This window comes from Hypanus sabinus, unplaced genomic scaffold (assembly GCF_030144855.1).
Source record: "Hypanus sabinus isolate sHypSab1 unplaced genomic scaffold, sHypSab1.hap1 scaffold_424, whole genome shotgun sequence".
In the NCBI taxonomy this organism is placed as follows: Eukaryota; Metazoa; Chordata; class Chondrichthyes; order Myliobatiformes; family Dasyatidae; genus Hypanus; species Hypanus sabinus.
This window is the reverse complement of record NW_026781303.1, coordinates 122,501-409,195: the sequence shown is the minus strand read 5'-3', so window position 1 is coordinate 409,195 and position 286,695 is coordinate 122,501. Positions and strand designations below refer to the sequence as shown.

Here is a 286,695-nt window from a genome sequence, read left to right as displayed (position 1 = left end):
ATCCCAATCTTTAAAAATTACATCAATCATAGAAGGTTTAAATAAATTTAGAAAAATTGGAAAAGAGAAAATCTCAAGAAACCAAAACATGTTTTAAATTGTACCCGAATCTTCAAAGTATGTTTAATTACAAAGCTATCAGTTAGTTTACTCAAAAATGAGGGACTTTCAGTCCAGTTAAGTTCAGTTTCAGTTTATTGTCATTTGGAAACCACAAATGCAATGCAGTTAAAAAATGAGACGACGTTTCTCCAGAATGATATTACAAGAGCACATGACAAAACAGACTGCACCAGAAAATCCACATAACGTTTGGCAATCCCCGATCCAGAGTCCGGAGATGCAGCTGCATATAAATATCGCGCTGCCATCTTTGCATGATCCCCGGAAATGAGCTCCAAATCCATCAGACAAAACAAGACTACCCAGACACACCAAGTCAGGAGACCAACAAACCAAAAACTAAAGCTACAAGACCTGCACAAATCCATGTGGTTACAACACATAGTTACAACAGTGCAAACAAAAGCATAACTGAGAAAAAACAGACCATGGATACAGTAATAATAGTCCAAGTATTTTAAAAGACTATAACCAGATAACATATAACAATCCCAGCACGCAAACAGGCCATCTCGGCCCTCCTAGTCCGTGCTGAACTCTTAATCTCACCTAGTCCCACCTACCCGCACTCACCCCATAACCCTCCACTCCTTTCCTGTCCATATACCTATCCAATTTTACCTTAAATGACAAAACTGAACTGGCCTCTACTTCTTCTACAGGAAGCTCATTCCACACAGCTATCACTCTCTGAGTAAAGAAATACCCCCTCGTATTTTCCTTGAGCTTCTGCCCCCTAACTCTCAAATCATGTCCTCTTGTTTGAATCTCCCCTGCTCTCAATGGAAACAGCCTATTCACGTCAACTCTATCTATCCCTCTCAAAATTTTAAATACCCCGATCAAATCTCCCCCTCAACCTTCTACGCTCCAATGAATAGAGACCTAACTTGCTCAACCTTTCTCTGTAACTTAAGTGCTGAAACCCAGGTAACATCCTAGTAAATCGTCTCTGCACTCTCTCTAATTTATTGTCATCTTTCCTATAATTCGGTGACCAGAACTGTACAGAATATTCCAAATTTGGGCTTACCAATGCCTTGTACAATTTTAACATTACATCCCAACTTCTGTACTCAATGCTCTGATTTATAAAGTCCAGCGTTAAAAAACCTTCTTCACCACCCTATCTACATGAGACTCCACCTTCAGGGAACTATGCACTGTTATTCCGAGATCTCTCTGTTCCACTGCATTCCTCACTGCCCTACCATTTACCCTGTATGTTCTATTTGGATTATTCCTGCCAAAATATAGAACCTCACACTTCTCAGCATTAAACTCCATCTGCCAACGTTCAGCCCATTCTTCTAACCGGCATAAATCTCCCTGCAATCTTTGAAAACCCACCTCATTATCCACAAAACCTCCTACCTTAGTATCAGCGGCATACTTACTAATCCAATTTACCACCCCATCATCCAGATCATTTATGTACTTTAAAAACAACAATGGGCCTAAAACAGATCCCTGAGGCACCCCGCTAGTCACCGGCCTCCATCCAGATAAACAATTATCCACTACTACTCTCTGGCATCTCCCATCTAGCCACTGTTGAATCCATTTTATTACTCCAGCATTAATACCTAACGACTGAACCTTCTTAACTAACCTTCCATGTGGAACTTTGTCAAAGGCCTTGCTGAAGTCCATATAGACTACATCCACTGCCTTACCCTCGTCAACATTCCTCGTAACTTCTTCAAAAAATTCAATAAGGTTTGTCAAACATGACCTTCCACGCACAAATCCATGCTGGCTACTCCTAATCAGATCCTGTCTATCCAGATAATTATTAATACTATCTCTAAGTATACTTTCCATTAATTTACCCAGCATTGATGTCAAACTGACAGTTCTATAATTACTTCTAGAACTTTTTTTTAAACAATGGAACCACATGAGCAATACGCCAATCCTCCGGCACAATCCCCGTTTCTAATGACATCTGAAAGATCGCCGTCAGAGCTCCTGCTATCTCTACACAAACTTCCCTGAAAGTCCTGGGGAATATCTTGTCAGGACCCCGAGATTTACCCACTTTTAAATTTCTTAAAAGCGCCAGTACTTCCACCTCTTTAAGTGTCATAGGTTCCATAACTTCCTTACTTGTTTCCCACACCTTACACAATTTAATATCCTTCTCCTTAGTGAATACCGAAGAGAAGAAATCATTCAAAATCTCTTCCATCTCCCTCGGCTCCACACCTTGCTGACCACCCAGATTCTCTAAGGGACCAATTTTATCCCTCACTATCCTCTTGCTTTTAATATAACTGTAGAAACCTGTCGGATTTACTTTCACTTTATTTGCAAAACCAACCTCGTATCTTCTTTTAGCTTTTCAAATCTCTTTCTTAGGATTCCTTTTACATTCTTTATACTCATCGAGCAATTCCTTTACTCCATGCTGCCTATATCTATTGTGGACATCCCTCTTTTTCCGAACCAAGTTTCTAATATCCCTTGAAATCCACGGTGCTTTCAAACCTTTAACCTTTCCTTTCAACATAACAGGAACATAAATATTCTGTACCCTCATAATTTCACCCTTAAATGACCTCCATTTCTCTATTACATCCTTCCCATAAAACAACTTGACCCAATCCACTCTCTCTAAATCCCTTCGCATCTCCTCAAAGTTAGCCTATCTCCAATCAAAAATTTCAACTCTAGGTCCTGTCCTGTCCTTCTCCATAATTATATTGAAGCTAATGCTATTGTGATCACTGGACTCGAAGTGCTCCCCAACACATACGTCTGTCAGCTGACCTATCGCATTCCCTAACAGGAGATCCAACACTGCCCCATCTCAAGTCGGTATTTCTATGTATTGTTGCAAAAAACTATTCTGCACACATTTCACAAATTCTAAACCATCCAGACCTTTTACAGAATGAGCTTCCCAATCTACGTGTGGAAAATTAAAATCTCCCAGAATCACCACCTTGCGTTTGCTACAAATATCTGCTATCTCCTTACACATTTGCTCTTCCAACTCACGCTCCCCATTAGGTGGCCTATAAAACACTCCAATCAGTGTCACTACACCTTTCCCATTCCTCAATTCCACCCAAATAGCCTCCCTAGAGGAGCTCTCTAATCTATCCTTCCAAAGCACCGCCATAAGATTTTCTCGGACAAGCAATGCAACACCTCCTCCTCTGGCCCCTCCTACTCTATCACACCTGAAGCAACTAAATCCAGGAATACTTAGTTGCCAAACACACCCTTCCTGCAACCATGTTTCACTAATAGCTACAACATCATTATTCCAGGTAGAAATCCACGCTTTACGCTCATCCACCTTTCTTACAATGCTCCTAGCATTAAAATAGATACATTTAAGACACTCTCCACCTCCTCCTCTCTTTTCATCCCTAACAATGCATTCAAATTTGTTATCCATTTCTTTCTTCTCCCCTACATCTTCAGGCTGAGCGCATCCCTTCTCCATCACCTGCCTTTCCTCCCTCACACACAGTCTAGTTACTTGCTCTACTGGTGAACTAACCTCCTCTCCCATAGTTTCCTCAAATTGATTCCAGCCCCCCGCCGCCCATCTTACTAGTTTAAAGTCTGCCCTGTAGCCCTAGCAAACCTCCCCGCTAGGATATTGGTCCCCCCAGGATTCAAGTGTAATCCGTACTTCTTGAACAGGTCACACCTGCCCCAGAAGAGGTCCCAATGACCCAGAAACTTGAATCCTTGCCCCCGCTCCAATTCCTCGACCACGCATTCATCCTCCACCTAATTCCATTCCTACTCTCACTGTCGCGAGGCACAGGCAGTAATCCCGAGATTACTACCGCTGCGGTCCTTCTTCTTAACTGCCTTCCTAACTCCCTGTACTCTCGTTTCAGGACCTCTTCCCCTTTCGTACCTATGTCATTGGTACCTACATGTACCACGACCTTTGGCTCCTCACCCTCCCACTTCAGGATATCTTGGACGCGATCAGAAACTTCCCGAACCCTGGCACCAGAGAGGCAAACTACCATCCGGGACTCCCGAGCACCTCCGCAGAATCGCTTGTCTGAACACCTGACTATCGAATCCCCTATTACTATGGTCCTCTTTCTTCTATCCCTACCCTTCTGAGCTACAGGGCCGTCCTCTGTGCCGGAGGCCCGGCCACTGTCACTTCCTCCAGGTAGGTTGTCCCCCCAACAGTACTCAAACATGAGTACTTATTGTCAAGGGGTACAGCCACTGGGGTACTCTCTGGTACCTGCCTCTTCCCATTCCTGACCGTGACCCACCTATCTGCCTCCCGTGGCCCCGGAGTGACCACCTGCCTGTAACTCCTCTCAATCACCTCCTCACTCTCCCTGACCAGGCGAAGGTCATCGAGCTGCAGCTCCAGTTCCCTAACTCGGTCCTTCAGGAGCTGCAGTTCGGCGCATTGGGTGCAGATGTGGACGTCAGGGAGGCTCGGAGAATCCAGGATCTCCCATATTCGACACCGAGAACAACAGGTTCTCGAGAATAATAAGTTCGAAATAAATCATCATATAGTTTCCAGAAGTCCTCAGGGTCCCGATAGGCTTGTTATCCCACGCAGGAGGTAGAAGGGAATACCCCCACTATGGACTTCCAAGGCGCCACCTAACTCAGCCTCGCAGACGCAGCATGCAATGGAATCTCCGTCGGACGCAGCATCGCAGACACAACACACAGTGAACGCGCCCCGACCGCGCGGACTCCGAGCCTCCGACCATCCCCTCCGGCACAGCTTCTCAGAGCACCATCCTCTGCCGAGCGCATTAAGACGTCCCCGCCAACGGCCGCCGGCAACGCGACCCCGAGGACTGGGGGCCTGTTCTTCTCAGCAGAGACCCGGACCTCACAGCAGCAGCAGCAACGAAGAGGCTTTCCTGGAGATTTCCAGATGTTCCTCCGTGCTCCCACGTCGGTTTATCATAAGATTAGGATTGTGCACGGCACCACGCTTGACAAATCATCGATATCAGCTCCGGAGAGGCGGCTGCAAGCAGCGTCACGCCGCCACCTTGGATCATAATTGAGGATCCGAGAAGAGAAATTATAGAAAATTTATCGACAGAGTTAGCTTCTGAATAACCCAAAACCGGACAGTCCTCTCGGTTAATGTAATATAACCAAAACGTACGATTCGTTCTATTATCTTGGTTTGCATATTTTGGCTTTTATATTCCATAGCCAGAAGGGCTTTATTGCTTCGGTAGAAGGATGCTGCTCCGCCTACTCATGCTCAATGGTTAAACGATGTTATGTCATGGTTAAATTTAGAGAAGATTCGTTGTTCATTCTCTGAATCAAGACGACTTTCTAACATTTTGGGGACCTTTTTTGAATTACTTTCCGAATCTTTGATTTGTTATCAAGTACAGATGTTGGCTAATAATATGTTTTTCTACATGATAAGGATGCTTTTTTCCTTTTTCTTTCTTTAACAAACAGCTTTCTTGGTAGTGGGTTTAGATCTTTTTTAGTATAGTAAATTAATACTTCACAATATTATAATTCAATTTTATCTATATGAATATGGGGTAATAAGATGATAAATTCGATTCAAATATATTATGATTGATATGTCATATATATTCTCCTTTATATATTTTTGTTAAAAAACAATAAAAATATTGAAAGAGAATCGATTAAATGAACGGTCTGACGGTTTGTAAAATCATAAACCGGCACATGATAATTCATTGAACAATGGTTCAGATGATTTGGAATTTACGCTTGCAGGTTGTCCAAGTGTCATTCAAATCAAACTCGAACTGAATATTGGTTGTATATTCAGAATTATCCGTTCCAGATAACGCTGAATAATCTTTCACTAAGCACCTCAGTCCAGCGGTTGCTCTGACTTTCTGAGGAGGTGACAACCCAAATTGATGAGGGAAGAGCAATGCATGCTGTTTAAATGGAATTGAGTGAAACGGTCGACAAGAGTCCCAATAACAGACTCAGGCAGAAAGTTAGGAGGCATGGGATTGATCGGTACTTGTCTTACTCAATCTAGAATTATTGTGCTTTTATTTTTACGAATAAATTCTACAGATGCGCGAAATATAAAAGAACACTCACAAAATCAGTGTCTTAATGAAGGGTGAAGACCCGAAAGGTCGATTGATTACTCTTTTCCATTGACGTTAATTGGTCTGCTATGTTCCTCCAGCATTTTGTGTGTGTTGCCTCAGAGATACAAAATAGAGTTACAGATGATCCCGAGGGCATTAATCGCCCTTTACATCTGACCAGCCGCTCCTATCAGATTGAAGCTTGGGGCAAACCTCTGGCCCATGCTTCCCGGCGTAAAGAATACTGACCGATCCTGCACTATTTTTTCGTCCGTATCAAACAATCCTGCTCCAGTCATAAACCTTCGTTTTATTCGCCCTCTTTTTCGCTCTTATTCTTCTTTTCTTAATCGTGGGTTGTCTTACTCTCTGCCACCTTGAACAACAATAGTAACAGATTTTAACCTTTATAAAAGGCAATACAGTATAATTACCTATTCTTGTAGCTGAGAGAGAGAGAGAGAGAGAGAGAGAGAGAGAGAGAGAGAGAGAGAGAGAGAGAGAGAGAGAGAGAGAGAGAGAGAGAGAGAGAGAGAGAGAGAGAGAGAGAGAGAGATGCTGGTGTTATGGTTGAGAGCGAATGAAAGGGAGAGAGAGCGACAGAGAGAAAAAGGGAAGTAGATCGAGTGAGAGAGGGATTGCGGGAGAGAGAACAAATGAGACATCGCGAAGGAGACAGAGCGTGTGCGAAAGCGATATAGCGAGGGTGCGGGACAGAGCGAGAGATAGAAAGGGAGAAAGGGCGCGACAGATAGAGACCCGGGGAGCGATAGAGATAGAATAGGAGAGCGAATGAGAGAGAGTAAGAGAGGGAGAAATATATGGAGAGGGGAAGAGATTGAGGGAGCGTGAGGAGCGAGAGGAGGAGAGAGAGAGAAGAGAGAAAGAGGGATGAGAGAGAGAGAGATAGAGAGAGGGAGGAAGAGGGAGAGATAGAAAGAGGGGGAGAGGGACAGAGAGAGATAGAAAAGAGAGAGAGAGAGACGGGAAATGCTATGTTCGTATCTCGTTCAGTGTCAACGTGATATTTGGCTGTACCAACTCGGATTCGACTCTGGACAGAGAACAATCCAATAATGGACGAAAAGGACAATCTGATATATTGTGAAACCAGAAACAGACATATGATAATTGATACAGCAAGGTTTAGTTCATCTTGCATTCCCGCAAGCTGGAACTTGAAAGATCACTCCTCCAATTTATCGCCGACTGTGTCTTTGTGATTCAATTGTTCATTGAGATGTTCCATAAAAAGCTGCCTACACCATCCGCTCAGGCCGTATGCACCAGATTGATTCCGTCAGAGGAAGTATGAGAAGCCTTACACTCGTCTTCTTAAAACTCTGCCCCCTTTGGTTATACAGAGCTCTGTTTGGAGTCACAGAGTTCCATAACATGGAAAAGTACTCTTCATTCCATTTGGCTCAGGCCTAGACGAGTTCGCCACATTTGCCAGTATTTGGCCTATACCGCTCTGAGCCAATCCTATTCATAATCCTGTCAGTATGTCATTTGACCTCCGGAACTGAACCCACCCTTACCACATTCGCTTTCAGCTCCTTCCGCATACCCATCACCTTCTATATAGCAGATGTTGTGCATATATCTCTCCTTTCAGTCATTCTCCACTCTCCTGAACTTTATGCCATGTTTTCTTGCACAGCTTCGTGCGTGAAAAGCTTGTGGATATTCACACATCGATACGCATCGTGATGCTTTGTCCTCTTTAAGTTCACCCCTCAATCTATTACGCTCCGGGAGAGAATGTTCCAGCTAATGCAGACTCTCCTTTTAACTCAGGTCCTCCCATATGCTCCGGGTGCATCTCCTCTTCAGAGTAATTGCACCCTTTCTGCAGCGTGGCAACAGAAGTGTACAGAGTGTTAAATTGCCAAAATTAATGTTTTAACGAAGTCATTCCACGCCTTCTGTTCAGTGCCTGACTAATATAAAACATGTATTTCGTTGGAAGCATTCCTTCAATCGACCTTTTTGCCCCTTCAGGGATCCGTGTACCTGTACGTCAATGATGGAACTTCTGGGAACTTTTGAAGGCATAGGACAGATACTTCACGAAGATGAATTATTTTAAAGGAAGAATTGGGCAACATAAAAATAATAGGCGTACAATATTGCAAAACAATATAGTAGGAAGCTACAGGATTGGGAAGCTTTTATCAACAAACAGAATGAAAGTTTAATTCCCTTTATTCCCACACTCTGTTTCCTGCCAGTCAGCGAATGCTATATCCACGTATGTAACTTTCCTGTAATTCCATGGACTCTTATCTTGTTTAGCAGCCTCGTGCAGCACCTTGTCAAAGGCCTTATGGGAAAGTCCAAATTCCCAACATCCAATACATCTTCCTTGTCTAACCTACTTGTAATTTCCTCAAAAAATTGCAAAAGGTTTGTCAGGCAGGATTTTCCTTTAAGGAAACCATGCTGAGTTCTGCCTATCTTGTCATATGTCTCCAAGTACGCCGTAACCTCATCCTTGACAATCGACTCCGACAACTTCCCAACCACCGATGTCAAGATAACAGGTCTATAATTTCCTTTTTGCTCCCTTGCCCCTTTCTTAAGTAGCGGAGTGACATTTGCAGTCTTCCAGTCCTCTGGAACCATGCCAGAATCTCTCGACTTTTGAAAGATCATTGCTAATGCCTCCGCAACCTCCACTGCTACCTCCTTCAGAACACGAGGGTGCATTCCATCTGGTCCAGGAGATCTATCTACCCTTAGACTATTCAGCTTCCTGAGTACTTCCCCTGTCGTAATTGTGACTGCGCATATTTCTCTTCCCTGACATCCTTGAATGTCCGATATATAGCTGATGTCTTCCTCAGTGAAGACTGATGCAAAATACCCGTTCAGTTCCTCCGCCGTCTCCTTATCTCCCATTACAACTTTTCCAGCATCATTTTTTTATCGGTCCTATATCTATTCTCACCTATCTTTTACTCTTTATATACTTGAAAAAGCTTTTAGTATCCTCTTTGATATTATTTGCTAGCTTCCTTTCATAATTCATCTTTTCCCTCTTAATGACCTTCTTAGTTTCCTTTGGTAAGCCTTAAAAACTTCCCAATCCTCTGTCTTCACACTAATTTTGCTTCCTTTTTGCTTTGCTTTGCTTTAACTTTGGCTTTGACTTCTTTTGTCAGCCACGGTTGCATCCCTTTTCCATTCGAAAATTCCTTCTTCTTTGGAATATATCTGTCTTGCACCTTCCTCACTTCTCGTATAAACTCCAGCTACTGCTGGTCTGCCGTTCTTCCTGCCAGTGTCCCTTTCCAGTCAACCTTGGCCAGTTCCTCTCTCATGCCACTGTAATTTCCTTTACTCCACTGAAATACCGACACATCGGATTTCGGCTTCTCTTTCTCAACTTTCACCGTGAACTCAATCATGTTGTGATCACTGCCTCCTAAGGATCTCTTCCATCTCTCTAATTACTAAGGGTTCCTTCACTTCCATTAATCTAATTACTTCCGGTTCATTACACAATACCCAATCCAGTACAGCCGATCCCCTAGTGGGCTCAACGACAAGCCATCTCGTAGACATACTATATTTTTTCTCTCTTGAGATCCAGTGCAGATCTGATTTTCCCAATCCACTCGCATGTTAAAATCCCCTACAATTATCATAGGACTGCCCTTCTAGCAAGCCTTTTCAGTTTCCTGTTGTAGTTTGTAGTCCACATCCATGCAGCTGTTGGGATGCCTGTATATAACTGCCATCAGGGTCCTTTTACCGCTGCGATTTCTTAGCTCAACCCATAAACATTCTGCAGCTTCCGATCCTATGTCAACTCTTTGTAATAATTTACTATCATTTCTTACCACGCTACCCCCTCTACCTACCGGCCTATTCTTCCGATACACCGTGTATCCTTGGTCGTTCAGCTCCCAGAGACATGCATTCTTTAACCACGTCTCAGAGATGGCCAAAATATCATACCTGCCCATCTGTAACTGTACAACAATATCATCCACCTTATTCCTTATGCTGCGTGCATTTAAGTATAACACCTTAAGTCCAGTATTTGGTACTTTTTGCTTTGATTGCACTGCAACTTTGTTTAACTGCAACTCATCCCAATAGCTGCAAATTTGCTGCATTACCTGCCTGTCCTTCCTTACATCCTGTCTGCTCACTACCTTAGATCAATTTCTCTTTTTCTCTCCTCCGCTCCATCATTCCGGTTCCAATCCCGTTGCCAAATTAGTTTAAACCCTCCATAACAGCTCTATTAAACCTTCCGCCTTGATATTTGTACCTCTAGGATTCAAGTGTAACCCATCCGTTTTGAGGTCTCATCTGCCCCAAAAGAGGTCCCACTGATCCAGAAACTGGAATCCCTGCCCCCTGCTCCAATCCCTCAGTCACACATTTATCCTCCACCTCATTTCATTCTCACTATCACTGTCGCGTGGCACAGGCAGTAATCCCGAGATTACTACCTTTGCGGTCCTTCTTCTCAATTGACTTCCTAACTCCCTATATCCTCCTTTCAGGACCTCTTCACTTTTTCTAACTATGTCATTGGTACCGATATATACCACGATCTCTGTCTCCACACCCTCCCACTTCAGGATATATTGGACGCGATCAGAAACATCCCGGACCCTGGCACCAGAGAGGCAAATTACCATCCGGGTCTCCTGATCGCGTCCACAGAATCGCCTTTCAGACCCCCTAACTATCGAGTCCCCTATTACTACTGCCTTCCTCTTCCTTTCCTTACACTTCTGAGCTACAGGACCGGACTCTGCCACTGTTGCTTCCCCGATGTAGGCTGTCCCCTCCAACAGTACTCAAACACGAGTATTTATTGTCAAGAGGTACAACCACTGGGATACTCTCTAGTACCTGACACTTCCCCTCCCCCCTCCTAACCGTGACTCCCCCTGTCTGCCTTCCACTGCCGCTGTGTGACCACCTGCCTGTAACTCCTCTCCATCAACTGCTCACTCTCCCTGACCAGATGAAGGTCATCGAGCTGCATCTCCAGTTCCCTAACTCGGTCCATTAGGAGCTGCATCTCGGCGCACCTGGCGCAGATGTGGACATCCGGTAGGCTAGAAGACTCCAGGACCTCCCATATCCGACACCGAGAACAAAAAGCTGCCCCCACACTCATACTTCCCCTTTCCTCAAATAACAGGAAAAACTGAAACCTAAACCTGCCTTGCCTCGCCCGCTTCCGCTTAGGCCCATTGAGCCAAAGCCCTTAAACCTTCACTCTGCTCCCGGCAGACTCCACTGCCCGCAAACGATGCTGCCCGCTGTTTAAGAATGTGTCCTTTTCTCATCTTCCCAGCTTCTCTGGCCGACATCACACGCCTGGGCAGCTCCGCCTGTCTTCGATTCGCAACTCCGATGCGAATAAGAGAAAGTCAAAATGGCTGCCGCCGCACTCCCGTTCTGATCCTCCGACCTCCTTCTTCAAATATTGGAGAATATTGACAAAGAATGACGGGGTTCTTGTTTGCTGATGTAGAGATGGTCAGGGAAAATGGATTTCAAACATGAATAAGGGGCGGGAACGGGTAAAGAAATGTGCATTTCAACACGTTCCGAATACCTGCCCTCACGAACCGGAAAGGTCATGATGCAGTGAAGTATAATTATGGTTTAATTAGAGTATCGTAAAGTTTGGCTGTGATTGCACTGAAACCGCTGCAGAAGGTTTCACCAGGAAGTTGCCGAACATGAAACATTTCAGATATCAGAATCTAACATTCAGTTCTCGAAACGGAGGAGGAAGAGGTGCTTCATGAGGAAGTTTAAAAAATATTGCAGACATGCTGGGGCTCAGTGGTGGTAATTACGTCTCCATATCAGCTGCATCTAATATGAAGGTATAGGTTTATTGAAACTGTAAGTTTTAGCATTCGTTAGCGGAAGGTGTTGAGTTTCTTCAGATGTAGGCATTTGACGCAGCGATTTAGTTATCACTCTGCGACCCATGCTAATGCATTTTCAATGTTCACAATAATGTTGCTTCTACATTAGACCAAAAAACACTGGGCTTGGGTGTTCGGTCTCCGGAGTCTCTGTGTATGGATCACTGGTTGGTCCTGCGTTCTCTGCTAAAGCTCATTCCACTGACCTTCGAATTATTTTCCACCACTGGCTTAACTGTTCGCGCGTTTTTTTCTATCTATCTATCTATCTATCTATCTATCTATCTATCTATCTATCTATCTATCTATCTATCTATCTCTCTCTATCTATCTATCTATCTATCTATCTATCTATCTATCTATCTATCTATCTATCTATCTATCTATCTATCTATCTATCTATCTATCTATCTATCTATCTATCTATCTATCTATTCGTCTGTCTGTCTGCCTGCCTTCTACTGTCTGCTTTCTGTCTGTTTGTCCCTCTAACTATATGCTGCTGTGTCAGATATTGTGAATTTGATCGAGTGGAATTCACAAGGAAGTTATCAATGAGAAGCACGTGTGTAGTGTATGAAATGATTATTTTCTCAGTCTTACTGAACCGATTTGCCAAGGCAGACTGAATGTCATGATCCATTAGCCAACGTATCGGTGACTAGCAATCTCTTACTTGGTGCCCCAGATTTAACGTCATTGACGATATATTATTGAGGGACCTAGAGTGCAAACGGTAAGTGAAGGTTCACATGATCTGGCTGAGAAAGTGAAACACTGCGACCGGAGAAACAACTATAATGAAAATTCAAATTTTCAGCCCCAATGTGGCGTCTGGAGAGACAGAGTAACAACGTACACAGAAAGATTCAAGAGACGATGAAGAGTAACATCAAGTACCCTTCAGTTCCCCACTAGGGAAGAGCTCCAGCATCAGTTTTTCCAACATATCAAAGACCACCATCCAAGTCTCTACACTGAATTTCGCCGGAGAATGGTGAGATGCCGCTGTTCCTTTCAAAATCAGACTGCAATTGTCGCCTGTCAACTTCGCTCATGGAAAGACTGTACTTAAAGTTCGCCTACTGAGTACTGAGAGCTCACTTGTTCTCCCCATCCACAGCTCTCATCCGCATGATCATAGAGCTCCCCTTCTCCCCATCTCTCCATCCAATAGAGTAGCAACACGTCCCTGCTCATACCAGACGTGATGCAGCCTGTCAGAATGCTCTCCAGAAGTTTTTTGAGTTTATTCGTTATTCTCCTAATGAAGTACTGGATAGCCGCTGTCTTGCCTTCTTTATAACTGCATCGATATGTCGGGAGCAGGTTAAGTCCTCAGAGATCTTAACACCCAGTAACCAGAAACTGCTTACGCTCTCCACTTCTGATCCCTCTATGAGGATTGGCATCTCTCTCCTTCCTGAAGTCCACAATAAGCTTTGTCGTCTTACTGCCGTTCAGTGCAAGGTTGTTACTGCGACACCACTCAACTAGTTGACATATCTCACCCCTGTTCGCCCTCATGTCTCCATTTGAGATTCGACCAACAATGTTTGCATTATCAGTAAATTTATAGGTGACTTTTGATGTGCAAATTTGTTGACTCGACATACACATGGATGTAAGTAAGATCGAGGGATATGGACAGAGTAGGAAGGAGGGATTGGAGTTTGAGTGCCTTTGATTTGCTTTTTAGCTGGTATGGCAATACATTGTGGGCCGAACGGCCTTTTCACCTGCTGTATATTTTTAGGCTCTATATTATGCTCAATAATATCTGTAAATTTCTTCTGGATTTTCTTTCCATATGTAAAACACACGTTTGCAGCACTGGGTTCTAGTGGCGCAATCGGTTAGCGTGCGTTACTTATACGCCAGTACGCGGCGGAGAAATGCCGAGGCTGTGAGTTCGAGCCTCACCTAGAACACTCGTGATTTTTAATGTGTGAAATGCCCGGGTGAGTGGGCGTCTCTCAAGCTGTGCATTCCACTGAAAAGTTATATTTGATTTTGTGCCTCTGAGACACCCCGCTTATTATTTGTAATTAACTTCGAATCGATGCACCTTTGATTTTGATCTGAGCAGGAGACTGTGTGTTTACACCCAGTGCTGAGTGCTCAGTCCACTGCTGTTCACTCTGCCGAGCCATGACTGTGCAGCAACACACAGCTCGACCCGCATCATCAAGTTCGCCGATTACACGACCGTGGTGGGTCTCATCAGCAAGAACGACGAGTCAGCTTACATAGAGGATGTGCAGCGGCTAACGGTCTGGTGCAGAGCCAACAACACCTCTCTGAGTGTGAACAAAACAAAGGAGATGGTTGTTCACTTCAGGAGGGCCCGGAGCGACCACTCCCCGCAGGACATCGACAGCTCCTCGGTAGAGATCGTTAAGGGCACCAAATGTCTTGTTGTTCACCTGGCGGAGAATCTCACCTGGACCCTGCACACCAGCTTCATAGCAAAGAAAACCCAGCAGCGTCTCTACTTTCTGCGAAGGCTGATGAAAGTTCATCTCCCACCCCCATCCACATCACATTCTACAGGGGTTGTATTAAGAGCATCCTGAGCAGCTGCATCACTGCCTGGTTCAGAAATTTCACCATCTCGGATCGCAAGACGCTGGAGCGGATAGTGAGGTCAGCTGAGAGTATCGTCGGGGTCTCTCTTCCCGCCATCACGGACATTTACTCTGCACTACACGCTGCATCCGCAAAGGAAACAGCATTATGAAGGACTCCATGTACCCCCTCATACAAACTCTTCTCCCTCCTTCCATCTGGGTAAAGACAGCGAAGCATGCGGGCTCTCATGATCAGACTATGTGAAAGTTTCCTGTCCCAAGCCATCAGACACCTCAATACCCGGAGCCTGGACTGACACCAACCTGCTGCCCTCTATTGTGCCTACCTTCTTGTTTACTATTTATTGTACCGCCTGCACAGTTTTGTGCACTTTATGCTGTCTTGGGTAGGTCTGTAGTCTAGTGTAGGTTTAGTGTTGTTTTTAAATAGTTCAGTCTAGCTTTTGTATTGTTTCATGTAGCACCATGGTCCCGGAAAACGTTGTCTTGTTTTTATTGTGTACTGTACAACAGTTATGGTCAAAATGACAATAAAAAGTGACTTGACTTCACTTGACAATATACATATTAATTTAACAAACACGCCCGGATATCCGACCTAAACCACTTGCGCTGACGATTGCCTTCTGCGAGAAACGTTCTTCACAACACAGCTGACTCCAGCCATCTTCAACACTCTTCAGCGATTTTGTATCTGGTGTCTATGCTGACATAACAGAACACGTGACCGGCATCGGCAGATCAAACGACCATCCATCACCTGCCCCCACGGCCCCACGTGACCCTGAGTTCCGGAGGGTGCTATGGAAGTGCTAAATTTCGCCCTAGGCTGGTAGTGGGAAGACGCAACTTTTACTTCCTTCGGTAGAGACGTATCTTGTTAAACTCTATCAAGTCAGCTCTCAACCTCCTATGCTCCAAAGAGAATGTCCGGAATGTCTCAACCAGGCAGCCTCATGGTAAACATCCTCTACACCCTCTATAAAGTTTTCACATCCTTTCTATATGGAGGCGCTTGGAACTGAACACAATATTCCAAATGTGATCGGACCAGAACCTCGCGACGCTTTAACTGAAGCCCCTGACGAATGAAGGCCAAACCCAATACGCCTCCTTAACAAACTTTTCAAGAAACGAACCTATCTTGGTAGAGAGGGTTTGAGGATTCTTTGGATGTGGACCCCATCATCCCCTTGTTCTTCTACACTGCTGACAATGTTGCTATTAACCCTGTAATCTGTATTCACGTTCGTCCTTCTAAAGTGAATCAGTTTACACTTTTCCAGTTTGAACTCTATCTGTGTCACATCACAGAATTCAATCAGGCTCATTAAGCATAACCTGCTCCTCACAAAGCCATGCTGACTCCACAATCAGGATATGCGTCTCCAAATTCTTCTGAATCCCGTCAAAAAAAGAAACTTCCCCAAAAGCTTCCCACCACTGACGTAAGACTCACAGGACGATAATTTCCTGAGTTATCGCCACTTCCTTTCTTGAACAAAGAAATAATGTTTTCCTAGCTCCAAACTTCTGGCAGCTCTTCTGTGGCCAGTAATTGACACGGACTGCGGGGAAAGAGTGTGACAGTGTGATTAGTTTGGGAACTGACACGGACTGCGGGGAAAGAGTGGGACAGTGTGATTAGTTTGGGAACTGACACGGACTGCGGGGAAAGAGTGGGACAGTGTGATTAGTTTGGGAACTGACACTGACTGTGTGGAAAGGTGGGGGGGGGGCTGTGTGATTAGTTCTTTGACTGGCTTGAGCTGTGGGAAGAGAGTGCGTTGGTATGATAAGTTCCGTGACTGACACGACCGGGATAGTGTGATCAATTCGGGCGGCTGACACGGGCTGTGGGTCATGATCAAGGAAGTGGTGATAGTTTTGAGACTGACACGAGGCTGTGGGACAATCATGGTGCATTGGGAATACTTTCGGTCTGACACGTGTTTGGCGGATTATTTTGAGGACTGACGCAGGACTGCGGGGTAAGGGTGAGTTTCAACTGATAAAAGGAGGCTGCTTGAACAGAGTGAACCACAATAATACATTAATATTATTATGTCTTACACAAATCCTCTGTTCGTTTTATTCCATAAACAGTTAGTGATCCTTCGTACTACATGAAGACCACACAGCGAGCTTCTTCCTCTCCATCGAGGAGCTCCCCCTCATGGCCCAACGCCGCATTACCGCGCTCTCATGCCACACTTCCTTTGAGCTCAGCCCCACGGAATCCCGCCCACCCCAGAAGTGCCGGGAATCTGGGATTCCCCACCCGACCCGCAACCCCCACTTACCCGGCCGCCGCTGGCTCCATGCATCAGCCACACGGATGTCAGATATATCTCCAACCTTCAATCCCCTTCGTTAGACACCGCCGGCCTCAGGACATTATCAACCCGCATTGTCTCTGTATGGGGGACCAATCCATTCTCCCTCCGGAGCAGAGGAAACAAGAGCCTGCCATTACCCCTCCCGCAGTCTGGATGGTTGCACACCCTCCGGTAAAAGCCTGCCACCTCCCGGGAAGCTAAATGCGAGATGAAGACCCGAAACTCTCCGCCTACCCCTCATGTGCCCGAAAGGGGTTCGAAGCCTCTCTGTACACAGTCCCGTGACGTGCCCTCTCATCCCGCTCCCTCAGCGCCTGAGACAGAAGCCTGCGTTATCTCCGGGAGGCCACACAGTCGGTTCGGGTGTTTTGGGCCGGGAAGTGAGTATGAGCACCGGCTGCTCTCCATATCGCAGAGAGGTCATTGAGATTTCGATGTCAACGTTTAAGAGATGATTGGATTAATTCTGGCATATGGATGGCCGCGGGCCGGGTGCAGGCAGTTTAAATAATTCCTCATTGACTGGACCGGTTGTAGACCCAGTTTCTGTGCAGTGGCTCCCTCTGGATGTCTAACTGTATGTCTGGGTTAGAACTTCAGTGTCTCACAGCACCTACCGATCTAGAAGGTTGTTGATACTGTTCCTCTGTCCTTGCACACACTGAAGCATAGAAAACTGAATAAAATGGATGGGTACAGCATGAGGAGATGGATGCTTTCGAAGTTGTTTATTCTGTATTCTCCAATTGCCTGCGATGGTTTCGCAGAATGAAAAGTGCAAGACCAGATATTTGCTTTGCCTTCGCTGCGTTTTTAGTTTGTGTAGTTTTGTGTGTTTCATTTATTATTTATTTCAGAGAGACACGGATTCCACACCGGCCACGAGGATTCAGGGTTAAAGGGATCGAACTATGAGCGTATGTACACCCGATACGCTAAAACCACGATTCAGAGGTAAATTAGCATTAGGATAACTTGGTGCGGAATTTGGAATTGGCATTTTGGAAGGCTAGTTATTTTAATAAGTAGTAAAAGCTGCTGCTGAACACTGATTTTTTTTTAAGTTGTAGGGTTCCATTGGAAATGATTGCTTTGAAGTCATTGTAGCATCTGCCCTCTAATATGTAAATGGCAGGTCAGTTCAGAAAACGTGGTGGTGCAGTCAATAGCTCAGTAGATTGCTTACGTCATCAGCCCTATTTCCATAAAATAGCATCTTCCCTTTATTATGTAAATGACAGGTTAGTTAACATAACGTGCCGGTGCAGTCAATAGTTCAGCGATTTGCTTACGTCGTCAATTCTAATTCCATTAATTATCCTGCGGTTGCTGTGTGGTCGGATTAAATCTGTTATTTCCCTCAGCCCTGTTTCTCGGAACACTGTAACTCCAGAGTCGAAATAAAGTTGTAAAGCGTACCAGAATTTCGAATCCCCACCCCCCCGTGCGGAACACGGTTGTCCGCTGTCCTCCAGCAAGAATTCACTGTATCTACCACATCACCTGTCTCCTGTTAGGAAGTCAGTTCTGAATCAACGCAGCCAGGTTTCTGAATGAGTCCACTATGGGCAACTGATCAAACGCCTGACCAGAATGAATGCACCCACATCGACTGTCCTGGTTCATCTGTTGGTTTTATTCTATTTTTTTTTTCAAATAATTCAATCTGGCTCATAAAGGACAACATGCCATGTTGTCTCTCCGTAGCCAGACTACGTTTCACCAAATACTCATAAATTCCTTCTTCAATAATCCTCTCCAGTAGTTTGCCCACTACTGATGTGAGGCTCCCTGGTCTGTAATTCCAAGAAGTTTCCCTATTATCCTTCGTCAACAAATGAATAACATTTTTCACCCTCCAATCATCTAGTTCTACTTCCGTTGCCAGCGAAGACACAATTATCCTGCGCAGAAGCTCAACAATATCTTCGGTCGCTTTCCGAACTTATCTTGTCCATAACCGTTCCGGCACCGGATAATCATCTACCATAATGTTTTCCTTTTTACCCCCGAATCCTCTTTCTGAGCGACGGCAGGTTCTGGCATATCTGCGTTTTTCTCGCTGAGTTCAGATTCATCAATGTATTCAGTGAGGAGCTTCACCGCCTCCTTGGACTCCAGATACAAGTTTTCCTCCGATCTGCCCATACACTCCTCAGTCTCTTCCTCTTCTTCACAGTGCAACTCGCCAAGGACTTCTCAACTGCCCTTCTACCTCGTCTAAGTCCATTGTTAAACTCTTTCTACATTCTGACCCGCTATCGCCTTACCTGATTCTTTCTTCCTAATCTTTAAGTATCGTTCTTTCTTCCTCTTGAGGAGTTGTTCCAACTTTCTTGTCACCCAGAGTTACTTTACGCTATCATCCTTTCCCTGCTTCACGGAGATAAGCCTATACTGAACCCTATGTCAGTGCTCCCTATACAATCCCCACTTATTTGTTGCGCATTTCCCAGAGTACATCATTTCCCAGTTTACCTTCCCGAGTTCCTGCTAGCTAGCACCATAATTCGCTGACCCCCAATTAAATCGATCCCATGCTCCTTGGTCCTAGCTCTGGGCAAGGCAAATGTCGTTCTGAAATGCTGACCCGCGGAGAGATCTGTCACCTGATCCGTTTCCTTTTCTAATATTAGAACCGGTATGGACGGTTCGCTAGTCCACTTGTCTTCCAATGGAGACATGAAACCTTCCTGGACACAACTGAGAAATTATTCCATACCTAAACCTATTACCCTGGAGAGGTGCTAAAGAATATTGTGTAAGTTTCAGTTACCCATGTCGATAAAATGGCAAATGTCCAAGTCCCGCTTCCCGATCTGTTCCTCACTGTTCCTGTTGCAGTTTTTTTTTTTTGTTACAGGAGCGGCTGTACAGAATACTCCATATGTGGTGATCATGTATCTCTCTTCTTCTCACAGTTTATTAACAAACGAACACTCCACGTTACCCTCCGAATCTGCAGCTGCGATACTATCCCTGGTTTGCCATCGCACTGCTTTTCCACTCTGTTACCCGACCCTGTCCATTTTGAAACAGCTAAAACAGGGAAAGTCCTGAAGCCATCTCTGCCTTTGTCGCCAGTGTCTGTGATAGTTTGGAACATACTTCAACCAATGTAACAATCACTCCAGCAGCATTGAGCGTTTGTATCACTACCAACCTGAACTGTATGAAGTCAGCAATCTTCCGCCAATTCTGCAATTTTCGGATGACCAGGCATATGATTGTTTGAATTTATGACATATTTGTCAAACCTGTTCATTGTAAAACGACTTTATTTGAAAACTCTGCTGAATTACCATTAGACACGGGCGTTATCTACACAGATGGCCATTTAATGTAAACACATACTTCATTCCATTCCTCAGCTCTTCTCTGAATTTCCTTTGTGTCAATGTATAGATACAAGTGTTGGTGCACATGCTGAGAATTTGCAACATGAACCCAAATTGTTGTAGGATGTACACCGGGGAACTCAAATATCTATTCTGGTAAAAATAGTTTTGCGCTTGCCATTTCAGTGAACGGGCTACAGAGGGTATCCAAGATAATATGAAATTAGCTGATATAGAAAACAACAAAATCATCGATTTTCTGCGTTTTTCCACCTCGGCATCTTTCTGATTGTCGCTGCTGTGCCGAAGCCTTCTGCGGACTCTATTTGCCACAACGATATGACTTACGGTTAACCCGTTAAACACCAGGATTAAGCCGATTGGTACCAATGGTGTTAAAATACGGTCCAATAAAGCGTATGCTCTCCACACGGGTGAAGTAGCGTATTCATCTGAGATGGTGCACCGCCATGGTGTGTTGTCAATGATGACGTAAGGTTCAATGGCAAAGTAACCCGGCGCACATCTCCCGCAGCTCAGTATAACCACTGTGACGATAACCACTGTTGCTGTTCTCTCGGTGCAGTATCGCTCCCGCAGCTTTCGGCAACATATTGCGATGAAGCGATCGAAGGTAAAACTGACCGTGAACCAAACGGAACAGTCCCGCGTTACGACCCGAAGTAAAAGTGTCAGAGCGCATACAGGAGTGATGAGCAGGGATCTGGAATACATGTAGATATTGTTGGTCTGTTCCACTAAAGCAACAACGATAACCACCATCAGATCCGCTGTTGCCATTCCAACCAGGTAACGGGTGATGCATTTGGAGAGTCCGCATTTTCCCCGAGATAGGATCACAATCGCCGTTAAATTAACTGCAAGACATTTGGAAACAAAATAGAAATATGGTCAGTTCCCTGAATGCCCCCATGCTATGCATCGTATGCTCCGTTTGGAAGTGGAAAGCGGAAATCCAGTGTGTGCGGTCTCGGTCGCTGCACTCCGGCTGGAGGACAATGACGGATGTGATTCTCAGTGGATTGGCGACCTTCCCACACTTTCGAGCGAAGCATCCGAGTTCCACGACTCACGTACAGGTGAGCAGTCTATCGCTCCTGTAAACAACACCATTTCCATTATTAGAGGTGAAATAGCAGAAGGGGTTGTTTGTAGTGGTGACAAAGTTGAGTCAAGAAGATATAAAGCACGAGTTCTCATTTACTGACTTACAGAAGAACCGACCTACGTGTCGGAAATAGAGTGGACCGTCATTTAATTAAGCTGTCACGTTGTTTTAAGTTCGAAGTGTCTACACTGTTAGAAACTCGGACCTAGAAAAGCAGAGACCAGAATCACGTCAGAATGCCCAACGAGGTGAAATTATGAAACAGTGACAATATCGACACCAACTTAATTGACAAAAGAAGAAAACACTGCGATCGAAGCATGGAAAATGGAAATAAAACCACTGGATGCCTGAATACGCCATTCCGGAAACACGTTTCAGCTGACGGTTGCATCTGTACTTAGTAACAGTGCAGATACCGCAGCAGAGTAACGACGGCACCATACATAAAGTAACCAGCTCCGGCATCTTACCGGGGACACCGACCGCTACAAGTGTGGGATAGAAAATAGCCGCGATGTAGTAAATCGCCGGATATCCCATATTCCGTCAGAAGCAGTGTTCAGTTGTACGGAACGTTTCAGCTGCTCAGATGGACTGGTGATCGGTTTAGCAGACTTTTATTGAGGGGAGAGAAATTCCACTGAGGAAATTAGCATGGCTATCACATCAGGGACATTAGTGACAACTAACCGCACAAACACTTACCTTAAACTATTTTTACTCACTGTTCCCGTATCATTAATTTGACCTCAAGGGACATTGCAATCTATTTTCTTTAAAACAAAGTATAATGTGAATGTTGCCAGTTTAATTTTCATAACACCTGCTCTCAGATATTTAAGAAGGACATAATTGTCTCAGTATTGTTTCTAACATACGCGTTCATAATGAAGTCGATTTATTTTGTAGATTTGAACGGAGCACATTTGCTTCTAAAACACAGGGGAGGTGTTGGGTCTGGCAGCTGGAATGGAGAAAGCTTCTTTATTAAAGGGGAACATTCGTTCATTCTTTTTTTTCGTTCGTTCCAGTCATTCCGGGCGGTTTGAGTGATGGAAATCACAGTGACAGCTGACAGTTGTTGCAATAAAATACACTGCACATATTCATCCAAACACTTTAAAAGATCCACAGCGATATTCCAGAGACCTGTGATCAAAAAGGGATCGTGTCCTCGGGAGATTAGCGAGGGCTGTGGACAATTTGAAGAACAATGTTTTCCAGCGCACACATGGGCCGTTTTGCAGGAACTGACCTCTGCCAGTGAATGACCTGACCACCCCATACCCTTGACCGGCGATGCAGTCTTTTTAACTGTAAATATATTCGCAAACTTGGGACAATTCCACCACTATTTCTCCATCCATTCTCTGTCTGAGCAAAACCATCAAGTAAAATCTGTGAACGATCCGCAGGTTCTCGGGCTGTTTTGCCATTGAGCTGCGCCTTTTTTCCCTCCTGATTTACTTTCAGCTATATTGCCTTCCCAGCGGCACTGTATGTATGTGCTGAACAGTGGATGCATTTAAGCCTGCCTGTCAATCACACTTCATTCTGCTCCTGCAGTGCTCCGCTCCGTCCCGATTGTGGTTCCCGTAATAAGGAGCGACCCTCGGTTTATTGGAGAAGGTCTCACCACTGTTTCCATTGTGGAACTCGTAGAATCGTGCGGCCCTCAGTTAACTCGAGAAAGTATCACCTCTGCCTTCAAATTCATCCTTCCAAAGTGAATCACTTCGTACCTTTCCGTGTTGAACTCCATCTGTAAATTCTCAGCGGTGCTCTGCGTCCTGTCACTGTCCTGTTGTAATCTGTGACTACCTTCTATACTGCCCATAATTCCACCAACCTCCACATCATTGCAAATACAACAAACCACCCTTCCACCTCCTCATCCAAATCATGCATAAAAACACATAAAGCCGAGGGTTTCAGAACAGAACTCTTCAGTTACCGGCCACCGACATCCAGGGAGAAAACGCTCCATTCACAACTATTCTGTCTTCTATGGGCGTCAGTTCTGAATCCATCAGCCAACTTTCCCTGGATACTAAACCTTCTGATGTTATGGATGGTCCCAACTTGGCGAACCCTAATGCATTGTTAAAATCCATTCATATTAGATCAATTATCCCCCACTTTTTTGCAGAACCACGTCACAAACACGTTCTCCCATCTGTTTCTCCCTTCCATTGACTCCGCCTTGGCATTAGGCAAGTGTAAATATGTGACCTATCCTCATCCTCCGGGTACAAACTGGAAGTGGTTGCCCAACTCACTGAGGGAGCAATTGCTCCTTCATCCACATCACCGTCGGTTATGTGAAACATAACTCCAAGAGGATCATCTCATCTCGGTCCAAGGCATTCCATTAACAATATGTTTTCTAGAACTCAGCTCCGAAAAGACATTGACTATCTCCAAGGGGTTTGAGTTGGTTAATATGATACCAACCCAACTTATTTGGAGCAGTCTGAATTCGATATACTGGTGGACTATCTAAATCCAAGATGGCGGCACGACGCAGCTTGCAGCGGCCACTCTGGAACTAATTATCTGTTATTTGTGAAGTGGGGTGCCGTGCGCAATCATAATAGATTGAAAACGGACGTGGGAGCACGGAGGAACATCAGGAAATCTCCAGGAAGACCTTTTTCGGTCTACTGCTGCTGTGAGGTCCGGGAATCTGCTGGGAAGAACAGGCCCGCAGTCCTCGGGGTCGCGTTGCCCAATGGCCTTTGGGGGGGCCGTCTTAACACGCTCGGCAGAGGATGGTGCTCGGAGAAGCTGTGCCGGAGGGGATGGTCGTCGGCTCGGAGGTTCGACGGGCTCGGAGTCTGCTGTGGTCTGATCGCTTTCGGTGTGTACTGCGTCTGCTATACTGAGTCGGGTGGCGCCTTGGAAGTCCCTAGCGGGGGTATTCCCTTCTGTCGCCGGTGTGGGATGGCGATTCTGTTGGGACCCTGGGGAATAGTGGAAACTGTGTTGTTACTTCTTATGAACTTATAGTCCTTTAACATCTTTGAACTATTTTTACTGTGCCCATGGACTGTTTATTTTTTAATCAATTATGCTGTTGTTTGCACTGTTGTAACTATATGTTGTAACTATGTAGTTTTGTGCAGGTCGTTCAGCTTTAGTTTTTGGTCTTGATTGTCTAGTAGTGGATTTGAAGCTCCTTTCCGGGGAAGGTGCTAAGACGGTAGCGCGATATTAATACGCAGCCGCCTCTCCGGACTCTAGATTGGGGATTGCCAAACGTTATATGGATTTTCTGGTGTAGTCTATTTTGTCATATGCTTTAGTGACATTATTCTGGAGGAAAGTTGTCTCATTTTTTAACTGCGTTGCATTCGTGGTCTCTAAATGACAACTAATTGAATCTGAAACTGACTGGCTCTGTCAGCGATATCATATATCCCTACAAATCGCGAAGCTGTAAAGGGGCTCTGCTGATGTAGGGACATTATAGCGTTCTGTCATACTTCCAAATCCCGCATTTTTTTTGCACCTCGAAATAAGCTTTACTCTGCTGATTCTTCCGTCTTCTATTAGGCCTAACATAATAGGCCTCCTCAGTAGACTCAATTAATTGCTGCTTGCATTTGTCCTTTCCAATGCCACCAGGTTCGGCGGACGATAAATCTAGCCCAAACAAGGATTTTAACCCTTTCAATTTATCTAACAGTGTCATTAAAATTATGCTCATCCATTCAACAATTGCACGGTATTGTGGACGACGATGGATACCAGCCTGTGGTTTACCCCAAACAGTTGCATTACATTTTGTGTCACATGCGCTGTGAAGCGGTGACCATGACTGATTCTAGAGTGTTTGTCAATCACCATCGGGTGAATACTCTCTCAAAAAGAAGTTGGGGAAGTTGGGGAAGCCTCTATCCACTTGGTGAAAGCATCCACTATCTCGAGGATATATTTTAGTCCTCCAGGGGATGGAGATGAAAATCCACCAAAACAATGCGCTAAAGTAACACATGCTCCTTCTACGGAGCGTATCTTAAAATACTTCTTTAGCCAATTCATCTGGGTTATTACTGGGCACAACACAACCAATTCTTACAATAATGTTCTACATCTCGTCGCAATTTCGGCCATCAACACGGATTCTTCAACTGTTCCATAGTTTATAGTTTTAGCTTCTCCTTGATGGCCACAAATGTCATGGTGACAATACACCATTCGGTTTCTTCCACCTTCTGGCAACAAAAATCTACCATTATTAAGCAGAATCCCTTTCAGTACCAGTATCTCTCGATACTCCATAGACTCTTCAGAATCCTCTCCTCTTTGTGCCTTTGCTGACTCTTGGTCCTGTTGCTGTGTCATGACTAACTCTATGTATATATATAGTTTGGTGGTTTCTCTGCCATCCCTACCTCTGCATGTGGAGTCCATTTAATCACGCAACTTTATTCTAGTTTGCCTTCCTGATCCCTCCTTTTTCCATCCATCAGTGTTTCATTTTGCCTTCTCAAATATTTATTTCATCAAGGGAGCTGATAGTAAAGGTTTGCTGTCTATTGATATGTCACCTCGAGATTCTCACAACAGTAAATATTCAGACAAAGCACATTCGTATGCGGTGAATGAAGGGGCATGGTTAATGTACAGTAATCAGAGTTTAATCTCATTCTTTGTTGTACATAATGACATATTGACTTAATGTATCTATTTTGTTAATGTTCAATAATAATTAATAAAAAGATTTTAAAATGAAAAAAATGAGCATATGTGACAGAATCGGCAAACATAAGACTGCAGAGAGACACGGTGAAGGCAGCAATTTCGAATTGCTAAGAAAAATGTATTCCTATGAATTTTGCTAGAACATGAAACGCGATGCCTCGATGGGACCAATTATTTTCGACCATTATCAATTTTATTAAGTATTTATTTAAATTAATTAGAATGATTGTTTTCTTTATTCTCATTTAACTTTTCAGAAGCTGTTCTGCCAAACCACAGGAAGTTGCAGATCAGGCACTGTTCGATTTGCTCTATGTGGTGGGTAAGGTGGAGCTTGCAGGATGATGCCGGGCCGAATGGACTGTTTGTCATATGACTCTATGACGCTGAAAGTACCGCTCAGTAAAACCGTCATCATTCATTAGTACACTGTCTCTCTCACAACATTAACGTAAACCAACTGCAGGAGACTCTTGTTCCAAAAATAGCTCAGGGAATACAGAACGTATATTAAGGGTGTTGACTGAACGAAGATATCGTGAGAGCTTTGAAAGTGGAAGGGGAGGGGGAGATCCGAAATGTTGGGAGAAGTCAGGAGGGGAGAGATGAAGCTAAGTGCTGGGAAGTTGATTGGCAAATGGGATACACTGGTGGAAAGGGGGAGGATCATGGGACTGGAGGCCTAGGGAGAAAGAAAGGGGGAGTGGAACACCAGAGGGAGATGGAGAACAGGCATCTAACCCAAACCATAACCCTAACCCTAACCCTAACCCGAGACCTAACCCTAATTGTCCTAAATCTTCTCTGAATTCTCTCCAATGTCAGTATATACTTTGCAAAGGAGCCCAAAGCCGCACAAAATATTCCAAGCATGGTCTCACGAGTGTGTTATAGAGCTTCAACATCACATCCCTGCTCTTATATTCTGTACCTCTAGAAATGAATGCTAACATTCCATTTGCCTTCTTCACCATCGACTCAACCTGCAGGTTATCTTGTAGTGAATCCTGCACAAAGACTCCCAAACCACATTGTGTCTGTGTATTTTGAACTCTCCCCCCCATCTAAATAATAGCGTGGCCGTTTATTTCTTCTACCAAAGGGCATGACCAGGCACTTTCCGAACATTGTCTTTCATTTGGTACTTCTTTTCCCATTCTCCAGAACTGTCTAAGCCTCTCTTCGCAGGCTCTCTGTTTTTTCAACACTACCCGCCCCTGCACCGATCTTTGTATCGTCTAATTTACCCTCAAATACATTTATTCCATAGTCCAAATCATTGACCCAGCACCGACCCTGTGGAACTCCTCTGGCAACCGGCAGCCAGCCAGAATAGGATCCCTTGATTCCCACCCTTTCTTTTCTGCCGATAAGCCAATACTCCAACCATGTTAATAACTTCCATGTAATTCCAAGGGCTGTTATCTCCTTTGTCCACCTTGCTTGTAATTTCCTCAAAGAATTGCAGGTTTGTCAGGCAGGACTTTCGTTTCTGGAAACCTGCTTGTCATGTGCCTCCAGGTACTCCGTAATCTCATACCAAACAATCGATTCCACCAACTTCGCAACCACGGATGTCAGCCTAACAGGTCTATAGTTTCCTTTCTGCCGCCTCCCACACTTCCTAAATAGCGGAGTAACATTTGCAGTTTTCTAATCTCCGTTCATGCCCGATTGTATCAATTCCTGAAAGGTCGTTGTTGATGCCTCCGCAATCTCTCCAGCTACTTCCTTCAGAACCCGAGGGAGCATTCCATCAGGACCAGGAGCTTTATCCACTCTCAGACCATTACGTTTCCTGAGGACCTTCTCAGTCTTAATTGTCACTGCACAACTTTACTTCCTTGACACTCCTGAATGTCCGGTATTCTGCAGGTGTCTTCCACTAGGAAAACTGATGCAAAATACGCATTCAGTTCCTCTGCATATCTCATTACAGTATCCCCAGCATCATTCAGTATTGTTTCTATATCGACCCTTGACTCTCTTTGACACTTTATATAATTAATTAAAGCTTTAATATCTTATTTGATATTTGTCGCCCGCTTCCATTCACATTTCATCTCTTCCTTCCTGATGACCTTCTCAATTTTCTGCTGCAAGTTTATGAAAGCTTCCCATTCCTCTATTTTCCCACTAGCTTTGGCTTCCTTGTATGTCCTCTATTTTGCTTTCACTTTGGCTCTGGCTTCACTTGTCCGACGCGGTAGTATCCTTCATCCCTTTGAAAATTTCTTCTTATTTGGAATATGCCTGTCTTGCACTTCCGTCATTTTTCACGGAAATCCAGCCATTGCTGCTGTGCTGTCCTTCCAGCTAATGTCCGTTTTCAGTCAACTTTGGGCAGTTCCTCTCTCATGCCATCATAACTTCCTTTATTCCACTGAAATACCGGCACGTTGGAATTTAGTTTCTCATTGTCAAATTTCAAAGTGAACTTGATCACATTTTCCAAAGGATATATATATATATATATATATTAACATTAATTTCTCTATTCACCTCCAGATCATTACACAACACCCAATCCGGCACAGTCAATCTCTTCGTGGTCTCAAGAGCAAGCTGTTCTAAATAACTATCCCTTAGACATTCTACAAATTCTCTCTCCTGAAGTCCAGTACTGACCTGGTTTTCCCAATCCAGTTTCATGCTAAAATCCCCGACGATTATCATGATATTGCCCTTCTAACACACTTTTTCTATCCGATCCTGTAATTTGTAATCCACATCCCGGCTGCTGTTTGGAGGCCTGTTTACAACTGCCATTCGGGTACTTTTACCCTTGCCATTTCTTAACGCAACCATAGGGACTCCACAGCTTCCGATCCTACGTCATCCTTTCTAATGTTTAATATTGTTTCTTCCACACAGGTCCACACCACGGCCTCTGCCTACTAACCTGTCTTCCCAATACACTGAATATCCTTGGACGTTCAGCTCACAATGGCAGCCATTCTTCAACCAAGTTTCAGAGATGGCCACAACGTCATACTTGTAGAAGAATTTCAAGATCCTCCATATTCTTTCTTTTGCTGCGTGCATTCAAAGATAACACTTAATGACCAGTATTTGTTCCTTTCTGTGTTAACTGCACCACGCCTCTATTGCCCTGTAACTCATTCCACTGGCTGTGATTATGCCTCATTTCCTGCTTCTCCTTTCTGTCATCTTTCTTGCACGCTATCGCTGATTTATTTTTGTTTTTCCTTTCCTCAGCCCTATCGCTCCTGTTCGATCCCCCGGCCTATTTAGTTTAAACCCTCCCTGACAGCTCTATCAAACCTGCCCGCTCGGATATTGGACCCCTTTGGGTTCAGGTATAACCCATCCTTTTTGTACAGGGCGGAACTTCCCCAGAAGAGGCCCTAATGATCCAGGCATCTGAAGCCCTGCCCTCCACACCAGACTCTCAGTCACTCATTAATATGCATGATCATGCTATTCTTGCATTTGTTAGCACGTGGTACAGACAGAAATCCTGAGATAACTACCCTGGAGGTCCTGCTTCCTACCCAACTCCCCGAATTCTGTCTTCAAGACCTCCTCCCTTTATCGCCTATGTCCTTCGTACCATCGTGTATCAAGACTTCTCCCTTCAGAATTCTCTGCACCTGATCCGAGATATCTCGTAACCTGGCACATGGCAGGCAACACACCATGCGGGTATCTCTATCAAGCTGACAGAAGCTCCTGACCGTTTCCCTCACTGTGGGATCCCCAATGACTACCGCATTCCATAGCTCCTTCTGTCCCTTCTGCACCATATCTCAATGATATCGATGATATTGGACGATGCAAATTGTGCTAAAGACGCCATGAGTCTTTAGAAGGACTAACACAGGAGAGGAAAACAGGCAAGTGACGGATGGAACATAGAGCAGGGAAGTGCGTTGCATGCGCTTTAGTAGAAGGAATAAAGGCGTAGATAATTTCTTTAAACGTGAAGCAAATTCAGAAATGAGAAATGCCAAAGGAGCGGGGAGTTGGAAGATTTCCCTTCAGGTGTAATTGCTGACTGAGTCTGTGGTAAGGCAAATGCAATGTGCTTTCTTTCAAGGCAACTAGAATATAACAACATCGATGATTCCCTCTCCTTCCAGAGGCTTCATAAGGCATCGATCAGATCTGTTTTGTGCCCAGTGTCTAAGAAAGGATGTAGAGACAGAGGGGACGGTCCAGGGGAGTTCACAAGAATGATTCCCACCACGAAAGTTTTAAGATATGAGGAATATATCATGACTTTGGACCTATACTGGATTGCTAGTCAAATGACGGGGATCTTAGTGAAAACTCTTGGAAGTTGAAAGGCGTCGGCAGAGTGGACGAACCGAGAATGCCTCCTACACCGTGGCAGTGTAGAACCAGAGGGCACAGCCTCGAAAGAAAAGGACGTTCCTTTGGAACAGAGTTGAGGAAGTATTTATTTAGATAGATTGAGGTGAATCTGTGGAATTCACCGGCAAAGATGTGCGTAGAGGGAAAGTCGGTATGTATATCTAAAGCGGAGGTTGAGAGCTTGTTGCCTGGTGAGGGTATCAAAGGCTACAGAGAGGCAGCAGGGGAATGGGGTGGAGAGTGATAACATATCGGCTGTAATACCCCGCGGTGCACAATGAAGGAGAGAAATGTGCGACTCCATCTCTTATATCTCATGGTCTTTAACACAAGGAGAGATGTGTGGCTGTGAATACACTGCTAGGGATGTTGAGGCAGAGACTTTCGGAACATTTATTAGTCTCTGAGCTGGGCATATGGATGAACATACAGTGGAAGGCCAGGAAGAGGGAGGAGAGTTGGATTATTTTAGAGTAGTTTGAAGGTTCGGTACATTGATATGGACACGTAAACGGGTTGCAGAAGTGTACTACATGGTTGCATTCATTGATTGGGGCATTGGGTACAAGAGCATGAGGTCATCTAGTCCCAGCAACATCCTTGTACATATTCTGTGAACACTTTCAATCTTATTTTAACCTTTCTGGTAGGCAGATATCCAAAACTGCACACAATACACTTAGTTCTCAACCACGCCTTCTATACATTTACGTATGAAGGCCAAAGTGCCAAAGGCCTTTTTTACAGCCCTATCTACCTGTGCCGACACTTTCAACGGATTCTGGAACTGTATTTCCAGATCCCCTCGTTATACCACACTCCTTAGTGCGCTAAAGCTGACTGTCTAAGACCTACCCTGGTTGGTCCTCCCAAAGTTCAACACCTCACACTTGTATGCATTAAATTTCGTCGGCCATTTTCCAGCTGGCTCATATCCCACTGTTCCGAACCCTAGATCTGGGATCCAAGGCTCGGCTCGCGGCTTCATCTCGGGAAGGACAGCCCCCGCCCCGGCCAGACTTAAGAAATATTGTTTGGGTGGATGCTGTGTGATGTTTCACCCTGTTACAAAGCAGTAGCAGAAAATAACAAACAACACACAATATTCAATTGAATGATTGAGCTTTATAATACTTAACTTGACTGCTTGGTTCGTAAAGAATCTAAAAAGGTAAAGGAAACATTATCATGAAACAGTCTAATGTGCAAAGCTGCTGCTCATGGTTCCGTCCATTCGTTCCCTGCCGACCCTAGGACCCTCGCTGTAAGTCCACTCCGAACGGCGGTCTACCAACTCTCTCCATTCGCGTTTTCTCTCTTAATCCCTCGCTAAAAAATGTGAATCCTTCTCTCAGCCGCACAAGAAAGAAACAACATGCCTCTCATTGGATACACACATTCCAAAGCCCCCCTTGTCTCTAGCTATAACCCAAACCATGCTGCTACAGAGAAACATTAGCAGTGAAACCTTACAGATAGTCCGTTACATTAGCAGTGAGACAACGCAGCGCGTTACATACGCAATCTGACAGAATTTTCCAGGAGTTTCCAAGAACGCCGATGAAGACCTGTCCGTGGATCTCGTCGAATTGGAAATTAAAAGGACGTTTGACAAAGCCCACATGGGAGGTTAGTCCAGACAGTTCAGTCCCTTTCTTTCAGTGGGATGTGGTAAACCTGATTCAACATGACTACGGTAGAAGCCAGAGAGTGAAGTTATATGGTTGCCACTCTGAAAGGAGGCCTGAATGGAATGAAGTGTCGCAGTGATCACCGCCGGCTCTGTTGTTAATACGGACGTGTGGGATGTTACACACTGGGAGGACTGACCAGCGTGGGACGTACACATGGAATAGTACGGCACTGAGTAGCGCAGTGAACAAAGGTGTCTATGAGTACAGATCCATTATTCATTGATAATGGCGTCTGAGGGAGATCGGGTCGTAAAGAGGGTTTTGGGCTCATTGGCATTGATAAATCAAACTCTTCAGTTCAGACGTTGGTCGGAAGTTGCATTAAACTTTGGTGAGGCTCATTTTGGAGGATCGTGTGGAGTTCTGATCAACTACCTGCACAAAAGTATCGCTGAGATTGAAGGAGTACAGCGCAAGATTACAACGACACGGTCAAGACTTGACGATCTGATTCATAGGGTATGTTTGAAGAGGTTAAGACATTGCTTTTTCTTACCTCGAGCGCAGCAGAATTTGTGGAGCCTTCGTATGAATTAAATTATGAGGAGAAAATGGAAACAGGCATTAGTCATTCTTTTGGTGAGAGTAGAACTATCTGTCATAGGTTAAGGGTGAATAGTGAAAAATATAAGGGAAACCTGATGAGGGACTCGATTCAGAGGCTGGAGTGAGGGTGCAACTAACTGCCAGAGAAAGGGCTGGACGTGGTTTTGATGTAACATTTAAGACAAATTTGGGCAAGTAAATGAATAGAGCTGCATGGAAGTTCAGGCAGAATTAGACACGAACTGGATGGGTCCTGTTTTCTATGCTGTAGTACAACATTTCTCTGACCCTCTAAAATAAATTTTAAGAACATCGATGCCGCACGAAGAGTTAAGTGTGTGACACAATGTCATAATGCGTAAAAATAGACCGAAACAAACACTGGTTGTTTGTCCACTGTCCTATAGCTAATGCAACTAAAGGGGACTGGAGCATTAATTGGCGTAAGGGGCATTCCTCCTGGTGAAGAAGGTCTCGTTCAACGAGTGCATCTGGACAGTTGGCAGTTTTCGTACATCTGATCGCCGCTTCTGGCAGAAAATGGGATATTCAGCAATTTATTATCTTGTCTGTATTTACTATCCCGTACTGGCCGCCGTTGCTCTTCCAGGTCAGGTCGCTGAAATGCGGAGATGTGAGGCATACTGTAATCCTTAAATTGTGCGCTTTAATTTAGAGCGTTCATGATTTTCTATCGAGGACTTTTATATCAACTCACTCAGGAAATATTGAAAATAGAAGCACTTTTCATTGTTTTTTGTAATTTGTATTTCTGGTATTTTTGTTTGTTTTAATGAACTTTAACATAATCTGACAAAATTATGTTTCGGGTGCAATGAAATCCACAACATTTGGCGCTGGTAGTAAACCTGACTTTGGTTCAGAATCTAAACCTGAGTGAATGTGTTTGATTTATGATGTCCTCTAACAGGAATAGTTATGGTGGCTCTACTCTGCATTCCGCCAACGTTGTGTTGTGTTCTGTCATTGGTGTTGGGACCGAAACTTTTCACGTTATGTGTCAATGATTTGGATGAAGGAATTGATGGTTTTATGGACATGTTTGCGGAAGTTACGAGGAAAGGTGGTGGGGCAGATAGTGCTGAGGCAGCGGGGTGTATGCAGAAGGAATTTGACTGATTGTGTCAATGGACAGCGAAGTGCCAGGAGAAGGGTGGTGCAGCAAAATGCATAGAAGGAATAAAGGAGCAGATTATGGTCTATATGGGGAGGACATTCAAAATTTAAAGGTGAAAACGCACCTGGGAGACCTAGTTTAGGAGATCCTTAAGGTCAACCTGCAGGATGAGTCGCTCTTAAAGAATGTATATGCAACGTTAGCATTCATTTCATGAGAACAAGAACGCAAGCGCAAGGATGAACACTGACACTTTATAAGGCATTCATCAGAATGCATGGAGTATTATGAGAAGCTTTGATTCCCTAATCGAAGAGAAGCTGTGCCGGCATTGGGGAAAGTCCAGAGGATGTTTAGGAGAATGATCCCAGGTATAAAAGTGCTAACAGATAAGGACAGTTCGGTAGATCTGGGACTGTACACACTGGGTTTACAACAATTTGGTTGATGTCATTAAAATATATCGAATATTGAAAGGTCAACAATGTGTGGATGTGGAGAGGATGTTTCCGCCAGTGTTGGAGTTTCGGACCAGAGACCCAGCTTCAGCATAGAGAACATCCAATCTAAACAAAGATTGGGAAAAAATATCGCCAGTGTCTGGTGAATCTCTAGAATACCTTGGCACGGGTGACTGTGCAGTCCAAGACTTTGATTATATTTAACCTGGAGGATGACGTTCTTGAGTAATCAGGGCATCAAAGGTTTCCTGGAGAAGGCATAAGAATGGGGTTGAGGAATAATAGAGACAGTCATGATGGAATGGCGGAGCAGACCCCGTGGGCCGAATGGCCTAATCCTTCTTGTATGTTTTATGGTCTTACATTCTTCTTTTGTGCAACGTTTCTGTAATGGGCATACGACCGCAATAGCGCATTGCTGTCTCTTCTTTGAATGCAGTGAATTCGCTTTGCCCCAGTCATTACCTTTCTGTTGCCTTTCTTTCTTTTTAAATCTTTTTATTAGTTTTAAACAAACATAAATGAAACATGAATACAAAATGTTTGAGAGTACATAATTAATAGTTTAAATAGACATTTAGATATGTAATATTAAAAATATATAACCTCTCAAACCCAGAACATTGCTGAACAAAGAAGTAAAAAGAAAAAAAAAGAAAAACCCCCAAAAAAGAGGGAAAAAAAGCAAAAAAAAAAACACTAACCAACATGGGCCATTGAATAATATTAAGTACATATACAGTAGTGACAATAACTCCGAACCTCCATCCAATTAATTAAGGGTAGTATAAGTAAGGTTTAGGAAAAGACAATTCAACTCATGTGAAAATGTTGAATAAAAGGTCTCCAAGCTTCTTCAAATTTAACTGAAGGATCAAAAACCACACTTCTATTTATTTCTAAACTCAAACAAGAAATAGTTTGAGAAAACCACTGAAATACAGTTGAAGGATTAATTTCTTTCCAATTCAATAAAATAGATCTTCTAGCCATTAATGTAACATCTGTTGCCTTGCTTGTCTGCTGAAGGTAATCCGACTGACTTCTTCATCACCTTCCTGCTTCCTTCGCCTCCCTTGTGCTGCTGAACCCATCCACTGGTCAACGTAATCGTAGCATAGCAAACCTCGGGTTATGCCCCTCTACCGTACAGGTGCAAGCTGCAGATCACTTGTAGAGTAAAGAGATGCCAATAAATTTTAAAAGAACTGTCTTTGCATTTTCCACAGTTTTCAGCCACAGATTCATTTGACAACCTTGAATTCTGAACCTCTAGTAAAAGACACTCCTATTAATACAGACGAATTGAATGATTTCATTACCACTTACGCAGCCTGATATTAATTTATTTTTAGTTCATTATTTTCACTCCTAAGTACTTTGTCCCTTTCTCTATCTGAGCCTTTTGTCCAATCGTGTACAGCCTGTCCCCACTAAATGTGGACAAAGAACACGAGAGCGTCATAAATCAACACCAGAGAGAAGGACATGGATCCAGGAGAGTTAATGAAGGATGTCTCAACCGATCTGATCCAAGTATACCCTGTTGTCTGTTCTCTACTTGATAAAACCATCGGAGGTCGAGCCGCTTTCTTTCTTGCCCATTGTCATCACGGCGTGAAACTGGCGGGAGCGCAGTTGCTTGTTGGTGAATGCGTGTCAGGGTGATCGATCACCAAAAACCAGCTCAGTCAGCGCAGGCGCACTCGCGCACTGGCGGCCAGTTCGGGCAGAGGCGCGATCTGGAGTACCAGCCTTAGCATGCAAATAAAGTCACGCTGAGCACTCGAGACCCATTAAACAATGAATCTTTTTCTTTTGTTTCAGTTAATTTAGCGGCGATTTTGATCCTGTCTCGCAGAAGTTGTGGGGTCTCTAAATGTATCACTCGCTACCTCGTGGCCATCGCGGCAGCTGATCTGATGGTCGTTTACTTTGGTGTTGTATTGTATAAAATCAATACTCTCTATTTGTATGCTGTTTTCATGATGAAATCTCGGCTGCGAGCTCTGGGACCTATACTGGGGACTGCAACATTGGATTGTTACGTTTGGCAATCGCTTTCACTTTCGATCGCTACGTCGCGATCTGCCTTCCGGAGTTGCGGACCCGATATTGTACGGAGAGAACAGTGACCGGAGGTATATCGTGGCAGTGGCCGGAGGTAGCTGTGTTCAGCAATTTACCTTTTACTTTGCAGGAGAGTCAGGGAAACCCAAACTCGAGTACTATACATCATCCTTGTAGAGGGGCTACGGAATATTTGGCAGCATCATGACCCCATTATTACCGATTGGTTTAATTCTGCTGTTCAATGCTTTAACCAGCAGATCTATTATAGCAGCGAATATGGTTCGTCGTGGACTTCGGAGCAATACTGACAACAAAAGTGATCCAGAGGTTATGAACCGGAGAAAGTCAATGGTTTTGTTGTTCTCTCTATCTGCCAATTTCATATTATTGTGGATAACCAACATTGTACAGTCCATGACCTGGGCAGAAGTAAACGTGTTTTTCACAGACAAATATTACAATACGCCTACATTTATCCTACAAGAGTTTGGGTAGATGTTAATATCTCTTAGTTCCTGTACCAACACGTGTATCTATGAACTGACACAAAGGAAATTCGGGGAGCTGCTGAAAAATGGGGCAAAATATCTGTTTACACTAACTGGGAAAATTTGTAAATCAAATGTAAATCTAGTTATCTCTAATTGTGTTTTGCCTTAAATGTGTAGAATTTTTTTTTACTTTTGTTTCGCGTCTCAGTGGAATGCTGATTTCAGCTTACTCTCTTTACTCACTGTGTTTAGCATGGAAACGAGATCAGCAGGAGACTGCGCCTGTCTGACAATGGAGTAACAGCAGATTCTGTGCTGCTCCTAGTTTTGTTCCTTTCCCCCAGTTTAAAATTCGAATTTAAAATTTTTAGTTGCTGATTCTTGAAGGGGAACAATATGTCTTTGAGGAGTGGGAAGAACCTGTCCGTACCTAGTGATAAAGGCAACGGGTAAGTAAGGACACAAAAGTAAAGATCTGATAAATTGCCGTCGTGGGTCGAAGATATGGTCCGGACTGAATTCAATTAAAGACCAACTGGAAAAGAACAGTAATGAAATGATGTAATTTCTGATAAAACCTAATGATCTGGGAACTCAAGGCATTACAAATGAAGAGGAATTGAAGATAACTAAACAAAAATTGCTTGAAACTTCAACTTGTTTGGAAAGATATCGATATAAGATTATAGACCTGGAAACCAGGTCTCGCCGAAGGAATGAACGAATTGTTGGGCTGCAGGAAAAAAATCGAAAATTGAGATTTAATTGTTACTTTGGTAAGCTTTTTTATACCTAATTTCCAACTATACTATCGCAGACGCCGTGTATAGAAAGAACACACTGATGGTTTTATTCGAGACATCAAGGTAAACCTCGGTCTGTTTTGATTTATTATCATCACTTTAAGGATCAATTAATGCGACAGGCAAGAAAGCAGAGACTTTTCAGATTTGAGAAATCTGAGCTCCGTTTCTATTAAGATTATCTGAAGCAGGTAAAGGAGCAACGATCAAAATTTGGTCATGAAACAGGCAAATGAAAATAAATAGTTTCCTTTTTTGCGTCACTACCAGGAACTAAAGTTTTTCCACCGGATTCTCCTCCTCGTACATTTTTTAATCTTAAAGTTGCACTGGCGTTTGTTCAAACAATACCTATGTAACTGCCGATTAAACTGTCTGGAAGATCATTTGGTTAGCATTTCAGAAAGAAGATTTGTGAAGGCTAATCTATTAAGATTAGGGAACTTGTTCATTTGTGCATATTATCGGTTTGTGTTGGAAAGAAGATTCGTGGTTCAAGTATGACTGTTTAAATGGTTATTCGGACATTCCCCTGAGAAAAAATGAAGATAAAAGGAATTATTCCTTTAACCTAATATCCGGTTTGCTTTTTTTTTTACTATTTCTTTCTTAATTAACTAACTATATATGTATACACACACACACACACACACACACACACACACACACACACACACACACACACACACACACACACACACACACACACACACACACACACGCACACGCACACGCACACACACACACACACACACACATACACACACACACACATACATACATACACTTAGCTGAGGTTTCAATTATTTATATAATATTATTAGTTGGTATTTTTGAAAATTTAGTTGGGTTAAATATACTGTTGATGTTTCTTCTTGATTCTTTTGATATTTTTTAAAAAATTGTGCTGAATTGTGTTAGTTTCTCTAGGTAATATATTGAAGATCTTAATAACTGTTTATTTTTTAAATTTCTTTTCTACATATTTGTATGTATTTTATGTAATAGAATACTATAGCGTCTTATAACTGGATTTAAAGCTTTTTTAAGAGGATCTAATGTTAAATTTAAGATTACTCTGGTTATATTTGTTTAGAGATTTTATTTGTTTTTTTTCTTTGTTTAAAAAAGATTAAATATAACATGGGATAGTTTATAGATGCTGGAATGTAAACACTTTCCACTGTTAAGACTTTTTCGTTTTTCTTACAAGGTCAGTGGATTTCCCACTTTTTAAACTAGCGGGCGAGGTAGAGAACCTTTTATCAATTTTCTTTGGACAGACAGGGAAGTCTGGGCTTTGTTTTTCGATCATAGGGTGATTGCTATTTTCTGAGCTGTGGGGGAAGGCGGTGGGGTCAGGGTTAGGGTTTTTTTTCCCATTGGGTGGTTCCGGAGCATGCGTGTTTTTTTATATGGTTGTATTCTTCATCGCCGCCATTTTTGATCATCCTGCATTGGTATGTGCTATGCGCATGTGTAAAGTAGAATAAAATTATAGTATGGTATTTAAACGGATTAAAGTAATAAGTTGGAATGTACGTGGTTGGAGTCATCCTATCTAACAAAATAAAGACTTTTAAAATCAATAATCAATTCCAACCTGATGCCCAAGAGACGCAAAACAGGGCGGGAGATCAAGACAAAATTTTTGGATTGTGGAATGGTTTGCAATTTCACTCTTTTTCTCAAAGCAAAACTAAAAGGGTTTCTATGTTTATTAAATCCGATATTTTGTTCCTTCAAGACGATATTAGGTCAAATTTTAATGGTTTATTTTTAATTGTCAAAGGAGTAATTTGTAATAGAAAAGTTGTTTTGGTCAATTCGTTTGGTCCTAACTCAGATCATTCTTCTTTTTAAAAAAATGTATTTGCTCTATTGCCTGATTTAAATGAATATATGTTGATAATGGGTGGGGATTTTAACCGTTGTTTAAATCCCTTGATTGACAAGAGTTCAACAAATCAGCGACTTTCAAATCGCCCTGCGTCATTTATTCATTCCATTTTGACCGATTTGTATTGATTGAACTATGGATATATTTACACCCTGATGCAGAGAATATTCTTTTTCACTCACAGTTTTATCGAAAATATTCGAGTATCGATTCTATTATAGTCGACCCTCGCTTCTTGCCATGTGTTAAGAATTGTGAATACAACGCTCTTGCTATATCTGGTCATGAGCCTTTGAGTTTATCTTTCGAATTTGATGATGTCATCCTTGCACATCCTTGCACATCCACCTTGGCGCCTATCCCAAACATGATTGCAAAATTCTGACTTTGTTAGTTTTACTGAAAACCAGATAAAAGATTATTTAATGATGTATGTGGTATGTCTAAATTAACCATATCGGATACATTTAAAGCACCTATACATGGTCAGAACATTTCTTATTCAGCTGATGTTAAAAAAAAAACAGGCGAAAGTAGAATTAGATAAAATTTCAAAACAAATTAAAAATTTATATAATATTTACGCCGATTTCCCCGAATATTGACTTATTTAGACAATGGACAATAGACCGTAGATGCAGGAGTATGCTATTGGGCCCTGCTATCCAGCACCGCCTTTCACTGTGATTATTGCTGATCATACACAATCAGTACCCTGTTCCTGCCCTCTCCCCATATCCCTTGACTCCGATATCTATAAGAGCTCTATCTAACTCTCTCTTGAAAGTCTTGGCCTCCACTGCCTTCCGGGGCAGAGCATTCCATATATCCACCACTCTCTGGGTGAAAAAGTTTATCCGCATCTCTGTTTTAAATGGCCTACCCCTTATTCTTAAACTGTGGCCTCTAGTTCTGGACTCACCCAGCAGCGGGAACATGCTTCCTGCCTCCAGCGTGTCTGACCCCTTAATAATCTTATATGTTTCAATCAGATCCCCACTCATTCTTCTAAATCCCAGTGTATACAAGTCCAGTCTCTCCAATCTTTCAACATATGACATTCCCACCATTCCAGGAATTAACCTCGTGAACCTACGCTGCACTCCCTCAATAGCAAGAATGTCCTTCTTCAAATTTTGAGACCAAAACTGCACACAATACTCCAGGTGGGGTCTCACCGGGGCCCTGTACGGCTGCCAAAGGACCTCTTTACTCCAATACTCAATTCCTCTTGTTGTAAAGCCCAGCATGCCATTAGCTTTCTTCACTGCCTGCTGTACCTGAATTACTGCTTTCATTGACTGATGCACAAGAACACCTAGATCTTGTTGTACTTCCCCTTTTCCTAACTTGACTCCATTTAGATAGTGATCTGTCTTCCTGTCCTTGCCACCGAAGTGAATAACCTCACATTTATCCACATTAAACTGCATCTGCCATGTATTCTCCCACTCAGCTAGCCTGTCCCAGTCAGACTGCATTCTCATAATATCCTCATGACATTTCATACTGCCACGCTGCTTTGTGTCATCGGAAAATTTACTAATATTACTTTTAATGCCTTCATCTAAATCATTGATGGATATTATAAACAGCTGCGATCCCATCACCAAACCTTACGATACCGCACTGGTCACAGCCTCCCATTCCGAAAGGGACACGTTAATCGCTACTCTTTGTTTCCTGTCAGTCAGCCAATTTTCAATCCATGTCAGTACTCTGCCCCCAATACCATGTGCCATAATTTTGCCCACTAATCTCCTATGTGGGACTTTATCAAAGGCTTTCTGAAAGTCCAGGTACACGACATCCACTGGCTCTCCCTAGTCCATTTTCATAGTTATATCACAAAAATACAGAAGATTAGTCAAGCATGGTTTTCCCTTCATAAATCCATGCTGACTCGGACTGATCCTTCAACTCGCAATTTCCTCTTTTATAATTGAATCCAGCATTTATCCCACCACTGACGTCATGCTAACCAGTCTATAATTCCCTGCTTTCTCTCTCCCTCCTTTCTTGAAAAGTGGGACAACATTAGCCACCCTCCAATCCGCAAGAACTGTCCCTGAATCTATAGAACATTGGAAAATGGTTACCAATCCATCCACAATTTCTCGAGCCACCTCCGTAAGTACCCTGAGATGCAGACCATCATGTCCCAGAGACCTAACAGCCTTCAGACCCAACAGTCTATCCAACACCGTTTCTTGCCTAATATAAATTTCCTTCAATTCATCCATTACCCTAGTTCCTTTGGCCACTATTGCATCTGGAATATCGTTTGCGCGTTCCCTAGTGAAGACAGATCCAAAGTACCAGTTCAACTCATCTGCCATTTCCTTGTTCCCCTTAATAAATTCACCCGTTTCTGTCTTCAATGACCCAATTTCGGTCTTAAGTATTTTTTTTTTTTTGCTATTCACATACCTAAAGAAGTTTTTACTATCCTCCTTTATATTCGTGGCTAGTTTACCTTCGTTCCTCATTTTTTTCGGCGTATTGCCTTTTTTTTTGTTCGCTTCTGTTGCTCTATAAAAGCCTCCCAGTCCTGGGGGTACCCGCTCAACTTTGCTGTGTTATACGTCTTCTCTTTTATTTTTACACTGTCCATTACTTCCCTCGTCAGCCACGGCCTCCCCTTACTCCCCTTAGGAACTTTCTTCATCTTTGGAAAGAACCGATCCTGCACCTTCTGCATGACTCCTAGAAATACCAGCCATTGTTGTTCCACTGTCTTCCCTGCTAGGGTTTTGTTCCATTGAACTTTGGCCAGCTCCTCCCACATAGCTCCATCGTTCCCTTTGTTCAACTGTAATACTGACATATCCGATTTTCCCTTCTCCTTCTCAAATTGTAGGTTAAAACATATCATATTATGGTCACTACTTCTAATGTCTCCTTTACCTCGAGGTCCCAGATCAAATCCGATTCATTGCACAACACTAAATCGAGAATTGCCTTCTCCCTGGTAGGCACCAAAAAAATTTAAACAAAGGGTGGAATTTCAATCACAATATAATTTATTATTAACTCATCCTATTGAAGACGACTTGATTAAGCTAAAAATTCAATTTTATATGTTTGGAGATAAAAATAATGAACTGCTTGCATCTCAATTAAAAACGGCCAGAAACAAAAGGCAAATTTTGAAAATCCCTAGGAAAGATGGCACACTGGCTTGGGATTATGAAGAAATTAATAAGATTTTTCACGATTTTTATACTGAACTTCACAAATCTCAATTTCCTGTGGATACTTCTAAAATGAACGATCTCCCATCCACGGCCACCAAACCTATAGTTCCCACACCTCGCACTTCCCGTTTCTACCTCCTACCTAAGATTCGCAAACCCGCCTGTTGAGGCAGACCCATAGTCTCTGCTTGCTCCTGCCCACTGAACTAATTTCTGCCTATCTCCACTCTATTTTATCTCCCCTTGTTCAATCCCTTCCCACCTATGTCCGTGATACTTCCCATGCTTTACATCTCTTCAAAGATTTCAAGTTCCCTGGCCCCCACCGCCTCATTTTCACCACGGACTATATACCTCTATCCCCTACCAGGAAGGTCTTCGAGCTCCCCGTTTCTTCCTGGATTCCAGACCCAGCCAGTCAGCCTCTACCACCATTCCTCTCCGCCGTGTGGAATTAGTCCTCACACTTAACAATTTTTACTTTGGCTCCTCTCACTTCCTCCAAACTAAATTTGTAGCCATGGGCACCCGCATGGGTACTAGCTACTCCTGCCTTTTTGTCGGCCATGTGGTGCAATATATGTTCCGAGCCTACACCGGTATCTGTCCTCCTCTTTTCTTACGTTACATCGACGGCTGCATCGGCGCTGCTTCCTAGACACATGCTGAGCTGGTCGACTTCATTAACTTCGCCTACAACTTTCACTCAGCCCTCAAATTCACCTGTTCTATTTCCGACACCTCCCTCACCTTTCTAGATCTTTCTGTTTCTATCTCTGCAGACAGCTTATCCACAGTTGTCTACAACAAACCTACAGACTCTCACAGCTACCTAAACTATTCCTCCTCCCACCCTGTCTCCTGCAAAAATGCTATCCCCTTCTCACAATTCCTCCGTCTCCGCCGCATCTGTTCTCAGGATGAGGCCTGCATCCTAGGACAAAGGAGATGTGTTCCGATTTTTAAAGCAAGTGTCTTCCGTTCGTCCACTATCAACTCTGCCCTCCATCGCATCTCCCGTATTTCACGCAGCTCTGCCCTCACTCCATCCACCCGCCAGCCCACCAGGGATTGAATGCCCCGGTCCTCACCTATCACCCTACCAGCCTACAGATCAAACGTATAATCCTCCGTAAATTCCGTCACCTCCTACGTGATCCCACCACCAGCCACATCTTCCCCTCCCCCCCCCCCCACTCTCAGCTTTCCGCAGGGATCGCTCCGTACGCGACTCCCTTGTCCATTCATCCCCTCCCACATCGCTCCCCACCGACCTCCCTCCATGCACTTATCGCTGCAAACGGAAGAAGTGCTGCACCTGCCCCCACACTTCTTCCCTCACCACCATCCCAGACAGTCCGTTTAGTTGAGGCACCACTTCACCTGCAAGTCAACTGGGGTGATAAAATGTATCCGGTGCTCCCGGTGTGGCCATTTATACATTGGGGAGACCAACCGCAGATTGGGAGACGGTTTCCCCAAACACCGGCGCTCAGTCCTCCAGCAGAAGCAGGATCTCCCTGTGGCCACACACTTCAATTCCACAGACCACTCCCACTCCGACATGTCTGTCCATGGCCTCCTCTACCGTCAAGATGAGGCCACACGTAGGTTGATGGAGCAATACCTTATCTCCCGCCCAGGTAGCCTCCTACCTGCCGGCATGAACAACGAACAGACCTCTGTTGATATACCTGCACCCCCCTTTACCCCATCCCTATCTATAATTTTAGTCTGATTCTCTTTCTCTCTCTTTCCCTCCCCCCACACTGTAATCTCCCCCCAGCCCTACCTTTCTTTCTCTTTTATTTCCCATAATTTTCCACCTTCACCCAGCCCATTTCCCTTCACCCTATCACTTCCCAGCTCTCTACTTCATCCCTCCCCCACTTCTTATACCCCTCGTCCATCCCATGTTACTTCACCCCTGATGAAGGTTTTCGGCCCGGAACGTCGTTATCACCTCCTCCCAGAGATGCTGTTTGGCCTGCTGTGTTCTGCCATAATTTTGTATTTTTATTTATTTCCAGCATCTGCAGATTCACTTGTGTTGAATTTTCACGAGAGATTGCTTTTCCTCAAATTTCTGTTGAGGATCAAAAAACTCTTGACGCCCAAATTACTGAAGCCAAAATTCATAAAGTTATTTTTTCAATGCAATCTGGTAAGACTCCTGGACTTGATGGCTACCCTGTAGATTTCTATAAAAAAATAGAAAATTGATTTCTCTGTATATGTTAGAAACGTTTAAGAACTCTTTTGTGAAAAAATGATTTGCCCTTTGCTTTAATTTTTTTAAATGATAACGATCCTACTGATTGTGCCTGATATAGACCTATTTTATTATTGAATATTGTTGCTAAGATCCTGCAAAGATAATGGCCAATCGGTTGGAAAATATTTTGGTTAAAATTATTTTTAAAGACCAAACAGGATTTATAAAGGGTCGTTATACCTTTTCAAATGTTCGGATATTAGTTTGCATTATATATTCGTCTTCTTTTAAAACTCTACAATGCGTCGTCCCTTCGGATACTGAAATAGCGTTTGATCGAGTCGAAAGGAAATGTTTATTTAATGTTTTAGAGAAATTTGGTTTTGGTGTTAACTTCCATAATTGGATGAGAATGATATATACAACTATTGATACTGTTGTTACTAATAATTGTAGATCCCCTTTTTCAGCTTTCATGGGGAACAAGAGAAGTTTTTCTATTAAATCCTTTGTTATTTAACTTGTAATTAGGACCCATTGCTATTGCTCTTCGTGAAGCTAAAGAGATTGATGGGTTTCTTGTGATTGACACCATTTGTAAGAATTCTCTTTCTGCTGACGATTTGCTGGCTTATATATTTAATATTGAGGAACCTATCCCTGCTAAAATTATTTAATTAATTTGCTGGTTTTTCAGGATATAAAATTAATTTTAATAAAAGTGAACTGCTCCCTTTAAATAAATTTATTTCGATATATGATAACACTCCTTTCCATGTTTTGGATTCCTTTAGGTATCCAGGTGTTACAGTCACTAAAAAATATATGAATCTTTACAAAACTAATTTTGTTCCCTTGGTAGATTCTATGAAGTATTTATTTAGCAGATGGAACCCACTTGCGTTTTGACTTGCTGGCCGTATCTATATCGTCAAAATGATGATTTTACCGACATTTTTAGAATATCCCTGTATTTTGACAAAGAAGTTTTTTGATCGAATTGATTATATTACAGATATAGCTGGCGGTTTGATGTTTATCTTCAGAAGCTTTTCGTATGACACACGGCTCCGCGGTTGAGCTCCTCATGGCTTCCTTCTTACGCACCTTTTCCTTGCTTTTTTTCTTTTCTTCTCATTTTTTGTGTCACCATATTTTTCAATCTTTAATATTATATTTTTTATCTTTTGAGACATTGTAAGTGTTACTTACTTCGATGTACACTTGTTATTTTGGATGATAATAATAATAATAATAACAACAACAATAACAATAATAATAAAAATATTTGAAAAGATTACTGAATGTTCCCTTTTAATAAAGAAGTGTTCCCCATTTCCCCTGCTAGAACACACTCTTTCCCTCAATTTCAGAAGCGAATGTGATCCGTTAAATGTTACAAAATAAATCGACCTCAAGATAAATGCCTTCTTTGAAAGCAACACAGATATATAAAAATAATATCCCATTTAAATAGCTGAGGCCAGGTTTCAAGGAAAATAACACGAAAAATTCACATCATATATTGTTTTAAAGTAAATAGACTGCAATATCCCCGAGGAGTTAAATTAATGACACGGGGACACTGAGTAAAAATAGTTTAACTTAAGTATTTGTGCAGCTGGTTGTCACTAATGTCCCTGGCGTGATAGCCCCGCTAATTGCCTCAGTGGAATTGCATTCTCCTCAATAAAAGTCCGCTAAACCGATCACCAGTCCATCTGAGCAGCTGAAACGCTCCGTACAACTGAACGCTGCTTCTGACAGAATATGGGATATCCGGCGATTTACTACATCGCGGCCATTTTCTATCCCACACTTGTAGCGGTTGGTGTCCCCGGTAAGATGCCGTAGCTGGTTACTTTATGTATGGTGCCGTCGTTACTCTGCTGCGGTATCCGCACTGTTACTGAGCACAGATGCTACCGTTGGCTGAAACGTGCTTCCGGAATGCAGTATTCAAGCATCCAATGGTTTTATTTTTAATTTCCGTATTTCGATCGCAGTGTTTTATTCTTTTGTCAATTATGTTGGTGTCGATATTGACATTGTTTCATAATTTCACCTCGCTCGGCTTTCTGAAGTGATGCTGGTCTCTGCTTTTCTAGGTCCGAGTCCCTATCAGTGCAGACACTTTGACCTGATAACAACGTGGCAGCTTATTTAAATGACGGTCCAGTCAATTTTCGACACGTAGGCCTGTTCTTCTGTAAGTCAGTAAATGAGAACTCGTGCTTTATGTCTCCTTGATGTCACTTTGACACCGCTACAAATAATCCCTTCTGTTCTTTCACCTCTAATAATGGAAACGGAGTTGTTTACAGGAGCGATGGAGTGCTCACCGGTCCGTGAGTCGTGGAACTCAGATGCCTCGCTCTGAGGTGTGGGAAGGTTGCCAGTCCACTGACACTCACATCCGTCATTGTCCTCCAGCCGGAGTGCAGCGACCGAGACCGCACACATTGGATTTCCCGCTTTCCACTTCCAAACAGACCATACCGTGCATTGCATCGGTAGAATGGGGGCTTTCAGGGAGATTCTGCTGACCATCTTTCTATTTTTTTTTCCAAATTTCTTGCAGTTAACTTAACGGTGATTGTGATCCTTTCTCGGGGAAAATGCGGACTCCCCAAATGCATCACCCGTTACCTGTTTGGAAAGGCAATAGCAGATCTGATGGTGGTTATCGTTGTTGCTTTAATGGAACAGACCAACAATATCCACATTTATTCTAAATATATTTCTATTTTTACTATTTCTTGTAGTTAATTTAACGGCGATTGTGATCCTCTCACGGGGAAAGTGCGGACTCTCCAAATGCATCACCCGTTACCTGGTTGGAATGGCCACAGCGGATCTGCTGGTGGTTATAGTTTTTGCTTTAATGGACCAGACCAACAATATCTACATTTATTCCAGATCCCTGCTCATCACTCCTGTATGCGCCCTGACACTTGTATTTCGGGCTGTAACGATGGACTGTTCAGTTTGGTTCACGGTCAGTTTTACCGTCGATCGCTTCATCGCAATATGTTGCCGGAAGCTGCGGGAACGATACTGCACCGAGAGAACAGCAACGGTGATTATCGTGACCGTGGTTATCGTGAGCAGCGTGAAATGTGTCCCGGTTTACTTTGTCATTGAACCTTACGTTATCATTGACAGCATCCCGTGGCGTTGCGCCCTCACATATGAATATGCTACTTCACCCGTATGGAGAGGATACGAATTACTGGAGAGTATTTTAACACCACTGCTACCAATCGGATTAATCCTGGTGTTTAACGGGTTAACCGTGAGACATATCGTTGTGGCAAATAGAGTCCGCAGAAAGCTTCGGCACAGCGGCGACAATCAGAAAGATGCCGAGGTGGAAAAACGCAGAAAATCGATGATTTTGTTGTTTTCTATATCAGCTAATTTTATATTATTTTGGATGCCCAATGTTGCCCATTCCCTGAAATGGCAAGCGCAAAACTATTTTTACGAGAACAGATATATGAGTTCCCCGGTATACATCCTACAGCAATTTGGGTACATGTTGCAAGTTCTCAGCATGTGCACCAATACTTGCATCTATACACTGACACAGAGGAAATTCAGAGAAGAACTGAGGAATGGAATGAAGTATGTGTTTACATTAAATGGCCATCTGTGTAGATAATGCCCGTGTTTACTGAAGATTCAGTGGAGTTTTCAAATAAAGCCGTTTTACAATGAACAGGCTTCGCAAATATCTGATAAATTTGAACAACCATATACCTGGTCATCCGGAAATTGCAGAAATAGTGGAAGACAGCTGACTTCATACAGTTCAGGTAGGTAGCGATAGAAACGTTCAAAGTTGCTGGCGTGATTGTTACATTGGTTGCAGGATGTTCCAAACTATCACAGACACTCGACTGTCACAAGGGCAGGAATGGCTTCAGGATTTCCCGGGATTTACATGTTTTAAAATGGACAGGATCAGCTAAATGTGTGTAAAGGGAGAGCAATGCCAAACCAGCGAAAGTATCGCAGCTGCAGAAAGGGAAGACAACGTTGAGCGTTCGTTTGTTCAGACGAACACAGAAACATGAAGGACGCGATCACCCCATTCGGAGTATTCTGTACAGACGCCCACCTGATTAACAAAATAACAGCAACGGCATGCTGAGGAAACGATCGGGAAGCGGAACATTGACATGTGCCATGTTATCGGCACGGGGAACTGAAACATCTCTAATATACTTTGCCACCTCCCCAGGGTGAAATATTCAGGTATGGTATAATTTCTCACTTGTGTCCAGGAAGGATTCGTGTCCCTTTAAGAAGAAAGACAGGCTAGCGAACAGCTCATACCCGATCTTATATTGGAAAAGGAATCGGGTCAGGTGACATATCTCTCCGCGGGTCAGCACTTCAGAACGATAGGGCAGAACTCCCCGACATTTCTCTTGCACAGGGATCGGACCAGGGAGCATGGAATGTGTTTAATTGGTGGTCTGAAAATTATGATGCTACCTGGCAGGAACTTGGGAACGTACATTGAGAAATGATGTACTCAGAAAAATGCGCATCCGATATGTGAAGATTGTGTAGGGAGCACTGACATGCAGTTCAGTATGGGCTTGTCTCATTGACGGAGGGCAAGTATGATAGCGTAAGGTAACCCGAGGTAACAAGAAATATGGACGAGTCAAGAAGAAGGAAGAAAGATAATTAAGGTTTAGGAAGAAAGGATCAGGTAGGGTTATGGCGAGTCACAACGCAGACAGGAAACAATTTAACAATGGACTTAGGAAAGGTATAAGGAGACTTGAGAATGCCTTAGCGAGTTGCGCTAAAGTAAGCAAATAACAGGAGGAGACGGGAGAGAGTGTGGGCAGATGGGAGGTAAAAGAGGAAACTTGTGTCTGAAGTCCAAAGAGGCGGTGAAGCTCCTCTCTGAATACATTGATCAATGTGAACACAGCGACAAAAGGCAGATATGCTCGAACATGCCGACGTTGAGAAAGAGAATTCGCTGGAAACTTGGAAAACATTACGGTAGATGATTCTCCGATGCTAGAAGGGATTTAGTCTGGGTAATTTTGGAAAGCGAGCGAAGATATTGGACAGGATATGTGTGTCGTCGCTGGCCACGGGAGTAGAACCAGAAGATGGGGCGGAGGGGGATGGCAAAGGTTTTTCCTTTGGAGACTCCTTCGAATTACAGACCAGCGAGTATTACGTTAGTAGTGAGTAAACCATTGGAGAAGATTATTGTAGAGGGAATTTATGAGCATTTGGAGAATCGTAGTCGGCCACTGAGAGTCAACATGGCTTTTTGAGGGGCATATTGTCCTTTGTGAACAAGATTGAATTATTTGTAACAGTGAAAAACAAGCAGATGTACCAGAACAGTCGATGAGGGTGCATTAATCTTGTTTAGGCGTTTGAACAGTACTCCATGCTGTTACGGACTCAGCAACGATAAATATATGAGTGAGGCAGGGGTTTTTATAACAAATAAAACATTTATTAAACACTGAAAAAACAAACCCCCAGAAGTAAACAAACCACTGACATAACCGGAAATCAGCTGCTGTGCGGCAGCTTAAACAGTTCTGAAAGCGATTTTGCAAAAAACTGTTCTTCAAAGTAGTACTGCAAAAGTTCAAAATGCTTACAGTCCATTAAACTGAGACTTTTTAGATGATTTAAATTTTCTTTCACGTCGTGTTGTCGTGGTTCCCAGTCGAACTATACGTTTCCCATAGAGAATTTACGAAGATGGAAATGAAACGGCTTAAAGGCACTGACCTTTCCTTTACAAAACTGTTCCCAATCCTTTGTGCTATTTCACAGGGATTAACACGGGGACAGTCAACGAATTCCTTCCAAATGAGGACCATACAAGGTCAAACCTGTTTTTCCGTCGAAATCGACTTTCCTTGATCCTTTAAATCCCGAACTCCGATGTTCACTCTCCACTGATTTTTAACCGGCAGTATTATAAAGAAACTGCCGGCAATGACCTTTTAAACTTTAGGCATTAAATAAAACTCCATCTTTCAACTAAACTGTGTCATAATATTGGATCACGCAGTGGTATGAAGACAAACTGGCAAATCCAGCCACGAACTGCCCTTCCTCAAAGGGTGGGGTCCTCCTTTTATACCCTGTACAAAAACTGTCACATGATCTCTACAGGCGGGTAAATGACGTCACTCCACCATCACATGACCATTACCTTAAGTCCAGTATAGCTTCAACAACACTGTCACGTGACAAGTACAAGACTGTCACGTGTCACGTGTACGTAACACCTCCCTCCAAAAAAAAAAAAATTGGTCTCTGAGGAACAACATTTTAACATTATTTACAAGGCAAAAAACAAATATACAAATGTTACAACATACACAGCATACATAGTGTCATTATATAACATCTTATAACTTACAACACAGTAGGACTGTTACAATTGTAAAATAAAGCACTCCATCAAAAAATTATATTGTACATTCAACTTCGAGATAGACAATCAGCAACCACATTATCTTTACCTTTAATATGAGTTATCCAATATTGTACTATTGTAACATCAAATTCCAATTTAATAACCTTCATGTTTTTGTTTTTCATCTGACTCAGAAACACTAACGGATTATGATCAGTGTAAATAATAAGTGGTTTTTGAGTTGTACCAACATAAATGTCAAAATATTCTAAAGCTAAAACAAGAGATAACAATCCCTTCTCTATTGTCGAATAGTTTCTTTGATGCTTATTAAATTTCTTAGAAAAGTAAGCTACTGGATGATCAACCTTATCATATTCATTCCTTTGCATGAATACTGCTCCTGCAGCCTCATCACTAGCATCTACAGCTAATGAAAAAGGTTTTTCAAAGTCAGGTTCCTTGAGCACACGTTGCTGACATATCATAGTTTTCAATTTTTCAAATGCTTCTTGACAAGGCACTCTCCACACAAACTTCACATCCTTCTGCAAAAGGTTAGTTACTGGAAGGGCAACATTAGCAAATTCTGACAAAAATTTCGATAATATCCTACCATTCTCAAGAATCTTCTGAGAGTTTTTTTTTCCCGCTTGGAGCAGGAATCTCTAAAATTGCCCGTACTTTTGCCTGAACAGGAGCTACCTTACCTTGACCCACAACATAATCAAGTTTAGTCAAAATGGCATGTCCAAATTCACTCTTAGCTAAATTAATAGTTAAGTTAGTTTTTGAAAGCCTTTCAAACAATTTCTCCACCGCGATAATGTGTGCTTCCCAAGTATCATTTCCTGTCACTAAATCATCAATATAAACATCAGTATCTTTCAATCTCTGAATCACAGAGTTAATCATCCTCTGGAAAGTACCTGAGGCATTCTTCATCCCAAATGGAAGAACCTTATACTCATATAACCCAAATGGAGTACCAGTGCAGAAATCTCTCTACCTCTATCCGTTAATGGAACACACCAATTCCCTTTCAATACATCAATCTTTGTAAGGAACTTTGCTTTTCCAACTTTATCTACACAATCTTCTACTCTTGGAATTGTATATGCATCTGTTTTCGTTACAGCATTCACCTACCTGTAGTCCGTACAAAACCTAATACTACCATATGGTTCTGGCACCATAACACAGGGTGAACTCCAATTCGAGTTAGAAGGTTCAATAATATTAATCTCTAACATATATTTAATTTCTTTTTCAGCAGGTTCACATTTTTCTATGTTCATCCTATATGGGTGTTGTTTAATGAGTTTGACATCTCCAACATCTACATCATGTGAAGCTATAGTAGTCCTTCTCAGAACGGCTGGAAACAAACCCTTATATTTAAAAATTAATTTCTTCATCTGCTGTTTCTGCTCTGGCTGTAAATGTGCTAGTTAACATCAATATTTTCCAGAAGGGTTGAATTTGGTAACCTGACAGAAACAATGTTAGATTTAGAATGAAATTCAGATGAATCATCTATCATGTTCCTAGTTAAATCAAATTCATTACCATTACCCGCAACAGTCACAGTATCAGATTGTTTCTCAAGATATGGCTTTGTCATATTTATATGGCAAAGTTGTGTTGGCCTTCTCCGATCTGGAGTTTTTATCACGTAATCCACATCATTGATTTCAGACACAATTTCATAAGGACCATGAAATCTAGCTTGTAAAGGATTCGTTTGCACTCGGAAAAGAACCAGTACCTTATCTCCAGGCTTAAACATCCTCATCCTAGCTTCTTTATCGTACCAAGATTTCATTTTCCCCTGAACCAATTTTAAATTTTCCTTGGCTAAGCTACAAGCTTTATGAAACCTGGCCTTAAATTTCAAAACATAGTCCACCAAATTAGTGTGTACTTCCTTACTAATCCACTGTTCGTTTAATAAATCTAACGGTCCTCTAACTCTGAGCCCAAATACAAGTTTAAATGGACTGAAACTTAAAGATTCTTGTACCGATTCCCTTACTGCAAATAAGAGTAAATTTGTACCCTCATCCCAATCACTTTCATTTTTCACACAATATGTCCTAATCATATTCTTGAGGGTAGAATGAAACCTTTCCAATCACCTTGCTATTCTGGATGGTATGTAGACGAAGTGATTTGCTTAGCTCTCAATTTATAAACTATCTGTTGAAACAATCCAGACATAAAATTACTGCCTTGATCGGTTTGTATTTCCTCAGGTAATCCAAAATAAGAAAATAATTTTATAAGAGCCTTTGTCACAGTTTTACCTGTTATATTCCTAAGTGGTACTGCCTCTGGAAACCTAGACGAAGTGCACATGATAGTCAACAAGTACTGATAACCAGTTTTAGTTTTTGGTAATGAACCGACACAATCTATAATAACTTTTGAAAACGGTTCACCAAATGCTGGAATAGGTTGTAATGGAGCAACTGGTGTAACTTGATTTGGTTTACCCACAACTTGACAAGTAGGGCACGTTTTACAAAACATCGCCACATCTATTCTTAGACGAGGCCAGTAAAAATGTTTTAAAATCTTGTCCACAGTTTTCTTTACCCCTTGATGTCCACCTAAGGGCACACTATGAGCTAAAGTCAAAATCTCATTTCGATAAACTTTAGTGACAACTACCTGGGAAACAATAATCCACTCCTCATTTGCAGGAATTGTAGGTGGTCTCCACTTCCTCATCAACACTCTTTTTTCCAAGTAATGTCCTACTGGCACCTTCTCAATTTCACTATCTGGTAGAACTTATTCTCTTAATTTTATAATCTCAGAGTCTCTATTCTGCTCAGCTATCATCTCCTTCCGAGACAGAGATAAATCTTCACAGTCAGACTTACTCCAATAATCTTGTTCAAACAATGAAGGTAAGAGTGTCTCAGAACTCGAATCCTGAGTTGAACCGTCATGGGTAACAACCTCAGTCTGCGCATCAATCTTTTTAGCCATAGCTCTAGTCACAACACAGGAAGAATCTGTGTTAGAATTCATCTCTGGTTCCTCTGACTCCATTGTCAAATGCACTTCAAGAAAAACTGGTCCACATGCCAAGTCATTACCTAACAATAAAGAAATATCGTTAACAGGTAAGCTAGGTTGTAATCCTACTTTAACAAATCCTGTAACTAACCCTGACTTTAAATTTACTTTATGCAAATGTACAGGCATAAATGCACCCCCAGCACCTAGTATATAATTTACCTCTCCAGTATCAGACTCTTCATTAAACTTCAATATACTGTCTAACTTCAGTGATTGAGTAGCTCCAGTATCCTTCAGGATTTTTTGGCACCCGAGAAGATCCTTCTTTCAAGGACACAAACCCTTCATTTATAAAATGATCATATCCCTTTTTAACTTGGTCAGAGTCTAACAAAACCTCATTTGTGTTTATCGAGCCCTGTAATTTTACAGGTGCTTCAATATGTTGCACAGAAGCATTTGGGACAGCTTCCTTATCTTTCTTTGTCAATCGGAAACAGTTAGCTATTCCATGGCCAGGTTTCTTACAATAGTTACAAATAGGACCAAACTGTCTTTCCTTCACAGGTTTTCCTTCCTCCTTACATTTTCAGTAACTTCTGATTTAATTTCTGATTTACCTTGAGTCTCTGTGTTATTTTTCCTCTTAAAAATTCTGCCCTGAGGAAATTTATTCTTATGGATTAAAACATACTCATCAGCTAATCTAGCAGAGTCCTGCAATGTATCAGTATCCATCTCATTTAAGTAGGCCCTTAGTTCAACGGGGATGCTTCTTTTAAACTCCTCCATTAAAATTAGCTTTTTCAATGTATTATAGTTACCATTTAGAGGAAACCCATCTCTCAAAACACACAGCTTTATTATAGTGAAATTCCACATGAGTTTTTTTCCACAGACATCTTCAAACTTCTGAATCTTCCTCTATACGCGTCTGGGACCAATTTGCAAGCTCTAAAAATCTGCTGTTTCACAATATCATAATCAAGTGTTTGCGCAGCAGTTAAAGCGATATAAACCTGTTGTGCTTTGCCCTTAATTACAGTATGTTCAACACTGACCATTTATCTTTCGGCCACTCTGAAATCTGAGCAATCGTTTCAAAATGTTGGAAACATCTTTCCGCTTCTCTTGCACTAAATGGAGGGACCAATTTAATTTCTTGATTAGCAATACACCGTTTTCTAGAACCAGAAGACTGATTCTGACCTTAATTCTGCCATCACATATTCCAATTCCCTCTGTTTACTTTCAGCTTCTAACCTACGACGCTCCAACTTCATTTGTTCGATTTGCAACTGCATCTCCTGGTTACTTATTGGAAACGACTCTAAAATCGATTCATCAAAATCACCTGAATCTACATAGTGTGATGCGATTTTTCTCTGTATTAGAGCCTTTGATGTAGACCTCGAAATACCTTTAATTTCCAATGTACTAGCTATCTCAGACACTCAGTTCTTTTTTGCCTTCGCTGACAACTCCGTGTCTGGCGAAGCCGGAAACTCATCAATATTCATTTTTGGCAAATACCACTCACAAGCCAATCAAACAAAAGTATCGAGTATTCCCCTTTTCCAAAACACCGATTCAAAATTGGACAAGCATTTAAACTCAAAAATGGTTCATCCCGGATACAGCCCCCATATTTATGTTACCGTTTCAGCAACAATAAATATAATAGTGAGGCAGGTTTTTATTATATAACAAATAAAGCATTTATTAAACACTGAAAAACAAACCCCCAAAAGGAAACAAACAACTAACATAACCAGAAATCAGCTGCTGTGCGGCAGCTTAAACAGATCTATAAGGAATAAAGTGAAAACAGTTTTGAAAGCGATGTTGCAAAAACAGATCTTCAAAGTAGTACTGCGAAAGTTCAAAATGCTTACAGTCCATTAAAGGAGATACTTTTTAGACGATTTAAATTCTCTTTCACGTCGTGCTGTTGCGGTTCCCAGTCGGACTATACTTTTCCCGGAGAATTTATGAAGATGAAAATGAAATGCCTTAAAGGCACTGACCTCTCCTTTATGAAACTGTACACAACCATTTCTGCTATTATTTGCAGGGATAAACACCGGCACAGCCAACGAATTCCTTCCGAATGAGAATCAAACAAGGTCAGACCTGTTTCACCGTCGAAATCAACTTTCCTCGATCTTTTAACTCCCGAACTCCGATCTTCAGTCTCCACTGACTTTGAACTGGCAGTATTTTAAAGAAACTGCCGGCAATGACATTTTAAACTTTAGTCATTAAATAAAACTCCACCTTTCAACCAAACTGCGTCATAATTTTGGACCACACAGTGGCATGGAGTGAAATCGGCAAATCCGGCCACAAACTGCCTCTCCTCACAGGGAGTGGTACTCCTTTTATACCCTGTTAATAAACCTGTCACATGACCTCTGCTGGCGGGAAAATGATGTCACTCCACCTTCACAAGACCACTACCTTAAGCCTACCACTACCTGAAGTATAACTTCAACACCACTGTCACGTGACAAGTGCAAGATACCCACGGGTACGTTACAGTGTTTAGCTGAGTAGTGCTGGCCGATTGCCGCTACTCCGAGCCACGATACGAATTGTCTGTCGTTGATTGTTTGTCGTCTCGTGTCCAGCTGAGTATTGCAGGCCGATTGCCGCTACTCCGAGGCACGATACGAATTGTCTGCTGTTGCTTAGTTTGGACGTTCCGTGTCCAAGTCCGAGGCCCGGCTCCGTGAGCAAGTTCGCGTCCCGGCTCCCTGACCAAGGGCGAGTCCCGGCTCCGTGAACAAGTTCAAGTCCCGGCTCCGTGAACAATTTCTAGTCCCGGCTCCGTGTCCATCTCAAGTCTAATTCTAGGCTCAGTGTCCAAATCAAGCCGGTCCACACTCCGTGTGCAAATGTCACGCTCTATCACTCCCTCCTACTTCCCCCATTTCCCCCTCTCTTTTCTCATTCTTCTCCATGTTCTTTCACTCCCTTTCCCACTCTCTTCCTCGCATCTTCCTCAGTCTCCCCCATATCTTTTCCTCTTTCTCTCGTCCAGCTATCTGCCTCCCTCCTTCTGTCCCAGACTCTCTCTCCGGTCCCCTCTATCTCCCGCTGCGATCTCACCACTGTTCCCTGTTCCCTCCAACATCCCTCTCTCCTCTCTTCTTCCCGTCTACTATGTCCCCTCTCCCCCCCCTCTCCCCCCCCCTCTCCCCCCCCCTCTCTCTCTCTCGCTCTCTCTCTCTCTCTCTCCCTCTCTCTCTCTCTCTCTCTCTCTCTCTCTCTCTCTCCTCTCTCTCTCTCTCTCTCTCTCTCTCTCTCTCTCTCTCCCTCTCTCTCTCTCTCTCTCTCTCTCTCTCTCTCTCTTCTCTCTCTCCTCTCTCTCCTCTCTCTCTCTCCTCTCTCCTCTCTCTCTCTCTCTCTCTTTCCTTCTAACTTTCACACTCCGGACTCCCTTCGCTCCCACCTCTCGCCTCCTGCACCCACTTTCTTCCACAAAGCTCGTCGCAGTTCTGCCAGTCTCTCTGCAGCTTTCTCTATCTCTCTCCACCTGTGCCGATGGATTACTTTCGAGATTGTCTCCAGGCTGTTGGTGCAGAGGGCAGCGGTGTTATTATTCTGTCGGTCGACTCTTGGCCGTGAAGACAGCGCAGTGCAGTTGGCCTAGTGTGTAGATCGATACCGTGCTCTGGAGCGCGAGGAGTTAGAGAGATAATTTTCTGGACTTATATCGTGACGGGAAGAGATCAGGGCAGTGGGATTATTTCAGGGACTGATACAGTGCTGTGGAGAAAGAGGGGTTAGTGGGAGTAGTTTAGGGACTGATACAGTGATCAGGGGAATAGGGGTCAGTGTGGAATGGTTTCGGGTCCGATACCATGCTGTGTAGAAAGCGGGGTCAGTAGGACTAGTTTGGGGCTGATACAGTGCTTTTGAGAGTGGGTGGCCCGTGGGATTAGTTTGGGACTGATACAGTGTTGTGGAGAAAGGGTGGCCCATGGGATTAGTTTGGGACTGATACAGTGTCGTTGAGAAAAGGTGGCCCGTGGGATTAGTTTGGGACTGATACAGTGTTGTGGAGAAAGGGTGGCCCATGGGATTAGTTTGGGACTGATACAGTGTTGTTTAGAAAGGGTGGCCCGTGGGATTAGTTTGGGACTGATACAGTGTTGTGGAGAAAGGGTGGCCCGTGGGATTAGTTTGGGACTGACACAGTGTCGTTGGGAAAGGGTGGCCCGTGGGATTAGTTTGGGACTGATACAGTGTTGTGGAGAAAGGGTGGCCCGTGGGATTAGTTTGGGACTGATACAGTGTTGTGGAGAAAGGGTGGGCAGTGGGGCTACTTTGGGGACCGATACCAGGCTGTTGAGATCGCACATACAGAATGACACTTTCTTATCTATTTCTCCAGCTCTTTGTCCCATCGCCCCCCTTTACCGTGTTCTCCGTCCCCCCCGCCGCTTCAATCGTGATCTTTGACACATAGTTCACCCCCTCCCCTTAGACTGGTAAATTGGATGACCATGCCTTAGGATTAGGTGAGCGTCCTGAATGTTGTGACTGTGAGGAAGTCACTGAAGATACTGAAAAGTCTTCTGGACATGAAAGTGTTTATTCATCACCACAAGTAGACATTTTATTGGACGCACTTTCGGCAGAGACTCTCAAACTCAAACTGCGTCAAGAATTTGTACTCCTGGGGACAATGGAAACAATAGCCGACTGAATCCAATAAGACAAGCTGCAATATCCGAATTCATTCAAGAACTTGTGTCTGACAAATTGTTCCTCTGAAGTGAAGTGGAAGCACTTTCCTATTGATGAGACAGCTTTGAAGGTCCGGTCACTTTTGTAGGTTCCAACTAATCCACACAGATGGTCAAAAAGCTTCTGGGATCTGAGATCCCAGAACTCCACAATTACTGTTGTGGGGGTTGACAGTCAGGGAGCGTAGGGAGGATTGATCGAGTGTTGGTAGGTAGGTTCCCCTTAATACGACGTCATTCTTGGCACAGTCAATGTGGGCCGAGTGGTCTGTTCCCGTTCTTTACCTTTCTCTGTTCTATGTAGAACAAACAAAAGACAGAAGTTTTATTTCTCAGAGCAAACATTCCTCTCAGTGGTTATGACTGTAGACATGTTTTCGTCCCAGGACAAAGATTGGTACATTTCACCCAGAAAAAGCTGAGGATGGTTTCTGGTATCGGGAGTGGGAGATAAGTTTACAGTGAGATGAGCTGTGATTATAATTGGTGCAGAATCAGAGTGGAGTCGCTGCTTAACTCTCAGTTTATCTGCTCAGCCGATGGACAAGAGTCGCACTGACACAAGGTGAGGTGGAGAGTTGGGTCTGATAGTGTTTGAAACAAGATCCCCTTTGCTGGAGCAATGCCATTCGCTGTTTGCAACCCTTAGTAACATCACAATTTCCATTGTTTGCAGTTTCGCAATTAATTCACTAAGTTAATCACAATGTCGCAACCCGGGGTTGCTCTTGGCTCAGGCAATCAGATGGAAAATAAATTTTAAAAAATGTTTATTTTTATATCTGTTGAAACCTGGTCTGTGGAGTCGGTAAATGGTATTAAGACCCCAGGTATGTGCAGCATCGACATTCCATTCCTGGAGATCGCCTGTTGTTCACGGGGACAGATCCCTGATCAGAGATAATGCCAGCACTGTTTGATAGGTATCCCCGTGTGGATAAAATACTGAACGTGTTCATCGTTGCCATTGGAGTTCCTGATGAGCGAGCACAGATATTCGTGTTTGGCACTTCGGTCTGTTAACCGGACTAAGCCTGTTTGGGGTCATTTTACAAGCTTTCCGCTTGATGCTGGTTGCTGTAATATCCCTCAGAGATATCAATCCTGTCCATTCAATATTCTGGTTTAAAATGTTTAATGACAAACGGAGCTAAATCCCTGTCTCTCCTCTAACTCATGAAATCGACCCGGACGTTGATCTTGCATTCAATGGGATTTTGTGCAGAGTGGTACCAATGCTGGGGACAGGCAGCCCTGTGAGAATGTGAGACACTGAATGCTTTGAGTTATTGACCCAATTGAATTATTGGTCCTTTAATGACACCCTTCCCATCTTGTCCCAGGGCTGGGTTCCGGGAATCCTTCGGGAAGGTGTGATTGGGAACCTTTAGTCCATTACCAACACATCGCCTTATCTCAACATTGAAGACGCAGGGTCGGAGAGAGCGGAACCCATGTTTGGTGTTGGATGGGGAGCCGTTCACCGCATCTAGCACTCCTGACCTCTGGCGGAAGCCCGAATCTGTGTCCATTTCCTGAGAATGATTTTAATAATGCCCGGTGTCTGTTCTCTTCTCTCTCCCCTCAGTGAATTCAACGACAATTCTGATCCTATCTCGGGAAAGTGCGGCCTCTCTACCTGCACCACTCGCTACCTGGTGGCCATGGCAGCGAGGGATCTGCTGACCGTCGCCATAGAGGTCCTTGTGCGTCGAGTTATAAATCATTACTTTCGATGGAATTTTCTGAAAACTACCCCTGTGTGCAGGGTTATCGAAGTACTGAGGCTCACAGCCACTTACTGTTCTGTCTGGTTCACCGTCACCTTCACTTTTGATCGGTGTGTCGCCATCTGCTGTCAGAATCTGAAAACAAAATATTGCACCGGGAAAACTGCGGCTGTGGTTCTCACAACAACAGGCGCGCTGTCCTTTCTGAAAAAAAGGTTAACGATAGTCAACAATGTACCGTGGTTCTGTAAACTTAAGGCCAATTCTTTCACTGACCTCGGGTGGATAGTATACGATTGGCTCGACATTGTTTTAAATCCGTTCATCCCTTTCGCTGTGATTCTGCTGCTCAACGCTCTGACGGTCAGGCACATTGTTGTGGCCAGTCGTGTCCGTAAGGGGCTGAAGGGTCAGAGCAAGGGGGAGAACAGCAGGGACCCGGAGATGGAGAGCCGGAGGAGGTCTGTGGATGACGATAGTTGTAAATTCCATGTATTATGAGATCTCAGGAATAGGATTCAATTTCGATGATTCTGAATGGATCTTTCATAAAGTCGGAGCCTTGCTGAAGAATTTCAGCTGTTGCACGAACACATTTATTTACGCGATCACTCAGTCGAAATTCAGGGAGCAGATGATCTGCGCGGTGAAATATCCGGTCCCCTCAGTGATTCAGTTCATTACTCAGGCCGCGCACTGAGCGGAGTCTGGAGGCGGCCGTAGTGACTCCAGTCCGGGCTCCAGATACACACATTTACCGCCTGATCTCTCATGTGTTATTTCCGGGAGGAGTGTTCCATGGACCGACAGTATCTAGACATTAGGAACAGCTGGGGTGTGGACCAGAAGCGGAGGGTGAAGCGTTTGTGTGTGTGTAGGACACGGAGCGAAATGTGGTCAAAGTGGAAAGTGGACGGAAACAATTTACGAGTCTGATACCAGGAAGTGGGGTGGGGGAGCTGTGTTATAGAGTTTGACAAGACCGGGTCCTTATTCTCCTTCATGAATGACCTGCCTGGATTGTAAGTTCTACCCACCGTCAATGCAGGGATGGAGATGGGGATTGGAGACAATTCACAAGCATTTTTGTAGTTTTGCAGTCGGGGCATACTGAACTGTGTGGTTGTCGTGGTGGGTCTGAATTATGTGATGAGTTCGCAGTCAACGCAGGCTCGTAGGCTTCTGCGAGTAAAACATGTCCGTGACTTTTCAGTTTATAACAAAAGTCGGAGACCTTTACTTTGATTCCAAAGAAACCAAAACCAGTTACTCTACACTTCCGTCATTATGTCATGCACCGCCTGTGTATGAGTACCGGTCCCACGTCCTGTTCCCAAGGAGAGGTCCTGGCTCTGTGTTCTGTGTTCCTGTCTCCCAAGACTAAAGCTCTGTGTTCTGCATTCCTGTCTCCCAGGACCAAGGCTCTGTGTTCTGTGTTCCTGTCTCCCAAGACAAAGGCTGTGTGTTCCAGTCTGCAAAGTCCAAGTCTGAGCTTCATGTCCGCATCCAGCCCATGAGTCCCACGTCCAATCCTGTTGCCTTGCCTTGTCCCCACCTAGATCCGAAGTCCGAGCCCAAGAAAAACCCAGGTTCCAATTCCCAGTACAGTCTTTGTCTCGGAGTCCTTGTTAGGTTCCAAGTTCCTAGTTCCTCGTCCAGGTCCTGCTTTCGTAGTCTCGTCCTAGACCAGGCTCTGTATCCTAGTCTCGTACAGGGCCTGTGCCTTCTCCACCGTCATTTATTTCCTACTTCCCTTGCTTTCTTGACACCCTAGCCTGGTATTTCAGAGTCTGAGTCTTGCCACCCTATGACAGATCTCACCAAACCCGAATGGGTCAGAACGGGAACAAGCCTTTCGCGCATTGTGCTGTTCTGAACCAATTGAACCGGTAATTTCATGCCTAGCTGAACCAATCCCATCTGCACACACAAGGTCCACATCCATTCATTCTCCTCATGAGGATTCTGATATCCTCCATCGCCGCTATTTCTACTATTGCCTTGGGGTCCGCGTGCGTCCTTTCCCGTTGCCTGGGATTGGCGGGACAGACAAAGGAAGAACGGCTTAGCTAAAAGGAAAGAACACCGAAGACATTTCGAAGGATCGACATCATAAAAAGGAATAACTCTGGCAAATTCCAAAAATCCCTCTCTCTTGACTCCAACCAAAGGCTGCAGCCTGAATGAACTAAAGTGACTTTTATATTTCCATCGGACAATACATTCATCCCTTGACAACGATAGAGCTATTTCATATTGATTATTATTATACCCGCGTTTTTAGATTTAGTATTAACGAAGTATATTATCTGTATGATTGCATTGATATTATTTTTGTGTATTTTTATCAATAAATACTGTTAAAAATATTACCATCAGATTTCAACGGACCTCTCTATCTTTGCTGGTAAGTGACCCAGTTATGGGTTACGTAACAACTTGGGGTTCTCGTCTCGAGATCTGATACCAAATTGGGAGGCCCATGAATCGGGCTTATAAGTCCAAACTTGGATCTGGTTACGCGGGTAGCCAGACGGGTAATGTTGTGGTTTTTCGTGCCTCACAAATGACCAAGAGACGCAGAGGATTCTTCAAGAAGGGTTAAACATTAATTTGCAAATCAAACCTGAGACAGTCATTGAGCTAGTCGCTGATTGCCCACCGATCCCCGGACACAGCATTTTTTACAGTATTTGTCCAGTTGTATTGGCATATGTAATCTATCTATAGTTGCGTATTACACGTACTACACGTACATCCTGTCCCTATTATTCCTATCAATTGGCTTAATCATGTTCTAATCTACATCTCTTAGCTACCTCTCATTAACATACCATTGTCTTCTACATTTTTAAGACTTCAGTCTCCTACCAAATTGGGTACATGCATAGCAAATAATAAACTCAGAACTGAGCAATGTTCTAATCTACATTTCTTTAGCTCTCTCATTTACACACCATTGTCTTCTACATTCCTAAGATTTCATTCTACTAAATTGAGTACATGTGTAGCAAATAACTGACTTCATAGTAAAAATTTATACTTCTATACTCTTTTATACTCCAACATATCCCCCCTTTGAGACCCAGAGGGTCTCACACAGAGTGTCTGCGCAAAAAACGCTCAATAAACTCAAGCATTTATTCCCAAATCTCGGGTTAAACTATAACTTTCTGTGCCAAGGCCTCAAAGTATTCTTTTCCTGTTACCCTGGGCCGCTGAGCCAAAAACCTGTCCCCTTGTACCTGAGACAGGGAAAAAGACTCAGAAGCCTTTACTATCTACTCCCACATTGTCCTTTTGCTCTTGTCCATCCTGCAGGTATTGCAGGCTGTAACGATACATCTTCGGTGTTTCTTTCTCCACTAAGCTTGCTTCAGTAATTGCCACGAGCATCGGAAATTGTTTGGTTGCAGCACGCACTACAAGAGATTTGAGACAAGGAAGAAAACAGCACAGCACAAACGCACAGCTCAACAATACAATACTGACAGTTATTGCTATTTTAGACAGCCATGTTCCCCATCCTCCGAGTCTACTTTCTAACCAATCAAAAAAATGATGTTCAAATCCTGCATTCTGTTTAACCTCCGTCCGCAGATTCTTTAATTTATTCATTGCTTTAGTAAATGATCCTTCTGGGCTAGTATTGTTCGGTATGAAAGTGCAGCATTGTTCTCCAAACATTACGCACACACCCTCTTTTTCTGCCAAAAGTCAATCCAGTGCCTGTCTGTTTTGCCACGCCATCCTGCTGGTTGCATCTAGCTGTTGCCCTAAGGCCTCCAGTGCATCATCGGTGTAGTTGATGAATCTCTGTTGATTATAGTATATATAGTTTATCCATTCAACATTTTTGCTTGCCCCTTTCACAGGTGTGATAGCTTCCCAGCCTGCAGCAATCTCATGCGGTGTCAGGCATGTCATTCAATTAGTTTGCATGTGGTAACCCATCAATGCTAACGGTAAAGCATCGACCAAATTAAGTTTAGTGTCTGCACAAATTTTATTTAGTTTGGCTTTCAGGGTTCCATTAATTCTCTCTACCATGCCCTGTGACTGAGGGTGGAATACACATCCAAATCTTTGCTTTGTCCTCAGCGCCTGTAGTACCAATTTGACCACTTTCTGGATAAAAGCTGAACCACTGTCTGAGCTAACTTCTGTAGGTGTTCCAAACCTTGGGATCACTTCATTTGTCAGAAATTTTACCACTGTCTTTGCCCCTTGATCTTTTGAAGGTACCGCATCCACCCATCTGCTAAATCGATCGATTACTACCAGCATGTATCTTTTCCCTCTCGCTGTCTTTATCATATCTATGTAATCAATCACTAGATGTTTAAATGGTCCTTCAGGTACAGGAATGTGACCTATTGGGGTTGTAATTCCCTTCCGAACATTATCCTGTGCGCATACCTCGCACTGTGACAAGACAACGTCCACTGAAGCCTGTAAATAAGGTGACCAAAAACTATCCTTTATTTTCTTTATCCCCCCGTGCACAATGGTCAATCCCATGCGCTTCTGAAATCAGAATCGTCAGTAGAGGGTGGGCACTGCCAACAAACCGTCTTCTGTGCTCCACAAGCCTTCCGGGTTCTGCTTGGCTCCCCTTCCGTCTCCACATTGTCTGTTCTGCCAAAGTTGCCTTACCTTGTATTTCAATTAGGTCCTCTACCTCAGGTTCTGGAGTTAGGCTTACCTGGGGAGCAATGACAGCTGATGTACATCCAGACACTTTTCTGGCTGCCTCATCCGCAGCTTGATTTCCCTTTGTAATTACATCATTTCCCTTTTTATGTGCCTGGCATTTTACTATAGCCAATGCTTTAGGATTCATTATGGCTTTTATTAAGTCTAGAATTTGCTGACAATGTTGTATGGGATCTACGCTACTTTTTTTAAAACCTCTCTACTTCCGCACTGCCTCGAACAAATGGCAAACTCCATGAGCATATGCTGAATCAGTATAGATGTCCACTTTCTCACCTTCCATCATTTCACACGCAGCTGTCAGGGCTTTGATTTCCGCTAGTTGGGCGGAACACGGTTGGAGACAGGACTCCATCCTAATAATCTTATACCTCGACTGATCCTGTTGTACTACTGAGAACCCTGCATGATTTCCATCATAATCCCTATAACAAGAGCCATCTACGAACAGAACCTTTTTATCTGCATCCTCTAGAGGTTCTGACCGTAAATCTGCACTCAATTTGGCAAATGTCATCGTCTTCCCTACACAATCATGGGGTTCTCCTTCATAGTCCAAAGGGACAAAATCGGCTATATTACTGGCAGTGCATCTCTGTATTGATATGTCAGGAAATGTCAATAGCATCTGATCCGCTGCTATCCTGGCTGGCGTTAGCACAAATTTCCCTCTTTCCAACAATTCTGCTACTTTGTGGTGTGTGTACAGAGTCACAGGATAGCCCAGGGTTACAGATGATGCCTTTTCATATGCATAGTACAGCGCCGCCAATCCCTGATAACAGGGTGGATACCCCTTAGCCACCTCATCTAGTCTCGTACTGTAGTCTGCTATCGGCTGTTTTGCTTTTCCTGTGCCTGTCTCTTGTGTTAAAACCGCTGTGACATAACCCTCCTGTCGGTTGGATACATACAAATGAAAAACCTTCTCGTAGTCAGGCAAAGCTAATGCTGGTGCTGACTGCAATTCCTGCTGAATAGTATTGAAAGCTATCTCCGCCTCTCCATTCCACTGTAAGCCATTCTTCAAATTTGTATGTCCTGCTTCTTTCATTATCTTTCCCAAAGGTGCCACAATCTCAGCATATTCTCCTATCCAATCTGAGCTGTAACCTGCCATTCCCAAAAACTTCATCATCTGCCCTAAAGTCTGGGGTTTGCGGGCCTTAGTTATTGCCTCAATCTGATCTGGTGCTCTCGCCTTCACTCCCTTGGATATTACCCTGCCTAGGTACTCCACTTGCTGCGTGCAAAATTGCAGTTTCTTTTTGGATACTTTATGTCCTCCGTATGCCAGCTTCTCTAACAGTCCTGCTCACACTGTTCCTTACTGTGGGAGCAAATCAACAGGTCATCCACATACCGTAACAATGTACTTTCCAATGGCATGCCCTCTAGGTCTGCCTTCAACACCTGATTAAAAATGTGTGGTGAATGTTTGAATCCTTGCGGCATTCTGGTATAGGTATACTGAGCACCTCTGTAAGTAAATGCAAACAGATACTGACACTGGTCGGCTAGAGGAATGCTGAAGAAAGCCGAACACAAATCAATCACTGAAAAGTAACTTGCTTCTGGTAGGACATTAGTCAAAAGCGTGTGTGGGTTGGGGACTACCGCTGGCCAGTCCTCTACCACATCATTTACCGCTCGCAAATCATGCACCAATCTCCACTTAGATTTATCTGCTTCTAAGACCGGCAGCAACGCGGTATTACATGGACTGTTTGTTCTTTTAAGCACCCCTATTTCAAGCAATCCCTGCACTGTCGATGCTATTCCTTCTTCTGCTTCTGGTCTTAGTGGGTATTGTGGTCTCCTGGGTGGAATTGCTCCTTTTTTCAGCCTTATTTCCACCGGACGAGCTGTTTTTATTTTCCCTACGTCCTTGTCAGGCTGTGACCACAGAATAGACCGCAACTCATATAACCTTTTATCTTTCTGCTGGCCTGAATCCTTTCCCAGCAAGGGCAGGTCTGGTTGGGGAGTTATTTCGACCTCTCTCACTGTTCCTACCATATCTACACTTACCATTATTTTAATGCAATTGTCATCTTCTGATACCCACACCTCGGGCATGATTTTCCTCCACACTGTTACGGTTTCAGCACTCTTAACTAAGGGTCCTAAGTCTTTAGACTGATAACCCTTGTTTACCAACAACGTTATGTGGGGCACAGCCTCCGGTATCCTGTACCATTTTTCTAATAAGGTGTTCCACTTAACTTGTAAAGCTGCCCCTTGCTTTCCAATTATCACAGCCTCCCCGTCCAGGTGCTGTTGGGTAGATGCCTCCAGTTGCCATCTCTCCTCGAACTCCCTGTTCTGAGTCTCGTCAAAAATCACTGTACAATGTAGCTCAGATTTGGGCGCCCTTTTTCCATTTCTCCCAGGTTTCCTGTATCTGATCTGTGATGTCTCCTATCCAAAAGACATTAGCCTTCTTGTCTTCTCGCACTATCAATTGAGCCCCTGCTCTTTCCTCACTCAGCCCATTTCTAGTACAATCTAATTTTAATTCCAATTTCAATAAGGCATCTCTGCCTAACAAATTAATTGGAGTTCCTTTAAATACTGCCACCGGCAAAACAATTTCTTTATTTCCCATTCTCAACCGCACTGGAGCCGTGCACTGTGTCAACTGTGTTTTCCCCGAGAACCCTACCATCTTAATAAACTTTCCTGACATGGGAAGGTGAAGGGCAGACTGTGGCTGTACACAAGTGTACATGGCTCCGGTATCTATCATCATTGGTGTCAGTTGTCCTTCTAACATAACCTGAACAATGGGTTCCTCATCTGCCTCCCTTATCATTGGGTAATGTCCCTTCCCACTCAAGATCTCGGGGCACCCCTAATACCTCGCATAGGGGTTCGCAGGTCCACTTGGGCCTGTGGGGGCTTGTCCTTGACTAAACTTTAGTTCCCTTATCAGTTCCTGCTGGTGTGTGACAGGCCATGGTGTAAAGAGGCAATCTCTTCTCATGTGGCCTGGCTGATTGCATACCCAGCACAATCTCTCTACCTCTCTTTCCCCCTGTCTCTTCACTGGTCCCCTCTGCCCATAGCTCCTCTGCCCCCCTCCTTGGGACTTCCAGTCCTGTCTGGGCTGTTTGAATTTAGTCTGTTCCTGATAGGGCATTTGTGGGAATGCTCCTCCGAAGATGATTATTGGCATGGGGTTTTCCAGCCCTTGTCTTACAGTATGATCGGTCCCTCCATATAGCAGTGCTTTGTCCAGTTCGATGGCTGTCCTCGAACCGGTGGTTGCTGGCAGCAACTTTTTGTTTTTCTTTTTTTCCTTCTTTTTGAGTTCTTCAAGCTGCATTTGTATTAACATTCTTTGCACCTCTTCCTGCTGCTCAGCCAACCTTCGTTTGTCTTTCCGGTATTTCTCAACCGCATGGACTATGTGGTCTCTAAATACTTGTGGGGTCATTGACGTCAGCCCAACCACTTCCTCCAGTTTGGATTTTACTTGTCAAGGCATTGCATCCAAAATGTTATGTCAGAACATTGAGGTCATAAATAAGCTATTCTCCACCTCTTGTTCAGTCTCCAGTCTTCACCTTTTCAACTGGTTTTGGACGTAGGCTGCTGGGTTTTCAGTGTCTCCCAGTGGATCCCCTTTTAAGGATTTGGGGTCCAGTTTGGGTGGGTAAAGCCTGCCATACCCTCTGCCTCACTCTTTCAAACCCATCTCCATCAGTTCTTGGGTCGTTCGAGTTTACTATGCCAGCCATTTCCATTAGTTCGTTAAATTTGGAGGTTCCCATCAACCTTATCAACAGTGCCTTCAAATCTCCCATAGCCAATAATCGTCCTGCTGTTTCTTCTTCAAAGGCTCTAATCCATTTCCCTGCTCCTTCATGTATATTGGGCAGAGTGGTTTTCAGCCCTTCTAGGTCCTGGGATCCCAAAGGGATATACTGCACTTGTCCAGATCCTTTAACTAACAAAGGCATCATTCTTCCTCCTTCTTCCCACCTGACCTGGCTCTCCTCCTCGCCTGAATCCCCATCTGTCTCAGGGTATGTCTGTACTGCCTCCCACACAAATGTCTCTGGGCTCCTCTTCTTCGGTCTCCCTGTGGAGTCCTTCCTTTCTGTCTTGATTCTATACTTGGTTGGCCCCTAGAGTATTTTTCGCATCTCTCCTGACAATCCCCTCTAACTTACCTAGCTCTGTCTCTACTTCTGCAAGTTGTTCCTCTACCGCCTCCATCTGCCCTTCTAGGCTTATGCCTCCTCCCTCTTCCCCCAAATTCTCGCATCCTCTCTCTCTCTACTTAACTCTTGCTCCTCCAATGAGTCACCTTCTCTTTCTTCCTGTTCTGATGAGCTACTTTCTTTTCTAGTCTGTTTATTTCTATAGTATAACCGATACTCCTCATTCTCCTTTTCCTCTCTCAAGTATTTCATCCGTTCAATCTCTTCTCCCATTTCTCTCTTTGCCTGTTCTATCTTTATCCTTTCTGCCTGTATCTCTTTCCATATCGCCGCTTTTTCCTTCTCGTATTGTTTTTTTTTCCTCCTCATTGTCAAAAAACTGTACTTCTCCCTGCATGTTTACCATTCTCATCAGCAGGGGGCACTGCTTAGGGGTTCCTTCCGCATTATAGTGAGGGGGCTTTTCTGTTTCTTTCGCATCCGGGTACGGAGCTGAAGCCAGCTTCTCACTGTACCCTCCTCTCTCTCTGGTGTTTCTCCGGCACCTTAGTGTCTTCCTCGCTTGTAATCAATATTCTGCCTGTCCCCCTCAGCCTTTCCCCCTCCATTCTGAAGAGTTTTTGCACTTCCATTTCTCGTTCTCTTTTTTGTCCTCTTTGCTTAGATTTATCTTTTGGTTTGTAATTTTTTAATTAGTCCCTCCATATCTTTGCACAAGCTTACATCAAACTTTCCTTCTCTTGGCCACTTTGTTGCCAGGTTTTTGGTTCTTTTCCCCATTTTTCTGAAGTTTTTGTGATCTCATATTTAATTAACAGGAATTTTTTGCTCAGAATCTCTACTGCCATTCCTTTACCTGTCAGGTTATTCTCTCTTTTTAAGGTATTTCAGAGATTCACAGTTTGTTTACTGGATAATATTATTTACTTTAATTCTACGCCTTGTCTAACACCACTTTTTCTTAACTAAATTTACTCTAATTCTACGCCTAGTCTAACACCATGTGGAGTTTTTCTTCCTAGTCTAACACCACGTGGACTTTTTCCTTAACTAAATTTACTCTAATTCTGTGCCTAGTCTAATTTCCTTTCCCTGCCCGTTCAGCCCTTCTTTTCGTACGAAGCGGTACCTACAGTGATCTACCAACACCACATGGACCTTTTCTTAACGTCTTATTAAATTATTTGTACTTATCCCTCACTGCAGTGTTCTTGATCAATCCTCTGAGTCTCCTCTGTTAACCCCCAACTCTGCCAGATTCTTTGGACCGGAGAGACCCTTCGGCAGTGGTTCCACACTTCAGAGACCCCAAGACCTCCCCAAAGCCAACCGAATTCTTAGTCCAAATTGTCGCAGAAAGCGCTTACCTTTTGTTTGGGTGCACTCTTAATTCTGTTAGACTTGTGGGGTCCCGGAGGGCTGGGAAGCATCCACAATCTGCCGTTTCCTTTCTGCGGGTCTATTTCCGGTCCTGTTCCTGACGCCAATTATGTCGTGGTTTTTCGTGCCTCACAAATGACCAGGAGACGCAGAAGATTCTTCAAGAAGGGTTAAACTTTAATTTGCAAATCAAAGCTGAGACAGTCATTGAGCTATTCGCTGATTGCCCCCCCCCCCCCATCCTCGGACACAGCATTTTTTATAGTACTTGTCCAGTTGTATTAGCATATGTAATCGATCTATAGTTGTGTATCACACGTACCACATGTACATCTTGCCACCATTGTTTCTACCAATTGATTTAATCATGTTCTAATCTTCATCTCTCAGCTACCCCTCATTATGACACCTTTGTCTTCTACATTCCTAAGATTTCATTCTACTAAATTGGGTACATGCATAGCAAAATAGCAAGCTTCAAAACTTGACCAAACTAATCTACATCTCTTAGCTACCTCTCATTAACACACCTTTGTCTTCAACATTCCTAAGATTTCATTCTCGGTACATGCATAGCAAATAGCAAGTCAAAGCTGCCTGCATAGTTTTGGTCCAGCAAAATTTATACTCCAATATATAACACTCCAATACACGTCAAGAAAGACTATTTGTGTGAGAGTGTTTCAGTTACTGTGGGGCGAAGAACCCATGCTGCTCAGCAGGAACAGGGAATAATACCAACGGAGAGAGTCAAACTGAGCCAGGAGACGGCAGAAATGCCCCATTCTTATAGAGACAGGAAGAGCATCAGAGAATTAATGGTCATTCCAGATACCAGCACTCTGCCCAGTCAGGAGTTGATTTCTCTGTCCAGCTTGGGTAGAACCTCACTGTAACAGTGTGATACCAGATGAAACCTTGGCAACTCAAGTAATTTCATCTGAAATGTTGTCCTACACCCATTGATGGATTTTGTAAATCTTTTTACAGGTTAAAACTGAAAAGGAATTCGTCTCCAGGAAGCTCAAACACGGCACGCCAGTTTTGTTGTCTCTGTCTAGATGTTTAAAAAGTGGAGCAAGGGATCCAATTGACCACCCTTCCTGCTCAGACTGTGGGAAGGGATTCACTCGGTCATTTGACCAACTGTCACACCTGTAATTTACACAGGAGAAAGGCCTTTCACCTGCTCAGACAGTGGGAATGGATTCACTCGGTTATCACAATTGAAGTTAGGTCAGCAGGTTCACACACTGGGCAAGGCCATTCACCTGTTCTGTGTGTGAGAAGGGGTTCAGTCGGTCTTCCCACCTGTGAACACACCAATCAGTTCATACCACACCGGGCAGAGGCTGGTCATCTGCTGAATTTCTAGGAAAGGATTCACTCGGTCATCTGACCTAATGGCTCACCAGCGGGTTCACACTGGGGAGAAGCCATTCACCTGCTCAGTCTGTGGGAAAGGATTCACTCAGTCATCTACCCTACTGGTACATCAGCGAGTTCACTCTGGGGAGAAGCCTTTCACCTGCTCAGTCTGTGGAAAGGGATTCACTCAGTCATCCAACCTACAGAGACATCAGCGAGTTCATACTGGGGAGAGGCCGTTCACCTGCTCACTCTGTGGGAAAGGATTCACTCAGTCATGTACCCTACTGGTACATCAGCGAGTTCACACTGGGGAGAAGCCGTTCACCTGCTCAGTCTGTGGGAAAGGATTCACTCTGTCATCTACCCTACTGGTACATCAGCGAGTTCACACTGGGGAGAAGCCGTTCACCTGCTCAGTCTGTGGGAAGGGATTCACTTGGTCATTCACCCTAAAGAGTCATCAGCGAATTCACACTGCGGAGAAGCAGTTCACCTGATCAGTCTGTGGGAAGGGATTCACTCAGTCATCTACCCTACTGGCACACCAGCGAGTTCACACGAGAGAGAGGCCATTCACCTGCAGAGAATGTGGGAAAGGATTCACTCAGTCATCCCACCTACTGGCACACCTGACAGCTCAGAATGGGGAGTGGCCATTGTTATGAATCCCTAGGTTTTGTTTGCTGTGGACTGTCATTTTAAGTGAGAGAGAGAGAGAGGGAGAGAGAGAGAGAGAGGGAGAGAGAGAGAGAGAGAGATTAAGAAGGCAAATGTGTCTGACTTGCAGCTTGTTTACATCGCTCGCAGCTTGTTTAGTTTTAACTGAGGACACAGACACTCAGAGTCAGGCGGAGACGAAGGAGGAAAGAGGGAAGAATCGAAACCAGGGAACTAGTGGCAAAGGGCCACTGTTTGGAACTTTCCTTTGCCCACAAGGGTGGGCTAATTATCGATTCACCGTACTCAAATGTGTGGTTGTCACCTCATTTGATCCGTAGGAGTGGATCTGATTTGGTTTATTCTGCAGAGACCACTTATGTGTTAACCCTTGCCTGGCTGTGGTTTGGTAATTCATTTGAAGATGATACCCCTCATGATAAGTCACTTCGGGTGATAATTAGTTTGTGGATTTAGAAGGAAGACAGATAAAATCTACAGCGACTATTGGTCTCATTTTACCACCATGGAACCTGTGGAATACGACACAATTGCCTTCTCTCAACATTTTCCCTGGATTACAAATATCTCTCTCGTCACCTATTCTGCGGTTGAACTGAACTTTCATACTTTACCATCTCAAGACTCCAACCCTTGTCTCCCCCGAGCTCAATAGTTTGCGAGTTATATTTATACACATAACACTCACGAGGAAATTGCAGATGCTGGAAATTCAAACAACACACACAAAATGCTGGTGGAAAACAGCAGGCCAGGCAGTATCTATAAGGAGAAGAACTCTCAATGTTTCAGGCTGAGACCCTTCGTCAGGACTAACTGAAAGGAAAGATACTTAGAGATTTGAAAGTGGTGGGGGGAGGGTGAAATGAGAAATGATAGGAGAAGACCGGAGGGGGTGGGATGAAGCTAAGAGCTGGAAAGGTGATTGGCGAAAGTGATACAGAGCTAGAGGTGGGAAAGGATCATCGGACAGGAGGCCTCGGGAGAAAGAAAGGTGCGGGGGAAGCACCAGAGAGACATGGAAAACAGGCAAACAATTAAATATGTCAGTGATGGGGTAAGAAGGGGAAGAGGGACATTAATCGAAGTTAGAGGTCAATGTTCATGCCATCAGATTGGAGGCTACCCAGCCGGTATATAAAGTGTTGTTCCTCCAACCTGAGTTTGGATTAATTTTGACAGTAAAGGAGGCCATGGATAGACATATCAGAATGGGAATGGGACATGGAATTAAAATGTATGGCCACTGGGAGTAGTCTGTTGCTGCTGGTTCATTTCTAAAGCATTACGGTTTGTAACAAAATGGGGCCTGCACCTCGGATATGAACAAATTTAAGGATTGATTTAATATGGATTTCATTGGGGAAATCCCTTTTGATTAATTTGTGTGTGGAAAATCAGCAGCAATGGATGTTGATAGATATCTGGAAGTGTGAACCTCTCAGGCATTAGAGGACACCAGAAGGATTGAGTTGTTGAGTATTGCTAGAACGTTAATACTTGCTGAGGTGAAATTGACAATGAGGAGGGCAGTGATGCAGAGGATAACAGCTGAGCATTATGTATCTGAGGGTGTGTTTAAAGCGGAGGAGTTGGAGTTTCCTGAAAGTAAACCTCGTGAGCTTGAGCTCCAGTAGAAGTTAGAAAAATTGAAGATGGAGGCTCCGGAAAGGCAGAGACAGTTTCAGGCTGGAAAGGCAGAAAAACAGACAGAAAATTCTCTTACAAAGTAATTAAAGGGAAGCCTATTCTGCTTTGACAGTAGCTGAAGCAGCTGATTATTTACTTATTTATGCTGCCCCAATCATCGTCACTGGGCTATAAATATGCAGGAGCTGTGTGTGGTTCAGTGCTTTGCTCAAGGACACACACGCTGCTTCGGCTGAGGCTCGAACTCATGACCTTCAGATCGCAAGTTCAACACCTTAACCACATGGCCACGTATTATGACCACACATTATGACATAGTGAAACAGGCTGTGCTCAAACCTTACGAGTTGGTCCCAGAAGCAGACAGGCAAAAGTTTAGAAATTTGAAGAAATCTATGAACCAGACATACGGAATTTGCTTATGAGAAATTTGTGTGTTTTGACTGCTGGTGCACATCTGAACATGTAAATGATGATTTTAACAGCTTGATAGTGTTGGTTTTAATTGAAGAATTCAGAAGGTGCGTCCCTGATGACATAAAGACGTATTTCGATGGAAATGATGAAACATTTTCATATGAGTTGAATTGTCTTTTCCTAAACCTTACTTATATTATCTTTAATTATTTGGATGGAGGTTCAGAGTTATTCGCACTACTGTATACGTACTTAACATTATTGAATGGCCCATGTTGGTTAGTGTTTTTTTTTCTGGGGTCTTTTTTTTCTTTTTATTTCTTTGTTCATCAATGTTATGAGTTTGGGAGGTTATCTATTTTTATTATTATATATCTGAATGTCTATTTAAACTGTTAATTATGTACTCTCAAACAATTTGTATTCACGTTTCATTTATGTTTGTTTAAAATTAATAACAAGATTTAAAAAGAGAACAAGAGAGAAGAATTGGTCAAAATTGATTTGAAAAGAACACGGGCAGGCATGAAAACAGAACAGCAATGGCTGGAATTTCTGGAAGCAATTCGGGAGGCACAGGGTATATGCACATCACAAAGAGCAAGTAGTATTCTAAAGGTAAAGTGTCAAAACCGTGGCTGATAAAGAGAAACCAAAGACAACGTAAGAACCAAGGAGAGGGCACAGAGCAAAAATTATTAGGAAGTTAGAGAATTGGGAAGCTTTTAAAAACAAACAGAATGCAACTAAAATAATTAAGAAGGAAAAGATAGAATACATAGATGTGCTAGCCTGCAATATTAAAGAGGATACGAAATTTTTCTTCAGGTACATATATTGTAAAAGAGAGGCTGAAGTGGATATCGGACCACTGAAAAATGATGCTGTAGAGGTAGAAATGGGGTGGGGCTGCAAGATGATGGCAGATGAACTGAATAAGTCTTGTACGTCACTCTTATCTCTCGAAGACACTGGCAGGAATATGGAAGTCCCAGATGTCAGTGGTCAGAATGTGTAAAGTTACGTTACACGGGAGAAGGTTCTTTGGGATACAGAGATGGTCTGAAGGTAAATAGGTCACCTGGACCAGATGGTGTACACCCCTGAGATCTGAAAAAGGTGGCTGAAGTGATGTGGAGGCATTAGCATTGATCTTTCGAGAATCGTTAAGGAAATAAAATCCAAAGATTTTTCCTTCACTGCTCCCCCTCTCCCAGTTTCACCCATCACCTACCACATCTTCCACCCCTCCAACCCCCACACTTGCTTCCTCTGACGTCTCATCTTTTTTGTTCCCAGTCCTGATGAATGGTCTCGGCCCGAAACGTCGACTGTTTGCTATTTCCCATATGTGCTGCCTGGCCTCCCAGGTTCCTCCAGCATTTTGTGTATGTGTTACTTGGATTTCCAGCATCCACAGATTTTCTCCTGTTTTTGATAAAAGCAAAAGCAGGGTCATGTAATATAGCAAGAAAACAGTGGGAAGTGAGAGGATTGGAAATCTTTTACATAACCAACAGGAGACAACAAAAAAAAACACACACACACACTCACACACACAGGAGAGACATGATGAAAAATTACGGTAAGTGATCCAATAATATCAGGTATCAAAAGTTGTTCAGATATATAAAGAGTAAAAGAGAGGGAAGAGTTGATATTGTACCACTGGAAGATGATGCTGGCGTGTTAGTAATAGAGCAAAGAAATCGCTGCCGAATGTAACAAGTATTTTGTGTCAATCTTCACTGTGTAAGACACATGCAGAATAATACTATAAGACATAGGAGCAAAATTAGGCCATTCAGCCCTATTGAGTCTGCTCCGCCGTTCTATCATGGCTGATCCCGGTTCTCACTCAACCCCATGCACCTGTCTCCTCGGCATATCCTGTAATGCCTCGACTGATCCATAAACTATTAGCTTTTGCCTGAAATGTACACACAGAGTTGGCCCCCACCGCCGTCTGTGTCAGAGAATTCCAGAGATTCACTGCTCTCTGACTAAATAAAATCCTCCTCAACTGCTCTAAAAGGTTGCTCCTCCGCTTTCAGGCTGTGCCCTCTGTTATGGCTACCCCCACCATAGGAAAAGTCCTCTCCTCATCCACACTTTCTGGACTTTTCCACATTCGGTGGGTTTCAGTGAGATTCAAGATTCAGGATGAGGTTTATTATCACCAGCATTTGGCGTGAAATTTGTTGACAACAGCAGCAGTTCAATGCAATGCATATTCCGGCATAGATAATAATAAACTAATTAAAACAATAATCAACAAGTAAATCAATTATGTGTGATGAATAGATTATTAAAATGTGTAAATACAGAAATACTGTATATTGAAGAGTGCCCAAAGCTTTCAAAGTCCATTCAGGAATCAGAGGGGAAGAAGCTTTTCCTGAATCACTGAGTGTGTGCCTTCAGGCTTCTGTATCTCCTACCTGATGGTAACGGTGAGAAAAGGGCCTGTCCTGGGTGCTGAAGGTCCTTTATAATGGACGCTGCCTTTCTGTGATACCGCTTCCTGAAGATGTCCTGGATACTTTGTAGTCACGTACCCAAGATGGAGGTGACGAGATTTACAGCCTTCTGCAGCTTCTGAACACCCTCCACCCACATTTACTAAACATAAGTCAGTGCAGGAGTACAGGCCCAAAGCTGGGAAACGCTTCTCGTGCTTAACCCCTTCATTCCCGGAATTATCTTCTTGAAGATCCTCTGGACTCTCTCCAATGACAACGCACATTTTCTAAGATAGAAGTCCCACATGCTCTAACTAACGGAATGTTAGCCTTCATTGGTAGAGGGATTGAATTCAAGAGCAGGGAGGTAATGCTGCCCCTATACAGGGTACAGGTGAGGCCGCACCTGGAGTACTGTGTGCAGCTCTGGTCTCCATACTCGAGGAAGGATAGACAGTACTGGCTTTGGAGGCAATGCAGAGAAGGTGAACCAGTTTGATTCCAGGGATGAGGGGGTTAACCTATGAGGAGGGATTGAGTCGCCTGGGACTTTTCTCTCTGGGGTTCAGAAGAATGAGAGGGAATCATAGAAATACCCAGAATTTTGAAAGGGATAGATAAGATAGAAGTAGGAAAGTTGTTTCCATTGGTAGATGAGACTAGAACTCGGGGACATTGCCTCAAGATTCAGGAGAGAAGAGTTAGGACGGAGATGAGGAGAAACTGTTCTTCCTAGAGAGTGGTGAATCTGTGGAATTCTCTGTCCAGGGATGCAGTTGAGGCTTCCTCACGAAGTATATTTAAGATAGAATTAGAGAGGTTTTTGCAGAGTAAGGGAATTAAGGGCTATAGGGAAAACGCAGGGAGATGGAGCTGAGTTCAGCCATGATTTTATTGAATGGCGCGGCAGGCTCAATAGGCCAATGGCCGACTCCTGCTCCCATTTCTTATGTTCTGACGTGCGGCCTGAGTAGTGTCTTATAAAGTAACAGCATTATCTCCTTGCTAATATATTCTACTTCACTTTAAATAAAGCCAGCATTGCAGTTGCCTTCGTTACCACAGACTCAATCCGTAAATTAATCTTCTGGGAGTTTTGCCCAAGGTCCTGGTGGCGTAGTGACGTCAGCGTCGGACTTCGGTAATGGAGGTCCCCGGGTTCGAATACAGTCGGGCCTCTCCCTTTTACGCTTTCCATCCGTGCCGGATTGAGTGTTGAGCTCGCAATTCGACCTCACAAAATAAAGATACTGCGAAATGTCTGTGTGAGGAGTAGCGCCCCACAAAACCTTCCGATCCGCGCCTTGTAAGGCATGGACGCTGCCCTGAGTCAGTCCTGAGTCGACGACGTCATCATCATCATCATCAGGTTTCCTTCTGTACTTCTGTGGCTTGAACCTTCACCCCAATCAGATAACAGTTCACTATTGTTCCTTTTGCCGAAATGCACTATCGTACTTTTCCCAATATTGTATTCCATCTGCCACTTTCTTCAAACTTGTGTCCTGCTGCAATCGCATTACTTCCTCAGCACTACCATCGCCTCCACCTATCTTTGTATCATCCGCAAACCTTGTGTCAGAGAATTCCACAGATTCACTGCTCTCTGACTAAATAAAATCCTCCTTAACTGCTCTAAGGGGTTGCTCCTCCGCTTTCAGGCTGTGCCCTCTGTTATGGCTACACCCACCATAGGAAAAGGCCTCTCCTCATCCACCCTATCCGGACCTTTCCACATTCGGTGGGTTTCAGTGAGATTCAAGATTCAGGATGAGGTTTATTACAACAGGCATTTGGCTTGAAATTTGTTGACAGCAGCAGCAGTTCAATGCAATTCATATTCTGGCATAGATAATAATAATAAATGAATTAAAACAATAATCAAACAGCAGTTCAATGCAATTCATATTCTGGCATAGATAATAATAAACTAATTAAAACAGTAATCAACAAGTAAATCAATTATGTGTGATGAATAGTTTATTAAAATGTGTAAAAACAGAAATACTGTATATTGAAGAGTGTCCAAAGCTTTCAAAGTCCATTCAGGAATCGGATGGCAGAGGGGAAGAAGCTTTTCCTGAATCACTGAGTGTGCGCCTTCAGGCTTCTGTATCTCCTACCTGATGGTAACAGTGAGGAAAGGGCATGTCCTGGGTGCTGAAGGTCCTTTATAATGGACGCTGCCTTTCTGTGATACCGCTTCCTAAAGATGTCCTGGATGCTTTGTAGTCTCGTACCCAAGATGGAGGTGACGAGATTTACAGCCTTCTGCAGCTTCTGAACACCCTCCACCCACATTTACTAAACATAAGTCAGTGCAGGAGTACAGGCCCAAAGCTGGCAAACGCTTCTCGTACTTAACCCCTTCATTCCCGGAATCATCTTCTTGAAGATCCTCTGGACTCTCTCCAATGACAACGCACATTTTCTAAGATAGAAGTCCCACATACTCTAACTCTAACAGAATGTTACCCTTCATTGGTAGAGGGATTGAATTCAAGAGCAGGGAGGTAATGCTGCCACTATACAGGGTACCGGTGAGGCCGCACCTGGAGTACTGTGTGCAGTTCTGGTCTCCGTACACGAGGAAGGATAGACAGTACTGGCTTTGGAGGCAATGCAGAGAAGGTGAACCAGTTTGATTCCAGGGATGAGGGGGTTAACCTATGAGGAGGGATTGAGTCGCCTGGGACTTTTCTCTCTGGGGTTCAGAAGAATGAGAGGGAATCATAGAAATACCCAGAATTTTGAAAGGGATAGATAAGATAGAAGTAGGAAAGTTGTTTCCATTGGTAGATGAGACTAGAACTTGGGGACATTGCCTCAAGATTCAGGAGAGAAGAGTTAGGGCGGAGATGAGGAGAAACTGTTTTTCCCAGAGAGTGCTGAATCTGTGGAATTCTCTGTCCAGGGAAGCAGTTGAGGTTTCCTCACGAAGTATATTTAAGATACAGTTAGATAGGTTTTTGCAGAATAAGGTAATTAATGGTTATAGGGAAAAGGCTGGTAGATGGAGCTGAGTTCAGCCATGATTTTATTGAATGGCGGGGCAGGCTCAATGGGCCAATGGCCGACTCCTGCTCCCATTTCTTATGTTCTGACGTGTGGCCTGAGTAGTCTCTTATAAAGTAACAGCATTATCTCCTTGCTAGTATATTCTACTTCACTTTAAATAAAGCCAGCATTGCAGTTGCCTTCGTTACCATAGACTCAACCCGTAAACTAATCTTCTGGGAGTCTTGCCCAAGGTCCTGGTGGCGTAGTGACGTCAGCGCCGGACTCCGTAACGGAGGTCCCTGGGTTCGAATACAGTCGCTCCCTTGTACGCTTTCCATCCGTGCCGGATTGAGTGTTGAGCTCGCAATTCGACCTCATCAAATAAAGAAAGATACTGTGAAATGTCTGTGTGAGGAGTAGCGCCCCACACAACCTTCCGATCCGCGCCTTGTAAGGCACGAAAATGCCCGACGCTGCCCTGAGTCAGTCCTGAGTGTCGACGACGTCATCATCATCATCATCATCATCATCATCATCATCATCATCACATTTCCTTCTGTACATCTGGTTTGAACCTTCTCCCCAATCAGATGATAGTTCACCATTGTTCCTTTTGCCAAAATGCTTTATTGTACATTTCCCAGTTTTGTATTCCATTTGCCCGTTCCTCAAACTTGTGTCCTGCTGCAATCGTATTGCACCCTCAGCACCACCATCGCCTCCACCTATCTTTGTATCATCCGCAAACCTTGTCACAAAGCCATCAGTTCCATTATCCAAGTCACTGACAAACAATGTGAAAAGTAGCGGTCCGAATACTGACCCCTGAAGACCACTAATCACTGCTGGCCAACCAGAAAAGGCCCCTTTTATTCCCACTCGCTGCCTCTTGGCTGTCAGCCATTCCTCTGTCCATGCCAGTATTACTTCTGACTTTTATCCTGTTAAGCAGTTTCATGTGTGACACCTTATCGGAAGCTTTCTGAAAATCCAAGTAAATGATATCCACTGCCTCTCGTTTGTCCATCCTGCTTATGACTTCCTCGAAGATCTGTAACAGACTTGTCAGGCAAGATTTCCCTGTATAGAACCAAGCTGGCTTTGACATTATATCATTAGTCTCCTAGTACACCAAAACCTCAACTGTTATCATGACTCCACACTTTCCCAGCCACTGAGGTTAGGCTAACTGGACTATAATTTGCTTTACTTTGCCTTCCTCCCTTCCCAAAGAGTGGATTGGCATTTGCAATCTTCCTGTCCTCCGGGACCATGCCAGAATCAAGTGATTCTTGACGTGTCATGACCAATGCATCTGTTATCTCTCCAGCAACCTCTCTCAGGACTCTGGGATGAAGTCCATCTGGTCCAGGTGACTTATCCACTTCAAGAACCTGTGTTGCCTCAAACGTTTTCCTTTGTAATAGCAATGGCACTCACTCCTGTTCCCTGACACTCATAGATCTCTGGCACACTGGTGGTGTCTTCCACGGACAAGACGGATGCAAAGTACCTATCAAGTTAGTCTACCATCTCTTCCCCATTTGTACCCCATGAGCATCATTTTCCAGTGGTCCAATATCAACTCGCGCCTCCCTTTCGTATATTTTATAACCGGTTGATATTATTGTATAGTTTGCTGTCTTATTTCACCTTTCCCCTTACAGCTTTTATTTTTAACTTGCCTGTTGTTGGATGTTAAAAGCTACCCAATTATCCAACCTACTACTCACTTTTGCTACCTTATATGCTTGTATACAGTTCTTAACTTCCTTTGTCAGCCACGATAGCCTAGCCCCGCTGTTTGAGAACTACGTCTGTGGAATATATCTATCCTGCACATTATGAACTATTCCCAGAAACGTCAGCCATTTCTGCTCTGGCATCATCTCCACAACCATCCTTTTTCAATCCACCTGGGGAATCACCTTTCTCATGCCTCTGTAATTCACTTTCATTCCATTGAGATATTACACATGTGACCTGTGCTTCTCCCTCACAAATTGCAGTAGGACTTCAATCATATTATGATCACTGCCTTCTAATGGTTCCTTTACATTAACCTGCCTAATAAGATCTGGGTTATTACACAACACCCAATGTAAGATAGCAGTTCCCCGAGTAGGCTCAACCATCAGCTGCTCTAAAAAGCCATTTCGTTTGCATTCAATACATCCCCTCTTTTGCGATCTCACGCCAATCTGACTTTCCCGATCCTCCTGCAGATTGAAGTCACCCACTACAGTTGTGTCATTAAATTTATTACGTAAATGCCAAACATTCAGCAGTACCTGGGGCAGAAGTGAGGATACATGCTTTTACCAAGGAGAGAAGGTGTTTTTGAAGCTGAAAGGCCTGAAGGTAGATAAGACACCGCAGAGTTCAGAAAGAGGTAGCTGAAGAGATTGTGAAGGCATTAGAGTCATAAAACACTACAACACAGAAAATGCCATTCGGCCAGTCTAGTCCGTGCTAAAGCATTAATCTTCCGAGTTCCAATAACTTCCACCTGGACCATCGCCCTCCATATGCTTCTCATCCAGTGACTTAAGCAAACTTCTCTTAAAGATTACAATCGTCCCTGCCACTTGCTCAGCAGCTCGGTGCACACTCTCCCCGCCTCTGAATGAAGAAGTTCCCCCTTAGTTTTCTCTTCAAGTGATGAGTAATGATCTATCACAAATCACTAGATTTTGGAACGGTTCTGGTGGACCAGAAATTTGCAAATGTCACTCCACAATTTAAGAGGAAAATTATTGGACAGTTATTATTGTTGGACAGTTATTATTATTGGACAGTCTGACCTTAGTGGTCAGGAAGATGTTAGAGTGTACTAAGAGTGTGTTTTTTGGGTACTGTAATTGGGGAAACATGATGAAGTAGGCCAAAGTCAGCCGGATTCATTCGAGGAAATCTTGACTGACAAATCTCTTGGAATACTTTGCGGAAATAACAGGAAAGATAGATAAAGCAGAGGCAGTGTATGTTGTTTGCTTGGATTTTCAGATGATCTTCAACAAGGTACCCCATGCAAGGCTTATTGAGAAAGTAAGGAGGCATGGGATCCAAGGACACATTGCTTTGTGCATCCAGAGCTGCCTTGCTCACAGAAGACAAAGAGTGGTTGTATACTGGTCATATTCTGCATGGAGGTCGGTGACGAGTGGTCTGCCTCAGGGATCGGTTCTGGGACCCCTACCCTTCGTGACTTTAATAAATGACCTGGATGAGGAAGTGGAGGTACGGGTTAGTAAATTTGCTGATGACACAAAGGTTGGGTTAGGTTGCAGGGGGATATTGATAGTCTGCAAACCTGGGCTGAGAAGCGGCAAATGGAGTTCAACCCAAAGAAGTGTGATGTGGTTCATTTGCTTCGGTCAAACATGATAGCATATAGTATTAATGGTAGGCCTCTTGGCAGTGTGGAGGAACAGAGGGATCTTGGGGACAGAGTCCACAGGACACTCAAAGCTGCTATGTAGGTTGACTCTGTGGTTAAGAAGCCATACTGTGCGTTGGCCTTAATCATCCGCAGGCTTGAGTTTAAAAGCCGATATGTAATGTTGCAGCTATGTAGGACTTTGGTCAGACCCCACTTGGAGTACTGTGCTCAGTCCTGGTCGCCAAACTACAGGAAGGATGTGGAATCCATAGAAAGGGTGCTGAGATTTACGAGGATGCTGTTTGGATAGGGATAGGTTGAGTGAACTCAGTCTTTTCTCCTTGGAGTGATGGAGGATAAGAGGTGTCCTGATAAAGGTGTTCATGAAAATGAGAGACATTGATCGTGTGGATAGTTAGAGGCTTTTTCCCAGGGCTGAAAGTGCTAGCACGAGAGGGCATAGTTTGAAGATGCTTGGAAGTAGGTACGGAGGAGATGTCAGGGGTATGTTTTTTTTACATAGAGAGTGGTGAGTGGTTGGAATGGGCTGCCGGCAATGATGGTAGAGGCGGACATGATAGGGTCTTTTAAGAGACTCCTGGATAGGTACACGGAGCTTAGAAAAATAGAGAACTGTAGGTAACCCTTGGCATTTCTAGAGCAAAGACATGTTTGGCATAGCTTTGTGAGCCACAGGGCCTGTAACGTGCCGCAGGTTTTCTATGTTTCTATGTTTCTAAGGTGCTGCACGTGAGGCTGCTTAACAGGATCACAGCTCATGGAATTACAGGAAAGAAACTTGTACTGACAAGGGAGAAAGAGTCAGAATAATGTGGGCAATTCTGTTTTGCTGTCGGTAACAAATGCTGTTCTGTAGGGGTCAGTATTGAGACCGCATAGTTTCATGTTAAATCTGAATGATATGGATGACGGCATTGATACCTTGGCGACGAACATTGCTGTTGATACAAAGATAGGTATGGGACAGGAGCAAAGCGGGAGTCTACAGAAGGACGTCGATAGGTCTGGGGAATGCCAGCAAAGTAGCAGTTGAAATACAGTGTATGCAAGTCATGTACATTTGGTAGAAGTAATTGGGCGTAGAAAAAAAAATAAATGGGAGAAGCTTGAAAAAATTAGAGATGCATAAGTGCTTGTAAGTCCTTGAGCAAGAGGCCCTAAAGATTTGCTTGTAGATTGAGTTGATTAAGGATGACAACTGCAATGTTAGCAATGTAAGAGCAAGGATGCGATACTATAGCTTTATAACGCATTGGGCAGATCACTGTTGGTGTATTGTGAGCAGATTCCGACCTGTACTTCCGACTTATTATCTGAGCAAAAGATGTGTTCGTATTGGAGTGGGTCTGGAGAAGTGTCAAAGAATGATTCCAGGAAGACCAAGAGTGGATGACCTGGATGAGGAAGTACGTGGGAAGGGATTCACTCAGTCATCCAACCTACAGAAATTTATCAATATTCACTGCTGCTGATTTCCACACACAAATAAATCAAAAGGGATATGCCCAATCAAATAAATAATTAATCGATCAATAGCCCCCAAACAACACGGCCCAGCCGGACACATAACAGGGAACTTTAACATCTCACAACACTGGATTCAGTAATGAAACCCGTGATTAATGTTCTTGTCCCTCTGAAATCATAAGAAACGCACATTGAGGTGCATTTTAATACGAGCGCTTCCCCACAGGTGATGTCACACAGACCCCCCTCGTGGCTGACGTCACGCATGGGCTTCACACACCGGGATCTGCCCTTACGTGCACAGTGTCTTACGTCATCCATGCGCTGCTGAGCTCGAGCTTTATCAGTTTAATAGCTGGGCTAATAGTCACGTGACCAGCCGTCCCCCACAGCTGTCAACAGAGGATTCGGGGGCTGCGCTATTCCCTCTGGTGCAAAGCGATGTCAATCACTTGTTACCACCAGTCGCAGTGGTGGACAAGTCCAGAGGGTGTTACCCCCGCTGAGTTAGCCTCCTCTCCGGCCTCAAACTCCACATCACACCGGAGTAAATGTCCGTTTTTTGATTTATTTCCATTTCCCTCCAAGGGAAGTTGGGGTGTTTGTGAAGCGTCTGCTGCGGCCGGAGTCTGATGTGTCGCCGAGAGGTAGGAGGAGACCACTCGGCCCATCGGTATGATGCCAGTTCCCTGGGGAGGGAGAGGAGGGATTTTATTGAATGGAAAAAGATAGTGTGAGAGGGGGCGGACAATATGTTTGTCCCGGTGGAAATCTGTGGAAATATCTGAGCCCACAGTGGTGGCGAACAGAGGGATTCACATTGGGGGGAGGGGGAAACACTAGCAGACGGTTGACCTGCAAGTGGGCCAATGACGGGGGTAGGAGGTGAGTGTTTGGGGCAACACAGGGCTGCTGAAGATGAACATTTTTTGCACAGATGATTAACCAAGTGGTTAGAGAGTATTTGTTATAGAGTGTGCAATGAAGTTTCAACAGACTCATCCCTGAAATGGTTGGGTCATCATATGAAGAAAGATCAAATGTGATAACCCTTTCATTTAGGGAATCGAGGACAGAAGTGAACACATTGAAATGCCCAACATCATTACCGGTAGAAACAGGGATCACAGTCTCTGAAAAAGGGGGTGGAAGCCTATATTTTATAATAAAACCCCTATTGTTTTACCTTTACCTCCTCTCCCAATTTTATGGTTGCCTTGGTCCTTCACACCCCCTTACCTGTTTAAGATTCAGCCCATTAGCAGCAGTCAGCAATTCATTTTTTTTTTTGGCTTTTCGTAATGCCTCAGGGGTTGGCGCTTCCAGAAATTTATAAATGTCCATTGCTGCTGATTTCCACACACAAAAAAATCAAAAGGGATTTCTCCAATCAAACTGATAATTCATCGATCCAATAGCCACCAAATCCCAGACGCAGGCCCCAAATTTGTTATGAACCATAATGCTTTAGAACCAAGCCAGCAGCAATAGACTACACCTGGAGTCTGGTTTTGATGTTAAATCTGTCTTTATTAGAATCTACTTGTAATATTGCAACTTAAACAAGATAAACAGAAGTTAATAGTGTTACGTTTATAAATGTGTGTAAATATAACTCCCAAACTATTGAGCTCAGGGGAAACAAGGCTCGGAGTCTTGAGATGGTAAAGTATGAAAGTTCAGTTCAACTACAGAATAGGCGATAAGAGAGAGAGATTTGTAATCCAGGGTAAATGGCAAGAGAAGGCAAAAATGTCGATATTATGTAGATAATATGTAGATATATGTAGATATGTAAATATGTACATTCCCCAGGTTCCATGGTGGTAAAACGAAAGAACAGTCATTGCAGAATTTATCCGTCATCATTCCAAATCCACATACTGATTATCACCGAAAGTGACTTGTAACAAGGGGTATGTTTTCAAGTGAACTACCACACCACAGCCATTCAAGTGTTAACACATAAGTGGTCTCCACAGGATATCCCAAATCAGATCCACTCCTATGGATCAAACAATGTGACTTCCACACACTCGATGTACATGAATCGATAATTAACCCACCCTTGTGGGCATAGGAAACTTTTAAACAGTGACCCTTGGTCACTAGTTCCCTGGTTTCAATCCTTCCATTTTTCATCCTTCGTCTCCATTTGACTCTGAGTGTCTGTGTCCTCGGTTAAAGCTAAACAAGCGCGAGCGATGTAAACAGGCTGCAAGTCAGACTGATTCATCTTCTTAATGTCTCTCTCTTACAATGAGAGTCCACAGCAAAGGAAACCCAGGGATTCATTACAATGGCAAGTCCCCACTGTGAACTGACTGGTGTGCCAGTAGTTGTGATGACTGAGTGAATCCTATCCCACAGTCTAAGCAGGTGAATGGCTTTTCCCCAGCGTGAACTCGCTGATGATTCTGTAGGTGGGATGACTGAGTGAATCCCTTCCCACAGACTGAGCAGGTGTATGGGTTCTCCCCAGTATGAACTGACTGGTGTGGTGTAGTTTGGATGACCAAGTGAAACTCTACCCACAGTCTGGGCAGGTGAACGGCTTCTCCCCAGTGTGCACTCGCTGATGACTCTGTAGGTGGGATGACTGAGTGAATCCCTTCCCACAGACTGAGCAGATGAACGGTTTCTCCCCATTGTGAACTCGCTGGTGTACCAGTAGTTTGGATGATGCTGTGAATCCCTTCCCACAGACTGAGCAGGTGGACGGCTTCTCCCCAGTGTGAACTCGCTGATGTCTCTGTAGGTGGGATGACACAGTGAATCTCTTCCCACAGTCTGAGCAGGTGAATGGCTTCTCCCCAGTGTGAACTCGCTGATGACTCTGTAGGCTGGATGAATGAGTGAATCCCTTCCCACAGACTGTGCAGGTGAATGGCTTCTCCCCAGTGTGCACTCGCTGATGTACCAGTAGGGTTGATGACAGAGTGAATCCCTTCCCACAGACTGAGCAGGTGTATGGCTTCACCCCAGTATGAACTGACTGGTGTGCCAGTAGTTGGGATGACCGAGTGAAACTCTTCCCACAGACTGAGCAGGTGAATGGCTTCTCCCCAGTGTGAAATCGCTGATGTCTCTGCAGGTAGGATGACAGTATGAATCCCTTCCCACATTCTGAGCAGGTGAACAGCTTCTCCCCAGTGTGTACTCTCTGATGTCTCTGCAGGTCAGATGACTGAATGAACCCCTTCCCACAGACTGAGCAGGTGAATGGCCTCTCCCCAGTGTGAACTCGCTGATGATTCTGTACATGGGATGAATGAGTGAATCCCTTCCCACAGACAGAACAGGTGAATGGCCTCTCCCCAGTGTGAACTCGCTGATGACTCTGCAGGGCGGATGAATCAGTGAATCCCTTCCGACAGACTGAGCAGGTGAACAGCCTCTCCCCAGTGTGAACTCGCTGATGTCTCAGTAGGTGGGATGACTGAGTGAATCCCTTCCCACTGACTGAGCAGGTGAATGGCTTCTCCCCGGTATGAACTGACTGGTGTGCCAGTAGTCGGGATGACCGAGTGAAACTCTTCCCACAGTCTGAGCAGGTGAATCGCTTCTCCCCAGTGTGAACTTGCTGATGACTCTGTAGGTTGGATGACTGAGTGAATCTCTTCCCACAGTCTGAGCAGGAAGGATGGTTGATTGAATACCTTGCTCCACTTCTTAAATATCTAGACAGATACAGCAAAACTGGCGTGTCGTGTTTGAGATTCCTGGAGACAAATTCCTTCTCGTTTTTTATCCTGTAAAAGATTTACAAAATCCATCAATGGGTTTAGGACAACATTTCAGATGAGATTACTTGAGTTGCCAAGGTTTGATTTCGTATCACACTGTTACAGTGAGGTTAAACTCAAGTTGGAAGATAAATCATCTCCTGACTGGGCAGAGTGCTGGTATCTGGAATGATCATCAATTCCCATATGTGTTTCAAGTTCCAACTCCTTCAAGTGCAGGGTTACAAACTGCATCTGGCTGTGCATCTTGTAAGGGAGGGCATCAGGGACACTACAAGTCTCCCCATCTTTCCTCCAATACCCCCTCTAACTTGTAATAACCAGTGTGTACATAAATCGTGCAATGTGTAATTTTTTTTTACCCATTGACAACATGTGCACAGTGAATTTTTATAGAGAGGTATTCATTTTAACAGCTGGCAAATCACTGTCAATAGGAACATTGATCTCCTCTGGGTTCGATCCAGTTCATCTGAACACACACACAACCTATGTAGCTGGCCTGTAACGGGTAATGTAGGATTTTCTCATCAAAATTTTTTGCATATTGTCCATATGTGGTTTGCTTGCTAAGTTACGCTTTAAAAAGTCAGATTTCCAAAATATCACTCCACTTCTTCCCACTTGCAAATTCTCCAGCAACTTTGGCAACACCAGAATACACACAAGTATCACCAGTTTCTGTATTCCCCTGAAGCCTCCCCCAACGACTGACAGTGGTGAACTCAGTGATGGCAATGCCAATGAATACGAAGGGAAGGACAGGAGTCTGTCTCATTGGAGTCTGGCACATTTGGGATGTGAAAGCTACTTGCTGCCCATGACAAAGGTGTTTGATATCATTACATACCCAGAGAGAATGGGACAAAACATGTTCTCCCGGATAGAAAAGTCCAGAACAAGAGGAGGTAGAACAAGCAACAGACACAAAATGCTGGAGGAACTCAGCAGGCCAAGCAGCATCTATGGAAAAGAGTACTAATGCTGAATTCCTCTAGCATTTTGTGAGTGTTGCTTGGATTTCCAGCATCTGCAGATTTTCTCTTGTTAGTGATTGGAGGTAGAACAAAGGTGATTTTCTCAACTGGTGATGTAAAAGATTTTGTTCCCTTTCTCTGAGTTGCTAATCCTTGCCTTTATTATAGCTGGAGCTCAGCTCTGTCTGAAAGATCCATCGGTTCCCATTCACTCAGCAGCCGGAAGCTCCCCAGGGCCCGTGTATGGATCATGTGGCTGAGAGACAGGGACGAGAGCAGGACTGTCCCGGGATTGATGGCAACGGTGTCCGGATTTCACAGGAATTGTCCTGAAGTCAGTGTTTAAGATAAAAACACAGAGAATCGCTCTTATCTGTACCCGACATTTTCAAGGCCTTCTGTGTACTGCGCGCATACGTGATACTCAGGGACGGCCTCAGCCTGACGCCTGCGTATTTCATCAGCTCTTTAACGCCGGCAAAATTCTTAGCGCATGGCCCTCTGAGACATCATTGTGCCATTAACCACTTCTGCAAGCACCGGTTCAATGTCCATACCTCATTTTTTTTATAGTGTGTGTAGAAAAAATCTGCAGCTGTTCTAACGCAGAAAGTGGCTCCCATAAACAATATACTCAATATCAACGTGTATCTAGTGCCAAAGTACAATGCTGTTATAAAACACAGGAGATTCTGCAGTTGCTGGAAATACAGAGATGCACACACACAAAACCCTGGAGGAACTCTGCATTTCAGAGAGCAACTAAGCAGCGGAGTACACAGTCTAGGCATGCTGAAGGGGCTCGGCCTAAACATTGTCTTTTTATTCCTCTCCACATTTGCTGCCCGAAATTAACCACCATTTTTTCAGTCAACCAGTTTCTAAATGTTTCTGACCTTTCTTTTGTAGTCACATCCTGCTGGTCTGATTCCTCCTCCTCCTCGTAAACTCTAGACCCAATCTCTCTCTGGAGCAACTTTTTGGTTTTTGACTCTACACCATCGAAGATTTACTCACTACTCTGCTGTCAGACTTTAGATGCACATTATGTTACGAGACCGCAGGTTCGCTTACTGTGAGTGTCGCTTTAAGTGCCTGAGTGAGGCAGGACTGTGACGTCAGACACAAGGAGAGAGAGAGAGAGAGAGAGAACTGCGTCGACGGTTATTTTGATGTAACGGCCTTTTCTGTACGTTTCACCCTGGATTACAGATATCTCTGTCCCATCATTTATTCCGTGGATTACTGAACTTTCCTTCTTTACCATCTCAAGACTCTAAGCTTTGTTCCCTCAGCCTCGATAGTCTAGGAGTTATATTTACACATATATACACATTCGGCACGGACTAGGAGGGCCAAGATGGCCTGTTTCCGTGCTGTGATTGTTATATGGTTATATTTGCTAGGGCTACAGGGCGGACTTTAAACTAGTAAGATGGGGGGGGGGGCGGGAGACTATTTGAGGAGACTTTGGGAGAGGAGGTTAGTTCACCAGTGGAGCAAGTAAATAGACAGTGTGTGAGGGAGGAAAGGCAGGTGATGGAGAAGGGATGCGCTCAGCCCGAAGATGTAGGGGAGAAGAAAGAAAAGGATAATAAATTTGAATGCATTGTTAGGGATGGAAAGAGAGGAGGAGATGGAGAGTATCTTAAATGTATCTATTTTAATGCTAGGAGCATTGTAAGAAAGGTGGATGAGCTTAAAGCGTGGATTGATACCTGGAATTATGATGTTGTAGCTATTAGTGAAACATGGTTGCAGGAAGGGTGTGATTGGCAACTAAATATTCCTGGATTTAGTTGCTTCAGGTGTGATAGAGTAGGAGCAGCCAGAGGAGGAGCTGTTGCATTGCTTGTCCGAGAAAATCTTATGGCGGTGCTTTGGAAGGATCGATTACAGAGCTCCTCTAGGGAGGCCATTTGGGTGGAATTGAAGAATGGGAAAGGTGCAGTTACACTGATAGGAGTGTATTATAGGCCACCTAATGGGGCGCGTGAGTTGGAAGGACAAATGTGTAAGGAGATAGCTGATATTTGTAGTAAACACAAGGTGGTGATTGTGGGAGATTTTAATTTTCCACACGTAGACTGGGAAGCTCATTCTGTGAAAGGGCTGGATGGTTTAGAGTTTGTGAAATGTGTGCAGGATAGTTTTTTGCAACAATACATAGAAGTACCGACTAGAGATTGGGCAGTGTTGGATCTCCTGTTAGGGAATGCGATAGGTCAGCTGACAGATGTATGTGTTGGGGAGCACTTCGGGTCCAGTGATCACAATAGCATTAGCTTCAATATAATTATGGAGAAGGACAGGACTGGACCTAGAGTTGAGATTTTTGATTGGAGAAAGGCTAACTTTGAGGGGATGCGAAGGGATTTAGAGAGAGTGGATTGGGTCAAGTTGTTTTATGGGAAGGATGTAATAGAGAAATGGAGGTCATTTAAGGGTGAAATTGTGAGGGTACAGAACCTTTATGTTCCTGTTAGGGTGAAAGGAAAGGTTAAAGGTTTGAGAGCACCATGGTTTTCAAGGGATATTAGAAATTTGGTTCAGAAAAAGAGGGATGTCTACAATAGATATAGGCAGCATGGAGTAAAGGAATTGCTCGAGCAATATAAAGAATGTAAAAGGAATCTTAAGAAAGAGATTAGAAAAGCTAAAAGAAGATACGAGGTTGGTTTGGCAAATAAGGTGAAAGTAAATCCGAAAGGTTTCGACAGTTATATTAAAAGCAAGAGGATAGTGAGGGATAAAATTGGCCCCTTAGAAAATCAGAGTGGTCAGCTATGTGTGGAACCGAAGGAGATGGGAGAGATTTTGAATGATTTCTTCTCTTCGGTATTCACTAAGGAGAAGGATATTGAATTGTCTAAGGTGTGGGAAACAAGTAAGGAAGTTATGGAACCTATGACAATTAAAGAGGTGGAGGTACTGGCGCTTTTAAGAAATTTAAAAGTGGATAAATCTCCGGGTCCTGACAGGATATTCCCCAGGACCTAGAGGGAAGTTTGTGTAGAAATAGCAGGAGCTCTGACGGAGATCTTTAATATGTCATTAGAAACGGGGATTGTGCCGGAGGATTGGCGTATTGCTCATGTGGTTCCATTGTTTAAAAAGGGTTCTAGAAGGAAGCCTAGCAATTATAGACCTGTCAGTTTGACATCAGTGGTGGGTAAATTAATGGAAAGTATTCGTAGAGATAGTATTTATAATTATCTGGATAGACGGGATCTGATTAGAAGTAGCCAGCATGGATTTATGCGTGGAAGGTCATGTTTGACAAACCTTATTGAATTTTTTGAAGAAGTTACGAGGGTAAGGCAGTGGATGTAGTCTATATGGACTTCAGCAAAGCCTTTGACAAAGTTCCACATGGAAGGTTAGTTAAGAAGGTTCAGTCGTTAGGTATTAATGCTGGAGTAATAAGATGGATTCAACAGTGGCTGGATTTACTAGGATGTTACCTGGGTTTCAGCAATTAAGTTACAGAGAAAGGTTGAACAAGTTAGGTCTCTATTCATTGGAGCGTAGAAGGTTGAGGGGGGATTTGAATGAGGTATTTAAAATTTTGAGAGGGATAGATAGAGTTGATGTGAACAGGCTGTTTCCATTGAGAGTAGGGGAGATTCAAACTTGAGGACATGATTTGAGAGTTAGGGGGCAGAAGTTTAAGGGAAACACCAGTGGGTATTTCTTTACTCAAAGAGTGATAGCTGTGTGGAATGAGCTTCCTGTAGAAGTAGTAGAGGCCAGTTCAGTTGTGTCATTTAAGGTAACATTGGATAGGTATATGGACAGGAAAGGGGTGGAGGGTTATGGGCTGAGTGCGGGTAGGTGGGACTTGGTGAGATTAAGGGTTCGGCACGGACTAGGAGGGCCAAGATGGCCTGTTTCCGTGCTGTGATTATTATATGGTTATATGGTTTATATGGTTAACAGCTGAAGGAATTATTTCTGAAGTTTAAAGATTTATTTCCCTTTGTTCCCAAGCAAACCACGGTCGTAGTACATGACGTAGATGCTGATTAAACAACACCCAAATTGCATGAACGTAGAAAAGTGTAAATTGGCTGACCAGGGAATTGAGTATATGCTGGAGAATGGTATTATTAGGCCTTCAAAATGAGATTGGAGTCACCCTGCATTATTGTGCCCATACCTGATGGTAGTGTTAAATTTTGCACTGATTATAGAAAGGTAAATACAGTAACAAAAACAGATGCCTATCCTATCCCTAGAGTGGATGATTGCATCGATAAGGCTGGAAAAGCTAATTTCTTACAACGATTGATCTGTTGACAGGGTATTGGTGTGTTCCATTGATGGACAGAGGTAGAGAAATTTCTGCATTTTTGACACCATCTGGGTTGTATGAATACAATGTTTTGCCTTTTGGAAGGAAAAATGCTCCAGGAACATCCCAGAGAAAGACTGATTTTGTAATTCGAGGGTTAGAACACACAGATACCTATATTGATGACTTAGTTACAGGGAGTGGCACTTGGGAAGAGCATATCTCTGCAGTAGAAAAGCTGTTTGACAGGCTTTCCTAGGACAACCTTACAGTTAACTTGGCTAAGAGAGAATTTGGCCATGCCAGTGTGACCTGTCTTGGCTATGTTGTCGGTCAAAGCAAGTTGGCTCCTGTTCGGGCAAAAGTCCAGACAATTTCTCAAGTTTCTATTCTGACTGCTAAGAAGGCTCTTAGAAGGTTTCTGGGAATGGATGGATATTATCGTAAGAACTCTGCTGCGATTGCTCTTCCTCTGACCAATCTCCTGAAGAAGCGTGAAAAGTTTGTTTGGACCGACCCTTGTCAGAAGGCATTTGATTGATTGATATCAGTATTTGAGATTAGGCCAATCAATGTAGTGCTGTCAGCAAAATTTAATTAGCAGATTGGAGCTGTGGGTGGCAACACAAGTCATGGGTGCACAGAGAGTAAAGGAGGGGTCCAAAGTGACAACCCTGTGGGGTATGTGTGCTGAGGGTCAGAGAGACAGAGGAGATGGAGTCCACTCTTACTACCTGCCGGTGACCTGACAGGAAGTCCAGGATCCAGCTACACAAGGCAGGGTGAAGGCCGAGGTCTCTGAGCTCCTTGTCGATACTTCACACCTTTTTATGGCTACTGCTCTGCCCATGACTGCAAGGAACGGCAGAGAACTTTGGAGAGCAGAGACCATCAGAGAAACAAGCCTCCACTCCATGGACTCTTCCTACACTTCCACTCCCTCGGAAAAGCAGGCCATGTACTCAAAGATCCTCACAATCTGGACATTCTCGCTGCAAACCCGCTCCCCCATCGGGGAAGAGATACAAAAGCCTTAAAGCGAACCACCCGGCTCAAGGACGGCTTCCTGTCTGTGTTTATAAACCAAATGAATGATAAAATGGACTCGGCCTCACAATGTATCTCGACGTGACCCTGCACCATATGTATATCTGCACTGCACTTTCTCTGCAGCCACAATGCTTTGTTACAGTGATTGTTTTATCATTTTCATTTTTCATTTTTAGAATCGTTCTTATTGGTACATAATCTTCTACAGCTATAAAATGAGACAAAACCTATGGATTAATATGTATACAATTAATAAAGCTGAAAAAACTGATCGTAAAATATAAAAATGGAAAAAAAAAGGAAAAGAAGAACTCCATCTAATTAGGAAAAAAACCCACTAACTACAACAAAAGGGGAAAAACCATTAGGAATCAACAACCCGGAAGGAACCAATATAGCATAATACAAATTAAATGAAAATATTTGGTAAAAGAACCCCATCTTCTTTCAAAATTGAATCGAGGATCAAAAAGTTCTACTTCCATTTTGTTTTCCAAACTAAGTCATAACATCACTTGAGATAAACATTCAGTTAATGTAGGGGAAGAAATATCATTCCATTTTAAGAAAATAACCCTTCTTGTCAGTAGTGTAACAAATGCAATTACATGTTGATCTGAAGATGAAATACTCTGAATATGATGTGGAACTATTCCAAATAGAACAGTCAATCTATTAGGTTGTAAATTAATTTTCAGAGCTTTAGGAATTGCAGAAAATAAAGATTTCCTAAACGATTTTAATGAAAAATATGAACAGAACATATGCGACAAAGTAGCTACTTCAGTTTTACATCTAACACAGCATTTGTCTATACTAGGAAATATTCTAGATAGTCTCTCCTTTGTTAAATAATAACGGTGAACGACTTTAAATTGAAATAAACAATGGTTGGCACATACAGAAGAAGAATTTACGTTTTTTCGAAACTCGAAGCCAAACTTCATTAACAAAGGTCATATTACGTTTTCTCTCCCAATCTTGTTTAATCTTTAGTGATAGGTTCTTTTTGTGTAACAAAAATAAATTATAAATTCTGCTAAAGGAAACTTACACTACGAGATTCAATTTCAAAATGGTTTACAACAAATCAGATTCTTGTAAATATGGAATCTTAGGTAAACATTGTTGTAAAAAATATTTCACCTGAACATATTGCAAAAAATGTGTATGAGCCAGAGAGAATTTGTTAATTAACTCTTCAAAGGTCATCAATAGACCATTACAAACTAAATCTGTAAAAGAATGGATCCCTTTATTTTTCCATGGGAGAAAAATAGAGTCAGTTGTTGAAGGTTTAAATGAAAAGTTTCGATGAAAAAAACTAGACAACTTAAATTGTTTAAAATTTTAAAAATTTACGGATCTGAACCCAAATCCGTAGGAATTGTTTAATAACCGGGTAAAGATTTAAATTTGGAATTTTAGAGAGCTGTTAAGGTAATGGAGTTCCTAAAATTGAATTTAAATAAAATTGTTTAACAGCTTTTAATTCCAAATCAACCCATAATGATTTTTGGTTCTTATCAAGCCAATATAACCAAAAACATAATTGTCTAATTTTCACCACCCAATAATACAGTCTTAAATTAGGAAGTGCAAGTCCACCATCTTTTTTGGATTTTTCTAAGTGATACTTATTAAATCTTATTGTTCCAAATAAAGGAAGAAATAACAGGACGAACATAACCTATTTAATGTGCTATTGAAATATATCGATCGGTGTGGATGGTACGGCAGGCAAGATTTACACTGTAGCTCAGTACGTTATGAGAATAAACAAATTTCCCATTTTAATTACGTGGAAATATTAGACAGACTGAGCTTCTGCTCTGGAACCTCAGAAGGAAACTGAACTGTTGTCGTTTCTGTGGAAAGCAAATATATGGAAAAGGCTTCAATCTCACATTACGATCTGCGGTAACTGGAATCAGGTGACTGGTGGTGGGTCTCCCATATCAATATCAGAATCAGGTTTAATAGGACCGGCATATGTCATGAAATTCGTTGTCTCTGCGGCAGCAGTAGAACCTAATTCATAAGAGCAGGTTTTCACAATTGTGATTTAAAATAAGAATATAAATATTACATTGTTAAATTATATAAATAGGACAAAAATTAAAAAAATTAAGAAATGTAATAAGCTATTTTAATTGTGTGGAACGATTTGACTGACCGGGTTGTTGCTTTGGAAGTAGTGGAGTGAAGCTTAACTGAACTGTACACATTTATGAGAAACTCAGATAAATAGAACAGGCTAAATTCTCACATAAACGGGTCAGACACCCAGAAACATTGGCTGCACTTCAGCAGATAAAAACAGTGGAATGAAACATGCTGAAAATATTGCAGAAAAAAAAATATACTGTCCACCCACAATGAGAGGACGTGACAGATGCGGATCTCACTGACTTGTCTGAACGGGGAAAGATGAAGCTACACGGACACGTAGAGCAGTGACCAGCAGATGCTACAGATCTGCAGAAAAACGTGAACAGGAGACGGGATCACGTGACGGTGGAGGGTCTCCCACCCCAGACAGTGACCCCAGCTGCCCACCACTCTGTGGAAACAAAAAAAACTTGCCGCTCACAACTGCTTCCAACTTAAATGTGTTGGACATTTCAACTCCCAGGAAAATATATCGTCTGTCCACTCTATCTATTCCTCTGGTAATCTTATAAACGGCCATCCAATCTCACCCCAGCTTGCTCCGCTCTGGAGAAAACAACACAAGTTTGTCCAGCCTCTCGTTATAGTTCATGCCGTCTAATCCAGGCAGTGTCCTGGTAAACCTCTTCTGCGCCCTGTCCAAAGCCCCGACATCTTTCCGAGAATGGGGGCGACCAGAACTGTATGAAACACTCCAGATGTGGTCTAACTAGTTTTATAAAACTGTGTTACGAACTGTAACGTTTCAGAAACGAACCAGCAGGAATAGAGTTCACACTGGTGTCTGGTTTTGATGTTAAAACCACTCTCTTTATTAGTGTCTACTTATAATATAGTAACTTAATGAAATAAAGGAAAGTTAGCAGTGTTATGTGTAAATATAATTCCCAGACTATCGAGCCTGAGGGAACAAAAAAGTAAGTAAGTTCAGTAACCTAGTAAATGATGGGAGAGAGATATTTGTGATCCAGGGTGAAACGTAGAGAAACGGCCATTACTTCAAAATAATCGTCGTCGAAGTTCTTATCCGTTGAATCCTTCTACATACGAGTTATCAGCGAAAGTGACCTGTCACAGGAATACCGTTTTCCAGGGGTTACCACACAACATACCCAGGCAAGGGTTAACACAAGATATTTCACAATCCACTCCTATGGATTATACGAAGTGACAGCCACACACGTTCGTTGTGGTTCCGTGTACCGATGATCAACCCACTCTTGTGGGCATAGGAGAGTTCCAAGCCTCAGCTGCAACTGACTGAAGCGATCAGCTTTTCCAGTCCCTCTCTCTCTCTCTCTCTCTATCTCTCTCTCTCTCTCTTTAGACTAGCCGACTGCCTGTCTGCAGATCGCTCTCTCTCTCTTGTTCAGTCCACAGTCAGCGCTGTCAGCCTGTGACTGACGTCATAGTCCCGCCTCCTCACGCCGGCGCTCTTAAAGAAACAGTCACAGTAACAGCCGCAACACAACTTCCCGACTTTTGAACTCAATGCTTCAACTGATAAAGACAACCATGCCATTTGCCTTCTTAACCACCCGGTCAATCTATGCAGTCTCTTTCAGGGAGCGATGAACTTGGAGTCTAAGATCCCTCTGATCATCAACACTGTTCAGGGTTTTGCATTTAACAGTGTACTGTCGCATACATTCGACCTACTGAGCTGCCAAGATGATCATCACTAATCAAATCTCACTGAGATTTCTCAGGTACTGTTGAATTTATTGCCAAGTGCACAAGTACGGGAAGGTACAGGGTCAGAGAAACACTGACTTGTGGCAGCATCACAGGCAAGTACATTCAGATAACACTGGGAACACAAGTTATCCGATTCTCTGTCAGTAACAATCTATAAAAAAATTGTTTTATGTCATTATCGATATATAAAATACATTGTGTCATGATCAATATTAAAATGTGCATTTTGTGTCAATAACAGACTTGGAAATGTTGAATTTGGTCCCTGTCTCCATTCCTCCTGTGATCCACAACCAGCTCCTTTGTTTTTGTCACAATGAGGGAGAGGTTGTTTTCTTGACACAACTGTGTCGGGGTGATGACTTCTTCTTTGTAGGCTGCCTCGTTATTGTTTGGGATTCGGCCGATCAATGAAGTGTTGTCAACATTGATTAATTAGCAGATTGGAACCAGCCACTGCAGCCCCACAGTGCACTATGTACTGATTGCAAAGCTACGAAATTGCATGTGAATAGCCTCCCCTCCCCCAACTCCACTCTTTCTGCGTCACCAGCAGACTGGGACATCCCACATCTCGCTGCCTCCGCCAGGACATTAAACTGTGAACAACTGTGGTCAGGGACTGATCTCTGGGGTACTCCAAACGCTACCTCCTTCCAGTCTGAAAACGACCCACTCATCCAGCCACACACTACCGGCAGTTTATCGATCTCCAACGAAAAAGCCTAATCACCTACTCCCGATGTTCAATACCATTGCTGACTCTGAGTTTACCACCGTCAAATCCCGGGAGGGACATAATAATCAGAAAGTCTCCAGTCACAGCCGTGTAAATAAAATGTGATCTCAGTGGGTGTGTGGCGCATGCTCAGAATGCGAAGGAGACAGACAAACTGAGCCAAGTCACAGACTGATGAAGGGGAGGAGTGATCCATTTTGATACAGAGAGGGAAGCGGCGAGTTTGATGTTATGCCTGATGTCGGAACTGTGGCCAGTTAGAAGATGAATTTTTGTTACTCCAATTTGTATTGAGCTGTGACAGTGCTTTTATCAGTAGGCACCATGGAGACTGAAATAATTGCAGTTGAAGTGTTGTCCTTCACCCACTGACGTGCTTTATAAACCTTTAACAGTGTACAAAAGTCAAAGGATTTGTGTATGGGAATCACAAACACAACAGCACGTTAGATCCGCTGTATCTGTCAGTTCACCAGAGCTTGAACGCAAAGTACACTGCAGATGCTGTGGGCAAAGCAACAGGTACAAAATGCTGAAGGAACTCAGCAGGCTGGGCAGCGTCCGTGGGAACGAACAGTGAACATTTCGGGCCGAGACCGAAGACCGTGACCTACAGCTTCGCTCTGGGAAACGGCTGTTCACCTGCTCCGTGTGTGCGAAGAGACTCATTCAGTTAACCCACCTTGTGATGCTCCGGTGAGTTCACAATAAATAGAGGCCACATTTCTGTCCGGAGTGAGCAAAGTGTTTTACTCAATCATCCCAGCTGCTGTAACACCAGCAACTTCACATCAGGGAGGAAGTTCAAATCAGCTCCGTGTTAAATGTTTAACCATCACGGTGACTGAAGGCAGCTGCAGGTTCATGAGGGACTGTTACTGTCAGATCCTGCAGTTCTTGCGGCTGCTCATCGCACCCAGGACTGAACCCTGGTCACTGAGCATTGGAGGAGTCTGTTCTGCTGATGTTAGCCTTAAACTGGGCTGTTGTTTAATATTGTGGATCCGTGAAACATAAATCAATTCTGTATCAAATCCCATGTCGCAGGTACTTACTGTCACCGCCAAACTCAAAAAAAAAATGTACACTAGAGATTCCACTCGGTCCGTCTGCTCCATGCCCAGGTTTCTGTTCCATATCAGCATTTTAAAATTTACATCTCACACTCCCTGTTGCAACTTGTCACCGCTCCGTGGGAGAAGAGATTTCCCTTGAATTTCTTAGAATCAGAGAAATCTGCAGCAAATTACAGGCCCTTCGGCCCACAATGTTGTTCTGACCATGTAACCTACTCTAGAAAATTCCTGGAATTACCCTACCACAGAACCCTCTATTTTCATAAGCTCCATGTACCTATCTAAGATTATCTTAAAAGACTCTATTGTACCCGTCTATACCACCGTCGCTGGCAGTGCAGTCCACACACCCACCGTTATCTGTATAAAAGATATATCTCTGACATCCGCCTTGAACTACTTCCAAGCACCTTATCTATGCCCCGCACGTGTTAGCTATATCAGCCCTGGGGAAAAAAGCCTTTGACTTTTCACACGATCAATGCCTCTCATCATCTTATACACCTGCATGAATTTCCTGCATGATTTTCCCCAGGCTAATTAACAGGATGATCTCGCTGAGTATTTGACCTTCCCCAGGGCTCTGGACTAAGGTGGTTAAACTTTTTCCCTGCTCTTTTCAAATTTTGTGTCATTTCCACTAATTTCAAAGGACTGTGCCTCAGACAGCTGGGTTGTTGCAATGCGCCTCTAAAGCCTGACAGCAGACTAGCGAGTGAATCTTCGATGGAGCAGAGTAAGAGGCCAAAGAGTTGCCAGCCTAAGTCAGGGCTTTGGGGCCCTGGAAAGAGATGGGTTCTGGAGGTTACGAACAGGAGGAGGAAGAGGAACCAGACCAGCGGGATGTGGCTATGAAGGAAACATGAGAAACTTTTGGAAACTGGTTAATCGAAAAACAAAATGGTTAATCTCTACAAAACATTGCAGGTAATCAGCAGATCAGGCAGCAAATGTGGAGAGGAATAAATGGGCAGCATTTAAGCCGATCCCCTTGAGCATGTCTAGACTGTGTACTCCTCTGCTTAGTTGCTGCCTGAACTGCAGAGCCTCTTCAGCATTTTGTGTGTGTGCATGTTTGTATTTCCAGCAAATGCAGAATCTCTTTTGTTTCAGATCTGTTTCAGAACACGAAATGCCTGTTGATATTGAGTGTATCGTTTATGGGAGCCGCTTTCTGCGTTAAGAAAGCTGCTGAGTTTTCTACACAGAAAAAAAACTGAGATATGGACGTGGAACCGGTCCCTGCAGAATCTTTTAATGGCACCATACTTACCCATAAATCACCGCGTTTAAAATTTCCCTGTCGTTTGCAGCACCGATCAAATGCGCAGGCGTCAGGATCGCAGCCGTCTGCGATAAATACGCATGCGCGCTGTATACAAAATGTCGGGAGGATCGGAAAGGTAAGGGTTTTTCTGACTCTAATTGGGTGACAATTGCTGTGAGAACCGGAGGCTGTCGCCCGCAAACTCAGCACAGGCCAGATTTTTTCTTCTCTCTCAGCCCCACGATCCGTACACGGGCCCCGGGGAGCTTCCGGCCAATCAGGGAACGGGACCAGATAGATCTCACAGACGGAGCTGAGCTCCAGGTATCTGAATGCAAGGATTAGGAACTCGGAAAAAGAGAACAAAATCTTTCTATCAGCTGTTGAGAAAATCAATTTTGTTCTATCTCCAACCGCAGCAAGTGAAAATCTGCAGAAGCTGGACTCTTTTAATGCTGGAACAGCATTAGTACTCTTTTCCATAGATTCAGCCCGGCCTGCTGAGTTCCTCCAGCATTTTGTGTGTGTTGCTTGTTCTACCTCCTCTTGTTCTGGACTTTTCTACACCTGAGGACATGTTTTGACCCGTTCTGTCTTGGTACATAATGATATCAAACACCTTTGTCCTGGGCAACAAGTAGCCTTCAAATCACAAATGTGCCAGACTCTAGTGAGTCAAACTGCTGCCCTTCCCATCATATTCATTGGCATTGCCATAACCGAGTTCATCACCGTCCATCACTTGAGGGAGGGTTCAGTGGAAATATTTATGTAAAATACAGGAACTGGTTGTACCTGTTTGCATTTTGGTGATGCAAAATTTGCTGGAGAATTTGCAAGTGGGAAGAAGGGGAGTGATATTTGGAAGTCTGAGTTTTTAAAGCATCATTTAGTAAGAAAATTGCACACAGTGACATACAAAAGTCTGGGCACCCCTGCTCAAAATTCCTGTTCCTGAGAACAGCTAAGCGAGTAAAACAATGACCTGATTTCCAAAAGGCATAAAGTTAAAGATGACACATTGTTTAATATTTTAAGCAAGATTACTCTTTTGCATCCATCATTTACAGTTTCAAAATAATAAAAAAGGAAAAGGGCCTGAGTTTGGACACCCTCCATAGTCAGTGTTTAATAACAACCCCGTTGGCAAGTATCACAGCTTCTAAATACTTTCTGTCGCCAGCCAAGAGTCTTTCAATTCTTGTTTGGGGATTTTTGTCCATTCTTCCTTGCAAAAGGCTTCTAGTTCTGTGAGATTCTTGGGCCGTCTTGCATGCACTGCTCTTTTGAGGTCTATCCACAGATTTTCGATGATGCTTAGGTCAGGGGCCTGTGAGGGCCATGGCAAAACCTTCAGCTTGTGCCTCCTGAGGTAGTCCATTGTGGATCTTGAGGTGTGTTTAGGATCATTATCCTGTTGTCGAAGCCATTCTCTTTTCATCTTCAGCTTTTTTACAGACGGTGTGATGTTTGCTTCCAGAATTTGCTGGTATTTAATTGGATTCAATTTCCATATACCAGTGAAATATTCCCATGCAGCTGGCTGTAACACAAGCCCAAAGCATGATCAATCCACCCCCTTGCTTAACAGTTGAAGAGGTGTTCTGTTCATGAAATGCTGCACCCTTTTTTTCTCCAAACATACCATTGCTCATCGTGGCCAATAAGTTCTTTTGTAACTTCATCAGTCCACAGGATTTGTTTCCAAAATGCATAAGGCTTGTTCCTTTGCAAACTTCTGATGCTGAGTTTTGTGGTGAGGATGCAGGAAATTTTTCTTTGGATGACTCTTCCATGAAGGTCATATTTGTGCAGGTATCGCTGCACAGTAGAACAGTGCACCACCACTTCAGAGTCTGCTAAATATTCCTGAAGGTCTTTTGCAGTCAAATGGGTGTTTTGATTTTCCTTTCTAGCAATCCTACGAGCAGTTTTCTCGGAAGGACTTCTTGGTCTTCTAGACCTCAAAATGACCTCCACCATTCCTGTTACCTGACATTTCTTAAGTACATTACGAACTAAGGAAATGGCTAACTGAAAACTCTTTGCTGTCTTCTCTTGCTTTGTGGGCATTATGTATTTTAATTTTCAGAGTGCTAGGCAGGGACTTAGCGGAGCCCATGGCTGCTGATTGTTGGGCCAAGGTTTGTGGAGTCGGTATTTATAAGGCTTTGAAATTTGTAACACCTGGCTTTTCCACAATAACGGGTGGGACACTTTAGAAACTGTTGTAGGAGGAATTATCTGGCAGAGCTAAGTCAAAGATGTGATAGGGATTCGATAGTTAGGGGAACATAACTAGAAGAGGATTAACGTCCTAGTAGTAAGGCTTGCAAGTGCTAGTGGGAGAGTCAAACTAAAGTTGCAGGCAGGGAGGGAGCCAGAATGACAGAACAAATAATGGAGGGGGTTAATTGAATTGAATTGGCTTTATTACTTATATCCTTCATATACATGAGGAGAAGAAACATTTACATTACGTCTCTGACTAAATGTGCAATGTGCAATTTATAGTCATAATAAATAGTGTGTACAACAGGCAGTCAACATAACATAGAGATACAGGATGAATCAGGATGAATTAGTCAGTCTGATGGCTTAGTGGAAGAAGCTGTCCCAGAGCTTGCTGGTCCTGGCTTTGGGATGTCTGCACCACTCTCTGCAGAGTCCTGCGATTGAGGGAAGTACAGTCCCCATACCAGGCAGTGACACAGCCAGTTACAATACTCTCAATTGTAACCCTGTAGAAAGTTCTTAGGATTTAGGTCCCTATTTCAAACTTTTCAGTGCTCTGAAGTGAAAGAGCACTGTTGTGTATTTGTCACCAGACAACCAGTGTGTATGGAACATATATTATTATATTGTAGCCATTACAGGAACTTGGCTCCAGCCAACAGTCTGAGGAATTTAGAGCGACAAATTTTTCTCTAGTGATCGCAGACTATGCCAAGAAACAAAGCTTGATATATTAAGTGATTTTAATTTTCCATATATTGACTGAGACTCCTATACCGTAAAAGGGTTAGTTGGGGGTAGAGTTTGTCAAATGTGCCCATAATCGGAATGTAGAATTCCCAATGTAGAAATGTGCAATAGGCTGTTAGGAAATGATCTAGGGCTGGTGACACAGAATATTGCTCATAATGCCATGAGATTCCAAGTAATTATGGAAAAAGAGAGGTCTGGACCACAGGTTGAGATTCTAAATTGGAGAGAGGTCAATTTTGTTGGCGACAGAAAGGATCTGACAAGTGTGGATTGGGACAGGCTGTTTTCTGGCAAATGTGTACTTGGTGAGTGGGAGTTCTTCAGAAGTGAAATTTTGCAGGTGTAGAGTTTGTATGTGCCTGCAAAACTAAAAGTTGAAAGGTAACTGGTGCAGGGAACCTTGGTTTTCAAGAGATATTGAGGCCCCAGATATTTTGTTCCTCTAAATACCTCAGACTGTTGGGTGCTACCAAGACTCATTAATGACTGCAATATCATAATTCCACACCGTGAGCTCATCCGACAGTTTTTTCAGTTGTCTTCTCTTGGTTTTTAAAAGCTTCCCAATAGTTTCTGCTCTTTTGTTTGCCATCTCTTTGGCTTTTATGTTGGCTTTGGCTTCTCATTTCAGCCAAGGTTCTGTCCTCCTGCCTTTCCAATGCTTCCACTTCTTTGGGATGTGTCTATCACTCAGCTCCCGAGTTGCTCCCAGAAACTCCAGCCATTGCTGCTCCATCATCACTCCTACCAGATTCCCCTTCCAGTCAGGTTTGGCCAGCTTCTCTGTCATAGAAACATGGAGAAGGTCAGAACAGAAACATGCCCACTCTGGACGATCAGAATGGTAATCTATACGGGAGACAAAATAGATGGGGGAGGTTTTAAATAGCAGTTTTGCATCCGTATTGACTCAGGAGATGGACACAGAGTCGATAGAGGTGAGGCAAAGCAGCATCAACTTCAGAGACCATGGACAGATTACAGAGGTGGAGGTTTTTGCTGTCTCAGGCAAATTAGTGTGGATAAATTCCCAGGGCTTGAAATGTAGATCCCTCGCACCCTGTGGAAGACAAGTGCAGAAATTGTCGGGGTCCAAGCACAGATATTTAAATCATCGTTAGTGACAGGTGAGGTACTGGAGGAGTGGAGGACAGACAATGTTGTTCCACTGTTCAAGAAAAGCTCTAAAATTAAGCTAGGAAGTGATATGTTGGTGAATTTCACAGCAGTAGTGAGAAAGTCATTGGGACATATGTGCAGGAACCGGATATATAAGTATTTGGATAGATGTGGACTGATTAAGGATAGACAGCATGGCTTTATGCATGGTAGGTCATGTCTAACCAGTCTCATGGAGCTACTTGAGGAAGTTATCAGGAAAGTGGACGAAGACAAGGCAGTGGATGTTGTTTACATCGACGAGGAAGGCACTTGACAAAGTCTCATTGGGAGGCTGGTCAAGAAGGTTCAGTCATTCAACATTCAAGATGAGACAGTAAAGTGGATGAGACACGGTCTTTGTGAGAAGCCACAGTGTGGTAGCAGATGATTGCCTCTCTGACCGGAGGCCTGTGTCTAGTGGTTGCCACAGGGATCAGTGCTGGATCTGTTGTTGTTTGTCATCTATATCAGTAATCTGGATGATAGTGTGGTTAACTGGATCAGCAAATTTGTGGATGACAACAAGACCGGTGGTGTAGTGGACAGTGAGGAAGACTATCATGGCTTGCGGTGTGATCTGGACCAGCTGGGAAAATGGTTTGAGAAATGGAAAATGGAATTTAATGCAGACAAGTATGAGGTGTTGCACTTTGGTATGACCTACCAAGGGAGGTCTTTCAGAGTGACTGGTCGGGCATGGATGAGTGTTGGAAAAGAAAGCGACCTGGGAATACAAGTCCTTAATTCACTGAAAGTGATGTCACAGTTAGATTGTGATGGAAAGCAAGATTTCAGCCCAATGGGCTTCAGGAACGAAAGTACTGAAAACAATAACTGGATGTTATGTTGACTTGCAGCAGACATTGGTGAGCCCAAATTTGGAGTATTTTGTGCAGTTTCGGTCACCAAGCTGCAGGAAAAATGTAAAAGAGGTTGAAAGAGTTCAGAGAAAATTCACAAAGATGTTGCCAGGTCTAGAGGACTTGGGTTATAAGTAGAGATTGAACAGGTCAGGACTTTATTCCTTGGAAAATTAGAGATTTAGCAGAGACTTGATTGTGATGGAGGTAACTGCAAGCTGGATTTCTCCACTGAGATGGTGTGTGACTGCAAGCAGAAGCCATGGGTTAAGGGTGAAAGGTGAAACATTAAGGGGAACATGAGGGGAAACTTCATCACACAGACAGTCATCTGGGAGTGGAATGAGCAGCCATTACGAGTGGTGCATGCAAGCTCAATTTCAATATTTAAGAGGTTTGTGTAGGTGCCTGGATGGTAGGGGTATGGGAGTGGGCAGATTAAATAGTTCAGCACAAACCAGATGGCTGAAAGAGCTTGTTTCAGTGTTGTACTGTGACCAAAACCTGAAATAATACAAAAATTCACTCCAAATCCTTTTTAACAGCTGTACGGACCAACCATTCATCTCAGCAGGAATTTTTTATATGTCGTTAAAACTGTGGCACTTTAAGTTAATAATACATAAAAGAAAATCCCAGCTGCATGTCAAGAAACACTATTTGTGTGAGACTGTTTCAGTTACTGTGGGGCCAGGCACCCATACAGCTCAGCAGGAACAGGGAATAATACCAATGGAGAGAGTCAAACTGAGCCAGGTCACAGATTGGAGATGGCAGAAATGCCCCATTCTGATAGAGACAGGAAGAGCTTCAGGGAATTGATGGTCATTCTAGATACCAGCACTCTGCCCAGTCAGGAGATGATTTCTCTGTCCAACTTGGGTTCAATCTCACTGTAACAGTGTGATACCAGATCAAACCTTGGCAACTCATGTAATCTCATCTGAAATGTTGTCCTAAACCCATTGATGGATTTTGTAAATCTTTCCACAGGTTAAAAACGAGAAGGAATTTGTCTACAGAAAGCTCAGTCATGGCATATCAGTTTTGCTGTCTCTGTCCGGATATTTAAGAAGCAGAGCAAGGGATTCAATCGAATATCCTTCCTGCTCAGACAGTGGGAATGGATTCACTTGGTCATCTCAACTGAAGGTACATCAGCGAGTTCACACTGGGCAAGGACATTCATCTATTCTGTGTGTGAGAAAGGATTCAGTCGGTCTGCCCACCTGTGGACACACCAATCAATTAACACCGGGCAGAGGCTAGTCATCTGCTGAAGTTCTGGGAAAGGATTCACTCCATCATCTGACCTCATAGCACACCAGCGAGTTCACACCAGAGAGAGGCAGTTCACCTGCTCGGACTGGGAAGGGGTTCACTTGGTCGTCTGAACTACTGAGACACCAACGAGTTCACACTGGGGAGAAGCCGTTCACCTGCTCCGTCTGTAGGATGAGATTCACTGATTCATACACACTACAAAGTCACCAGCGAGTTCACACTGGGGAGAGGCCGTTCACCTGCTCCGTCTGTGGGATGAGATTCACTGATTCATACATACTACAAAGTCACCAGTGAGTTCACACTGGGGAGAGGCCGTTCACCTGCTCAGACTGTGGGAAGGGATTCACACAGTCATCCAACCTGCAGAGTCACCAGCGAGTTCACACTGGGGAAAAGCCTTTCACCTGCTCAGTCTGTGGGAAGAGATTCACTCGGTCATCTGACCTAATGGCTCACCAGCGAGTACACACCGGAGAGCGGCCGTTCACCTGCTCGGACTGTGGGAAGGGATTCTCTTTATCTTCTCGCTTACTGACACATCAGCGAGTTCACACTGGGGTGAAGCCGTTCATCTGCTCAGTCTGTGAGAAGAGATTCACTCACTCTTCCACGCTACAGAGACACAAGCTTGTTCACACTGGGGAGAAGCCGTTCACCTGCTCAGTCTGTGGGAAGGGATTCACTCAGTCATCCAGTCTGCAGAATCATCAGCGAGTTCACACTGGGGAGAAGCCGTTCACCTGCTCAGAATGTGGGAAGGGATTCACTGAGTCATCACACCTACAGAGACACCAGCGAGTTCACACTGGGGAGAAGCCATTCACATGCTCAGTCTGTGAGAAGGGATTCACTCATTCTTCCACCCTACGGAGACACCATCGAGTTCACACTGGGGAGAAGCCATTTACCTGCTCAGTCTGTGGGATGAGATTCACTGATTCATCCTACCTGCAGAGTCACCAGCGAGTTCACACTGGGGAGAAGCCATTCACCTGCACAATCTGTGGGAAAGGATTCACTCTGTTATCCAACCTGCAGTGTCATCAGCGAGTTCACACTGGGGAGAAGCCATTCACCTGCTCAGACTGTGGGAAGGGATTCACTGTTTCAGCTAGCCTAATGGCACACCAGCGAGTTCACACCGGACAGCGGCCGTTCACCTGCTCAGACTGTGGGAAGGGATTCACTTTGTCATCTAAACTACTGAAACACCAGCGAGTTCACACTGGGGAGAAGCCGTTCACCTGCTCAGTCTGTGAGAAGAGATTCAGTGACTCTTCCGCCCTACAGAGACACCAGCGAGTTCACACTGGGGAGAAGCCATTCACCTGCACAATCTGTGGGAAGGCATTCACTCAGTCATCCCACCTACAGAGTCATCAGCGAGTTCACACTGGGGAGAAGCCATTCACCTGCTGAGAATGTGGGAAAGGATTCGCTCAGTCATCCCAACTACTGGCACACCAGTAAGCTCACAATGGGGAGTGGCCGTTGTTATGATTCCCCAGGTTTCGTTTACTGTGGACTGTCATTTTGAGAGAAAGAGAGAGAGATAAAGAAGGTGAATCAGTCTGACTTGTAGCTTGTTTACATCGCTCGCAGCTTGTTTAATTTTAACCAAGGACACGGACACTCAGAGTGAGACGGAGATGAAGGATGAAAAATGGAAGGTTCAAAACAAGGGAAATAGTGGCCAAAGCTCATGGTTTAGAATGTCCCTACGCCCACAAGTGTGGGTTAATTATCATTTCAGCATACATCGAATGTGTGGTTGTCACCTCTTTTGATCCATGGGAGTGGATCGGATTTGGGGTATCCTGTGAAGACCACTTATGTGTTAACCCTTGCCTAGTTGTGGTGTGGTAATTCACTCGAAGACAATACCACTTTTGACATGTCACTTTCGGTGGTAATTCATATGTGGATTTGGAACACGACCGATAAAATCTACAGTGACTGTTCTCTCATTTTACCACCATGGAACCTGTGGAATTTGACATAATTGCCTTCTCTTAACATTTACCCAGGATTACAAATATCTCCCTCTCATCACCTATTCTGTGGTTGAATTGAACTTTCGTACTTTACCATCTCAAGACTCCAAGCCTTGTTTCCCCTGAGCTCAATAGTTTTGGAGTTACATTTACACACATATATATACATAACAATGTTCACTTTTGTTTATCTTGCTTAAGTTACTATATTAAAAGTAGATTCTAATAACGATAGTTTTAACATCAAAAACAGACTCCACGTATATCTATTGCTGCTAGTTCGTTTCTAAAGCGTAACGATTCATAACAAAATTGGGGCCTGCGTCCAGGATATGAACAGGTTTGGGGCGTATTGATTAATTATCGATTTCATTGGGGAAATCCCTTTTGATTTATTTGTGTGTGGAAAATCAGCAGCAGATGCTGATAGGTTTGTGGAAGCGCCAACCTCTGAGGCATTAGAGGACGCCAGAAAGGTTGAGTTGTTGAGTATTGCTCGGAGGTTAAAACTTGCTATGTTGAAATTAACAATGAGGAGGGCACAGGTGCAGAGGATAATAGCTGAACATTATGTATCTGAGGGATTGTTTAAAGTGGAGGAGTTGTAGGTGTATCCTAAAAGTAAACCTAGTGAGCTTGAACTCCTGTACGTGAGAAAAATTAAAGATGGAGGCTGCGGAAAGGCAAAGGCAGTTTGAGGTGAGAGACGCAGAAAAACAGAGAGAAGAAGCAGAAAAACACAAGGAGGAAGCAGAAAGACAGAGGCTGTTCGAGCTGGAAAAGATAGAGAGATTTCAGCAAAGGGGTCCAGCGTTAGACTCTGGTGATAAGTTTGAGGCCAGTTGTGAAGTTAAACTGGTACCTCCATTTGACATGGCGGTGGTTGATAAATACTTCCAGCATTTTGAGAAGGTTGCCCAATAGAAGGTTGGTCCTCTTACAAAGTGTAATTAAGGGGGAGGCTCAGCCTATTATGCTTTGACAATCGATGAAGCAGCTGAGTATGACATAGTGAAACAGGCTGTGTTCAAAGCTTATGAGTTGGTCCCAGAATCCTACAGGCAGAAGTTTATAAATTTGTGGAAATCTGTGAACCACACTTATATGGAATTTGCTTATGAGAAGTTTGTGTGTTTTAATGACTGGTTCACATATAAAAATAGAAGTGATAATTTTAACAGCTTGAAAGTGTTGCTTTTAATTGAAGAATTCAAAAGGTGCGTCCCTGATAACATAAAGACGTATTTAGATGAAAAGGATGCTGCCACTTTGCTAGATTAGCAGATGTTTGCTTTAACTCATAAGGTTAAGTTTACCGAGACTAAGAACTTCCAAAACAGTCCCAGGGATAACGAGGGTAAACCAGTAATTAAAGCTGGGACTAGTGACAAGAGTAAGGATGAAGTGAAGCAGTTGAAGGAGAAATATTCTGGTCTTACTTGTTACTATTGTAAGAAAGCTGGTCATATGATGGCTAATTGTTCCATCCCGAAGAAGAAAAAGGAAATGGAGGCAGTCCCAATTGCCTGCGTTCAATACGTTGAAGCACCTGTAAAGCCACAGGGTTCTGAACATTCTGTTGAGGCTCAGTTAAGGTCTGAGAGGTCTGAACGAGTTAAGAAGGCTTTTGATCATTTTCGGTCAAATGGGTTTGTATTGGTAAAGGAAGGGTCAACCCCGGTAACAGTGAAAATTCTTCGAGTTACTGGGGCTTCTCAGTCACTTATATTAGTGTTCTGAAGTTTGGTGATGAGACTAACACTGGTGAGGTAAATCTTATTAAAGACATTGGGAATGGTGTGGTTTCTGTTCCTTGTACAACGTAACTTTACAGTCAGTGTCAGTTTCGGGACCTGTTGAGATCGGAGTATGCTCCAGCTGACCGGTGGAAGATGTTAGTTTGCTGTTAGGGAATGACCTGGCAGATGGTAAAGTTGTTCCTTTAGTGCTGTTGAAAACTAAACCAACCACTGACGACCCACAGATGGATTTTAACATTTATCCCTCCTGCGCAGTAACAGGAAGCATGGCTAAAAAGTCTGCCGACACAGACGGTTCTGTGCAGCATGATTCTGATTCCCATGATAGCCAAAATCGGGATTCCGGTTATGATGACTTGTCAGGGGCTTTTCTGCCTTCATTGTTTCAACAGGATTCAGGTAGTAAGTCTGATGAGAAAGATTGATCCCTGTCCAGGAATGAGTTTATAGCAGAACAGAACCGAGACCCTGAGATTGAAGCTTTATAAAAACAGCTCTCTCAGATGATGAGATTAAGAAAGTGCCGGTAGGGTATTATCTCAAGGATGGAGTGATAATGAGGAAGTGGAGGCCACCTGCTATACCAGTGAGTGAGGAATGGGCAATTGTTCACCAGGTTGTAGTTCCTGAAGTTTATCGGGCTTTAATTTTAACTTTGGCCCACAGTATGCCCTTAGACATTTTGTAGTGAATATAACTGTAAACAGGTTTATGAAATAATTTTACTGGCTTAATTTGAAGAAAGAGGTGACACGTCCATTTGTGGGTAAACCCCACCGGCTCACCCCAGTGGCCCCACTGTAGTCTATACCTGCATTCAGTGAACCCTTTTTTAAAGTATAGAGCATTGTGTTGCCCCATTGCCAAAGCCTAAAGCTGGCCATCAGTAACTACAAAGTATTATGTGTACTGCATCCAGATTCCCAGAGGCAATACCTCTCAGAAATATTAAAGCTAAAACTGAAGGGAAAGTTCTTACCAAGTTGTTTTTTTTTTACACTTTTTCTGGATTGCCTAAAGAAATCCAGCCTGATCAAGAAAATAATTTTACACCTGGACTATTCCAGCAGGTAGTTTATGAACTAGGAGCTGAACAAATAACATCATCTGCGTACCATCTGGAATCACAAGGGCTGTAGAATTTTTTCATTCTGCACTGAAAACAATGATTAAGACGTACTGTGTTGAAATTGGGAAGACTGAGATGAAGGAATATATTTGCTTTTGTTCTCAGTAATAGAGTCAGTACAGGATCATTGGGCTTTAGTCCATTTGAACTTGTATTTGGTTGAAGACTGAGGAGATCTTTGAGCTTGTTAAAGGAACAGTGGATTGATGGGGATGTACATGTTAACTGGTGAGACTATGTTTTGAAGTTCAGAAATAAACTACACCAATCGTGTAGTCTGGTGAAACAAAACTTAAAGATTTCTCAAAACAAACTGAAGCGTTGCTTTGATAAGCGGGCTTGCGAAAGAAAATACCAGGTGGGGGAATAAGATGCTTGCCTTATCTCCAATGTTGATGAATCCACTCCAGGTGAAATTCAATGGACCGTATGAAATAGGCTTTCAAATTACTAATGTGAATGACGTTATCAAAACACCCGACCGATGTAAACTAGAACAGGTTGTACACATAAATATGATAAAGCCTTAAAATATGAAACAGCCACCATCTGTGAGTGTTGTTGTCAAAACATATGAATCTGGCAGCCCTGAGAATGAATCAATTGACTCGTCTGAGACTTTTCACAAGCCAAACATTGTCCCAGTTAGGCTAGTGAACTCGGTTGTTCGAGAAAACATTGATAACAAGTTTGCTCATCTGCAGCCAAAGCAACAACAAAAGCTGAAGGAATTAATTCTGAAGTTTAAAGATTTATTTCCTGATGTTCCCAAGGAAACCACGTCGTAGATATTGGTCAAGCCAAACCTATTAAACAACACCCATATCATATGAAGTAGAAAAGTGTAAATTGGCTGAGCAAGAAATTGAAAATATGCTGGAAAATGGTATTATTAGTCCTTCAGTATCAGATTGGAGTCACCCTGCATTATTGTGCCCAAACCTGATGGCAGTGTTAGATTTTGCACTGGTTATAGGAAGCTAAATGCAGTAACAAAAACAGATGCCTAACTTATCCCTAGGGTGGATGATCGCATCGATAAAGTTGGAAAAGCTAATTTCTTACAATGATTGATCTGTTGAAAGGGTATTGGTCTGTTCCATTGACGGACAGAGGTAGAGAAATTTCTACGTTTGTGACACCTTCTGACTTGTATGAATACAATGTTTTGCCGTTTGGAATGAAAAATATAGTCCAGGATCATTCCAGAGAACGTTTGATTCTGTAATTCGAGGGTTAGATCACACAGATGCCTATACTGATGGCTTAGTCACAGGGAGTGACACTTGGGAAGAGCATATCTCTGCAGTAGAGAAGCTGTTTGACAGGCTTTCCCAGGCCAGCCTTACATTTAGCTAAGAGTGAATTTTGCCATTCCACTGTGAGTTACCTTGGCGATGTTGTAGGTCAAAGCAAGTTGGCTCCTGTTCAGGCAAAAGTCCAGGCAATTTCTCAAGTTCCTATTCTGACTGGTAAGAAGGCTGTTAGAACGTTCCTGCGAATGGTTGGATAAAGTTCAGCAAGAACTTTACTGATATCGCTCTTCCTCTGACTAATCTCCTGAAGAAAGGTGAAAAGTTTGTTTGGACCGAGCCTTGTCAGGAGACATTTGATCGATTGAAAGCCATTTTTATGTCATTAGCCTGTGCTCAGGGCACCTGACTTTACAAAGCCATTTTCTGTAGCTGTGGATGCCAGTGATGAAGCTGCCGGGGCAGTGTTATTACAGAAAGATGATGATGATGTTGAACATCCTGTAGCTTACTTTTCGCGAAAATTCAATGAGCATCAATGAAATTATTCCACCTTACCGGGCTCACTTTTGACATTTAAGAAAATCTTGGACAGATATCTGGATGTGAGGGGCTTGGAGGGATATGGCCCAGGTGCAGGTGAGTGGGACTATGCAGAAAAATGGTTTGACACAGCCAGGAAGGGCCAAACGGCCTGTTTCTGTGCGGTGATGTTGTATGGTTCTTAGAGAAAGAGTTGTTGTCACTGATCTTGGCTTTGCGGCATTTCGATGTCGATGTTTGTCCTGAGAAGAAACCTCTTGTAGTTTGTACTGATCATAATCTGCTGGTGTTTTGATTCAGGTAAAGGGCAAAACCAGATGATTGTTAAACTAGAGTCTGATTTTGCAGGAATATGTTATTCTGATAGTGCATATGAAAAGCACCGACAATATCATTGCTGATTGTCTTTCCAGATGCTGAACCTACAGTTTTAATAGTGAAGCAGAATCTGGTATTTGTATACGATTCTGCAATGTGTTACATGATAACCATACGTGCATTATTTTACATACTGTAGCTTGCAGTTAAAAATTTTCTCTTTTAGAGCAAGAAGAATTTTTTTTGGGGGGAGCGCAAGTGATATGAATCCCTAGGTTTCATTTGCTGTGGACTGTACCTGAGTGAGGTGGGTCTAACAATGACGTCAGCCGCTGACATTCTCAGCTCACTTTTGATTTTTGCAGAGAGAGAGAGCTCAAGGAGGTGGGACGGTCTGACTTGCAACTTGTTTACATTACTCCCAGTTTGTTTAGTTTTAAGCGAGGACACAGACACTCACAGTCAGAAGGACGCAAAGAAAGAGAACAAAAAGATTTAGACAAGGAAACTAGTGGCCAAGGGTCATTGTTTGGAACTCTCCTGTGCCCACAAGGGTGTTTTGATTATCGATCCAGTGCACATCGTATGTGTACCTGTCACCCCGAATAATCCACAGGAGTGGATTTTGTTAGGGGATCATGTGGAGACCACTTATGTGTTCAACCTTGCCTGGGTATGTGTTGTGGTGATTCACTTGAGGACGATATCCCTGTGACAAACACGAGGAAATCTGAAATTCAAACACACACAAAGTGCTGGTGGAACACAGCAGGCCTGGCAGCATGTATAGGGAGAAGCGCTGTCAGCGTTTCGGGCCGAGACCCTTCGTCAGGACTAACCTAAAGGTAAGATAGTAAGAGATTTGAACGTAGTTGGGGGAGCAAAATGCTAGGAGAAGACCGGAGGGGGTGGGATGAAGCTAAGAGCTGGAGAGGTGATTGGCGAAAGTGATACCGAGCTGGAGAAGGGAAAGGATCATGGGACGGGAGGATTCGGGAGAAAGAAAGTGGGGGTGGGGGGAGATGCAGAACAGGTAAACAACTAAACATGTCAGAGATGGGGTAAGAAGGGGAGGAGGGACATTAACAGAAATTAGACATTTTAATTACACGTCCCATTCCCATTCTGATATGTCTATCTATGGCCTCCTCTATTGTCAAAATGAATCCACACTCAGGTTGGAGGAAGAACACCTTATAATCGGCTGGATAGCCTCCAACCTGATGGCATGAACATTGACTTCTCTAGCTTCCGTTAATGTCCCTCTTTCCCTTCTTACCCCATCCCAGACATATTTTGTTTTTTTGCCTGTTCTCCATCTCCCTTTGGTGTTCCCCCCGCCCCCTTTCTTACTCCCGAGGCCTCCCGTCTCATGATCCTTTCCCTTTTCCAGCTCCATATCACTTTCGCCAATCACCTTTCCAGCTCTTAGATTCATCCCACCTCCTCCAGTCTTCTCCTATCATTTATCATTTCCCTGTCCCCCCACGACTATCAAATCTCTTACTATTTTCTCTTTAGGTTAGTCCTAACGAAGGGTCTCGGCCCGAAACTTCGACAGAGCTTCCCCCTATAGATGCTGCCTGTCCTGTTCGGTTCCACCAGCATTTGGTGTGTGTTGTTGATCCCTGTGACAAGTCACCTCCGATGAAAATTCGTCGGTTTATTTGGAATGGTGACGGATAAAATGTACGGCGTCTGTTATCTCATTTTACCACCGTGGAAGCTATGAAATTCAACGTAATTGCCTTTCTGTATTTGCCCTGGATTACAAATATCTCTTTCCCATCCCTTGTTCCGTGAATGAACTACATTTTCATACTTTACCATCTCAAGACTCTAAGCCTTGTCCCCACCCACCACCAAGCTCAATAGTTTGGGAATAATATTTACTTATACATATACACATAAATCTTGCTTAAGTTACTATATTGTAAGTAGATACTGATGAAGATAGTGGTTTTAAAATCAAAAACGTGCTAATCAGAGCAGAAATAGGAGGATATTTCAGATGAATACGTGGCAGGAAAAATGGTGCAAGGGGGAGGGATTCAAATTTCTGGGGCATTGAAACCAATTCTGGGGGAGGTGGGACCGGTATAAACAGGATGGGCCGTTCTTGGGCTGGTCTAGGACCAATTTCCTAAGGGGAGCGTTTGCTACTGCTGTTCAGGAGGATTTAACCTAATGTGGCAGGGGGATGGGAACAAGTGCAGAGAGACAGAGGGGTGTAAAATGAGGGTAGAAGCAAAAAGTAGTAATGTGAAAAGTAAAAATGGCAGACAGGAAAATCTAGGGCAAAAAGCAAGAAGATCCACTTTTCAACATACTTGTATAAGGGCTAAGAGTGTTGTGAAAACGAGCCTGAAGGCTTTGTATGTCAGTGTGAGGAGCATTCGTAACAAGGTGGATGAATTGAATGCGCAGATAGTTGTTAATGAATACGATATAGTTGGGATCACAGAGACATGGCTCCAGGGTGACCAAGGATGGGAGGTCAACATCCAGGGATATTCAATATTCAGGAGGGAGAGACAGGAAAGAAAAGGAGGTGGGATAGCATTGCTGGTTAGAGAGGAGATTAACGCAATAGAAAAGAAGGACATTCGTCTGGAGGATATGGAATCGATATGGATAGAGCTGCATAACACTAAAAAGCGCTGGTGGGAGTTGTGTACAGGCCACCTAACAGTAGTAGTGAGGTTGGGGATGGCATTAAACATGAAATTAGAAATGCGTGCAATAATGGAACAGTAGTTATAATGGGTGACTTCAATCTACATATAGATTGGGTGAACCAAATTGGTAAGGGTGCTGAGGAAGAGGATTTCTTGGAATGAATGAGGGATGGTTTTCTGAACTAACATGTCGAGGAACCAACTAGAGAGCAGGCCATTCTAGATTGGGTATTGAGCAATGAGGAAGGCTTAGTTAGCAATTTTGTCATGCGAGGCCCCTTGGGTAAGAGTGACCATAATATGGTGGAATTCTTCATTAAGCTGGAGATTGACATAGTTAATTCAGAAACAAAAAAATCTGAACTTAAAGAAGGGTAACTTTGTAGGTATGAGACGTGAATTAGCTAAGATAGACTGGCAAATGATACTTAAAGGGTTGACGGTGGATATGCAATGGCAAGCATTTAAAGATCGCAAGGATGTACAACAACAATTGTTCTTCCCAATTTGGCAAAAGAATAAACCAGGGAAGGTAGTGCACCCGTGGCTGACAAGGGAAATTGGGGATAGTATCAAGTCCAAAGCAGAAACATATAAATTAGCAAAAAAAAAAAAAAGCGGCGCACCTGAGGACTGAGTGAAATTCAGAGACCAGCAGAGGAGGACAAAGTGATAAATTAGGAAAGGGACAAAAGATTATGAGAGAAAGCTGGCAGGGAACATAAAAACTGACTGTAAAAGCTTTTATAGATATCTGAAAAGAAAAAGATTGGTCAAGACAAATGTAGGTCCTTTACAGTCAGAAACAGGTGAATTGATCATAGGGAACAAAGACATGGCAGAAAAATTGAATAACTACTTTTGTTCTGTCTTCACTAAGGTGGACATAAATAATCTTCCGGAAATAGTAGGGGACCGAGGTTCTAGTGAGACGGAGGAACTGAGAGGAATACATGTTAGTAGGGAACTGGTGTTAGGTAAATTGAAGGGATTAAATGCAGATAAATCCCCAGGGCCAGATGGTCTGCATCCCAGAGTGCTTAAGGAAATAGCCCAAGAAACAGTGTATGCAGTAGTGATAATTTTACAAAACTTCTTAGTTTCTGGATTAGTTCCTAAAGATTGGAGGGTAGCTAATGTAACGCCACTTTTTAAAAAAGGAGGGAGAGAAAAACCGGGGAATTATAGACAGGTTAGTCTGACGTCAGTAGTGGGGAAAATGCTAGAGTCGGTTTTCAAAGATGTGGTAACAGCACATTTGGAGAGACGTGAAATCATCGGACAAAGTCAGCATGGATTTGTGAAAGGAAAAACATGTCTGACGAACCTTATAAAATTTTTTGAAGATTTAACTAGTAGAGTGGATAGGAGAGAGCCAGATGATGTGGGATATGTAGATTTTCAAAAGGCTTTTGACAAGGTCTCACAAGGAGATTAGTGTACAAACTTAAAGCACACGGTATTGGGGGTATGGTATTGATGTGGATGGAGAATTGGTTGGCAGACAGGAAGCAAAGAGAGGCAGTAAATGAGACCTTTTCAGAATGGCAGGCAGGGACTAGTGGGGTACCGCAATGCTCAGTACTGGGACCCCAGTTGTTTACCATATATATTAATGATTTAGACGAGGAAATTAAATGCAGCAACTCCAGGTTTGCAGATGACACGAAGCTGGGCGGCGGTGTTAGCTGTGAGGTGGATGGTAGGCGGATGCAGTGTGACTTGGATAGGTTAGGTGAGTGGGCAAATTCATGGCAGATGCAATTGAATGTGGATAAATGTGAGATTATCCACTTTGGTTGCAAGAATAGGAAAACAGATTATTATCTGAACGGTGGCCGATTAGGAAAAGGGGAGGTGCAACGAGACCTGGGTGTCATTGTACACCAGTCATTGAAGTTGGGCATGCAGGTACAGCAGGCAGTGACAAAGGCAAATGGTATGTTGGCGTTCAAAGCAAAAGGATTTGAGTACAGGAGCAGAGAGGTTCTACTGCTGTTGTACAAGGCCTTGGTGAGACCGCACCTAGAATATTGTGTGCAGCTTTGGTCCCCTAATCTGAGGAAAGACATTCTTGCCATAGAGGGAGTACAGAGAAGGTTCACCAGCTTGATTACTGGGATGGCAGGACTTTCATATAAAGAAAGACTGGATCGACTAGGCTTATACTCATTGGAATTTAGTAGAATGAGGGGGAATCTTATTGAAACATATAAAATTCTAAAGGAATTATAGGAAAGATATCAATAAATTAGAGAGAGTGCGGAGACGATTTACTAGGATGTTACCTGGGTTTCAGCACTTAAGTTACAGAGAAAGGTTAAACAAGTTAGGTCTCTATTCATTGGAGCGTAGAAGGTTGAGGGGGGACTTGATCGAGGTATTTAAAATTTTGAGAGGGATAGATGAAGTTGACGTGAATAGGCTGTTTCCATTGAGCGCAGGGGAGATTCAAACGAGAGGACATGATTTGAGAGTTAGGGGACAGAAGTTTAAGGGAAACACGGGGGGGTATTTCTTTACTCAGAGAGTGATAGCTGTGTGGAATGAGCTTCCTGTAGAGGTAGTAGAGGCCTGTTCAGTTGTGTCATTTAAGGTAAAATTGGATAGGTATATGGACAGGAAAGGAGTGGAGGGTTATGGGCTGAGTGCGGGTAGGTGGGACTAGGTGAGATTAAGAGTTCGGCACGGATTAGGAGGGCCGAGAAGGCCTGTTTCCGTGCTGTGATTGTTATATGGTTATATGGTAATATGGAATGGACAGGCTAAATGCAGGAAGATTGTTTCCAATGATGGGGAAGTCCAGAATGAGGGGTCACAGTTTAAGGGTAAAGGGGAAGCCTTTTAGGACCGAGATGAGGAAAAACTTCTTCACAGAGAGAGTGGTGAATCTATGGAATTCTCTTCGACAGGAAACAGTTGAGGCCGATTCATTGGCTATATTTGAAGAAGTTAGATATGGCCCTTGTGGGTAAAGGGATCGGGGTATGGAGAGAAAGCAGGTACAGGATTCTGAGTTGGATGATCAACCATGATCATACTGAATGGTGGAGCAGGCTCGAAGGGACGAATGGTCTACTCCTACACCTATTTTCCATGTTTCTAAAACCAGACTCCAGGTGCAGTCTGTTCCAGCTGGTTCGTTTCTAAAGTGTTACTGTTCGTAACAAAATGCTAGAATCTATCCTGCCATACCCTATGATCGTAGCTTATAACTCTTACCCCACCAGGTGCTGCATTCAATTAAACCTCTTGTCGTTCTAGCGAACAGAAACTGATTATTGGACAACTCAGTGAGATAGAAGGTGCAAGATAATACTCTACAATGAAGTCAAATGTTACAGGAAACTTTACTGAGACACTGTACATCTTTGCCTCAGTCAAAGTCAGAGTGATAAAGCTCAATTGTTTAATCACATATTGCGTACCGTTTGTTATTTCGGGGTACAGTACTGATTTGTAACAGGGAACACATCACGCAGCATCCACCCAAATGAGATTTCTTAAGTTTGACCGGGTGAGGAGGAGGGCGGGCGCTTTCACCTCCTATATTAAGCTGCTAGCCGAAGCGAGAGTTACATAAGGTTAGATGAATAAGCGAATCGCTTCCCACATTCACAGTAGGTGAACATCCTCTCCCCAGTGTAAAGTCAGTGATGCACATCTGGTTGATTTGGCTGAGAGAACCTCTTCCCTAAGTCCGAGTAGGTGATCAGACTCTACCCAGTGTGAATTCGTTGGTGTCTCCGTATTTGAGATGACCAAGTGAATCCCTTCCCACAATCTGAGCAGGTGAACGGCTTCTCCCCAGTGTGAAATCTCTGATGTACATTCAGTTGAGATGACTAAGTGAATCTCTTCCTGCACACGGAGCAGGAGAACGGCCTCTCCCTGTTGTGAATCGACTTGTGTATCAGTAGGTGGGATGACCGAGTGAACCCCTTTCCACAATCTGAGCAGGTGAACGGCTTTTCCCCAGTGTGAACTCTCTGATGTTCCTTCAGTTGAGATGACCAAGTGAATTCCTTCCCGCACACGGAGCAGGAGAACGGCCTCTCCCTGGTGTGAACTGACTTGTGTACCAGAGGGAGTTGGAGTACATGCAAACAACTAAATATGTCATGGAAGGGGTAAGAAGGGGAGGAGGGGCATTAACGGAAGTTAGAGAAGTCAAAGTTCATGGCATCAGGTTGGAGGCTACCCAGCCGGTATTTCATGTGTTCTTCCTTCAAGCTGAGTTTGGATTCATTTTGACAATAGAGGAGGTCATAGATAGACATATCAGAATGGGAATGAGACGTGTAATTAAAATGTCTAACTACCGTTAATGCTCCTACTCCCCTTCTTACCCCAATCGCTGACATATTTAGTTGATTACTTGTTCTCCATCTGCCCCGCCATCTTGCTTTCTTACGAAGCCGCCCGTCCCATGATCCTTTCCCTTCTCCAGCTCTGTATCACTTTCACCAATCACCTTTCCAGCTTTTAGCTTCATCCCACCACCTCCGGTCTTCTCCTATCATTTCGCATTTCCCCCTCCCCTCAGTACTTTCAAATCTCTTAGTATCTTTCCTTTCGGTTAGTCCTGACGAAGGGTCTCGGCCCGAAACGTTGACAGCGCTTCTCCCTGTAGACGCTGCCTGGCCTGCTGTGTTCCACCAGCATTTTGTGTGTGTGGCTGTTTGAATTTCAGAGGTCCTCGTGTTTGTCACAGGGATATCGTCTTCAAGTGAATCGCCACACCACATATCCAGGCAAGGGTTAACACATAAGTGATCTCCACAGGATTCCCCAAACAAAATCAACTCCTGTGGATTATTTGGGGTGACAGGCACACATTCGGTGTGCACTGGATCGATAATCAAACCACCCTTGTGGGCACAGGAGAGTTCGAAAGCAGTGACCCTTGGCCACTAGCTTCCTTGTCTAAATCCTTTTGTTCTCTTTCTTTGTCTCCTTCTGAATGTGTCTGTGTCCTCGCTTAAAACTAAACAAACTGGGACTAATGTAAACAAGCTGCAAGTCAGACCGTCCCGCCTCCTTGAACACTCTCTCTGTAAAAATCAAAAGTCAGCTGAGAAAGTCAGCGGCTGACGTCATTGTTAGTCCCCACCTCACTCAGGCACTCTCTTAAAGTGCTCTAAAAGAGAAAAAAAATAATTGCAATCTATAGTATGTAAAATAATGCACGTATGGTTATCATGTAACACATTGCAGAATCGTATACAAATACCAGATTCTGCTTCACTATTTAAACTGTAAGCTCAGCATCTGGAAGGACAATCGGCAATGATATCGTCCGTGCTTTTCATATGCATTATCACAATACCATATTCTTGCAAAATCAGACTCTAGTTTAACAATCATCTGGTTTTGCCCTTTACCTGAATCAAAACACCAACAGATTGCGATCAGTATAAACTACCAGAGGTTTCTTCTCAGGACAAACATCGACATCAAAATGCCGCAAAGCCAAGATGAGTGACAACAACTCTTTAACTAAGAACCATAGAACATTACAGCACAGAAACAGGAGTTTTGGCCCTTCCTGGCTGTGTAGACCCATTTCTCTGCCTAGTCCCACTCAACTGCACATGGGCCATATCCCTCCAAGCCCCTCTCATCCATATATCTGTCCAAGTTTTTCTTAAATGTCAAAAGTGAGCCCGCTAAGGTGGAATAATTTCTTTGATGCTCATTGAATTTTCGCGAAAAGTAAGCTACAGGATGTTCAACATCATCATCATCTTTTTGTAATAACACTGCCCCGGCAGCTTCATCATTGGCATCCACAGCTATAGAAAATGGCTTTGTAAAGTCAGATGCCCTGAGCACAAGTTAATGACACAAAAATAGCTTTCAATCGATCAAGTGCCTCCTGACAAGGCTCGGTCCAAACAAACTTTTCACCCTTCTTCAGGAGATTAGTCAGAGGAAGAGCGATATCAGTAAAGTTCTTGCTGAACTTTATCCAACCATTCCTAGGAACGTTCTAACAGCCTTCTTACCAGTAGGAATAGGGACTTGAGAAATTACCTGGACTTTTGCCTGAACAGGAGCCCACTTGGTTTGACCTACAACATAGCCAAGATAAGTCACAGTGGCATGGCAAAATTCACTCTTAGCTAAATGAAAGGCTGGCCTGGGAAAGCCTGTCAAACAGCTTCTCTACTGCAGAGATATGCTCTTCCCAAGTGTCACTCCCTGTGACTAAGTCATCAATATAGGCAGCTGAATGATCTAACCATCGAATTACAGAATCAAACGTTCTCTGGAATGTTCCTGGACCATTTTTACATTCCAAACGGCAAAACGTTGTATTCATACAACCCAGAAGGTGTCACAAACGCAGAAATTCCTCCACCTCTCTCCAGCACTGGAACACACCAATACTCTTTCAACAGATCAATCTTCGTCGGAAATTTAGCTTTTCCAACTTTATCGATGCAATCATCCACCCTAGGGATAGGATAGGTATCTGTTTTTGTTACTGCATTTACCTTCCTATAACCAGAGCAAAATCTAACACTACCATCAGATTTGGGCACAATAATGCAGGGTGAGCTCCAATCTGATGCTGATGGTCTAATAATACCATTTTCCAGCTTATTTTCAATTTCTTGCTCAGCCAATTTACACTTTTCTACGTTCATGCAATATGGGATTTGTTTAATCGGTTTGGCTTGACCAATATCTACGTCATGTACTACGACCATGGTTTGCTTGGGAACATCAGGAAATAAATCTTTAAACTTCAGAATTAATTCCTTCACCTGTTGTTGTTGCTTTGGCTGCAGATGAGCCAACCTGTTATAAATGTTTTTTGAAACAGCCGAGTTCATTAGCCTAACTGGGACCATGTTTGGCGTGTGAAAAGTCTCAGATGAGTCAATTGTTTCATTCTCAGGGTTACCAGATTCATATGTTTTGACAACAACACTCACAGATGGTGCCTGTTTGTCAAAATATGGCTTTACCATATTTATGTGTACAATCTGTGTTAGTTTACGTCAGTCGGGTGTTTTAATAACCTAATTCACAACATTAATTTGAGAGCCTATTTCATACGGTCTATTGAATTTCACCTGGAGTGGATTCGTCAACAATGGAGATAAAATAAGATAAGATAAGATAAGATACCCCGCACCTGGTATTTCCTTTCGGAAGCCCGCTTATCAAACCAACTCTTCATTTTGTTTTGAGAAATATTTAAGTTTTGTCTCACTAGACTACACGCTTGGTGTAGTTTATTTTTGAACTTCAAAACATAGTCTAACAAGTTAACATGTACATCCCCATCAATCCACTGTTCCTTTAACAAGATCAAACGGCCCCTCAGTCTACAACCAAATACAAATTAAAATGGAGTAAAGTCCATTGATCCTGTACTGTACACTCAGTAAGTGTTCTCTTACTGAAAACAAAAGCAAATATATTCCTTCATCCCAGTCTTTCCATTTTCTACAGTATGTCTTGAGTGTAGAATGAAAACTTTCTACAGCCCTTGTGATTCCAGATGGTACGCAGATGATGTTATTTGTTCAGCTCCTAGTTCATAAACTACCTGCTGGAATAGTCCAGGTGTAAAATTACTTTCTTGAACAGACTGGATTTCTTTAGGCAATCCAGAAAAAGTAAAAAAAAAACAACATGGTAAGAGACTTCGCCACAGTTTTAGCTTTAATATTTCTGAGAGGTATTGCCTCTGGGAATCTGGAGGCAGTACACATAATAGTTAGCAGATACTGATGGCCAGCTTTAGGCTTTAGCAATGGGCCAACACAATCCACTATAACTTTAGAAAAGGGATCACCGAATGCAGATATGGACCCCAGTGGGCCACTGGGGTGACCTGGTGGGGTTTACCCACATCTGGAGAAGTATGACAGGTTTGCAAAATATTACATATTTCCTCAAATTAGGCCAGTACAATTATTTCATAAACCTGGTCACAGTTATATTCACTCGAAAATGGCCACCTAAGGGCATACTGTGGGCCAAAGTTAAAATTTCAGCCCTTTAAACCTTAGGAAATTCAACTTGGTGAGCAATTACCTATTGCTCACTCGCTGGTATAGCAGGTGGACTCCACTTCCTCATTAACACTCCATCCTTGACATAATACCCAACTGGCACTTTCTTAATCTCATCATCTGAGAGAGCTGTTTCTTTTAAAGCTTCAATCTCAGGGTCTCGGTTCTGTTCTGCTATAAACACCTTCCTAGACAGGGATGAATCTTTCTCATCAGACTTACTACCTGAATCCTGTTGAAACAATGAAGGCAGAAAAGTCCCTGACAAGTCATCATAACCTGAATCCCGATTTTGGCCATCATGCGTATCCGAATCATGCTGCACAGAACCGTCTGCGTCGGCAGAATATTTAGCCATACTTCGAGTTACTGCGCAGGAAGGATAAATGTTAAAATCCATCTGTGGGTCTTCAGTGTTTGGCTTAGTTGTTAACAGCACTGCAGGAACAACTTTACCAACTGCCAGGTCATTTCCTGACAGCATAGTAACATCTCCCACCGGTAAACTGCACTATAATCCGATCTCAACAGGTCCCAAACCAACCCTGACTGTAAAGTTACCTTTCACAACGGGACAGAAACCACACCGCACCTAATGTCTTTAATAAGATTTACCTCACCTGTATCAGTCTCATCACCAAACTTTGGAATGCTGTCTCATATAAGTGAATGAGAAGCCCCTGTACCTGAAACAATTTTCAGTGGTACCGGGGTTGGCCCTTCCTTTAATAATACAATCCCATCTGACATAAAATGATCGAATCTCTTCTTAACTGGGTCAGACCTCTCAAATCCTTACCTGAGCCTCAAGAGAATGTTCAGGACCCTATGGGTTTACTGATGCTTCAACAGACTGATCACAGGCATTCGGGACTGCATCCTTTTCCTTTTTCCTATCTGAGCCTCAACAGAATGTTCAGAACCCTGTGGGTTTATAGGTGCTTCAACATACTGAACACAGGCATTTGGGACTGCCTCCTTTTCATTTTTCCTTATGTGAGCCTCAAACAGAATGTTCAGAACCCTGTGGGTTTACTGGTGCTTCAACATACTGAACACAGGCATTTGGGACTGCCTCCTTTTCCTTTTTTCTTCCCCAGGAGGCAACAATAAGCCATCATATGACCAGCTTTCTTACAATAGTAACAAGTAACATGAGAATATTTCTCCTTCAACTGCTTCCCTTCATCCTTACTCTTGTCACTCGTCCCAGCTTTAATTTCTGGATTACACTGGTGATCCCTGCTACTCTTTTGGAAGCTCTTATTCGGGATAATCTTAACTTTATGAGTTAAAGCAAACTCATCTGCTCATCCAGCAGACTCCTGCAAAGTCGCAGCATCCTTTTCATCTAAATATCTCTGTATGTCATCAGGCACGCACCCTCTGAATTCTTCAATTAAAACCAACTCTTGCAGGCTGCTAAAATCATCATTTATATTTTTATATGTGCACCAGCGGTCAAAACACACACACTTCTCTTAAGCAAGTTCCATATAAGTTTGTTTCACAGACTTCCTGAAATCTCTGAACTTTTGCCTGTATGATTCTGTGTAAAACTGGTAGGCTTTGAGCACAGTCTGTTTCACAATGTCATAATCAGCTGCTTCATCAACCGTCAAAGCAGAATAGGCTTGCTGAGCCTCCCCTTAATTACACTTTGTAAGAGAATAGGCCAACCCTCTTTTAGCCACTTTAAACTCTGAGCAACCTTCTCAAAATGATGAAAGTATTTATCAACTTCTGCTTCGTCAAATGGAGGTACCAATTTATCTTCCCAACTGGCCTTAAACTTATCACCAGAGTCTAACACTCGACCCCTTTGCTGCAATCAATCTATCTTTTCCATCTCGAACAGCCTCTGCATTTATGCTTCCTCCCTCTGCTTTTCTGCCTCCTCTCTGTTTTTTCTGCCTCTTGCCGTTCCGCAGCCTCCACAATTAATTTTTTCACTTGCTCTGGAGCTCAAGCTCACTAGGTTTACTTTCAGGAAACACCTCCAATTCCTCCACTTTAAACACACCCTCAGATACATAATGTTCAGCTGTTACCCTCTGCGTCTGTGCCCTCCTCACTGTCGATTTCCCCTTAGCAAGTTTTAACCTTTTAGCAATACATAACAACTCAATCCTTCTGGCGTCCTCCAATGCCTGGCACTTCGACACATCTATCAACATCCATTGCTATTGATTTTTCACACACAAATAAATCAAAAGGAATTTCCCCAATGAAATCGAAAATTAATGACTACGCCCCCAAATCTGTTCATATCCCAGACGCAGGCCCCAATTTTGTTAGGAATTGTAACGCTTTAGAAACGAACACCAGCAATAGACGACACCTGGAGTCTGTTTATAATGTTAAAACCATCTTTATTAGAATCTACTTATAATATAACTTAAACAAGATAAACAAATGTGTTATGTGTATATATGTGTGCAAATATAACTCCCAGACTATTGATTTCGGGAGAAACAAGGCTTGGCGTCTTGAGATGGCAAAGTATGGAAGTTCAGTTCAACCATGGAATAGGTGATGAGAGAGATATTTGTAATTCCGCGTAAATGTTGAGAGAAGGCAATTATGTCGAATTGCACAGGTATCATGGTGGTAAAACGAGACAACAGTTGCTGTAGATTTTACCCGTCATCTTTCCAAATCCACGAGCGAATTACCACGGAAAGTGACTTGTCACAAGGGGTATCGTCTTCAAGTGAATTACCCCACCACATCCAGGCAATGGTTAACACATCAGTGGTCATCACAGGATACCCCATATCAGATCCACTCCTACGGATCAAACGAGGTGACAACCACACATTTGAGTACGCTGAATCGATAATTAACCCACCCTCGTGGGCAAAGGAAAGTTGCAATCAGTGACCCTTGGCCACTGGTTCCCTTGTTTTGATCTTTCCATTTTTCCTCCTTGGTTTCCGTCTGACTCTGAGTGTCTGTGTCCTCGGTTAAAACTGAACAAGCTGCACGCGATGAAAACAAACTGCAGGTCATACTGATTTAACTTTTTATTTTCTCGCTCTTAAAATGGCAGTCTACAGCAAACGAAATCTAGGGATTAATAACAACGGCAACTCCTCATTGTGAACTGACTGATGTGCCAGTACTTGGGATGACTGAGTGAATCCCTTCCCACATTCTGAGCAGGTGAACGGTCTCTCTCCAGTGTGAACTCGCAAGTGACTCTGTAGGTTGGGTGACCGAGTGAATCGCTTCCCTCATTCTGAACAGGTGAACGGCTTCTCCCCGGTGTGAACTCGCTGATGTATCTGTAGGGTGGATGATCGAGTAAATCGCTTCCCACATTCTGAGCAAGTGAATGGTCTCTCCCGGGTGTGAACCCGCTGATGTGCCATTACGTCAGGTGATTGAGTGAATCCTTTCCCACAATTTCGGCAGATCTCCTGCCTCTGCCCGGTGTGAACTGACGGTGTGTCCGCGGGTGGAAAGACCAATTGAATACTTTCTCACAAACAGAAGAGGTGAATGGCCTTGTCCAGTGTGAACGTACTGATGTACCTTCAGTTGAGATGACTGAGTGAATCTATTCCCACTGTATGAGCAGGTGAACGGCCTTTCTCCTGTGTAAAATGACGGACATGCCAGTTGCTCAGATGACCGAATAAATCCCTCCCCACAGTCTGAGTAGGAAGGATGGTCGATTGAATCCCTCGCTCCACTTCTTAAATATCTGGACAGAGACAGCAAAACTGGCGTGTTGTGTTTGAGATTCCTGCAGACAAATCCGTTCTTGTTTTAACCTCAGAAATGATTTACAAATTCCAACAATGGCTGTAGGACAACATTTCAGATGAGATTTGCTTGAGTCGCCAAGTTTTGATCTGGCTGTTCCTCGCTGTTGCAATGAGGTTGAACCCAAGTTGGACAGAGAAATCATCTCCTGACTGGGCAGAGAGCTGGTATCTGGAATGACCATTTATTCCCCGATGCTCTTCCTATTTCTATCAGAATGGGGCATTTCTGCCATCTGCAATTTGTACCCTGGCTCAGTTTGACTCTCTCCATTGGTATTATTCCCTCTTCCTGCTGAGCTGCATGGGTTCCTGGCCCCACAGTATCTGAAACACTCTCATGCAAATTGTCTTTCTTGACGTGCATCTGAGATTTTCTTTTATTATTAACTTAAAGTTCCACAATTTTAACGCCATATAAAAAATCCCTACTGAGGTGAATGGTTGATCTGCACAGCTTTTAAAAGGACTTAGAGTGAATGTTAGTGTTACTTCAGGTTCTTGTGGAAAATTACAATACAGAACAAGGCCATTTGGGCCATCTGGTTTGTGCTGAACTAATTAAACTGCCCTTTCCCACACCCCTGCCGTCCAGATACCTACACGAACTTCTTAAATGTTAAAAACATGCCCGCATGCACCACTTGTGCTGGTTGCTCATTCCACACCCGGATGATCGTCTGTTGGAAGAAGTTTCCCCTCATGTTCCCCTTAACGTTTCACCTTTCACCCTTAACCCATGGCTTCTGGTTGTAGTCCCACCCAATCTCAGTGCTGAAAGCAAGCTAAGGGGACCGTGGATGACAAGGAAAGTCAAGGACTGTATAAAAATGAAAGAGAAGGTGTATAACATAGCAAAGATGAGAGGGAAGCGAGAGGATTGGGATACTTTTAAAGAACAACAGAAGATAACTAAAAAAGCAATACGGGGAGAAAATACTAAATTCTAAATTCTCCTGCTAAATTCCTGTGTATACAAGCCTGGCTTTCCCGGCTCCTGTTTGATTCTTACTGAGGGAGAGAGAGAGAGGGGCGGAACAATTTGACCATGTTGTTGCATCTTGGGTCTACATAGCTCGCAGATTGTTTTATTTAAGCAAGGACAGTCACAAACACAGTCAGCCAGAGAGAAAGAAAGAAGATGGAAAGCTCGAAACAAAGGGCCTAGTGGCCAAAGGCCACTTTTTGGACTCTCCTATGCCCACAAGGCGGGTTGATTATTGATCCAGCGTATACCGAATGCGTGATTGTCACTTTGTTTGATCCATTGGAGTGGATCTGTTGGTTTGGGAGTATCCTGTGAGGACCACTTGTGCTAACCCTTGCCTGGGGGTGGTAATTCACTTGAAGAGGTACCCCTGTGACAAATCACTGCTGGTGATAATTCGTATAATCCAAATGGGAATCTGTTGCAGTATCTCGTGGCTACCAGTTTTGTTAACCCTTAACAGGATTCGGGTGTGTTATGTGGTAAATACTTGTGAGAAGGGATATTCTGTTGAAATCACTGTCGGTAATACTTTGTGTGTTGGATCTGGATTGGGATTACCTTGTGGAATCTACCTGTGTGTTAACCCTTGCCTGAGTGGTAGTTCCTTCTGAAGACAGTACTCCTGTGATAAGCTGCTTCTGGTGATAATTCGTATGTGGATTCAGAACAACGACGGATAAGACCTACAGCAACTGTTATCCTGTTTTACAACTGTGTAATTTGTGGAAATCAACGTAATTGCCTTCTCTCGACATTCACCTTGGATTACAAATATCTCTCTCTCGTCATTGATTCCGTGGATGAACTGAACTTTCATACTTTACCATCTCAAGACTTTAAGCTTGGTATTCCCTGAGCTCAGTGGTTTGGGAGTTATATGTACACATATGTGTACTCATAACACTTTTAGCTGTTGATTATTTTGCTTAATTTGTTATATTATAAGTAGATACTAATAAAGTCCGTGGTTTTAACATCAAAACCACAATGCAGGTGTGGTCTATTGCTGCTGGCTCATTTAAACCGTTACGGGAATGTAACAGAGGTGTTCGTGTTTATGTCTTTCTCGGGGCCCCCATGTTAACACCTTTCTGTCTCTCTGTCAACCTTGACAAACAGGTAGAACCAGGTGCCCGCTGGGTAAAACTATGATTCCAATGTCTGTAATCCTGTTCAACCAGAGTTAGGATAAACAATTTGGCGACAAGCACTTGAGAAGCTGGCCACAATACTCCAGGGGCCCTGACAGAAACACAGGCCCAAATAACAGAAATATCCACTGAAATGATTGCAGTTCGTCAAACAGTCGTACAGAATCATATGGCTTTAGATTTTATCCCAGCTGAGAAAGGGGGAACCTGTGCTATTATTGACACAGAATGCTGCACCTATATCCCCGATGAGTCTACATCCCTCTCTAAGCACAATGCCAGGGAGACTGACAGCATCTAGAGAGTAGGGCAGGATTTACACGGGTTCACCGAAGGGTCGAAATGGTGATCTTCGAAGACCTGTCGGTAATATGTGGGGCAAGATATTGAATTATGTCCAAAAGGTTGTACATATCTTTGTTATAAATACTGATGTATGCCGTTTTTACCCACTGAGAAGTCAATGCTGTACCAGGTTGCTTTCTCTGTAAAACGTTACTGCTTTGTTGATCATGTAATGATGTAAAGGATGGAATGATAAAGTATGTAAAAGGGTTAACACTTCGTTAAACAATAGCGACCTGTTTTTCCGAAAGAAACTGCTGATGATCAACCAATGTGTTAAGCCGTCCTGAGCCATATTTCTGCTTGAGGGTAGCTAGCTAGGGTTTCAGGATGCTTATCTTCTTGTGCACTCATGTGTAGAGATAGGACAGCCGCAGTCTGTTCAAAGGCATTATGACTATTTTGTAATTTGGCTTTAGGGTCTGTCATGTTGTAAATATTTTTGGCTCCAGCCTGTCTTGAGTGGGGAATATCTGGACAGATATATCTGTGGTGTAAGGGGAATTAGTGAATTGGATGGGAGTATTCACAGACTGTTCCTGTCTGAGTGACTAAGTAAGTAAGTCCCGCTCGGAGCGGATAGTTCAAAGGATAATTTATAATCAAACCAGGTATTCATAAATAAAGCTAAGATTTTTTCTTCTGCAGAGAACCACGAAACAAAGAAAACATGAAAGTCGTTCAGAAAGAAAAAAAAAATGAAACTCCCTCCACACCACTCGTATCGAAAAGGACGGCATCCCGATTATCAACCCCCAAAACCCACCCCTCCCGAACAAAAGGTAAGAAAAATATCGACACCCGTTAAAAAACACTCGTACCCCGCACAACTGCGGGGGAGCCGGTGTCATCAGTGTGGAGGCGGCCACACCGGGAGCAGCGGACACAATGGGCGACGCCTGAAGATTCACAGGTGAATTGTCGCCTCACCTGGAAGGATGTTTGGACAACGGAGAGAGTTCGGCCGTCCGGCCCTTTCACTGTGACACCCCGAACTCCACATCAAATCCGTCCAAACGAATCTGGGCGAACTTTAATGACCAATAAATATAATTCCCCTCGGCGATCAGCTGTCTGAATGATTCCCTGACTCTGAGAGGAAGGGGCATCTATGGTCCACACTGTCAGGGTGTTGAGTTTACCAGGAGACAAAGGCTGCAGGGACGAGAGGTTTTCTGTTCACTAATACACTGTGTGTGGACCCCGCTGGCAATTCTGGTGTTGTGACCCGAATCGAGACAAACACCACGCTGCCCACTCCACCAACAACACGGCACAGCCGGACACATAACAGGGGACTTTACATCCCACAACACTGGATTCAGTGATGAAACCCCTGATTAATGTTGTTGTCTCACCGAGAAGTCTATTACCCCTAACCCTGGAATATGGTGTAAAATCCCGCTCCCCAGACTAACACGGGTTATACAGACCAAAGAACAAACTGCCGGAGGAACTCAGTGGGTCGGGCGGCATCTGTCGAGGGAAATGGACCGTCAACATTTCGGGCCGAGACTCTCCCTCTAGACTGAGTGTGGACGGGAAATATTCAGAGAAAAGAGGTGAGGGGTGGGGATGGAGCAAGAGCTGGGGGGTGAGAGGTGTATCAAGCTGACAGGGGAGGTGGAAGGGGAAAATAGTGATAAGGATGGAAAGTGAGTAGTTGGGGCAAAACGGGGCTGCAGAAGAAGGAAATTAATTCCATAGAGGATGAACAAAGTGGTTAGAGAGTATTTGTACAGAGTGCAATGAAGATGCACCTGACTGATCCCTGGAGTGGTGGGGTCATAACTTCAAGAAAGATCAAATGTGATAACTCTGAATGTCATTTTGGAGAATCGAGGACTGAGAGGTGAACACATTGAAATGCACAACATCATTACCGGTTGAACCAGGGATCTGTCTCTGAAAAAGGGGTTGGACTGTCCGGGACTGTGATGAGGGGAAAATTCTCCATTCTGAGAGTGGTGAATATCTGTAAATCCCCTCCACAGAGGACGGTGAACACTCAGTGATCGTCCTCACGTAGAAAAGAGGCCGGCAGAAGTGTGGAGACCGAAGGGATCTGTGAAATGAGGATCGGACAGAAACGTGGCTGAGATGGGAGAGCAGCCGCCATCTTGTTGATGGTTAGATGGGCCGAATGGCAACCTCCTGCTGTTTCTCATTTGATGTTTCAGTGTTCCTGTCCACTGAGGCCGGAGGAATGTGAATAGAAATTAGTGTTTATGAACACAGAACTGATTTAAATGAAACGTGAACACTTCCTGTTTGGGCTTGAATTACGTTTCGGACCGGGATGGGAATCGAGTCCGTGACTCTGACCTGGGGGTGGAGGGAAAGGGATCGGGGTAGATATGGTGTGGAAGAGTAGGCATGTACCTGGTGTAAATATGGAATAATGTGGGGAATGCGGCGGGTGGGTCAGGCAGCGTGTGAGTGGCGAGGAGCAGAGCCACCGGTTCAGGAGGGAGTCCCTCCACCCGTGACCTGATCCCGGTTCCTGTTCACGTTTTTCTGCAGATCTGCAGTATTTGCGGGTCACTGCTCTACGTGTCCGTGTAGCTTCATCTTTCCCCGTTCAGACAAGTCAGTGAGATCCGGATCTGTCACGTCCTCTCATTGTGGGTAGACAATGTTTTGTTTTTCTGTAATATTTTCTGCATGTTTCATTCAATGTTTCGACGTGCTGAGGTGCTGCCAATGTTTCTGGGTGTCTGACCCATTTATGTGAGAATTTAGCCATTTGTATTTATCTGAGCTTCTCATAAATGTGAAAAGTTCAGTTAAGCTTCACTTCCGAATTTCCAAAGCAACAACCCAGTCAGTCAAATAGTTCCAATTAAAATAGTTTATTACATTTTTATTTTTTCTATTTTTGAACTATATATATATATATTCTTATTTTAAATCACAATTGTTAAAATCTTTTGTTTAGAATTAACAATTAACAACGAATTTCATGGCATATTCCGGTGCTATCAAACCTGATTCTGATATTGATATGGGAGGCCCATCACCGGTCACCTGATCCCAGTTACTGCAGATCGTAATGTGAGATTGAAGCATTTTCCACATATTTGCTTTCCACAGAAGTGACAACAGTTCAGTTTCCTTTTGCGGTTCCAGAGCAGAAGCTCAGTCTGTCTAATATTTCCAGACAATTAAAGTGGGGAATTTGTTTATTATCATCATGTACTGAGCTACAGTGAAAATCCTGCCCGACGTACCATCCAAACAGATCGATACATTACGACGGCACATCGAGCAGATATACAACAAAACAATAACAGTAACAAAGTTACACTCACTGTAACAAAGCATTGTGGCTACAGAGAAAGTGCAGTGCAGATAGACATATGGGGCAAGGTCACGTCGAGTTACATTGTGAGGCCGAGTCCATTTTATCATTCATTTGGCTTATAAGTGCAGACGGGAAACCGTCCTTCAGCCTGGTGTTACGCACTTTAAAGCTTTTGTATCTCTCCGCCAATGTGGGAGCGGGTTTGCAGCAACAATATCCAGGTTATGAGCTTCTTTGTGTACATGGCCTGCTTTTCCGAGGGAGGGGAAGTGTAGGGAGAGTCCATGGAGTGGGGGCTGATGTTCTCTGCTCTGATGTTCTCTGCTGTCCAGAGTTCTCTGCAGTTCCTTGCAGTCATGGGCAGAGCAGTAGCCATACAAAGGCGTGAAGTATCAGCAAGGAGCTCAGAGACCTCGGCCTTCACCCTGTCTTGTGTAGCTGGATCCTGGACTTCCTGTCAGATCGCCGGCAGGTGGTAAGAGAGGGCTCCATCTCCTCTGACCCTCAGGACACATAACCCACAGGGTTGTCTCTTTGTCCCTCTCCTTTACTTTCTGTGCACCCATGACTTGTGTTGCCACCCACAGCTCCAATCTGCTAATTAAATTTGCCGACAGCACTACATTGATTGGCCTAATCTCACATAATAACTTAAAATCGACCAAATGCCTCCTGACAAGGCTCGGTTCAAACAAACTTTTCACTCTTCTTCAGGAGATTAGTCAGAGGAAGAGCGATAGCAGCAATTTTTATAGAACTTACGATAATATCCATCCATTCCCAGAAACCTCCGAAGAGCCTTCTTAGTAGTCAGAATAGGAACTTGAGAAATTGCCTGGACTTTTGCCCGAACAGGAGCCAACTTGCATTGAATACATCATCGCCAAGACAGGTCAGATTGGCATGGCTAAATTCACTCTTAGCTAAGTTAACTGTAAGGCTGGCCTGGGAAAACCTGTCAAACAGTTTTTCTACTGCAGGGATATGCTCTTCCCAAGTGTCACTCCCTGTGACTAAGTCATCAATAAAGGCATCTGTGTGTTCCAACCCACGAATTACAGAGTCATTCATTTTCCGGAATGTTCCTTGACCAGTTTTCATTCCAAACAGCAAGACATTATACTCATACAACCCAGATGGTATCACAAATGCAGATTTTTTCTACCTCTGTCCGTCAATGCAACACACCAATAATCTGTCAACAGATCAATCTTTGTAAGAAATTCAGCTTTTCCAAACTTATTGATGCAACCATCCATCCTAGGGATAGAATAGGCATGTGTTTTTGTTACTGCATTTGCCTTCCTATAATCAGTGCAAAATCTAACACTATCATCAGGTTTGGGCACTATAATGCAGGGTGAGCTCCAATATGATGCTGAAGCACCGATAATGCCATTTTCCAGCATATAGTCAATTTTTTGCTCAGCCTATTTACACTTTTCTACGTTCATGCGATATGTGTGTTGTTTAATCGGTTTAACCAATATCTACATCATTTATTGCGACCGTGGTTTGCCTGGGAACATCGGGAAATAAATCTTTAAACTGCAGAATTAATTCCTTCAGCTTTTGTTGTTGCTTTGGCTGCAGGTGAGCCAACCTGTTATCAATGCTTTCTAGAACAACTGAATTCATTAGCCTAACTAGGACAATGTTTTGCTTGTGAAAAGTCTCAGACGAGTCAATTGTTTCATTCTCAGGGTTACCAGTTTCATTTGTTTTGACAACAACACTCACAGATGGTGCCTGCATGTCAAAATAAGGCTTTATTATATTTGTCTGTACCACCTGTGTTAGATTACATCGGTCGGGTGTTTTGATAACATAATTCACGTTATTAATTTGAGAGACTATTTCATACGGTCCATTGAGTTTTGCCTGAAGTGGATTTGTCAACATTGGAGATAAGGTAAGCACCTTATCCCCCACCTGGCATTTTCTATCGCAAGCCCACTTATCAAACCAACACTTCATTTTGTTTTGAGAAATCTTTAAGTTTTGTCTCGCTAGACTACAAGCCTGGAGTAGTTCATTGTTGAACTTCAAAACTTAGTCTAACAAGTTAACATGCACATCCCCATCAAATCACTGTATCTTTAACCAGGTCAAAGTTCCCCTCACTCTATGATCAAATACAAATTCAAATGGACTAAAGCCCAGTGATTCCTGCACCAACTCTTTCTGCGAACAAAAGCAAATATATTCCTTCATCTCAGTCTTTTCCATTTTCAACACAGTATGTCTTTTTTTGGCGTGTGCGTGCGTGCATCCGATTCTGTATTTTTCAGGCCTTTACAAGGCACGGAGTGAGAAAGAGAGACAGTGTTGAACACATTATGTCTTAATCATTGTTTTGAGGGTAGAATGAAATCTTTCCAGAACCCATCGTAATTCTGGAATTACGCAGAAGATATAATTTGTATAGCTCCCAGTACATACACTACCTGCTGGAATAATCCAGATGTAAAATTGCTTCCTTGATCAGACTGGATTTCTTTAGGCAAATCAAATAAAGTAAAACAAAACTTGGTAAGAGCCTTCGACACAGTTTTAGCTTTAATATTTCTGAGAGGTATTGCCTCTGGGAATCTGGATGCAGTACACATAATAGTTAGCAGATACTGATGGCCAGCTTTAGTCTTTGGCAATGGGCCAACACAATCCACTATAACTTTGGAAAAGGGTTCGCCGAATGCAGTTATATATAGACTGCAGTGGGGCACTGTGGAGATCTGATTAGGTTTACCCACAACTTGACCAATGTGACAGGTTCTGCAAAAGGTCACAACATCTTTCCTCAGATTAGGCCAGTAGAATTATTTCATAACCCTGTTTACAGTTTTATTCACTCCAAATGGCCACCGGAGGGCAGACAGTGGGCCAAAGTTAAAATTTCAGTCCTATAAACGTTAGGAACTACACCTTGGTGAACAATTTCCCATTCCTCACTCGCTGGTATAGCAGGTGGCCTCCATGACTTCATTATCATTCCATCCTTGTGATAATACCGTTCTGGCACTTTCTTAATTTCGTCATCTGAGAAAGCTGTTTCTTTTAAAGCTACAATCTCGAGGACTCGGTTCTGTTCTGCGATAAACTCGTCTGCGTTGGCAGACATTTTAGCCATACCGAGTTCCTGTGCAGGAAGGATAAATGTTAAAATCCATCAGTGGGTCATCAGTGGTTGGGTTAATTGTTAACTGCACTGCAGGAACAACTTTACCAATTGCCAGTTCATTCACTAACAGCAAAGTAACATCTTGCTCTGGTAAACTGGAGCATAATCCGATCTCAACAGGTCCTGAAACCAACCCTGACAGTAAAGTTACCTTGTGCAATGGCACGGAAACCATGTCGCCCCCAATAACTTTAATAAGATTTACCTCACCAGTGTCAGTCTCATCACCAAACATTAGAGCACTGTCTGATATAAGTGGCTGAGAAGCCCCAGTAACTCGAAGAATTTTCACTGCTACCGGGGTGACCCTTCCTTTACTAATGCAAACCCATCAGACATAAAATGATCGAATCCCTTCATAACACGGTCAGATCTCTCAAACATTAACTGAGCCTGAAACAGAATGTTCAGAACTCTGTGGGTTGATAGCTGCTTCAACATACTGAACACAGACATTTGGGACTGCCTCCTTTTCCTTTTTCTTCTTCTTCTTCAGGATGGAACAATTAGCCACCGTATGACCAGCTTTCTTACAATAGTAACAAGTAAGACCAGAATATTTCTCCTTCATCCTTACACTTGTCACTAGTCCCAGCTTTAATTTCTGGTTTACCCTGGTGATCCCTGCTACTCTTTTGGAAGCTCTTATTCCAGATAATCTTAACCGTATGAGTAAAAACAAACTCATCTACTACTCTATCAGACTCCGGAAAAGTGGCAGCATCCTTTTCATCTAAATAGGTCTTTATGTCATCAGGAAAGCACCTTTTGAATTCTTCAATTAATAGCAAAACTTTCAAGCTGTCACAATCATCATTTATATTTTTACATGTGCACTACCGGTCAAAACACACAAATTTCTCATAAGCAAGTTCCATATGTCTGTTTCACAGATTTCCTCAAATTTCCAAACTTTTGCCTGTATGATTCTGGGACCAACTCGTAAGCGTTCAGCACAGACTGTTTCACGATGTCATAGTCAGCTGCTTCAACAACTGTCAAAGCAGAATAGTCTTGCTGAGCTTTCCTCTTAATTATACTTCGTAAGAGAAAAGGCCAACCCTCTTTCAGCCACTTTAAACTTTCAGGAACATTCTCAAAATGCTGAAAGTATATATCAACCTCGATCTCGTCAAATGGAGGTACCAATTTAACTTCTTGACTGGCCTTAAACTTTTCATTAGAGTCTAACGCTAGACCCCTTTGCTACAATCTCTCTATCTTTTACAGCTCAAACAGCCTCTGTCTTTCTGCTTCGTCCCTCTGTTTTTCTGCCTCCCTAGCCTCAAACTGCCTCTGCCTTCCGCAGCCTTTATCTTTCATTTTTCTCAGTTGTACTGGAGTACAAGCTCACGAGGTTTACTTTCAGGAAACACCTCCAACTCCTCCACTTTAAACACTCCTTCAGATACATAATGTTCAGCTATTATCCTCTGCATCTGTGCCCTGCTTATTGTCGATTTCCCCTTAGCAAGATTTAACCTTCTAGCAAGACTCAACAACTCAGTCCTTCTGGTGTCCCCTAATATCTCAGAGGTTGGCGCTTCCTGACATCTATCAACATTCTTTGCTGCTGATTTTCCACACACAATTAAATCAAATGGACTTCCTCAATTAAGTCAATAATTAATGTCAATGCTCCGAAAAATGTTAATATCTTGGATACGGGCCCAATTTTGTTATGAATCATAACGCTTTAGAAATGAACCAGCAGCAATAGACTACACCTGGAGTCTTTTTGAAGTTAAAACTACCTTTATTAGAATCTACTTATAATATAGTATCAAGCAAGATAAACAAAAGTTAACATTTTTATGTGTATACATATATGTGTAAATATAACTCCAAAACTATTTAACTTGGGAGAAACAAGGTTTGGAGTCTTGAGATGGCAAAGTATGAAAGTTCAGTTCAACCATGGAATAGGTGATGAGAGAGATATTTGTAATCCAGCGTAAAAGTTCAGAGAAGGCAATTATGTCGAATTCCACAGGTTTCATGGTGGTAAAACCAGACAACAGTTGCTGTAGATTTTATCCCTCTTCGTTCCAAATCCACATATGAATTATCACCGAAAGGGACTTGTCACAAAAAGTACTGTCTTCAAGTGAATTACCACACCACACCCAGGGAAGAGTTAACACATCAGTAGTCTTCACAGGTTACCCCAAATCAGTTCCACTCCTACGGATCAAACGAGGTGACATCCAAACATTCGATGTATGCTGAATCGTTAATTAACCCACCCTTATGGGCATAGGAAAGTTGCAATCAGTTACCCTTGGCCACTAGTTCCCTGGTTTCGATCCTTCCATTTTTCCTCCTTCTTCTCCGTCTAACTCTGAGTGTCTGTGTCCTCGGTTAAAACTAAACAAGCTGCGAGCGATGTAAACAAGCTGCAAGTCAGACTGATTAGCCTTCTTAATTTCTCTCTCTTAAAATGACAGTCCACGGCAAACAAAACCTAGGGATTCATAACAACGGCCACTCCCCAATGTGAACTGACTGGTGTGCCAGTACTTGGGGTGACTGAGTGAATCCTTTCCCACATTCTGAGCAGGTGAATGGCCTCTCTCCAGTGTGAACTTGATGATGCCTCTGTAGATGGGATGACTGAGTGAATGTCTTCCCACAGTCTGAGCAAGTGAACGGCCTGTCTCCTGCAAGAACTTGCTGATGTACCTTCAGATGCAATGATTTAGTGAATCCCTTCCCACAGACTGAGCAGATAACTGGCCTCTCCCCAGTGTGAACTGATTGGTGTCTCTGTAGGTGGGATGCCAGTGAGAATTCCTTCCCACATTCTGAGCAGGTGAATGGCTTTCCCCCACTGTGAACTTGCTGGTGACTCTGCAGGGTGGATGATTCAGTAAATCCTTTCCCACATTCTGAGCAGGTGAACTGCTTTTCCCCAGTGTGAACTGACTGGTGTGCCAGTAATTGGGATGACCGAGTGAATCCCTTCCCACAAACTGAGCCTCTCTCCAGTTTGAATTCGCTGATGACTCAGCAGTTTGGATGACTGAGTGAATTCCTTCCCACAGACTGAGCAGGTGAAAGGCTTCTCCCCATTGTAAACTCGCTAGTGTGCCATTAGGTCAGATGACTGAGTGAATTCCTTCCCACAGACTGAGCAGGTGAAAGGCTTCTCCCCATTGTAAACTCGCTAGTGTGCCATTAGGTCAGATGACTGAGTGAATCCTTTCCCAGTAATTCAGCAGATGACAGCCTCCGCCCGATGTGAACTGACTGGTGTGTCCATAGGTGGAAAGACTGACTGAATCCTTTCTCACACACAGAACAGGTGAATGGCCTTGTCCAGTGTGAACTTACCTTCAGTTGAGATGACCGAGTGATTCCATTCCCACTGTCTGAGCAGGTGAATGGCCTTTCTGCTGTGTAAAATGACGTGCGTGCCAGTTGGTCAAATGCCCGAGTGAATCCCTCTCCACAGTCTGAGTAGGAAGGATGGTCGATTGAACCCCTTGCTCCACTTCTTAAACATCTAGACAGAGACAGCAAAACTGGTATGCTGTGTTTGAGATTCCTGGAGACAAATTCCTTCTCATTTGTGACCTGTAAATAGATTTACAAAATACATCAATGGGTGTCGGACAACATTTCAGGTGAGATCACTTGAATTGCCAAGGTTTGATCATCCATTTTGCTATCTCATCGTGAATGCTGAATGACTGAACATTCTTGACGAAACTCCTTGCTAAAGTCCATGTAGAGAACATCCACTGCCTTGACGTCCCCATCTATTTTTTTTCCTCATATGGATTACCATTCTGATCTTGCAGAGGATTAATTTTTTCCCATGTAATCTTTTTTACTCTGAACATATCTGCAGATTCCCCGAGAATTCTACTTCAACTTGTCTCCTGGGGCAACCTCATGCCTTCATTTATTTCATTCATAAGTGTTTTCTTGAATTTCCTGTAATTCTTAAGTACCCCATTTGTTCCTATCTGCCTGTACCTGGTATGCGTCTCCTTTTTTTTTGATCTGGGAGGAGAAAGCCAAAGGGGTGATAGAGCGGCATGCTGAGAAGTTGGGGTAACGGGGGGGGGGGGTAAAATGAAAGTTGCAGGGGGAATGGGAGCCTGAATAACTGAACAGAGAGTGGAGTGTTTGTGCAGATAGTTGTTGTTCAGTCCTCAATTGTCAGGAATGAAAAAGTTGAGCATGATGCAGTGAATATGCTGAGCTCTGTATATTTCAATACAAGGAGCATTTTAGGAAAGGCAGATGTGTTCAGGGCATGGGTCAACACCTGGAATTGAGATACTAGGATCTGGCAACTGTGGATTGGGACAGTCTGCTTTATGGCAAGGTATAGGCAGGCAGAATCTTATGGTGCATAAGAAATGCAAGAGAACACATAAGAAATGAACCAGGATGGCTAAAAGAAGGCATAAGGTTGCCCTCACAGAAAAGATGAAGGATAATTCTCTGAGATTCTAGAGATAGATTAAGAGCAAAAGGATTGCAAGGCACAAAGTTGGTCCTCTGGAAGACCGGAATGGCAATCCACGTGTGGAACCAAAGCAGATGGTGGATATCTTAAATCTTCAATAGTTTTCCATCTCTGTTTACACAGGAGATGGACAAAGAGTCTATGGGAGTGTGGAAAAGTGCCATTCAAATCGTGGACCCTATACAGATTAAAGAAGAGTAGTTACTTCACTATTCAAATTAGAAGATAGAAATCTGCAGCATATTCCAGGCCATTCAGCCTAAAATGTGATGCCAACCATGTAACCTGCTCTCGTAACTGCCTAGAATTTCCCTCGCACACAGCCCTCTGTTTTTCTAAGCTCCATGTGCCTATCTAAGAGGCTGTTAAAAGACCCCATTGTATCTGCCTGGACCACCGCTGCTGGCAGTGCATTCCACGCACGCACCTCTCTCTGGGTAAAAATCTTACCCCTGACATCCCTCAGCATGTATTTCCAAGCACCTTAAAACTATGCCCCCTCGTGTTAACCATTTCAACCCTGGGGAAAAACCTCTGGCTGCCCACACGCTCAATGCCCCTCATCATTTTATACACCTAACAGAGGCTCTAAACATAAAGAAGGAAATTGTACATTAGATTGGGGATTTGTTAGAAGTATAGAAAATTATGAGGGTATAGATAGGTTAAATGCAAGCAGCATTTTCCACGGAGGTTCGGAGGGACTACAACCAGAGGTCATGGGGAAGTGGGAAGGTGAATATTTAATGGGAACATGTGGAAAAGCTCTTTACTGAAATGGTTGTGAGAGCGTGGAATGAGATGCCAGCACAAGTGGTGAAGATGAGCTCGGTTTTACCATTTTAAATAAGTTTAGATGGGAGCCTGGATGTTAGGGGTATTAAGGGCGAGTGTCCCTGTGCAGGTCGTTGCATTAGACAGCTTAAATGTTTTTTTCAGAATTGACTCGATGGGCCAAATAGCCCATTTCCGTACTGAACTTCTCCGTGGTTCTATGACAGTTGGCCAAACTTGTTTGGAAGGGAAAAGGTAGGAGTGACAACGGAGCAACAAAGGCTGGAGTTTCTGGGAGCAATTTGGGAGCTGAGTGATTCCACAGAAGTAGAAATATTTAGAAAGACAGGTGGACACAACCGTGGCTAAAATGAGAAGTCAAAGCCAACATAAAGCCAGATAGAGGGCACATGATAGAGCAAAAACTTTTAGAAACCAACAGCAGACAACTAAAAAAAACTCAGATGAACATAGTGCGTGGAATCCTGATATTGTAGTCATTAATGGGTCTTGGTAGCTCCCAACAGTCTGAGGGATTTAGAGGAACAAAACATCTGGGGCCTCGCTATCTCTTGAAAACCAAGTTCCCCTGCATCAGTTATCTCTCAACTTTTATCTTGGCAGGCACATACAGACTCTACACCCTCAAAATTTCACTTCTGAAGGCCTCCCACTTACAAGTACTCCGTTGCCAGGAAACAGCCTGTCCCAAACCACACTTGTCAAATCCTTTCTGATACCATCAACATTGACCGTTCTCCAATTTAGAATCTCAACCCATTGTCCAGACCTTTCTCATACCATCTTTATTTTGAATCTCATGGCATTATGATCACTAAATTTTGGCACCAGCCTCGGATCATTTCCTACCAGCTTATTGCGCACTTCTACGTCGGGAATTCTACGTACTGATTAAGGGCACATTTGACAAACCTTACTCCATCTCGTCCTTTTACAGTGTGGGAGTCCCAATCAATATGTGTAAAGTTAAAATCACTTACTGAATCAACCTATGTTTATTGACATGGTCTACAATCTCTCTACAGATTTGTTCCTCCGAATCCCTCAGACTGTTGGGTGTAAACAAGTCCCAATAATGGCTACAATATCACAATTCCCTGTCCTGAGCTCATCTGGCTTTCCTACGATGCTTCTTGCATTGTGATATACACAGGTCAGCACCTTCATCGCACCATGCTCCATGTGATTGCTGACTCTGTCTGAGGTTTGAACAAAATCTGACTGGTGTCAAGAAAACAAACTCTCCCTCAATGTCGCAAAAACAAAGGAGCTGATTGTGGACGACAGAAGGAATGGAGACAGGCTAACCCCTATTGACATTAATCAATCTGTGGTTAAGAAGGTGAAGAGCTTTATGTTCTTTGGCATAAACACCACCGAGGATATCACATGGTGCCCTGACGAAGGGTCTCGGCCAGAAACGTCGACAGTGCTTCTTCCTATAGATGCTACCTGGCTTGCTGTGTTCCACCAGCATTTTGTGTGTGTTGATTGAATTTCCAGCATCTGCAGATTTCCTCGTGTGTACGTACCAGCTGTGTTTAAAAAAAAAATCACAACAGCACCTCTGTCACCTCCGATGACTGAAGAAGTTTGGGTTGGGGCCCTAAATACCAAGAACATTCTACAGGAACACAATTGAGAGCGCCCTGACTGGCTGCATCACTGCCTGGTACGGGAACTGTACTTCCCTTAATTGCAGGAACCTGCAGAGAGTGGTGCGGACAGCCCAGCACATCTGCAGATGTCAACTTCCCACTATTCAATCCATTTACAGAGACAGGTGTGTAAACATGCCCTGAGGATATTGCGGACCCAGTTCACCACAACCACAAACTGTTCCTGCTGCTACGATCCTGGGAACGTTACCACAGCGAAAGGACCAACAGGCTCTGGCACGTTTGTTATGTGAAAGCTACTTGTTGCCCAGGACCAAGTTTTTTGATGTCATTATCTTCCCAGAGAGAATGGGGCAAAACATGTCGTCACGGGTAGAAAAGTCCAGAACAAAAGAAGGTAGAATCTATTATAAATATGAAGGGAAGGGTAATAGTCTGTCTCATTGGAGTCTGGCACATTTGGGATGTGAAATTTACTTGTTGCCCAAGGGCAAAGGTTTTTGATGTCATTAACTTCCAGACAGAATGGGTCAAAACATGTCGTCACTTGTAGAAAAGTCCAGAACAAAAGAAGGTAGAATCTATTATAAATATGAAGGGAAGGGTAATAGACTGTCTCATTGGATTCTGGCACATTTGGGATGTGAAAGTTACTTGTTGCCCAAGGGCAAAGGTTTTTGATGTCATTAACTTCCAGACAGAATGGGTCAAAACATGTCGTCACGGGTAGAAAAGTCCAGAACGAGAGGAGGTAGCTCAACAACACACAGAAAATGCTGGAGGAACTCAGCAGGCCAGGCAGCATCTAAGGAAAAGAGTACTAATGCTGAATTCCTCCAGCATTTTGTGTGTGTTGCTTCGATTTCCAGCATCTGCAGAGTTTGTCATTGGAAGTGAAACAAAGGTGATTTTCTCAATGTGATGTAAAAAATTTTGTTCCCTTTCTCCGAGTTCCTAATCCTTGCATTTAGATAGCTGGAGCTCAGCTCTGTCTGACAGATCCATCCATTCCCATTCTCTCATCAGCCGGAAGCTCCCCAGGGCCCGTGCACGGATCGTGGGGCTGAGAGAGAGGGAGGTGAGCAGGGCTGTCCCGGGATTGCGGGGTACGGTGTGGGATGCTCACAGCAGTTGCCCCTCAGTCGGTGTTTAGGATAGTCGCCCGCAGATAACCGCTTACCGGCGTCCGATCCAGCCGCCGGGCTCCCGAGGCCTTTTGTGAACTGCACGCATGCGTAAAATTCGCTACCGTCACAACCTTCACGCCTGCGCATATGATCGATGCTTCAGCGCCGGCGAATTTTTTAATGCTGAGCATTATGGGTACGCACGGTGCCATTAAAAGTTTCTGCAAACGCCAGTTTCATGTCCAAACCTCAGTTTTCATTTGTATACGGAAAACTCAGCAGCTGCTTTAACGCAGCAAGCGGCTCCCAGACTCAATATCAAAGGGTATCTAATGCCAACGTTCAATCCTCTTACAAAGGCAGATATAAGACACAAAATATTCTGCAGTTGGTGGAAATACAGAGACGCACACACACAAAATGTTGGAGGAAATTTGCCTTTCAGGCAGCAACTAAGCAGAGGATTACAAAAACAGCAAAGGGAAAAACAGAGTTCTGAGAATACTCTACCGCCGACCAGAGGGTGCGACAAATCCCGTCCCACCATGGACGGCATCTGACGGCCCAGTACTATCCGGAATGTCCTTTGGAATTCTGAGTAAAGGACAGGATCCAAAATATCCCTTCTTCCTCCGGACCATATCCCACCCATACTGGTAAAATGATCCCCAGTGGTGAGGGGCGGAGGGAAAGGCATGTGTGGCTTCCGATTCGGGGCCAAGTAGGGACAACGTACAAGTTTAATTCCCGATACATGTAAGGCGGGATGAATTTTTAGAGAACGGGGAAGACGTGATGTGTATGTTGCCGGGGCAGTTTCCCTCATGACTTTAGAGAGACGGATAAAGCGAGGGGCTAGGTTCCGCCATTCCAGTTTGAGTGGACGATCTTTATTTGAACAGAGACCCGCTTGTCAATATTGAAAGAGGGGCCAAGCCGCCTGTGTCTGTTGGCCTTGGCCTGCAGCCCGGCTGAACTTCCATTCCGAGTCTGGGTGATTGGAAGAGGTTAGAGGAGGAGTTGTGTCTGTGGGGGCTGAGAGATTCGGACGGTCAGTATCTGTAGCTACTTGGAGACACGCGTAGTCAGTGTGAGAGGGTCGTGCAAGAGGCGAGTTTTATTATCGGGAGTCACGACCTTCAGTATTTTATTTCATCTGCTGTATTTCCCATTAACCTTCCACTATGTCACTGTTATGTTCTCCCAGTTTTCTCGCTCTCCATTAGTGATTATAAAAATTTGCAAATGCTACTGACATCTGAGGAAGTCTAGTGTGAATCCTTCACCGGTCCGGAGAAGCAGCAACATTTCAGGGCTTGATTCTGCAGAGTCGCGCTCCCCGTTATTGCACGATATCAAATCTCCATGGCCACCCGATTACCCCGCAGCTTTTGGGAGTCAGTAACTGCCCCATTGCATCAGCTTACGCATCTTCTGCTTCACTGAAGGGTTCCCCCGTGTTAATAAGAAGCGATTATTTTTAACAACTTCGTTCTAATATATCGCAATTGTCCCAGTGAATGCAAATTGAGTCCCTTCCCCGCATCTCCATCCTCTGTGTGGAATGTGTTTTGATTCCCGGTTAGATTTTTCGAGGCACATTCACTGTATTCTTCCTGTACCGACCGTCCACAGGCCTTACACCTACTGTGACTCTGCCTTCGCAATTCTCATATCATCCTGGCAGACTCCCCACATCTTCTCTCTTCTAGGCATAATTTAAGTACCTTCTCCACATTTTCCACGTTCTTAGCATTTGAGTGTCCGACAAACTGCTATATCATCCTGGCAGATTCCATCACAGTCTCCCATCTTCCAAGGATGATCTAACCCCTCTCTCCAAATCACCCGTATCACTGATAGTGAACGCTTTTAGCAATTATGCTGCAATTTTACCATTTGAATGTCACGATAAGAAGACAACATCAATAATAAAAAATCAATACTGTAATTGAACTTTCTGAAGCAAAATTGCCGCGCACACATTACTCCTACCGAAGATATTAATTCTGAAGTTATACAACTTAACGTTATTGAAAGTATAAAACGTAAATTCTTTTAACTTGTTTCTCGTTTTCCTCATGTTCGGCATCATTGTTGTAAAGGGCCTGTGCTGCAAACCTGTTATAGCAAGGGTAACTTGTATTTACTGTATGAAAATAGTCTCAGGCCAATAGGAAATGTGTCCCGATATGTTATCAAATTAGAGCGAAGTTGGGCCAATGAAGAATTACATCTCCTCCGGGCTGTAGGATTCGACTCTTGCTGAAACTGGAAAGCTTCATCCGGACAGAGAAAAGGCAATTATACATACAGGTATAGCAGACAAACCGGAAGTTTAAATAAAGGGAGAATTCGGAACAAGAGGGAAGGAGAATGGACGTCGGGATTGGCAGACACGGCCAGGTCACTAGCAAGATTTAGAAAATGGACACTTCGACAATGGATCTGCGTGTTTTCAATCCCGGATATCAGGGTGATATAATGTGCAAGGTAAAATACATTTTACAGAACGGAAACGACAAGCAATCTAATCTGTATTGAAAAATAAATGATTTTACTTCTGAAATAATGGAAAGGCAGAAATGCTGGGAACAGTAACTTTTTCAGGCAGTTCAATTCATTAATGTACTTGCAGAGCGGTATCTTATTTCGAAATTTGTAAATTATTTGACCCTTTCATCTGAGCGGTACAGACCTAAAATATTTCAGAACTAAAGTAGCCGGCGAGAGCAGAATGATTTTCAGCTGCTCTCTGAATCTGGTCTGGGTTACTCCGTAGATAAATGTATTCGTGCAGCTGCTGAAATTCTGAATCACTGAACCCCAAACTGTGCCTGATAAAGCCGAATGGACGTTTCCAGGTCTGTGTAGAATCATCGCATGAGATGAAGACCAGAGTGGTTGTCGCCCAACATAGAAGGAAACTCGCCGACAGGCTGAAGAGCAGAATGATGGATTGTCTCCGACTCTGCATCTCCGGATCCCGGTGTTTCCCGCAATTTCCCCGTCCCTTCAGCCCCCTGCGGACTCTGCTCGCCGCCAGTATCTGTCTGACGGTCAGAGCATTGAGGGTCAAAATGAGGAAGAAAGGAAGTAGCGGATTCAACAGACGGTCCGTTTGCTCGACCCATCTGGTAGAACAGGACTTCGATAACCACCACCATTAGATCCGCCGCAGCCATCGCCACCAGGTAACGCGTCACACATCTGGAGAGACCGCAGTTTCCTCGGCTGAGAATGATGATCGCCACAAGGTTAACTGCAGTGAAAAAATAGACCAAAAATAAGAATAAAGAAATTCAAACGCATTTTTGGCAGAAATACAGCCGTAAATTGTTCTCTTGAAATTAAATCTCTGCTGGACATTATCAGTGGAAGTAAAAAGATACTTTGTTAGTTTGAACACGTGACCGCAGCATAAAGCGTTTTACAGTAGCGCATGCTCACATTAATCTCTTCACGTTCACGGATGCAGCAGCGATGAGCAGAGTACAAGAATGATAGATCACAGAAACGGGTCCTTCGGCCCAATATCTCCATGCCGACCGACATGGCCACCTGATACAGTTGTTCGTGATTGGGTCACATTCGTCAAACTGTCCATGTGTACTTCAAATATTGTTAACGACTCTGTACGCCCATTTACTTTGTCAGGCTGTTCAATACACAGAGCAACTTCTACGTGAGGATACGTCGCTCGTGATCCAGCTACATTTCTGCCCTCAATAAAATGCCACTCGGCCGAACCTCTCCCTGTAACTCAATCCCGCGAGTCCCTGCAAATCTTTGTAAATACTGACAGCACTCTTTTCAGCGGACTTCTGCCTTTCCTATAACAGGGCGACCAAGACTGTTCACAGAACTCCAAGCGCGGTATCTCCAAGGAGAGGGGTAGTGTAATTGAAATGCGCATCTACGCTTCTTTCCGAAAGTCTGAGTTACTATTCGATTGCAAGGTCAGATTCTGGAAACAAGATCTTGAACCGCAGCAACCTTCCCTCTGTTTTATTTTACTGCTTCGGGGACAAACCATTGCTCTGAGCAGAACATCGTTACCCGGTCTTAAAAGTGCTCGGAACTTGTAATGTTGTTTAAATCTGTAATATGCAATTCAAACGATGACAAAACATAACACACAAGACACGTAAACACTGTCAGGCAGTCACAATTGACAGGGAGGATGCAACAGTGAAATGTCCTGACGGGACGACGTTGGTGGTTTCTTAACAGTAAGACTTCTATTCTGTCTTTATTGTGACCATATGTGACAGTGTTGTAACTTGAAAACAATGACAATGCACATACGTTGAAGCTGAAATTTTTCATTGTAAATGTGATACGTTTAGTGCTTAACACATTTATGGATTATATTCATTAATGCACTTAAATTCAGAGTATTTCATTATAATATTACTAAAGATGTCGAAAGATTTTAGCATAATTTTAAAATGATGTTAACATGGTATAAAGGAAATTTCAGCTGCTTGTCCACAAATGCCACGTTCGCGGGGGAATTTCAATCATGTCGAGGCTGTGGTGTGGAATTGATGATGGGCGCAGTAAAAGTCCTGATCCTTTGAGCCGGAATCGAACCAGCGACCTAAGGATGACTCCATTTCCTCTACAGGCCTCCGCTCTACCAACTGAGCTATCGAAGGAAAAGCGACACCAAGTTTCTCCACGTTGGCCCCTACCGACAATCATTATGCAGATTTCAGCCTGGCATCTGTCGACCGATGGCAAAAGCCTGCCTATGGCAACTATCTCGTCCTTCCAGCACTGGGGGCCACAGGCCACGGGATGACGCCTATCACCGCGCTTCTGACAATTCTAGGGACACTACGATTCCAACACAGCTCTTTGATCGTCCTCGCCCGTTCAAATCAAAGGTTACTCAGCTTTCTCTTTTCACCCAGTAACCAGGGCAATGTCCTTCTAACCACTCACCTGATTTATGCCGGAATCGTCGCCTGCAGCTCATGCATTACTGAAACTCCAGCTGCCAGCCGGCTTTTCCTCCTATCTGCTTTCAACGCAGCAAACCTACGACATTTTCTCCCGGCCCTTTGACAGAGACACTTTCCGCACAACCGCATCTTTTGTGCATTCCAAGTTCAGGGATTTGATGCGACGAATCCTCTGAATACAAAATGTCGATGGAGAATGCGAGCATCGATCTCGCTACCTCTCGCACGCAAAGCGAGCGCTCTACCATTTGAGCTAATTCCCCAGCACATCGCTCTAACCTCCTATAATTTGCTCCGTTGGACAAACTTCATTGCAAGCCTGCCACTATTCACCGATGCACAATCAGCAGCTCACAGACAGGCACACACACTCACTCACTCATCAGTAGCTGAGAGCGGCGTGAGGTCTCTGCTTCCGTATAAGTAATCGAAAGGTACTTACCCGGGATACCGACAATTACAATGACTGTGTAACAAATCTCCCTGTCTGGAAACATTGTTAATCCAAGGCTGTTTTGTTTGGAATGTTGTCAATTTCTAAATTTCCCTCTATGGATAGCTGAGACCCCGTGAGTGGGGATAAAAGAAAGGTCTGGAGAGACACCCTTAAGACACACTAGTGGACACTGATTGACTGTCGGGAACCCACAGAAAGGTGGGGGCTTCGGAGACCGAACCAGGTGATCGGTCAGTAAAGCTCACAGATTTACAGCAGGGCCGGTGGGGACTTGTCTGTGTGTCCACTCATGCCAGAGTGAAGAGTCCACCACAGAAGAACGGTCTAGCTGAAGGACGGAGGGGTTATAACTGAATGACCACAAAAACACGACGGATTAAGAAAGCCACAAAAGGTTTTCCTGCCACAGCTGTTGCTGTTACATCTCGCTCGCTCGCTCTCCGTCGTTCTCGCTCTCTCTCCAACGTTTTCAACACAAGTATAATCACCTCAGCATTTATAAACTGAACTCTATACTTTCCTATGACAATTCATTTACCCCTGGACATCGATAGAGCTTGTTTATTATTGCTTATTATTATTCCTACATTTTAGGTTAATTACTGCTAACTTGTTTTATATGTATATTTGCATTTTTGATATTGTATTGTGTAGTTTACTAATAAACACCTTTAGTTTGGTACCACCAGACTCCAACGGATTCTTCTCTCTCTGCTGATCAGACACCCAGTTACGGGGTATGTAATAAGTTCATCAAACAAACAGCTCCATAAGATGTATTTTAGACATTGTACATATATATCATATAATCCTATATATCACAAAATTTCCACAAAGTATTTATCTGGGATATACACTTATAAAAAACAGTGGAAACAAAAATACAAACAAACAAAAGGAAAGAACTACGAACAGGTAGGGAGTGATTTTTTTTTACAACAAATTCATTGATCTGTGAGATTAAAATCAGGCCTATGAGGCATTATGCAGTTAAACCATTTTCCCCAGTATGAATCAAATTGTTCCAGCTTATGATTAACACAAGCTGTTATCTACTCCATTTTGCAAATGTCCATTGTAATTTCCATCCATGTATTTAAAGTTGGGCTCTCCTGTGATAACCATTTTCTAGAAAAAGTCTTTTTACCAGCCACCAAGAGAATATTCATTAAATATTTATCTCATTTCATCCATTCTTGAGGTATACATCCAAAATATATGGTCTTACTCTCAAAGGGTATTTTACATTTAAAGATCTCTTGTTAGGGCATTATGTATCCCCCTCCAATAGTTTTTGATAAAAAGGCAGTCCCAAAAAATATGATAATGATTTGCATTTTGATTTCCACAATTTCTTCAGCAGACAGGGGGGTTACCATCATAATGGGATTTCTGAGAAGGTGTAATAAAATATCTTATTAAGTTTTTCCATCCGAACTCCTGTGAATTGGTGACCTGCCGTTGATATCTCCATATTGATGACCGTTGATATCTCCATATTGATGACCATTCTTCCTCAGATATAATTATCCCTCCTTCCTTCTCCCATTTTGACTTAATGTATGAAGTCGAATGTGTTTTAGATCTGCCACTCCCTTATACATGCTTGAAATGATTCTACTACCATTATCTGAATTATATGCTTTTCTAAAGAGTTCTATCAAGCATGCATTTGCCTTGGTTACATTTTTAAGCGTCTTATTAACATATTGTCGCATTTGTAAATACCGATAAAAATCTTGTTTTTCTAATAAATGTTTCTCTTTAAGCATTTCAAAACTGAACAGTGTTCCGTCTTTCATTATGTTGCAAAGAACTGTTATTCCTTTAGCTGTCCAGACCTTAAATCTAGCATCCAATTTATTTGGTGTAAAATCAGAGTCATATGCACACCATTTAAGAATTGCAATATCTTCCTCTAGATTATATTCATTTATAGTAGTTTTCCATATTTTAAGAGTCACTTTCACCCATGGGTTATCAATAGTATTTATGTAACTTTGCAGGTCGTTATCAGCCTAAATTGCTTGTATGGGGATGGGAAGTACCTGCTCCTCAATGTTTTTCCAATGAGTGTCATATGCTGGGTTGCACCAACATATCACAGCTCTCAACTGTGCTGCAATACAATAATCTCTAAGAGAAGGTAGGCCCCATCCCCCCTTTTCCTTTGCTAATTGCAAAGTTTTGAGACGAACTCTAGGCCTTTTACCCTGCCGAATATACCTTGTTCCATTGATTGAATTGATTTTGATTAATCTCTATTGGTAGGGTCTGAACGAGCTATAACAGTCTGGGCCGTATATTAATTTTAATAGACTCGAACTGAGACTGAAAAAATGAATCAGGCTCCATCATGACACATATTGCTTAATTTTTTATATAAACGCTGATAACTACATTGTGATAATTTTGCCAAATCTTTTGGGATAATGATGCCCAAATATGTGAAAGACTGTGTGCCATGCCCAGGGTTATCAACTTTCAATTTCTATTGTGCGCTATAGTAATATGAAAGTAGCTGGGTTTTATCTTTGTTGATCTTGTATTCTGATAATTGACCATATTGTTCAAAGAATTGCATCAATTCAGGTAAAGAGTGTGTTGGTTGCCCTAGATAGATCAAAATGTCATCCGCATAGCAAGCCAATTTATGCTCTGTCCCTTTAATAATAATTCCCCTGATATCCTCATTTTGTCTGATGTATTGAGCTAATAGTTCCAAAGATACTGCGAAGAGTAGTGGTGGCCATGCACAATTCTGTCTCGTACCCCTTTCTAGGGTAAGACTATTTAATAAACATCCATTGACTTTAATCCTAGCAGCAGGATTGTCATATAGTGTCTGTATAGTTTTAATAATTGTGTCTTGGAAAACAAATCTATGTAAAGCTCTGCAGAGTAAATTCCAATTAACCGAATCAAGTGCTTTTTCAGCGTCCATGCTTACCACTATTGCTTCGATATTATTTTGTGTATATGATCCATAATGAGAAGTGTCCTTTGTATACTGTCTTGTGTCTGGCGTTGTCGTATAAAACCAGTCTGATCATTACCTATCAGTATGGGTAGAAATTCCTCTAATCATTTGGCCACGATGGAGGTAAATAACCTATAATCTACATTAAGAACGGATATTGTTCTAAATTACCCGCATTCCATTTTATCCTTGCCTTTTTTCGGTATAGCTGAGATTATCGCTTCCTTCCAACTGGGTGGCATTTGTGCCTTTTTAAGGGGCCAGTTCAGTGTGGGGAGTAAATCAGGAATTAACTCATCTTTAAATTCTTTGTACCACTCTGCCGTCTACCCATCGAATCCTGCTGACTTGCTTAATTTAAGCCGACTAATTGAAGCTTTTTAATCAACTTCAGTTATGTCATCAGTCATCCTTCTATTTTGTTCTTCGCTTAAAGTGGGTAACTCTAGAGAATTCAAGAAGGTGTCAATTTAGGTTATGCTTCCCCCTGGAACTTTGGAATATAGTGTTCTGTAAAACACTTCAAAAGTTTCTTGCATTTCACTTAGCTTATTTTTTTTATCATTTTCGTTCTTGTGTCCCGAATTCTATGAATTGTATTTTCTGCTAATTTTTTTTTTCAGTTTCCACGCCATTATAGATTTCAATCCACTTTCATAATGTCTCTGTTTCAGAAACATTTAATTTTTCCTGATTTCTTTCGTAGCCAAATTATTTATTTCATTCCTAATTCTTTTAATTTCCCCTAATGTATCCTGTGCCAAATTCAATTTGTGTTTTTTCTCTAGTTCTTTCAGCTTATTTTGTAAATCCCCTTATGTTTTATTCCTTTTTTTCTTATTTGAAGATATCGCTATAATTTTCACTCTTAAGACCGCTTCAGATTATCATATAAAATGGGAGGTGAAACCTTTCCATTATCATTAAATTTCAAGCAGAGACCAATTTCTTTTTTGAATTTGTTCCTTAAAGTACGGATCATTTAGTAGACTTGAATTTAGTTTCCAAATAGTATTCTTTGTTTGTAGGTCAAAATCAACATTATCACTTAAATGAGTTTCCTGTAAATATACCACATGGGTTTGTTCCATTTTTTTCATTTTGGATAAAATTCTCTTAAGTTTGATTGTATTTAATAGTCCATTTACATTAAAATAAATGAATTTTACCTTGTCCTTATCCATCTGCATTTATCTGTCAATGTATCATTGAAATTAGAATAACACTTAATCGATCTACTCCCTGTACAAATAAGAACCAAGAAACGCAAATAATAACAAAAATGGCAACAAACGTGTGACTCCAAGGCTGAGGTCTCCAGTAGACGACCCTGCGTTGAGCTAGAGGAAATGTCTAGCTGTGGGGATAACCCCTCCTACTTGTGAGTTGAGGGCCCCCATTGCAGTATTCATAAATGTCAGTGAACAAATCCATTACACAGAAAATATTTCCCTGTTTACTCCTATCTCTCTATATACACACGCAAATATACGCACACACACACACACACACACACACACACACACACACACACAAATATATACATACACACACACACACACACACACACACACACACACACACACACACACACACACACACACATATTCTCATTTTGCTGGGGAAAAAGGAGTAAGTGAGCTAATAGAGAATAACAACTAAGTAATATAAAAAACAACACACACGAAACGCTGATGGAACACTGCAGGCCAGGCAGCATCTATAGGGAGAAGCGCTGTCGACGTTTCTGGCCTGCTGTGTTCCACCAGCATTTTGTGTGTGTTGTTGTTTGAATTTCCAGCATCTGCAGATTTCCTTGTGTTTGCTAAGTAATATAAAATCCACATTATAATGTATTTCTCGAGATAAGTATATCACCGTGTACTTTTGCTCTTGTTTGTCTTCTCAGCATTTTTAAAGTTAGCCAAATCTTATGGCTCTTCTGAAGGGGGTGAGGATTGTCTTTGCGACACTCCCGGTCTCTTCCTGATATGTTTCTCTCGGCTTCCTCCCGTCTCCTGCCTTCTCGTTTCTCTCACTATTTCCCAAGCCGAGCGGGACATTTCCTCAGCCAGGCTTTCTTTCGTTTTGGTCATGCTGACGGGGAACCCACTGGCCTTCATGTCTGTAGTCGCCTCTTCCACTGTCTGGTACAAGTGCATCCCATTGTCATAAAACACTCGATGTTTAGCAGCGTACGGAGTTTGAAATCTAATCTTATTTTTCTTTAATGCTCGTTTTACTTCGGAGTATTCTTTGCGTTTCTGGAGGACCGCGGGGTGTGTAATCTTGGTCGAAATATTTTAATTTATACTCTAAAAACAATATCAATACCCGGAGACTTCTAATAAGACACGGAGGATTCTATCCACAGTCCATCGTCCAGCGACACTGGAATAAAGGACGACCTGGGCTAGGAAGGGTCAAGGCCACAGTCCTTTTTTGAAATGAGAAACACCCATGAATATGTCAAGAAGATGGTCCCTACGGCACTTAAGGGAATACCTCACAGAGCAGGCAGTGGATATGGAAACAGAAGAGGGTGAACCAGGGCCAGAGGACCAGAGGCCATGGGAGGACAAGCCACAGCACGTGTGATGTACCATTGCCAGATATCAGAGGTGGTTGTCACAAAAATGTCTTATCAATGGCGAAATGGCAGGGCTGACGGGCAGACAGAGGCGCTGCTCATGGCTGCACAGGAACAGTGGCTGAGCACAATAGGTGTGTCGTACCTGAAGAGCATATGGATGGACAAACCTCTGGGCGTTCACAGCCTTTCACAGGCACTTCTGAGAAGCAATGCCTCTGGCAAAGATAGTTTCACTTTCGACTGAGATCAATCAGGTACCAGCGGACGACAGGATTGCCGTTACGTCCGATGGGCTATAAGGAGGAGCAGGGGAACTGAGCCTCATATTATTGGTGAGAGATGCAGAGAAAGGATTCTGAAGAGCCGGATTGGGCGATAATGTTTCGCGAATTGAACTGAGTTTATGATCATGTCAAAAAAAGTTAGAAGAATGTGCAGTGCTAGGCACTCACTACCGGAGCATTGATATTGACATCGTGATAGGTGGCACAATGTGCTAGAGGGATGGGGGATGTCCTTATTTAGGAATACAGGCCTGGGACCAGTGATGCGTCGCAGCGATCAATGTTGGGTCTTTGATAAATCACTATACAGGTCCTTAATTATTGGTCCGGCACCAACACCAGGGAACCATGACTTGCATATGGTTCCAGGGTCATAAAACAAAAATCTAAAATACTGTCTCTGGGATTTCTGGCGGCTTAAACGTATGAAGCTGTTTCATATCCTAACAGAGGAGGCTTAACTTGGAACTGCCCGAGTTTTGGAATTTGTGAATTGTATTGTTACGCTGCACACAGGAAGATTCAACAAAACTTGAAATTCTATTAATCAAACTGAAAAAAGCGCCAAAAGCAGTAGAAATTGCACATTCTTGTACAATTTTAAATAACACGGCCGTAATTTCATTACGCAAGGACCAGGCCGACAGAGCCCCGAGTGTTTAGCCCTTCAACTTTAAATACACTCCAGGGTACGGAGGAATCCTTCTAAAGCTAATTTAACCCCCGATTCGTGAGCAGCTTACAGGTAACCATTGTGATAAGAGCCGAAAGTCCACGGGTACTTAATTGGACACCGGCAAAGTCTCAAGGAAAGTTAATGGGAACTATCCAGGGGCAATGGCTGCTCACATGGGAATGAGAGAAGTCTCACCTGTAACACATCAACACCAGAAACGCAACAATACATTATAACTATCAATACTAAATCTCAGGGTACACGCACACACACCGAAAACAGTAAGGAAGGCTGAGAACTCCAGAATACTCCATCGGCGACCCGGGTTTGTGACAGAACCCGCCTTCCTATGACCGGCACCTGACGGCCCACAGCGATCTTGAGCGTACAATGGAATTCTGAAGTTAACCCAAGATCCGAAATATTCCTGGTTCCTCCGGACCCTATCCGTCACAAACTACAAAGTATTGTAGGTGTCCCTTTAATTTCGCGAATTAAACAGTCTATGGATTGTGTGAACTGTCTCACCGTCTGAACTCCTAGGTGGAGTGTGTGGCTTGGGATTCCGGGTCAAATTAATTGTTTCAATTTCGATGCAAGAAAGGTGGGATGAAATCTCATAGAACGGGGAAGCTGTCATCCGAACGCTAACGGGTTAATTTTCCTAATGTATTTGAGGAGACTGATAAAGCGAGTTGTTAGTTTACGTGATTCTCGTTTAGGTGGAAGATAATTATCTCAAAGCCAGATCCACTGAGCAGAGCTGGGAGGTGAATCGAGCACCTCTGTCCGATACACTATCAGTGGGAAACCGTGTGTACGGAAACCCTGGCGCATGAGATGTTCTGCGATTTGTCCGGCTGATGGTAGATTGTTTAGAGCAATGAATCAGCAAGCCTTGGAAAACCTATGGGGCACAAGTGAAATAGTGGACAGGGAGGTGACGGAGTCAGACTGGTAATAAACTCTTCATAAAGGTTAGACCGGAGAGTGAAGGACAGGGTAGAGGAATGGGGGCTGCTCCGCACGACATTCCTGCGACCAGCAATATCAACCGACGTTGACTGGATGAGCGATAGCCCGGGTTGCCAAGGGGATAAGAGTGATGATCATTTAAGTCAGAGTGAGAACAAAGGTGAGCAAGGAAAAGGGTCAGATTTTGAGGGTGAGAATCCCTGTCCGCTACGGAATTAATCCAGTGAACTGGACACAAGGATGTCATACGCTCCATATTCTTTTCGCGGACAATTATAGGATTCATCCCGAAAACTCGGCTCCCTGTCTCTGCATTGCCTTTAAAGCCTCCTGGTGAACCTGACTCCATTACAGTATCGGGCTAGCGCCCTCCAATTCACAAGCAGTTATACTTTGTAAAACACATCGGGACGTTCAGCTCACCGCCAACGCCCCTCCCGCATTCATCAGGCCCAGAAAGCAACAGATTTTGAAAGGTCCTCAAAGAGGAAGATAAATCCCCGTGAAATACAGAATATTAGATGGAACATTGGCGCTGATACAGGGTTTCGATTCGAAACGTCGACAATTACTTTAACCTACAGATCATGCTCAATTTGAGTCCTCCTTGAGGTTGTATGCTGCCATGGAAATCTTGACCTTGACCGAGATATTGCGTCCGATAGCAGGCATAGTAGCTCAGGAAATACTAGGAAGTTATCGGACTGTAACTTCCAGGGATTCCTGAGAAACGGAGTTCACTTAGTGCAGAGTCAGTACATGACAGATCATACAAACAGAACAAGAAGCATTTGAACGGGTGTAAATCAGATGACGGACCGGAGAGCTGCTGAGTACATGGGAATGTGTGAAGTCAGTGGCAGCTGCTGGAAGAAATATCGTGTCATTGGAAGGTGGAAGGTTTACGGTATCGTGGATAACCTACGGGGAAGTGGGAAACCAGTTGAGTTTGGTGGCGAGGTGTAGAGTCATTGGGAAACGTCGGTATGAATGGGGTCAGTGGGATCTGTTGGGGCTGTGGTCCAGTGTGGAGGTATGGTTTCAATGGAACTATGGCGAATGTGCTGTGTTGGAGGAAGCTGTTGGAGAGGAGGATTCAGAACGGAACATTTTGTCGAAGATTGGGTCAGTAGGAAGTATATTTGGAGGTGTGCGGTTCGTAGAGGAGCTGGTGGAATATCGATCAATGGAGTGGCCGACGTGTAATTGCCCAATCAGGGGTTAATGTGGCGGCGTAACTGTTGGAATATTGGGGTCAGAGGGAAAATCCAATGGGGAGGAAGAGAGCCATTGTCATACGTCGATCATGAAGAAGTGGGTTTTGAAGGTATTTTAAAGGAGGCGGTGTGATAATTGGGCTTGTTTAAAACTTTTGGAGTCCGGAAGTTCAATGGCAAGGACCCGTGGTAATGGAATGGACTCGGTTGCGTCTCACTGGGAAGAGATCTTGCAGTGACGTCTGGTCATTGGGAGTGGGTGGAGGGTGGGTGTGTTCAGTGTGAGAGCGTGGGTCAGTGATGGAGGCTTGTTGAAATTTCCGGATCAATGGGTTCCGGTAGGGTGCAAGGCGTTGGGGGATTGGAAGAGGCTTGTGGAGGAGATGTGGTGTCCGTATTGTTAGCTGATGCCGAGGTCTATGTGTCTAGTTGAAAACATAATTCGTCAGTGCAAGAATGTGGTGCAAGAGGCGTGGTTTCTTATCGGGATTCATTATAAAACACTGCTTAATCCTCAGTGTTCAATTTTAAATGCAATATTTCCTGTTACTCTATTACTCGTACTGCATCACTTGGTTATTCAACTCCAGACATACTTAGCTTTATATTAATGTTAAGAACAACAATGTTCTGCTGCAACTGATCTCTGAGGAAATCGATTGTAACTCTTCCACCAGTCCAGGAAAAGGGAAACATAATAGAGTTCTGTTTTGTTTCTGTACAGAAACAGTTTCTATTATTCCAAGATATTTAATCTTTCTGACACCCAATTAACTTGCATCCTGTTATATACCTTTTGGAAATCAGGACCTAACCCACTTGCTTATTCATCCGCTGTATCATTGGAGGATTCTGTCCCGTTTTGTTTTTAATTTTGGAAGGGATTTCACTTTAGAAATGCAAATTGTCGAAGTGACGACCGATAGACTCCACTCGCGGCATTTCATTCCTCTGTTTCGAATGCTGTTCTGAATCGAGACGCGTTATTTGTATTACCCGAGACTGACCGTTCACAGTGCGATCGGAAACAGTCCATGGTTCCTGCGCTTCATTTTTATATATTCACTGACAGATCCCTCACGTCTTCCATCTTTCAAGGATAATCTAATCCCTACCGCTCCAAACCTCTCATATAAATGAAAGTCAAGTGAGTTTAGCAATTGTATTGGAAAATTTTGTTTAATTGGCAAGAAATGAAGGTTTAACATGAGTAGTAAAACTTAATACTGTGATATACCTTACTAAGGCAAAATTGACAGTTTTACGTTAGTTCCGCGGAAGATAATATGAAGTACCCCAAAAATCATTCATCTTCATAACAATGAATGACTCATGACTACCGCCTTCCGGAATAGTTGGAGTATCGCTTGTCCCGCTCGTCCAATGTGGTCACGGGTGACGGGCTCATGCTCGCGCTTCCAATTCATTTCCTCAGCAGACCGGCAACAGCTCCAATCGTAGAATAAGTGGATCAGCTGCAGAACTTCCTGCTGTATCTTTGACACTGTGGAATAGAAACATTTATAAATCCATGTTGACATTCCTATTCACGGATCATGGTGGAAATTTGTTTTTATTCCGTCATGTTGTTAATACGCTTGAGTATCGGGGAATCTGTTCATAACTCGACGGCGTTTCCGACAATTGGAATTAAAGTAAGTAAACCAATAGAATAACCCTCCCCCCAACACACACACACACACACACACACACACACACACACACACACACACACACACAGAGTTGGGAAAGTTAGTTCCACACGGACATGTGGCTGTATATATCAGTTGGGTTACTAGGGAGGTTCAGCTGTGTAAACCTACGGTCCGGCCTGTTCCAGACCATAAAAAACGTAAAGACATTCACTGCCTACTGACAAGTACAAGCAGTTTACTCAGTACATTTGTAATTAGGCTCTGTGATCGTTGCCGACCCGCTCAGGGATACCGCACCCCGTAACGGGAGATATGGATCAACGGCTTTGCAGTGCAAGGAACCGGAAAAGTAAATGCGGGAGCCCAAATAACTCGGGAGAATCTGAGTTTAATTGATTTCATCTGTTTTCAATGCCGGATTAGCGGTCAGATCGCCATTGCCAATATGATTGTGATACATTCTTCAGGTTTGTTATCAGTTTAATCGCGGTAAACAGTCATGTAATGGGTTTACGTTTGTTCGCATCACACTGATACTCGCTAGCTTCAAACGCTACTTCCGCGGGTAAACTCTGCGAGAGGGTCTGCATTACCTCCGACAGATCCTTTGATAAAAAAGTTTAATATTAAATGAGCATTCATGGCTAAATGACATTTAGCTCCATTGGGCCATTACGCAGCACCATTACAGATCGTGCTCTGCGCATTATACGGGTTGATCACAGAAGGAGTATTATAAAAGGAGCAGCGGGAGAGTCAGCAGCTTCCAGAAGCCACAGCAATATACGTGTGAGATACGTCTTTGTCCGTCAGAGACGGATTCTCACGTTAGGGTCCAAATACGGAAATTCAAATGTCTGAATTTGAAGGCAATCATCAAACAGTGATTGCACCCAGAAGCAGATACGAGTTCCGGATTGCTAAACTGATTTTACGCCAAACACACCCTGTCTACAACATTTCGTTCAGAAAAGGCTAATGTGAAACAAAGTGGTGCAACCTTTGCAACAATTTCGGGACGATTGTGATATTTATACAGATGGAAACTACTTGTTAATAAATGAATGTTTTAAAGTGCTGTAGCAATTCTGGATTGTACAGTACGATTCCAGACATCCTGATTTAGACCATTTGAATAGATATGTTCTCCATCAAACAGCCAGCTCAATAGGACATGGGAGACTGATGTGTTCTCAAATTACAGCGATATTGGGCCGAAACAAAAGCATATCTCATTCAGAGTGTGGGTTCCGATTTGTGCTGAAACTAGAGGGGTCTATTCAGACAGAAAAAAAGGCAAAAAAAAAAGTCTGCTAGTAAAATGCTGGCAAGAGTAAGCAAACTGTAACATCAGGTAAAGGGAAATACCAAGCAATACAGAAAGGGATTGGATGCCGGGATTGGCAGCCACGGCCAGACCATTCCATAGATTCAGCTATTGAACGCTTCGAGAATGGATCGATGCTTTTTCAACATTGGATACTCGGGTGAGATAATGTGCAAGGTAAAATACATTTTACAGAAGGACAGTAAACAAACAACTGACATTTATATAACACCCTGGTCAGACTCCACTTAGAGTTCTGTGCTCAGTTCTGTCCCCCTCACTACGGGATGAATGTGGAAACCATAGAAAGGGTGCAGAGATTTACAAGGATATTGCCTGGATTGGGGAGCATGCCTTATGAGTATAGTTTGAGTGAACTCGGCCTTTTCTCCTGGGACCCGACAGAGGATGAGAGGTGCCCTGAGAGAGGTGTACAAGTTAATGGCAGGCATTGATGGTGTGGATAGTCAGAGGCTTTTGCCCAGTGTTGAAATGGCTAACACAAAAGGACACGGGTATAAGGTGCTTGGAAGTAGGTACAGAAGAGATTCCAGTCGTAGGTTTTACGTGGTGGCCAGTGCGTGGAATGGGCTTTCGGCGACAGTGTTGGAGGTAGATACGACAGGGTCTTTTAAGAAACCCCTGCATGGCTATATGAAGCCTAGAGAAATTTAGGGCTTTTGGTATCCTGAGGTAATTTCTCAGTAAGTACATGTTCGGCACAGCATTGTGGGCCAAAGGGCTTGTATTGTGCTGTCGGTTTTCTATGTTTCTATGTAAATTATAACAGGAAATGAGAGTATTTTACTGAAGAAAAGGGAAAGCTGAACTGTTGGGAGCAAAGGTATTGTTTGAGAACAGGAACGTTTTCAGAGAGCCCAATTTATTCATGGCTAATGTGGGTTTATTTTGCACGACACCTGCCGGTGACAATAAACCTGATTCTGATTCCGAAACGGGGAAGTTATCTGATGCTTTCTCCTGCGCGGTATGGACTTCCAAAAATCTTCAAAACTATATTAGCGGGGGAGAGCAGAAGAGCTTTCATCTGCTCTCTGAATCTGGTCTGGGTCACTCCGTAGATAAATGTATTCGTGCAGCTACTGAAATTCTGAATCACAGAACCCCAAAACTGTGCCTTAAAAAGCCGGATTGACGTTTCCAGGTCTGTGTAGAGGCATCGCATGAGAATGAAGACCAGAGTGGTTGTCGCCCAACAGAGAAGGAAACTCGCCGACAGGCTGAAGAGCAGAATAATGGATTGCCTCCGACTCTCCATCTCCGGATCTCGCTGTTTCCCGCAATTTCCCCGTCCCTTCAGTCCCCTGCGGACTCTGCTCGCCGCCAGAATCTGTCTGACGGTCAGAGCATTGAGGGTCAAAATGAGGAAGAAAGGAAGTAGCGGATTCAACAGACGGTCCACCCAATAAAACCCCTCAAACGATCCCGAAATAAGAAATGCACTCCTACCGAAACAGACCCAGTTATCACTCAACCATGCTGTTCCTCCCATATATATGAAATAAAATGGGATGTTTTTTAAACAGAAACCGATAGATACTGCGCCTATCACCAAACTCGCAATTTTGGAGATGCAGTACTTCGTTTTAAATTTAGCAGAGCAAATGGCCACAAAGCGATCGAAAGTGAAAGCGACAGTAAACCAAGCGGAACAGTCAACTGTCACGTGACACAGGGCGTAGTGGACAAGGCAGAACGGAGCGTTGCCCAGGACTCCGTAATGAAATCTGTAAGCTCGACTCATCTGGTAGAACAGGACTTCGATAATCACCACCATTAGATCCGCCGCAGCCATCGCCACCAGGTACCGCGTGACGCATTTGGAGAGACCGCAGTTTCCTCGGCTGAGAATGATGATTGCAACAAGGTTAACTGCAGTGAAGCAAAGATGACCAACAATAAGAATAAACAAAATCAAACGTACTTTTTTGGCAGAAACACAGCCGTCAATGGTTCTCTTGAAATTAAATCTCTGCTGGAAATTATCAGTGGAAGTAAAAAGATACTTTACTTGTTTGAACACGTGACCGCAGCATAAAGCGTTTTACAGTTGCGCATGCTCACATTAATCTCTTCACGTTCACCGATGCAGCAGCGATGAGCAGAGTCAAAGAATGATAGAGCACAGAAACGGGTCCTTCGGCTCAATGTCTCCATGCCGACCGACATGGTCATCTGATACCGTTGTCCGTGATTGGGTCAGATTCGTCAAAATGTCCATGTGTACTTTAAATATTGTTAACGACTCTGTACGCCCATTTCCTTTGTCAGGCTGTTCAATACACAGAGCAACTTCTATGTGAGGAAACGTCGCTGGGAATCCAGCTACACATCTGCCCTCTGAAAAATCTACCGCCTTTTGTTCACGATTCCCCTACCCCACGGAGTTGAATGGTTTAATTCACCTCGTCCGCTAATCACCTGCCTTTTGCAATAAAATGCCACTCGGCCGAACTTCTCCCTGCAACTCAATCCCGAGATTCCCTGCAGCAACTCTGTGAATACTGTCTGCACCATTTTCAGCGGACTTCTGCCTTTCCTATAACAGGGCGACCAAAACTGTTCACAGAACTCCAAGCGCGGTATCTCCAAGGAGAGGGGTAGTGTAATTGAAATGCGCACCTACGCTTCTTTCCGAAAGTCTGAGTTTGATTCGATTGCAAGGTCAGATTCTGAAACCAGGAGCTTGCTGCCCAGCAACCTTCCCTCTGTTTTATTTTACTGCTTCGGGGACAAACCATTGCTCTGAGCAGAACATTGTTACCCGGTCTTAAAAGTGCTCGACACTTGTAGTGTATTTAAAATTTGTAATATGCAAGTCAAACGATGACAAAGCACAACACAACACAGGTAAACATTGTCAGGCAGTCACAATTGACAGAGAGGATGCAACAGTGAAATGTTCTGACGGGACGGCGATGGTGGTTTCTGAACAGTGAGCGACCGACTTCCATTCTGTCTTCATTGTGACCATTTGTGACAGTGTTGTAACTTGAAACAATGACAATGCACATACGCTGAAGCTAAAATGTTTCACTGTAAATGTGGTACGTTTAGTGTTTAGCACATTTATGGATTATATTCATTAATACACTGTAGCCCTGTACTCAGCCTCATCTCCATTACTGATACATCCAACTATGGCAGAGTCATCAGAAAACTTCTGAAGATGGCAAGACTCTGTGCAGTAGTCTTATAATATAATATAATATAATATAATATAATATGCTTTTTTGCCAAATCGTTGCTCAACTGACGGACTAAAATAGCACAAAAGTGCGGTCATTATTTCAGCCTACAGCAGACTATGAGAGAAATGGTCAGTGGTCCCATATTGATGCCTCGCCACACCCGGCCTGACGGGAGTACCCTTACCCCGCTGGGGAACATCTTGCAGTGGCATTTGGTCACAGAGTCATCGAGCAGTACGGCACTGAAACAGGCTCTTCTGTTCATCCTCCAGCGCCGAACTGATCCTCCCCCTAGTCCCGTGGACATTGCACCTGGACCATGTCGTCCATAACCCTCCCATTCGTGTCGGATCCAATTTCCTCTTCAATGTTGAAATCGGTCCTGCATCCGCCATTTCCGTTGGAACCCGTTCCACACTCTCGCTGCCTCAAGAAAATGATATATTTCACCTTTCACCCGTAGCTCACTACTCTAGTCAAAACTCAGTGGAAAATGCCTGCTTGTATTTACTCTACCTATACCCTTCATAAATTGGAACATCTCTTAAAAACCTTCCCTCTTACTCAGACGCTTGGAGGAATACGAACCTATTCCTAACCTACTCAATCCTTCCCTCCAACTCACCTCCTTATGTCCCCGCATCATCCTTCTAATTGTTCTATGCACTGCGTCAAGATTATTGATATCATTCATGCAGGTTCGGTGACCAGAACACATACAATACTCGATATTAGGCATTAACAACTATACAGCTTCAGCATAGCATCACAGCCCCTGAACTAGTCGCGTCAATGTCTGAAGGCCGATGTCCCTATAGTTCTCTTTACAAACCTATCTGTCCGCGACGCCACCTTCAAGGGATAATGGATCAGTCTTCCCAGGTCCCCCGTTATACCGCAGTACTCAATGACTCCCCCTTTTACAGTGTAAGTCCTATCACGGTTTGTCTTCCCAAAGTGATACACCACACACTGATCTGTATTCAAGACCAACAGCCACTCTTGCTGTCTACCACTCATCCAATATTCTTCGCAAATCTGCAGAGTGAATTTATCAGACTGTCGGTCAGATCGTCGATCTATATAACACACAACAATGGACCCAGTCCAACACTTGCGGTACAGCATTAACTACAGGCCTCCATTTAGAGAGACCACTACTTACTACCGCCCTCTGGATTCTTCCTCTAGGACAGGGGTTCAAATATTTTTATTGCATGGATCCCAACGATTAACCGAGGGGTTCTGGATACAAGGAAGGGAACCCCTGCTGTCAGCCAATGTTGCATCCAATTTACTACCGCATTCACAGTGACAAAAGACGGAACACTCCGGACCAACCTCTCAGGCCCGACATTGACAAAGGCTTTTTCTAAAGTCTAGGCGGACATGAGCCACTGAAATTGCTTCATCAGTTTTCCAGATAACCTCCGCGAAAAACCTTGTAAGATTGGTCAGGGACGACCTAACACGCACAGACCTAATAAGGCCAAGTCTAACCAAATATTTACATATTCGATCCCGTAGAATATCTGCTAATAATGTACCCACTTCTGACGTCGTGTTCAAGGTCTTAGTCCCAGAATCTTTCTTAAGTAACAGAATACATTAGCAACCATCCAGCTGTCAGGCACCTGACCCGTGACAGACCTCGGCAGACCCAAATGCGACAGAACCAACACGCCGGCAGATTGTGGAAACGAAAGCATGTTGAAATACTTGATTTTGAGTTATAGAATAATGAGCCGTTTGCCTTTGGTTTGCTAATCTGGGTTTGGAGTGCTCTATAAATCTCAGCACGGAGTGCAGTATTGAACCGGGTGCATGGCGGCCCGGTGTGGGAACACCAATACCATAGAACGGAAACACCTGCACAAGGTAGTGGATGCATCGCATCCCATCACAGGAAAAGCCCCACACACCCGACAGGTGAAAACACAGGAAACTAGCGACACAGCTACGACGTGTGACGTCACAAGGAAGCAGAAGGCATAAACAAGAGCTTCCACCTTTCAGGTGATGCTCTTTTATCCCGGCTGCCATCGGAAAGAGACGCAAGACCATGTTTAGGAACAGTTTTCACTCCGACCATCAGGCACCTGAAACAACGCGGATTACTTTACTCAACGCAAAACTGAACAGATTCCACAACCATGGACACAGTTTCAATGGCTCTGAAAGTCATGTTCTCGTAATATTGATGTGATGTATTCATCTATGAAGTCATATATTTCCCTGTATATCTGACTTCTTATATACCAATATTTATTTATTTATTTATTTATTTACAGTTTTCCGCTGTTAATGACTCTCCGTTGGCCAGTGTCGACCGTGGATGATGCGACCGAGTTGTCTCCCTCATACGGAAGACAATATGAAAGCCATTGCAACAGGACACGCAGAGCACGTTGTTGCCACGCAGCTGTTGCTCCGGACTTTTCCTCGTATTTTGCTCCCGACGCTTTCCCCAGGACTGGGTTTTGTCGTAGGTTTGAGAACAGAATTTTCCATCACGTGATGAGTGCCAACCCCGGCTGACAAGCCCCATCCGTCCGAAGCCATGGTGAGCCGCCTTTGCTCCTCATCCTGTCAATAGAAATGGTTCCGCCGGGCTCAGCAGCTAAACCTCATGTGAAGGTCAGCAGCTGGACTTGATTTTTATTTTTTTTTCAGCTCAAGATGGTCCAACTTGCTGTATGTGCGTAGCCGAGGACACTTATTCTGGAATTGTTTAGTATCGTAGCTTTCTGGAGATTTACATGTCTATTGCTGTGTAAGTCTAATTGTTTAATACTAATGCATGGTGTCATTGGGATGAGACCGGTTGTGAATATTACTATTGGACAATGTAAACTGGACAATGTCTGTTCGGGAGGGTCTAAGCTAATCTGGCGGAGGAAGAAGTGAACGTGCATATGATGAACTGGTCGCATTACAGAGCCAGTGGGTAGAGAGACTTCATAACAAGGAGAGACTGATCATGGGGCAAAATTGCAATCAACAGGATATTGCAATGCAAAAGGTGGACAAAATCGAAAAGGGTGAATGCAGGACTAAAGATGTTATACTTGAAAGCGCACAGTATATGGAATAAGGGAGATGAACTTGCAGCACAGCTACAGATCGGCGGGTAAGGAGTTGTGGGCATCACTGAACAGTGGCTGAGAGAAAATTTTAACTGGGAGCTTAATGTCCCAGCATTCGCATTGTACTTCGAGGACAGGCAGATAGGCCGAGGGGTTGGTATGGCTCTGTTGGTAAAAACAAAATGAAATCAAATCATAAAAAATAGGTGACATAGCGTTGAAAGGTGTTGAATCATTGATGGTAGAACTAACAAACTGCGATAATAAAGAAAAGACCCTGATGGGAGTTATACACAGACGTCCAAACCAGAGTAAATATGTGGTTTGCAAATGACAATGGGAGATAGAAAATACATGCCAAGCGGGCAATGTTCCGATCATCATGAGCGATTTCAATATACAGGTTAATTGGGAAAATGAGGTTAGTCCCAGATCCGAACAGGGGGAATTTCTGGAATGCCTCCGAGATGGCTTTTCGACCTGCTCTGGTTGAGTCCACTGCGGGATCAGCTGTTCTCGATTCGGTGTTGTGCAATGAACGGAAGTAGATTATAGAACGTAAGGTAAAGGAACCCTTCGGGATAAGTGATCATAACATGGTAGAATTCACCCTGCAGTTTTGTCTTATAGTCTTATACCTCAGATCATTTGCAATGCATTTAAATTTTCTCTTTTAAGTCAGCTCACTGCCGTTTGTTTTTCATTTTGCTTTACGGAACTTGTGTGTGTCTGGAATAGATATAAGTTGTTGCTGCTTCTTTTTCCGGACGGGCATCATGTATTGGCCCTGTCTGTAATAATAGACCGGTCTTAATATAATTGTAGACACCGACTCTCAAACGGGATCAGGATTCCACTGATACAAATGTAAACACCTTTTATGATTTAGCACTTTCACCTGTATCAGTAATCAAACTGAGTTAATCTGCTGCAGGATCCTGTGCTGCGGTCGATAATTTCTGCTTTCTCGTGACATTGTCGTCTTGAATTTGTTGTTCTTCAGTATTTTATATTGGTTCAGAGTTCACCACCTTGTGTTGCACCGTTCCTGGGAAAAGGACTCCAACTCTGAGCCAAACCTTCAACGTTTCCTTGACGACATCAACTGTTCAGATCGTGGGGATGTCCTCCACAGAGGGTCATGTTCCTCCATTGATTAACTCTTTCTTCCAAAGTGATAATTTTGTCATTTTTTCTATATTGTACTTTCATGTAAGTTTAATGGTGAGGTCTCCATATCAGAATTCCACATGTTCGCGTTGATTACTGAAGCTTATCTTCTTTGATGAAAAGTTATCTTTCGAGGTTTCATCTGAGTAGTGTGTAAACTTAATACGTCAGTTATTTCTCTTCCGGCTTTGTCCGAGGTAAGTGTGCTCACGTGCATGTAGTGCTTTCCAAAATTTGCATTTCAGTTGTTATTTTACTTTATCTATTTTTCCAGATCGGTTTTGGAAAATATATAATGTGTTTGCAGCAAACCTGTGTGTTGCTCACTATTGAGCTCTTTCTGGGGCATTTTCTTAAGCCCTGAAGTGATTTATTTCCGTTTATCACACTATGATCAATTTCGTTAGCATTTTGATATTCCAGATATTTATATGTTTCATATTCATCCATCAGGTGTACCATACCTTGCGGCTCTGTTTTATACTCTACTAGCTCTTTTGCACCTTTCATTATGTTTAATGTTCTGCGGTTATCCAGTCCAAATTACATGTTTATGTAGTGTGGGGCAAAATTAAATGATTATTGGTAGTCAACATGTTCATTCAGGCATGATTTAGAATTGCAGATTCTATTATCAGTTATTTTTCCATACTTTCACAGCCTTACGGCATACTTTATTTTTTTTTTCCCTTTTGCTCTCAGCTCCGGCTGCTAAACCCTGAGGCAGTAGCATACCTCACACACCTACCTCTCAATTCGTTTGAACTTTCCAGCTACTCTATTCGTGTGAACTACCATGGCGTTCTGGAGATTGACATCAATATTGCTGTGTAAGCCTCATTGTTTAATGCCCCTATGTGTTGACTTTCGGATGATGCCATATGTAGCTGTCACAATTGAAACAATGCCAGTGATTTCAATGAGGAAATTCATCGCTTTTCTTTCCAATGTTTGCAGGCGAGATTAAGATCGTTGGATGGGCAGATAGTTTTGTGTAAGTAGAGATGCTACAGAAGCACCTACATAGATTAGGAGAATGGGTAAAGAAATGGCAGGTGGAAGGTAGTATCGTCACTGGACATGCACATTGGTAGAAGAAATGAAAGCATTTTTTCTTTTCTAAATGGAGAGAAAACACAAACAGAACTCAGCCGCAAAGGGACCTGGGAGGTTCTGTGTAACAGTCCATAAAGGGGAATTTGCAGGTTGAGTCTGCTGTGAAGAAGGCGTGCAATGTGAGCATGAATTTCAAGAGGACCAAAATATAAAAGCAAGAAGATAATGCTTAAATTTGTAAAGAACTGGTGAGGCCTCACCTGGAGTATTATGAGCAGTTTAGGGCCCCTTATTTTAGATGTGTTTAACATGAGATGGTTCAAATCAGTTTCACGAAAGTGATTCCAGGATTGGATGGTGCGCCATCTGAACAATGTTTGATCACTTTGGGTCTGTATTCACTGGGATTCAGAAAAATCAGGAGTGGCCTCATTGAAAACTATCGAATAGTGAAAGGCCTTGATAGAGTGGATGTGGAGAGGATTTTACGGAAAGCAATCCCTTTAAATCGGAATTGAGGAACAATTCCTTCAGCCAGAGAGTGGTGAATCGGTGGAATTCTTTACCACAGTCATCTGCGGAGTTCAAGTGTTTCTGTATATTTAATGCACTGTGTGATAGACTCTTGATTGTTCAGGACATGAGTGGATGCGGGTGGAAGACAGAAGACTGGGGCTGAAAGGAAAATTGGATCAGCCATGATGGAATGGCGAAGCACATTCGATGTAACAAATGGTTTAATTCTACTCCTACAATTATGGTCTCATGGTCTGATGCCATTAAATATTAACTGGTGAAACAGCCTCATGAGCGGCACCTTCTCAAAGGCCTTCTGAAAATCCAAGTACACAACATCCAACGATTCTCCTGAATCTAACCTGAATGTAACTTCTTCAAAAATTCCAGAAGATCTGGCCGGCAGGATTCTCCGTTACAAACTAGAAGATTAATTGGGTAAAGAAATTCTTGGGGGATCCGCTGGTGCCGTCAGTCTCCCCGGATGTTCAGGTCAGGTCGGAAAGTGGATATACTAGATATGTGATTCCTCTTACCGGTACCTTGAGTGGTTAGACGAATCAGAGAAACAAAAAAAACAAGTGAGGTCAGAATTAGATCCTGGTTTGCACTGTTGAAAAATTATGATTGACACAACCGAGGTATTCCGGAGGTGGACCCCGTCCGAAGCTCGGGCTACGGGACAAATTTGTGAAAGATAGGTGGAGGCGTCGGTAGTGCTGAGGAAGATTGCAACAGGACGCAGGCAAATTTGAAGAATGGGCAAAAATGTGGCAGATTGAATACAATATTGGGAAATGTACGATGTGGCTTTTTGGCAAAAGGAACAATAGTGAGCTACTATCTGATAGGTGAGAATGTTCAAACAACAGAAGTACAGAAGGAAATATGAGTCCTCGGGCAAGAATCCCAGAAGGTTAATTTACAGGACGACCCTGTGTAAAGAAGGCAAATGGAACGCTGGCATTTATTTAGAGTAAAGTGGAAGATATACGCAAGGAAATAATGCTGGTAGGCCCTATCAGGCCGCAATTAGAGCATTTGGGACCCATATCTCGGTAAATGTGTGCTGTCTTTGGAGAGAGTCCAGAAGATGTTCAAGAAAATGATTCCAGGAATGAAGTGGTTAAGATATGAGGAGCATTTCCCAGCCTTGTGTCTGTACTCCTGCACTGACCTAAGTTTAATGAATGCGGGTGGTGGGGTGTCAAATCTCACTGAAACCCACCGAATGTGGAAAAGTCCAGATAGTGTGGATGAAGAGAGGACTTTTCGTATGGTGGGGGTAGCCATAACAGAAAGCACAACCTCAAAAGGAGCGACCTTTTAGAGTAGTTAAAGAGAATTTTATTTAGTCAGAGAGTAGTGAATCTGTGGAATTCTCTAGCACAGACAGCGGTGAGGGCCACGCCAGTAGGTGCATTTAAGGCAGAATCTAAAAGTTTGTGATCAGTCAGGGAATTACAGGATATGCCGAGGAGGCAGGTGCATGGGGTTGAGTGAGAACTGGGATCATCCACGATAGAACGATGAGGCAGACTTGCTGGGCTGAATGGACTAATTCTGCTCCTATGTCTTATTGTCTTATACAGTGAAGAATGACACAAAGTACTTGTTACGTTCAGTGGCTATTTCTTTACTCTATTGCCAGCATCATCTTCCAGTGGTACAATATCAACTCGCCTCTTTTTTAATATTTCTACATATGAGCAGCTATTGATACTTGATATTATTGGCTCACACCTTAATTTTTCATCTTGTCTCTCCTGTGTTCTATTTTTCAGTTGTCTCCTGTTATTTATGTAAACGCTTTCCGATCTTTCCACTGTTTCCTTGCCGCTGACCCTGCTTTTGTTTTTAATCAAAAACAGGAGAAAATCTGTGGCTGCTGGAAATCCAAGCAACACATACACAAAATTCTGGAGGAACCTAGGAGGCCAGGAAGAAAATATGGGAAATAGTAAACAGTTGACATTTCGGGGTGAGACACTTCATCAGGACTGGGGAAAAAAAAGATGAGACATCAGAGGAAAATGTGTTGGGGTGAGAGGGGTGGAAGAAGTGGCAGGTGATAGGTGAAACTGCGAGAGGGGGTGTAGTGAAGGAACACCCTAACCCTAACCCAAACAGAGCTCAATAATTAACAAATACAACAAAGGCAATAAACACTTTCATCAGTACAGACACTGACTTTTTCTAAATAAAAATACCTTAGTCCCACTTCAATCAGTAAAATTTACAAAGATAAATAAGAACTTTAGAAAACTTCAAAAAAGACTACTTACACTCAAACAGTACCTTAGACAGGAGGAAGAGGAATAACACAAATGAAAAAAAAAAATCACACAACAGTCAGATAAAACTTTTAGGTGTATACTTTCTTCAAAAGTAAACAGGATTCAGCACTCCAAGAGTGTATGTGCAATTGTGCTAAGAAGACCAGAAAACTTAAATGAGAGGCCAACTCAGAAAAATGAATCATCACTCTGGAAGAAAACATTAACCAGTGGAATGAGTATGACCCTCCATGGGAGACATCCCAACGATGTACCGGCATACATTCTTATCCCGACCATTGTCCAGACCCCCAAACTCTGCAATGTGTGGACCCGCCTCTGGTTTCTGACCCTGCTTCGTTGAACATCCAATGGATGGTTTCCCATTTGGCTTTCAGTCTTTAGAGGAGAGTGGTGTTTTCTAACAACCCTTTAGAAGCAGGGAAAACGGCCCAAAATATGGAAATGTGCCCAGAATAAGGAGGTTAACTCCCAGTGTCATTCTTCGTCAGCCCAGAGATTTGAGGGGTGAAGAACATCTGAGACAGAACTGCAATCTATGTGACTTCATCAGTCAGTAGAAAATTTAAGGGAAACCTCTTCACCACTGGCTTGGAACCCATCAGCACAGGGAAGCAGGAGATGAACAATAGGGGAGGATTTAAAAGGACTGTCAAGGAATAGAATCATTGGCAGGGTCCAGCCGGACTGAGTACACTAGTTGTGTTATAAACTCACAGAGTTCCAAAGACAAAATTTAAAATAGAACTGATTTATTTGTCTCAGCTGCAGAATATTAAACTCCAGTCCCATTAAAGGTGAATGTGCAGCAGAAGAAACTCCTCCCATGCCCAGTGACCAGGGTGCAGAACTGGGTGTGGTGAGCAGCAGCAGCAATAATTGCAGAGTTCAGCACCAACAGTCAGTCTTGAAGTAGCATTCAGCAATGGTGATGGAGAAATATCCAGCGTGCAGCTCATTGAAACTTCCTCCCCAGTGTAAACCCGGTAGTGTGTCACAAGTATAACATTCTGTAAGGTTTCACTGCTAATGTAACGGCCTCTCTGTCATGTTTCACTGCTGAGATAATGGTTTCTCTGTAGCAGCAATATTTTGGTTATGACTAATGATAACAGGATTTTGGAGTGCGGGGCTATCCAATGGCAGTAATGTTGTTCTTTCCTGTGAGTCTGGAAGAGAGAATTTCACCACCTTTTGCTGGGGAGAGATGAGAAGATGTGAATGGAGAGAGTGAGCCCTTTTTCTTTCTGTTTTCTTTACTAACCCTATAGGCAAAGTAAGAGTTATAAATCTCAATTGTTTAATCACATATTGTGTACAGTTTATTATTTCAGTGTACTGATTTGGAACGGGACACATCATGAAGCATCCACCCAAATGAGATTTCTTAAGTTGGCTGGGTTGGGGAGCTATCACTCCAAAAGTTAAGCTGCTAGCCGAAGTGAGAGTTGCATATGGTTAGATGACTGAGTGAATCGCTTCCCACATTCACAGCAGGTGAAAAGCCTCTCCCCAGTGTGAACTCAATGATGCACATTCAGTTGATTTGGCTGAGAGAATCTTATGCCAAACTCTGAGCAGGAGATCGGCCTCTACCCAGTGTGAACTTGCTGGTGTCTCTCCAGTTCAGATGATGAAGTGAATCCCTTCCCACAGTCTGAGCAGGTGAACGGCCTCTCCCTAGTGTGAACTGAACGGTGTGCTTGTAGGGCGGATGACCGAGTGAATCCCTTCCCGCATTCTGAGCAGGTGAACGGCCTCTCCCCAGTGTGATCTCGCTGATGTACCTTCAGGGTAGATGACCGAATGAATCCCTTCCCACAGACTGAGCAGGTGAACGGCCTCTCTCCAGTGTGAACTCGCTGATGTATCTTCAGTTCAGATGACTCAGTGAATCCCTTCCCACAGACAGAGCAAGTGAACGGCCTCTCTCCAGTGTGAATTTGCAGATGTCTATTCAGCTTAGATGACCAAGTGAATCCCTTCCCACAGACTGAGCAGGTGAATGGCCATTTCCCCGTGTGGGCTGACTGGTGTCTCTGCAGGTGAGATGACCAATTGAATCCCTTCCCACAGACTGAGCAGGCGAATGGCCTCTTCCCGGTGTGAACTCGCTGATGTACCTTCAGTTGAGCTGACTGAGTGAATCCCTTCCCACAGTCCGAGCAGATGAATGGCCTCTCCCCAGTGTGAACTGACTGGTGACTCAGTAGCTGGGATGAAACAGAGAATCCCTTCCCACAGTCTGAGCAGGCAAACGGCCGCTCCCCAGTGTGAACTCGCTGATGTAACTTCAGTTCGGATGAGCAAGTGAATCCCTTCCCACAGTCTAAGCAGGTGAATGGCCTCTCCCCAGTGTGAACTCGCTGGTGAGCCATTAGGTTGGATGAGCAAGTAAATCCCCTCCCGCAGACTGAGCAAGTGAACGGCCTCTCTCCAGTATGAACTCTCTGATGTACCTTCAGGTGGAATGACGCAGTGAATCCCTTCCCACAGTCTGAGCAGGTGAATGGCCTCTCTCCAGTGTGAAATCTCTGATGTGATTTCAGTTGAGAAGACCAGCTGAATCCCTTCCCACAGTATGAACAGGTGAACGGCCACTCCCCAGTGTGAACTCGCTGATGTACCTTCAGTTCGGATGAGCAAGCGAATCCCTTCCCACAGTCCGAGCAGATGAACGGCCTCTCCCCAGTGTGAATTCGCTGGTGAACCTTCAGATGGGATGACTGAGTGAAGCCCTTCCCACAGTCTAAGCAGATGAATGGCCTTTCTCTCGTGTGAACTCGCTGGTGTACTTTCAGTTCGGATGAGCAAGTGAATCCCTTCCCACAGTCCGGGCAGGTGAACAGCTGCTCCCCAGTGTGAACTCGCTGGTGTACTTTCAGTTTGGATGAGCAAGTAAATCCCCTCCCACAGTCTGAGCAGGTGAACGGCCTCTCTCCAGTGTGAACTCTCTGATGTATCTTCAGATTAGATGACATAGTGAATCCCTTCCCACACTCTGAGCAGGTGAATGGCCTCTCTCCAGTGTGAACTCGCTGATGTACCTTCAGGTGAGAGGACCAGCTGAATCCCTTCCCACAGTCTGAGCAGGTGAATGGCCTCTTCCCACTGTGAACACGCTGATGTAATTTCAGTTTAGATGAGCAAGTGAATCCTTTCCCACATTCCGAGCAGGTGAACGGCCTCTCCGCGGTGTGACCTCGCTGGTGAGCCATTAGGTCAGATGACCGAGTGAATGCTTCCCCAAAATTCAACAGATGACCAGCCTCTGCCCAGTGTGAACTGACTGGTGTGTCCGCAGGTGGGATGACCGACTGAATCCCTTCTCACCCACAGAACAGGTGAATGGCCTTGTCCAGTGTGAACTAGCTGATGTACCTTCAGTTGAGACGACAGAGTGATTCCATTTCCACTGTCTGAGCAGATGAATCGTTCCACCCTGTGCAAAATGACGGGTGTGCCAGTCGGTCAGACGATTCAGTGAATCCTTGCCCACAGTCTGAGCAGGAAGGATGATCGAGTGAATCCCTCCCCGCAGTCTGAGCAGGAAGGATGATCGAGTGAATCCCTCCCCACAGTCTGTGCAGGAAGGATGGTCGATTGAATCCCTCGCTCCACTTCTTAAATATCTGGACAGAGACAGCAAAACTGGTGTGTTGAGCTCTAGATTCCCGTACACAAATTCCTTGTCATTTTTGACCTGTAAAAAGATTTACAATATCTGTCAATGGGTAAAGGACAACATTTCAGATGAGTTCACATAAGTTGTCAAGGTGTGATCTGGCATCACACTGTTACAGTGAAGTTCAACCCAAGTTGGAGAGAGAAATCATCTCCTGACTGGGCAGAGTGGTGGTATCTGGAATGACCATCAAACTCTCTGATGCTCTTCCTGTCTCTATATGAATGGGGCATTTCTGCCATGTCCAATCCGTGACCTGGCTCAGTTTGACTCTCTCCACTGGTATTGTTCCCTGTTCCCACTGAGCTGTATGGGTTCCTGTCCCCGCAATAACTGAAACACTCTCACACAAATAGCTGGCAGTGTATTGCATGAACCCACCACTACCTGTGTAAAAAACTTACCCCTGGTATCCCCTCAGTAGCTATTTCCAAGCACCTTAAAACAATGCCCCCTCGTGTTAGCCATTTCAGCCCTGGGAATAAAACCTCTGGCTATCCACACGATCAATGCCCCTCATCATCAGATACACCTAAAACATGCTCTAAACATAGACAAGGTAATTAAACACTGCATGAGGATTTGTTGGAAGTATACAGAATTATGAGGGTATAGATAGGGTAAATGCAAGCAGCTTTTTCCACTGAGGTTGGGTGGGATGACAACTAGAGGGCATGGGTAAGCGGGGAAGGTGAACATTTAATGGGAGCACATTGAAAAGCTCTTCACTGAATTGGTCGTGAGAGCGTGGCATGAGATGTCAGCAGAAGGGGTACATGTGAGCTCAGTTTTACCATTTGAAAGAAGTTTGGATGGGAGCCTGGATGGTACGTGTATGGAAGGCGTTGGTCCCAGTCAGGTAGTTGCAATAGATACTTTAAATGGTTTTTTAAGCATTGACTAGATGGGCCAAATAGCCTGTTTCCGTACTGAACTCCCCCATGTTTCTGTGACAGAGAAGCTGGCCAAACTTGTTTGGAAGGGAAAAGGTAGGAGTGACAACAGGGCAGCAATGGCTGGAGTTTCTGGGAGCAATTCAGGAGCTGAGTGTTCAATATCTGAGGTCTGAACAACATCTGACTGGTGTCAAGAAAACAAACTCGCCCTCATTGTCACAAAAACAAAGGAGCTGATTGTGTACTACAGGAGGAATGGAGACAGGCTAACCCCTATTGACATCAATGGATCTGGGGTTGAGAGGGTAAACAGCTTTAAGATCCTCAGCATAAACATCACCAGGGATCTCAAATGCTCTGTACATACCGGCTGTGTTTTGAAAAGAGCACAGCAGCACCTCTTTCTCCTCAGATGGTTGAAGTTGCTTGGTATGGGCCCCAAATCCTAAGAACTTTCTACAGAGAGACAATAAAGAGCATCCTGACTGGGTGCAGCACTGCCTGGTATGGGATCTGTACTTCCCTTAATCGCAAGACCCTGCAGAGAGTGGTGCAGACAGCCCAGTGCATCTGCAGATGTGAACTTCCCACTATTCCGGAGATTTACAGAGACAGGTGTGTAAAGAGTGCCAAAAGGATATTGGAGACTCAATTCACCACAACCACAAACTGTTCCTACTGCCACCATCCAGGAAAAGGTACCACAGCAAAAGGATTAATAGGCTTTGGGACATCTACCAGGGCAGGGCATCACCAGGACATCTACCAGGGCATCAGAATGATTAATTCATGCCGATACAATTGCATGTTGATTTTATACTGACTCTTCTATGTATAAACAATATATTATAAGTTACTATAAATTACACATTGCACATTTAGATGGAGAGTAATGTAAAGATATTTACTCCTCACGTGTATGAAGTATGTATGTAATAAAGTCAATTCAATTCAACTCAATGCATCCTCTCCACTATTTGTTCTGTCACTCTGGCTCCCATTCCCCCTACAACTTATTTTATCCACTTCACCCTCTGACCACACTAGCTCCAGCAAGCCTCAATACTAGGATATTAGTCCCCTTCTTTTTCCATTCCCATAACTAATGAATCCCCTATCAATTATTTGACTTTCCACTGCCAGGTAATATCCCCAACAGTTTCTAAAGTGGTCCAAATGCTGTTGTGTGGGGTGTCCACAAGAGTACTCTGTGGTGGCTATTTAACCTCATTCACCTGCCTGACTCTCACCCAGTTTCCTGTGTCCTGCACCTTGGGTGTAACTCACCTCTCTTCATGTCACATGCATCACCCCCTCTGACTCCCAGCTGATCAAGAATTCATCAATTTCAAGTCCCAGCTCCTTCAAGTTCAGGGCTACAAGCTGCAGCTGGATGCACATCTTGTAGGTGAGGGCATCAAGGACACTGGCAGTCTCTGCATCTTCCATCCAATACCCCCTCTAATTTCTAATGACCAGTGTGCACATAAATCATGTACTGTGCTTATTTTTACCAAGTGACAACATGTGCACAGTGATTTTTATATAGTGAGGTATTCATTTTAACACTGTCAATAAGAACTATGATCTCCTCTGGGTTTGATCGAGTTCATCTGCTCTCTCATGCAACCTATGTAGCGGGACTGCAACAGCTAATGAAGGACTTTCTTACCAGAGCTTTTGCACATTGTCCATAAGTGGTTTGCTTGCTAAATTATGTTGAAAAAGTCAGATTTCCAAATATCACTCCACTTCTTCCCACTTGTAAATTCTCCAGCAACTTTTGCATCGCCACAATACACACAGGTAACAACAGTTTCTTTATGGGACATAAACATTTCCCCTGAACCCTCCTGATGAATTAAGGATATATTAAAAAAAAATCATTTTGAACCTATGTAACCTCTGGCTAAAAGAACAGTTGGGACTGAATAGGAATATTTGAACCAAAGTAAACACTGTCTTCAGTGGTTAGCTAAGACAGGCTCATTACCAGTTCTCTGTGGCTTGCAGAGACATACACTGAGAGATGATAACATTATACACTGCACCCTCATTAGTTGATAACATTATACATTGTACCCTCATTAGTTGATAACATTATACACTGTACCCTCATTAGTTGATAACATTATACATTGCACCCTCATTAGTTGATAACATTATACACTGTACCCTCATTAGTTAATAACATTATACATTGCACCCTCATTAGTTGATAACATTATACACTGTACCCTCATTAGTTGATAACATTATACATTGTACCCTCATTAGTTGATAACATTATACACTGTACCCTCATTAGTTGATAACATTATACATTGCACCCTCATTAGTTGATAACATTATACACTGTACCCTCATTAGTTGATAACATTATACATTGTACCCTCTTTTGAGTAAAGGGAGGAGGACTCACTGATGGGGACAGGAATAAACATCTGTTTGTAATTAAGTCAGGGCCTTGCAAAGGGAGTAACTGATAAGGACTGGACAGTATATCCATCTGTAATTAAAACCTTCAGTTAGCAAACTCTCTTATCTAATTAAGTTTGGAGCCAACAGACTTGGTGGGCGTACCAGTTCAAATAACATCTTGCAATAGGAATGTATGGGGCTTACTATGTATAAATATATGGCTGTAACCTCACTAAGTCAGTCCACTTGTCAGAAGGTGGCAGTGCTTACATGCCTTCCCTTTAACAACAGGGTCTCAAACTCCTGCTGGAAAATGAACTGTGGTGACGATAAGAAGCTGGTCTGCCGAGTTTTATTCAACTTCAACATTTGGAGTCACAAACACGATCCCAATACAGGGAGTGCTGAGCAGATGGGCTGAATGAAGATGTAAAGTGGAACAGTATATTATCAGCAAGTGGGAGGAATAATACATGTGAGAAAGGGATAGAGGTATGTACTGCAGAAGGAACGCCAAAGGTTGGGAGACGCTAAAAGTGGAGCGTGAATGGGTGGATGGGCACCAAAAACAAGAGCAGGAAAAACGTAAGCAAACCGAGGTTGGTCCAGATAGGAGAGAAGGGCAGGAATATCAGTCTAAAGTTCAAACTTACAGGGAAAGAAGGGATCACAAACCCATGTCTGTCATACCGACCCTGTTTGAGGACAGTGGCCATGCTGAGGAGTGGGCACCCACCGTACCTCTCCTACCTTACCTGCGGCCAAGTTCACCCAGTGCCCCCGAACCCCAATCCTCTCAGTACCCAGATACGGTGGCCGCTCAGGTAAAACAGCGGCACAGGGAAGGGGATCTCTACACCCTGAGATCCCAAAAGGGAATACCGAGGATTATTCCGAGACAAGGAGGGAAGAATCCAATAAAACCCCAGTGTTAGTGGCTCCACAAAGACAACTGCCCAGCCAAATGCTGCCTAATCCACGAGCAAGAGGGGGTTCGGCCCTCAGTGATTCCTGTGTCTACACCCTGGAAGCCTTAAGAAATGATAATGATCATGAATCAGGCCCCAGATAGAAAAGAAAAACCAGCACAGTTTGCTCAGTGTGTCCACAGTACTACACAAATGTTGAATGCGACTCCACAAGATTTATTCAGTCTCTCCTGCATGATTCTTTCAGCTGATGAGGGGGGAAATGGAAGGCAGAATTGAGATACCAAACCCATCAGGAGTTACAGGCAGGAACCATAATGAGAATGAACAGACAGACCAGATCATTCAAGCCCTGGAAAGGGCTCGCCAGCAACCTGTAAACATCACTAAAGTACTTGAATGCAATCCGAACCCTGGGGAATCAGGACCAGACTATTGGGAGCGATTTGTGGCCTGCTACGGCACTTTCACAGGAGACCAAGCCTTTTAATAATGGGAATCTGTACTCCCAGTTTAATGCCCTACTGCTCCAAAACTTACCAACTAAGCCAACATGATTAAAAAAAATAATATGGATTGGCCTGACAATGACCGAAATCGAATGTGACGAGCTTTGACATATTATTGGAACCTGATTTTCAATTCCTGATCAACCCCGAAAGGAACTAATATTTAAAGTGTACATGTTCAGCAGGAAGAAGGACGCAAGCGGGCTACATCTGGGGATCAGAAATGGGAACAAAATCCTACAAAGGGGCAGGTGGGGACAACAACCCATTTAGAAATTGACAAGCAAGGATGCCTCCTACTGTGAGCATCATCCCTCAGTAAGGGCCCAATGTAATATTGACAGGTGCTGGAATTTCAATTCCGTTTATGATTGATATGAGGGCGACCACAACCACTCTCGATCAGGAAATAGTATCAGCAAAGGGATTCCATCTATCAGACGCTACAATCACTCTGTCTGGGTTCGAAGGCACAGAACGTATGTATTCACATACCCAGCCACTGCAGGTGGAATTTCAGGGGAACCAGCGTGAGGTTTCATTTACAGTCACCACCAGACAGGGGTGTAATCTTGTAGGGAGAGACTTGCTCTGTCTGTTGGACGTCGAGATTCTATACATGGACAAGGATATCATGCTGGAACTGCGAACAACTGATAGCTTCCTCTGACCACCCAGTGGTGGACACTTTATCTGGACTCCAGTACATTTGAACCCCTTCTGCCATCAGCCAGCTCTCATGTGACTCTGTGCTATGACCCTACGTGGTGCTCACCTGAGGAAACCCCTTGAGGGACAGAAGTTCCCAGTCACGGTGATTGGAGAGGTTAAAGGAAGAGACGGCATTGCATTTCTGGCCAAAGTTCCAGATTTCTTTTGGTGACTGGAGGTTCCCCATACCACCGTTAGGGTTTGCCCTGGGTTCAAGGTAAAGAGCCGAGGGCTCCTGGCCCACACCCTGACGAAACAAGCCTCCAGCACCGAGGGAGACTGGCAAGACTTGGCCGTGGGCCAACTCTGATACGGGAAGAAGTCTGAGGTGAAGACGGGACATCTGGTAAGACATTCTTTTAATACTGACCAAACCAAATACGTTGTACCCCATCTCTAGGCAATTGCAGTCCATGAAGTCAGCCCTCCTGTCTGGATCACAGTGAAAGAAGGACAGACTCCCCCATCCATTCTACAATACCCCCTCTAGCCCGTCTGGATCACTGTAAAAGATGGACAGACTCTCCCATCCATTCTGCAATATCCCCACTGGCCCGTCCAGATCACAGTGAAAGAAGGACAGACTCTCCCATCCATTCTGCAATACCCCCTCTAGCTGGTCCGGATCACATTGAAAGAAGGACAGACTCTCCCATCCATTCTGCAATACCCCCTCTAGCTGGTCCGGATCACATTGAAAGAAGGACAGACTCTCCCATCCATTCTGCAATACCCCCTCTAGCCCGTCCGGATCACAGTGAACGAAGGACAGACTCTCCCATCCATTCTGCAATACCCCCTCTAGCCCGTCCGGATCACAGTGAAAGAAGGACAGACTCCCCCATCCATTCTACAATACCCCCTCTAGCCCGTCTGGATCACTGTAAAAGATGGACAGACTCTCCCATCCATTCTGCAATATCCCCACTGGCCCGTCCAGATCACAGTGAAAGAAGGACAGACTCTCCCATCCATTCTGCAATACCCCCTCTAGCTGGTCCGGATCACATTGAAAGAAGGACAGACTCTCCCATCCATTCTGCAATACCCCCTCTAGCCCGTCCGGATCACAGTGAACGAAGGACAGACTCTCCCATCCATTCTGCAATACCCCCTCTAGCCCGACCGGATCACAGTGAAAGAAGGACAGACTCTCTCATCCATTCTGCAATACCCCCTCTAGCCTGAGACACCTTTTCATGATGATGAAAGCTCTTTTGTGGATCCAGCAGGGAAACAATGCGATAGTGATGGACAGTGAAGTAATTGAACAGGCCTCTTTTGAAGCAGCTGTCTCTGCCCAGAAGGCTGAGCTGTTTGCTCTGACTCGTGCCTGTATCCCAGCAACAGAGTAAAGTGGGAACGTTTACACAGACTCCCGTTATGCATTTGGGATTGTACATGACTAGGGGCTCTCTGGGAACATGGGGATTCCTGACTTCCTATGGCCACCCCATTAGTAATGCCACCTTTGTAAACAACTTACTCACCGCTCTACAGCTACCTCGAGTTTTGTTCTTCTCAGGGGGACGTCTCTGAGGAGGAGTGAAAACTGTGGTCCCAGGTGGGGTGCCAGAAAGACCCTAACCTAGGTTTTTGGATCACCCAGTGGTACAGGTCTGGGTTCCTACACAGTTTTTACCAATATTGGTTGATCATATACATAATTAAACACACCTGGGAAAGGAGGGAATGGTTGGTATCCTGTACCCTGCACACCGGGTACGACTCCCTTGCCATGTGGATCTTCTTCATGTCTACAAGTTGAGTTTATTGAATTGTCTAGAGTACATTGCTATAGATACTGCGTAGGTATTATAGATGTGTTTAGTAGATGGATTGCAGCTGTTCCAACTACCATTAATATTGCTGACTGTTGTGAAGGTATTATTAAGGGAAATAATTCCCTGAGTTCAACAATGGCCCACACTTTATGGTGAAAGTAAATGAAGGAGTATGTAACGAACTAGCTATCAAGCAACAATTCCACTGTGTTCTCCACCCACGGGCCGCTGGCAGAGTGGAGAGAGCCAATGGCACTCTGAAGAGTAAACTGGCCAGACTAACAGTGGAGACTGGACTCACTTGGTTGAAGGTCCGACCATTAGCCCGATTCCACATGAGAGTTATCCCACTGGGGAAAACAGGGTTGTCACCAGCTTAAATCATTTCCAGATGGCCCATCAGGACACACTAGGAACAAAGTCTCAGGATTAAAGGCAAGGTGAATAAGAATAAGGAACCTTGGTTCTCGATGGATATTGGAACTCTGATAAAGAAGAGAGAGATGTATGGCATGTATGAGAAACGGAGCAAAGAAGGTACTTGAGGAGTATAAAAAGTACAAAAAAATACTTAAGGAAGAAATCAGGAGGGCTGAAAGAAGACATGAGGTGGCGTTGGCAGTCAAGGTGAAGGATAGTAAGAGCTTCCACAGGTATATTAATAGCAAAAGGATAGTTAAGGGATAAAATTGGTCCTCTTGAAGATCAGAGTGGTCGATGATGTATGGAACCAAAAGAAATTGGGGAGATGTTAAATGGTTTTTTTGTGTCTGAATTTACTAAGAAAACTGGCTTGGAGTCAATGGAAATAAGGCAAACAAGTATTGAGGTCATGGAATCTATACAGATAGAAGAGGAAGAGGTGCTTGCTACCTTGAGGCGAGTAGATAAATCTCCAGGACCTGACAGGGTATTCCCTCGGTCCCTGAAGGAGACTAATGTTGAAATTGCAGGGACCCTGGCAGATCAATTTAAATGTCATTATCTACGCGTTAGGTGCCAGAGATTTGGAGGATAGCTCATGTTGTTCCGTTGTTTAAAGCAGGCTCTAACAGTAATCCGGGAAATTATAGGCTGGTAAGTTTAATGTCATCATGGGTAAACTATTGGAAGGAGTACTAAGAGATAGGATTGACAATTGTTTAGATAGACAGGGACTTATTAGGGAGAGTCAACACGGCTTTGTGCATGGTAGGTCATGTTTAACAAATATATTAGAGACTTTCGAGGCGGTTACAAGGAAAGTGGATGAAGGGAAGGCAGTGGATGTTGTCTGTATGGACTTCAGTAAGGCCTTTGACAAGGTCCTGCATGGGAGGTTATTTAGGAAGATTCAGTTGCTAGGTATACATGGAGAGGTAGTAAACTGGATTAGAAATTGGCTCAATGGAAGAAGCCAGAGAGTGGTAGTGGAGGATTGCTACTCTGAGTGGAGGCCTGTGATGAGTGGTGTGCCACAGGGATCAGTCCATTGTTATTTGTCATCTTTATCAATGATCTGGATAATAATTTGGTAAATAGGGTCAGCAAATTTGTTGATGATACAAAGATTGGAGGTGTATGCACAGTGAAGAAGGTTTTCAAAGCTTGCAGAGAGATCAGGACCAGCTGGAAAAATGGCAGATGGAGTTTAATACAGACAAGTGTGAGGTATCGCACTTTAGAAGGTCAAACCGAGGTAGAACATACGAGGTAAATGGCAGGGCACTGAGGAGTGCACTAGAACAGAGGGATCTAGGAATACTGATATAAAATTCCCAGAAGTGGCATCACATGTAGATAGGGCAGTAAAGAGCGCTTTTAGTACCATATAACCATATAACTATCACAGCACGGAAACAGGCCATCTCAGCCCTCCTAGTCCGTGCCGAACTCTTAATCTCACCTAGTCCCACCTACCCGCACTCAGCCCATAACCCTCCACTCCTTTCCTGTCCATATACCTATCCAATTTTACCTGAAATGACACAACTGAACTGGCCTCTAATACTTCTACAGGAAGCTCATTCCACACAGCTATCACTCTCTGAGTAAAGAAATACCCCCTCATGTTTCCCTTAAACTTCTGCCCCCTAACTCTCAAATCATGTCCTCTCGTTTGAATCTCCCCTACTCTCAATGGAAACAGCCTATTCACGTCAACTCTATCTATCCCTCTCAAAATTTTAAATACCTTGATCAAATCCCCCTCAACCTTCTACGCTCCAATGAATAGAGACCTAACTTGTTCAACCTTTCTCTGTAACTTAAGTGCTGAAACCCAGGTAACATCCTAGTAAATTGTCTCTGCACTCTCTCTAATTTATTGATATCTTTCCTATAATTCGGTGACCAGAACTGCACACAATATTCTAAATTTGGCCTTAACAATGCCTTGTACACTTTTAACATTACATCCCAACTTCTGTACTCAGTGCTTTGATTTATAAAGGCCAGCGTTCCAAAAGCCTTCTTCACCTCCCTATCTACATGAGACTCCACCTTCAGGGAACTATGCACTGTTATTCCTAGATCTCTCTGTTCCTCTGCATTCCTCAATTCCTGTATGTTCTATTTGGATTATTCCTGCCAAAATGTAGAACCTCACACTTCTCAGCATTAAACTCTATTTGCCAACGTTCAGCCCATTCTTCTGACCGGCATACGTCTCCCTGCAAGCTTTGAAAACCCACCTCATTATCCACAACACCTCCTACCTTAGTATCATCGGCATACTTACGAATCCAATTTACCACCCCATCATCCAGATCATTTATGTATATTACAAACAACATTGGGCCCAAAACTGATCCCTGAGGCACCCCGCTAGTCACTGGCCTCCATCCCGATAAACAATTATCCACCACTACTCTCTGGCATCTCCCATCTGTTGAATCCTTTGGCCTTTATAAATCCAAGTATTGAGTAGAAGTGTTGGAATGTTATGGTGAGGTCGTATAAGGTATTAGTGAGGCTGAAATTGGAGTATTGTGTGCAGTTTTGGTCACCGAATTACAGGAAGGATATTAGTAAGGTTGGAAGAGTGCAGAGAAGGTTTACAAGGATGCTGCCAGGACTTGAGAAACTGTTTTACAGAGAAAGGTTGAATAGGTAAGGATTTCATTCTTAGGAGTGTAGAAGAATGAGGGGAGACTTGATAGAGGTATATAAAATTAGGATGGGTATAGCTAGAGTGAATGCAAGCAGGGTTTATCCACTGAGGCTAGGGGAGAAAAAAAAACAGAGGACATGGGTTAAGTGTTAAAGGGGAAAAGTTTAAAGGGAATATAAGGTGGGGCTTCTTCACAACTGGGTCTGACAGAGGCATAACTGGTCCTTCTGGGCATATTCAGTCTCACTCCCAACCATTTCCTACCTTCCTTTGTGCAGGTATGTAATGTCTAAAGGACCAGTGTTTGAGTAAATGAGACTCACCAAACTTTCTCCGGACTGAATCAATGGAATCTCCAAGTCAGATGGGTCCTCTCCAGTCGGTGCTCTCAGTCCTCGGGCTGGTTCACTTGTTGCTGTTCCCTCGTCTTCAGTTGTGGTTTTTCTTCCAATAAATCTGTCACTGCAGGTCTAACTTTAACATGAAAGATAATGAAGCACGTTAACAATACAAAAGAGGACCAAACTTTTCTGCTTAATGTTACTAGGAATAAAACTCACTGAAATTTAACCATTGAAGGCAAATATAATGATCTCAGTGAACAATCTTTTATTGTCCCTCACATGACACAGACGATATGGGATAAGAAAGAGCCATCATTCAGTCATGGTAAGACATACGACACAGGAACAGAATTAGGTGATTCGATCCATCTGGTCTGTCCACCATTCAACCAGGGCTGATTTTTATTCCAACAACATATTCCTGCCTTCCTCCTGTAACCCTGAAGCTACTCAGCAATCATCAGTATATTAATCTGTCACAAATATACCCAAACGGCATCCTCAAACAAAATCACAAATTCCAAATATCAGACATCTTTTGGCCAAAATAATTTCCTCATCTCAGTTTTAAAGGGAAGCAAGTTTATACTGAGACTGTGCTGTCAGATCACAGATGCTCTGTCTGATGGAAACATCCACTCCATGTCCACTGTATCCAGGCTTTTCAGCATTCGGTAGGTTTATTAACCATACATCCCTCCACCACCCCCACCGTCCCTCTGAACTCCACCGAGCACAGGTCAAGAACCATCAAATGCTCCTCAAACATAAATCCGATCGTTCCTGAGATTATTCTTGTAAGCCTTGTTAGCAACAACTGCACCGGACACATTTCCGGGAATAACAGTCAAATCGGTTCCAGGATCATTTACAAGGTCAAGTTGTGCTTCCTTTACTGTTATACTATCACTCCATTTCCAGGTTAAAACTGGACCATTGCAGGAAATTTGTATTACAGATCCTGTCTTGTCTGTACTTGACCGACCGCAGTCGCTGGACGATAAACTTGCAGGAGTTATGTGGGGCTCAGCTCTACTGCGTGGAGCTGAGGCTGAAACCATTCTCCCCCCGAGACTTCCCAGTCCCTCGGTAAAGCAGGCAGTGAAATCAAAGATCCCCACAACCTGGGACGTTCTCCTTTCTCACCCACCCCAGTCCGGGAGAACACACAACAGCCATAAACCTCCAGGACAAATGTGAGGAGCTTCAGGAAGCGAGACGAGTTCGGGCAAGTTAATGGGACTCGTTGGCCAAAATCGCACCACGTGATCTGGCGTCATAACGCGGAGGGCGGGGCGAATCTGCGGCACACAGCCTCACGAGACCTGTCGGCGGGACTTCCATTTCAATTCTGCGGAAACAGACAACCTGGGCTCCTGGTTTGGATCGTTCAATGCAGATTAAGTGAAGTCGACACATTTCTGACGAGCCCAGATAGTTGGGAAACAATTGAATTCCTGGCCCTCAGTTCGGGGCTCACGGCCAACATCGGATCTCCCCGCTCGGGATCGGTCTCAGTACTCACCGATGGGGAAGTGATATCTTCGGCCCGCAGACAGTGATCCCGACGGAAGAGACGAAAGTCTTTCCCGGTAATACAGCCGACCCACTGAGCGGAGAGGATAACACCGTCCACCCGGAGACTGTGAACATGCGCGAAGAGATTGTTACATCATCGGGAGGCGGGGCCTCGGAAACTGACGCGCAGGTGCTGCCAATCTACGGTTAAATGGGAGGGGCAAACGGGATCACGTGCAGGATTGGAGCCACCTCCCCCCCCACTCTCCCAGGCAGAGACTCCAGCTACTCATTCGTCTGTGGAAAGAAGCAAACTTGCCGCTCATATCTCCTCTCACCTTAAATGTGTTAGACATTTCAACCCCCAGGAAAAATACATCGTCTGTCCACTCTATCTATTCCTCTCGTAATCCTATAATCGTCCATCCTGTCTCACCCCAGCTTGCTCCGCTCTGGAGAAAACAACACAAGTTTGTCCAGCCTCTCGTTATAGCTCATGCCCTCTAATCCAGGCAGTGTCCTGGTAAACCTCTTCTGTGCCCTGTCCAAAGCCCCGACATCCTTCCGAGAATGGGGGCGACCAGAACTGTATGAAACACTCCAGATGTGGTATAACCTGTTTTATAAAGCCTTGTTGCGAACTGTAAAGTTTTAGAAACGAACCAGCCGCAATAGAATTCACACTGGAGTCTGGTTTTGATGTTAAAACCATTACCTTTATTAGTATATAGTAACAGGCTCGTAACAGCCGAAAAACAACTTGCCGACTTTTGAACTCAATGCTTCAACTAATAAAGACAACCATGTCATTTGCCTTCTTAACCACCCGATCAATCTGTGCAGTCTCTTTCAGGGAGCGATGCACTTGGAGTCTAAGATCCCTCTGATCATCGACACTGTTCAGGGTTTTGCATTTAACAGTGTACTGTCGCATACATTCGACCTACCGAGCTGCCAAGATGATCATCACTAATCAAATCTCACTGAGATTTCTCAGGTCCTGTTGAATTTATTGCCAACTGCACAAGTACGGGAAGGTACAGGTACAGAGAAAAACTGACTTGTGGCAGCATCACAGGCAAGTACATTCATATAACACACAGAACACAACTTATACGGTTCTCTGTCAGTAACGATTTGTAAATATGTTTCATATCATTAACGTTATATAAAATACACTGTGTCATGATCAATATTAAAAGGTACATTTTGTGTCAATAACAGACAAGGAAATGTTAAATTTGGTCCCTGTCTGCATTCCTCCTGTATTCCACAACCAGCTCCTTTGTTTTTATCACAATGAGGGAGAGGTTGTTTTCTTGACACCACTGTGTCGGGGTGATGACTTCTTCTCTGTCGGCTGCATCGTTATTATTTGAGATTAGGCCAGTCAGAGTAGTGTCGTCAGTAAATTTAATTTGCAGATTGGAGCTGTAGGTGGCGACACGTCATGGGAATACAGAGATTAAAGGAGGGGGCAAAGAGACAATCCTGTGGGATATGTGTGCTGAGGGTCAGCGAGACCGAGGTGAGGGAGCCCACTCTTAACACCTGCCGGCGATCTGACAGGAAGTCCAGGATCCAGCTACACAAGGCAGGGTGAAGACCGAGGTCTCTGAGCTTCTTGTCGATACTTCACGGCTTTGTATGGCTACTGCTCTGCCCATGACTGCAAGGAACTGCAGAGAACATCAGAGAAACAAGCCTCCACTCCATGGACTCTTCCTACACTTCCCCTCCCTCGGAAAAGCAGGCCATGTACTCAAAGGTCCTCACAACCTGGACATTCTCGCTGCAAACCCGCTCCCCCATCGGGGCGAGATACAAAAGCCTTAAAGAGCGAACCACCCGGCTCAAGGACGGCTTCCTGTCTGTGGTCATAATCCAAAAGAATGATGAAATGGACTCGGCCTCACAATGTAACTCGACGTGACCCTGCACCATACGTCTATCTGCACTGCACTATCTCTGCAGCTATAATGCTTTGTTACATCGTTGTTTTGTCATTTTCATTTTTCATTTTTATAATCTTTTTTACCAGTACATAATCTTCTACAGCTATAGAATGAAACAAGACTTCAATGGATTAATATGTATAAAATTAATAAAGCTGAGGAAAAAAAACTAATCGTAAAATATAAAAATGGAAAATATATATAGGAAAAAGAAGGAAATAAAGAACCCCATCTAACTAGGGGGGAACCCACGAACAACAAAAAATGGAAAAAACCCATTAGGAATCAACCCCCCGGAGCAATACGTTTAACCATCATCTAAATATAAAAATAGAATCATCAACCGCCATTTCATATTTATAAAAAATATAAAAGTGGAAGGAAACCATATAGCATAATTCAAATTAAATGATAATATTTGACAAAGAACCCCATCTTCTCTCAAAATCGAATCGAGGATCAAAAGTTCTCCCAATTTTTTTTCAAAATAAGACATAAGATTCCTTGAGAAAACCAATCAATTAATTCAAGGGAAGAAGTCTCTTTGTATTTTAATAAAATGGCCCTTCTTGTCAATAGTGTAACAAATGCAATTACAACTAGATCTGAAGATGAAATACCCTGAATATGATGTGGAACTATACCAAATAGAACAGTCAACCTATTAGGTTGTAAATTCATTTTCAGAGCTTTAGAACTTGTTGGAAATAAAGATTTCCAAAACGACTTTAATGATGAACATGCCGGAACTTATGTGACAAAGCAGCTACTTCAGTTTTACATCTATCACAGCATTTGTCTATACTACGAAATATTTTAGATAGTCTCTCCTTTGTTAAATAATAACAGTGCACAGTTTTAAATTGAATTAAACAATGGTTGGCACATATAGAAGAAGAATTTCCGTTTTTCAAAACTCGAAGCCAATCTTCATTAACAAAGGTCATAGTAAGTTCTCTCTCCCAATCTTGTTTAATCTTTAGTGATATGTTCTCTTTTTGTAACAAAAATAAGTTATACATTCTGCCAATGGAAACTTTCTCTAAGGGATTCAATTTCAAAATGGTATCTAACAAATCAGATTCTTGTAAATGTGGAAACTTAAGTAAGCGTTGTTGTCAAAAATGTCGAAACTGAACATATTCCAAAAAATATGTATGAGCAAGAGAAAATTTGTTAATTAACTCTTCAAAGGTCATCAATTGACCATCACAAAATGAATCTGTAAAAGAACGGATCCCTTTATTTTTTCCATAGGAGAAAAATGGGGTCAGTTGCTGAAGGTTTATATGAAAAGTTTCGATATAAAAATCTAGACAACTGAATTGTTTCAAATTTAAAAAATTACGTAACTGAACCCAAATCCGTTGGAATAGTTTAAGAACCGGGTAAAGATTTAAATTTGGAATTTTAGAGAGCTGTAAAGCTAATGGAGCTCCTAATATTGAAGTTAACTGAAATTGTTTAACAGCTTTTAATTCCAAATCAACCCATAATGGTTTTTGTTTCTTATTAAGCCAATATAACCAAAAACATAATTATCTAATATTCACAGCCCAATAATACAGTCTTAAATTAGGAAGTGCTAGTCCACCATCTATTTTAGATTTTTGTAAATTGTACTTATTAATTCTTTGTCTCTTATTATTCCAAATAAAGGAAGAAATAAGAGACTCAATTTGATCGAAAATTTTTTTAGTTAAAAAGATAGCTATATCAACCAAGGCAGTAAGGGGATTTGGGTCAAATTGGACCCTAAAAAGTTGTGAAAAGGTATGGAATACTTCCCGCCAAAACTTTTCAATTGTAGGGCCAAACCAAAACATATGAATTAAAGAGGCATCAGCAGAGCTGCATTTATTACAAAGTGGAGAAACATTCGGGTAAAAACTGGAGAGCTTCTGTTTAGAAATGTAAGCTCTATGAACCACGTTAAATTGTAGAAGAGAATGATGAGCACAGAAAGATGATTTATTAACCCGTTTAAGAATTTTATTCCATCTATCATCAGAAATCTGACAATTTAGGTCATCCTCCCAAGCTCTTTTTATTTTATCAAAGAAGTCTTGTCTAGAATCAATCAACAAGTTATAGATACCGGTAATAGAACCATTTACAAAAGTGTCCTGGTAAACCTCTTCTGCGCCCTCTCCAAAGCCCCGACATCCTTCCGAGAATGGGGGCGACCAGAACTGTATGAAACACTCCAGATGTGTTCTAACTAGTTTTAAAAAACTGTGTTACGAACTGCAACGTTTTAGAAACGAACCAGCAGCAATAGAGTTCACAATGGAGTCTGGTTTTGATGTTAAAACCATTCTCTTTATTAGCATCTACTTACAATATAGTAACTTAATGAAATAAAGGACAGTTAACAGTGTTATCTGTATATATGTGTAAATATAATTCCCAGACTATCGAGCCTGAGGGAACAAAGCTCAGAGTCTTGAGATGGTTAAGTAGGAAAGTTCAGTAATCCACGGAATAAATGACGGGGGAGAGATATTTGTAATCCAGGGTGAAACGTAGAGAAAAGGCCGTTACATCAAAATAACCGTCGACGAAGTTCTTATCCGTTGAATCCGTCCACATACGAGTTATCAGCGAAAGTGACCTGTCACAGGAATACCGTCTTCCAGGGGTTACCACACAACGGACCCAGGCAAGGGTTAACACAAGATATTCCACAACCCACTCCTATGGATTATACGAAGTGACAGCCACACACATTCGTTGTGGTTCCGTGTACCGATGATCAACCCACTCTTGTGGGCCGAGGAGAATTTCAACCCTCAGCTGCGACTAACTGAAGCGATCTCTCTCTCTCTCTCTCTCTCTCTCTCTCTGTCTCTGTCTCTCTTTCCTCTCTCTCTGACTCTCTTTCTCAGTCTCTCCCCTCTCTCCTCTCCCTCTCTCTGTCAGTCTCTCTCTCCTCCCCTTCTCTCTCGCTTCTCCTCCCTCTTCCCCCCCCCCCCCCCCGACTGCCTGTCTGCAGATCGCTCTCTCTCTCTTATGGTTCAGTCCACAGTCAGCGCTGTCAGCCTGTGACTGACGTCATAGTCCCGCCTCCTCACGCCGGCGCTCTTAAAGAAACAGTCACAGTACGACCGCAGGCTCGTAACAGCCGCAACGCAACTTCCCGACTTTTGAACTCAGTGCTTCAACTAAGAAAGACAACCATGTCATTTGCCTTCTTATCCACCCGATCAATCTGTGCAGTCTCTTTCAGGGAGCGATGAACTTGGAGTCTAAGATCCCTCTGATCATCAACACTGTTCAGGGTTTTGCATTTAACAGTGTACTGTCGCATACATTCGACCTACCGAGCTGCCAAGGTGATCATCACTAATCAAATCTCATTGAGATTTCTCAGGTCCTGTTGAATTTATTGCCAAGTGCACAAGAACGGGAAGGTACAGGTACCGAGAAACACTGAATTGTGGCAGCATCACAGGCAAGTACATTCAGATAACACACGGAACACAAATGATACGATTCTCTGTCAGTAACAATCTATAAATATGTTTTAAGTTATTAACGATATTTAAAATACATTGCGTCATGATCACTATTAAAATGTGCATTTTGTGTCAATTACAGACTTGGAGATGTTGAACTTGGTCCCTGTCTCCATTCCTCCTGTAATCCACAACCAGCTCCTTTGTTTTTGTCACAATGAGGGAGAGGTTGTTTTCTTGACACCACTGTGTCGGGGTGATGACTTCTTCTCTGTCGGCTGCCTCGTTATTATTTGGGATTCGGCCGATCAATGTAGTGCCGTCAGCAAATCTAATTAGCAGATTGGAACCCGCCACTGCAGCCCCACAGTGCACTATGTGCTGATTGCAAAGCTGCGAAATTGCATGTGAATCGCCTCCCCTCCACCAACTCCACTCTTTCTGCCTCACCAGCAGACTGGGACATCTCACATCTCGCTGCCTCCGCCAGGATATTAAACTGTGAACAACTGTGGTCAGGGACTGATCTCTGGGGAACTCCAAACGCTACCTCCTTCCAGTCTGAAACCGACCCAGTCATCCAGACACACACTACCGGCAGTTTATCATCTCCAACGAAAAAGCCTAATCACCTATTCCCAATGTTCAATACCATAGCTGTCTCTGAGTTTACCACCGTCAAATGCCGGGAGGGACATAATAATCAGAAAGTCTCCAGTCGCAGCCGTGTAAATAAAATGTGATCTCAGTAGGTGTGTGGCGCATGCTCAGAATGCGAAGGAGACAGACAGACTGAGCCAAGTCACAGACTGATGAAGGGGAGGAATGATCCATTTTGATACAGAGAGGGAAGCAGAGAATTTGATGTTGTGCCTGATGCCGGAACTGTAGCCAGTTAGAAGTCTTGTTCCTCCAACTTGTTTTGAACTGTGAAAATGTTTTATTTATATGAAGGCACCATGGACGCTAAAGTTATTTGAGTTGAAATGTTGTCCTTCACCCACTGACGTGCTTTGTAAACTTTTAACAATGTAGAAAAGGCAAAGGATTTGTGTATGGGAATCACAAACACAACAGCACGATAGTTCCGCTGTATCTGTCAGTTCACCAGCGCTTGAATGCCGCCGATCCTTGAATGTGGAGGCGGAGATGCTGGAGAAGACAGCGCCCCACTCGCGATAAGGAGAGCCCGAGCACGTGTCCATGTCCGTGATCTGATTGGATACATCGCCATGACGTTCCGAGCACTGTGACGTCATTCACTGGCTCTCATTTTGGAAGGGATTCAGTCGGGCATCGCAGATATACCAACAGCTTCGCTCTGGGAAGCGGCCGTTCACCTGCTCCGTGTGTGCGAAGAGACTCATTCAGTTAACCCACCTTGTGACGCTCCGGTGTGTTTACAATAAATAGAGGCCACATTTCTGTCCGGAGTGAGCAAAGAGTTTTACTCAATCATCCCAGCTGCTGCAACACCAGCAACTTCACATCAGGGAGGAAGTTCAAATCAGCTCCGTGTTAAATGTTTAACCATCACGGTGACTGAAGGCAGCTGCAGGTTCATGAGGGACAGTTACTGTCAGATTCTGCAGTTCTGGCGGCTGCTCATCGCACCCAGGACTGAATCCTGGTCACTGAGCATTGGAGGAGTCTGTTCTGCTGATGTTAGCCTTAAACTAGACTGGTGTTTAATATTGTGGATCTGTGAAAGGTAAATCAGTTCTGTATCAAATCCCGCGTCTCAGGTACTTACTGTCTCCACCACACTCACACTGTATACTAGGAAGGCCACTCGGACCATCTGGTCCCTGCCCAAGTTTCATTTCCATATCAGTATATGCCGTTCCCCTTTCACTCTCCCTGAGATTACAGGTTGCAACTAGTCACCACTCTGTGGGATAGGAGATTTCCCTTGAATTTCATAAAATCACAGAAATCTATAACATATTACCGATGCTTTGGCCCAGAATGTTGTGCCGACCATGTAATTTACTCCAGAAACAGCCTAGAATTACCCTACCGCATAGCCACCTATTTTCCTAAGCTCCATGTACCTATCTAAGAGTCTCTTAAAAGACCCTATTGTATTCGCCTCTACCACCGTCGCTGGCAGTGCATTCCACACACACAACACTCTGCTTAGAAAAAATTAGCTCTGACATCTCCTCTGTACCTACTTCCAAGCAGCTTAAATCTATGCTCCCTCGTTTTAGCTGTTTCAGACTGGGAAAAAGCCTCTGACTATCCACACGACCAATGCCTCTCATCATCTTATACACCTGCATGAATTTCCTGCATGATTTTCTCCGGGCTGAACAAGACGATGAGCTCACTGTGGTTGTGACGTTGTTCAGGGCTCCGGACGAAGTTGGTTAAACTCCTTCTTCCCCGCTCTTTTCAACGTTTTGGGTCATTTTCACCAATTTTAAAGGACTGTGCCTCAGACAGCTTGGTTGTTGCAATTGTTACGTACCAGCAGCAATAGATCACTAACGGAGTCTGGTTTCGATGTGAAAACCACTATCTTTATTAGTATCTACTCCAAATATAAAAGATTAAACGAAATGAACAGAAGTTAACAGTGTAATGCGTATGTATAGCTCCCAAACTATCAAGCTTGGGAAACAATGCTTAATGTCTCCAGATGGTAACGTGGAAAAGTTTAGTAATCCACGGAATAAGTGAGTGAAATGAGAGATTTGTAAATCCACACGATCATGTAGAGAGAAAGCAATTACGAAGAATTCCACACACATTCCACGCTGGGTAAACGAAATAACAGTCGCCGATGATCTTATCCGTCGATTAGTTCCGAATTCCACTTAGAAATATCACCAGGTGACAGTGACAGGAATATCGTTTCCAAGTGGTTACCACAGAACACTCGGATTCCAGGTAGGGGCCAACAAAAGTGATACCACAGGATACTCCAGCAAATCCACACATACGGATAATACGAAGTGACAGTCACACATCCGTTGTGCACTGCGTGCCGATAATCAACCCAATCTTCTGGGCGTGGAAGAGCTCCAACCTTAGAAGTGGCAAGCTGAAGGTCCAACAGCTTGTGCCTGTGTGTGTGTCTGTCTCTCCTCTCTCTCTCTCGCTCTCTCTCTCTCTCTTTCTCTCTCTCTCTCTCTCTCTCTCTCTCTCTCTCTCTCTCTCTCTCTCTCTCTCTCTCTCTCTCTCTCTCTCTCTCTCTCTCTCGCTGCCGCATTGTGTGACTGACGTCACAGTCCCGCCTCACTCAGGCACTTAAAGCGACATTCACAGTGAACAAATCTGCGGTCTCGCAACACAATGCTCCACTAAATTCTGACAGCAGACTAGCGAGTGAAACTTCGAGTCAGAAACCAAAGTGTTGCCAGCCTGAGTCAGGGCTTTGGGGCTCCAGAGAGAGATGGGGTCTAGAGTTTAAGAGGAGGAGGAATCAAACCAGCAGGATGTGGTTACAAAAGAAAGATCAGAAACATTTGGAAACTGGTTGACCTAAAGAAATGTGGTTAATTTCTGCAAAACTCTGGTGGAAATCAACAGATCCGGAAGCAAATGTGGAGAGGAATAAATGGACAACGTTTAGGCCGCGCCGCTTCTGCACGCTTAGGCTGTGTACTCCGCTGCTTAGTTGCTGCTTGAACTACAGAATTCCTCCAGCATTGTGTGTGTGTGCGTCGCTGTATTCCCAGCAACTGCAGAATCTCCTGTGTTTTATAACTGCATTTTACTTTGGCATATGATACACGTTGATATTGAGTATATTGTTTATGGGAGCCGCTTTCTGCGTTAAAACAGCTGCAGAATTTTCTATACACACACGAAAAAAATGAGGTATGTATATTGAAACAGTCCCTGCAGAAATCGTTAATGGCAGTGTGATTACCTATATGGCAGTGCATTTAATATTTCGCTTACTCTGAAGCACCGAACAAATGCGCAAGCGTCAGGGTTGATGACGTCCCCAAGTATCACGCATGCGCACAGTGCACAGAAGGCCTTGCAAATACCAGGTGCAGGTAAGAGCGATCCTCTACGTTTTTATCTTAAACAGCGACTGAGGGACGATTCCTGTGAAATCCGGACACCGTTACCCGCAATCCCGGGACTGTCCTGCTCTCTCCCCTCTCTCTCAGCACCACGATCCGTACACGGGCCCCGGGGAGCTACCGGCTGATGAGGGAATGGGAACCGATGGATCTCTCAGACAGAGCTGAGCTCCAGCTATCTAAATGCAAGGATCAGGATCTCGGAGAAAGGGAACAAAATCTTTTACATCACCAGTTGAGAAAATCACCTTTGTTCTTTCCTCAATCACAAACAAGGGAACATCTGCAGATGCTGGATTGCATCTGGATTGCTGGCAACATAAATTGCTGGATGAACTCAGCTTTAGTACACTTTTCCATAGATGCTGCCCGGCCTGCTGAGTTCCTCCAGCATTTTGTGTGTGTTCTTGTTCTGGACTTTTCTACCGGTGAGAATATGTTTTGTCCCATTCTCTTTGGGTACATAATGATATCAAACAACTTTGTCCTGGGCAACAAGTAACTTTCACATCACAAATGTGCCGGACTCCAATGAGACAGACTACTGCCCTTCCCTTCATATTCATTGGCTTTACCATCACTGTAAGTCAATTGGGGGAGACTTCAGGGAAAATATTTATGTAGAATACAGAAACTGGTGATACCTGTGTGCATTGTTGGTGATGAAAAATTGCTGCAGAATTTGCAAGTTGGAAGAAGTGGAGTTATATTTGGAAATCTGACTTTTCAAACATAATTTAGCAAGCAAACCACATATGGACAGTATGCAAAAGCTTTGTTGAGAAAATCCTTCATTTCCGGTTACAAGCCTGCTACATAGGTTGTGTGAGAGTGCAGATGAACTGGACTGAACCCAGAGGAGATCAAAGTTCCTATTGACAGTGATTTGCTAGCTCATAAGATGAACACCTCTCTGTATAAAACTCACTGTGCACATATTGTCACTGGCAACAAAATGCACAGTACAATATTTATGTGCACACTGGTTATTCCAAATTAGAGGAGATATTAGAGGGAAGGAGGGGAGACATCCAGTGTCCCTGATGCCTTCACTGACAAGATGTGCATCCAGCTGCAGCTTGTAACCCTGCACTTTAAGGTGTTGGAACTTGAGGTAGATGAATTCCACATCATCCGGCAGTTGGATGTGGTGATGGATGTGACATGAAGTGAGGTGAGTTGCACCTAAGGTGCAGGGCACAGGAAACTGTGTGAGAGTCAGGAAGGGGAATGCGGTTAAATGGTCATCATTGAATAATCTTGTGGCCATCCCCCACAACAACAGGTAGACCACTTTAGAAAGTGTTGTGGGGAGAATTAACTGGCAGAGGAAAATCAAAGGGGTGATAGGGGATTCGTTAGTTAGGGGGACAGAACAAAAGGCGACTAATATCTTAGGCTTGCTAGATGTAGCGTGGTGTGGGGGGGGGGGGCGATATGATTAAAATAAGTTGTAGGGGGAATGAGAGCCAGAATGACAGAAAAGATAGTGGAGAGGGTGAATCGAATTGAATTGACTTTATTACATAAATACTTCATAAACATGAGAGGGAGAAAACTACATTACATCTCATTCTAAATCTGCAATGTGTAATTTATAGTAATTTATAATAGATAGTTTGTACATAGGACAGTCAAGATAACATCGAAATGCAATTGTATCTGCATGAATTAATCAGTTTGATGACCTGGTGGAAGATGACGTCCCAGGGCCTGTTGGTCCTTTTGCTGTGGTACCGTTTCCTGGATGGTAGCAGCATGAACAGTTTGTGGTTGTGGTGAATTTGGCTCCCAATATCCTTTGGGCCCTTTTTACACACATGTCTGTGTAAATGTATTGAATGGCAGAAAGTTCAGAACTACGGATGCGCTGGGCTGTCCACACCACTCTCTGCAGGTTCCTGTGATTAAGGGAAGTACAGTTCCCATACCAGGCAGTGATGCAGCCAGTCAGGGTGCTCTCAATTGTTTCCCTGTAGAAAATTCCTAGGATTTCGCCCCATCCCGAACTTCTTCAGCAATCTGAGGTGGAAGAGGTGCTGCTGTGCTCTTTTCACAACACAGCCGGTATGTACAGACAATCTGAGATGCCTGGTGACGTTTATGCTGAGGAACTTAAAGCTGTTCACCTTCTCAACCCCAGATCCAATGAAGTCAGTATCAACCGCAGATCCAATGATGTCAGTATCAACCGCAGATCCAATGATATCAGCCTGTCTCCATTCCTCCTGTCGTCCACAATCAGCTCCTTTGTTTTGGTGACAGTGCGGGAGAGTTTGTTTTCTTGACACCAGTCAGAATAATTGCTGGCAGAGTCAGCAATCAAATGGTTGAGCATGGGGCGATGAATGTGCTGAGCTGTGTATGTCACAATGCAAGAAGCCTCGTAGGAAAGCCCGATGAGCTCAGGACAGGGAATTGTGATATTGTAGCCATTATTGGGACTTGTTTACACCCAACAGTCTGAGGGATTTAGAGGAACAAATTTGTAGAGAGATCACAGACAATGCCAAGGAACAAAGGATAATTCAGTAAGTGATTTTAACTTTCCATATATTGACTGGGACTCCCATACTGTAAAAGGACTAGATGGAGTAAAGTTTGTGAAATGTGCCCTTAATCAGTACGTAGAATTCCCGATGTAGAAGTGTGCAATAAGCTGTTAGGAAATGATCCAGGGCTGCTGACAGAATTTAGTAAACATCATACCATGAGATTCAAAGTAATGTTGGAAAAAGAGAGGTCTGGACCACGGGTTGAGATTCTAAATTGGAGAACGGTCAATTTTGATGGTATCAGAAAGGATCTGACAAGTGTGGTTTGGGACAGGCTGTTTCCTGGCAACGGAGTACTTGGTAAATGGGACTTGTTCAGAAGTGAAATTTTAGGGATATAGAGCTTGCATGTGCCTGCCAAAGTAAAAGTTGAAAGGTAACTGGTCCAGGGAACCTTGATTTTCAAGAGAAATTGAAGCCCCGGATATTTTGTTCCTCTAAATGCCTCAGACTGTTGGGTGCTACTGAGATCCATTAATGACTACAAATCACAATTCCACACACTGAGCTCATCTGACTTTTTTGTTGTCATCTTCTGTTGGTTTCTAAAAGCTTCCGAATAGTTTTTGCTCTTTTGTTTGCCCTCTGTTTGACTTTTATGTTGGCTCTGGCTTCTCATTCCAGCCACTGTTGCGTCCTCAATGTTTTCACTTCCTTGGGATATATTGATCACTCAGCTCTTGCTTGCATTTGCCCTATCTATACTCTCATGGTACTATATACTTCTAACAAGTCGTCCATCCAATGTATAATTTCTTTGTGTATGTTTGGAGCCTTTTTTAGGTGCATATGATGATGAGGGGTATTGATCGTGTGGATAACCAGAGGTTTTTTTCCCAGGGCTGAAATGGTTAACATGAGGGGGCATAGTTTTAAGGTGCTTGGAAATAGATACCGAGGGAATGTAAGCGGTAAGGTTTTTTTTTACACAGATAGTGGTTGGTGCGTGGAATGTATGCCAGCAGTGGTTGTCAAAGCAGATACAATAGGGTCTTTTAACAGCCTCTTGGATAGGTACATGGAGCATAGAAAAATAGAGGGCTGTGCGCTAGCGAAATTCTAGGCAGTTTCTAGAGTAGGTTACATGGTCGGCACAGGACTGTGGGCCAAAGAGCCTGTAATGTGCTGTAGATATCTCTGTTCTATGTGAAGGAGCAAAGCAACTTCGGTTATTCGCCGATCCTCTATTACCACCCTCGTCACTAAAGATGACTTAATTATCTCTGCTGGGGCCCCTACAATTTCTGCTCTTGTCTCCCACAGGGTCTGAGGGAGCTCCTGGCCATACCCTGGAGATTTATCCACCCTAATCTGCCTCAGGATGGGAACCACATCCTTTACTTTAGTGTGTACGGGGTCCATGGTGTTAATGCTGCTTTTCCACACTTCCATTGACTTTGTCTCCCATTTGCTGAGTAAACAGAGATGAAAGAAAATGAGGATCTCCCTCTCTGCTTTGTTTCCACACATGGATTGCCACGCTGGTCTTCCAGAGGACCAACTTTCTCCCTTGCAATCCTTTTGCTCTTAATCTATCTCTAGAATCGCTGAGGATTATCCTTCATCTTTTCTGTGACGGCAACTTCATGCCATCTTTTAGCCATCCTGATTTATCTCTTATGTGTTCTCTTCCATTTCTTATACTCCATAAGAAACTGCCTGTCAATCCCTGTTATGCAACTCCATTTTGTGCTTCACCAGGGTCTCAATATCTCTTGCAAACCAAAGTTCCCTACATTTTCTATCTTTACCTTTTATTCTGACAAGGAGATACCCGCTTTGTACTTTCAAAATTTTGCTTTGAAGGCCTCCTATTTACCAGGCACACCATTGCAATAAAGCAGCCTGTCCCAATCCACAGTTGCCAGATCCTAGTGTTGATTCCAGGCGTTGATCCATGCCCTGAACACATCCACCTTTCCTACGCTGCTCCTTGTATTGAAATATACAGGACTCAGCATATTCACTGCACCATGCTCAACGTTTTCATTCCTGACTTTGAGGACTGAACAACATCTGTCTCCACAAACTGTCTCCACTACCTGTTCTGTTATTCAGGCTCCCATTCCCCCTGCAACTTTGGTTTAACCATCCTTATACTCACCTCCCAGTATGCAGATCTATCACCCCTTTGGCTTTCCTCTCCCAGATCAATAAAAAGGAGGTGCATACCAGGTACAGGCAGATAGGAACAAATAGGGTACTTATGAAATACAGGAAATTCAAGTGAACACATATGAAAGAAATAAAAGAAGGCATGAGGTTGCCCCAGCAGACAAGGTGAAGGAGAATCCTCAGGGATTCTGCAGATATGTTAAGAGCAAAAAGATTGCAAGGGAAAAAAAATAATCCTCTGCAGGATCAGAATGATAATCCATATGAGGAGACAAAATCGATGTGGGAGATTTTTTTTGCATCCGTATTTACTCAAGAGATGAACACCGAGTCTATAGAAGTGAGGCAAAGCCGCATCAACTTCATGGACCCTGTACAGATTACAGAGGTGGAGGGGTTTGCTGTCTTGAGGCAAATTAGTGTGGATCAATCCCCAGTGCCTGATAAGTTGTTCCCTAGGATCCTGCGGAGGACAAGTGTCAAAACTGTCTGGGCACAAGCACAGATATTTAAATAATCTTAAGTGGCAGGTGAGGTACTGGAGGATCGGAGGACAGCCGATATTGTTCTGCTGTTCAAGGAAGGCTCTAAAAATAAACTGAGAAATTGCACATTGGTGAGCTTGACATCAGTAGTGGGAAAGGTCTTGGAATGTTATGTGCAGGAACCCGATATATAAGTGTTTGGATAGATGTGGACTGATTAAGGAGAGACAGCATGCATGGTAGGTCATGTCTAACCAATTTTATAGAGTCTCTCGAGGAAGTTATCAGGGAAGTGGATGAAGGCAAAGCAGCAGATGTTGTCCACATTAGCAAGGCACTTGACAAAGTCTCATATGGGAGGTTTGTCAAGAAGGTTCGGTCACTCACCGTTCAAGATGAGACAGTAAATTGGATGAGACACCGTCTTTGGGAGAAGCCAGAGTGTGGTAGCAGATGGTTGCCTCTCTGACTGGAGGCCTGTGACTAGTGGTAGCCACAGCAATCAGTGCTGGATCTGATGTTGTTTGTCATCTATATCAGTAATCTGGATGATAGTGTGGTTAACTGGATCATCAGGTTTGTGGATGACACCAAGGTTGATGGTGTAGTGGACAGTGAGGAAGACTATCATGGCTTGCAGTGTGATTTGGACCAGCTGGGAAAATGGTTTGAGAAATGGAAAATGGAATTTAATGCAGACCAGTGTGAGTTGTTGCACTTTGGTATGACCTACCAAGGGAGGTCTTTCACATTTACTGGTTGGGCACGGAGGAGTGTTGTAGAAGAAAGGGACCTGGGAGTACAGGTCCTTAATTAACTGAAATTGGTATCACAGTCAGATAGAGACGGAAAAAAAGATTTCAGCCCAATGGCCTTCATGAACCAAAGTACTGACAACAATAGATGGATTTTATGTTCACTTGTTGAAGACATTGGTGAGGCCGAATTTAGAGTATTGTGAGTAGTTTTGGTCACCTGCCTACAGGAAAGCTGTAAAAGAGGTTCAGAGAGTTCAGAGAAAATTCACAATAAAGTTGCCAGGTCTGGAGGACTTGGGTTATAAGGAAAGATTGAACAGGTCCAGACTTTATTCCTTGGAATGCAGAAGATTGAGGGGAGATTTGATTGTGATAGAGGAGCATAGATAGAGTAAATGCAAGCTGGCTTTCTCCACTGAGATTGGGTGGAACTACAACCAGAGGCCATGGGTTAAGGGTGAAAGGTGAAATGTTATGTGGAACATGGGGAAACTTCTTCACACAGACAGTCATCTGGGTGTGGAATGAGCAGCCAGCACGACTGGTGCATGCGAGATCGATTTCAACATTTAAGAGGTTTGTTTGGTACCTGGATGGTAAGGGTATGGGAGTGGGCAATTTAAATAGTTTGGCATAAACTAGATGGCCCAAAGTGCCTGTTTCTGTGTTGTAATTTTCTATGACTGACAAGAACCTGAAATAATACAAAAATTCACTCTAAATCCTTTTTAACAGACGTGTGGACCAACCATTCATCTCAGCAGGAATTTTTTATATGGTGTTAAAACTGTGGCATGTTAAGTTAATAATACATAAAAGAAAATCCCAGTTGCACGTCAAGAAAGACTATTTGTGTGAGACTGTTTCAGTTACTGTGGGGCCAGGCACCCATGCAGCTCAGCAGGAGGAGGGAATAATACCAATGGAGAGAGTCAAACTGAGCGAGGGTTCAAATTGGAGGTGGCCAAATGCCCCATTCTTATAGAGACAGGAAGAGCATCAGAGAATTGATGGTCATTCCAGATACCAGCACTCTGCCCAGTCAGGAGATGATATCTCTGTCCAGCTTGTTTTGAACCTCACTGTCACAGTGTGATACCAGATCAAACCTTGGCAACTCAAGTAATCTCATCTGAAATGTTGTCCTACACCCATTGATGGATTTTGCAAATCTTTTTACAGGTTAAAAACGAGAAGGAGTTTGTCTCCAGGAAGCTCAAACATGACACCCCAGTTTTGCTGTCTCTGTCTAGATATTTAAGAAGTGGAGCAAGGGATTCAATCGACCATCCTTCCTGCTCAGACTGTGGGGACGGATTCACTCGGTTAACTGACCAACTGGCATGTCTGTCATTTTACACAGGAGAAAGGCCATTCACCTTCTCAGACAGTGGGAATGGATTCACTCGGTCATCTCAACTGAAGGTACATTAGCAAGTTCACACTGGGCAAGGCCATTCACCTGTTCTGTGGGTGAGAAAGGATTCAATCAGTTTTCCCACCTGTGGACACGCCAGTCAGTTCACACCAGGCAGAAGCTGGTCATCTGCTGAATTTCTGGGAAAAGATTCACTCAGTCATCTGACTTAATGGCTCACCAGCGAGTTCACATCAGGGAGCGGCCATTCACTTGCTCAGTCTGTGGGAAGAGATTCATTAAATCATCCCACCTGCTGAGTCATCAGCGAGTTCACACTGGGGAGAAGCCGTTCACCTGCTCAGAATGTGGGAAGAGATTCTCTGAGTTATCCAACCTACAGAATCATCAGCGAGTTCACACTGGGGAGAAGCCATTCACCTGCTCAGAATGTGGGAAGGGATTCACTCAGTCATCCCACCTGCAGAGACACCAGCGAGTTCACACTGGGGAGAAGCCGTTCACCTGCTCAGACTGTGGGAAGAGCTTCACTCACTTATGCAACCTACAGAATCATCAGCCAGTTCACACCGGGGAGAGGCCATTCACCTGCTCAGAATGTGGGAAGGGATTTACTCAGTCATCCAGCCTACTGAGTCATCAGCGAGTTCACACTGGGGAGAGGCCCTTCACCTGCTCAGAATGTGGGAAGGGATTCACTCAGTCATCCCATCTGAAGGTTCATCAGCGAGTTCACACTGGGGAGAAGCCATTCACCTGCTCAGTCTGTGGAAAGGGATTCACTGATTCATCCACCCGGCAGAAACATCAGCGAGTTCACACTGGGGAGAAGTCGTTCACCTGCTCAGAATGTGGGAAGGGATTCACGGATTCATCCTGCCTACTGGTACATCAGCGAGTTCACACTAGGGAGAAGCCGTTCACCTGCTCAGAATGTGGGAAGGGATTCACTCAGTCATCCCACCTGCAGAGACATCAGCGAGTTCACACTGGGGAGAAGCCATTCACATGCTCAGAATGTGGGAAGAGATTCACTCAATCTTCCACCCTACAGGCACACCAGCGAATTCACACTGGGGAGAAGCCATTCACTTGCTCAGTCTGTGGGAAACAATTCACTCTGTCATTCCAACTACTGAAACACCAGCGAGTTCACACAGGGGAACGGCCGTTCGCCTGCTCAAAATGTGGGAAGAGATTCGCTGGATCATCAAACCTACAGAGACATCAGCAAGTTCACACTGGGGAGAAGCCGTTCACTTGCTCAGTCAGTGGGAAGGGATTCACTCAGTCATCCCAACTACTGTCTCACCAGTCAGTTCACAATGGGGAGTGGCCATAGTTATGAATCCCTGGGTTTCGTTTGCTGCGGACTGTCATTTTAAGAGAGAGCGAGAGAGATTACGAAGGTGAATCAGTCTGACTTGCAGCTTGTTTACATCCCTTGCAGCTTGTTTCGTTTTAACCAAGGACACAGACAATCAGAGTCAGACAGAGACGAACGAGGAAAAATGGAAGGATCGACACCTGGGAACTAGAGGCCAACTAGAGGTTTGGAACTTTCCTATGCCCACAAGGTCGGGTTAATTATCAATTCACCATACATCAAATTTGTAGTTGTCACCGTGTTTGATCCATAGGAGTGGATCTGATTTGGGGTGTCCTATGAAGACCACAGATGTGTTAACCCTTCCCTAGGTGTGGTGTGGTAATTCACTTGAAGACGATACCGCTTGTGACAAGTCACTTTCAGTGATAAATCTTATGAGGGTTTGGAATGACGACAAATAAAATCGACAGCGACTGTTGTGTGGTTTTACCACCATGGAACCTGTGGAATTCAACATAATTGCCTTCTCTCAACATTTACCCTGGATTACAAATATCTCTCTCATCACCTGAACTTTCATACTTCGCTATCTCAAGAATCCAAGCCTTGTTTCTCCAGAGCTCAATAGTTTGGGAGTTTTATTTAAACACATATATACACATAACATTATTAACTTTTGTTTATCTTGCATAAGTTACTATATTACAAGTAGATTCTAATAAAGATAGTTTTAACATTAAAAACAGACTCCAGGTATAGTCTATTGCTGCTGGTTCATTTCTAAAACGTTATGATTCGTAACAAAATTGGGGCCTGTATATGAACAGATTTGGGGGCGTATTCATTAATTATCAATTTCATCCCTTTTCATTTATTTGTGTGTGGAAAACCAGCAGAAATGGATGCTGTTAGATGTCTGGAAGCACCAACCTCTGCGGCATTAGAGGACGCCAGAAGGATTGAGTTGTTGAGTCTTGCTAGAAGGGTAAAACTTGCTATGGTGAAATCGACAATGAGGAGGGCACAGATGCAGAGTGTAACAGCTGAACATTATGAATTTGTTGGTGTTTTTAAAGTGGAGGAGTTGGAGGTGTTTCCTGAAAGTAAACCTAGTGAGCTTGAGCTCCAGTACAAGTGAGAAAAATTAAACTGGAGGCTGCGGAAAGGCAGAGGCAGTTTGAGGCTAGAGAAGCAGAAAAAACAGAGAAGAGGCAGAAAAATAGAGGGAGGAAACAGAAAGACAGAGGCTGTTTGAGCTGGAAAAGATAACGAGGTTGCTGCAAAGGAGTCCAGTGTTTTTCTCTGGTGATAAATTTGATGCCAGTTGGGAAGTTAAATTGGTCCCTCCATTTGACGAGGCAGAGATTGATAAATACTTTCAGCATTTTGAGAAGGTTGCTCAGAGTTTAAAGTGGCCAGAAGGGGTTTGGCTTATTCTCTTACAAAGTGTAATTAAGGGGAAGGCACAGCAAGCCTATTCTGCTTTGACAGTTGATGAAGCAGCTGATTATGACATAGTGAAACAGGCTGTGCTCAAAGCTACGAGTTTGTCCCAGAATCATACAGGCAAAAGTTTAGAAATTTGAGGAAATCCGTGAACCAGACTTTTATGGAATTTGCTTATGAGAAGATAGTGTGTTTTGACCGCTGGTGCACATATAAAAATGTGAATGATGATTTTAACAGCTTGAAAGAGTTGGCTTTAATTGAAGAATTCAAAAGGTGCGTCCCTGATGACATAAAGACATATTTAGATGGAAAGGATGCTGCCACTTTGCAGGAGTCTGGGAAACAGTTGAAGGAGAAATATTCTGGTCTTACTTGTTACTATTGTAAGAAAGCTGGTCATGTGATGGCTGATTGTTCTGTCCTGAAGATGAAAAAGGAAAAGGAGGCAGTCCCAAATGCCCGTGGTCAGTATGTTGAAGCATCTATAAATCCGCAGGGTCCTGAACATTCTATTGAGGCTCATTTGAGGTCTGAGAGGTCTGACCAAGTTAAGAAGGGATTAGATCATTTTATGTCAGATGGGTTTATATTAGTAAAGGAAAGGTCAACCCCGGTAACAGTGAACATTTTTTGAGTTACTGGGGCTTCTCAGTCACTTATGTCAGACAGCGTTCTAAAGTTTGGTGATGATTCTAACACTGGTGAGGTAAATCTTATTAAAGTCATTGGGGGCGACATGGTTTCCGTGCCATTGCACAAGGTAACTTTACTGTCAGGGTTGATTTCAGGACCTGTTAAGATCAGATTATGCTCCAGTTTACCGGTGGAAGATGTTAGTTTGCTGTTAGGGAATGACCTGGCAGATTGTAAAGTTGTTCCTGCAGTGCAGTTGACAACTAACTCAACCACTGACGACCCACAGATGGATTTTAACATTTATCCTTCCTGCACAGGAACTCGAAGTATGGCTAAAATGTCTGCCGACGCAGACGAGCTTACAGCAGAACAGAACCAAGACCCTGAGATTGAAGCTTTAAAAGAAACAGCTCTCTCAGATGATGAGAATGAGAAAGTGCCAGTTGGATTTTATCTCAAGGATGGAGTGATAATGAGGAAGTGGAGGCCACCTGCTATACCAGCGAGTGAGGAATGGGCAATTGTTCACCAAGTTGAAGTTCCTAAAGTTTATAGGGCTGAAATTTTAACTTTGGCCCACAGTATACCCTTAGGTGGCCATTTTGGAGTGAGTAAAACGGTAAACAGGATTACGAAATAATTCTACTGGCCTAATCTGTGGAAAGATGTTATGAGCTTTTGCAGAACCTGTCACACTTGTCAAGTTGTGGGTAAACCTAATCAGGTCACCCCAGTGCCCCACTGTGCTCTATACCTGCATCCGGTGAACCCTTTTCAAAATTTATAGTGGATTGTGTTGACCCATTGCCAAAGACTAAAGCTAGCCATCAGTATCTACTAACTATTATGTGTACTGCATCTGGATTCCCAGAGGCAATACCTCTCAGAAATGTTAAAGCTAAAACTGTGGCGAAGGCTCTTACCAAGTTTTCTACATTTTCTGGTTTGCCTAAAGAAATCCAGTCTGATCAAGGACGTGATTTTACATCTGGATTATTCCAGCAGGTAGTTTATGAACTGGGAACTGAACAAATTACATCATCTGCATACCATCCAGAATCACAAGGGGCGTTAGAAAAATTTCATTCTACCCTCAAAACAATGATTATGATATTAAAATGTTGAAAATGGAAAAGACTGGGATGAAGGTATATATTTGTTTTTGTTTGCAGTAAGAGAGTCGGTGCAGAGATCACTGGGCTTTAGTCCATTTGAACTTGTATTTGGTCAGAGAGTGAGGGGACCTTTGACCTTGTTAAAGGAACAGTGGATTGATGGGGATGTACATGTTAACTTGTTAGACTATGTTTTGAAGTTCAGAAATAAACTACTCCAGGCCTGTAGTCTATTGAGACAAAACCTAAAGATTTCTCAAAACAAAATGAAGTGTTGGTTTGATAAGCGGGCTTGCAAACGAAAATACCAGGTGGGGGATAAGGTGCTTACCTTATCTCCAATGCTGACAAATCCAGTTCAGGCGAAATTCAACAGACCGTATGAAATAGTCTCTCAAATTAATGATGTGAATTATGTTATTAATATGCCCGACTGACATAAACTAACGCAGTTGGTACACATAAATATGATAAAGCCTTATTTTGACAAGCAGGCACCATCTGTGAGTGTTGTAGTCAAAACATATGAATCTGGTAACCCTGAGAATGAAACAATTGACTTGTCTGAGACTTTTCACAAGTCAAACGTGGTCTCAGTTAGGCTAATGAACTCGGTTGTTCTGGAAAACATTGATAACAAGTTGGCTCATCTGCAGCCAAAGCAACAACAACAGCTGAAAGAATTAATTCTGAAGTTTAAGGATTTATTTCCCGATATTCCCAAGCAAACAGCGGTTGCAGTACAGAACGTAGATATTGGTCAAGCCAAACCGATTAAACAACACCCATATCACATGAACGTAGAAAAATGTAAATTGGCTGAGCAAGTGTTGTAAGTGGGGAAACAGATTTGATATGTCTCAGAAGCAAGGACTTTGGACAGAAAATGATTTTATTTACAGAAGGCAAACGTGGGAAAACGGCAACAGAAGCAACACGCACAATTTACAGCAGTCGTGGGGAAAGTCGGTTCGGCAATAAAACACACACGGACAATTACTAACGAACGTGGGAATATCGCCTGGGAACAAAGTGCACGCGCATAACACCCGCACACACACGCGCGCACACAAGCCAAAATTCTATACGATATCCGCCAGCCCTTGACCCTGTGCAGGCACAGCTCTGTGTTATTAAAGAGAGTAATCAACGCTCCCAACCCTATTCAATGCTCAGCTCACTAACAATTTCTCCAGCGCCGTTCCACGGTTCTCAGCCTGGAGTGAAGCAGGGTGCCACTCGGAGATGGCAAAGGGAAAGCACACGCGGCTCCTTTATAGTGCTCAGGGATGGAGGGTCCAGCCCAAGTCATCTACAGAGGGGCCAAAGGCTCCGTGCCAGCAGAGTGAAGCCGATTAGAAAGGCCGATTGCTCGAGGCCAAGTACAAGGCTAATTAAAGGGGCCAATGGTGAGGTGTGTATTTGGCAGGTGGTGTGCCTTGACCAGGTAGTGGGTAGGTTTGTCACGTAACAGTCACGACCCCTCCAATACAGTCTACCCCTCGGATCCGCGCCACTCGCCAAGCATTACATGTAACAGAGTGAGAAGGAAAGTGCTATATCTTAATGGAAGTCTTACACTTAACTATTTCTAAGGTTAACGGTGTATGTGACTGTACAGAACTAGAGAAAGACAGACGTGCTCTGAATAATATACACACAGCGATGATAACGAGAGGTAAAACGTAGAGAGAAGGCAATCACGCCGAATTCCACGGGTTCCGCGGTGGTAATTAATAAATATCAGTGGTGGAAGATCCTCCGTCGAGTCGTTCCAAATCCACACACGAATTACCACCAGAGTGATCTGTCACAGGGATGCCGTCTTCAAGGGGTTACCACATCACACACACAGGCAAGGGGTAACTTCGAGAGGCTCCACAGGACATTCCCAGATCCACTCCTTTGGATTATACGGAGTTACAGCCACACATCCGAAGTGCATCGGATCGATGATCACCCCACCCTTGTGGGTGTAGCAGAGTTCCAAATCCCCAGCCTCGACAAGCTGGAACTGCTGCCTTTTCCAGGTTCGCTCCTCTCTCTCTCTCTTCTTCCGACTCCTGACCGTGACTGTCTGTGTCCTTGTTTTAAAGGTAAACAAGCTGCGAGTCGGTCAGTGAACAACGTCATAGTCCTGCCTCACTGAAGCGCTCTGTTAAAGTGACAGTCCACAGTGAACGAAACCTGCGGGTCCGTAACAGTGCATTGATGGGCGAGGAGGGGTTAAACCTTGATTGGCAGGTGACGTGCCTTCCGACCGGGTTGTGGGCAGTGATGTCACGTGACAGTCACGACCCCTCCGATACACTGGGTCAAGCAATATTCTCTCAAACAGTTCAGTCTCTGTGTACTCCCGACATGAAAACAATTAACCCTGTCTTTCCCTCCAGGCGACCAAGGACGCTCGGAGTCGGCTTTCCTCCAGCAGCTGGTTCTGACAGCGCATGTGCCTGGATCCCAGCTCAGAGTAGAAGAAGAAGAATGTCCTTAACTCCTGGTGGAGTCTTCGGGCGCCGTCATGACAAGTTTTTGCACCGATCTTTCTGGTGATTGCTCATGGCGTTTCTGTGGCATTCTCCAGTTTTATTTTTACGGGGTCGAGTTGCCAGCTCGACGCTCAACCCAGCACGTATGGAAAGCGTGCAAGGGAGCCGGCTGGCCTTGAACTCGGGACCCTTCGCTCCGGAGTCCGGCGCAGATGCCACGACGCCACCAGTCGGCCCCGCCTCAGAGTGCCGAGGGGCAAATTCCATCCACACAAGGTGATGGTTCGAGGACGGCATTTGCCACATTCAGGTTGCCATCGCAGGGAGCTGTATGCTTGAGAGACATAGAGGCGATCTATTCGGGAATCTCTCCCTCTAGACCTTCTGGAGAAGGCTCCAGAGTCAGGAAGTAGATCCCGCCAGGCGTCCACCAAAACAAAGGGGCCGACTAACTCCTTCAGCCTCTTTGCCGATGCTGTGTCGCGCTGGAGACTGCAGAGGTTCCCCACCTCGAAGGTACATTTGAAGTCCCCAACCCCAGGACCCATGGAGCTCAGTAGAGTGGACAGCTGACGGAATAGGGAATAGGTGAGTCAGCATCACCCCGCCCCTCAAGGCAGACACGTTGTTGAAATGCAGAGGTACAGCAGCCAGGCGCACGGCCAGATGGGGCAGGCGGCTGGGCTCGACATCTCGAGCTTTAACCATTTCCGGCTGGAAGGTCGAGGCCAACAGGATCGTCACCCCGCTAGAGATGGAGCTGAGGAGGCTCATGTAGACCCCTCCTTGCTACTCCAGTAGCCAAGCGGACTCGACCCCCGGGATGGTATGGGTTCTCTACAGGAAATTCACCGCGTATCTCCCATCCCTGAAGACTGCAAAATTGTTTTCTCTGCGGAGAGAACCATTGCTACCATTGACATTTAGACCAGCTACAGTGAGCTTCATGTTGGGAGTTTACTAGGCCTCAGCAACAATACACTTCCCGGTGAGAGCGGAGGCGCCCTCAACCACACTATCCTGAGAAGAAGCAAGAATGATCTTTGCTTTCCGGGCCCGAGTGGTGCCAACGTCACCCTGTGACCCACCGTCTCCCGAAGGAGCGAGTCTGCTTCCCACTGTGATGTCCCTCACTAGGTCATCCAGAAAGGCTTTCAGCTGCCGTCTGTCATTTCCCCGACACAGCATTCCTCTTCCCCTTCCCCTTCCGTCCGAGGATGACACGCAGAGATTTCACCAGCCTCGGCATGCTAGACCAACGAAGCGAGGCTAGTTTAGGCCGGTGCTTTGCACCCACAGAGGTGAGAATGAACTCTCTGATTTGCTCTACAGGTATCAACAGGGATTTCTCAGCAGGGGTGAGGATGTCCATTGTCTCACTATCAAAGGAGTCTGCCTCCAACCCCTCACTGCAGACAGATTCCCCATCTTCCTCCTCGTGTGTTCTGGAAGGTAGCTGCACTTGTAACCCAGACTGCGCAGCGGGTACCTCACTCTAACCTTCCCGCTCCCCCGTCGCGTCAGTCTTATCCACAGTTACAACAATGGAGGGATAATCCCCAATAACTCCCTGCGAGCCATAATTTCATGGCCCCGGCCTGCAGAGTATATCACCCTCCCCAGGAGGCAGGTACGAGGTGGACTCCAGCAACGGAGGTCCTAGGGATCCACTGGCAGCCTGCTGAGAGTGAGAGAGCCTGGCCTCCTCTCAGTTTACATTATTCCATACCTTTGCTTACTACTAACTGCTAAGGTCTGGGTGCAGGGCTCCAGGACAGTGTGGAATGAGCTTTATCCTGTGGGTTGGAGTGGAGGGAGATTCTCTTAATATCTGACCCTGTGACAGTCTGATGAGACTCTGTGGAGGGAGCTCTATAAGACGGTCTGACTCTTTGAGCGTGTGATGAAACGGTGTGGAGCGTGCTTCACTCTGTGTCTGATCCGGGGAGTGGAGGTTGTTGCAATGTGGAAGGAGATTCCCTCCGTGTATAATCGGCGGACTGTGTGGTGGGATGATGTGAAGGGAGCTACAGTCTCTGTCTGACCCTGTGACTGTGTGATGTGACGTTGTGGAAGGAGGCTCGCTCTGTGTCTGACCCCGTGACTGTGTGATGTGACGTTGTGGAAGGAGGCTCGCTCTGTGTCTGACCCCGTGACTGTGTGATGTGACGTTGTGGAAGGAGGCTCGCTCTGTGTCTGACCCCGTGACTGTGTGATGTGACGTTGTGGATGGAGGCTCGCTCTGTGTCTGACCCTGTAACTGTGTGATGTGACGTTGTAGAAGGAGGTTCGCTCTGTGTCTGACCCTGTGACTGTGTGATGTGACGTTGTAGAAGGAGGCTCGCTCTGTGTCTGACCCTGTGACTGTGTGATGTGACGTTGTGGAAGGAGGCTTGCTCTGTGTCTGACACAGGAATTTTGTAATGGTAGAGGCCGAAGTGATATATTCTCAATGTCCGGCCATGGGAGTGGTTGGTGTGGAGGGAATTCTCTGTGTCTGTCCCCGTGAGTGTGTGATCCTACAGTGTGGAGCGAGATTTACGCTGTGTCTGATCCTTGGAGTGGATGATGGGACGGGTTAAAGAGAGCTTCATTCTGTGTCTGATCCATGGGCAGTGTGTAGCGAATTCCACACTGTGTCGAATCCTTGGAGTATGTGATGGGACGGGTTAAAGGGAGCTTCATGCTGTGTCTGATCCGTAGACTCTGTGATGGGATGGTGTGGATGGAGCTTCACTCTGCGTCTCATCCGGGGAGTGTGTAATGGGACTGTGTTGAGGAAGCTTCAGTCTGTTACTGATTCCGGGACTGTGTGATGGGATGGTGCGGAGGGAGCTTCACTCAGTATCTGACAGGAATTTTGTAAGGGGCTGAATCGGAGTTATAATTTCTCAGTCTGACTCTGGGAGAGTATCATGGGACGGTGTGGAGGGAATTCTCTGTGTCTGACCCTGTGAGTGTGTGATCCGACAGTGTGGTGGGAGCTGCACGTTGAGTCTGAAGTGGGTGATGGGACGGGTTTAAGGGGAACTTCACTCTGGGTACAGGCGTGGGTGCGTGTGTTGGGACGGCGTGGAGGGAGCTTCATTCTGTGTCTGACCCATGAGAGTTAGTGATGGAAATGTGCAGACGGAAATTCACTGTGTGTTTGACATTGGGAGCGTGTGATGGGACGGTGTGGAGGCAGATTCACTCTGTGTCTGATCCCGAGTGTGTGTAATCGGACTGTGTGGAGGGATCTTTATCCTGTGTCTGATCCAGGGAGTGTGAGGTAGGGTGGTGTGGAGTGATTCTCTCAATACTTGACCCCGTGACTGTGTGATGAGACGGTTTTGAGGGAATTTCACTCTGTGTCTGACGCTGATACTTAGAGATGGAAGAGTGTGGTAGGAGCTTCACTCTGTGTCTGATCCAGAGAGAGTTTGATGGGACGGTGCGGAGGGAGCTAAACATTGTGTCTCATCCGGGGACTGGAGATAGGGTGCTGTGGAAGGATATTCTCTCCATGTATAATCGGGGGACTCTGTGATGGAATGGTGTGGAGTGAGCTACAGTCTATGTCTGACACAGGAAGATTGTAATGGGTTCGGCCGGAGTGAGATCCGGTCAATGTCTGACCCTGTGACAGTGTGATGTGACGTTGTGGAAGGAGGCTCGCTCTGTGTCTGACCCTGTGACTGTGTGATCCGACAGGACAGAGGGATATTCACTCTGTGTCTTATCCGGGAAATGTGTGAAGGGACTGCGTCGAGAGAGCTTCACTCGGTTTCTGACCAGGGAGTGTGTGATGTGATGGTGCAGAGGGAGCTTCTGTGTTTTAACCCTCGGAGCGTGTGACGGTACATGGCGGAGGAAGCTGCACTCTGTTTCTGACCTCGGGAACGATTGATTGCTCTTTGTGGAGAGTGTTTTGGTCTGTATCAGGAATGATTGATGGAAGATATGGAGGGAGCTTCACCCTGTGTCTGATCTAGGGATGGACGGTGTGGTGGGAGATTCTCTCAAAGTCTGACACTGTCACTGTGTGATGTAACGTTTTGGAGGGAGCGTCACTCTGTGTCTGACGCAGGACGTTTGTCATGATACAGCCTGGAGAGAGATTTTCCCAGTGTCTGATCCTGGGAGTGTAACATAGAAAGGTGTGGAGGGAATTCTCTGTGTCTGTGCCTCTAAGTGTGATGACAGCATGTGGAAGGAGATTCATTTGTGTCTAATCCAGGGATTCTGAAATGGGACGGACTTGACGGAGATTCACTCTGCGTCTGAGCTGGGGTGCGTGAGATGGGACAGTGTGGAGGGAGCTTCACTCTCGCTCAGATCCGGGGAGTGTGAGGTAAGGTGTTGCGATGGGAGATTCACTCTTCTCAGCCAGTGAGTGTGTGATGTGATGATGAGGAGGGATCTTCACTCTGTGTTTGATTCAGGAATATTGCAATTCAACATCCCGGAGTGAGATTGATGGGACGAGGCAGACAGAGCTGCAGTCTGAGTCTGACACCCCATGTTGATTGCTTCTGTTCCATTCTCTATTTTGTGACCTTTGTGGACACAGGTCAGATATTATACAGTATATGAGCTTCCAAGCTCTTTTATCATTTTTGTCCGCGAGAGCAAGGAGAGCGCGCAGGAAAGTGGGGGCCAGGATAGTGCACGTATCTGGAGTGCGAGGAGGCGGTGGTCAGCCTGGATGGTGATGGGGAGTGCGGATATCCTGGGGAGCAGACACCATCAGACTGATGTCCCTCAGCCTGGAGCTGAGACGCTGCTGTACCAGTGTGAGGAGCTCAGACCTGTTATTACTGCAGTTCACTGGGTGCGGGGGCGAGGGGTGCGACCAGCAACCCCAGGTCACTGTTTCTCCTCCAATGAGACTCAAGTCCGACTGCAAGACAGGAAGTTACAGCGGTTTATTGATTCCATTATGACAAATGTAAATTAAACAATGTGTGAGCTGCTGATGTGCGGGAATAAATAAGCTGCTCCCGACTCACTCACAGTCACTGACTGGCGACAACGATTGATCGGTTGAATGATCAGTCCCGTTTCTCACCGTCATCCTGCATCGGGGATTATAAAATCACACTTCAGAGCTGAGTCCGAGATCGCTGTAGATTCAGTCACTGCCAAGGTATTTTGCAATTTGAAATCATCCCGCAGGCGGGGATGTTCACACATTCAGATGTTCACACGAACGCTGTCAGTCCAGGTCTGGGTACTTGCAGAGATCTCAGTTTCTTCTCCCCGGTCTCACTGAACCGGTTCCTCACTAGCCTGAAACAGATGGAAGATTAAAGAAGAAATAAACAGATTGCACAACAGTGGCAGTAAAATATCACCAGAGTATCCGCTGATATTTTATCACTTTGAACATTAACACACTCACTCAATCCATGTTAGACTCGGGAGTGTCAGTACGAGGCGGCGGAGAGCGGGGACACATCGGTCTGTAAGATAGTTCAATCCCAGGTTCAGCTCCGTCAGTGATGGTTTAGAACTAAGAGCGGAGACGAGATCCTCTGCACCAGAATCAGTGAGACCGACATTGCTCAGCCTGGAGAAGAGATCTAGTGAGTGTGAAGGACAAAGAGAGACAGCAGACGGTACAAATCCCCAGTGTTTATTAATAACACAATTACTGATCACATTAATGTTCAGTGTCAGACACCCAGTTACTGTAAACACAATCTCCCACTGTCTGGTACTTACCGCAGTTTCTGTATTTTACACTCCGGATTACTTAGAGCCTGAGACACCAGATTCACTCCTGAATCCCCAAGTTTATTACCACTCAGAATCAGCTCCGTCAATGAGCGATTGGTGCTGAGAGCGGAGGCGAGATTCTCGGCACCAGAATCTGGGAGACCGACGTTGTTCAGCCTGGAGATGAGAGAGAGTGAGGGTGAAGGGCACAGAGACAGGAGACGGTACAATTCCCCAATGTTTATCAGTAACACAATTACTGATCGCATTAATTTTCAGTGTCAGACACCCAGTGACTGTAAACACAATCTCCCACAGTCTGGTACTTACCACAGTTTCTGTATTTTACACTCTGACTTCCTCAGAGCCACAGACACCAGTTTCACTCCTGAATCTCCCAGTTTATTATCACTCAGGCTCAGCCCCGTCAGTGGTGGGTTTGTACTGAGAGCGGAGGCGAGATCCGCGGCACCGGAATCTGTGAGACCGACACCCCTCAGCCTGGAGAGGAGAGAGAGTGAGGGTGAAGGACACAGAGAGACAGGAGACGGTACAAATCCCCAGTGTTTATCAGTAACACAATTACTGATATTTCTTCAGCACGACTGGGCAGGTCGGCCAGTGAGAACAGCGAGAAGAGTTTAAAAGGAAGACAGATTTACAGAGCGAGCGTCAGAGGAACTGAAGCCCACAATCGGGAGAGGAGAACCACCATAGATTTTGGGTATCTCTTGGTGAGCACATTCACGCAGGTGTAAAGCTGGGACAGTTTGCCGACGGTCTCTTGTCCCTCAACGGGAAGAGGGTGTGAATCTCTGACCTACCTGCTGCAGTCAGTGTCGGTCTGGGTATCAGTAACAGTGAGAAGGAACATTGTCAATGGACGTGTCACAGGCAGCGAGAAACACGGCGATTCCTGTGATTTACTACCATTAAACCAATGACCGTCATTCACTGATCTAATGAAGTCTCCAACATCCCTTCACAAGGAACCAGAACCCTCCCGTCCTCTGGGAATTACTGACTAATCCCCTGGGCATTTGTCAGAATTCTTCACAATCTCATTTACTACAGTTTTACACCAATTCCTTAACATTGAAACAACACAATGGAACAGTTTCACAGTTCAGAGTGAGATGTAGAACGAATTAAGTTACCTCAACTCCTGGCACTTGTGCAGCCCGCGTCCCAGCCGCTGGATTCCTTCACACTGAATGTGGCAGTTCCCCAGGTCGAGGTGTTTTATTGTATCACAGAGTCTGATGGCATGAGACAGGAAAGCGCAGTCAATCGGGGTCAGTGTCATTCCACTGAATGAAAGTATTTCCACAGATCCCAGTGCGGCCTGAGCCAGTACACGATTCTGAGACTCAAGCAGGTAGTGCAATGTTTTCAGGAGGCTCCTTTTACCAGCTTCACTCCATGTGTTTCCAATCTGGCGTTTAACCTCCTCCTTCACCCAGTCAATCACCCGGCAGGTTGTTTCATGAGGAAATGGACCCAGAAATTCCTCCAGGCCCCGAGCTGTCATTGGTGAGGAGAGACCAGCAACAAAACGGAGAAATGCCTCAAATCGCCCATCTGTCGTGTTGTGGGCTTCAGTGAGGAAATTCAGGATATCCCCGGGATGTGGATTCAGGAATTGTGCGAGTGCAGCTACAAACTCTTGGATGGTGAGGTGTGGGAATGTGTACACCACGCTCCGGGCAGAATCCTCTCTCTCCAAAAGCTCCATCAGGAAACCGGACAGGAATTGGGAAGGCTGCAGATCGAACTTGATCAAATCTCCATCTGTAAACACAATCTTCTTCTCGGACACTCCTCTGCAGGCCATCTGACCAACCCTGAGTAACACATCACGGGGTCTCTCAAAGTCATGGCCGTGGTTTTTCAGGATGTTGTAAATATAGTAGGAGTACAGTTGGGTGATGGTCTTGGGAACTCGCTGTGGGTCCCTGACTCTTTGTGTGAAGAAGGGACCCAGTCCCAGAGCGAGGATCCAGCAGTAGGAGGGGTTGTAGCTCATGGTGTACAGGATCTCGTTCTCCTTCACGTGTTTGAAAACAGCTGCTGCCACCGTCTGATCTTCAAAATGCCTGAAAAAATATTATTTCCTTTCTTCACCAACAAATCCCAGGATTTCAGCCCAGGCATTGATCTCTGCCTTTTCCAATAAATGTAATGATGTCGGGCGGGTGGTCACCAGCACTGAACACCCTGGGATCAGCTTGCCCTGGATTAAACTGTACACAATGTCAGACACCTTGCACTTGAATTCAGGATCTGTGCATGTGGACGGATGTTCTGTGTCTCTCCGACTGTCAGCAAAATCAATTCTGTCATTGAATTCATCCAAACCATCGAATATAAACAGCAATCCCTCTGGGTTCTTCCAGACCTCTCTCAGGATGTTCCCAAAGTAAGGATACTGATCCAGAATCAGTTCCCTCAGGTTTACTCTGCAGTTAATGGAGTTTAAATTCCGGAATTTGAAACTGAAGACAAACTGGAATTGTTGGTATATTTCCCCGCGGCCCAGTCATAAACAATCTTTTGTACCATTGTTGTTTTCCCGATCCCTGAGACTCCGGCCATTGCTGCCGAACTCCCCGATTTGGATTTACTCCGGGAAAAGCTGCTCTGGAACAACTGATCAGTCCGGATGTTTTCCAGCTCTCCGCGGAGATGTTTCTGTCTCCACTCCTCGTGGTCTCTGCCTCTTGCCAGCAGCTCATGTTCCACCAGTCTCCGATCTCGAACAGTAGAAATGACCGTGAGCTCAGCGTATCGATAAACCAGCTGGAAAACCTTCACCTTCTCCCTCATCAGGATCGTGTTCACTCTCAGTGTTTCAGTTTGTGCCCGCAGAGTCTCCTTGTGTTTCTGTTGTACATCTTCCATGGAAACAGACAGTGGACAAACTGTTAGATGCCTCAACTCAGAACTCAGTATTTAAGCACACAGGAGTTAGCTCAAAGCTATTGCATTAAAGGACTCATGAATGGATGTTCGTGCAGCAAAGTAGATTTGATTAACAGACCCCTGACTGGACAGAGAGTTCTGGTCTAGATAAGCACCAGATCATCACATTTCCACAATAACTGTGCTGTGAAGTTGAGTATTTCCCTGGTAGTTCTCCTTACGCCGCATCAACACATTGAAAGCCAAGTGCCGATGTGGTGGATGGAGATAGAGAAGAGGGTAGTGGATATTTGGCAAAGGAGCAGGTCAGGGAATCACACCGTCACAGATTCAAAATAACAGGAATTACCTTTGTTGATCAGCATGTGCGCTGTGCATGGGTAATTGGGGGAGAAAATGTCAACGTCTTATTTAGGGAGATTGAGACAGTCAGCATTTTCACACACAATGCAGACAGTCCTCCCCCCTTTCATCAGCACAGATGCTGCCCGTGTCTCAAAAACAATATGTGTTCCAAACGCACAACAGATTCAAGATAGATAAGTGTAAAGGAGCAGGAAATAATTGTTATCCCGGATATGGTACAACACAAAAAGTTAATGAGCGCAATGGAAAACACAATAAAAATAAATAAATACACACGATACAGGAGTCACTCTGACGACAGGTGCTTCTGACAGAAAATTTTTAAATCGTGCTGGTGGGGGGATAGGGGTTGTTAGTTGTGGAGGGATGTCTTAATCATTGGAGGTGTTGATCAGTTTTACTGCTTGAGGAAAGTAACTGATTTTGAGTCTGGTAGACCTGCTGTGGATGCTACGTAGCTTTCTCCCTCATGGGAGAGGGGCAAACAGCCCACAGGCAGGATAGGTGGACTTCTTCCTCCCTCATGAGAGGGGGGAACAATCCACAGGCAGGATAGGTGGAATCCTTCCTACCTCATGGGAGAGGGGCAAACAGCCCATAGGCTGGATAGGGGGGATCCTTCCTGATGTTGCTGGCCCTTTTGCGGAGCCTTTCTGCATATACGTCCCTGATGGAATGGTCGGCTGGGCACGCCGGTGACGCGCTGGGTAATTTTGACTACCCGCTGTCGGGCGTTCCAGACCGCCACAGTTATACAGCATGTTGACCTGCCCTCCGCAGCACAGCTATAAAAGGACTGGAGTGTAGATGTGAGTACAGGTCAGACAACGTCTGTGGAAAGGAGAGAAAGGGGAGATGCTACTGTTCCATGACTTTAAATACGTTTTAAAGCCATGCTGAATACAGGTCGGGTGGTGCAGACGAGAGCAGAGACCGAGGAATTTCGGTAAAGGGGTGGTACAGGATTTCAGCTGTCACAGGACCTGCATAGAACACAGAACAGTACTGGAATAGGCCCTTCGGTCCACAACGTTGGTGTCAGCATGTTGCCACATTAAACTCGGATGTCTAAACATTCTCCCCATTCTCCTCAGAAGAAATTGTTGTTCCTTTACCAAAATGCATTACCATACATCTTCCAACACTGTATTCCGTCTGCCACATTTTGCCCACTCTCCCAATTTGTCTAAGTCTTGCTGCAATCGCATTGCTTCCTCAGCAATACCTACCCTTCGCCTATCTTTGAGTCATCTGTAAACTCTGCCACAAAGCCATCAGTTCCAATACCTAAATCACTGACAAAACAATGTGAAAAGTAGCGGTCCTAATTCTGACCCCTGAGGAAAATCACCAGTCACTGGCAGCCAACCAGAAAAGGTCCCCTTTATTCCCACTCCCTGCCTCCTGCCTGTCGGCCATTCCTCTATCCATGCCAGTGTCTTTCCTGAAGCACCATTGTATTTTAACTTGTTAAGCGGCCTCATGTGTGGCAACATATCGAACGTCTCCTGAAAATCCAAGTAAATGACATCCACGACCTCTCCTTTGTCCAGCCTGCTCAGTATTTACTCAGTGAACTGTAGCAAATTCGTAAAGCAAGATTTCCCTTCATATAACCTGTGCTGACTTTGACTTATTTTATCATTAAGCTCCAAATATCTCGAAACCTCTACATTAATAATTTATTTAAATTGATTTATTTCTTACATCCTTCACATACATGAGTAGTAAAAACCTTTACGCTACGTCACCATCTAAATCTGCAATGTGCAATTATAGTAATTTAAAATAATTTATAGACTCCAACAGTTTCCTAATTAGTTAGGTGAGACAAACTGGCCTACAATTTAATAAACAGGAGTAAATCTGCAGATGCTGGGAATCCAAGCAACACAAACAAAATGCAGGAGAATCTCAGCAGGCCAGGCAGCATCTATAGAACTGGTGACGTTTCGGAACAAGATCCTTCAGCAGGCCTGGAGACAAAGAGCCGAGGAGTAGATTTGAAAGGTGGGGGGTAGGTGGAGGGAGAGAAATGCCAGGCGATCGGTGAAACTTGGAGGGAAGGGATGAAGCAAAGAGCTAGGAAGTTGATTCTTGACTGACAGACGGCCCTGGAAGAAAGAAAAGGGTGGGGGTGGGGCTGTGCACCAGAGGGAGGCGATGGACAGGCAAAGAGATAACATGAGACGGCATGGGCATAGATAGAAGGGCATAGGGAAATGCCCTTGCATAGGGAAATGTGCAAGGGGAGTGGAAGCTTTACTGGAAGTTTGAGAAATCGATATTCATTCCGTCAGGTTGGCGGCTACTCAAACGGAACATAAGGTGTTGTTCCTTCAATCTTATCCCGACATTTGAGGAAGCCTTGTACTGACGTATCCGAATGGGAAGTGAAAGTAAAATGGGTGGCCACTGGGAGATGCCGCTTGTTCTGGCGGACACAGCGTAGATGCTCGTTGAAACGGTCTCGCAATCTACGTGGGGTCTCATCGATATACAAGAGGCCACACCGAGATCATCTACACCTCCCTCTTCTTTCCTTTCTTCCATGGCCTTCTGTCGCTTTCACCAACCAACTTCCCAGCTCTTAGCTCATCCCTCCACCACCAAGTTTTTTCGCCAGCCCCAACGGATGTTCTCGGCCCGATAAGTTGAATGTACTTTCTCCATAGATGCTGCCTGGACTGCTGAGTCTCTCCATCATTTTCTGTGTGTTCGCCGATAATTTTAATTCTTTTGCCTTCATTTCTTCTTTATGCTTTTTGTTGCCTTTTGTTAGATTTTAAAATATTCCCAATCAACTAACTTTCCACTCACTTTTGCTACATTATATTGCGTTTCCTTTTATTTTATGCAGTCCCTAGCTGTCTCCAAAGGAAGTACATTAATATTATTTTATTTTAATCTCCCTGCTGAGATCTGATCTCACAGCGTATCGGGACCCTGTCAGGGACGTGTGGGATCTCACAGTATGTCTGGGGTGTGTGAGGTCTCACAGTGTGTCGGGACCCAGCCAGGGGTGCGTGGGGTCTCACAGTCTGTCAAGACCCTGCTGGGAGTGTGTGGGGTCTTAGATGTGTCAGGACCCTGCCGGGTATGTGTGGGGACTCCATTCAATGTATTCGGTTGTGATAGGGAACGTAGAAATACATTGATTGTGGACATATTTACTTTTGAGAATGTGGCAGTAATGATGTTCAATGAATCAGGGAGTGCATCTATTTCATATTCAGAAATGGGTATGGGAATTTTACGTCGTGTCTGTTCCGTCGGCAAACAACATGAGGAATAGTGAAGAACAAGCTTGTAGCGATTTACCAAATCTATGGTTTAGGGACACTGACATCATTGACCGTATGTGGACTGGAACAACATTAACAGGAGTGAGAGAGACGCGAGTAGTTTGTAATCCTCCTGATTCACATGGCTCTGGTCCCATATTTAAATTATCATCTTTGGGATTTGTTCTTGTAAATGAGACAGACTGAACCAAGGTTCTGACCGAAAATCTTTATATTTCTGTTAAAAGCTTCGAATAATCAGAAAAAACAACATGGGCTGATGCAAAATTAAGTTTTGAGATATTTGTATTTCCTACGCTCTCTCTTCTGTTAAGTGTGCAGTTGAGTGATCCAACTCAGTCTGCGATGTTGAAGCCTTACAATCTCTGAGCCCATGCACTGCCCCGGGCTCCATTTTCACAGACATGATGGGCTTATGGATGTAGTGAGCTTCCCATCCAGATGGTCACAATTTAACTAATTGCAATATTATTTATAGATATTTTCAGTCCTTTCCACCTTACTTGGCGCGATCCCACAACCCTCGGTTTCCCTGTCCTAATTTCCATCTCTCACCCTTCCACAGTGTCCATCACACAACACCGGCTGACAGGAATTTCAGCTTCTGTGGACTGAGCTGAGGAATATATCCCCCAGTCTCACCGTCTCTAACACTGCAGCAGTGTTTGCACTAGGGAGTGCATATGTGAACACAGCGTGGTTCATCTGCTGCTCTGTGGTTGAACAGACCAGTTGGAATGTTACCTGCTTTTCTAATTAAAGTGATGCTACTATTATTATTCTGTGACTGGAACTTCGGTGGACGCCCAACTCTAAAAAAAGATCATCTGCAGGAACTGGGGGAGTTAGATAATCAGTCTCCTGTGGTTGAAATGTCTATTACTGGAGGGACTGCAGGAAAGGTGAGAGGGGGTTGGATTAAGGGGGATGTGAGGGATCTTTTTTTTTTAAATCAGAGTGTCATAGATGCCTGTAACGCACTGCTTGGTAAGATGGTAGAGGCAAATTCTTTGAAGCTTTTAAGAGACGTTTGGTCAGTCACATGGATGTAAGGAAGATGGAGGCGGACGGACATAGTGTAGGAAGGAGCGATTAGAGTTTGGGTGAGTTTCATTTACTTCTTAGCTGGTTCGGCAGAATATTATACATCTAATGGCCTAATCCCTTGTTGTACTGTTCAATTTTTAACGCATGTTCACTTACCTTTCAACTCACTGAGAATCCTGAGTAAACTTCGAGTGGGATTTGATCGATGGGAGGGATCAGAGTCTGTTTGAATTTAAACAAATCGAGGGAATAATTTGTTGAGTATCGTTACTGTTTACATCCTGTTCCTATTAGCATACAGTGATGCACGTTAAAACAGTGAGGTGTTCCAGAACAAAAGTTATTCTGCAGGTGCTGAAAGTTTCGAGCAACACAAAGACACAGAGGATATTTGCAGAACAGCAGGTCAGGCAACATCCATGGAAAGGAATAAACATCTGACGTTTCGGATCAGGACCACGAGGAACGGAAACTTATGAGGCAATATCCTTCACAAGTAGAGCAAGTAAATAGACAGTGTGTGAGGGAGGAAAGGCAGGTGATGGAGAAGGGATGCGCTCAGCCCGAAGATGTAGGGGAGAGGAAAGAAAAGGATAATAAATTTGAATGCATTGTTAGGGATGGAAAGAGAGGAGGAGATGTAGAGTATCTTAAATGTATCTATTTTAATGCTGGGAGCATTGTAAGAAAGGTGGATGAGCTTAAAGCGTGGATTGATACCTGGAATTATGATGTTGTAGCTATTAGTGAAACATGGTTGCAGGAAGGGTGTGATTGGCAACTAAATGTTCCTGGATTTAGTTGCTTCAGGTGTGATAGAGTAGGAGGGGCCAGACGAGGAGGTGTTGAATTGCTTGACCGAGATAATCTTATGGCGGTGCTTTGGAAGGATAGATTAGAGAGCTCCTCTAGGGAGACCATTTGGGTGGAATTGAAGAATGGGAAAGGTGCAGTAACACTGATAGGAGTGTATTATAGGCCACCTAATGGGGCGCGTGAGTTGGAAGAGCAAATGTGTAAGGAGATAGAAGATATTTGTAGTAAACACAAGGTGGTGATTGTGGGAGATTTTAATTTTCCACACGTAGACTGGGAAGCTCATTCTGTAAAAGGGCTGGATGGTTTAGAGTTTGTGAAATGTGTGCAGGATAGTTTTTTGCAACAATACATAGAAGTACCGACTAGAGATGGGGCAGTGTTGGATCTCCTGTTAGGGAATGCGATAGGTCAGCTGACAGATGTATGTGTTGGGGAGCACTTCGGGTCCAGTGATCACAATAGCATTAGCTTCAATATAATTACGGAGAAGGACAGGACTGGACCTAGAGTTGAGATTTTTGATTGGAGAAAGGCTAACTTTGAGGGGATGCGAAGGGATTTAGAGAGAGTGGATTGGGTCAAGTTGTTTTATGGGTAGTATGTAATAGAGAAATGGAGGTCATTTAAGGGTGAAATTATGAGGATACAGAATCTTTATGTTCCTGTTAGGGTGAAAGGAAAGGTTAAAGGTTTGAAAGCACCATGGTTTTCAAGGGGTATTAGAAATTTGGTCCAGAAAAAGAGGGATGTCTACATTAGATATAGGCAGCATGGAGTAAAGGAATTGCTCGAGGAATATAAAGAATGTAAACGGAATCTTAAGAAAGAGATTAGAAAATCTAAAAGAAGATACGAGGTTGGTTTGGCAAATAAGGTGAAAGTAAATCCGAAAGGTTTCTACAGTTATATTAAAAGCAAGAGGATAGTGAGGAATATAATTGGCCCCTTAGAGAATCAGAGTGGTCAGCTATGTGTGGAACCGAAGGAGATGGGAGAGATTTTGAATGATTTATTCTCTTCGGTATTCACTAAGGAGAAGGATATTGAATTGTCTAAGGTGTCGGAAACAAGTAAGGAAGGTATGGAACCTATGACAATTAAAGAGGTGGAGGTACTGGCGCTTTTAAGAAATTTAAAAGTGGATAAATCTCCGGGTCCTGACAAGATATTCCCCAGGACCTTGAGGGAAGTTGGTGTAGAAATAGCAGGAGCTCTGACGGAGATCTTTAATATGTCATTAGAAACGGGGATTGTGCCGGAGGATTGGCGTATTGCTCATGTGGTTCTATTGTTTAAAAAGGGTTCTAGAAGGAAGCCTAGCAATTATAGACCTGTCAGTTTGACATCAGTGGTGGGTAAATTAATGGAAAGTATTCTTAGAGATAGTATTTATAATTATCTGGATAGACGGGATCTGATTAGAAGTGGCCAGCATGGATTTGTGCGTGGAAGGTCATGTTTGACAAACCTTATTGAATTTTTTGAAGAAGTTACGAGGAATGTTGACGAGGATAAGGCAGTGGATGTAGTCTATATGGACTTCAGCAAAGCCTTTGACAAAGTTCCACATGGAAGGTTAGTTAAGAAGGTTCAGTCGTTAGGTATTAATGCTGGAGTAATAAAATGGATTCAACAGTGGCTAGATGGGAGATGCCAGAGAGTAGTGGTGGATAATTGTTTATCGGGATGGAGGCCGGTGACTAGCGGGGTGCCTCAGGGAATTGTTTTGGGCCCAATGTTGTTTGTAATATACATAAATGATCTGGATGATGGGGTGGTAAATTGGATTAGTAAGTATGCCGATGATACTAAGTTAGGAGGTGTTGTGGATAATGAGGTGGATTTTCAAAGCTTGCAGGGAGATTTATGCCGGTTAGAAGAATGGGCTGAACGTTGGCAGATGGAGATTAATGCTGAGAAGTGTGAGGTTTTACATTTTGGCAGGAATAATCTAAATAGAACATACAGAGTAAATGGTAGGGCATTGAGGAATGCAGAAGAACAGAGAGATCTAGGGATAACTGTGCATAGTTCCCTGATGGTGGAGTCTCATGTAGATAGGGTGATGAAGAGGGCTTTTGGAACGCTGGCCTTTATAAATCAAAGCATTGAGTACAGAAGTTGGGATGTAATTCTAAAGTTGTACAAGGCATTGGTAAGGCCAAATTTGGAATATTGTGTGCAGTTCTGGTCACCGAATTATAGGAAAGATATCAATAAATTAGAGAGAGTGCAGAGACGATTTACTAGGATGTTACCTGGGTTTCAGCAATTAAGTTACAGAGAAAGGTTGAACAAGTTAGGTCTCTATTCATTGGAGCGTAGAAGGTTGAGGGGGGATTTGATCGAGGTATTTAAAATTTTGAGAGGGTTAGATAGAGTTGACGTGAACAGGCTGTTTCCATTGAGAGTAGGGGAGATTCAAACTAGAGGACATGATTTGAGAGTTAGGGGGCAGAAGTTTAAGGGAAACACGAGGGGGTATTTCTTTACTCAAAGAGTGATAGCTGTGTGGAATGAGCTTCCTGTAGAAGTAGTAGAGGCTAGTTCAGTTGTGTCATTTAAGGTAAAATTGGATAGGTATATGGAAAGGAAAGGAGTGGAGGGTTATGGGCTGAGTGCGGGTAGGTGGGACTAAGTGAGATTAAGGGTTCGGCACGGACTAGGAGGGCCAAGATGGCCTGTTTTTGTGCTGTGATTGTTATATGGTTATATAATATCTAAAATTTCTGTCCCCTCATATCCAGTACAAATGAATGACTTTGGTTTGAAACATTGATTGTTTATTCTGTTCCAGAGATGCTGCCTGACATGTTGAGTACCTCCAGCATTTTGTGAGAAATCCCAGAGATTTGCCGAGGAAGCGGTTGACCAGGCAGGCAGAGCACTAGAAACTGACCAGACCAAAGCGGTGGCGATGGGCAGTACCAAGATAGTGATGTTCATGGGTCTCTATATTCTCAGGAATAAGCTGAGTCTTTTTCAAACCGAGTGGTTATTCTCGGTGACAAGAAACAGCAGCCTTCAAAAGATGGAACTATAACCCCACGATCCACGCCCCGCCTACCACCCCCCCCACCTGACTGCGCCCATTCCCCCCATATATACTTCAGACTGTGTTTGGTGACCTGGCGCGCACCATTTTCAGGTTCCAGACAGAAAGTTACTTCCCTATATGGTGTCAGTAATTTCTTTAATGCTCCCCATTTTCCTTCACAGGTCTGAGCTCAGTGATCACCGAGTTCCTGGCAAGCTGGGACGATTTCCAGTTGCTGCAGTTGACGGACTTCTACCGGGACAGGCTGGAGCAGGCGATGGAAGGTGCGGTGCACGGAGTGAGCCTGGCGTTAACGGCCGAGAATCAGTTCAGCGGAGAGGAACATCGGGTGAGTGGGAGGGAGAATGGGTTTGAATTTTCACACATCACAGGACTGATAGGTGTCAGAACTCTGATTCTTTGGATATCAAGTTAGATTAAATAACAACCGGGAAATAGATACTGTATATACAATCACAAAAATGTGAATTTGAACCTGTGATAGAAAGGAGTGAAAAGACACCGCAGACTCGTGTGTGGCTGCTCAGTTACATATTTGTGATTTGTTCTGTGCGGTACACGGCTGGGGACTGACGGATGTCATACCTTTTGTTGTTATCCACTGAAATACGTTGAACTTACACTTGTGCATCGACTTTTATTACAACCATTATTGGAGATCATGGGACGTCATGCAAGTGTAATAAATCCGTGGGTTCGCCAGCAAGGGCAACTTAGTTTAGTTAGAATTCATTGCTACATTCTCAACAGCTGTTTCTGAACCTGCAGATAATTTTAAATATTCTGAGGTAGTTAATGAATACTTTGCTTCAGTATTCACCACGAAAAGGACCTTGCCAATTCTGGGGATGATTTACAGTGGACTGAAAACTTGAGTGTATAGACATTAGGAAAATGCTTGAACTGGAACGTTTGAAAGGTATTAAGTTAGATAACCGCTGATACGAAATATACCCCAGTCTATTTTGGGAAGCGAAGAAGGAGATTGCTGAGCCTCTGACGGGAGACGTACCAGAGGATTTGAAGGTTGTAAAGATTGTTCCCTTGTTCAAGAAAAGGAATTGAGGTAAGACAGTAAATTATAGACCAATGGGTCTTACTTCAGTGTTGAGCAAGCTATTGGAGAAGATTCTGAGAGGCAGGACTCATGAGCATTTGGAGAGGCATAAGCTGATTAATGATAGTCAGCATGGCTTTTTCAAGGGCAAATCATGCCTACTGAACCTGACTGAAATTTTGAGGATGTAACAAAACAAATCGATGAAGATAGAGCAGTGGATGTAGTGTATATGAATTTCAGTAAGACATTTGATAAGGGTTCCCATGCAAGGTTCTTTTAGAAAGTAATCAGGCATGGGATCCAAAGAGGCCTTACTTTGTGGATCCAGAATTGCCTTGCCCACAGAAGACAAAAGGTAGTTGTAGCTGTTTCGAATTATGCATGGAGGACGGCGATCAGTGGTTTTCCGCAGGGATCTGTTCTGGGACCCCTCCTCTTTCAGAGGAAATAGAAGGGTGGGCTATTAAGCTTGTTGATGACGCAATGATGGGCAATTGTCTGGAGGGTTGTCAGACATTACAACGGGATATCGATAGGATGCGGAACTGGGCTGAGAAGTGGCATATGGAGTTCAATCCAGATGTATGAAGTGGTTCTTTTCAGAATGTCAAGTTTGAAGACAGAATATAATATTAATTGTAAGACTTTTGGCACTGAGGAGGTTCAGAGAGAGATTGAAATCTGTGCCCATAAGATACTCAAAGCTGTTGTGCAGGTTGACAGTGCTGTTAAGAAGGCGTATGGTGTGATAGCCTTCATCAATTGTGAGACTGAGTTCAGGAGCCGTGAGACAATGTTCAACGTATATAAAATCCTGGTTAGGCCCCACAGAGTACTGTGTTCAGTTCTGGTCACCTTAACACAGGAAGGATGTGGATGCCGTAGGGAGAGTGCAGAAGATATTTACAGGGATGCTGCCTGGATTGAAGAGCGTAACTTATGAGAAAAGGTTTAGTGAATAACCTTTTCTCCTTGGATCGAAGGAAAATGAGAGTAGACCTGATAGAGGTGTAAAAGGTATGAGGTATGAGAGGATTTGATCCTGTGGATAGCCAGAGGCTATTTTCCAGAGCTGAAATGGTTAACACGAGGGGGCATAGTTATAGGATGCTTGGAAGCAGATAAAAGGGGGATGTCAGTGATAGGTTATTCACACAGAGAGTGAAGGGTGCGTGTGATGCACTGCCAGTGACGGTGGTGGAGGGGGATACAATAATACGTTTTCAGAGACTCTTAGATGCTCAGAAAAATTGAGCGCTATGAGGTATTGAAGTTGTAGGCCGTTGCTAGAGTAGGTCACATGGTCGGCACAACATTGTGGAACTGTAATGTTGCTGTAGATTTCATGTGTTTATGACGCTGATCAACATAAAATGTCTTTTATGTCAAAGTAAAAACCAGATCTCTGCAAAGTCATCTTAATTAATTACATATATAAAACACAAAATAACTGATTGTGTAAGTATTCGTCCTCTTCTAATATGACACACCAAATCAACACTGGAGCCGCCAAATGATTTTAGAACTCACATAATTAGTTTTATGGATATATGATTTTGGAGGCATGCATGTTGTCCAGGTGTTGCAATTGATTGTAGAAAAATACAACTGTATCTGTAAGGTCCAGCTGTTGGTGAGTCAGTATCCTGGCAAAACCTACACCCAATAGACTAAAGAATACTCCAAGCTTAAAAACACAAGTCAGGAGATGGATACAAGAAACTTTCCAAGTCATTAAATATCCTCTGGAGTACAGTTAACTTAATCATGAAGAAATAGAAAGAATATGGCACAGCTGTAAATCTGCCTAGAGCAGCTGAGTGACCGTGCAAGAAGAGGACTGGTGAGAGAGGCCACCAACAGACCTATGACAACTCCGGAGGAGTCACAAGCATTACTGGCTGAGATAGCAGAGTCTGCGCAGACAACACCTTTTCCTGGGAGCTTCACAGTTCAGAGCTTTATGGGAGAGTGTCAAAGAGAAAGGCACTGATAAAAAAACTCACATGAAATCTAACCTCGTTTCCCAAAAGGCATGTGGGAGACTGAAGTCAACTGGACGTAGGTTTTTAAGTCTTATTAAAGCAAAGTTGAGATTTCTTGCCATTAGATTAAATGCTATATTTGATGTGGAGTAACGGGCTCAGGTCGTGTTCCTTGGGTGGGTTATATGAACAAATTTGCTTCTGAAAATTATGGACGTTGGCCGTTCACCACTGATTTATGATATTTCTTCACATCACTATTCCAAATCCCGTGTTGAGTTTTGAACCTGTATCCTGTCCAACGTTGATGGGACTGTAGAGTCACAACAATGCCACCATATCGGCTATTTAAAACTCCACACAGTTCTCTCCTCCTTTCAGCTGCCAGTTTAATTCTTTGACAGGGAGTGCATGGGGTGTCAGGGAGGGGTAGCGCCTCTGGTGGGGGAACATGTCGCGTCCATTTCAGGAAGCATTGTCCACCTTTGGTCCACACTATTACTTGTGACTCCCCGTAGCTCTTTGCATGCGACAGCGGCCACACTCCGGGCAAAGGCTTCGACAAGCCGGCTAAACCAGGTAAGGATAGCCTATGGGTCTCAAACCCTCGGTGAGATAGGGAGTTGTCTTTCCCAGCATGTGAAGACTGGCTCCGGCGGACTGAGCCGACGAGACCAATGGAAGATCCAATGGTCAAGAAGGCGATCTCTTCAAGCGTCGTGGAACGCGTAGAGCACAAGACACAGAAGTTGTCCTGGTCATCCACTGCGCCCAGTCCCATCTCCAGCCATCTCGACTCTTGTGCTGCCAATGGAACCAGATGGCATTTGGGAAGAGAGATTGAGCCTGACGTTGCGCAACTCTCCCTCACTTAAATCCAAATCCCGAGCTAGTCTCGACACCATCATCAAATGGTGTCGAGGTCTTCAACTTCGACGATGTAAGAACAGAAGTGTCTATACTTTTCCGGTTTTCTGACTTATTCCAAAGACGTTTGGGCTAATAGGTTAGTTTGACATACGCGTACAATTAGCGGCATGGATTTTACGACTTGCTATACGTAGCAACGGATGGAGAATAGGGGATGGAGAATTACGTTGTATGACGTGTCCACTGACTCACGCTCATCTACCTCACCAGCTGTATTTTATGAAAATGTCCAGCAGACTAATCCATCATGTCTGTCCCTTGATAAGTCTGTTGTCATAGTATGCTATCCTTTCATCAATTTCAGAATTAGACAGTATTCTTATGTGTTATTTGACAAATCACTTAATGGCTAATTTAAAACTACTTGCAATCTACTAACCTGCTCTATTTCCAAAGCTTTCAGACGGTTCCGAAACATCTCTGCTGACAGGAGAAAGTTCATGAAAAATGGCTATGTCTCCTGCGTCTGGATCTCCTCTGCGTTGAGTACGTTCAATCAAATATCTTCGTTCACTATCACTCGATTTTGTGTCACGATCATCTCCTCTATCCGTGAAACATTCCAGCAGAGTTTCCAAGCATGAAATTATGACACCCATGTCAGTTGCGTTTCTCTCTGCAAAATGCAAACCCAGGTTAAAGAGTTATGAAACACGGGATTGACAGAAGTTAGAAACTGCCAGCAACAGTCTCCTGTCCCAATTAAGTGGTGCAGTGTCCCAAATAAACAATAGAAATCCCGAGTTTTGTATCGACTGTTTTTGCTTTCAAAGACTGTCCCAAATAAGCGGCTAGCTCAATTCACCGGATTCGACTTTGAAAAGGCATTCAGCCCCGAACCCTTGGCTCACATAAATCGAAATTACAACCATGGATTTTGATCCAGGGATTTTATTTATGAATCACATGCTCCCCTCTTTTCAACAGTTGAGCTCAAATCCAGCGGAGCATACCTTATCAGAATCGGTAAAGTGAACTCGGCTTTTTCTCCCAGGAGTCACGGAGGATGAGAGGTGACCTGATAGAAGTGTATAAGATGATGAGAGGAATGGATTGTGCGGATAGTCAGAGGCTTTTTCCCAGGGCTGAAATGGCTAACACGAGAGGGCACGTTTTTAAGGTGTTTTGGAGAAGGTACAGATGAGGAAGTAGTTACAGTAGAGATGTCAGGGGTAAGGTTTTTACTCAGAGAGTTGTGAGTACGTGGAATGGGCTGCTGACAACGGTGGTGGAGGCGGATATGATAGGGTCTTTTAAGAGCCTTTTGAATAGGTACATGGAGCTTAGTAAAATAGAGGGCTATGGGTAAGCTTAGTAATTTCTAAGGTAGGGATATACTCGGCGCAACTATGTGAGCCGCAGGGCCTGTATGGTGCTGGAGGTTTTCTATGTTTATAAATGATAAAAATAACTAAACAAATCAAAAAACTGTAATGTCAGCAGTTTAAACCTAGTCGTCTATCTTTGTTGCGTAATTATTTGAAACACCTCTCGCTGTTCACGGGTAGCAGCAACGATTTTGATTCATTTGGAATTAATATCAGGCTTCATTGTTCCCCGAATAGCAGAGCGTTTCTGAGGTCTTGCCAGGGGTCTCTGATGGGGTTTAGGCCAGGTCTCCACTCAAAAACTTCAATTTTCTCCATTTGAAGCAACTCCATGGTTGGACTGGTGGTATCTTTTGCGGCGTTGTACAGCTGAAAGGCAGACCCCAACAAGTTTTAGCCAAGGTTTATTTATATTCAACAGCATTCTTCTTTCCAACAGTTCTGAACAGATTTCCAGATCCCTGTTGTTGACAAGCTTCCCTATAACATGACGAAACCTCCACACGTCTTTACAGTAGGGTTGATATTACCTGGCTGATGCGCAGAATTAGAATTATGCTACACGTCTTGCTCTGTCTTCAGGACAATCAGTCCCACGTTAGTCTCATCCAAACACAAGGTTTTCTTAAACATAGTTACAATATCTTCTAAGTAACGCTGTACAAAGTCATTGCATGCCAGGATATGTATTTTTGTTAGCGGTACATGTGGTGTACAGTATATCCAATACAGCGCATCTCTAAACATTTCAACAAACAAACTCCTGGAAACAGATGCTGTAAATTCAAAAAATAACACATACAAAATGCTGGTGGAGCTCAGCAGGCCAGGCAGCAGCTATAGGGAGAAGCGCTGTCGACGTTTCGGGCCGAGACCCTTCGTCAGGACTAACCGAAAGGAAAGATAGTAAGAGATTTCAAAGTGGTGGGGGAGGGGGAAATGCGAAATGATTAAAGACCGGAGGAGCTGGGATGAAGCGAACAGATGGAAAGGTGATTGGCGAAAGTGATACAGAGCTGGAGAAGGGAAAGGATCAGGGGACGGGATGCCTCAAGAGAAAGAAAGGGGGAGCACCAGAGGGAGAGGAAGAACAGGCAAACTACTAAATATGTCAGGGATGGGGTAAGAAAGGGAGGAGGGGCATTAACGGAAGTTAGAGAAGTCAATGTTCATGCCATCAGATTGGAGGCTACCCAGCCGATTATAAGGTGTTTTTCCTCCAACCTGAGTTTGAATTCATTTTGACAATAGCGGAGGCCATGGATACATAAGAACATAAGAGATAGGAGCAGGAGTAGGCCAATCGGCCCCTCAAGCCTGCTCCGCCATTCAACAAGATCATGGCTGATCCAATCTTAACTCTAGTTTTCACCGAATCCCACAAGGCAACAGTGCCAACCAACAGGATACCATGCCGTCCATTTTATTTTATTATTCATCCCTCCCAAACCCATGTGACCACCCGGGGTGGGGGGGGGGGGGAAACGATTTGTCAATTGAGGAGAAAAAATCTGGAAAATTCCTCTCCGACCCATCCAGACTATCGAAAACTGACCCAGGAGATTACATGGCTGATCTAAACCTAGCCTCATGTCCACTTACCTGCTTGCTCACCGTGTCCCCTAATACCATTTTTATCCAGGAAAATGTCTATCTCCGTTTTGAATTTATTGAGTGTAGTAGCTTCCACAGCTCTCTGGGGCAGTAAATTCCACAGCCCCACTACCCTCTGAGTGAAGAAATTTCTCCTCACCTCAGTCCTGGAACGGCATCCCCTTATTTTAAGACTATGCCCCCTAGTCCTAGTTTCACCCATCATTGGGAGCATTCTCCCCACATCCCCCCGATCAAGCCCTTTCACAATCTTATAGGTTTCAATATGATCGTCTCTCATTCTTCGGAACTCCAATGAGTAGAGTCCCAATCTACTCAACCTCTCATCATACATCAACCAACCCATCCCCAGAATTAACCTAGTGAACCTTCTCTGCACTGCCTCGAGAGCCAGTATGTCCTTTCTTAAATATGGACACCAGAACTGCACACATTACTCCAGATGTGGTCTCACCAATACACGGTACAACTGCAGTAAGTCCTCCCTGTTCTTATACTCCATCCCCCTAGCAATAAAAACCAGCATTCCATTGGCCTTCTTGACCACCTACTGTACTTGCATACTAACTTTTTGTGTTTCCTGCACCAGGACCCCCAGATCCCTTTGCACAGAAGCACTTTCCAGTTTCTCTCCATTTAGATAGTAACTTGCTCAATTATTTTTCCTGCCAAAGTGCAAGACCTCACACTTGTCAGTATTATATTTCATCTGCCAAATGTCTGCCCAATCACTCAGCTTATCTATGTCCCCCTGCAGGGTTTCAATGTCCTCCGCACTCATTACACTCCCTCCCATCTTTGTGTCATCAGCAAACTTCGATACGTTGCACTTAGTCCCTTTCTCCAAATCATTAATATAGATTGTAAAGAGTTTGGGTCCCAACACCGACCCCTGCGGAACACCACTAGTCACCAACTGCTAGTCTGAGAATAAACCATTTATCCCAACTCTCGGTTTTCTGTTAGAAAGCCAATCCTCCACCCATGTAAGAATATTATCCCCAATCCCATGATTTTTTACTTTAAGTAATATTCTTTGGTGTGGCACCTTGTCAAATTTCTTTTGGAAGTCCAATTACACCACATCCACTGGTTCCCCTTTATCTACCCTATATATTATGTCCTCAAAGAACTCCAACAAATTTGTCAAACATGACTTCCCTTTTGTAAAGCCATGCTGACTTTGTCCTATTAAGCTATGTTTATCCAAATGCCCTGTTACTGTTTCCTTAATTATCGATTCCAATATTTTTCCAACCAGAGATTTTAGGCTAACTGGCCTATAATTCCCAGCCTTCTGTCTATTGCCCTTTTTAAATAAATAAATTCTGATAGACATATCAGAATGGGAATGGGACGTGGAATTAATATGTGTGACCACTGGGAGATCCTACTTTTTATGGCGGACCGAGCGTAAGTGTTCAGCGAAACGGTCTCCCAGTCGTGTCGGGTCTCACCAAAGGCCACACCGGGAGCACCGGACGCAGCATACCGCACCAGCCAACTCACAGGTGAACTGTCGCCTAACCTAGAAGGACTGTCTGGGGCCCTGAATGGTGGTGATGGAGGAAGTGTAAGGGCAGGTGTAGCACTTGTTCCGTTTACAAGGATGAGTGCCAGGAGGGAGATCGGTGGGTAGAGATGGGGGGTACGAGTGGACAAGGGAGTCGCGTAGTGGGCTATCCCTGCGAAAAGCGGAAAGAGAGAGGGAGGGAAAAATGTATTCGTTAGTGTGATCCCGTTGGAGATGGTCTATTTTGGTACCAGTGACGGCGGTAGGAAATGTGACAAGGTTCGGCAAGGAGAGTTCATGGCGTTAGGTGATGAGGAAAAGGGAGGAACTCCAGCGTTGTAATCTCAGGATTGCTACCGGCGCAACGAGGTATTCAGGCCGGAAGTAAGCATGTGGCCTATGGTTTGGTGAAGAGGGGAGAGCTTAAAATTTTGGATCTCTGGGCTTTCTTACAGGGAAGTTGGAACCTGGGCAGAAGAGATGGGTGGTACATTAACCGGAGTGGAATTACTATTTTCATCCTCAACAGTGCGGTTCAAACCTGACTTGCCGGGAGATGGGAACCAGAGTGTCAGAGCAGTTCGTGAAGACGTTGTGGAGGAAGATGTTGTGAACAACTCAAGCAAAGTCAGAAACAACAGGAAGTTGAGCATCGTGCGACTCATTTCCAGAGTTGCGTATATTTCAACAAGAAGTATCGTACGACAGGGGGATGAGCTCAGGGCATGGATTAACACCCGGAATTATGATATTCCTGCCATTGTTGCAGGAGTGCTAGGACTGGCAGCTCAATAGTCCGGGGTTTCATTGTTTTAGACACGACACAGTGGAAGGGAAGAAAGATGGAGCGGTGGCGTTATTCGTCATAGCAACATAGAAAACCTACAGCACAATACAAGATCTTCGGCCCACAAAATTGTGCCAAACATGTCCCTACCTTAGAAATTGCTAGCGTTAGCCACAGCGCTCCGTTTTCTAAGCTACATGTACCTATTCACATTCTACACCTCGGACGTCAACTACAACACAGAGTCTTGCCATCTTCAGAAGTTTTCTGATGACTCTGCCATAGTTGGATGCATCAGCAAGGGAGATGAGGCTGAGTACAGGGCTACGGTGGGAAACTTTGTCACATGGTGTGAGCAGAATCATCTGCAGCTTAATGTGAAAAAGACTAAAGGGATGGTGGTGGACGCGAGGAGGGCTAAGGCACCGGTGACCGCTGTTTCCATCCAAGGAGTCAGTGTGGACATAGTGGAGGATTAAAAAATACCCGGGGATACGAATGGACAATAAAGCGGACTGGTCAAAGAACACTGAGACTGTCTACAAGAAGGTTCAGAGCCGTCTCTATTTCCTGAGGAGAGTGAAGTCCTTTAACATCTGCCGGACGAAGCTGAGGAGTATCTATGAGCCTGTGGTGGCCAGTGCTATCATGATCGCTGTTGTATGCTGAGGCAGCGGGCTGAGGGGAGCAGACACCAACAGAATCAACAAACTCTCTTCGTAAGGCCAGTGATGTTTTGGGGGTGGAACTGGATTCTCTGACGGTGGTGTCTGAAAAGAGGATGCTATCCAAGTTGCATGCCATCTTCTACAATGGCTCCCATCCATTCCATAATGTACTCGTTAGGCGCAGGATTACATTCAGCAAGAGACTCATTCCACAGAGATTTAACACTGAGCGTCATATGAAGTCATTCTTATCTGTGGACAGCAAACTTTACAACTCCTCCCTCGGTGTGCCAGCCAATAGATTGGTCCCTGACTTTATTTCCACTTGGTATGATTAACTTATAAATATTTAATTATTTATGGTTTTATATTGCTATATTTCTTCACTATTCTTGGTTGGTGCGGCTGTAACGAAACCCAATTTCCCTCGGGATCAATAAAGTATGTCTGTCTGTCTATCCAAAAGCCTCTTAAAAGATCCTATCGTATCCGCCTCCACCACCGTTGTCGGCAGCCCTGACATCTCTCTGTACCTACTCCCAAGCAACTTGAACCTGTGTCCTCTTGTGGCAACCATTTCAGCCCTGGGAAATATCCTCTGACTCTCCACACGATCAATGCTTCTCTTCGTCTTATACACCTCTATCAGATCATCTCTCATCCTCCGTCACTCCAAGGAGAAAAGGCCGAGCTCACTCTACCTCTTCTCATAAGGTATGCTCCCCAATCCAGGCAACACCCTTGTAAATCTCCTGTGAACGCGTTCTACGGCTTCCACATCCTTCCTGTACTGATGCGACCATGTGGTGTCTGACCAGGGTTCTATCTAGCTGTAACAATACCCCTCGGCTCCTAATTTCAATTCCACGATTAATGAATGCCAATACACCGTATGCCTTCTGAACCACAGCGTCAACCTGCGCAGCTGTTTTGAGCGTCCTATGGACTGGGACACACAGATCCCTCGGATGCTCCACACTGCAAAGAGTCTTACCATTATTACTATATACTGACATCATGTTTAATCTTCCAAAATGAACCACTTCACACTTATCTGGGTTGAACTGCATCTGTCATTTCTCAGCTCAGTTTTGCATCCTATCAATGTCCCGCTGTAACTCCGACAACTCTCTACACTATCCACAACACCTCCAAACTTACTAACCCATCCCTCCACTTCCTCATCCAGGTCATTTTTAAAAATCACGAAGAGTAAGCGTCCCAGAACAAGTCCCTGCGGCACTCCACAGTTGACCTACCTCTATGCAGAATATGACCCGTCGACAACCACTCTTTGCCTTCTGTGGGCAAGGTATGTCTGGATCGCAAAGCAATATCCCCTTGGATCCCATGCCTTTTTACTTTCTCAATAAACCTTGCATGGGATACCTTATCAAATGCCTTTTTGAAATCCATATGCACTACTTCGACTGCTCTACCTTCATCAGTGTGTTTAGTCACATCCTCAAAAAGATCAATCAGGGGCATAAGGCACGACCTGCCCTTGGCAAAGCCAAGCTGACTATCCCTAATAATATTTTTCCTCTCCAAATCATCATAATTCCTGACTCTCAGGATCATCTCCATAAACCTACCAACCACTGAGGTAAGACTCACAGGTCTATAATTTCCTGGACTATCTCTACTCCTGTTCTTGAGTAAAGAAACAACATCCGCAACCCTCTATTCTTCTGGAAGCTCTTCCGTCGCCAATGATGATGTAAAACTGATCGCCAGGGGCTCAGCAATTTCCTCCTTCGCCTCCCGCAATAGACTGCGGTACCTATCATCCGGTCCCGGCGACTTAGCCAACTTGATGCTTTCCAAAATCTTCAGCACATCCTCTTTCCTAATATCTACATGCTCAAGCTTTTTAGTCTGCTGCAAGTCATCACTACAATCACCAAGATCCTTTTCCATAGTGAATACTGAAGTAAGGCATTCATTAAGGACCTCTGTTATTTCCTCTGGATCCATATACACTTTCCAACTGTCACACTTGATAGGTCCTATTCTTTTACGTCTTTTTCAACAATTAAGTTACAGAGATAGATTGAACAAGTTAGGTCTCTATTCATTGGAGCGTAGAAGGTTGAGGGGGGATTTGATCGAGGTATTTAAAATTTTGAGAGGGATAGATAGAGTTGACGTGAACAGGCTGTTTCCATTCAGAGTAGGGGAGATTCAAACTAGAGGACATGATTTGAGAGTTAGGGGGCAGAAGTTTAAGGGAAACACGAGGGGGTATTTCTTTACTCAAAGAGTGATAGCTGTGTGGAATGAGCTTCCTGTAGAAGTAGTAGGGGCCAGTTCAGTTGTGTCATTTAAGGTAAAATTGGATAGGCATATGGACAGGAAAGGAGTGGAGGTTTATGGGCTGAGTGCGGGTAGGTGGGACTAGGTGAGATTAAGGGTTCGGCACGGACTAGGAGGGCCAAGATGGCCTGTTTCCGTGCTGTGATTGTTATATGGTTATATATGGTTAATTCTCTTGCTCTTTGCATACTTGTAGAATGTCTTGGGGTTTCCCTTAATCCTGCCCGCCAAGGCCTTCTCAAGGCCCCTTCTGGATCTCCTAATTTCCTTCTCAAAGCCCTTCCTATTAGCCGTATAATCAATGGAAAACACCACGACAATGCTTTGGCAGGATAGACTGGAGAACTCGTATGGAAACCTATATGTAGAATGGAGGAAAAAGAAGTGTGATCACCTTAATGGGGCTATAATACTGACCAACTAATGGTCTGCGAGATTTAGAGAGACAAATTTGTGAAGAGAGCGCAGACTGTTCAAAGAAACATATGATTGTTATAGTAGCTTATAGTCCGGAATTCCCATATTCTAAAAGAATAAGATGAGATATAATCTTTCAAGCATCTTCAAGAAAGTTTTTTTTTAACAGTACACAGAAATCCCACTGAGATTGAGCGCGACACAATCTACTATTAGGGACATGGCAGCTGACAAAGGTTTGTGCAGGGAAAAACCTGATGGCAATATTATTAGTTCAAAGTAAATATGCAAAGCGATAGGTCTGGTCTGCAGGTTGAAATTCTTTTGAAAATTAAAGGCAATTTTGATGGTATCAGAAAGTATGTGTGAGGTATGGATTGTGTAGGATATTTTCTGGGACAAAGTATACTTGGTAAGTGGGAGGCCTTCAAAAACGAAATTGTGAGAGTGTAAGTTTTGCATATTCTGGAATAACAGGTGTAAACGATCTTAGTTTTTTTTAAGGAATTAATGAAATCCTAGTTAAGAAAGAAAAATGGAAGTGCAAACCAGGCATTGCCAAAACCCAACAAACTGGGTCCTGTCGTGTATACGAAATACAAGAGAACACTTAAGAAATTAATCCGTAGTGCAAAAAGATGGGATGCGTTTGCCTGAGTAGACATGTTGAAGTAGAATCCTAAGGACACTAGTGATATGATAAGAACAAAATGGTTGCAAGGGACACAATTGGTTATCTGAAGGATCAGATGGTTAATCGATGCGTGGAGCCAAACGAGAGATCTTATTTTTGTGCATCTGTATTTACGCAGCGACGGGCACAGGATCAATATATGTGAGGCAATGTGGTATTATCTTCATGGACCCTCTACCGATTACAGAGAAGGAGGTTCTTGCCATCGCGAAGATAATTCCCCACATCCTGACAAGCTGTTCCCTTCGACCCTGTCAGAGGCAAATGCAGATATTTAAATCATCCTTGGTGGCAGGGGAGTTAGCAGAGGATTGGAGGATGACCAATTTTGTTCCGCAGTTCAAGGAAGGCTCTATATATAAAACAAGGAAAAATAGGCATGTGATTCTGATATAAGTAGTGGAAGATTTTGGAAGTAATCTGAGGGTTGGGATGTATGAGTAATCGGATAGACATGGAGTGCTTTAGGATAGTCAGCATCGGTTTGTGCGTGGTAGGTCATGTCTCACCAAATTACTAGAATGTTTCGAGGAATTTATCAGGAAACATGATGAAAACAATTCAGTGGATGTCGTTTGCCAAAAACTTCAGTAAGGCACGGTCCCTCATGGGAGGTTGTTAGAGAAGGTTAAATCGCTCGGTATTCCAGCTGGGGTAGTAAATTCGATTTGATCTGGGTTTGTGGGAAGCTGGTGGTACAGAGTTGCTTCTCTGACTGGAGGTCTGACTAATGGATCGGTGCTGATACCGTTGTTCATTGTCATCTATGTGGACGATCTGGACGATAATGTGGTTAACTGCATCAGCACATTTGCCGAGAACGCCAAGATCGGGGGTGTAGTGGGGTGTACAGATCAGCAAGGCTGTCATGGGTTGCAGCAGGATGTGGACCGACCGGTAAAATGGGATGAAAATGGCAGATGGAAAATAATGCAGATTTGCGAGATGTTGAATCAGATAGAATTGACTTAGATAGAATCCACCAGGGTGCGATTTACACAGTGAACGGTAGGTCAATAAGGAATATGGTAGGGTAAAGGGATCGAAGTTTACAGGTCCATAATTCGTTGAAAGTGGCGTCACATGTAGACAGGGCCATAAAGAAAGCTTTTGTTTTCTTTTCATATTGGGCTTCTTAAATTATTGAGTATAAGAGATGCGACGCTATGCTTATTGAATTTAAGTACAAGTAATTGACACACATCGTAAAAAGCAGCGATCAGCACACCGACCCCATGGATATCCACTGGTAACCGGCAGCCGGCCAGAATAAGTTCCCTTTATCTCTGCTTTCTGCCGATCAGCTAATGCTCCACCAATGTTTGTAACTCTCCTGTACTTCCATGGGCTCTCATCGTTTAATCTCTTCTAGTCCCATAAAAGACCCTATTGTATCCGTCTCTACCAACGTCACAGTAAATATATTCCACTCACCCACCACTCTCTCTGTGAAAAAAAAACCTCTTCTATTCCCTTGTACTTACTTCCGAGGACCTGAAAACCATGCCCCTTCCTGTTAGCCACTTCCACGCTTTGAAGCTAGGGAGGACATGGATACTGTATATTGTTCAAGACCCCAGCAGTCTCTTCACCTGTCTGTCTCAATAATCTGGGGTACATCTCATAATGCCTTGGCACTTATCCACCTTAATGATATTCAACAGACCCGAAACTACCTCCCACTTTAGTTTGAAATGCCCCAGCATATTAATACTCTCAGCACTGATCTCCCCATCATCATCGTCCTCTGCTTCTGTAAATATCGATGGAAAGTTCTCATCAATGGCCACACCCACACCCTCCGCATCCAAGCAAATGACTCCCTCTCTTATCTTTCAATCGTCCCTATTTGTCCTGTTGCTCGTGATGTATGTATAGACTTGCACGAAAACAGCCATTCCCAATTAAATCCTCCTAGTTCCTGCCTAATGCTTTCGTAATCTGTCCTGCTACTCTCTTGTTGTTTTTCCCCTAATACTCTGTCACAAGGTCCATGTTTATCCTTATCTATAGCTATTTTAAAACATGTAGTTGTGTTTACAGATTACTGAATGTACCCTACTGAAAGGCCGGTTACCTGGACGGGCTTATTATCCAACACCATATCCAGTAGCTTCTCCTCTTGTTGGTCAATCTAGGCATTGATTTAAAAAACCAGCCCGGGTGCACCTAGGCGATTCTGCTATCAACTATACAGTCCCCGGTAAATGAAATTCAAAGTTCACGGAGTGCGATTGCTGCACCAGAGGGGCATCAGGGTTGGTGTTTTTTTATTAACGGATATATTGCCTGCCATTCCATTCGCGGCAACCCAAGTCATTGTCTTCTCAATTCACCAGCAAGATATGACTGATGAGTCTTTCACAGGCAGATAAGGTGGACTATGTATTATGATTAATTTCCTGTGGTGAACAAATGTGACTGTTCTGTTTCAGTCCTGCTCACTCGGGTGAAACAACCGGGGTATAAATGCCGTCCATCAGTTTGGTAGGAGCGGTATGCATCCTACCTTAGTCCCGTGAGAGACAAGCTCTACATGAGCTAAGTGACATATTCCACAGGCATGAAACCGCTCACTCTGACGCATCCCACCATTTTAGGTGTTTTAAAAAGTCATATCACTTGTGGAAATAGAGAACACAGCACACTGGACCACTTTTATACGACCGCCAGGAGAACTTACCATGCCATCCCACGCCTGCAGTTTGGAAAATCAGATCGCCTGGCTGTATTACTATTCTTTGATTACAGGCAATGACCGCAGCCCGCAGAACCAGCAGAGAGGAGCAAATAAATATAGACGAGGGACAACTCTGACTTGTTAGACTAGAGAGTATTCAGGGATAAATCTACGAGTCTGAATGAATTCACCACAGTTGTCACTTACTTCATTAAAAACTTTATGGATGAGTGTGTGCCTACGAGAATATACCATTCATACCGGAATCAGAACCTATGGATAACCAGAAGATTTATAGACTACTGCGGGCTTGCTCTATGCATTTTGGTCTGTGATCCAGGAATATACGGAAGGACCAGGCACGACTTACGGAGGGATATCTCATGAGTAAATGAAAAATTCCGATCATGGTTGGAGGCTGAATCGGATGCACGTCAACTTCGGCAAGATTTTCTGGCCATTATTTCCTACAAAGCGAAACCCAACATCATGAATGGAAACGATGCGTCCGTCGCTTCCAGATGACCTCAACCTATTCTATCCTTGCTTCCAAAGGGACAATAAAACTACAGTTCTGAGGATCTGTGAAGCGCCCGGTGACACTGTGATCTCTGTTTCGGAGGTCGACGTCATAACGTCTTTGAAGAGAGTGATCCCTCGCAAGGCGATAGGAAATGATAATGCATTTGGTGGGCCTTTGAAAACATCTGCCAACGAAATGTCGGGTGTTCAAAAGCATTTGCAAACTCTTCTTGATACTGTCGGAAGTTCCCACCTGCTTCTGAAGGGCATCAATCATAGCAATGCGGAAAAAGAGCAGGTTAAGCTGCCTTAATGACTATCATCAGATGGCACGCATATCTACGGTGATGAAGAGCTTTGAGAGGTTAGTTATGACTAGGGACCTGGACACATGCTGAAAGCCGGGGTGTTTTGGTGACTTGGTGCAACACCCAGGACGTTGGTCACATGACCAGAAACGTTGCCTAGTACTCGGTACTGTATGGCATCTCCTCCAGTTGGCCCATTGACATACTATGTAAGGAATTCTTCCAGGACACGCTACACATTTTGTCTCATTGATTATCAATCCTGTTATATTTGCATTTTTCAAAAATTTTCGAAATTTTCTATTCTTCATTTTCACGGTGGCAATTGGCAGGTCCCGGAGAATACTCCTAGAGGGATTGCTCTCTTCCTGTTTCTGACTATCACCCAAAATGAATCTGAGAATAGTCCCTCCATGATATCCTCCTTTTCTGCAGCAATGATGCCATACCTTATTAGTAATCACACTTGTCAGTCATTCAGCTCCAGACAAATGCCTTTTGAAACCTTGGAGTATCAAAAAACCCATCCTGCCCTTGCCACCATCAATTATTCGCAATGGCCACAACGTAGTTGGGCTCGAGGAGCTGGTTATCCACTCTATATATTCCTCTTAATATCTCGTATACCTCTATCATGTCTCCTCTCATCCTCCTTCTCTCCAAAGAGTAAAGCCCTAGCTCCCTTAATCTCTGTTCATAATCCATACTCTCTAAACCAGGCAGCATCCTGGTAAATCTCCTCTGTACCCTTTACAATGCTTCCAGACCCTTCCAATAGTGAGGAGACCAGAACTGGACACAATACTCCAAGTGTGGCCTAACTAGAGTTTTATAGAGCTGCATCATTACATCGCGTCTCTTAAACCCTATCCGTCGACTTATGAAAGCTACCACCCCATAAGCTTTCTTAACTACCTTATCTACCTGTAAGGAAACTTTCAGGGATCTGTGAACATTTACCCCAGATCCCTCTGCTCCTCCACACTACCAAGTATCCTGCCATTTACTTTGTACTCTGACTTGGAGTTTGTCCTTCCAGAGTGTACCACCTCACACTTCACCAGGTTGAACTCCATCTGTCACTTCTCAGCCCACTTCTGCATCCTATCAATGTCTCTCTGCAATCTGCGATAATCCTCTACACTATCTACAACACCACCAACCTTTGTGTCGTCTGCAAATTTGCCAACCCACCCTTCTACCCCCACATCTAGGTCGTTAATAAAAATCACAAAAGTAGAGGTCCCAGAACAGATCCTTGTGGGACACCACTAGTCACAGCCCTCCAATCCGAATGTACTCCCTCTACCACGACCCTTTGCTTTCTGCAGGGAAACCAATTCTGAATCCAGCTGGCCAAACCTCTCTGGATCCCATGCCTTCTGACGTTCTGAATAAGCCTGCCTTTTCAAACCATTTCAAATGCCTTACAAAAATCCATGTAGATCACATCCACTGCACTACCCTGATCTATATGCCTGGGCACCTCCTCAAAGAACTCTATCAGGCTTGTTAGGCACGATCTGTCCTTCACAATGCCATGCTGACTGTCACTGATCAGACCATGATTCTCTAAATGCCTATCGATCCTATCTGTAAGAATCTTTTCCAACTGCTTTCCCACCACAGACGTAAGGCACACTGATCTATAATTACCTGGACTATCCCTGCTAACTTTTTTGAACAAGAAGAACAACAGCCGCCTCCCTCCAATCCTTCGGTACCATTCCCGTGGACAACGAGGACATAAAGATCCTAGCCATAAAAGTTCAGCATTCTCTTCCCTTGCCTCGTGGAGCAGCCTGGGGAATATTCCATCAGGCCCCGGGGACTTATCCGTCCTAATGTATTTTAACAACTCCGACATCTCCTCTCGCTTAATATCAACATGCTCCAGAACATCAACCTCACTCATATTGTTCGCACCGTCATCAAGTTCCCTCTCAGTGGTGAATACGGAAGGGAAGTATTCATTGAGGATCTCGCTCACTTCCACAGGCTCCAGGCATATCTTCCCACTTTTATCTCTAATCGGTGCTACCTTCACTCCTGTCATCCTTTTGTTCACATAATTGAAGAATACCTTGGGGTTTTCCTTTACCCTACTCGCCAAGGCCTTCTCATGACCCCTTCTTGCTCTTCCAAGCCCCTTCTTAAGCTCCTCTTGCTACCCTATATTCCTCAATAGAGTCATCTGAACCTTGCTTCTTCCACCTGTCTAGATTTTCCACGTCCCCCATGGTTCCTTCACTGTACCATTCTTTATCTTCTTCACCGGGACAAATTAATCCCTAACATCCTGCACGAGATCCTGAAACGTCGACCACATGTCCATAGTACATTTCCCTGGCACCCGGGAGGCAACTAACCATGCGGGTTTCTATCTCACGTCCACAAAATCTCCTGTCTGCTCCCCTGACTATAGAGACTTGGATGACGTCAGCTCTCCACTTCTCCGTCCCATTCTTCTGCACCACAGGGTCAGACACATTTCCAGACGCCCTGCCACCGTGGCTCACACCTGGTCGGTCGTCCTCGCCAACAGCATCTAGGACGGTATACTTATTATTCAGGGAAATGACTACAGGTATGCTCTGCACTACCTGTCTACACTCCTTCGGTTTCTCCCCTGGGACCTGCTTCCGGCAGCCTAGGTGTGACTACCTCCCTGTAGTTCTCATCTAACTCTGCCTCATTCTCCCTTTTGTGATTCGAAGGTCATCCAGCTGCTGCTCCATATTCCTCACACGGTCTTCCAGATCGCCCGGCTGCCAGCACTTCTAGCAGATGTGAATCTGCGGGAGAGCGGAGCTCCCCCAAGACTGCCACATCTCACAGGAGAAGGACATCAACGTCTCAGCAGGCATTGTAAAGACTAACTGGGAACAAGCTCGTCCTGCGTCTCCTCGTCGATCCCACTAGAGTCAAAGCTTCAAATCTCCACTCCTTCACTGGCCCACTCACTCACTGGCCGCTTTCCACACGTTCTAAGTTAATTCTTGTTCTTAATACTGATTGTGTTAAAGTAAACATGGTTCAACTGACTGCACGATATCTACTCATATTTTCTCTGAACTTTGCATATCACTTTATATCAATTGCTCGAAAAACCCGACCTACCAATCTGACTCACAGTCTCCAGCTAGACGAGTTAAACCCTAACCTGCAGCTCTTGTAGATTTGACAACAAGTACATTGGCATATCTCGACCATTTTATACATGTTAAAATGGAACATAACTTCATTCCATTTACTACTTCTGTTTTATTAGTGGTCCACAGGTTCTGACAATTTAATTAGTTAAATAAAAACTTGATGAGGCCTGATGTACGTAAATATAAATACTTTGTTGTCGTTTGCTAGTGTGGACTGAAGCAAATATGATGTTGGGGCACCTTGCTTCAAGAGGGTTTGCTCTTAGCAGAGGCTTGCACGGCGATATACTGGAGAGTAAGTATATCATTGCAGCTAGCAATATCCAAAGGAATCAAAAACATGTCTGTGCAGTTCATCACAATTACACATTTCTGCAATTAGCACAGCACGAAGCACTTCGGGGATCTTGAAAAGGGAGGAAATTGTTAACTCATTTCCAGATGATTATGACGTGACACAGCCAAGCAAAGAAACATCTGAATTGACCAAAAGCTGCGTCGGAAGATACAAGATCCTAAAGTGAACAAACGCTGTGAGGGAATGTGAGTGACTTTAATGAATTGTGCTGCTGACAGCACAATACCAGTAATGGAGAGATTGCAACTCGATCTCACAGATGCATAACCCGTACATCTAGGCACATTCAGTCTCACTCCAACTATTTCGTACCTTCCTTTGTACAGATATGTATTGTCTGAAGCACCAGAGTTTGAGTGAATGTCACTCAACAAGTTTTCTCCTCACTGAATCAATGGAAGCTTTGAGTCAGAAGGGTTTTCTCCAATTGATGTTCTCAGTCTTCGTGCTGGTTCAGTTGTTGCTGTTCCCTCGTCTACGTTTGTGGTTTGCTTCCAGATTTGGGCTTTTCTTCTAATAGGTCTCTCACCAAAGGTCTCACTTTAATCAGAGAGATAATGAAGCCCATTAACAATACAAAGGAGAAACAAAATATTTCTGTCCTGTTCCTAAAGACGAACCTGATTGAAATTTAAATGTGGAAGACAAATATTATAACTTCAGTGAACAAATCTGTAAATATTCCTTTCATTTCACAAAACCTCCCCAACACCATCTTTCTCAACTCACCTGAGCACATGTGCAGAGCAATGAAATGCTCCTCGTACAAAAAGCTTATGTCCTGACATTATTATTATGAACCCTATTAACAACAACTGGTCAGAACACATTTCCAAGAATAAATTGGTACCTGGATAATTTACTGATCTAGCTTGAGATTTCATGCTGCTCTTCTAACTATCACAAAATGGCAGCCCATGCACTGACCTATTTCCAAGTGACTTACACTTTTCCAGGATCAAAGTAATAAAATGAAACTGAAATTACTAGAGAAGTTCAGCAGGTAAGGAACAGCTGTGGGAAGAGGAACAAACGTTACAATTCGGCAATCAGAGATTCCCCACAAACACTGTTCATCTGCCAGAAACCTCTGCTTCATTGCAGGAGTTCCATCCAGTCCCACATGTAGAAGCGCAATCTATCCGAAGGCCAAACTCAGCAAGTTCCATATTCCTGGAGTCCCTATCCCAGCATTATAAACCATCTCCCCAAACTCCAGGACTCTGTGCTGCCGGTAATATGCTACAGTGTCTCAACTAGTCCCAGTTCAAATCTAAGAGTCCTACATGAACCCGGAACGAAACTAAAAACTGAAGACATTCTTTTTCTGGGCAGGGATCGGGCTGGCATCCCAGCCATGGGTAACAAAGTGTGCACAGATACATTTCAACTTGTTTCCACAATTACATTGAGCACATTTGTTCATTATTTTATTGTGCAGTGGGATCCTGCCCAGGTCGATCAGCCGGCATACTTCCGGTAGTGTAACCGGAGGAAAATGACTTCAATATAAAATAGTAAACATAGCACTTGGAACTCAGTTGAGATCTTTCTTTTCTTCTGATGCACAAATATTCACTGAGTGCAAGCTGTCTTTGAAATCCTGAGCGAATTTGCGGAATTGCAATCCCTAATTTCATTAGATATCTCTTCATTCCAAGACAGGCATCATATATTCCATACAGTAAATGGTCAAGGCACTTTCACATCCAGATCTGCTGCTGAGTCCACTGTTTCTCAGCTGAGGGGCAATGACCAGAGAGAGATGAAAATCTTCTACACCCCTTGATGCTGTTACCCTTGCGATTGAGGAAGTGGATCACCAGAACTAACCAGAAAAGTAAACAGCAGACCAAACCTCACATGATCTGAGTTACATTATGAACACAATGAACACTGGGAACTCAGCACTTTGGTAATGGGGCAGCAAAAATTCCAGTTGTGGTTTCAACCATGTCCCGAGGTGCGTTCAGTAAATCCGCTGATTGCTCCAGTTCTACAGAACTTTCAGCAGTGCAGAGCAGGTAAGTATCAGACATCTTGTAAGATACGTTGTAAGAAACAGATAACATCTTGTAAGAAGCAGATATTAATTGTCGGCAATGGGATATTCTAAAATGAAATGATATCCATAAATTGTATTTCTTTGCTCAATTAAACGTCAACAATTGTATCAAATTGATGTGCCTTCGAGAATTGTCAGCCTATAGCTGACAATACAAGCGAAATTCGGATCCTGCAACCAAATTGTTGGATGGAGGAGAAGGGTCATATTCACAAATGAATGGACTGTGAGGTTGTGCCCTCAGATCCTGGATTCCCCTGATGATGAAAACGTCTTCTTCCCGTCCGCGAATCCATGCATACAAGGTTTTGCTACAGCGACCACACACGTGACGAAGGAATGTCAACATGGCAGGTCATGTCCAATCAAGTTATTGAGATTTTTGAGGAAGTTATAAAGAAGCTTGATGAAGGGAATGTGGGTGTCGTTACCTACATTGTCATTAACACGGCGTTTGAAAATGTTCTGCATGAGAGATTGGTCCAAACGGGAAAGGTCATTAGAATTCAGGATGAAGCAAGTGGAGATGCCAGAGAGTGCTTGCAAATGGTTGATTCTCCGAATGGAGGCATGAGTTTCGCGAGGTACTGCAGGGAAAGCGACTGGGTGTTTGGTATTGATATTAACGATATAGGTGGCAGGTGAAAATATGGATAACGGGAAAAGCAAATAGGTGGTATATAATGAAATGAGGATGTAGTAGACAGTGATACAGGCTACCAACGGTGCATTGTGCTCTGGACCAGCTGGGAAGTCAGTTTACAAACTAGTAGAGGGAATTTAATGCAGACAACAGCGGGCTGTTGCAATTTGGCAAGATAAACCAGGGTATGACTTCCACGTGAATATGAATGATCTGCGGTGTATGACATGGCAATACAGATTCACAGTCTTTGAAAATGATCCCACGGTATTAAGAAGCTACAAATGTAAGACACGCTCAAAAGATAAGGAACCGAAAATAAACGAACGGGGAAATAACTGTTTTCACATCACGTGCTGTGAGTTTCATTATGACAATGATTAGTACTGCAGTAAATTTGTAACAGTGCACCTAATATTGTAATAGCTGATTTATATTAAATTGCTGTTAGTTCTAGTTATCAACACATGAGTCCTGGATGACTTATTGCGATAAGAGGTGCGAAGCGGTACTTGACAACGAACGGAACGATTCGAAGAAACATTACTGATACAAATCATTTAGCTGGTGGTATATAGGATAGGCAGAGGTTGAACAAGATGGCTGATATATATCATTGAGGTGGTGGGATAGACTGGAAAGAGGTTGAACAAGATGGTTGATATCTGTCATTGAGGTGGTGGGATACTGGCTGGACAGCAGTTGAACAACATGCCTGCTATATTGAAGTGGTGCGATGCAGGCTGGACAGAGGTTGAACGGGATGGTTGATATACATCATTGACATGACGGAGAAAAAAAAACGGATGAGAATTTTGAGCAAAATAATCTGAATTGTCTAGATGGTAGAAGGGATCAATGACAATCACAGATGGTCCTCCAGCAATACAACAGATACTAAATTAATAATACCTACTATTACATGAAAATATTTTAAAATGAGAGAAGTAGAACAAACAATAGGGACTTTGTCATGTGTCCCTCAGCAAATCTCATCAACCTATCGTAGAGAGTATCCAAACAGGATACCTTATGCTTTCGTAAGTCTCCTGTTTTACTCATGACTGCAAGGAGCTGCAGGGAGCGGTGGACAGCTGCGGAGATCAGGTAAAACAAAATTGCCTGCCATGTACTGTGTCTGAACTTACTGTTGTATCAGCAAAGCCGACAGCATAGTCTCACAATCAGACGGACAGGCAGACAGACAAACATTATTGATCCTGAGGGAAATTGGGTTTCATTACAGTCGCACCAACCAGGAATGGTGTAGAAATATAGCAACACAAAACTAAAAATAATTAAATAATAATAAGTAAATTATGCCAAGTGGAAATGAGTCCAGGACCAACCTATTGGCTCAGGGTGTCTGACACTCCGAGGGAGGAGTTGTAAAGTTTGATGGCCACAGGCAGAATTGACTTCCTATGACACTCAGTGTTACTTCTCGGTGGAATGAGTCTCTGGTTGAATGTACTCCTGGGCCTAACCAGTACATTATGGAGTAGATTGGAGACATTGTCCAAGATGGCATGCAACTTGTTCTGGACAGCATCCTTTGTTCTGGACAGTTTTGCTTTCCAGCTGGGGTGAAGATTAAACACTGAAAAACGCAAACCATCAGACTCAAGGACGCCATCCATTCTGCCGTTATTAGCAAATTGAATAGTCCCCAACTAGATAAGATGCTCTTTAACCTCACATGTAGCTTGCTGTGATCGTACACCATATGTCTACATGCTCTTCAGTTTCTCTGAAACAATAATAGTTTGTTACACCCGTTATTGTTTTTAACTTATATCACCTTAATGTTCTGCTGTGTTTTTTTGATCTTCATGATGGTGTGCAAAACAAGATTTACATTGCACATAGGTACATGGGAATAACAAACAGATTTCCAATTTTAATTGTGTGGGGATAATGGACAAGTTGGTCCGAAAATTCAATAACAAACACTAAGGCGCAACGAGATTTGGGAGTGTGGTTTAGGTTTCTCTTCAGGTTAATATACAGGCTGAGTCGGTCAAGAAGGCAAATACGATGTGTGCATTCATTTGCAGAGGAATATAATATAAAAGGAAGGACGTAAGGTTGAAACTTTATAGAGTCCTGATGAGGTGACACACACAGTATTGTGCGCAGGTTTGGGCCCCTAACATGAGAAAGGATGTTTAAAATGTAGAGGATTACGACATAGGAGCAGAATGAAGCCATTTGGCCCATCGTGTCTGTTCCGCACTTTCAGCATTGCTGATCCAATTTTCATCACATTCCAGTCTCCTGCCTTCTTATCCCATCGGTTCATGCCCTGACAAACTAAGAATCTATCAACCTCTGTCTTAATTATACATAAAGATTTGGCTTCCACAGCTGCCTATGGCAAGAAAGAAAAAATAAACACACATTCACCATCCTCTGGGTAAAGAAATTCCTTCTCTCTCCGTTCTGAAGCTGTGTCTTTTGGTCGTATCCGACCAGAGGAAACATCCTCTGCACATCAATTCTATCAAAGCTTCTCACCATTCGATAGGATTCAATATGGTAAGCACTCATTTTTCTGAATTTCAGTGAATACAGGCCCAGAGTCATAAAACGCTGTTCATATGACAAGCCATTCAATCGCTGAATCGTTTTCGTGAATCACCTTTGAGCCCTCTATGGTTTCAACACATTCCTTTCAAAGTGAAAAGGCCCAAACCTTTTCAAAATACTCCAAGTGAGGCCTCACCAGTGCTTCATTAACTTTCATCCTTACACCCTTGCTGTTATATTCCATTCCTCCTCTTGAAATGACATTGCGTTTTAGTTCCTCACCACAGCCTCAACCTTCAAGTAAAACCTTACGGAATATAGCAAGACCTCCAAGTTCATTTGAACACCAGATTCTTTTATTTAGTAAATAACTAACTCTTTCATATCGTCCATTTCCTTGCCTTTTTTCCTCATCTGTACCAGTTTTTCAGTAACCCTTCAGACACTGTGGAACACCACCAGTCACTAGGAGCCATCCAGAAAAAAGGTGCCTTTTATTCCACGCTTTGCAACCTGCCATGTCAGAAGCTTTCTTCTAATACAACGATGTCGTAGCTTGTTAAGCAACCTTATGCGTGGCAGCGGAACAAAGGCCTTCTGAAAATACAAATATACAGCATCACCCGATTTTCATTTGTCTATCATGCTTATTATTTCTTAAAGGAACTAATAAGGGGAAGAGGCAGGAACTAGAGAGTACCCCAGCGGCTGTAGCCCTTGACAATAAGTACTCATGTTTGAGTACTGTTGGGGGGGATAGCCTACCTGGTGGAAGTGACAGTGGCCGGGCCTCCGGCACAAAGGACGGCCCTGTAGCTCAGAAGGGTAGGGATAGAAGGAAGAGGACCATAGTAATAGGGGACTCGATAGTCAGGGGTTCAGACAGGCGGTTCTGTGGAGGTGATCGGAAGTCCCGGATGGTAATTTGCCTCCCTGGTGCCAGGGTACGGGACGTTTTTGATCGCGTCCAATATATCCCGAAGCGGGAGGGTGAGGAGCCAGAGGTCGTGGTACATGTAGGTACCAATGACATACGTAGGAAAGGGGAAGAGGTCCTGAAACGTGAGTATAGGGAGTTAGGAAGGCAGTTAAGAAGAATCGCGTGATAACGCCCTGTGCCACGCGACAGTGAGAGTAGAAATGGAATTAGGTGAAGGATGAATGCGTGGCTGTGGGATTGGTGCAGGGGGCAGGGATTCAAGTTTCTGGATCATTGGGACCTCTTCTGGGGCAGGCGTGACCTGTTCAAGAAGGACGGGTTACACTTGAAACCTGGGGGGACCAATATCCTAGCGGGGAAGTTTGCAAGGGCTACAGGGCAGACTTTAAACTAGTAAGATGGGGGTGGGGGCGGGATTTGAGGAATTTCCTCAATTTGAGGAAACTATGGGAGGGGAGGTTGCTTCACCAGTAGAGCAAGTAAATAGACAGTGTCTGAGTGAGGAAAGGCAGGTGATGGAGAAGGGATGCGCTCAGCCCGAAGATGTAGGGGAGAAGAAAGAAAAGGATAATAAATTTGAATGCATTGTTAAGGATGAAAAGAGAAGAGGAGGTGGAGAGTATCTGAAATGTATCTATTTTGATGCTAGGAGCACTGTAAGAAAGGTGGATGAGCTTAAAGCGTGGATTGATACCTGGAATTATGAAGTTGTAGCTATTAGTGAAACATGGTTGCAGGAAGGGTGTGATTGGCAAATAAATATTCCTGGACTTAGTTGCTTCAGGTGTGATAGAGTAGGAGGGGCCAGAGGAGGAGGTGTTGCATTGCTTGTCCGAAAAAATCTTATGGCGGTGCTTTGGAAGCATAGATTAGAGAGCTCCTCCAGGGAGGCTATTTGGGTGGAATTGAGGAATGGGAAAGGTGTAGTAACACTGATAGGAGTGTATTATAGGCCACCTAATGGGGAGAGTGAGTTGGAAGAGCAAATGTGTAAGGAGAGAGCAGATATTTGTAGTAAACACAAGGTGGTGATTGTTGGAGATTTTAATTTTCCACACGTAGACTGGGAAGCTCATTCTGTAAAAGGGCTGGATGGTTTAGAGTTTGTGAAATGTGTGTAGGATAGTTTTTTGCAACAATACATAGAAGTACCGACAAGAGATGGGGCAGTGTTGGATCTCCTGTTAGGGAATGCGATAGGTCAGCTGACAGATGTATGTGTTGGGGAGCACTTCGGGTCCAGTGATCAATATAATTCTGGAGAAGGACAGGACAGGACCGAGAGTTGAGATTTTTGATTGGAGAAAGGCTAACTTTGAGGAGATGCGAAGGGCTTTAGAGAGAGTGGATTGCGTCAAGTTGATTTATAGGAAGGATTTAATAGAGAAATGGGGGTCATTTAAGGGTGAAATTATGAGGGTACAGAATCTTTATGTTCCTGTTAGGTTGAAAGGAAAGGTTAAAGGTTTGAAAGCACCATGGTTTTCAAGGGATATTAGAAATTTGGTTCGGAAAAAGAGGGATGTCTACAATAGATATAGGCAGCATAGAGTAAAGGAATTGCTCAAGGAATATAAAGAATGTAAAAGGAATCTTAAGAAAGAGATTAGAAAAGCTAAAAGAAGATACGAGGTTGGTTTGGCAAATAAGGTGAAAGTAAATCCGAAAGTTTTCTACAGTTATTTTAAAAGCAAGAGGATAGTGAGGGATAAAATTGGCCCCTTAGAGAATCAGAGTGGTCAGCTATGTGTGGAGCTGTGGGAGATGGGAGAGATTTTGAATGATTTCTTCTCTTCGGTATTCACTAAGGAGAAGGATATTGAATTGGGTAAGGTATGGGAAACAAGTAAGGAAGTTATGGAACCTATGACAATTAAAGAGGTGGAAGTACTGGCGCTTTTAAGAAATTTAAAAGTGGATAAATCTCCGGGTCCTGACAGGATATTCCCCAGGACCTTGAGGAAAGTTTGTGCAGAAATAGCAGGAGCTCTGACGGAGATGTTTAAGATGTCATTAGAAACGGGGATTGTGCCGGAGGATTGGCGTATTGCTTCTGTGGTTCCACTGTTTAACAAGGTTTCTAGAAGTAAGCCTAGCAATTAAAGACCTGTCAGTTTGACATCAGTGGTGGGTAAATTAATGGAAAGTATTCTTAGAGATAGTATTAATAATCATCTGGATAGACGGGATCTGATTAGGAGTAGCCAGCATAGATTTGTGAGTGGAAGGTCTTGTTTGACAAACCTTATTGAATTTTTTGAAGAAGTTACGAGGAATGTTGACGAGGGTAAGGCAGTGGATGTAGTCTATATGGACTTCAGCAAAGCCTTCGACGAAGTTCCACATGGAAGGTTAGTTAAGAAGGTTCAGTCGTTAGGTATTAATGCTGGAGTAATAAAATGGATTCAACAGTGGCTAGATGGGAGATGCCAGAGAGTAGTGGTGGATAATTGTTTATCGGGATGGAGGTCGGTGAATAGCGGGGTGCCTCAGGGATCTGCTTTGGGCCCCACGTTGTTTGTAATATACATAAATGATCTGGATGATGGGGTGGTAAATTGGATTAGTAAGTATGCCGATGATACTAAAGTAGGAGGTGTTGTGGATAATGAGGTGGATTTTCAAAGCTTGCAGGGAGATTTATGCCGGTTAGAAGAATGGGCTGAACGTTGGCAGATGGAGTTTAATGCTGAAAAGTGTGAGGTTTTACATTTTGGCAGGAACAATCCAAATAGAACATACAGGGTAAATGGTAGGGCATTGAGGAATGCAGAAGAACAGAGAGATCTAGGAATAACTGTGCATAGTTCCCTGAAGGTGGAGTCTCATGTAGATAGGGTGATGAAGAGGGCTTTTGGAACGCTGGCCTTTATAAATCAAAGCATTGAGTACAGAAGTTGGGATGTAATGCTAAAGTTGTACAAGGCATTGGTAAGGCCAAATTTGGAATATTGTGTGCAGTTCTGGTCACCGAATTATAGGAAAGATATCAATAAATTAGAGAGAGTGCAGAGACGATTTACTAGGATGTTACCTGGGTTTCAGGAATTAAGTTACAGAGAAAGGTTGAACAAGTTAGGTCTCTATTCATTGGAGCGTAGAAGGTTGAGGGGGGATTTGATCGAGGTATTTAAAATTTTGAGAGGGTTAGATAGAGTTGACGTGACCAGGCTGTTTCCATTGAGAGTAGGGGAGATTCAAACTAGAGGACATGATTTGAGAGTTAGGGGGCAGAAGTTTAAGGGAAACACGAGGGGGTATTTCTTTACTCAAAGAGTGATAGCTGTGTGGAATGAGCTTCCTGTAGAAGTAGTAGAGGCTAGTTCAGTTGTGTCATTTAAGGTAAAATTGGATAGGTATATGGAAAGGAAAGGAGTGGAGGGTTATGGGCTGAGTGCGGGTAGGTGGGACTAAGTGAGATTAAGGGTTCGGCACGGACTAGGAGGGCCAAGATGGCCTGTTTTTGTGCTGTGATTGTTATATGGTTATATAATATCTAAAATTTCTGTCCCCTCATATCCAGTACAAATGAATGACTTTGGTTCGAAACATTGATTGTTTATTCTGTTCCAGAGATGCTGCCTGACATGTTGAGTACCTCCAGCATTTTGTGAGAAATCCCAGAGATTTGCCGAGGAAGCGGTTGACCAGGCAGGCAGAGCACTAGAAACTGACCAGACCAAAGCGGTGGCGATGGGCAGTACCAAGATAGTGATGTTCATGGGTCTCGATATTCTCAGGAATAAGCTGAGTCTTTTTCAAACCGAGTGGTTTATTCTCGGTGACAAGAAACAGCAGCCTTCAAAAGATGGAACTATAACCCCACGATCCACGCCCCGCCTACCACCCCCCCACCTGACTGCGCCCATTCCCCCCATATGTACTTCAGACTGTGTTTGGTGACCTGGCGCGCACCATTTTCAGGTCCCAGACAGAAAGTTACTTCCCTATATGGTGTCAGTAATTTCTTTAATGCTCCCCATTTTCCTTCACAGGTCTGAGCTCAGTGATCACCGAGCTCCTGGCAAGCTGGGACGATTTCCAGCTGCTGCAGTTGACGGACTTCTACCGGGACAGGCTGGAGCAGGCGATGGAAGGTGCGGTGCACGGAGTGAGCCTGGCGTTAACGGCCGAGAATCAGTTCAGCGGAGAGGAACATCGGGTGAGTGGGAGGGAGAATGGGTTTGAATTTTCACACATCACAGGACTGATAGGTGTCAGAACTCTGATTCTTTGGATATCAAGTTAGATTAAATAATAACCGGGAAATAGATACTGTATATACAATCACAAAAATGTGAATTTGAACCTGTGATAGAAAGGAGTGAAAAGACACCCAGACTGGTGGGTGGCTGCTCAGTTACATATTTGTGATTTGTTCTGTGCGGTACACAGCTGGGGACTGACGGATGTCATACCTTTAGTTGTTATCCACTGAAATACGTTGAACTTACACTTGTGCATCGACTTTTATTACAACCATTATTGGAGCTCATGGGACGTCATGCAAGTGTAATAAATCCGTGGGTTCGCCAGCAAGGGCAACTTAGTTTAGTTAGAATTCATTGCTACATTCTCAACAGCTGTTTCTGAATCTGCAGATAATTTTAAATATTCTGAGGTAGTTAATGAATACTTTGCTTCAGTATTCACCACGAAAAGGACCTTGCCAATTCTGGGGATGATTTACAGTGGACTGAAAACTTGAGTGTATAGACATTAGGAAAATGCTTGAACTAGAACGTTTGAAAGGTATTAAGTTAGATAACCGCTGATACGAAATATAAACCAGTCTATTTTGGAAAGCGAAGAAGGAGATTGCTGAGCCTCTGACGGGAGACGTACCAGAGGATTTGAAGGTTGTAAAGATTGTTCCCTTGTTCAAGAAAGGGAATTGAGGTAAGACAGTAAATTATAGACCAATGGGCCTTACTTCAGTGTTGAGCAAGCTATTGGAGAAGATTCTGAGAGGCAGGATTCATGAGCATTTGGAGAGGCATGAGCTGATTAATGATAGTTACAGTGAAAGGTTGAACAAGTTAGGTTTCTATTCATTGGAGCGTAGAAGGTTGAGGGGGGATTTGATCGAGGTATTTAAAATTTTGAGAGGGATAGATAGAGTTGACGTGAATAGGCTACTTCCATTGAGATTAGGGGAGATTCAAACGAGAGGACATGATTTGAGAGTTAGGGGGCAGAAGTTTAAGGGTAACACGAGGGGGAATTTCTTTACTCAGAGAGTGATAGCTGTGTGGAATGAGCTTCCTGTAGAAGTAGTAGAGGCCAGTTCGGTTGTGTCATTTAAGGTAAAATTGGATAGGTATATGGACACGAAAGGAGTGGAGGGTTATGGGCTTAGTGCGGGTAGGCGGGACTAGGTGAGATTAAGAGTTCGGCACGGACTAGGAGGGCCGAGATGTCCTGTTTCAGTGTTGTGATTGTTATGTGGTTGTTATATGATTATATGGAACTCCATCATATTTGTCAAGCAAGATTTTCCCTTGAGGAAATCATGTCCACTACGGCATATTTCATGACGCGACTCTAAGTACCCTGAGACAACATCCTGAATAATCAACTGCAATATCTTTCCTGCTACTGTGGTCAGACAAACGGGCATATGGGTTCCCTTCTGCCCCATTCCTTTCTTGAAGAGGGAAGTAACATTTGCAATTTTCTAGTCTTCCAGAACCATTACAGAAGATAGTGATTCTTGAAAGAACGTTATTAATGTCTCTTCAGTCAACGCTTTTAGAATTCGGGGTTACTCCCTATCTAGTCCAGGTGACATACCTTAGTTCAGGTCATTCAGTTTCCCAAGATACCTCTCACTTGTTATAGTAATTTCACACACTTTTTATCCACGATACCTGGAACTTCCAGTATACTGCTAATGTATCCCTGCATGAAGATCAGTGTTAAAAACTTATTCAATTCTTCCGCCGCTACTTGTCCCCCTTTACTACCTCTCCAGTATCGTTCCACAGTCGTCCCTCTCGTTTACAGTTAATGTATCTGAAGAAACATGGTTAATAACCTCTTTAATATTATGAGCTCGTTTACTTTAGCATTCCACCATTACCTTCTTTACAACCGTTTTTGTGTCTTCGTTTGTTTTTACAAACTTACCAATCCTCTAATTTCCCAAAATTGCTGTTCAAAATGATCATTTCCAGACAATTCTGGCCAATTCCTCTCCCAGTCCTCTGCATTTCTCTTAACTGCACTGTCATGCTGGTACTTTTGTAATATTGATACGTCTAAGTTTAGCTTCTCCGTCTTAAGTTTCTAGTTGACTCCCACTATCTAACGGTTAAGGGACCATGAGAATGACTTTCCAAACAACGATTGAACACCAAACCTCGGGTCCATGTTTACTGCTGCATAAACCGAACAGCCCATTTACTCACAGCCTCTCACTGTGGGAGAAGGAAAGGCAACTCATCCTCTTCTTTGCTTCCAAAGGAAATCCAGAACCAAACACCTGAGCACAGAGCATTATTACTAATGCATCACCTCATCCGCCTGGGCAGCTTGATCGATGGGTCCACTATATATGTGTCAAAACCTGTGTGGTGACAGGACCCGTCCTTACAGGGTCCGAACCCACCGCGAGGAATTTGCACTTCTTCCCACAACTCACACAGAGATTCCCCGGAACCCATGTCCATCTGTCCGAGAGGTCTGCTTCATTGCTTAAGCAGGAATGCCCAGTGCCATCTGCAGGAGCAGTAAACTCGGCAGAAACCGAAACACTGCAAATTCCATATTCTTGGCCTCCCCAACCCTGGGTTATAACCCATGGACGGACACTTCAAGAATTCTATGCAGTGCCTCACGGTTCAAAAACTAAAGCTGCCGAACCAACCGATGATAGAACTGGATCCTCAGGAACTTTGCCTGGACGGGGATTTGGGGTTGAATTCCGGTCCTTTGGTCACAAAGTGGACGCAGATACATTTCAACTTGTCTCCACAGGTGACTGGATTATTTTATTGGCGAGTGGGATGTCGACCAAGTCAGTTCGCCACCATGTTATTCATAGTGGAACAGCAACAATATGTTTTAACATTTATTTGTAAATATATCCCTAGAAACTCAGTAGAGCAGAATTGTTTTTTTTTTTTGATTCGGGAATATTGATCGATTGTCAGATGTTTGTGACACCCGAAAAGGTTTGCACAGTCCGGTGACGTCATCTTCCAGAATGGTAGCTTCCGGAAAAAAACACATATTTTGCCCCGTTAACCTGTCAAATATAGGGAAGTATTTGAACTGATATGTGGGGCAAGAATGGGGAAAAATAATGGAAATAAAGAAGCAACTCTGCGGAGCCTGTGGACGAGAGGGTAGCAGCAAGGCTGACGATGAGCCTTGTTCAGGCGACGCGTCAAATAAGATAAACATTTTGAAAGAGATATAAAGCAGCAGCTACAAGATATTAAATCAGAGCTAGCGAACGTCCATCAAAAAATAGCGATGGCAGAGAGTCGAATTGAGAAGGTGAAAGATCGCGTGCAAAACGTGGAACAGATGCAAAGAAAGACAATAAAAATATTAAATCAACAAGAAAATAAACTGCTTGAACTGGGGGGAAGATCACGGCGGTAAAATATCAGGATATACAACGTTCCCGAAGGAGCGGAGTGTTTTTCTCTGACAGAGTTTGCACGAAAGTTGCTGTGGGGTGCGTTGGAGATTCCTCTGACTATAGAGCTGAAAACTGAGAGGGCGCATTGTGCGATCGTCCCGGGGCCTACCCGAGACAGGGAAGATAAGCCACTCTCAATAGTAGTTAAGTTCCTTCGACACAGTACCAAGGCGGAGATTCTACGAAGGGCCTGAGGTAAGAAGAGGGCGTTTTAGAAGGTAAATTATTATATTCACACAAGATTACTCCCCCGTGGTCCTGCAGAAATGTACTCTGAAGTAAAGCGAATACTAAAGCCAGAAAGGATTAGATTTTAAACTCCGCACCCTGCTAAACTTGGAATGTTTTATCAAGATGCGATCTACCTGTATGAAGGCAGAGAGATGCCCGTCAGCGTCATCAAACCGAAGGAAAGCCTGGCAGAGGAATTATCCCGCCCTGCTTGAGAATAGCGCGAGAATCGAGAAAGCAGCAGATGGGAGAAGGACGAGAGAAGTATATCAAGAAGCGATTGGGAGTTTTCCAAAGATAGCCCTCACCCTCTCCAGTAGAACCATACGGATTGGTTAAATATAAAAATGTTGTGAAGCTAAATGGAAGCAAACATAGTCTCAATATACCTATTTCCAGAAATACTTATTATAATTTGGATTTTAATTTGTTTGTGTGTATCTATACCTATATCTATCTATCCATCTATCTATGTCTATATCTCTATATCTATATCTATATATATATATTTCTCTGTGTGTGTGTGTGTGTGTGTGTGTGTGTGTGTGTGAGTGTGTGTGTGTGTGTGTGTGTGTGTGTGTGTGTGTGTGTGTGTGTGTGTGTGTGTGTGTGTGTGCGTGTATATAGATATCACTGAACTTTTTGGATACTGCAATGGGGGCCCCTCAACTCACAGTTAGGAGGGATTATCCCACACAGCTAGGAATTTCCTTTAGGTCAACCCAGGGTCATCTACTAGAGACCTCAGCCTTGGAATCACACCTTTGTTAACTTTTTGTTATTCTTTGCGTTTCTTGGTTCTTATTTCTTTAGGGAGTAGATCGATTAAGTTTTATTCTGCTAATTTCAATGATACATTGACATATAAATACAGATGGCTAAGGACAAAGTAAAATTAATTTCTCTTAATGTCAATGGGCTATTAAATCCAATCAAACCTAATAGAATTCTATCCAAAATGAAAAAGAGGAACGAGCCCATGTAGTGTATTTGCAGGAAACTTATTTAAGAGATAAGGAGCATAGAAAATTAAAGAGAATGGGCTTCACTAATTTGTTTATCTCCTGATATAAATCAGGACATAGGAGAGGAGTTGCTATATTTATCTCAAGTAAGCTAGATTTCGTAAAAGTATTCGAAATGGGAGATAAGGAGGGCAGATATATTCAGGTAAGGGGGAAGAAGTTTCCAGGCTCGCTGTTCAAGGAGTGTCCCGCCCCGGTGTCCAAGAATGCTCCCAGCCCGATGTCCAAGAAGGATACCGGTCCTGTGACCAAGATGTGTCCCGGCACTGAGTCTTGTGTCCAAGAACAGTCGCGGCTCGGTGTCCTGTGTTGAAGAAGAGTACCGTCCTGTGCCTAAGAAGGTACCCGACTCTGTGTCTAAGAAGAATCCCGGCTGCGTGCCCTATGTCCAAGAAAAGTTCCTGTTCAAGTCAAGCCCGTGTTCCAGATCAAGCCAAGCCCGAGTTCCAGTTTAAACCAAGTCCACTTTCCCGGTCAATCCCAGTTCCAGCTCCACGTCAAACCAAGTCCGAGTCCCTGGTCAAGCTAAGTCCGCGTTCTAAGTCAAGAACAAAGTCAATACCCAGGTACCGTGTCCCTGTCAAGACCGAGCTCCGAATAATGACCCAAGTTCCCAGTCGAGTGCAAGTCCCAAATCCTAGCCCAGGTTGTATCCTATGTCAGCGTCCATGTTGTCATCTTGTCCTCGCTCCTCGGCTTTCCTGGTATTCTTAATAAACATTGTTCTGTTCATACTACTTCAGTGTCTGTGTCTTGCATTTGGGTCAGCTCCCAACGCACCGTTGTGACACTATCAGGTGCTGTATTCAATTAAATCTCTGTTAGTTCTAGCTAATAAACCTATTCTTTGAAATCTCAATGTGATAAAAAGATGCAAGATAATACTTCACAATGAAAACAGAGTTTCGAGGAAACATTACTCATCGACCTTACATATTTGAGGTGGGTACACACGGGCTGGAGAGAGGTTTAACTACTTTTTGAGAGGACTCACTACCCAACATCAGGTGTCCACGCTGGCGACTAGCGTCAGTACTCATCGATGAGGATTGATCTCTTCACGCCCGGACTCTCGAACCTGATCCTTTCCCAATCCAGACCCGCAGACGATCCGCCGCCGCTGCCGAACTGCTTCAACACAGAACTGAAGGGAAGTCCAAACTGTAATTAATACCTTCTCAAGAACTGGGGGCGGGGCCTCGGAAGCAAACCCGCAGATTCAGCAGCTCTGCGTAAAATGGCAGCGGTAAAAGGGCTCACGAGATATAGACATGCATGTCGGTTTAAGAAATTTGCAAGATTTTGCAATTTTCGCCGTCAGCTGAGATTCTACCAACAAAAAAAGTTCACAAGAACATGCGAATATATCCCAGATCTTGTAGCTACTTTTGGATATAAAAACATGACAGATTGTACAGCAGTTGATTGAGCACGCATCCTGCAGGTGTGCCTGTGTTAACACGCAGCGAGCAAGAAGTCGTTTTTACTGATCTGCATTGACTGTGAACTCCCGCTCAGGGAGCTGTGGATCCAGTTGCAGAGAGAGGTACGGAGCTCAAGTCTGAAGCTTGTTGATTAGAACTGAGCAGATGACAGTGTTAATCGATATTTCTATCAATAATAGCAACTTCGGAAACAAAATGCTGGTGGAACACAGCAGGCCAGACCGCATCTATAAGGAGAAGCACTGTCGACGTTTCGGGCCGAGACCCTTCGTCGGGACTTCGTCCAACAGTGTTCCACCAGCATTTTGTGTGTGTTGTTTGAATTTCCAGCATCTGCAGATTTCCTCGTGATAGCAACTTCGGATGTGTTTTTTTTTATTGTTTTAAGCGTGGGGTTATTTCGTTGATCCCTAGTAGAATAAAGAGCCAGTGGAAGTGTCCCGCTGAGATCCTAAGACATGTCCAGAAATACTTAAATACGAATCATCGGGACGGCCGTGATTTTCAAATCCCTGCAACTATTCGATATTTCCAACAACTACTCAACTTGTTCCTATCTCCTCTGCTCAGATTAATTATCAGCATGTTTTGTTTCTCTATTCCTGCTAGTTCTGTTCTCCTCAAATCTGTCTGTTCTGAACCATTCATGATCCCACGTCACAAACCCGCAGAAAGCAAAAGAGCGTGCAACAGTGGGGAGATGCGGAAAAGTGCACAGAAAATGCACAGACACCTTTGTGACATCAGGGCCAGGCAGAACATGTAACATGGTACAAACACCAGATCGGAGTACACGTCGACCCCACGGGTCAATAATTAGGTCGCCTCCATTTCCAGTAGGCTGAATGCACAATTTGACCTATTGAATTATGTGTCATTGAAGAAAAAAACCCTTTTGTCCAGAGCAACAGGGATCCTGTCTGGCCGGAGCCGAGGTGAGGAGAACACTCCCGAGAGAAACACCAAGAAAATTCGCAGAGTCGGACAATTTACCCAGTCAGTGGCCAATGGACCATGTAGCCTAGGTAAAAGAAGACTTAACGGACAACTTTAATATCTCTCTGAAACTGTCTATTGTCTCTTCAAGCTTCAAGGCAGCCTCCATGATTCCGTTGCCGAGAAGAACAACCACAACTGTGTTAAATGATAACGCCCAGTGGCTGTGACTTTAACAGTCATGTTGTGCTTTGAGCGGATAGTAATGGACATATAAAATATCGCACGGTTACATTGGATCATTCCCAGTTTGTCTTCCGCTCAATCGCTTCCATTGCTGCTGACATGACCTTGTCCTTCTACCCCGACATATCCCATCGAGAATCTGATGCTTCGTACTCCAGGTGTTTTTCGGAGATCTCAGCTCGGTGGTAACACTATCATCCCTCAGCCGCTGGTGTGTGAACTGCCCTCGCTGAGATTCAACACTTCTCTCTGTAACTGGATTTTAAAATTCTTGACGAGAAGTCCCACACGTTCCCTGTTGGCAGCAATATCACAAGCTCCATTACACTGAGCACTGATTGCCCCTCGTCTACCCCGCCCAGGGTTTTGTACTCAACCCGCCGCTATCCCAACAACTGTCTTACGTCTGCACTGCCAGATTCTGCTCAGCAATATCATCAAGTTCGATGATGGTATTACAGGGGTTGGTATCATCAGCAACAATGCCGAAATATTACCAAGAAGCAATGAGTGTGTTAACTTGTACCGGGCTTAGTGAATTTGTGCAGCCGAGAAACCATTTCCAACGTGTGCGATACGTTGGGTAAGTTACTCAGAGTACTGAATCTTCCACAGATTCCAGGATCTATAGATCAGAACACTAAAGTTCATCCGTATCTGAACTTGCCGAGGACCAAAGCTGGAAGACCTACCTCGTAAGGTACGACAGGTCTTCGCACCAGGGGTACTGCTCCTCCCTGAAACCCCGTACAGCCCGGTTATGTAGAGCATTACTTACAGCTATGGACACCGAAATGGCAGATGGATATAAATTAAGTCAAGGGGTGAGGTAAAGCATTTGGGAGTTCTAATATTAACGAGAGGCCTGCAGCAAACAGTTGTATCCTAAGGAACATTGATGAGCAGAGGCATCTTGTGTGAAAATGTATGTCTCTTTAAAGTGACAACGCAAGTAAACGGGGAGCCAAACAAGTCAAAAGACACATCTCCAGTCATATGTCGAGTCGTTGACCATACAGAGCGAACTGCAGTTGCAGATGAACATGGAGGTCCTGAAGAGAGAGCAAAAGTGTTTCGTCAATATGCTGTCCGAGGTGTTTCCTGTATTATGTGAGCTCTGTCAAGCCCATCGAGGGCTTACTTTACAGATTGTGTGAAGGTGGCATTTCGCTTGTCTAGCGCTGTCACTTTCGCATTGAGGGTGGCCGGTCGATGCTCTGCTGCCATTAAGGCCGTATCGTTGCTCGTCTCCCGACCTATGCGGAACTCTCTCTGTCTGTACGAATCGATTGGTCCGCCAGGGAGTTTCAAACAGCCGGGGGAAGAAGTGAGTGCATTTGCTTTGATTAAGGAAAAGGTGTTGAGAAACTAAAAATGACGAGAATACACCAGAACTTTCTCCAAGTGGCGGCTGACGAGATTGAGGGTGTATTAGTACTGATCGTCAATAATCAATATAATCGGGCGTGGTTGCAAAATATTGGAAAAATGCAAATGTCGCCTCATTCAACAACATTTAAAGCGAACTGCGATATTTCTATGTGTGACTTGCCGCAGTGATGTGAAAGATATTGTCCTCGCATCCACAGAGGTGTTTGATTATACTCACTTTGTGATGAACTGTAAGCAGAGATGCCTGAAATATTAACTAATATTTTAACTGACCCTGAGCATTCTGAGTCATTTCTGTTACTATTTCGATTTTCAGTATTATTCGTATTTCTTTTTCAAAAAAAAATCGACTTCACTTCTGGAAAGAACTCAGTTAGTTCCAGAGGTAGAAAATTAATCCTATTGCTTTGGAAGATCTTTAAAGGACAGCATACATTTATCATCAGTGTCATATGTTCCTACATACTGCAGTGAGATTTACTTTGCTGAGTACCGGACCGGACGTGTGGACAGAGAAAAACAGAGAATAGAGGGAGGAGTAAGGAAGAAGATTGTCACGGGGCCTCGGGATGTGAACAGGGATGGAGGTATACAGGATGAAAGAGAGAGCAGTCCGGAGACAGAGACGGAGTTGAAAAAGATAATAATAAAAAAAACACGAGTCAGTTGTGTTCCACTCCGATCATGTTCCCTTCCGGGTGAAACTCAGAAATCGATTCTGATGTACCGGCGTGGGAGATGAAATAAGCCGGACATTTATAGTGGAATCGAGGGCATTGTGAGGGGCATTGGGAGTATAACACCGTGAGCATCACTATATGGAAGAACGATTAACAGCGGAGAGCGTGCAGGGTGGAGAAACGGGAGCGGATCCATCCTGACTGGACACACCGGGAGTAAAACGATGCTCGCATCACGAGATTGAGAAATGAGACGTAACGGAGCGAATGAAAAGAACGGGCGGGACATCAGTGGATTGTCCCTGACAGTTCCCGAGTTCGACCGAGCGTTCATCTGAGTGAATTAAAGCTGGAGCTAGTCGCTCAATTTTGACAAGAATCTGATGAAGGGAAAATTTCACCTTCACAGAGTAGACAGCCAGTGAAATATATCTCCAGTAAATACATGCGTATGTCAGAGCGCTCAGCTGTTAGCCGTGGTTCTACATATCGGAAAACTGATAGCTTGTGGAGGGAAATGGCGATTGATTTAATTCTACTGCTGAAACTAGCTGGTCGCTCTATGACTTGCCGAATTTGTTTAACAGTTTCAGCGGGTATTTCACCGCGTTCTTCAGCTCCTCTCTGAACTTGCTTTGAGTCACGGAGTAAATACATGTGTTGGTGCAGGAGCTGAGGATCTGCAGCATCGTCGCCGTGGAGTCTGCGATATAAATCGGATCAGCGACCGTGTAACGAGGGTTGTTTGCAATCCTTACATAGATATCAAAAATCAGACGTGTTAACCACAGAAATATAAAACTACCGGTTATACTGAATAGTCAAACGACCGATTTCCTTCGGTTCTCCGTCTCCGGGTCTTTCTCATTCTTTCCGTCGCTGCGACCCTTGAGCCCCATCCGGACTTTATTGGTGGAAAAAATCCGTTTAGCCGTCAGAGCATTGAACAATGACATCAGAACAAACGGAAGAGTAGGCATGAAAATGCGATGGATCATCGCAAATGCGGTCCAGGAGGGGGACGTAGAGAAGTTCTCTTTGGTCACACAGCCATAGAAAACTCCATTGATTATCATCGAAGGTTCTACTGTAAAGTGGAAAGGGATACTTTCTAAACAGCCCAGAACACTCACTGTCCCGATAACCACAGCCGCCGTTTTTTCGGTGCAATATTTTGTTTTCAGCTTTTCACAATAAATGGCCACAAATCTGTCACAGGTGAACGCGACTGTCAGCCAGACAGAGACCCCGGTGCTTGCTAAAAGCAGGCAACGGGCGACCCTGCAAACGGGTGTCCGATTGAGGAAGGAAGACCGAAAGTATATGACAACAGTCCACCTCAGCAGAGGGTCAGAGATAACGACCAGGAGATCGGCCGCTGCCATTCCCAGCAGGTAGTGAGCGATACATTTGGAGAGACCGCACTTTCCTCGGGACAGGATAACAATCGCCACCACGTTAACTGCAACAGAGAGGGAGGGAAGCAGAGAAATTACTGACTCGTCCCTGAAATAGAGCCGCAGTGTGATAGAATCAGATCAGATCCTATTCTTTTTTTTGCCTCAAAGGGTGAATACCGGACGCAGAACATATGAATCGACTGGCAGTGCGCATTATCGGAGTGTCAGAGAACTTGCCGAAAATTTTGTAAATGAGTTAAATCTGGGTGAATTCTCAAACCGAACAGAGGACAGCTGTTTCAATGCTTCCTCGACCGCAGTGAGAGATGGACATTAAATATCAGCACCACTGGCTCTGATTAGCACAGGGATGAAATGAAATCCACATCTGTAGTTCCCTCGGCTCACTTTCCTGAAATAAATGAGCTATTCGGGTTGTTCCATCACCCGGTCACGCAATTCACTGTCGATTCCTACGGGCAGAACAGAAGGACGGCTGGTTCCCACAGATGCAGCACAGCCCGGTGTCCTCCTGTGCAGAGATTTCAATTCATAATTATTCCGTGACAGCGAGGCAGCGGAGAGGATTTCAGTCAAAGGCAGCATCTCGGCTCCAATATGGAGCGCTGCCTGATACGAAAACAAAGGGATTAATATTGTCAGCGCCTTCCGCCCATGACTGAAATGCGGGGACTGGACAGATGGCTTTGGAAACAAGTAGCGACAGAAACACTTCAGAACATCGGAATTAACTCTCAGTTTCTGCCGTTTGCAAGTGTGACAAGGGCTCACCGGGAATTCCAACGGCTGAAATAGCAGGGTAGTAAATGTCTTCTATCCGCCAGATTACTGGATATCCCATTTGAGTGACGCAGTGAACGCGATTGCTCTGAATTCCACAGCTCGGCAAGACACTCTGTGCTGACGTACTGCAACAGGCTCTGATTTATACAGGTCTCCAGTGACAAGGTCCCACCTCTGACCATTGTTAGTGAACAAACAAATTACATCACCGGCAGTGTCTCAGGTGCAAATACCGTTGGCATGAAACACAAACACGACACTAGTATTGGCATTACCTCAGACAGATCCCTCTGTGTAATTCGACCAAAATGTGTAATGAGACCAATAAGTGAACAATGAGGGACTCTGCTCACAACTTTCCACACTTGTAATGACAGCGGTCACGACGGTTCCCATTTTCCATCTTGAAACTTTCACTGTGGTTCTCTTTCCACAACCATTCCGGGAATCAAGTTTTCCAGCATATCCTGCACTTTTCCCTGTTTCGCCTGCTCCTTCATCTACAAATAGATCCGGATTCCTCTCAGTGTGTTCTGGATCCAGGAACACATGAAACACACGAAAACCCCTCCCAGTCTCCTGCAGACTTTCATTCTATTTTTACACAGCGGCTCCACTTTGTCCGCTCAGGCACCAAACACTCCACACCCCGTCCCACTATGTGTCATCAGATATAAAACATACCCGCTGTGTACAGAGACACGCTGTCCAGTTCTCCATCAAACACCAAACACACCCCACCCCGTCCCCCTATGTGTCATCAGATATAAAACATACCCGCTGTGTACAGAGACACCCTGTCCAGTTCTCCATCCGTCACCAAACACTCCCCACCCCGTCCCACTATGTGCCATCAGATATAAAACATACCCGCTGTGTACAGAGACACGCTGTCCAGTTCTCCATCAAACACCAAACACACCCCACCCCGTCCCACTATGTGCCATCAAATATAAAACATACCCGCTGTGTACAGAGACTCCCTGTCCAGTTCCCCATCAAACCTGGAGGAAATCAGTGTTTTCGTTATTGTGATCAGCTTCTCCATGATTATGCTTACTTTCGTTATCTTGAAGCCCAGATTTGTCCTTGTACGCACGCCCTCCCTCCATCTCTTAAACTGTCTTCTCTGTTGAATCTACCTGAGGACCAGTGAGAGGCTGAATTACTGTGGCGTTCAATCAGCTGTAGGAATGTAATGGGTGGATAAGACCATTCACGGCCCTGTGGGTTACCAGCGCAAACATCAACACGTTTGTCTCTGGTGTAAATACCGGCATCATTGAACAGAATATTCTCTGTCAAGTGTAGATTCCATTCGGTACACAGAGGTCTTCAGCTGCTGCTTTATCATAAAAATACTCGTGTCCTTGTCATTCTCTCCGAGGTGCCCTTGTAGAAATAAATGCAGGATCGCCAGTTCAGGACACATCGTCAGATAAGGTCATATTATAAACCATTATAATCACACACACACACACACACACACACACACACACACACACACACACACACACACACACACACACACACACACACACACACACACACACACACACACACACCAGTGCATGTATTGAATTATTGCCCTGCCCGTTCATTTACTTAACCCGTTAAACAGGGTATTGTACGACCGATCATATCATCCGTAAAGGGACAGAAGAGACATTTAAACAGCCACAGTACCATGCTGCAGACCCGAGAGAGAGAAAAAAAGAACAGTGAGTGGGGAGAATGCAGCGTAATTACTCAGCCTGCCGAAGAGCAAAGTATTTATTATGCAGTAGGCTTCAAGCTGAAAATGCAGAGCGAGTTTCGGTGCATTTCGCATGAAATGAGTAACTAGTGAGAGAGAACGACAGCAGTGCAGAGACAATCAATCAACGGGAGGCATTCAGTCGAATAATATGAAAGTGTTGTTTTAAATTTATACTTGATTGTCGCCGGTGAAGTGTGGTTCGTTTTATATCCACCTGGCTCTAGTGCAAGATGAGAGCATGGGGTTCATTTTCTAGATTGAGAGTGTGGGCTTCTGTATGTATTACTCTCTGGTTCAGTATGAGATGGTACATTTCATTCTGTATCTGTCCGTCTCTACTACAGTGTGAAAGTGGGGATTTTGGGTGTCATTCTTTATCTGTTCGTCTCCTCTCGAGCACTACGTGTGTCGTCTCAGTCCTGTACCTGTGAACCCCTGGTACAGTGTGAGCGGGTCTATCTTCCTCATTCTTTCCCGCTGTTCCTCAAATTCAGAAAATACTCTGAAAATAGATTCTTTATTCCCTGAGCTATTTTTAGAACAAGAGTCTCCTGCACTCGATTTATGTTAAAATTGTGAGAGAGACGGTACACTGATGAATAATGACGGCTGTATGAAGCAGTACATCCTGTTTAATAGAGTCATGCGGCAAACAGACCATTCGGCCCGGCATTATTCTGCTTGCGACTCTTGTTCACACATAGAGCCAATAGAATAGCACTCCATCTGTACAATTTCTGTGGTTTGACAAAACAATCTCTGAAAAGTTGAATGAAAATAAGGAAAATAAATATTTTAATTAATTTAATCAGGTAAGTGCATAACTAAATTAATAAACTGATCGAAATAAAACTCATAGAGGCACCGAGTTTCATGTTTGAGCAGGATTTACGAGGGGTGATTGATAAGTTTGTGGGTTAAGGTAGAACCCATTTTGTTAAGGACCATTTTTTTCGACATGGTCCCCTCCTACATTTACACACTTAGTCCAGCGGTCGTGAAGCGTACGATTCCTTCTTTGTTGGAGTCGCCGTCTTGGACCTCCAGAAGTGGTCCACAGCAGGGGTGGTTGATAAGTTCGAAGGAGATGAATTATACAGCACGTTACATGCACGTGCATTTCAGCACTTTGAGTGATTATGCAGAAAGTTTGAAGTTAATAACTCATTGAAAAATAAATGCACTAGTTTTCCAATGTTGACTCCGTCTACCTCAGGCCACGAACTTATCAATCACCCCCTGGTGTAGACGTTTCTCTCACAGTTCTAAACGCGCCCTTCACCGTGTATTCTGCACTCTTATGTTCGCCTATTCTGTCACATATTCCTCAATGTGCACCTGTCCATGAATTAACTAGAGTTATTTCCCGCTCACAAATAATATAATACTCATTTCGATGTACTCATGACAGCCTCAGACTGTTCTGCAATATGCCATGCATTTTTCATTGATAAAATTGTGACAGCCTTGTTCATGCAGCACTGAGAGGGTTTGTGAGTGGGAATGCGAGGGAAGCTCAAGTTTCACATTTGGAGTCATCCAAAGCTACACACTGCAGCACGCGGTTGATGGAAGAATCCTGATAAATTGATTGCGTCACTGATTACGTCACTGCGCAGCCGGGAATGTTCCCCCCGTCAGGGACATGATGGGCGGAAGAGTTACTCCAGTGTTGCAGGACACAGTGTCCTATGTTACACCCATCAGTGCAGAAGACCGAGACGAATGGGGGTGAATGGATCTAAGATGATGAACAGACTGATGTCACAATGTGTACACATCACTTGGACATGTTGGGATCATGGAACAGCGGAGAGCAGGAACAATCCCTGTGATTCACTGCTCCTGCGCTGTACAAGATACCGAATGAGACTAAACTCTGTTGACTGTACATGACCCATCTCCATTCATTCACTGCCCACTTGATATATGTACTTCGGTGTGAAAGAACTTAAGACTCCTTGGATATGCAGGGGTTAACCTAATCGCTTATGAATGCTCTTGAAAGTTAGCTGAGGTCTGAGTTGCAAGTCTTAGAATCCAGTCCTTGCTAAAGTGTAAACAAGAATGAATGTTCTGGCACCATATTTACGTCATGCTCTTGTTTGTTGAAAATTAGTCCGAAGTTCAAAGTCAGGATGTGTGTTAAAATCTAGTCCTAAGTTCACAGACAAGCAATGATATTCTTAAGTGTTTCTAGTCACCTTCGCTGTGTCTATATAATAAATTGGGTCTTCAAGATAAGTAGAGTCCCTAAGCACCGCTTTTAGGTGGGAGGAGGCTCTCCATGATATCCTTTAGTCTGACACAATTCTCTGAGTCTGCCTGATTTATTCTATCTGCTGCTCCTCAGATTTTTCCACAACTCTTGGCCACAACAATTCACCTTCTAGGCCTCTCCTAACTCTACCACCTTCTGCCAGATCTCCCCCAGCCTCAGGAAGGCGAGGTCGAGGGACATCCACCAGTCCTCTCATTGGCAGACCGGAGGTGGAAGGAGTGAGCAGTTTCAATTTCATCGGTGTTAACATGTTTGAGGATCCATCCCGGGCCCAGTATATTGATGCAATCTCAAAGAGATCAGGACTGCGGCGATAGTTCATTCAGAGTTTGAGAGGAATCGGTCTGTCACGGAGGACTCTCGCACATTTCCACAGATGGACCGTGGAGAGCATTCTAACCGAAAGCATCACCGTCCGCCATGGAGGGGCCACTGCATAGGATCAGAACAGTCCGCTGGAAGATGTTTCCTCGCAAGGCTGCATCATAGGCGCCAGCCTTCCACGCACACAAGACACCTTCAAAAGGCGATGCCTCAAAAAGCTGTATCCATCAGTAAAGAGCTCTCCCCACCCCCTCGCTCGCCGAGAGGGCACAGGGGCCCGACCACACACACTCAGCGTTTCAGGAGCAGTTTCTTCCATCCGCAATCAGATCTGAGAATGGAGATCGATCAGCTGATGAAATATTCCTCTGTATTTTTCTCTTTCGGTCTGCAAGATATATATAATGTATTTCTGTACACACTGTAGTTACTGTAATTTATAGCTGTGTTATTCTGTAATGGAATGCACTGTTACCGCGTGACGACAAAAGCACGTGACACGCATACGGGTCCTGTCTGACTGCAGCTGCAACAGACGGAATGACCTGAATGACGGGACCTTTGATGACGACGTCGCTTTCTTGAGGAGGCGCCTCCTGAGGCTGGCAGGAAGGAGCTCAAGAACGAAATTAGGAGAGCCGGAAGGGGTCATGAGAATGTCTTGATGAACAGGATTAAGGAAAGCCCCAAGGCCTTCTCCAAGTATGTGAAGGGTGAGGAGATAGGAAGTGAGAGAATTGGACCAATCAAGTGTGACAGTGGAAAAGACTGTATAGAACCGGGGGAGATAGCGGAGGTACTTGATGAGTAGTTTGCTTCAGTATTCACAACGAAATAAGGATCTTGGCGATTGTATGGATAACTTATAGCGGACTGAACAGCCTGAGTATGTATATATTAAGGAAATGTATGTGCTGGAGCTTTTGGTGAGCATCAAGTTGGAGAAGCCACCGGCTCTTGTTAAAAGCCGACAGCAGCAACGCTCCCGAAATCAACCAACGCCACATCGACGATTGCACAGTTGCTGCTTCCCGCACTCGTGCAGAGCTCGTCGATTTATTCAACTTTGCCTCCGACTTCCACCCTGCCCTCAAACTTACCCGGTCCAGTTCCGACTCCTCTCTTCCCTTCTCCATCTCTGCCTCCACCTCGGAGGACAGTCTATCCACTGGAATATTTAATAAACCTCCAGACTCCCGCAGTCCGGACGGTACCTCTTTTCACCCTGTTACTTGTGAATACTGCCACCCCTTCTTTCAGCTCCTCCGTCCCCTCTGTATCTGCTCTCAGGCTGAGGCTTTTCATTCCAGAGCAACTGAGATGTCATTCTTCTTCAAAGAAAAGGGCTTCCTCTTCCCCACCCGCATCTCTTCTATTTCACACACATCTGCCCTTACCCCACCCTCCCGCCGCCCCATAACGGATAGAGTTCCTCCTTTTCTCACTTACCACACCACTAGCCGCATTCTACATATAATTGTACGTAACTTCCACCAGCTCCAACGGGATCCCACCGCCGAGCACATCTTTCCATCCTCATAAAACTCCAGACCAATTCTGCCTTCTGCAGGGATGACTCCCTGTGTGACTTCCTTGTCCCGCCCTACTGATCTTCCTCCTGGCATTTATCATTGGAACTGGAACAAGCACAACATCTGTCCTTACACCTCCTCCCCCAGGGCCCAAACAGTCCTTCCAGGTGTGGCGACCCCTCACCTGTGAATCCGTTGAGGTCATCTACTGTATCCGCTCGTTGAGAGCTCCTATATATCAGTGAGACACAACGAAGATCGGAAGGCCCCTCCCCCTCGTCGAGCAACTGCCACGAAAAGCGGTAGCCTCCCCTTTCGATTCTACTTCCCGTTCCCATTCTGACATGTCAGTCCGCGGCCTCCTCTACAGCCAAGACGGCGACACATAGGTTCGAGTACTGACACCTTGTATTCCGTCAGGGTAGCCTCCAATATCCTGGCATGAACATCGATTTCTCTAATGGCTGGTCATTGCCCACACTCACCCCCACAACCTCTTCACCATTCCGCATTCATGTCTCCCTTTCACAACTTCTCTTCTCACCTGATCATCCCCACCCTCTGGTGCTGTCCCCTAAACAATCCCACCTCCCCCCCTCCCCCCACACTCTTCCCTTTTTTCTATGGACTTGATTCTGATTCAACCTTCACCAGACATTTATTTCTTTCACCAATCAACTTCCCAGCTCTTTGTTTCACCACTCCCTCTCTTCCTGTTGCATCCATCAACTGCCGCTTTAACTTTTTCCTTCCCTGCCGCAGTGTTTTAATCTGACTCCTCCCCTTCCTTTCCGGTACCGATGAAGGGTCTCAGCCCGAAAAACAAAGATTGTTCTCTCTTTTCCGTTGATGCTGCCTGACCTGCTTAGTTACTCTAGCATTTTGTGTGCGTTGCTTTGGATTTCCAGTATCTGCAGACTCTCTGGTGTTTGGTATATCTGTCTGAATTTATTTACCCGCGCCTCCACGTAGCCGACAAAAAGGCAGACATAGCTGGGCCGCCTTGCGAGTGCTCATGGGTACACCTTTTGTTGTAAGGAAGTGGGAGGATCTAAAGGAGAAATGATTGAGAGTGAGGACAAGCTCCGCCAGACGGAGGAGAGTGATGGTGGAATGCAACTCGTTGGTCTGGTGTCCAAATAGAAATGGGGAGCTTTAGGAACTTCCTTGTGAGGGATGGGGGTGTATAGGGACTGGGCATCGATGGTATACATAATATAATATGGGTCAGGACACCAGACAACATTGAGATGAACCAAAACGTGTGAGCTGTCATGGATGTGTATAGGAAGGAAATGAACTACGGGGATAAAACTGAGTCAGTGTATACAGATATGAGATCAGTGGGACAGAACTAGCTGTAACAATGGGTCTACCTGAACAGGCAGGATTGTGTGTCTTGAGTACGGGGTAGAAACTGGAGATGCCGGGTGCGGGAACTATGAAGGAGTTGCAGTGGAAGTTGATCCCCAGAGCTAATAAGGTCAGTGCTGGTGTGGCGGACAATGGCCTGGTGCTCCGCGGTGGGGTCCTGTTGGAGGGGAAAGCTGGACAAGATGTCTGAGCGCTGTCGCTGGGCTTCCGTCAGGTAGATTTGTCTGAACGAAAATTAATAAGCCTGAATTTTAAAGCAATTATCAAGATCTGATCGCGCCTAATATTAGAGGTGAATTCCTAGGGCCGAGCAAAATCATATCTGATCCGTAGACTGGGGCTTCGGTGTTTGCTAAAACTAAATAGCTTCAGCCAGACAGAAAAATAGAGACAATAAGTCTCCCAGCAACGTGCTGATACAGTCGGCAAAGCAGAAATTTAACTAAGGGAAATCTCCAAACATCAGAGAAAGAGAATGGATGTAGGGATTGGCAGACTCGGCCAGGTCACTCCAAAGGTTTAGATAATGGGCATTTCCAAAATGGATCTGTGTGTTTGTAATACCGGATATTAGGGGGATTTATTGTGCAAGGTAAAATACATTTTACAGAAGAGAAATTACCTGAGCAATCTAATCTATAATAGAAAAATACATGTTTTTCTTCTGAAATAACATAAAGACAGAACTGCTGGGAGAAGTAACGTTTTCAGGGAGTTCAGTTCATCAATATGCTTGTAGAGCAGGTCTGATTATATTTCGGAATTGATTAATTATTTGACCCTTTCAACTGAGCGGTACAGGCTTCAAAAGTATTTCAAAATTAACACAGCTGTGGAAAGCAGAACTTTCACGTGCTCGCTGAATCTGGTCTGGGTCACTCCGTCGATAAAAGTATTCGTGCATCTGCTGAAATTCTGAATCACAGAACCCCAAAACGGTGCATGAAAAAGTCGGATAGACATTTCCAGGTCTGTGAGGAGGCATCGATGAGAATGAAGACCAGAGTTGTTGTCGCCCAACACAGAAGGAAACTCGCCGACAGGCTGAAGAGCAGAAAGATGGATTGTCTCCGACTCTCCATCTCCGGATCTCTCTGTTTCCCGCAATGTCCCCGTCCCTTCAGTCCCCTGCGGACTCTGCTCGCCGCCAGTATCTGTCTGACGGTCAGAGCATTGAGGGTCAAAATGAGGAAGAAGAAGTAGCGGATTCAACAGACGGTCCACCCAATAAAACCCCTCAAACGATGGCGAGAAAGGCACAGCAGGTCGACTGAAACAAATCCAATTACCCCTCACCAACAACGCAATTCTTTCCATATACATGAAATAAAATGGTATGTTTTTAAAAAAGAAGCCGAGAGATAGTGCGCCCATCACCAGACCCGCAATTCTGGGGGTGAGTATTTTGCTTTAAAAGTAGGCGAGCAAATGAACACAAAGTGATCGAAAGTGAAAGCGACAGTAAACCACACGGAACAGTCAACGGCCACGTGACACAGGGCGTAGTGGACAAGGCAGAACGGAGCGTTGTCCAGGACTCCGTAATTAAATCCGCATGCTCGACCCATCTGGTAGAACAGGAATTCGATAATCACCACCATTAGATCCGCCGCAGCCATCGCCACCAGGTACCGCGTGACGCATTTGGAGAGACCGCAGTTTCCCCGGCTGAGAATGATGATCGCCACAAGGTTATCTGCAGTGACAAAAAAGACCAAAAAAAGAATTAAAAAGAAATCATACACATTTTGCGTGGAGATACAGCCATGATCTGTTCGCTTGAAGTAAAATCCGTTGTTCGTCTCTGCTGGACATTATCAGTGGAAGTAAAGAATACCTGTGTTTTTGCGGTTTGTTTGAAAGCCTGACCGCAGCACAAAGCGCTTTACAGGAGCACCTGCTGCTTTGTCTCCTCACGTTCACCGATGCAGCAGCGATGAGTAGAGTCCAAGAACGATAGATCACAGAAAAGCTCCCTTCGGCCCATATCTCCATGCCGACCGGCACGGCCATCTGAGCTGCTCGCGTTCGTTCGCTTTTGGATCACATCTCTTTGAGGCTTCCGCATTTCTCAAACTGTCCACGTGTATTTTAAATATTGTTAACGACTCTGTATTGGCCATTTCCTTTCTCAGGCTCTTCAAAACACAGAGTAACTTCTGTGTGAGAAAACGTCGCTCGGAATCCAGCTACATTTCTGCCCTCTGATCTTAAGTCTACCCCCTTTTGTTCACGATTACCCAACCACGTGGAGATGAATGACTGTATCTATACATTATCATGGCTTTCTGCACCTCTATTAAGCCATCCGCGAATTGCGTGCCTCAAGGAATAAAATGCCTTCTGCCGAACCTTTCCCTGTAACTCAAGCCCTGGTGTTCCGGCAGCATCTTTGTAAATATTTTTACATTCCGTTCAGCGTACATCTGCCTTTCCTATAACAGGGCGACCAAGACTGTTCACAGAACTACAAGCGCGGTATCTCCAAGGAGAGGGGTAGTGTAATTGAATTGCAATTATTCGATTGCAAGGTCAGATTCTGAAACCAAAATCTCGCACCCTAGCAACCTCTGTTTTATTTTACTGATTCAGGGACAAACCATTTCTCTGAGCAGAACATAGTTACCCGGTTCGAAAAGTGCTCGGCACATGTAATGTTTGTTTTATATGTAATATCCATGTCAAACAATGATAAAACACAACACAACACAGGTAAAGGCTGTCAGGCAGTCACCCCTGACAGGGAGTATGCCAAAGTGAAATGTTCTGACTGAACGGCGTTGTTGGTTTCTGTCTTTATTGTGACCATTTTTGACAGTGTTGTAACCTGAAATAATGACAACGCAAATAGGTTGAAGCTCTAAAATGTTTCAATGTAAATGTGGTACGTTTAGTATTTAGCACATTTATGGATTATATTCAGTAATACAGTTAATTTCACGGTGTTTCATAATTACATCAACAATGATTTCAAAAAAATATTTACAGAGTGACCCATTTCAGTTCTGGCGCAGCTGCGTACCCGCGCACCTGCGAGGGAACAGTGCTGACACCGAGGAACACAGATCAGAATTTGAGACTGGAAAAACTTGGGAATTGTCAAAGACTAGAAAATGGAGCGTCCTTTAATTGAACAGCGCTGGGAGGGGAAAATAGAAGGGGAAAATGAGTTTACGTTTCAGAAAGATGGAAGAGAAATTTTTGGTGGAAATTGGTAGATTTGAAACTGGGCGCTCAGCCGCTGGAAGATGCGTGCGGGAGTGTTTGAGGAGCGACAAGAGTCTCTGGATCACAGCCGTGGCGGCGCATCGTTTATGGTGAAATGGAATCCTACCGCACGGCCCCGCCGTTGGAATCCCTGTCTTTCGACGAGTCTCTTTCACCCTTCCCTAACAAGCCGACCTCGGAGACGAAGCACACGACACTACTGATTTGCTGTAAAGCCTCATTTGTTTCACAAATGTCCTTTAGGGATGGAGAATATTCGCCTTTATCTGGATCTTATGTGACTGTAGACCCAAGATTGCGGTGGATTGTTACGTTAATCATGCTTTGATCGGGAAAATTAGAGAGACGGTAATAATATCAGAATTGCCTCTGATGCTCACTTCCCGTGAACCTGAACCAGAAAAGGGAACAGAATTTCACAATTTGAAATCAAAGATATTTACTGCCAGTGTAAACTTTAATCCACTGCTCACGTGACAAGGTTGGAATGAATGAGGTCCGCTAATGACGGAAGGTTTTGCTGGACATGGGTTGTTTGTGTTGTGTCTGTACAGTTCGAGGTCTCTCGTCACAAATCAGAAGACTACAGGCAGTTACAGTGACAAGACTGCATGAACAAGGTTAAAATATTAACAGGACAGGAGATTGAGAGGAAGGAGACAGCATTTTAAGGATTTTTATCAAACACCGATTAAAATCACATCAGCAGTCGCTGAGAGCGGCGGGAGGACTCTGTTTCAGTATAAGTAACCGAAAGGCACTTACCCAGGATACGGACATTTATAATCATTGTGTAACAAATAGCCCTCTCTTCAAGCATTGTTAATCCAAGGCTGTTAGTATTTGTAATTCTGTTCGGAATATTCCCAATTTCTAAATATCATAAAAGTTAAAAGTAGCCACTAAGTAAACTCAAACAGTTATAACAACGCGCAGAGAGCAAATTTCTTTTACGCCTGCAGAGTAAAACTCTTCACCGATCACACGTTGTTGAGATTCCACCGCATCTCGATGTTTCCGTCCTCAATCT

The 286,695-nt window shown here is 43.9% G+C and overlaps 1 protein-coding gene, 1 long non-coding RNA gene and 1 other non-coding gene across 3 annotated transcripts; 2 read left to right on the top strand and 1 right to left on the bottom strand.

Annotated features, from left to right (window-relative positions):
• Positions 1 to 13,943: 13,943 nt before the first annotated feature.
• trnai-uau (transfer RNA isoleucine (anticodon UAU)) lies at positions 13,944 to 14,037 on the top strand. Its single transcript has 2 exons — positions 13,944 to 13,981; positions 14,002 to 14,037. It is a non-coding gene; the product is annotated as a tRNA-Ile (tRNA).
• Positions 14,038 to 80,596: 66,559 nt separating this feature from the next.
• Positions 80,597 to 192,240, bottom strand: LOC132388849 (uncharacterized). Its single transcript, XR_009510357.1, has 3 exons — positions 191,870 to 192,240; positions 190,324 to 190,474; positions 80,597 to 81,220 (listed from the first exon to the last, which is right to left on the bottom strand). It is a non-coding gene; the product is annotated as an uncharacterized LOC132388849 (long non-coding RNA).
• On the top strand, positions 102,849 to 110,600 carry LOC132388851 (oocyte zinc finger protein XlCOF6-like). Its single transcript, XM_059961271.1, has 2 exons — positions 102,849 to 102,872; positions 108,739 to 110,600. Exon 2 carries the CDS (start codon positions 109,480 to 109,482, stop codon positions 110,449 to 110,451), a length of 972 nt encoding a protein of 323 aa, XP_059817254.1. The 5' UTR covers positions 102,849 to 102,872; positions 108,739 to 109,479; the 3' UTR covers positions 110,452 to 110,600.
• Positions 192,241 to 286,695: the final 94,455 nt, after the last annotated feature.

Coding starts and splice junctions, on each gene's coding strand:
- LOC132388851 (XM_059961271.1), top strand. CDS start 109,480: ATGGCTCACCAGCGAGTACACACCGGAGAGCGGCCGTTCACCTGCTCG.